General features: G+C 38.9%; 4 protein-coding genes across 13 annotated transcripts; 2 read left to right on the top strand and 2 right to left on the bottom strand.

The window, feature by feature from the left end:
• Positions 1-5,924: 5,924 nt before the first annotated feature.
• NFKBIA (NFKB inhibitor alpha) lies at positions 5,925-9,463 on the bottom strand. Its single transcript, XM_083864003.1, has 6 exons — positions 9,225-9,463; positions 8,820-8,928; positions 8,098-8,308; positions 7,544-7,632; positions 7,165-7,425; positions 5,925-6,687 (listed from the first exon to the last, which is right to left on the bottom strand). The coding sequence occupies exons 1-6, from the start codon at positions 9,446-9,448 to the stop codon at positions 6,640-6,642; spliced, it is 942 nt and encodes a 313-aa protein (XP_083720129.1). The 5' UTR covers positions 9,449-9,463; the 3' UTR covers positions 5,925-6,639.
• A 42,018-nt stretch (positions 9,464-51,481) lies between these two features.
• On the top strand, positions 51,482-52,822 carry INSM2 (INSM transcriptional repressor 2; the record flags this gene model as incomplete). Its single annotated transcript, XM_083864440.1, has 1 exon — positions 51,482-52,822. One exon carries the CDS (start codon positions 51,482-51,484, stop codon positions 52,820-52,822), a length of 1,341 nt encoding a protein of 446 aa, XP_083720566.1.
• A 1,938-nt stretch (positions 52,823-54,760) lies between these two features.
• On the bottom strand, positions 54,761-184,625 carry RALGAPA1 (Ral GTPase activating protein catalytic subunit alpha 1). 10 transcript variants are annotated; one of them, XM_083863649.1, is made up of 41 exons: positions 184,414-184,624; positions 174,201-174,311; positions 173,650-173,699; positions 172,195-172,252; positions 171,479-171,522; positions 170,427-170,604; positions 168,784-168,899; positions 166,668-166,806; positions 160,547-160,755; positions 159,965-160,204; positions 156,992-157,180; positions 156,375-156,512; positions 154,000-154,148; positions 152,615-152,744; positions 151,677-151,914; positions 151,062-151,223; positions 138,895-140,466; positions 136,857-136,981; positions 134,530-134,746; positions 133,453-133,629; positions 130,042-130,194; positions 128,257-128,450; positions 128,034-128,132; positions 127,745-127,900; positions 126,182-126,310; positions 125,082-125,207; positions 123,829-123,887; positions 121,706-121,814; positions 116,462-116,572; positions 115,457-115,525; positions 114,093-114,227; positions 113,148-113,331; positions 104,616-105,480; positions 103,134-103,205; positions 102,076-102,199; positions 100,299-100,454; positions 89,622-89,780; positions 87,563-87,690; positions 67,435-67,559; positions 57,688-57,802; positions 54,761-56,120 (listed from the first exon to the last, which is right to left on the bottom strand). In XM_083863649.1, the coding sequence occupies exons 1-41, from the start codon at positions 184,517-184,519 to the stop codon at positions 56,024-56,026; spliced, it is 7,713 nt and encodes a 2,570-aa protein (XP_083719775.1). In that variant the 5' UTR covers positions 184,520-184,624; the 3' UTR covers positions 54,761-56,023. The 10 variants fall into 10 exon arrangements, with proteins under 10 accessions (XP_083719775.1, XP_083719769.1, XP_083719776.1 ...); XM_083863646.1 differs by lacking the exon at positions 57,688-57,802 and adding an exon at positions 66,790-66,820 and having other exon boundaries at positions 56,015-56,120; positions 184,414-184,623; XM_083863643.1 differs by lacking the exon at positions 57,688-57,802 and having other exon boundaries at positions 184,414-184,623.
• Positions 184,626-191,907: 7,282 nt separating this feature from the next.
• BRMS1L (BRMS1 like transcriptional repressor) lies at positions 191,908-211,840 on the top strand. Its single transcript, XM_083862870.1, has 10 exons — positions 191,908-192,103; positions 196,730-196,820; positions 199,469-199,596; positions 202,262-202,341; positions 204,285-204,381; positions 204,755-204,838; positions 206,206-206,270; positions 207,747-207,786; positions 208,508-208,634; positions 210,283-211,840. The coding sequence occupies exons 1-10, from the start codon at positions 191,968-191,970 to the stop codon at positions 210,404-210,406; spliced, it is 972 nt and encodes a 323-aa protein (XP_083718996.1). The 5' UTR covers positions 191,908-191,967; the 3' UTR covers positions 210,407-211,840.
• The last annotated feature ends 65,019 nt before the right edge of the window (positions 211,841-276,859 follow it).

The following is a 276,859-nucleotide window of genomic DNA, read 5'->3' as shown; positions in this document are numbered from 1 at the left end:
CATTCTGGAGTCCTGGCCTTCCCTGGACCTGCTCACGTTCCTTCCTCTGGGCCAGAGTCAGAGGAGAGGATGCTGTGGGCAAACCTTAAGCATTTCTGCATGAAAAGTGCTACAGCTGGGCTGTGAAGGGGATGAGACTACCTCAGCATTAGACCTTATCTGCTGTTGTTGGTGGGTCCCACCTAGCTTTTCTGTTCTGGTGGCACTGCTGTCTTCTTGCCTTTTCAGTTGTTGAACATGCCCTTGCTCTGTTTGATCACCTGTTTGAACCTGGCTGACTGCAGCTGATGCCTGGCACCCTCCCACACAGCTATAGGGCTAACCCTGTTTCTGCATCATTACTTCAGTTTCCATAGGTTTGAGTGCTGTCCTGCAAGAGTGGTTATCAAGGCAGGAGACACTGCAGTTTGAGAGCTATCCCCTGCCTCAGTGGGGTAGTCCAGCAGCCCAGCACCAGGTATTTCAGCTTGCTACTGCCAGAGGACAAAGCTGCACAGGCAGGAGAATTAACAGGTCTGGCATGGATGGACAGATGGAAAATGGTCTAGTTTTGTTTTTTTTTTTTTTTACTCCAACAGCCTAGTTCATAGACTGTTAGAGAGGAGGTGGAGACCAAGTGTGCTCAAGGGTGAGGGGGACTTGAATCGCCCACCTTGGGAGTATTTTCCCCAAGCTAAGATTGGCACAGCCTGAAGTAAGGAGCCTCCATGCAGCTTGAGAGAGGGCTTGCTGGTTTGTTTGCTAGGGCAAAACATCTCAGAGAAAGTGCTGCCAGAGGTCAGATCTAAGTTTTTGGAAGAAATCCAGGAACACCAGCCTTGACGCACGCTGGAATGGAAACCCATCCACTCAGAAAAAAATGGTAAAAAAAGGGTGGTTTCATTTACAGGCTGGGCAGTCATCTTTACTGACTTTCAGTCCTCCTCAGCTCGGTGTGCATGCTGAGCTTTGACACAGACGTGGTGTGTCCTTTTCCAGTGCAGAGAGGAAAAACACCCCACGGGTCCTCCCACGCTGCAGGAGCAAACACCACGGCCCGATTCTCTTTTCCCACTGGTCCGTGCTCCTCGGGGGGCTGCCTCTGACTTGACCCCTGGGCACTCCCCGTGAGAACAAAGCGTTTCTGAAGCAAAGCAGCAGCACTCAGAGTCCTCAATAAGGCCCTGGGAAACTCCCTCTCCTTCAAGCTACTGAAATCCAGGAATAATAATTAACCAAGCTAAGTGTTGCACTGTAATTGTAGCTGTGTGCCCTTCAAGGCATGGATGCATGTTAAAAATATTTGTGTTTTAAGGCTCTTTCTTGAACCATACATTTGCTCACATTGTGCTTTCAGCTGCACATGAAAATTTTACCTTGCAAGATGCACAGGAAAATTAATCTGAACTAGCTAAAACTGTGAGTGGGAAAAGAATTTAAATGAAAGGGGTGCAGGCTTGTTCCTTCAGAGCAAGGAAGTCCCTGGGGCTGGTGGTGGACAGGTAAGAGGCTGCACTCCTGCAGCTGGAGAGGCAATGGAGCCTGGTGCCGTGGTTCATGGCTGCAGTAACAGGGTAAAACTGCAGAAAGGAGTGAGCGGGGAAAATCCCAGCTCTCTTCTGACAGGACTGGAAAGTCCTGTTTGGAAAATTGGATGAGGAGGCAGTCCTGGGAAAATCTGAGCAGTGGATCATGGCAAGGGCAGGCAGTCAAACCTCCAGGGTATCAGGGGGAGTTTCTGTTCCAATCTCTCTGGACTTAAACTTCTTGGATTATGACCTAATAAATGTGCCAGCACTTAAAGGAAACCTTTTGTTCCTGTTAATGCTTCAGAGAAGGGACGAGGAGGTGAGAGATGCCAGAGCTGTGACAGACTGCTGCTGCAGAAGGGGAGAGGCTGTGCAGCAGCTGCCCAGGTCACATGTGCTGCCCAGGCTGGCACGAGGGGACAGGACTTTCCTGTTCCCTCATCCCTCGGGATGCTGTGCAGTTCTCACTCTTCAGCAAAGCGCTGGTGCTGGGAGCACAGCAATGCTGGGAAAAGCTCTTCCTCCATACCCCTGAAATGAGGGTAGCCATTTGTCCAGGGAGAGATTCTTCCCTGCCACCCCTGCACTCTCTTTTGCAATTCTTACTTCTAGGAACAACTAGATGCTTAATTATTTTCACAGCTCAGCTTCCACAGAAAAATGATATGTACCTGGACAAGAGTATACCATCATTGAAGATTTCCCATTAAAACAAATTACAAATGACACTTGTCCTCCCCCTGGAGATCACAGTGTCTTTCCTTGTTTTTTGGGTTTTTTCCTGATTTCACCTTTTCCTTTACTCACTCAACCATCTTGCTTATCCAAATCTGAACTGAAGCTGTGGGGCAAGGTCAACAGCAGTGAGACTGCCACTCTTTGGGATAGGTCAAGAGTCCTGATGGCCTCACTGCCTTCTGCTGCATCAAGTCTGTGCCAGGAAGGCAGGTAGATGTGTCAGCCATGAGGTTGGTAGGCACCGTGAGCTCTGCTTTGACCTGTAGTTCTCGGTGTATAAAATGCTAAGCAGTCAATAGGGACCCCTTCCTAATGTCAAAAGGCTGAAGGAGGAGAAGACAGTAAGGCTAAGACCTCTAAGTTACATCTCTCTCTGTGTGGGGAGCAGAGACATCCACATTTACGTGTGAACCAGCTCACACAGCCCAAGATGTGTGCAAGGAGTGTGCCTCACCATTAATCCGAGAGCAGAGGACAAGCAGGTGCGGAGGATGGTGAAAAGGGGTTTGCTCATGACTGCAGACATCAGGCTGGCACGGGAGCCAGTGGGAGCACAAAGCCTCCCTGTGCATGTCCCTAGCTGCAAGGCTGGCTTTTACCCTTGCTTTTTACACTTTCCAAAGCTGCAGGGAATGGAAGAAAAGTACTCTAAATTACTGGGGGAAAAATCAGGTCTTGGGCTCTGCTGTCCAATGTCGCCACCCTGGAAGCCTGTATTTTATCTATCACCCCTGAAAGGTTCTTGAGTCCAGGGCTGATGCTGAGAAAGCTGAAAGGCACTGAAGGAGGCATCTTGGTGGTGGTTTGGGTGAGAAAGGCCTAAAGTGAGCAGGAATGCAAGGAGGAAGAGGAGGGTGTGGGAGGAAATGAGGAGTTTTGTTCTTTGTGTGGAATATAAGGAAGTATGGGAATACCCCTGCGGGATTATCAAAGAGATTTACAAGAATGGGCAGCAGGGAAAGGCTGGAAACAAAAATGTAACCGCATACTGTGTAATGTAATGACGGGTGAATGAGCTGGTGTTGCAGGTGAAAAGGGAGGGGGCATTTGGGAAGGGAGGAAGGGAAAAAAGAACAGGCAGAGGCAGATAGAAGTGCCAGAGGCAATAAAAGCAGAGGACACAGGCATGGCATGGGCTGAGGAAAATGAGGAGGCTAGTGGAGAGAGGGCCAGTTAGGAAACTAAATCTGAACTTCACAGGATCTCAATCTGCTGCTGCATGGATGCTCTTGAAGCTTGCAGAGCCACACAGGCTATGTGGAAAAGGTGCTGGGACAGAATTTTGAACCCTGGACCAGTGTGGGGAGGCATTGGCAGTAGAAGCAAGAACAAGCTAGTGTGCTCTGCAAATAGCAGCCATGCTGTCTGAATAAGGAAAAAGAGATGGTGGAAGAATAAATGCCTAAGGAGTTCTTGCTCTATGTCCTACATATGGGACCATGCCACACATCTGCCAGCAAGCCAAGAAGACAGCATGAAGGCAGCTCATCACCAAAACCACTCTCAAAAGATCTTTCTAAAGGTATAGGTATGGAAAGGGCAGAGATAGGGTGGACAATTAGTCCACCTGCAGCAGTTAAAGGGCATATATTGAAAATGGGGGGTGGCAGGGGGATGTCCTACAGTGGACAATCTTCCCATATCAAGTGAACAGGCAAAGTCTCCAATGAGTAATCCTGGATTAGCAATGCACAAATACACAACATGTCCCAACCTATTTTGCTAACAACCACATTCACGCATTAATCTCTGTCCTACTTGCTTTACCCAGGGTTTCTCTGCATATGTTACATAGTTACTTTTGCATGACAGGTGGAGGCAAACAGTAGCAAAACCAGAATGTGGCATTTTGGCAATGATTTGTTTAGCTGCAAAACTTCCTCATACAGTAAAATATTTGCTTAATTTATTAGGTCATTGCAGAATTCTTGTAAGATTATAGCAATGCCTTTCTAAATACTCTTTGTCTAAATATTGCAATGGGCAGCAAAGAATGTACTACTTTGAAGCTACTTCCAGTCTGGTACTACTGATAATTGCATTTTTCTCCATCCATCTGGCCTTCAAATGAGAAGTATTTGCCTTCAGATGCTATCTATTTAAACATCTGCATACCTGGTCCAGCCATGCACCAAAGGAATTTTAGCCACTGACAGCTGGTGAATGGCTCTGCAGGGCCTTGACAGCATTTCCAACTCGTGTTTTGCAAGAGGAAATTGAAATGTAACAAATGGAACACCGCCATTTCTATCTCCAGCCCTGGAATCACTTGGGATTCTTTGCTGGTGAAAAACCTGTAGGAGCAAGTGAGCAAACTCCCACAGTCAATACTCCCAGCTCAGAGTTAATGGTTGATCAGAGCACAGGGTGAGTTCCCTACAAGAAAAATGTTTTGGGAGATTCTTATCCAGCCCCACACCTGGAAAATGCAGGTTTGCAATGCAGATGTAGCCATGTCTGCCAGAAGGAAGTTTCAGTGCATATACCCGGGCTATGCTCATGCAATGAGAGTGGAAGGGAAATAAAAATGACTCAGATTGACAATTTTATACAATCCTTTCCACAGTGGCCTTTGGCTCCCATGCAAATTAGGAAGCACACAGCCAGCTGTGGTGTTCTTCCTCATACCAGCCAACCCTCCTTAGAGCAGGTTTTGTGACAGGGACCCTTTGGGAAGAGCAGGACAGAAAAAGGAATAGGCATCCCTGTGCAACCTAGGGCCACAGCATTCTCCAACAGCCTGAGCTGGGCCACATGCCAGCAGCACAGAATTCCCCTGTCCAGCCATTGGCAGAGCTCCATTATCCTGCATCAGCAGCTTTGCTGCTCCCTGTTTCCATCCAGGGGTTACAGCACAAACAGGGCACAGTCACCTTTTACATAACCCAGCCTTCACACAGACACATAACCAGCTAAAAAGTCTGGCATTGAAAGTAGTCCAGCATTGTGATGCACTGCCAGCAGATAATGAGGTGGAGCAGAGGATTTGGGTGAAGTGATTCTGTCTGCCTGAATGCTGGAGAGTAACTTGAGGAGTAACTGAAGCAGTTAAAGCCACATCGTCCACTGCTATGAACTGGACAAGAGCTGTAGCTCCTGCAGTGGGGATGTGGGGATGTCCCACCTGAATTTCAAGGATGCAAGGCAGCAGTACATGTTCCCAGGAAGTGTTCCCTCTTCCCATGGAAATCCCCTTTGGAAATTCCAAAGGGATCAGAGTTCAAACTGAAGCTGGGCCAGGCAATAAACAAGAGGTGAAGAGACACAGTGCTGTGCTGCAAACCTCCAGCCTCCCCTGGCAGGAGTTGCAGTCAAGTATTTGAGCTGGAACAAAAGGTGCCATGAGGGCAGGTGGGCGGCTGCTGCCAAAAGCAGCCTAAAACCCCCTTCTGTAATGGGCGGGAAGCCTGGTGCTGAAGTGAGGGGGAATCCCAGCCCCACGATCCGCCTGCTGCAGCGGGTGCAGGAAACAACACCTACGTCTGCTTCCAAAATTAGCTGCAGAAGGGGTGAGAGCTGCAAGCTACACTTCTATCTTACACTGCTGAGGTGAATAACCTAAAACCCCTGAGAATGTGACCCCAATGGGCTACTAGGTGTTAATGTTTCTTAAAAAGCAAACCAGGTAGATTCCCACTATCTCAGGGAGGTGGGCAATGAACCATTTCACAGACTAGGCACAGTAATCTGACTTTTTTTAATAAATACATATCTCACATGTACCAAAATAATTATAAACAAAAAAATGTACAGTATATACACAATATACAGTTGCTAAAAAGTGTAGCAATTATGACACACACAGTGTGAAACACACTTTTCCAATGCCCACAGTTAACATTATTGCTACTTTTGCTTAAGAGTCAAGAGGCCATCAAGTCCCTTGATCTGACTCCTCCACCTGGGACACCCCACTGAGAGCAGCTGAGGTCAGTCAGAAAGGACATGGACTGCCACCAGCCCACACAAATGAACGCAGAGCCTCTGAGAAGGGATGCTGGCATGACTCCACCTTGCCATGAAAGGCCACTTGTTCTCTGTAGTACTTGATGTCACAAGAAAGCTCCCTGTAATGAGCAGGTTGGACGTGCAGTCTGTTACCTTCGCAGGGCTGAGAAGATTATCTATGTGGCTCTTTATCAGGTGGTGTGAATAATCACAGATCTGTACTGATGTTACACATCCCACTCCTGTATTTAAACGCAAGGGAGATCCTGGAACTGTCTTGTTACAATTATGTGCTCCTTCTCCTTGCTGGGCAGTGTTCTATTTCCCTCCTCTTTTTTCTCTCCACATTGTGACTTTCTTTTTAGATGATGAAAGTCATCTAAAAAGATGAGGAAAGTCAGTCCTTTTTCTGTACATATGCATACAGTCACTTCTTTCCACGGCTTTACAATGTCAGCTGTCGTCCTCCAATAAGGCAGTCATCATATATAAGCTGCAAGAAAAAAACCCCAAAATGCTGTTAATGCAAAAACCTTACTTAAAGTATCATATCCACTCTGGGATAACAGCCAAATTTTACATGCCCAGACTTCAGCAGTGTATAAAATTTCTACACCAAAATGGTTACATATGCCATTTAATGCAGCACTCAGAATGTTAGAAAAACAAATCCTAAGGAGGAAAAAACCACCCACTAACTTCAATTTTCTCTCATGAGGTTCTGTGTCAGCCACAGAACCATGTCGCATGAAGTTAACCTCCATTCCTTCATGTTATTTTTTTCATTTTATTCTTACTCTGTTTACATGCTTACCCCATGTGCCATTTTGCTGATTGTTGATAGCATAATCTTTGCTATCTGTTGCACACACAGCAAGAGATCACTGGGGCTATCAGAGTGACACTAAAAAATACCCCACACAAGACGGGATTTTCCTTTTCTCTCGTAAAAATGAAAACAGCAACTTACTTCATCCTCTGTGAACTCAGGCTCCGATTCACTGCTCTCTTCATCCTCACTTTCTGGCAACATCTGTAGGTCAGCTGTGGTCAGCTGCTTCAGCTGTTCCTGTATGCTGGAGTTGTCTCTTCCCCAGGTGAGTTGATATGGGGAATAGCCCTGATAGGTCACTTTGTTCACGTCTGCCCCGTGTTTCACCAAAAGTGACACTAGGTCTGAATTCTGCAGATCAACTGCCAAATGTAGTGCTGTTCTGCCATTGCATGGCTCCTGTGTGAACACAGCACAAGGTTTGGTATGTTAGGAGAGGCAGAGCCATTGTCAGATCCGTTGATTCTTAAAGACTACAAACCCCCACTCAGTTAAATTCATGGTACACTTTACATACCTGTGCGTTTACATCTGCTCCCAAGGACAGCAGATACTCGACAATAGCCAGGTATCCCTGAATAGATGCTAAATGAAGACATGTATGTCCTGAAAGACACAAGCAAAGGGAAAACTTGAGTAAGTCTAACTCAATGTCTCATCATTACTTATAAGTTAAGATGGCAGGCCAGGATGGTATCTAAATTTGCAATTCATTCATGGCAAAAGGGTGTTTTCCAGAAGAGCCTTCCAGCATGAATAAAATCTTTTGAAAAGATTTCTTGGAGGCTTTATTCCAGTGTTTGAGTGCAACTTATTACAAACAAAAAAAGGAGGAGCAAGGCAAAGGCACTCACTAAAAATGCAGAGTTCAAAGCCATGAGAGACTATAATCAACAGTGAGAAGGCCTACAAGACAGTGGCATTTCAAAAAAGTCAGACACTGCTGTATGCTTTGGGTTCTTCAACTCTCAAATGGGACACAATAACCCTTCTCCACCTCTCCAGAGATCTTTTGAGATCCACAGGAGACTGACTCTACCCAGATGAGCTGTGTCAGCAGTGTGCCCGTACCGTTGTAGTTGGCAGCCTGCAGGACAGCGAGGAGGTGCTGTGGCTGGCAGTACTGTGTGAGCACGCTGACACTCCTGAGGGAGCCCTGCTGGCAGGCAATGTGCAGGGGGGTGTTTCCTCGGAAGTCCCTGATTTCCAGGTCGCATCCGGCCTTCAGAAGATGCTCAGCAATTTCAGGCTGATCAGTTATCACTGCCAGGTGAAGAGGAGTCTGCAGGCATAAGAGCAAAAGCAGACTGTAAGTTACACCACAGACTTGGCAGCAACATCTAGACAAGCAGACTTCTTGTTCACTTCGTGATTTGTGCCAATAAATAAAAAGCATGAAAGCACACCCCATAAACTCAGTTCTTTATGCTTCCCAAGTTGTATAGTTGCCCATTCATCTGGAAGTGATGAACTTTGGGCTCTCTGGATAAACCAGCAGTCAGCTGGTATGAAGGGTATCATTAACATCTCCATAAAGAGGGATGCAACCCGTGGCATCATATTTGAAAAATGTGGGCGCTAAATGCCACTCTCTCAGGGGAGAGGACGCATTGTACCAATACGGGCTGGAGCCAGTGGGGACTTTCCTGAACGTAGGCTTTGATTCCATTGATTCCACCAATTAAAAAAAAAAAAAAAAAAAGAAAAGGGACTTTTTGGGGGGAATTCCCCAGAGGGCGTGTGTGGGTGTGGCAGGAGCTGATCCGGATTTGGGGTTATCGAGGTGAAAGTACCTGGCTGAGGTTGTTCTGGAAGTTCAGGAAAGCCCGGTCACCGGCTGCCTGCTGGATCACCTCCAGGCTCAGGGCTTTTTCCTCGTGAATAATGGCCAAGTGGAGAAAACTGCAGGGGGGAAGAAAGGCGCGATTAAACCCCAGGCATTAACCCCAGGCTCAGCCCCGGGCCGGGTCAGGCGCGGGTGTCGCAAGCCGGGGCTTTCGGCGGCCGGGGCTTTCCGCGGGAGCCGCCTCTCCCTGGCGCCGCTCCAGGGACTTTCCGCACCCCCTCCCTTCCCTCCCGGCGCGGCCCAGCCCGGCGCCGCCCCGCCGGCGAGCACATCCTGTCCTGTCCCGGGCCGGCCGTGCCGAGCTCCCCACCGTGCCCGAACCGCCCCTGCCCCGTCCTCCACCTCCACTTACCTGTCCCCGTCCTCCGTCAGCTGCTGCGCCCAGGCGGGCGGCTCGCGGGGCTGCAGCCGAATGTCCTCCAGCTCCTTCACCAGCTGCCGGTACTCCTCCTCCTTCATGGAGTCCAGGCCGCTGTCGTGGCGGTCGTCGAGCGGGCAGCTGCCCTGGCGCTCTTTCCTGGGGGGCTCGTAGCCGTCCATGGCGGGCGGCTCGGCGGCGCGGCGGGCGGCGATCATGGCGGCGGGGCTGAGGGCGCAGAGTGAGCGGCGGCGGCGGCGGCGCCTCGCATATACAGCGCGGCCGGGGGATTTCTGCGGGGGAGGAGCCGCGGAGGACGGGAATTTCCAGCCAGTCAAAGCCCGACCGACGGGTCTGATCCTGCTGGGCGCCGCCGGCGCTGGCAGGGCGGGCAGAGCCGCTCGGGCCGCCCAGAAAAGGGGCGTCGACGGGGAGGGAAGAGGCCGGGCAGAGAGGGAACTTGGCGTTTCTCCAGGGGGGAAGTTCTCGCCTCTCCGGCGTCCCCGTCGGTACTTCCCTGCCGCGCCCGGGGGGATTTCCCTGCCCTGCCCTGCCCGGCTCGATCCCGGGGCTCCCGGCGCCTCCTCCCCGGCGGGGCCCGCTGCAGCCCGGGGTCCCTGCGCGCTGCGGGGCCCGGGAAGGCCGAGGAGCGCCCTGGGCCGGCACTGCGGGCCTGGTGCCTGTGCCGGCCCTGAGGCCTGTGCTGCCGGCCCTGCATCCCCCCTGACGTTCCGTCAGTGTCCTAAGAGGGGCTGCGGGATCATAGAATCAGAATAATTTGGTCTGGAAGGGTTCTATAAAGAAGGGTTTTTTTCCTAACTTGCAACTATTTTGGCCTCACTGAGTGTCTGTGCTTTCCCCCCATTTTGTCATTTTCCCGTGCGATGGCATTCCTTGAAACAAGAATTTAGGAGAAAATAAAGGCCCATCTAGACCAACCCCCCTGCCAAAGTAGGGACATCTTCAGCTAGATAAGGCCCCCATCCAACCTGACCTGTAATTTTTCCAGGGATGAGGCATCCACCATCCTTCTGGGCAACATCTAACAGTAAGAGGTTGCCCAGAGAGTTCACCAACCTCATTGTAAAAAATCTTCTTCCTTATATCTAATCTAAATTAACCTTCCTTTTAAACCCTTACCCTTTGTCCTATGGCAGCAGGCCTGGCTGCAGAGGCTGTCCCCATCTGTTTCTACAGGCTGCCCTCAAGCCCAGGAGTCTGGCCAGAAGGCCAAGCTGTGAGCATTAACACTCTTAGGAGCTCCATCACCTCGTTCTTGCACAGCCTGCACAATGACAGATCCCCGAGACGGTCAGGATCATTTTGAAGTCTGATGAGAGGGACCACCTTAGGAGTCATTAACCAGCAATGACTGGGAACAAGTTTTTTAGCAAGTCTAGGACAGCAAAGTTGTGCTAAAATGTCAGGGAATCGAGCACCACCAGAGCAATGCTGAGGCTGCTGCTGCATCAGTACACTGAATCTGCCCTGCTTGGCAGAGAGTGTTGTTTTTGGAGAGGTTCAGACAGTATTGCACACTATGGATGTTGTGCTGCCATGCCTGCAAGTGTGCAGGTGTTGCCTCAGCATTTAGAGGATCTTGCACCTCTCCTGTGTAAGTTTTCACTCTGTAACAGAACAAACCTTTTAAAGAAGAAATTATGCCTTCAGCCATTATTCTTACTTTCTCTGGCCACTCCTCTGCTTTTTTTTCATTATTATTGCTGTCATGCCATCTGTGGGTAATAAAAACTGGATAAATGCAGCATCCCACATGGATAAAAGGCATTGTCTGTCTGCAGAGCTGACAGCAATGAATTTTTTCCTGGTGAATTTTTCCTTCTGCTTCTCAGATGTAGGGGATTCCCACAAAGAATTTTTCTTCTCTTGCAACTATTCCTGGCCTCACTGAGTAACAGCGTCTGTGCTTTTTTTCCTTTTGTAATTTTCCCATGGGATGGCATCCCTTTGAACAAGAACTTATGGGAAAATCCAAAGATAAAAGGAAGACCCAGAGGAGAGGAAGAATGCCTGGCTTTCTGTGGGCAGATGTTTCTAATTTTCAGCCCAGTTGTGCCATTCGTGGACTTCTTTTCAGTGTTCATCACTTGGCCTGGGACAATCCGGTGGTGCTTTTGGGCAGGTTTAGAAAAAAGCCGTAAAACTCCTTCTTTTTTAAGTTAAAGGTTATGAAAGTTTCATGAGCTTTTTGAAACAGTTCCCCCTTTTTAATGTAAATCGGCAGGGGAAATTTAATTAACAAATGAATCTCCTCCTATCCGCATCTCTTCAAAAAATGAAGATGGGAGTTGAAAAGCAAGCTCCTGCTCTGACTAGCAGGGGAATTGAGCCCAGCAAGGACCTTGCTTTTTGCAGTTGGGATTTTGCTAGAACCACTGAGATACTAGAAAACTTCTGTCCTAGCTGTGATGGCTGTAAACTGACTTCAGCAAAGGGAATTATTTGCCTCCTTCTATAAGTGACCTCCAGCTGCCCTCACAGGCCATCACAGGACTATTTTTAGCAAGCATTTGCAAGCAGCCTCTTTTCAGAGGCACACGAGATGCTTTTATTTCGTGTGTGTTTTAACTTGGCAGTACTGCAGCCAGTTGTAGGTGGCGGAAAGGTGATGGAAAATGTTTTCTGGATGGAAAGTCATGCTGAGGCCAGCCCACTTCCTGCCCCAGGGAGATGCTGCTGCTCTGCAGCCTGGCCTAGGCTTCATGGGGGGCCCTGGGTATTAGGCAGGGGAAAGCACGGCTCGAGAAGGGATTTAGCCCTAAACCCATATGTAAAGCAGCTGCTAGCTGCAGATGCAGAGGCAAGTGGAACCCTCATTAACAATTAACCAAATAAAGCTGTTGTCTTTGCTCTAACTTCTCATAGTTACAGTATTTGCCTGAAGGGATGACATAATAGAAGATAGAGCATAAAGCAAAGATTTTGGAGTGGTGAAGGTCGTCGGTGCTGCTTTGTGCTGTTGAAGTATTGTCCTTTCCTTTTTATTTTTTTTTCTTTTTTTCTTAATTATCACATTCAAGCAGTTTTTCTATGCAATTTTCCATATGGTCCACAAGAGAAAAAGAATAGAAAGAAACAAAGTCAGCTTTTTGGATATAGGGTGGAACCTATCACAACCCTAGTTTCCTGTGTGGCCTCTCACCCAAGTGTTTTAGTTCTGGGAAGCTCAGACATGGCCCCGAGGGATAGAGCAGCTGTACCCATCCAGGGACAGGGGTTGGCCCCGCTGAAACAGGACCAAAACTTCACGAACGCTGCAGTCATCTGTGCCAGCCTGAACCTTCTTTGTCTGTTTGTGTATTCTGGTTTAATACCTCTGCTATGTCTGTATTAATTTCACAAGATTGTTTTCTGTGCTTGTCATTTTGAGAGGAGATTAACATTCTCCGCATTTTTAATTTGGGATTTTGGTAGCAGTCTCTGCTGCCTGGTCCAGCAGGCACTTCAAGGCCAAAGGATTACCTAAAAGTTACTTTAATAATCTAAAAGCTGTAACGATGGGAGGTGGCTTTGCATCTGATACCTGAGAGTTAAGTTTTGCAAAAGTCTCCTCCACTCTCCACTTTTGGTGCCCTGAGCACTCAATTGGCAAGGCTGTGGTGCTGTAGGGATGTGACGTTTGTTTTTATCCTACCTTGCAGAAAGCAACTGGCAGGGCTCCTAGAAGCAGCCTTGAGTGTCTGAATACTGAAAAGGGGCAGTAGTGTTTTAATCAGTTTTAAAAGTACGTGAAGAATTCTTGTGCTGCTTCTTCCAGCAAACACATTAAATTGTAATTTCCTGATTGCCACACTAATCATGACAACCGTCTAGTGCTGTTGATTTACCAGTTGGTCCCTCAACTTCATCCTTTTGTGATTGCTGCTGCAGAAACCTATTAACTGTTTCCTTGCATTTAATCACAAAGACCATATGTGGCTCCCAGTAAATGTATCAGGAACGGTAGTAAACAACATCCAGCAAGGTCTTGGCCCAGGTTGTTAAAGCCAAAAGCAAAGCAAATCAGTGAAGTAGACCTTCTGTCTGTACATGTATATGCACATGCAGATAGATACCCCTTGGAATAGGACTCTGGATTGTTGCTTCAAAAGTCTATGGACTTTGCTGGTGCATTTCTGCACCTTATTTAAGCTGGTATAATATCCAAGCAAATAGCCTGCAGGGTAATTTTGGCACATAAAGCCGAGGTCCAAATTAGGGCATTTAAAGTCCTACCCATGTGCCACAGACACAAAAATAGAGTTAGCTGCAATGTCCTGACCAGAGTCTAATGGATCTAGAGTTCTGGTTGGCTACACTAGCCTGTTTTCATTTTTTGACTGCAGCTTATTTTTGGCATGTCTTAAACTGATGCATTGCATCCCTGGGAAGGTCTGTATTTCTCTGCATGAACTGTGGGCTGTTTATCAATTGGTTGCATTTCTGGGGATCCTTAGGGATGAGATGTACTATATCAAACTATTTAAACTGCTTTTATTGTTATGCCTTAAGGGTAAATATAAGTCAAGTAATTTGAAATTTGCTAGCACTTGGAAGACAAGTTTTTTCTGGTGTCATTCCTGTTTTTCATGTGGAAGCTTTGTTAAAGCATGTTGCTCAAAAAGCTTTAAGCTGATGCTCACTGCCTGATGCAGCAAAGCTTGCTGCCACGCTTGTTTCATATAGGGAAAAAGAATCTTGGGGAGGGAGAAGGCAGGTCTCTTGAGCTTGTTTTACTACTTTCCCTCCAGCAATAACGTTGCTCCCCATCAGCACAGACCCCTGTGTGGTTGCAGACAGAATGGAAGCACCTAATCAGGAAAATATGAACTGGGAGCATGCTAATAATTAAAAAGGGACTTTCCCCCAGCAGACAGCTGTGACATTTGGTAATGTTACAGTCTCTAGTTCTTCCCAACAAGTAGGGATATTGCAAAGGTGGAGAGGGCGGAACAGTGGGACCATGCAGAAAACTGAGCTGGTGAGCATTTGGGAGAGATAGCTAAGCCTGGTAGAGTGGACAGGGCTATGCAAAGCAGGGAGCTACTTTTCTTTCTGTTTGGATTCTAGAGAAAGTCAAAACTGGATCTGGATATAAATTTCTATGATAGTACTAGATAGATGGTATTTTGAGCAAACTAGGCACCTTAACTGAATTACTCTGGGGCTGTCAGAGCCTGGCTGCGTGTGGGCAGTGAGAGATGTCTGTTTCAGCACATAGTTTGCTCTGAACCTCTAACGCTCCTGTGCAACCTCTGTGCCTAAAGTTGGTGGGTGCAAATAATCCTGGATAAACATGCAAAGCCAGCACACTGCTCGTCTGTGCACAGTGGGAGCCCAGTGCAGCAGACAGGCACACGGCAAACCTCAATTAGAAGCTCAACTGCATGTGGGCCCAGGGATTTCCCTGGGGACGGATGTGGCAAACACAGGGGCTAATGAGCTGAGTGCTGTAGCTGTGTGTCTGAGCTAGCTGAGAAGCTGCCAGGGAAGGAAGCAGGAAATACTTGACAATACTAACGGCATAGCCCTGACAGGAAAAACCCACAACAGCAGAAGATGAACTTTGGGCTGTGTTCTTCCTGAAAAAGCCCAGGGACTGCCAGCCAAGGGACTGTTGAGGTCAGCTCCACCTGTGTACACCCCCTTCAGAGGAAGGCAGGCTCTTTGCTCTCTGCTCCTTCTGGTGAAAGTCCTCTGGAGTCACAAAGCCTGGCAGACTGCATGGCTCCGGGTGTGGTAACCCCAATCTGCCATCCACGATTTGCCTGAGGCTGGCAAGGCAGCAGCAGCTGCTGAGATAGCTCTTAAGAGGGGCTTGGCTTTTAGATACCTCACTGCAAAACACCCATCTGGGTATTCTGGTGCTCTGCTCGGAAAGTTCCCAAGGTTTTAACCTAAGGGTTTTTTGGCATAGTTGTGAGCTGTGCTCAGAGCTGGATCATTGGCCGTGTCAGCAGGAAGCATGCAGCATTGTCCAAGGGCTGGATGTGCTTCTGGTGCCATGTCCTGCTCCAGCCCATCCTTCTTCTAGGTAAACAAATGGCTGTTGATAAAAGTGGGGCTGCAGCACCTGGGGTATCACTGTTATTCTTTGCAGGAGAGTAAACTGGGAGAAAATCTCCAAGGGACAACAGCAAAGAGCTAGACTGCATTTAGAGGAGTGTTAGGTGAATTCTGATTTACACACAGAGAGGCTAAAGGCAGGCTGAGAGAGGTTAAATATTCTGCATGCTCCGAGTATTGCCTGCAGTCCGAGGACACAGGTTATAATAAAATCCTCATTTTCTCGCACAGCTCTTGTTCCCTCTTATTTTCATGCAACCAGTTGTTTACCCTGAGTATGACCTCTCCCAGGGTAGGTGACGACTGGCAATAAGTTCGAGGCCACCATCACATGTGGGAGCTCGGAAATGAGCAGTGCCATCCTGTGGTGCGGCTTCAGCTCTGCTGCCCAGCCGGTGGTCGGAAGGTGGCTGCTCCTGCTGGTCCTGAGGTACCCGAGCTGCATGTAGAAAATGGAACTGGAAGTAACGCTGTGTCTTACAGGGTGGGCTGGAGTCATTGAAGCTGTACTGCGAGGGAAGAGGGAGCAGACGGAGATTGCAATGGAGATCTTCTAGCCTCTAAGGAATTTAAATTTATCTCTCGCCAAGGCTATATCCATTCCTGGAGTAACTTTTCATTTAGCCTCTGCCTTTTAGGGCTTTAATTTCTTCAGATTTCATGGAAGTTATGTACTAACTTATGGTTGCACTAACTTATGTTCCCAGACAGAAATATTTCTCCAGGATCAGCTTCTGCCTTTCTTGGATAGGTAATTCATAGATAGTAAATTCAGTTCTTCTGTGAGCTCCCCATCCTGTGCACATGCTGTAGTGATGTCTGGAGGGTCTGCCCATGGCATAGCCCTGAGGGCACATTGCTAGCCATCCCTAGATGGTCAGGAATCCTGTACAAATGGTGGAGACTAGTCCTTGAGTTCTTCCCAGACCAAATTTCTGAGCAGGCAAAAATATAATTTGCTTGGGAAAACACTGACCTCTGGTAACAGGCTTAGGGTCACGGGCTTTGTCTTATGTTTAAGTCAGGAAACTTGTGGAGGCTCTGAAACACATTTGTGGGAAAGCCAGGAAGGGAAGTGAGGTGGGAGGGAGTGATTTTCTCCAGAGCATTAAAGAAAACCTATATCAGCCCCTCTTTGAAACAACTGTTTGACTGTCACACTATTTAATTCTTCTGGCTGCATTCACAGACACAAATCCTTTTCTTGGCTGCATCCTCTGCCTCCCAAAGCTCAGCATCCCACTGTGGCCATTGCAGCTGCCTCCTGTATCCTCACCAGCTGGCAGTTCTTTGGCCCTGCAGACCTGGGAGACAGAAGCCATCACAATCAAAGTGTCCGTGTGTCCCAGGAGCCTACAGGAACTATAGCTGCTGTAGCACTGGTCTGCCCATTTGGGCTTTTCCAGAGACCTCTGAGTGGGAAAACTGTCACATCAGCTCTGATCCCTCTACATTGCCATGCTGCTGGGTAGGCAGAATCTTACCTGTGGCCTTCTGAACGTGGTGAAGGACACCTGTGGGAAGACACCTGTGGTTAAGCCCAGAGCTTCACCTCTGCATGAGCCCTCCCATATAGGCAGGCAGTGCTGCAGGGCAGGGGCTCAGCCTGGCTTTGGGGGAGTGCGGGAGGGGCAGGAGGGCAGCATCAGCAAGGTCTTGGCTCATGGGATAAGGGTGGGGTGTGCTTGAGAGGGTGGAGTAGGAAATAGCTCACTGGGCTGTTGCACTGCTGCCCTCACAGGTGGCACCCACTCAAGCAGAGTTTGGAAAGAATCCATTTCAGCTTAGTTTAGCTCAGGTTTTTTAAATCCTGTTGGGGTGAACTGATGTGAGAAATCACACCACATATGATCAACCATGCATTGGCAGAGGCAGGAACATTTCCCAAATGATTTCTTCCCTAAGGACCATCTAGAGGCACCAAAATGTGTTGTCTTACAGGAAGGATGGAGCCCCTGGGAGGTGGATTGGGCAGATAAAAGCCTGCTTCTTGGGAGCCTAGCTGCACATTAGTTTCAGCTGCATCATCAAAGTGAGTCATTCAATAAAAACAATTAGCTGAGGAAATATCACTAAACAGTAATAATTATCCAAATGTCCTAGCATTGACCATTTAGATGACTAAATCAACACAATCAATTGTGTTAATGAATGCTAATTCAAATCTAATAACTTTCTGGTTTATTTGATTATGTATAAAGAATTCACCTGCAGTGTTTGGACAGGATGGGGTGGCAAACCAGCCAGATGCTTGGTCACCTGCCTCTCCTGTGGACTCTGTAAATGGGTGATCCCCAAGCTGCCAACACAGCACATAGCAGTGTTCCCTACATGGTCTGTAGAGCAGTAGAAGATTGCTTAGATAATGTCCCCTTCATCTGGGCGGGCAGCTTTCATGGACTGCAGAGAGACTTATGCCCACACAGTAATGTGGTGAAGCCTCTCAAGAGAGGCTACATTCTCTTTTCTGCCCCCTTGCCTGAAGGGTCTCACAGGGGTCTGAATCTCCTAAACTGGATGACTGGATAAAGTCACACCAACAACAGTTATCCATGTCATCTGCCAGGGAATAAACGGGTATGGAGGCAACTTGTGCTTAAAACTGACAATTACAGTTTCAGTCAAGGACAAGTCACACTTGTAATTCATGCTGGAAACTGACCCTCTGGCTCAGGTTTTTACTCTCTCCTCCTGTTCTCATCACTGCTACCTCTGGAGATACAGGTCTTCCCTGAAGTGCTTCATGCTCTGGATGGCCTGTGATCACATTCTTTTTTTTTATGCACAGATGTTGTTCTGTTGTGTCTAGACATTGGTGTGATGCTTGCCACCTCAATATCTAGAAATTATGGATGTTAAAGGTCCAGTGGGGTTCAGTTTAGTGCTGCAATTGCCCTCACACTTCCCTTAAAGGTGCAGTGAACTCCTCCATCTCCACTGCCAACACACCAACCCTTCTTAGTCCATACTTGTAAGTTCTTGGAAGAGGTTAATTCCTAAGAAAAGCTTGTTCTTTATCAGTATTTCAAGAAAGAAATCAGCAGATACCAAGAAGGCAGCCTGCCCTGAAAACTGATGCCTGCTGTACTATTTTCACATGTCTGTAGAAATTGTTCTGTTTAGCTCTCATGCTCTGCTAACACAGAAAGGAGTGAATGTGTCTGGCACAGGGACCAGTGACACACTTTTGCAGCATGGTGTGCAGGGATGGCTAAAACCCAGCACCTCTGAGGTGAGCAGCTGTCAGGCTGTGCTCATGCTGCTCACACTGATGCTCTGTCCAGTGAACTACATTTTTGCCTCAGGTGAAAAACAGTGCAGGCATCAACAAGGTGAATTTCTCCTGCTGCCTGCTATCTGTTCTTGCTATGACATTGAAGGGTTTTCTAAGTGAGGCTAGCATGCAGGTGAATCACTGCAATGTGCTGCAGCAGGTCTAGCTTTGTCCCTCTTGCACTTACCATCCACAGGTCTAGCAGAGGGAACAGGAGGCACACCAGGGAGCTGGGAGCTGAGGGAGCCTGGCCATGCTGCTGGTAGGAGCAGCCCTTGTACCACAAGGACTAGGCTTCTTTTCCTGTCTGCTAGTATTAACATTCATTTGCTCTCTGAAACAGACTTGCTTTGGTTTTGTTTTTTTTAGGTCATTCTGTGTAACATAATCATATTGGAGTAGAATTCTTCTGCCTAATCAAATGAAACTTCATGTAGTTAGTTTGTCCTTAGCATTTACTAATGAATGTGATTGTGAGGATTTAGTTTCTCACATGGTTAATAGGAAGGCATTTAGATAATTATAGCTGTCTAGTGTCTTTCCACTGCTAATCGCTTTTACTGCCTGGTTCATTTCCAGACCAGCAAGTGAGACTCTGGCACACAATTGTGCAGAGAAACTGCCCCTGTGGTTATATATTGCTGTATTCCTGATATGATGGTTTGTAGGTGTGAAGTCAGTTCCCAGCTCCAACCTAAATTTCAAATGGACTTCAGAAAATCACAGCCTTGCTGTGATCCAGCTTTCCCACTTGTCTACGCCATGCTAGGTCACGCAGTCCAGCACTCCCTCCCTGACACTGGCCAGCTAAAGACACTTAGAGAAGAAAAATATAAGCAAATATGTAATGGTCCCACTCCTGGACTGTGCATCCAGCTTCCAGAGCTTTAGGAGCTTTCCATACACCTTTGTTTAGAACCTTCTTGAATTTCCCTAATCCCTTGCTGGACTTTGCCACACCTTTGATCTCTATGACATCCTGTGACAGTGATGCTGAACAGAAAACTGCACCAAAAAATCCCTGGTGTTTGTTTTAAAACTACTATGTTGTATTTCAGTTGAGAAAAATCAATACTTCTGTTCAGAGAAACAGGGAATGAGATTTTGTTCTTCACCTTTTTAGGGCACCTGTGATGTGACTGAGCTGTCAACCCCTCTGCTGTCTCCAATATTCAGCTAGTCCTGCTTCTATCCTAGTTATTTTTTTCTCAAATGAGAACATTTTCATACCTGGTTACCTTTTTTTTAAAAAAAACCCTATATTTTTCTGACTACCTTTTTAATACAGAGGGCAAACTGTAGTTAAGAAGGATTTATAGAAAGAGAAAGCGATATTTTCTGGTTTTTTCTCTGTTTAATCATATTAATTCTGGTTATCATAGGTGTTTTGCTGAAATGGAGCCCTGATCTCAAGTATCTATCATGGCTCTGAAATTCATTTCCTAGCAAAACCAGTTCATTTAAACTCTGTAGCATGTATAGATTTTCCCACTCAGGTGCTGTATAGTGCATTTGTTCATGTGGAATTTAAAGCAAAATCTAGCTTCCTATTGCTGTGCTACATCGCATTATGAAATATTTCTGTGCTTTTTAGCTATAGTTTAATATTTTCTGAATAGTTCTTCATCAGCTACAGGTTTTGCTACTTTGCCCTTCACTTTGTTTACTTAGATCGTGTGGTAAAAGACTTGGCATTATTTTCTTTTAAGACAAGATCTGGGGGAGGAAGCATGCCTGTTACACAAGCTAGTGAAGTATGTTACAATGATGATAATGGTGATGATAATTCTCGTAACCATTTTTGTCATTGCTCTGTCCTTTGATAGTTATCTTGTTGCTAACAAACAATTCAGTAGCTGTTTGGAGCAGTACTGTCTTCTTAGGAACTAAATGGGTCAAGGAGTTTCTGCCAGCAGGAGAGATTTTTGTACTGGTAAGTTGAAGACAATGAGGAGGAAGCAATTTTTGGCTAATCAAATTAAAATTGGGAGCTGTGACTACTGGTCTGAGAGAGATGAGAGACCCTCAGAAACTCTAGCATTCCTCCCAGCAGATGCTCCTCAGTTTACTATGGCGCTATTTCATTTCAATTAACAAATTTTAGTTTAGTTTAATTTAGTTTTTGATTACTTCCTTCTCGTCCTTTCCTGTTTACGCCCTCCAGGGTTTCGGTGCGACACCTTTCTCAGTCCCGCTTCTTTCGCGGTGGTGGAGCAAGGGGAAAGAGGAAGGCGAAGGGGAAAAGAGCAAGGGGCAGGAGAAGGGGAAGGGAAAAGCGCCTCGCCGCCGCGGGAGGAGCTGCCCGCCCGGTACAGCGCTGCTCTCGCTGCCTCTGTCCCCGCCGCTCGCCCCCTTCCTTTGTGCAGCTCAGGGCCGGGCTGAGGACGGTGCTGGGTTTCCCTCTAGCGGTGCCTGAACCCTGCAGAAGGATGCCGTGTCCCCACCAAGAGGCCGTCGCTGCCTGGCAGGAGTGGTGGCTGTGTTCAGAGCCCGCCAAGCTCACCTTTCCAGAGGTACCTGATCCATGGAGAGGCGATTTGTCTCTAGGCGATCAGCTCTGGCTTTACAGCAAAAACAGTATTGCTGAGTTTCCTCCGTTAGGCTCCCAAGGTGTGTCTTCACGAAGGACTCTTCTCTCCAACAAGAACAAGCATCCTTGTTGCATTCTTGTTCAATAACGGCACTGGCTGGTGCAGCCCAAGTCTGGTGGCATTTGGCACAGCATTCAAGGCACAGTTAAAAAGCCTGTTCCCAGGAATCTGTATCTGGATGAGTTAGGATGCTGAAGCATCAAGTTTGTTCCTAGTCATCTGATGCCTCTTTGGGGAAGTCCATGTCTGGCTGGTGTGTCTCTCTCACTGATTTGCTGTTATTTGGTATTACAAGCAACTGGCAGAAATTGGTAAAAATAACAGTAGGGTTGTTGAAAACAGCCATAGGTCTTAAGAAAACAAAGCATTAAACATATGAGAACTGAAGTAAAAAGCCTTGTCTTCACAAATAGCGACCAGAAACATTCTCAGTTTATCACAGAATATTCTGAGTTGGAAGTGACCCACAAGGATCATTGAGTCCAGCTCTTGATCTCTAGCCACTGCATTAACATGTAGTAACCTTCTCCACAACTACTTGCAGGGCCTTCAAATTTTCTCAAGATATCCTAGGCAGGGTAGGGGATTTTCACATTCTTTGAAAAATATCCCATGTCTCAAGGCAGTTGCAAGTGAGTAGCTAAATCCTCCAGCTCCTCTTAGATCCAGTATAAATGGCATCAGTGAGTGAATTGCAGAGATCCCAAATGGCAACAGCTCAGGGCAATATGGAGCATGCTGGCTTGGGCCCAAAGGTGGGGTGTCCTGCTTGCAGGGATGTCCTGCTCCCAAGGATGGGCTACCTTGTGCCCACCTTCCTGAGAAGCTTGGAGTTGCTGTGGGAGAACATCATGCCTGCTCCTCATTGCCTATTGACTGTGGATGCTAGAAAGCTCGATGCAGATATTTTTAACCTGTTCTGCGCACAATTAACCAAACACTTAGGAGGAGTAAGGTGCAGGCTGTGCTGACCCAAGCCTCCAGGCTTGTCTGCATTGCAACATTACCTTCTGCCCTTCTGTCACTGTGTTTCAGAGTCAACCTCTCTTCCCTTGCTCACTCTGACTCCACATTCTCTTCTGAGACAGGCAAGACTGTTGAGGAAATGCCACCTGTTGTTGACCCACATTTGATCATCCTGGCAACTGCATGCTGTCAATACCACTTGGATTCTCCAGCACTGCCATTGGTCCTGCTTCCTCCATGAATTTTCCTGCTAACCTGTTATCTTCCTCCTTCTCAGTCTCTTGAGCAGCAGCTGCTAGAAGCCAGGGCTGCCCTCTTCTCATCCTAAGTGGGTCTTGTAATGAGAAAAGGAAACATTGTTTTCTTCCTTGACATCTGGTAGGAGAAGCAGGTGATTCTTCTGATTATTGCCCTTAAAATGGATAAGCTATTAAGGGTACTTTAAAATGTTATTAGTGAGTTGAAGTAGTAATGTTAATAGTTAATTCATGCTCAATAATATTATATCTTTTAAATATTATTATTATTATTTTTATTATATTGTCTTGTCGGAACAGCTTTAATGGTTCTTAATGGGCTTTTAGTTAAGGCAAAGCACCAGCCCTGGGAACAGCAGAGCAATGACTGTGGATGTGCATCCAGCTCTGGCAGGACTCAGACACTCCAGTTCAAAGCTGTGACATTGAGAGCTGCCCCTCAATGATTGCCTGACCCTGACCTGAAGTTTGTGAGTGCCACACTGCTATGTGGTGAAGGACTTCAGCTGCTGAGTGTCCAGTGTTTCAGCCCCCATGCAGACCCATGGTTCTGGGGATCCTCAGCCCATTATCTTACAGGGCCTGGCTGGAGTGGGCTTGGTATAGTGGTGCTTTCCTTGGAAACAACCTCTGCTAATTTCTTCAGCAGGTTGGTGGTTATTGCACTGAAGACCTGGGTTGCATCCCTTCCTCCCAATGTGTCTGGGAAGCACCTAGGCCAGTGAGCTGCTCATCACACACCTTTGGCAAGGTGCTGCTTCATGTAGCCCTTCAAAATTTCTTCTCTTGCAGAAAAAGAAGCAACGGGGAAAGATTCCTGCAGAAGAGGTGGTTTTAGCTCCAGTCCCTGGACACAGCTACTCAGTGGCAATTTCATGGGAAAGATAAGCTCTCATTGGAGCATGGCCTGAAGCCCTGGAGGTTCTGGTCTCCAGGTGAGCACTCCTATTCCTTCACCATCTTTCACAATCTCTTGAAGATGCTGATTGTTTGCAAGAGTTCAAAAGTGAATGAATGGAAAGGCCAATCTATTAAATCTATTAAATAAAATGACACCACTCAGAAATTGCCTGAACCAAAGAGGGCTGTTGAGAGAATATTTAGAGACAATACCACTTTATGCTTTCTTGTTCCTACATTTTTCTCCAAGCACCTGCTTTTGGACATTGCAGGAGACAAAATGCAAGATTAGATTGACTTTCAGCAAGCAAGCAGGATATTTTTATAAAAATATATCTATAAAATAGGAAGCATGAAATATAAAATATAAGATGCATGTATATTTACAAAGCTACACAGGCCTTTCTGTACTGTCTTCTTGGTAGCATTTTACAAAATCCCAAGTGGTTTTGTGAATGAATCTTGGGTGGTGATTCTAGCTGCATGAGAAAGTTTAAAATTAAACAGTAATAAAGTAATGAAAACGAGAACAACATTAAGGTTGCAAAGTTAAGCACTTGGAAGGAAGAAAATGCCAAAATAAAGGGATTTGTAATCTTAGGATTGTAATTTTTTTAAAATTCCCTGTCTGCTGTGTGTACTAGAAGATAGACTTGCTTTACAGAATAATGCTTTATTTCTTACATAGGTTCCCTCCCTGGTTTATATCACAGTGTGGAGAGTGACTAGCGTTGGATAAGAGTACAGAGTGAAGGAGAGAGCAGCCTGCAGAGTCCAGCCTCCTCCTCCCACCTGCAGAAGCTCATGGGCAGAGAGAAGAGCTGCTGGTGAACGCTGATGGTGGTCATCAAGTGCAATGAGGTGGTCACCCAGTGCCCCTGAGAGTATGCCAGTGCAATGTTAGATGTCTTCAGTGAAATCACATTTTTCAACAGAGGGTTTAGATGGCTGCTCACGCTGGATGCTGAATGAGGCCACCTGGTGCTTTGCTGTAGAAATGTTTGTCCCACCTTACCTCTGGTCAGCTAAAGCTGTGTATGTCTGACAGCTCCACTACTTACTAGTGAAATTTCTATGTCAGGGCCTAGTTCTAAATTTCTTTTTCACTCAAAGCAGAATTAGCTCATAGGATATGTAAGTACATACTTCAAAGAATTTATCTTTCTGCTTAAGGCAGTGTCCATGCAGACATTTATAGTTAGGTACTTTACTGTAAAAATAACATGAGAGCAAGTGTTTTGATGACAAGAGCACTGATAACCAGAAAGTTATCTAATGCTTTACATGCAAGTACATGTAAAGGGTGAAAATTGGATGTTATGGTATAATAATTTTTCCATTGTGATTGGATATATGCCTATATAGATAGCTTTCATGCTGGCAATCTGATAGACGTGAGCAGACAGCAACTGATACAAAGATGGTCTGTCCTCTAACAAATGACCACTATTTGTGGGTGTGTAATACTGGAATGATGAGCAGTGATGTGTAATCCTTCTGCCCATGACCTCCCCAGTCTGCTGGGCAGATGTTCTGGCAGATTTTGTCACTTGAAAGGGGAATCTGCTCTTCCTTAACCCCCAAATTTTCATGAGCTATGTTTTTTTTCTTCCTGTTATCTCTCATAATCTTTTCAGTTTTTTGTTTGACTCTGGTAACACTTCCGCTTACCTTAGTGGTTGCCTTTCTGCCTCAGTTGTAACTTTTTTTTTTTTAATTGATCACTTTTGTCAGCCTTTCCTTTCTCTGTCTCTTCTGCTCGGGTAGTTATTTCCTCACTAGTGGCACTGTTGTTCTTTGGGGTGATGTTAGGGCTTAGGGCTGTGTTAGGAATGCCAAATGTCACTATGTACAGAATTCTTGGCCGGCAGTAAGAGCTTCCCTAGGGACATTGATGATGTGGAAAAAAACATGGAGACTGAGGGTGGTTTTGTCATGCTTTGGCTGAGTCTTTCAAGAGACACAGAGAGACTAAAAATGTCTCACTTAGGCTAAGGTGAGTTGCCCCTGAAAGTTATTGTCACATGAAAGGTGCTTTTTTCAAAAAAAAAACACCTCCAAACAACAGAAACCTCACTGTTTTCATGATCTATTAAAGGATGACCGAGAGCTAAAGAAAGGACTGTATTTTTCTAACCTGTTGTTGTGGTTGTGCCTTGCCTGAAAACACCAGTCTGTGAAAAAAATACACCTTCAACTCAGCCTGAAGATTGCCTCCCAACAGTTAATGAACATATCGCTTTCTTCTGGGATCAAGTTAAAATGTAATTAAGGTTATATCACTTTGGGGGAGTTCACTGGTGACATGGTGGGTAAAGGGAGGTAAGGCTGTGGAGATGAAATGTGCTGGAAATTAGCATGAGGTATTATGTACTCACATCAATCTTAAGTATGTCCTGGCAGTTTGTCATGTGAAAGTCTCTTGAATGAGGTGATGCTTTTGACTTTTGACTTTGATGCTTTTGTATCACGTTGTGATACACAATGTGAAAATATGTGATGAACAGGAAGGCAGATGTGATGGAGAATTTTCTAGAGTATTTGATCTTCTGTTAATATAAACAGATTATTGGGGGCAGGGAGAAGTCTGACTAAATAACTACTGGCATACTTTATCTGTGTGGAAGCATGAGAGAACTTCTCCTTGAACTGAGAAGAGAAATTTTTAAAGTAACAGCTTCTAAAGTATAATCTGCTCAGATTCTGTGGGTTCCCAGCATGTCTAGAGGTTAGAGACTGCATCAAAGAGAGTAAAGTCTTTTACTCTTCATTTTTTTTGTCCATTTTTATAATTAGAATTGGAAACTGTCATTTAGCAGCAAATTTAAAATAAAAAAGAATGTAACTTTCACAAAGTCTTCAAAAAACCAAAAAAATCCTGTAGGTGTTGACACATCCTATCATCAGGTTTAGAAGGTAAGTACCAGAAAAACGATTGTTATCAGGTGTGAATTAACATACAGTTGAGTTTGCTCACAACTGAAGAAGGTGACAGATATAACATATGCATTAATAAAAGTCCAAATGGAAGGTATGGCCATAATTAGAAATGGTACTTGAAGAAATGCTATTGATTCCAGAAACTGAATTTAATTTAATGGCATTTACTGTAATTAACACAATTGTTTGTATCAGCATAGATCTCTTAATATTATTATCTAAGTTGACAAATTATAAAATTAAATGTTCATTTAAGATGTAATTCAAAAATTTTAAAGGTTTTCTTGAGTCAATGGATCTCAGTTAATTTCTTTAAAGCTAAAGGACCTGATTTTTTTTATTCTGCCAATTTTCAGCGATTGAAGCTACTCCTGATTTATATCAATGCTGCAATGAAAGCAACATATACAAAAGAAACATTCACAGGTTCTGATGAGTTCTTGACAGCCCCTATTGCGTATACTTTGCAGGCTTGAAAGGTATTTTCTTTGTAGCATTAGATTTTAATGGTACTGAATGTAACATGCACATATAATAACAATAATTCACTTTTCTTGTGTTTGCCCATTTACCTTGTCATATATCTGCTAGATGCAGGGTCTGGTTCTCTTCTCTTTTACACCTATTTCACCCAAGGGCTGTTTATTTTGATGCAGTTACTCCTGATTTAGACCTGTGTATATGAATGTTATCTGCGAAAGGTAAATTAATGCTTTTAATCAAGACCACTCTTCTGCCTACCCATCAACATCAAAGCCTAGACATGCTATTAGTTATTGAGAAAGGAAGCACAGTGTGAGTAAGCAGCCCTCAGCTATCTTTGGATCCCCATTACCAGAATTTTAGCACCATTACCTCAAAACCATGAATACTTTTATCCTCACAGTCACTTGGAAAGGCTATATATCCACATTTTACAGACCAAAGCTACAAAAGGAAGCAGAATTCGGACAGAAATAAGATGCCTAAATCCCAAGGTAACCCTTCAGACCACTTTGAGCAGCTGCTTCCCAAAGTCTCCCTACTTTGAAAGTGACTCTGTTGTGGATCTCAAATACCCAAGATTTTTTTTGACCATACCTTGAAGGACCCTGATCTTGTCAGGTCACAGCATCTACCTGTTCTAAGCTTTGCTCTGTCGGAAACGTGGCCTCAGCAGGACTCTCTCCACAGGATGGTGTATCTGCCACCATGTACTTAGAGTCTGCTGAAATCCTCAAGACAGATTTCACATTTAACACCACTGGAGTAACCTTTTTTCCCCTTCTCTTTAGCCAGATACAGAAAGCTATGGCAGTCTTATCACTGGTCTTATATTTGGTAAATGAATTAATAGATCAGTCATGAAGGATGTAGGTGAGAGAGGAGGACTTTGGAGGATTCAGATCTGTCTGTGCATGCTTTCAGTTAACTGCCTGTGCCAAGAGAAAAAAAGTAGGACTTCCCAATTTACTAAGATCTGTTAATTTCACTAAGGCCTGATGAAGATGCAGTGTACCAGCTCTGTTGCCACATGCCATCCACTTTGGGGGAACCAGGTCACCCTGCTGAGCTTGTTTCTTCAGAGATGAGTAAGAATTATGGGACTGCATGCTAGATTCCTTGTAGTCTGGGTAAAATATTCCTGCAGGCAGCCAAGATATAAGGTAGTGTAGAATGCAGTACAGAACAACTGTTGAATGAAGTTGTATGAGCCAGTCTTGGGGCAAGGACTGCAACAGGTGGTTAGATTTTCCTCTGGTTATCTTAGACACCAGGCAACAAAGTTGATCACTCTCTTCCCTCTTCTCTGTGAGTATTTTAATAATTAATTTTAATAATTAATAATTCTCTGTGAGAATTTTAATAATAAAACACTGACCTCATCCCTACAGAAGGATTGGAGAGTGCTCCAATACAAATAACTCTCATCAGATGGTGAGGGACACTTAGAAAGGGTGGATGGTCCTTGGACAGATAAAAGTATTAGGTCTGATTTTCTGTGTCTTGGGTCCATGTGATAAACTGTCATATGAGGGTGTAAAATATGGTGTACTGCATTACAGAAGTTCATAATCCCTTTTTTGTTTTTCCCAACATGTAGTGGTGTGGTTTTAATTCTATCAAGTTCCTTGTTCTTATTGGTTTCTGATCTTGTACTGTTAAAATGGTTTGTTCCATTTACCCCTTTGTTCCACCCCATGTTTTCCCCTAAGTTACTGTTTTACGCCAATCAATGTTTCATATAACCTCTGGGTCCTCTTTGACACTTCGAAGCCTCTCCCTGTGTCCAGAAAGTTCCAGGGAGAGCATCGAGTGATTGGACAGGATCCCAACCTTCCCCTCCTACTTCTTCTTGGTTTGCTGTAATGTTTGTCTGTTACCTGCTGAGCCACTCCCCTGAGAGCTCTGATTGTTCTGGAATGAACCCATCTCCTTGTTCCTCCCCCCAGTATAAGCTGCTGTACCAGAGTGTTCTGTGCCGTTAGGGCTGACACTCTGGAGGTGAGGTCTCCTCTTGTGGGTGGCCAATAAACTTCAGTTGCTGTCGCCTTATCAGAGTCCACTCTTGCTTCTCGTCACTGCTCACTCCTTGCTGGTAGAAAAGGCTCCACAGGATGGGTGAGGCTCCCCAGGGTACTGAACCGTACCTTGTACTGTGGCCGGTGTCAGGGCTGGCCTGGCACGGGATCCTGTGACACTGCGGCCACCGCACCAACATGTGGCTAACAAGGCTGCCTTAGAAAGAAGGTGAAGGTCTCTGGATCACAAGTGAGCAATGGCACTTACGTGCAGTGCTGCACCAGAACACCCAGGTCCTAAGGAAGATTGCAGGTTGCCGTGTAGCACCCATAACAATGTTCACTGGCTCGTTGGCCCCCTGAGGTGTTTCCCTGCTCCCTGTCACAGCAGCTGTGAGCCCAGAACGAACGGTCCTCGCCTCTGCAGGTAATGCTGGGCGCTCAGGCGGCGGCTGTGGCTCCTGCCAGGGGAACCTGGTGTCTGTGATCTGGCTGCTGCAGCGAGCAGCCAGCACAGCAGTGGCACCAGCAGTTCCTGGATACGCTGGAAAAAGGTGTTTCGGCACTGCAAGACATAGATCGTGTATATCTAACCGGGAGGGCGAGCCCGCCGCCGGCTCCGCCACGCTCTGCAGCGCTCTGCTCAACTCCTCACCCCGGAGGGGAAATAGCCAGGGCGGTAGGACCGATGCCATTGCCCGTGCCCGTGCCCGTGCCCGATGCCATTGCCCGTGCCCGATGCCATTGCCCGTGCCCGTGCCCGTGCCCGATGCCATTGCCCGTGCCGGGGCCGGGCTCGGGGCGGTGCCGCAGCCCGCGGTCCCTGCGGAGCTGTCCCGGCCCGCGGTGCTGAAATCCCCGGCTCATCCCGGGCCAGCCCCGCCCTGCTCGGCACGGCTGCCCAGCGGGGACCGGCGAGTATTCGAGACGTGATGAACAAGGGCCAAATAATTTTTTGAAACGCACGGTCGCACGTGTAGAATGCAGTTCCTCTTTATTTCCCGGCTGATTATTGCTGTAATTGCTTTGCTGTTTATCTGTGAAGCGTCCTGTTCCATATTGAAGATAACGTTAGGAATCGTTGTGAAGAATTCTAATTAGTTAAACCCTAAACTTTGAATTTACATCCAGACTGAGCAGTGAAATGCTCTGAGACGATTATACATGCTCGGCTGCTGCCCTGAACAGTATTCCTTATCAATGGCAACAGTAGAAGATAAAATATGGGAAAAAATTGATAAGCAATTCAGCTATAGAATTATTTTAAGAAAATACCTAGAAAAGTGCACATTTTTCAAAATAAACATCGTGATCCAATACTTTTGTAATGTGAATTAATGAAAAATTAGCAGTAGTTTAAGAGAAAGCTGAAAGAGAAATAATTCCCTAAGTGTAAAAACTAAAAGCTAAACTCTAGCTTTACTTCTGCACATGTGATTTTTCAGAGAAGTAATGAATAAAATTATAATTATTAATAATAAAGAGAATAACAAGTTTATATTAATGCCTATAAGCATATTTCTCTTAATCAGATAATGGCTAATAAAAGCATTCAGAAAGTAGTTAGGAGATACATTTTTTTTTAAACCAAGTGGCTAAGAAATATAATCTTACTGTACCTCAGTAATTGTTAAAGGAAGGACCCATTATCATAATTATGTTTCTGGAACAAACATTATTTCAATGTGATAAAGGATGACATGACACTAAAGGTAAAGCCACAGCAGATGTTACATGAGTAACAAGACAATATGCTCGCATTCTGGTAATTTCTCCCCCCCCAGACATGTTCTCATTAATCTGTGATTAATAGGATTTGAGTATAGTGGATGATGTTGATCTATTGTCTGTCTTTGTCCCACACCATAGAGAGAGCAATTTGTCAGCTCAGCTTTTGTGTGACTATTTAATAGCAAAGAGGGGGAGAGAAAAGACGCTAATCTTCTAATTGGCATCTATAGAGAAAGGTCTAAGAAGACTGCCTGCCTGGAAATAGCTTGTGTGCAATTCCTATGCCTGCGAGGCTGAGGCAGACAGACACCAGCCCGGGTACCCATGGAAAAGGAACAGTGTGTCCCTGTCACACAATGAGCCTCTGGCCAGAGGGACAGTGGAGTGCAAGGTGCACTGCACAACAAGGTGCAATTGCTGACTCTACTGAGTCTGTTGTGTCAAGGGAGCACTTCTTGACTGGTGTGACTTTATTAAAGACAGAAAGCTACCTCCTTCCAGAGCAGAAAGCAGAATGAGGCAGGGGAAAAACAGGGGGCAGTGATGAAGACCAGAATAGTCCTCTCACCAGCAAAATTGGAATCAATGGAGAGAACATGAAGTGCCCAAACATCTTTCCAGAGTTGTCAGGTGAACAATGGCTTTGTGCTAATATAGTCCCACTTCTAACTTAGATGTCCTTAGCACCTGAGACTGTGAAATGAAATTACTGTCTTCAAATACAAATAATTTCACAATTAAGTCACTGCTCCCAATTCAGCAAAACATGGATGCTACTGCTTAAACCTAGGCATGAAGAAAAGTGCTTTGTCTTTCCCCCATCCTCAAGTATCTATTTTATGCCCTTCAAAAGGTCAGAATGAAGACTTGGGTTTTGGATGCAGTTGAGGACTGGATCTATCTGGCACATCTACATTGCAGCAAAATGCAGCTTTATTTTGTGTAATGATTTCTTAAGTGGTGAACATAGACAACGAGTTTCTTGTTCAGTTTAGCCACCTGAGCCATTCTGATGGTACAACATTTAAGATAACGCAGTAAATCTCTAAAAATACTACTTTTTGAGACCTATGTGTTTTTTTTCCCACAGGAGTAATTTAATGCACATTTCTTTTAGTAGTTTTGTCACTCCAGTGCATGATTCCAGTGAATGGAAGAGTGTGATTACCTTAGCTTTATCACTTGGAAATTGTTCTGTGGACCTGCATATAACATTGTTTCAACCTGTGTAACTCATAGAAATAGCATAGCATATAGCATGACTCTTTTTTAAATGCTAATGCCTATCATCAGGATTTAATGGAAACTGATGAAGAATAAAGATTGGATAAAGAGACATTTTGCTACAGGAAAATAAAACCACAGATAGAATTGAATCTGATTTAAAATGGAGAAGAGTGGAGGGAAAGCAGTTGACAATACTGAGGTTAAAAGAAAAGGCCATCAAAGCTGTTTATTTAAGTTAACAATATTTACTGCCACATTTCACAAACAATCACATCTGTATTCAAAGCCACTGGAAGCCACTGCTCAGGTGTATGAACAGCACTTTGGCAGACGTGGTATTGGCTGGTCTCTGCAGTGAAAACTGCTGGGATTTGGAGATCAGATGTGAGTCTGGGCAGGGACAAAGCAAGTGGGGCAATTTGTACCATCTTGTATATGAATTTGCAAACCCAGAGCATTTCCCTGCTGCTTGGTGGTGTTATATGGCATGCTGAGCACAATTATCACCAAGCACAGAGTATAGCCCTTTTTCTGCCTTTGGGGGTGAGCACTGACATTTGTCCCCATTTCAGGCATGGCAGAGAGCATGCATGCTCTCTGTGGAAACACCCAAAACTTTCACAGTGGAAAGAACTCCCTCAGTGGAGATGCTGGGGCTGTCCTGGATCTATTAATCTCACACTGGGGAGTACAGTGCCAAATCTGCCTGAGCCAGGGCCATGTGAATGAACTGAAGTGCAGTAGTGCAGCCATATCAGCATGAGTCTATGCTCTAACTTGTGTGTCTTTCAGGGAGAGGAAAATGCCCATTTTGATTCTGAACATGAACACAATGCTAGCCTGTCATACAATGTAGCTATAAGGTCTGAAGTTTGGGATCTCTCTGCCTTTGTGCTCTGGTCTGGGTGAACCGTGGTGGGACACTTGCTCTTTTTAACTGCTTTGATCAAGCAAGAGGAGATTTCATCATTCAAACCTGGAAGGTCTTGGGGCATGCCAAGACATATCCTGGACTAGATAGTTGACTCCACCACTCTCCTCCATTACTTTCCCAGAGGAGAGAGGGGTCCTGGAGCCTGGAGGGGTCCTACCCTTGGAGGGGACAAGCAGTCTGTTTCCATAGAAGTTTTCATAGATTTCTCTACAGTGGTCACTGAAAGATGAGGGGCAGTACACACCCACACCCACCTTAACTCCAGCTTCTGCCACCATTTGAAGATTTTCTTGGTGTCAGGATGCAGTGCCACAAAAGAGCACCCCAAGACTGCACACAACTCTCTCTCTGTGCCGGCATTGTGCAGAGACAGAGAAACCACAGGTAGCAAAAAATTATATCTGTTAGTCATACATTCCTTTTTAGAGGTTAGAGTGTTTTTTCTCGCTCAAGAAATAATGAAAAATGTTCCATCTCCTGGGAGTTTCAGTCTAAATCCATACACTTAGGGTAAGGTCAAACTTTATGTAATACTTATGTACAAGTATACCTTGTGGCCAAGTTCAAATACCACGAGCTTCAGTTCTTCTTTAAAAATGAGGTTAGTTTTATTTTCTAAGGGCTCAGAGCTGTGAGTTTGGGGAGGTTTGTTAACCTTGTAAGCAAATAAGTAAGCAAAATGCCCCCAAAAGCTTACTCTGAGTAAACTTGCAGGTGTTGGAAGGCTTCAGGTCTGTGATCTGGACTTCATCTGACAAAGCCCTCTGCATCAGGGCATGAATTTATTGCATCTGTCCATCACCACAGCTCCTTGCATGGAACATCAACTGTCACATATTTTCCAACACATTAATATCTATCTAGGACATGAAGTTGTTGTGAGTGCTATTTGTTACTGGATATTGCATGCTCTCAGCCTGTTCAAAAAGCTGCTTATTTAAGAAAGATCAAAGTGCAGAGTGACATTTCTCTTTAAAAACCACGATTACAGAGACTCTTGGACTGTTAAAATGCAGAAACACCATGATAGTAACAAGTGTTATAAAATGTTACTTTAAAGCATGACCTGCTTCCTGCTCATCACCTAATATTGCTGTGCTTAGTGGGGAAAAAAGGCTGTATTTGGAACAGTTATTTCCTGGGCAGGCAATAGCATCTGGTGATATTAAAATGTCATCAAATGAAAATATATGCAACAGCGTCCACCTCATTTGAATATGAAATGCAAAGACACTCCAAGGCAGACAACTGCTTGTTTAGAGTGATATCTGAATACAAAGGCTGAATCATCAATAATAGATAAAGGGTTTTTTGCTTGTTGTAAATTAGAGATAGGATGGGTATTGTAGTTTTGGCTTTTAATTATTAATCACATTAGCAAGGCTGGCTTTTACAAAACACCAGGCAGAGTAAAAATGTAAAATATGAAGTGAGAAGAATTAATTTTATAATCTGACACTAGAATAAAGCATCTAAGCCTTCTATCAACTACACTGAAAATTAGATAATAACATTCTGGTAGTTCTGTCAAAGTCAAATACAGAAGCAATTGTTAAGTGTTGATAGGCAGTGGATAGAAGGTGTAATCCACTGGGAAGGTTTTGATCCAAAATGAAACAGTTTTCTCCCCCTGCTAGTCAGGCAGAAATCTAATTACTCTCTTTTGATCTCTATGGAGAGGTAAACCAAGGAGTTATAGGTTATGGACAGTTTTATTGATTTTTATCTCAGAAATCAACAAGTGCAGGCTTTACACTTTACACATACTTGCTTAGTTGGTGATAGGATCAAATATTTCAAACTGGCTTTCCCTGCTACCAAGTCAATAAGCCTTTTAGTTGTTTTGTTCAAGTTGCACTGTGGATGTTAATATTACAGAACTTCTTTGCACTAAAATGTTTAGGGGGAAAAGATTACCAGGTTTATACTTGGGCATTTTAAACAAAAATCTAAGCATTTTTCCCCATCTGTAATTTATCTCTTGCAGGACTGCATTGTTATATTATGGCTGTAACTAGACAAGCAGCTGTATTTTTGACAAGATAGAAAAGGACAACTGCCATTCAGCTGGTAACAGCAGCTAAAACAATTTTTGGAGTGCTCACAAGACATTTATAAGGTAGACCTGGAGTGCAAAGGAGGAGAAGGCTTTCTGTTTCTGGAATTTCCAATGTACCTTTGAGAAATAAGACACAAACTCCACTGCTTGTATTCTAACACTGAAATATACTTTGATCCTTTGTCCTGGTTCTATGAGTGCAAACATTTCCACAAATGCCCCCTCCCATTGACTACAGCTTATGGAAATATTTAATCTTAAAAAAAACCCCCACTAACTCTTTTCCTCCAAGCTACTTCCTGTAAATCCTAGCAATTTTGCAGGATGAATTAAGACATGGGCTGAAATGATGGAGAGAATGCCTTGCTTTTTATGAACACCCTCTAATGGATCTTTTTGATTAAGTGTAAATGTGTGTGAAAGATTTCATAGGTAGTCTTACGTAAAACCTTGGCATGCAATCATATCTTCAATCCAGCAAACAGGAGTTGTGCTATCAAGCTAAAAGATGTCAAAATTTCATGCCTCCTTTTCAAAGGTATAATTATTTAGGGTCTGTTGTTAATTATCCATATTCATGCAATCTAATCAGTCTTCAAGAATGTGTATCAAGTCAGGGTCTGCTTGTCCATATACATAAAAAAGCCAGTTATTCTCACTTAACTCCAGTCTCAGAGCCACAGGCACAGACACAGAGCCTCGGATGAGTGTATCTTCATGATTATTTTGATAGCTTCTCTTCTTCGTGTCCTGGGAGATAAGGCTGTTTCTCCCAGAGCTGCACTTCTTCCTGAATGACTGACAACCCCTTTAGAGGAGATCAACCCCTTTTTGTGCCCTTTCACTCACTCGGAGGTTATCAGCTAAAACTGCACTCAGCATTCAATCACATCTTTCCCCTGTGGCTGTAACTCCTGTTAACACAATTAACCTTCTGATGGGAACATAAAATGAATCTAGGGAGGGAAAAAGAGGAGAAATACATTCCCATGTTAAGGATTAAATGGCCTTAGTGCTTATAGCAGTGTTTTTTCACCTCTCTCTCTTCCACAACATTGTGTGCAAGGCTATTAGCAGGAAGCTGCCTGTCACAAAATTCTTCCTAGTAATCCCAGCAGCTCTTATTTTATCAGTGGGGGGTTTTTTGTGGTTTATTTACTTTTTAATTTTAAGATTAATGGAAAGTATTATGGAACACAAAACTAGATAGACAAATAAATACAAATTTGTATTTATTTGTGTTTTGTTTGCTTACGTGCCCCTCCCCCAGAAAAGAAAAGAAAAGAAAAGAAAATCTAAATCTGAAAGATACTGTTTGGCAGCCAACACTTCCCTTTTCTTTGACAGGAGGGCACGATAGGGACAAATAATATCTGTCTTCTTTTGGGTGTGGGTGTCTTTTTCCATGGCAGCATTTTAAATTATAAACAAACCCATTGTAAGCTCATGTTTGTTCTCATTTCCTGGCTGTGTTTCTGTAGTGAGCTCTGTATAACTCTGCACGTGTCCCCTGAGTGTGCCCTAGTGTGTGCTGACTCGAAGCATGTTTTAGCCACAGTATTTTTGAGGAATCTGAGTATACCCCCCCAACTCTCCTGAAACTGAGATATGAATTTTCATCCAAATGTTCCCTCTTTAACTCCCTGTCTGCTCCATGGATGGCTTGTTGTCCTGAAGAGCCAGAGGTCTGAAATGGAGGCCAGCAATGTCTCCTTGGGCACAAGGCACAGGCTGGAACCTGTGGCACCAATGGTGCTGTGCAGGTCTGGTGCTGAAAAAAACTCTGGTCTGGTTCTGGTTCTCACTGTGGTTATCTTGAGCAAGTTAATGCTCTGCCCTACACTGCTCTACAAAAATATTCGTGAAAGACTTCCCCTCGATTTTAAGTCCTTGTATAATGAACGAGTCATCTATTTGAGCTGCTAAGGCAAAGCATTTTCAGGACACCCCTTTTGGCCCATTGACAGCCAGTGGCGAGCCTGAGGGTGGAACACTGCTGGAAGGCACTTGTTCTCTGACTGACAGTCTATACCCACTCTGTGTTCAAGAGAAGGACTTGTAGATTCTGGGCTTTTTAAGTTTCTCTGATCTTGCCTACTCTGAAATGTTGTCCAGCAGCAGGTACTTGGCCCCTGTATGGTTTTAGTACTCCAGGTGTTTGCAGGTTGTGGTGAAACTTGTAATTGGACAAGGGATGGAAAATCAACATCACTTTTCTAGCACAGACACATCCCCAAGCACACAGTGGCTTAACTGAGTTAAATGAGATGAGGACATTTTGTGTTCTCCTGTAAGATTAAAATAATGCTGATTTTGACCCCACCCCATTTACCAGATATGCATAAACACAATAAGTGGCCAAGTCTAGCTGCTAAGGTGTGCTTGCACTCTGTCTCTATTGGTTGAATGAGTTTTATGCAAAGGGTCTGGTGACAGATCTAGGGCACTTTCATCATTGTAGTATCAGTTATTTATGCAAGTGCCAGATTTGTATTTTCAGCACCATGCTCAGAGCAGAATTGCTTAAACAGTAACTTAAGCAGGTAGAGAAAGACAACAAGCCACTCCTTAATCTGTAATTCCTACAAATTTTTGTACATTGTGATGCAAGGGATAATATTATATGCACATTGTAGAAAGAAATGAACAAGACAAAATTATTATGGTTTTGGGACAGACTTTAATAATATCCAGTCTGACTTGTATGTTGTTACATTTCCAAGTTTCTTCCTCAGTTCCTTGTTATAAATCTGTTCTCCCAAGTAGGGGCTTAGGGATGATCATTAGGGATGATCCATGTGTGTGGACTTCACAGAGTTGATACTCTAGATTTGTAAAAGTGTCATGAGGCTAAAACTTATGTTGAAAACACCACAGATAATAATGTTGGAATGTGTCCCTGGCAAAACCAAAGTCTTTGCAGCTGAACACAAGTGCCTCGTACTGCTGAAGGAGAGCCAGGAGAACTCTGTGGATTTGGAAGCTTGCAGATGAAGCTACTAAAGGGCTTGCAAATGAAGGCCAAGGAAACACAGCTGATGGGAAAAGGAAGATGCAAAGATATTCAGCTGACAACAATTGATTTGGCTAATTTTTATTGTAGGTTTTTTTCTCTATTTCATACCATTTTTTTCTCTTTTCAGTTCAGATGTGTTAGTTCACCTGTCCTTGCCCTGAGAATTGATTGTTGCATCCATGGGAGATTGCTGGCATGAAGAAAACACTAAGAGTAATTAAAGTGAGGAAGGCTGATGTCAGGATTGCTTCTCCCTTTCAAAGGAACTATGAACTTCAGCAGAAAACAGTTTCAAAGTAAACTTCATTCCAGTGGATGCAGCACACAAATTGCACATAGAAAGAACAATAAAGGCTGAGGCAAGGTTCATAACACTGTGAGCCTGGCTCACACCAGGATGCTGTGGCTTGTTTTTCATGAGATACCAGTTAGCCATTGTCCTCCACACAACTGCCCCAGTTCTCATCTTCTTACGCGTTTCTGCTGCTGTATCTTTAGAGGACACAAAACCTGTGTGTGTTTGGGGGTGTCACAATGGGGTGGCCCCAACAAGATGTGTGACAGGGCAAGGGCTGCACCTAGGACATGGGGCACAGAAGTGCTTTCTGCTGGGCTGAGCCAGCTGGGAAGCCTGTAACCAGCATGGTGGTGGGTTGAGGGCAATGCCATCAGCTTGGGATTTCCCACTGGGGAGAGAGATGTAAACCAAATGGCTGTAAAAAATGTGAATGCAGGACATACTAAGCAGCTTCTATCCTCCCAAAAGACATGTGTGCTGGGGTGTTATGTAAATCTTGAAAGGATATAGCCTCCAGCTCATCCCATTGTTGAAAAGGATTAAGCCTCTTCATGAGCACTTAGGGATTATGGTTCAGCATCCAGAGAGGGATGCACCGGGACTGACTTATGGTGTTTAAGGACTTTATGCCTTCACTGAACACCTACAGTTGTTAAAATTTCTTTTTCCTGGTTTCTAGAAATGTCAGGGCAGATACTCACTCTTATTTTTTCCATGCCCCACTGAAATGCAGATCATCGTGAACTCTTTTTCCCTGGATCCACACTCAGATGTGCTAATGAAAAGCAGTATTTGAGACATGGCATCATGTCTTCTCTGATAAACTTGGTTACATTTATGCAGAGCAGCTACCATATGTGTCCTGCTTCACTGCCTGAGACCCACAGCTGTTTCAGGTAGACGTGTTACCAATCCTCTCCCACAACAACCTCACCGTATTTTACAGTCCACAGCACTTCAGATTACTTCTTCATGCAAAAGTTCAGTGTTGTGGTCTGGCTCTTGGGAATTAGTGTCTGAGCTGGCTCCTCAGTACAGGGGTGGTGTGGTTATCAATCCTTCTGATAGGGCTGGAGCAGTCACTGACTGGTGGGAGGGCTTGTGCATTACTACATAATACATCAAACCTCTGGTGTGGCAGCTTCTTCAGAAGAGGAGATAAATTTTTCAGTGCCCCATGTGCCTCTGTGCAGGGCTCTGTCATTCCACACACCAGGGATCTGCTTACCAGTATCAGGGGACTCAAGGATGGAGAAAGTTAGGCTTGGTTATTCTGAAATATGTGATGTGCTTAACACATCTGTAGGCTTTTGTAAAAGAGTCTTCTCATACAGTCTGGAGAAAAAAAAAAAACAAACCACCACCAAAACAAACAAACAAAAAAACCCAACAACAGCCTAACTGGGAAATTCACTGAAACAATTCTGTAATATAGATTATTTCCTCTTCCTCATCTTCAGGTGGAAGAAGTGGGACAAGCTCCTGTACCAGTGACTGCGAGGAGAAAGTTATACCTTTACTTCATTTTTTTTTTTTTTTTTTTTTTTTTTTTAATTGAGATGAACTCCTTTTATTACAGCTCCAGAGTGTAGCTGAGTCTCTACAGTCTTGACTGTCCACTGCTGTTTCACATTCTGCATTCAACAGCTCAAAGTCACATTAGTGGACATTAGTGACAGGTGATCTCTCAAAAGGGTCTGTATTAGGACCAGTGTTATTTCATTAATTACATAGATGAAGGGTTCAAGTGCATGTCCAGCAAGTTTGCAGATGACACCAAGCTGAGTGGTGCTGATGAAACAACCGGAAGGACAAAGTGCCATCCAGAGGGACCTGGACAAGCTCAAGAAATGGGTGTACAAGAATCCCATGAGGTTTAACAAGACCAGGTGCTGGGGCAATCCCTGCTGTCAGCACAGGCTGGGGATGAACAGATGGAGCAGCCCTGCCCAGAAGGACTTGGGGGGGCTGCTGGGTGAGAGGCTGGACATGACCCAGCCATGGGCACTCCCAGCCCAGAGAGCCAAACGTGTCCTGGGCTGCATCCAGAGCCCCGTGGGCAGCAGGGCCAGGGAGGGGATTGTGCCCCTCTGCTCTGCTCTGCTCAGAGCCCACCTGCAGTGCTGATCCAGCTCTGGGTGCCAGCACAGGAAGGACATGGACCTGCTGGAGTGAGTCCAAAAGAGGCCACCAAGATGGTTGCAGGGATGGAACACCTCTCCTATGAGGAAAGGCTGAGAGAATTGGAGTTGTTCAGACTGGAAAAGAGAAGGCTTAGGGGTGACCTAACTGTGGCCTTCCAGTACCTGAAGGGAGCCTGCAAGAAAGATGAAGACAGACTTTTTACAAGGGCATGTGATGACAGAATCAGAGGGAATGGCTTCAAACTAAAAGAAGGTGGGCTTAGATTAGATATTAGGAAATGATTCTGTACTGTGAGAGTGGTGAGGCACTGGAACATATTGCCCTAAGAAATGGTGGGTGCCCCATCTCTGGAAGTGTTCAAGGCCAGGCTGGATGGAGCTCTGGGCAACCTGCTGTAGTGGAAGGTGTCCTTGCCTCTGGCAGGGGGTTTGGAATGAGATGATATTTCAGGTCACTTCCAACCTAGGCCATTCTAGGACTCCATGATTATCAAGTTTTGCTCATCTGAGCTGAAGCTCAGAAAACAATAGAGAAAACAAGGGAAAATGCTAATAATGTTGAAACTGCTGTTTCAAACACCTGCTGCTCTCAATTTTTCTTGGCTTCTGCTTCCCACCCTTTTCGAGACTCTCTTGATGAAACAGAAGTAAAATCCACTGGTCTGCCTTTCAGAAAGAAGTCTTTAAACTTTCAAACATGGTAGACATTTTCACCTATATTTTCCACGCACAAGTACTGCAATGGAAAAATATCACAGCAAAATTGGCAGTGTGTGCCTGGAGGTCCCTTTGAAAAAATGGACTCATTCAAAACTATATTCCACCCTTCTTCCTAAATAACTGGTTTATGTTCCAGGTGAAATTCTGCAGCAATTTGCAGTTCTACTTTTTCAATTATCCATTTTTCCCCTATTGAGATCTTATTCATTTCCATTTACTTCTGTAAAGTCTTTTTTTCCTGTTCACAGTGTTATTATGCCTTTCCTGACTATTTCTTTGAAATTAAGTGCTTGGTTCTTTATCTTTTCATCATTAATTACTGATGTCTTATTGACCCACACTTTGTTAGCGACCGTGTCATATTTCTATTTCCTATCTTTTAGGCTTGTTTAAGATATTTTCTTTCTTTAATGACCTGCTCTGAATAGCTTTGTTCTTGTTTTTCAGTCATTTCCCAGAATGGCCACACAGCTGAACCTCTGCCCTCCTCTCTTGTTTTTCATCTTGTCTCTGTTCTATCAATGGCCTAGTTAAAAATGCATTTTGCAGCATGCTGAGGCCAAACCTCACTCCATTTTTATAATTATGCTGATTATAATCTCAAAAACCTTTTGCTATGACTGTGCACCAGTTAGAACCTCTCTGTTGAGGGCCAGAGGCAGCTGGATGTGAAGTGGGTGCTGCTTTTAGACTTGGGGTTTGGTTTAGAAGAACATGAACAGAAGCCATGAATGCTGGATTACTGAAATGTTAGTTTAAATGGCTGAGGACTTTTTCCTGTGTAAAGGTTGTGAGTTTTTTTTGTGAAGCTCTTCAATGAGATGGGTGATACTTTGGTACTTCAGGAAGACTCAAACCTGTTATTAGGTATAAAAATTATTTCTTGGAATGGTTCCACACATACCATTTCACCATGCCTTATAGTGGCATTTTTATTTGCTTTTTCCTTCTTAATAATTCTCCAAGGTTTTGTTTTCTTTTTTTTTTAATTTTATAATTGAAAATATTCAAATAGTTCATAAATTATTTTCCTGTCTTTGCCAAATTTCCCATTAGCGTCAGTGGGATCTCATTTAGCAGGCAAGGTTAGACTCCATCATCACCTCTCAGTATTCCTTTCTCAAGGAGTGATGGCTAGGAAGGAAGGCCAGCTATTTTTTTCAAAACTATGAGAGTGCTGGGCCTTGTTGCTGAAATATATTTAATATATGTGTAAGGGGAGACATGATACATGCAGGCATTTGCTGTCATTTTGTTCTTTTAAATAAATAACTGAGTATAATGAGTCTCAGCCACAGAATGAACATAATGAACCTCCGAAAAAGATGTTGTCTGAGAGCAATATTTACCACTGAGGAAGGGATTGTTACAGAAACAAGAATTGTTTAGACGTTAGTGGGTGAGGTAAGAATCTATTAAAGGAATTAAAAGCAAAGATGACTCATCACACATTTCTGCTTATTTGTAAGAGACACATGAAAGGCAGGGATTTCAAAACATTTGTATTAGAAAAACATCAATAACAAAGCCCCCTGATATAATTTTTCAGTCTCACAGCCTTCAAAAGAAGATGAGACTTTTCCACATCTACCTTGAAAAACATACAGCACTGGAAACTAGAAAAGGCTTGCTTTGCTTTGCTACATTTAATTTTTAGATTGGTCACGTATAGGTGATATTTACACCATTTTCTGCTCTGCAAAAATTTAGAAACTGTTTTTGTTGCATAGAGAATCAAGTTTCTGATGTGTCTCAAAAGGGAAAGTGCTTTTCCTGCCGGTGCTGCCGAGGCTCCTGCGGCTGCTGAGGAAAGCCTGCCTCACCTCCCACTCAGCACTCGCTCCCTTCTCCAGCCAACCCACTGCTCTCCTGGCTAAGAAAATCCCTCTGGAACAGAGATCAAGGGAGTCAATCAGCTCTCTGTGTTTTGCTTTCCCTGTCATGGGCAGGAGAGCCTTGCAATGGGTTAGTGTAATGATTTAGGCACAATACAGCAGCGCCAGGCTTTTATGAGGTTATGTGGGTACTGGAGCAAAGTCTCACAGCACAGCTGGGCTAGAAAATTGGTCTTAAAGTGTTTTTCATAATAGGATACAGATAATATTGATAATATAATATAATATAATATAATATAATATAATTGCAGAATTTTTATGGGTACCTTTGCTACAGGAGGCTAATAGATAACATAGGAACAAAAGCAAAAAACAGAAGAAGAATTGAAAGCCAAGGAGAATGTGTACACAAAGAAGCAAGCTGTTGGCCAGTGCAGTGACTATGTTGGGGAAAAAAAGGAGATACAGTTTAGCAAGTCTCAATCCCTTTCATTGTACCACTTAAGTTTTGCTGAACAATATTATTTCAGATGTCTCCTGTAAATCCATCATCTATTAAAACAGCCCTTGAAAATGAACTGGCTAGTACAAGCTCCTGCTCAATTTGACAGGGCAGTCAGTAAAGTCCTGATGTGGTGCAAAATGGCAATAATTTGCCTAGAGCAGGAGAGGGACCCCAAGGACCAAACACACTTACAAGCTGTGCAGCAGCTGGGAAAGAGGCAGCCAGAGAGGAGAGGGGAAGAATGTGACCTGGCTGTTCCCCAGGTGAGACAGAGCCCTTTGACAGAGCACTGCTGGGGAGAGTGGCAACACTGCTGCACTGCTGCTGCTCCTCTCCCTTCCTCAGTGCCTGACTTGGCAGAGGCCAGAGAAACCGAGTGGCGACAGGCAGAGCCCTGCAGCTCTCTAACATGGATGAGAAGTGTCACATATTCAGGAAAATTAAGCTGTTCTGAGCTCAGGGCTGCCAGACTTCTCCAGTCTGCCCCGTGGGCTCATTCCCAAGCATGAGAAGGGTAGGCAGGGGGAGAGGACAGAAGGGGCAAGAAGGCTTTGAGATCTCACATCCTTCTTCAAAAGATGCTCTCAGATCCAGCAAGGTCAGCAGAAAGTGGAAGGAGCTACTTTGTGTTGTGGAGGCATCCTCCCCATGCCCTGAAACAGCACCATGTCCTGCACAGGTTGGGTACAGCAGGCACTGAAACACAAACAGGCTTTTAGGGACTTTGCTTTTAGGAAAAAGTGATTCCTTTCTGAAGTGCAACTTTGTGGGGAAAAAAAAAAAAAAAAGAAAAAAATTCTCATTTTGAGAATTAAGAAGAACTGTTTGTTTTAATGACACTTTTTACTGTATACCACTTAAAAATGCCAAACTACATTTTCCCTCCCACTTAAAGGTACAATAAGCCACATACTGGATATAGGACATTTCAACTGAGGAACCAATTGTTTTCAGATTCATCGTGCTCTAAGAAAAATGCTTTTAACCTAAGAAATACCACGCAGCCATAGGAGTTGGTGCCATGTTTGTTACACCACATGATGCGTATTTTATAAGTCCTAACTCTGACATTCTTTATTTCGATTTTCATTTCTGATACAGTTCTGTTTGTTTATCTTCCAACTGAACATACTGTGCTTCTGTTTAACTGTCTATTTATAGTCATAAGAAAAATAAACATATAAAATAAATGCATCTTGATGCATAGCTGTGCAGCAGTACAGATGTTTTATTAATGAAAATGAATCCAGCTTTTTGTAAGTCATGGCAGCAATATAACGTATCATTGTTTGCTTCCCTGCTAGATGGTCCCTGCTGTTTTTACATAGAAATTCCTGTAATACTTAAAGGACATCTGGAAGAATTCAGCCAATTAATCGAATTCACGCAGGAGCTGGGCTAATGGCTGTCTGAAAGGCAGATTACATTAAATCAAACTTGCAATATGAATGAAAGTACTTAATCATACATGCAACATTCATTAGACGTGGCACAGCAAGTGTTTTGATTACTTTAATGAAAGATCAGGTAAAGTGCATCAACTGAACAGATTGAAGAGACAGCATGCTTACAAATGTTTGATTATGTTGACTATCAACAGAAACAGTGCCAGTAATTTATAGCAAAACATATTTGGAGGAGGAGGAGGAGGAGGAGGAAGGAGCTGGTGAACTTGGGAGACAAAGTGAAATTTAGGCCTTGCCTCCAAGCTCCAAGCACTTTAATTAATATTTAGGATAGCAAGACTTTAATCAAATGTCACAAAAGAAGCAAAATGTAAGTGGAGAATCCTGCATGGCAGCTGCTCAGGTTCATTATATTAGTACTAGGAGCAGGATGCTGGTTTTGGGTCCCCTCTCCTGACTTTGAAGTAAAGAGGGCTAAGTGGAAAAATATTTTCAAAACAATGAGATATATGCTTGATGATTTTGTCTTGGTGCTGCTTTTCCCCTGGGTTCTGCTGGAGACATCCTCCAGTGACCACTCCCCTTGCCTCCTATGCAGGCACTGGCACTTGGAGAGGGGAGGTTTGCTGAAGAGGAGCTTTGGTTTTAGATCATCCTGAAGCATTGATACACTTTCCCTTTTCCCACCTCTTTAGCCAGCAAAGAATTTTGCCATGCCCTTCAGGGTTGCACATGGATGTTCACCCACAAAAAAAAAAAAAACCCAAAAAACCCCAAAAAACAACCCCCACCCCCCCCCGCCAAAAAAAAAAAAAAAAAAAAAAAAGAAAAAAAAGAAAAAAAAAAGAATCTCCACGCTGACACACCTGCCAAGAGCTGGCATTGCAGCCTCGCCTCTCTGAAGCTTCCTGCATGATGGGCATTTGTCAGGTTTCATTTGGGAATGAACAAGGTGGATGGGCTCAGAAGCTGGAGGTGCATTGTCAGAAAAGAGCAGCAGCTCTCTGGCTCAGTGCTGCCTTTCCTTTGCCCTCCTCTATCACATTCCCTGTAAAGAGACTAATCACTATTTCCTTTTGGGAGCTATCATCCTCCTTGTTGCTTTTCTGAGATGCAGGCACTCAGCTCAGATGTGGTTTATTTCCTTGTAATGCAAATTTTCAGCTTGTTCCTTTTGGGTGCTGCTCTGTCCAGTTGTTTCTAGCCAGCCTTCCATGATAGTTTGCTTGTCCTCTCCCACCCCCTGCCACTGGTTCTTCTTATCAGCATCTCCCATGCTCCATCTGCCCCTTTGCAACTGTTGCTGTCAGTGGTGCTGCTTTGCAGTGGCCAGGCCATACTGCATCTTATTCCACAACAAGTCCTGCCATTCCTTTGCATAGGCAAGCAAAGACACAGTAGCATATTTCTGTCAGGAAGTGCCTCCAACTCTGGCAGGAAAATGACCCGGGAAATTGTTGTGACCTGAAGAAAATGGAGGGTATCACGGAGTAGGGGTAGCAGAAAAGTCTTGGGCAACAGCCCTGGGGAATTACCTGTTGCACCTCTGAGTCAGAGGAATTTTATTGACTAAGATGGCCTTAGAACAGGGGCATGAAAGAATTATTGGGGTTGAGGGGGGGAAGAAAAAAATGTAAATATTTTCTTGTGGGCTCAGCACCCTACATCACATCCCTGCAGAACTGAATACGCTCCAGTGCCAGCACAAGAGCAGGATGAAGTGTGACCATAACAAAATTAAGTATTTGTGTCTGTGATTCATCTGTTCTGATCTCTGCTCTCTGAAAGCCTCCTATATTGAGAGGGAATTTTTGTGAAATTAGGCAGCCAGCATGTTTCTCTGTCCTGCCTACACTTTACTGGAGGCAGGCATGGAGTTTCCCAGACCAGCATGCAGCAGAGGCATCCCTCAGAAACTTCATTTCTCCCAATCTCCTGCTGTCTTGTCTTCTGGTCTCTTCACTTGTTGCTCTCTTTGCACACAGAACCATCCACCTGTCTGCACACACACCTGCACCAAGTGCAGCTGGGACCCAGCTCCCCTGAAAGCCACACTACTGATATCCATATAACTGATAACCATGGCCTTCTGTACCAGGAGGTCTTTTTTCAGTGAGTTGCAACATACAATGATGCTTGTAGGGAACAGACTGCTGAGAATCTCATGCCAAAGGAAGCCAAATCTTCCTATTTATGACATGGTGAGATCAGTAAATAGCTCCATTGGAGCCAAATTTGGTAAACGGGGAACAGCTTCAGCCTGTGGGGCTTGAGCTGAAATCCAGCTGAAATGTAATGAAGTAACAAGTCATCATGGTCCCATCAAGTCTCCTATTATAAGTTTGGGAACGTCAATCTGCTCCCTGGAGAGGACCTGGTTTCCCTGCAATGGGCTAATGGAGGTAGGGAAGAACCAAAATGTGAGATTGTTCTTTTGGCCCTTATGGAGCTGCTCACATGTGGAGTAGGGACAGGAGCTGTGGCACCACTGTCCTCCCAGCACCACCTTAGTGATGGGTGATGTGATGTGACCAGTTCACAGCATCACTTCATTTGTGATGTGAAAAAGAGGAAGGTTAAATGTTTTAATAGTGTCTTCATAATGCATCAAATCCCTCTAACCTAAGTACCTTCACAGAACAGTGTTTTCTACCTTCCCTTACAGAAAGCTTTTTGTTAACATTTGAGCAATGGAGAAAGCATAGCAGCTGTTAGCATCATTTTCCTCTTGAAGCAGATTGTCCTCGGGTAAAACAAAACACAATTAAGATACTAGCAAGGTCAGTTATATTAGACAATCCATATCCTCATAATGCAGATATTTCCTTCAATGTCTGTCACCAGCATCAAATCCCCAACTGCAGCAAGATAATTGGCAGCCTTGTTCTAGGGGGAAGATGAAATGGCTTGTGTTGCCACCAAAACCAGCCTGGATTTTGTTTAAGTGCTGGAGCCTGGGGGTGGTATCGCTCATCTAGCTATATTGCTGGAGAGTCATGTATCAAGGACAGGCTTCTGAGGCAGCTTCTGTCTCCCTCCTATTTACTGCTCCATTAATTACAAACCAGATGTCAGGGCAAGATTTAAAAGTCAACTTTATTTGAAATCTTGCAATATAAAAAACTCAACCACAACCTTTTTTTTTTTTTTTTTTTTCTTTTTTTTTTTTTTTTTTGTGGTGGGGAGGGGAAACATGAAGGAGAAAAATGTTCTTTAATCCTTTGCTTATAGTAATTTTCTATTTTATTTTTAACTCTTATTTTTTAAAAGTTGTGGTTATTTTTTCCTTTACTAAGTGGCAAAAGGAATTTCTCTTTTTCTTTTTGTCCCCTCAGCTCCCAGAAGAGTTTCTAGGGTTTTCTCTGGGAACCAGACCTCACTCAAGACCTTCTCTCTGCCAGCTGGCATTTCTGTCATACATTCCTCTTGCTGTTTATGCCCCAAGACTGTTCAGAAATTTAAATACAGCTGCCCAGTTACTTGACAATGTTTTATTCATGGACCATGGAGGTGTAGACCTCCTCTTAAGTGTCTGCACAGGCTTCCAGCTGTCCTGGAGCTTCTGGAGACATGGCTGGGGGTGAAAGCAATGGTGCCCCTACCTCACAGCCAGAGATGACAGTCTCCAGACAGCTGGACCTGGATGATGAGCTTCTGGGGCCAAACTCTGGAGCACCCTGGGATGGAGCATCCTCCATAATCACATAATCATGGAATTGATTAGGTTGAAAAAGACCTTTAAGAGTTCAACCATTAACCCTGACAAGCCCACCACTAAACCATGTCCCTAAAAAAAGGCAGCAACACGGAAAGGTATCCAGAGGAATCTGAAGATTGTCCTCACTTTGGAAGGTCCCCAGGAGATTGGCCCTGCCATCACTGAATCTGATTGCTGAATCTTGGCAAGGCTTGAATGGGTCCCTCGGGCTTATGTTAGCAGCCAAGTTATGAACAAGGGTAAAAGTCCCCTCACACAAAATGAGAAACCTCAGCAAAAAGGGAGGCAGAGCAGGGATGTACTACTCTTGCTTCCATTCCCTGGCACACCAACATTCAGCCTCAACCAGAGAGGAGGGAATAGACTGAGGAAGCAAAGAATGTAGGCCAAGGAACTGGTTCCTCTTTTTTTTTATCCTGCTGGTTCCCCACTAGCTACTGCATTTTTCCATGAGAAGTTCAATTTCCTATTTACTGTGGGATTAACCCTTTGGTTAATCTCAGGTCAGATAAGGATGACTCTTGTGTAAGCAGCCAACATGTTTAATCAAGGCCAACCTGATTTTAGACTGTAGAGAACACAGTGTATGGACAGCAGCAACAACATTATTCAACACCTTGCTTAGAAAAGCTTTGACTTTAAATAAAGTTTCCCTGTTGTAGCATGTTCAGGAGGGTGTAATGCTGCACTCTCAGCTAGGTGATAGGACTAATGAAATGTAATAAGACAGTGAAAAAAAAATCCAGCAAATTTACACTGGATTTGGGGGTGTGTCCACCAAATTGTTAACTATTATTATAAATTATCTGAATTTTCTATAACTGTAAAATTTTTGGTAGGAGTAAAGGATGATGGCAAGAAGATAAACCTGTGTAACAGTTTGGAAAGCTCAGAAGCTGTGAGAATTTGGTGTAATGCCAGTCACTACGGTTACACCCTCTTGTAAATGTGGGAGAGAGGGAGGGGAAATAATCTGTAATCAGAGAATAATTGTGACCCTTCCAGGTGGGAGCCAGGGCATTGAGAGTTTGCACTGGGGCAGAGACAGCCTGGGGAAAGCAGTATATTTATTGAGAGAAGTAAGGCACGAGGTGGCTGAACCAAGTTGAATCCCCAAGCAATTTTGCCGGTGTTTTTGTCAGACACCTGCGGGCATTGGCACGAGCTGCAGCAAGAGCAAGGATGGAGTGATGGGTTCTGCAGTTTGGGGTCCCACCTTAGAAACTGATCATAAACTGGAGGCAAGTTTAGAAAGCTAAAGGAGGGCTGTGCTGGAGGGCACTGTGAGCAAGGGGGAGGCACAGACGGGCACCAAATCACAGAGAAGAGCCCAGAAGCAGGAGGGACATCAGCTGGGGAGATGGAGCAGCAATTCCACCTCTGTGACTGTAGGTTACTCCCCAGTCATTCCCATGATGTCTGGGCCATGTCAGATGATGACACTGGGGGCCTGGAGAAACTCCCAGGTGCAACTTCAATTTTTACTGGAAAACTGTTTGGAGTTTCAGTAAGCACTCAATACACCTGCTTTCCAACTGACACTCTACCTCCAGCTACTCCTGTGATAGAAAAGGCATTGTTGGATTCTTCACCTCTTAGGACTGCAAACCGAACTGGACATTCCAGAACTGGACATTGCTACCACAGATTTTTTTTTGCAATGTGACAAAAGCAAATGAAACATTAATGGGAACATCGTTTACAAGGAGAAACTGAAAGAACTATTTACATATTGCTTGGAGGAACAGTGGATCTGTAACCAGAGATCCAGTTATTCAGTGAGAAATGGAGCTGGGAAGTCCAGCTACAAAGGTAAAAAAAATTGGGTAAAAATCAAGCAGCCAGTTAGTGCAGTGCCCTAACCACATGAAAGCACGGCTCATTGGTCCCAATTACAGCGGTTTGTACTAACAAAGGGTGATCTGTAGCCCACGGAGTCTATAATCTAATCTGAGATTCACTGCAACCATGAAAATGGAGGGAAATGGGAGAGGAGAGTAATGTAAAACAAAACTAAGACTTAGCTAAGCAAATATAATCAGAGCACTTACAGAGAGAAGTGGTTTGAGAGGGTGTTTGAGCAGGTGGGGCGAGTTCTGGTCTCGCATGAAGGTTTAATCTCTTTCTTCCACTCCTGGAGAGCCCCTCGAGCCGGAGGTGCTGTTTCTCCTTTTCTCCTGGTGCTCTCTATTTCCTCCGGCGAGGCGATGCCTCCAGCAGGGTGAGTCCGGCCGTCCTGCCGTGGCAAGGGCTGTCTGTCTGTCTGTCTGTCTGTCTGTCCGTCCCCGGCCGGGGGGCGAGGCTTTAGCGCGGTCACCTCCAGTGGCCCATCCCGTGTGTGCAGCCCCGTCCTGCCCCCCCCCGGGCCGGGCTGCGGCCGCTCCAACGGGAGATGCTGCCACCGCGCCCTGGGGCTGCTGAGAGCCGCTCCATTCCCCTAAAGAGGCGCTCAGTGCTTTGGCAAACACGACACGACTCCTGCCTTGTTCCGGGGGCAAAGCGGCTGCCCCGGGCTCACGGCACCCGCCAAGGGCCGGGATGGGGGAGCTTGGGGCGCTGCTGCATTTTGCTGTCCCGCACCTCAGTCCTGCCTGCCCCGGGCTCGGGAGGCTCCCGCGGGTGAGGCTGCCAAGGGACCGGCCATGGCCACCGGGCAGAGCCGTGATTTAGCACTTTACGCGGCGGCGGTAGCCCGGCAGCTCCGCTCTGGCACCGGGAGCTCCCCGCGATGCCGGGGCTTTCTGGCCACTTCTGGGAGCACTCCCGGTATGGCCGTGGGAAGGACAGGGCCCGTTCCCAGCCCGGCTCCCCTGGGCGAGGGGCGAGCGGGGCGGTCCCGCGGGCCCGGGGGGATGGAGGCGCCGCTGGAACACGCACGGCAGACCCACGGCAGCCCCGGGCTCTGCCCCAGCCCCGCCCGGGCCCCGGGCCGAGGGCAGCGCCCCCAGCTCGGGGGTCTCCCATTCCCGGCCCGCACCTCCCCCAGCCCCGCTCCCCGCCCGTCCCCGCGGCCGCAGCGCTCCCGCCCCGGCGGTGGGTGAAGCCCCGGCCCCGCTCCGGCCCCAACTCCTCATTGGCCGCGGCGGCGGGGGAGGAGAGGCCCGGGCGGGAGCGGGGCGGGGGTATAAAGGCGGTGCCGCTCCGCTGTCCCGCACCCCCGGCCATGCCGCGCGGCTTCCTCGTCAAGCGCAGCCGGAGACCCGGCGGCTCCTGCCGGGCGCGCCCGCGGGACCCGCACCGGGACCGGGACCCTCCGCCCGCCCCGCCGCCCCCGCAGCCCCCCGGGGGGAACAGCCCCGCCGCCGGACCGGGAGCCGAGCGGGAGAAGGGCGAGGAGGAGCAGGAGGAGGAGGCGGCCGCGGCCGCTCGCCCCGCGACGTGGCCCCCCGGCTCCGGCTGCGGGCTCGCCCCGCCGGGGGCTGCGGCCGCCTGGGGAGTGACGGGGCCGTGCAGCGCGGCGGGGCCGCGGGCGGCTCTCTTCGAGCGGTGCCTCAGCTCCCCCGCCTCCGCCGAGTCCTTCCCCCTGGCCGCCTCCTTCCCGCCCGCCGAGAAGCTGCTGCTGCAGCCGCGCTCGCCGCCCGCCCCGCCGCCCTCCGTGCCCGCCGGGAAGCGCCCGGCCCGCGCCAAGGCGCCCGCCAGGAAGGGCAAGGCCGCTCGGAAACTGAGCTTCGCCGACGAGGTGACCACCTCGCCCGTGCTGGGGCTGCGCATCAAGGAGGAGGGGCCCGAGGCCCGGCCGGGGCCGCCCGCGGGGCGCTCGCCGCTGGGCGAGTTCATCTGCCAGCTGTGCAAGGAGCGGTACGCGGACCCGCTGGCGCTGGCTCAGCACCGCTGCTCCCGCATCGTGCGCGTCGAGTACCGCTGCCCCGAGTGCCACAAGATCTTCAGCTGTCCCGCCAACCTGGCCTCGCACCGCCGCTGGCACAAGCCGCGTCCCGGCCCCAGCGCCGAAAGCGCCGCCTCGGCCCCGGCGGGCAAGGAGAACAGCCCCGAGCGGCGGCCCCGCGGCCCCGCAGCGCCCCCGGCCCCGCCGCCCGCCCGTCAGCACCGCGGCCCCGCGGACAGCGCCCCGGCCGTCCCCGTCCCCATCCCCGGGCCGGCTCCCGGCGGGGAGGCGTTCGCCTGCCCCTGCTGCCAGAAGCGCTTCCGGCGCCAGGCTTACCTCCGCAAGCACCTGGGCACGCACCGGCCCGCCGCCTTCGGGCCCCCGGAGCGCGGGCCCCTCGCCTTCGCCTGCCACCTGTGCGGGGCCCGCTTCCCCTCGGCGGACGGCAGGGACAAGCACCGGCTGTGGCACGCCGTGCGGGAGGAGCTGCTGCTGCCGCCGCCCGCCGCGGGCCCCGAGAGCGGCGCTGGGGGCGGCGAGCGGGAGGGCTTCCCCTGCAAACACTGCCCCGCCACCTTCTTCAGCGCGCCCGGGCTGGCGCGGCACGCCAGCAAGTGCCACCCGCCGGAGGGCAGGCCGGTCCTGCTGCTCCAGGTGCCCGTCCGGCCCGGCTGCTAGCCCCGCGGGACTGCTCCCACCGCCCGGCCGGCCCGGCGAGTCCTGGCCGCGCCGCAATTCCTATGGAAAGTCGCGCCTCTCGCGGCGTCGGAAGAGCCGCCCGGAGACTCCCGGCCGGTGGGTAGCGCAGGGCTCAGCGCCCTCGCCGGGCCCCGCAGTGCAGGGAGCGCCCCGGGGAACGGGAACGGCCCCGGCCGGCGGCGACGGGCGAGGAGCCCCGGCAGCATCCCCCGGGAGGCGGCCCGCCGCCAGCGCATCTTCCGTAGCGACCGAGAAAAGTACGGCTGTATATAGGGTATCTAAAGAGAGGAATTATTTTTCGTGAGAAAAGGAGCCTGGTTTAGTGACCTTGTTTTAATAGCCTTAGCCCCCGAGCTTCAACGTTCGTGGTGTTTTGTTTGCTGTACTCTGTACTGATAGCTGAGAAGGTAAATGTTCATATTAAGTCAGTGTCAAGTCATATAATAGCTAGCAAAACGTATGGGAAATTAATCGTGCTGTCCGCTTAATTGAAATACGAGGTGTCGATCTTCTGTCGCTCAGTGCGCATCTCTGCTCTCTGTGTCTGTACTCCGGCACCCGTGTGGTGGGCAAAACACAGTCTCTGGCCGCCGCCCGCTCCCAACCCCGCTCCGCTCCGCTGTGCTCGGGAGTGCGGACGGACAGCGGCCACAGGGGCACTGGGTCTCCCCAGGCTGGGCAGGAAAGCGCCTCGCCTTGTCAGGCGGCATCCCACCCCTCTCCCCTGTGAGCTGCGCTTTCGATGTGAGCTCCTCCGAGTCTCGTGAACAGCTGAATTTAGGACGTGAAGCAGTCTTTAGACATGTTGCTAAAGCGCAGGTGGCAGGCTACCTTCCTTCTCCCGAACAACACCCACCTTTAGCAAAGCAACCCGCGGCGTGTATTCCCTGCCTTTGACAATGCTCCGGCCAAATGCTTTCAAATGCTGTTGATTTTACCAGCTACTGACACTTCAGCCAGTGTTTGTTTGTTTGTTTATTTATTTATTTCCATGAGTGCTTGTTTCTAAATGTGATAGCAGATGAGTCTAAAAATAAGGGCAAGAAAATTCAATAAAGGATTTAAAAGAAAGCTCATGCTTTTCTTGAATTCGGCAGGGCAAAGTGGGTCAGCTGGTGACTTCTGAAGAACCAGACTGATCCCAGTTGCAGTCTTTGTTCTAACAATCTCTCTGACATGAGCATGTAAAATATTTCAATCTTTTGATTAGCATCCTCTAAAGCAATTATTTCCGTAGTTTTATATTTTGCTACACAGAACAAAAGATATATCATGCCCAAAGGCTGCAAGAAAGTGATAAGTGGTTTATGTTAAACGTGCTTCATGGACTTTGTAATTTTAGTTCCACAACCTGGATGAACAAATTAATACAATATAACCTAATGCAGCCAAGATTTGCTTTCCGACAAAGGAGGCTAAACTTGCAACTCACCAATATGCCAAAAATAAAGCATGTTATTTTAAGTTGTGCATTTTTCTGTCGTTTGTTGGCAACAGAGACTTAGGTAAAAATGCCCGTTTATGCAATTAAACGAGTTTACCCCGGAAAAAGTCACTAGGTTTGTTTTTTTTAAAATCATGGTTCCCCTTTCTCTCCTTGTGTAGTCAAAGATGAAGGGCTCCAGACCACGCAAACATGATGATTATTAACTGCTCCTACAATTAGCACTTTTGAACAAACAGCCTGCCAGAGGGAACAGCCTATGCTTTGTATTATCTGAAGAGCTACATGCAATGGATTTACTAGATATGGGGAAAAGTTTTTAGCTGGGCGTTCTTGAGAAGTTGTATGTACATTTTAATACAAAGGAAAACTAAGCTGTGTATTGCATTTAACAGCTCCATGTACATGTAATACACAATTCATCTATAAATTGGACTAATAATCTAATCAGTGAGGTGAATGACTAATATACAAAAGGTGGTAAGAATAATTTTATTGGATTATTAAATAGCATGTCTTCTTTTCAACCATTACAAATTTGTAGATACTACATGAATGACAATACATAATTTCTTTTTTTATCGTTGCCCTTATGATATATTTACACATGCAGTTAGTACTGATGCCATGCTACATTTTGTTAACAGCATTTTGTTGTTTACTAGACTCAAAATGTGAGCATTTAATTTTCTGTAGGAAAATACCTTTGGGTGGGTGGAAGTCGTGTACTAATCTGCGCTCAGAAGGTTGAAATTATTAACATTTCAGGCCAGGCTCCTGGAGCATGTTCCCTTTTCTTCCCTAGTACCCATCATCACAGCAATGAATTTCTATCAGGAAAATGTTTATTTATTTTTTTTAATGTAAGAAAAAAGAATATACATCTAGATGGAGCAGCCTAATGATAATGGCTAAAACTCATGAAACTCAATGGCATTTACTATTGACACCACTTGGAAAAGCAAACATTATAAAAATATTTGGAAGCCAAGCATAAGTAGAATTTCAGCACAGTGATTTTTTTTTTCTGGCATAGATTATCTGCAGAATTATGAAATGATACATCCCTTTATGATGAAAGGGTGCTATGAGCGAATTATTTCATTTGGATTCTGTAATGCTTGAAAGGCCATTGAACTATTTTATTCTTAACATAAATAATCTGTACACGTCTTGTGCATTAACATCGTGACATCTGACAAAGACTTTACAAATGCAACTTAAATTTAAAATTGTACATTCATTTTCAAATTGTACATATTTCTTTCTTTGTTACAGAGAAAATTGCAATGGGGCACAATAAATATAGTGTAATCCAAGTGCAGTCTCCAATTCCATGTTGACTCAAGATCAACCAGACTAAAAACCCAAAGTTAATCATCCATAATCATCCAAGTAGGCAAAAGGTGCAGGGTACAAACTGCAGTGCAAAGGAAAAAAAAAAAAGGCAGACTGGAGTTTGATAAAAAAAACCCAAGTTAAAATATTAAAGTAAAATTCCTGTGTCACTGTTTAAAATAAACATACAGAAAAGGAGTATGCAGGGCATGGGCACACACACATGAGACACTGTCCTTGAATGCAAGGTGTGAGCAGTAAAGAAAACCAGAATGTGGTGAGTCGCTGCGGGAAGGGTGGCCAATTGCTCTTCACTAGAAAGCTGCAGGCATCTTGCCACTCAGGACTTGTTGGCTGAGCCAGAGGAGCGGCGCAGTTTCATGGACATGCGGCTCTTGCTAGTCCGAGGAGACATTGGAGAGGCTAAGTCTGTTCCATCCACCTGTGCTGTTGCTGCTGCTGGAGTTTCTCCCGGCTGAGTCTCTGGGCAGAAGCCTGCAGAGGACAGCAAGAACCAGACGGGTCAGCACCGCCTTCCGCACTTGCAGCACGGGATCTCTTAGCAAGGGGCAGACAGGAATTTCAGTGCTGCTGTCACTGCCACAGCATCTCCTAGCTCTTTACCAGCTGTGGGTGATGGTATTGCTCATGGAATCGGCAACTGCCACAAATCCACGCCTACAGAAAAGATGATTGCAGAAACCACTGAGCTATGGGACTGCAGAACCCCCTTGCTCTGAGGCAGCACTGAAATGGGCAACATTCTCCAGCTAACCAGGAAAACAAATAGCTCCAGTTCCCTTGCAGGGATGGGGAATCATTAGTCAAACCATAACCCAGAAGAATCCAGTCTTTAATGAGAACATGAAGGTTAACAGCTCATTGCACATGAAGGGAGCTCTAGGAATGCTGCTGAAGAGGTGGAGTGAATTGGGGGCCAACTGAGAGAGCAAAGCATCTTCTCCCATACCAACTTTAGTTGGTGCTTCAAAAGGCAAATTCCTACAGGGCCCACAAGGCAGAAGCTTGAACAGATTGTACTAACTGGATGCACTATATGTTAATGTTTCTTTGTAAAAGGAACAAGATGAATTTGAGACAATATTATGTAATTAATTAGCCCAGTGCCCAGAGCTACTCTCCAATGGCCCCAGAGTCCTCACTGCAAGAGACAAGGCTCTTTCCTACAGCCTATCTCCAGATCTTCCTCCATAGAGGTACAAAAGGAAAAGGAGGAAATATGAAATCAAAATCACATTCTCCTTCCCGTGCTACAGAAAATTAATACTATGAACTCCCATCCATAGAAACTAAACTGCATTTTCATTAGCCATTTACAGAGACTAACAGTGTGATTGAATTCAACTATCTCAGTTGCTTCTGAAGGCTTCTAACCCATCTAATTTACAGACAGAAGCCTGGTCCTGCAGGTGTCAATGGGGAAACCCCTGCGGACTGCAGTAAGCCAGAAATCACTTGCTATTTCTTTGACATCATGCTATTACTAGTAATTCTTTAAAATAATAATGCAATAATCAGAACTGAAGGTCTCTCTGCCTCAGTATACATTTCACATATAAAGGGTGCAAAAATCATTCAAAACTGGTCATGATTTATTTCAAAAGATTCCTCTAAAATCAAATGAGGTTGTAAGGTAAGAAATCTAGGAGCAAATTAAAAAGATTGTCATAAACATGTGGTATTTAGCAACCTGGCTGTTCTTGCCTGGTCCCTCACCTGCCTGCTCCAGAGCAACAGCATGGTACTTTCTATCTTCAAACTGACACAACGCATCCGAGTGACAGGGGAGAGAAAGGGCTGTTATTTGTTCCCCAGCTGGTGACAGTAATTTTGTTCATGAACTAGGTACTTCACTGCCAAACAATCTGGAAAAGCATGATAATGCCTGACTCACTGTGCCTTATAGAAAAAGGCAGGCAGGGAAACATGCATTCGCATTTTCTGAAATTCTATCTTGTTCTGATTTTACAAGAAATTAAAGCATTTCAAATGGTGGAAATTAGAGAATAGAAAATAACCGTTGTTGTTTTGCACAGCATACCATTCACAGCTAGCGTGAAAGACCTTCCGTTTCAAGCCTTTGCCCTTTACCTTGATGTGGCCAATGCTTTCTAGTGGAGGTTTTGGAAGGAGAAGAAATATCACAGCATTTCTTTCTTTGTTGAGAATGAAGAAGTGATGAGGAAGGAGGAGTGGAAAGAAGTGAGGAAAGGGGAGGAGAGAAGATAAAAGATAACAGGTGTGAGACATGAGACACGAACCGCAGAGATTGAAGGGTATTAACAGATGAGCACAGAAAACGGAATTTCGAATTTCATTATGCAATTGCTGCTCATGCTACAGGTTAAAGAGAGTGATGAGTTAGTTATGTGCAATGAAGCAACAGCTTTGAAATACGGCATCATACTTACCAACTAAGCATTACAAGAAAAAAAAGGAAGGGAGAGAGAAAGAAAAGAATTCTATAACATTATCCAGATCCAACAACCTTATTAATAGCAACTGAGATACATCCTAAACACTGAAATGCTTGCTTAACATTGGTGAAAACAGTTAAATACTCACACACATACACACAACTGGGAAGGAAAAACAAATGGCAACTTGATATATGGCTTCTGCTCTCCAGCTGTTTCACAGTACTCAACATGTTAAAATTATAACCGGTCTTAACATAAGACTCCTGAAATCATGTAAAGAAGCAAAAGCAGCTAGTTTTAAGCTAGTTAGTCTATGAACTATGAACAATGAAGGGTTAAACCCTAGTGTGAAATTTTATCATGGGTTGTTGGATAAAGAAAAACTCAGTCTGCCCCATTATTTCAATTAAAATATTATTCCAGTCGTATCTTAAAATTTTGTTTCTAATTCCTGTGGACAAAAGCACAAATTCTCATTTAACCACATTTTTTAAAAGAAACTTAGAGCTATTGAAGAACAGAAGTCATGTAAAAAGTGATTTTCACATCTGAACATACCACACCAGAAGAGTGAAGAATAACAGCACTTAAAATATGTTTAAAGTCTGACAGAAATTAACAGATTAATTAGTAACTAAATTCCTTTGAATTTTAGATAAGCATATATACACATACATACGCTCATACACACATGTGGATATTAAATATTGTATATAAAAATTTTGCAGGTTTTGCTACCCCTTCAGAGTTTTAAGATTTTCAGTATAAAATGCTATTATCTTTATCTCTCTCCACAATTGTCCTGGTTCTGGCCAGGATGGGGTAATTTTTGCAGTAGCCAGGAGGGGTTATGGTTAGGACCTGGAAGTTATTCTATACCATCTTGTGTAATTTTCTGGGGAAGGGCTCACTTCTCGGTCAGTGTAGTGTGGTGGAGGGAGTGGTTGGGCATTATTGTGGGGGGGTTCACCTCCTACATCAAAATGTTTGCCTCTTTCTTGTACCCTCTGTCATTAGCACTGTTATTACTGTATGTTTTCTTATCTCATTGCTGTTTGCAGTAAAAATTGTTCTTATCCCTTGAGCTTTCCCTTTCATGCCTCCAATTCTCCTCTCCAGCCTGCTGAGGAGAAGGGGAATGATGGAGCAGCACATGGTTTGCAGGAGCACATGGTGTCAGTGGGAACATGGAATTGGAGAATACCATTCCTAAAACACAAGCCTTCTTTGGGGCCTAATGGGAGGCACGAAGGGTTGAGATAACAACAGAACTGCCCAGAGTGACTTGAAAACAAGTTTGATCTAATCTGATTTGATTTGTTGTATTAGGTCCAGACCTACTGGTCGCAATGTTGTTTGGTCTGCTCATGTGGGTGTGGTATCTAACTCCGTACATGTTTTTGTATATCCACTATGTGCTCATAATTGTGCTCTTTTTCAGAGCAGGGAGGGGGATTGGGATTGCTTTGTTGCTGTACTACCGAGTATCAGTTTATCACACGGCAAGATAAAGGGCAATGAACGTCATTTGGGAGGTGTATTCAGCGTTTCTCTCTTATCCTTACTCAGGCACTAGCTCTGGGAGTCATTAATAATCACATCCAGTCTGTGGGGGGAAATGGGGGAGTTGATTTTCCTCAGCTTTTCACCCCCTTTTCCTCCTTCAGACCAGTTAAAACAGCTTTTGAGAATTTTGAATTCCTGCTGGATGTTAAGGAAAGCATATTCTTGTTGCTAAATCTGCCATGTCTCCTCAGTGCAGTCTACACCATATTTAGAATCGAGGCAGGGATTTCCTGGGAGGTTATTCAGAGATCTGCCCTGAGAGTGGATGGTCACGAGTAGCGTAAAATGGGGGAGAGAATGGGCCAGTTTTTGGGGAATTTCTCTGCTCCAATGGTTTAGCAGTTCATGTACTCTGATAAAGTGACAGAATATTTGCAAGGAGAATGCTGTGGCAGCTCTAGAGAGGTGCAATAGAGAAGATGTGCATGCATCTACATGATGTAATTTTACAGCCAACTTCTCTACCCGGGCAGTGACATCTTGCCACAGTTCAGTGGCCCAGATGGTTTCCTTCTGCACTGCCAATCACTCTTTTTACACTGCTGTAGCACCCCCACAGAGCATTTGCCACCATGAGTCAGTATAGAGTACTGGCCATTCCTCTTGTTCAGTGACACCTGAGGCCAGCTGGAAGGCTTTCAGGTCTGCACCCTGACTTGATCCACATTGTCCCTAAACAGCTTCTGCAACTTGTAGGACTCTCTTACGTCATCCTTCCATTTTTGATGTATCCCTACAAAATGCTAGGAGCCATCAGTGAAGAGAGAGTATTCTTTTTCATATTCTGGTAGCTGATTATATGGGAGGGGTTGGAGTTGGGCTACTGAAGAACATTGCAACAATGGAGAGCTGAATCAGGCTGCCAAGATTAAAGTCCCTCAGGTGGATCTGGACTAGAACATAAGGGTGAATTATTTCTATAAACACCTGGGCCACCACGATATTGAGTGGGTGCATCATATTCCCTATCCTGCACCAGTCTCTGGGAAAATGGAACAGTACAGTGGACTCTGAAAAACTACATTGAAAGCAATGGGCGGTGAGACCTTCAACATTGGGATCTGCATTTAGCGCAGGCCCCCTAGTTAGTTAACACTAGAGGATCTACCTTGCTTGCCCTGCCCAATCAGAATGTCAAAATGTCAAATGTACAATGCAGAAGGATATAAAGTCCTTGTGGAGCATATGAGAAATGTGTTAGGGAAGAGAGTTTGGATTAATCCTGCCTCAAGCAAAGGCAAAGCCATTCATGGGATTGTTTTTGCTCAAGGACCTAGGTGCACTTGGGACACGGAAACACAGTGCATACCTCCAGGGAATTTGATTTCTGGGTTAGAATAGTCTGTAATGTTGAATTGTATAAAAGTGGTTGCTGAATGACACTGTCAGTGTATGCCGGAACTACCATGGAGAATGAGTTTGAATTGCTCCAGTTGTGAGCTCCTGGTGCAGCTTGCAACCACTTGACAGCACACTAGCCCTCATGCCCTGTAAGATCTCTAGGATGGACTGAACTCACAGTCATTGACTAAAAGAAGTCAGTAGACAGCTTGGAGGGATGGTCACTGACTATGGAAATTATATTCATGCTTATGAATATATGAAAGTATATGTATATAATAGTCGGAAGGTGTAGGATCTGGGCATGATGGAGAGATGGTATAGAATAAGGGGGGGAAAATATCCTGGTTCTGGCCAGGACAGGGTTGATTTCTGCAGTAGCCAGAAGGTGGCATCGCCAGGACACATAGGTTATTCTCTGCAACTTTGTGTCATTTTTCAGGGATGGGGGAAGGGCTCACTTCCAGATTGGTGTAGCATGGCAGAAGGAACAGTGGGCTATTGTTAGGGATGGGGTGTGCCTGTGTCCCTGTGAACTGTTTGCCTATTTCTTGTACCTTCTGTCATTAGTATTGATGTTCCTGTTGCTGCTATTAATTTTCTTATCTTACTGTTGTTTCCAGTAAATTGTTGTTATCTCAACCCATGCCTTTAATGTCTCCAGTCCTCCTCTCCAGCCTGCCGAGGGGAGGGGGTGTGATCAAGCAGCACATGGTTTGGAGTGGTTTCAGTGGGAACACTGAAGTGGAAAATACCATTTTTAAACCACCACAACAAAATATTTAGTTATCCAAAATATAAAAATAGGGTTATATATGAAAGCTTTATGGACAAATGATGTGAAGCCAGAAAGTTCTATTAAAAAAAAGAAAATAAATGTCTTTGGGTTTTTAAGAGGCAGAAAGCATCAGGAAGTGATCCGTATTTTTCTCCTCTTAGATTTGACAAATGACAAATACCATAGCCTGATCAGCTATGATATTTTGGGGCCATAATGCAAAGCCATTTCAATTGCTTCTGAACAAGGAGGTTGGCCAACAAAGTTGAAATGTGACATTTTCACACTCCCTTTGAAAAAATATGGTATCTTCTAATGATATGTTGGTCATTTGACTCAGAAATTATCTATTTAAATAAAAAATGGAATCCTAACTACACACAGACTAAATTAGAAGTGAGGTGAGATGGGGGAGTCTGGAGGTATCCTAACATATGCACTGCCATGACTAATCTCATGTATCAGTTCTGACTTTTAAAGGTGAAAAATTCACCAAGGAGAAGCCTGAAAGGATGCTGCATGGTAAGACTACTTCAGATCTTCTGGCTTTATCACACCTCATTGTCTGGATCAACACTGCCCTTAGTGTTGTCTCTGTGAATGACCACAGGGGAAAATATAATTCATGCATGTTGGTAAATTTTGATGGTATTCTGAGATAGTTCAGTTTGTCCCACCTGACCTTCAGGGAAGAGGGCAATCATCTTTGTAAAGCTTGTGCCCTTTGCCATTCTTAGAAATTTCAGTCCAAATCTGGCCAAGCTGTCCGTCACGCTCAGCAGCTTCACTAGAATCAAGTCAATTAAGTCTCTCACTAATTTTGTGAAATAGAGGAAAGGAAGCGAGAAGCAGATGTAGAAAGACTGCAAAAGTAGCTGCAAAGCAAGGCAGAAAGGTGAGGAAGAGATGGTCTAAAGACTTAGGAGACCAGAACTGGGTAGAACTAAGAAGCATGAGAAAGAACATGGCAAAAAAAAAGAGATTAAGTTTATGGAAAAACAGCAGCCAAGTCCATGTCCAGTGAAGAATGTTCTTCAGAACCTAGCTGGAATCGTGTGTGCTAGGTAAGCCTATTTCTCTCTGCCAAATAACAGTGAAACCCACTGGCAAAATTCCTAGTCTTTCCACTAGTGGAGATTGAGGCAGAGCTAAGAGAGCTTACCATTCCTACAAACCACTGTCCTATCTCAGTCTGCAGGAGGTGGTGGTTCTAGAGCTTGCAGTTTGATTATGTATCCTAGGGCTGTTAATCAGTGTTATAGAAATTCTGTTTTGCCCTATACTTTAAAACAAAAATGGAAATAATTACACAAGGGAAATGTCACAAGAAAATAAAGCCAAAATTTAAAAAAACTTTGAAATGTCAAGATTAAAATTTAATTTTGCCCCCTTGTGTGTATGCATGGAATGCTTTTTAATTGAACAATCATACTACTTTTTCAGTAGACTCATTTCATTAAATGTAAATACTTGATCTCTTTGGGTTTCTAGCAGTCCGCACTGAATTTACTGTCTCAAAGTGCTGAGTGTACCTTCACCCAAGTGAAGGTACTGACTTTAGGACAATAGTTCAGAAATGTGTAAGGTTTCAGCTCCAGCCATTCCAATATGAATTCTCTGGAAAATGTCAGTAAGTTTTGAGGTTTTGCTCTGATTTGGAATAAAAGAAGAGTCCTAAGTTTGGACTGGAGAAAGGATAATAAGAAATTCTTCCAGCCTTGCCAGACACAGATCGCTCACTTCTTTATTTCAGCTTCACTTCCAATCACAAATCACTACTACCAAGTGTGACTCAGATCCTTCTACAGTGACTAAAGCACCATCATTCTCATCTGTGAAGGGGTGTTACAGGGCCAAAAAGATTATTAGTTTCAATGTTTCAGACCAAGGAAGCAGCAGAAGAAAATACAAGCTGTTGAACTTGATTTTTAATTGTGCAAGGCTGAAGCATCATTCCCTCTACATTCTCCTGCTTCCCTGACTGTATGGTGGCAACCCCACTTATTCTGGGAGCGAGGCAGCATTTTCTGAATGCAGGCTTGAAAATACAGGAATGACTGTTGGGACCAAAAAGCCTGATGCTTTTGTCACAAGAAATATACTATGATGAATGTAGAGGGGCCTCTTCTTTAGAAATTTACTGTAATAAGGTATTTGTCTTAGTAGGAAGACAGGGAACAAAAGAAGACAGAAAAAACGAACCCAAGACATGAGTACATTTTAAAGATCAGAATCTTAGCATCATGAGGTCAATAGGCCCTTCAATATAATTGAGCTTATCATTGACAGATCCCTCAACCTATTCTGGTGTCACAGAGATCTGGTTCACTCAATATCTGCATAGGACGAGTTACTCTATTTAGCAGAGTATTTGCAGTTACTCAATTTAACAGAAACAGCACAAGGTAAAAAACAAAGAGACAACTGAATTGCATTCTGTGATTAAGTACAGGTAATTCTCAATTTCTTTAAATGTACACATTCACTACACTAGTCAGGTTCCTACACATGGGAAGGTGGACTTGTCAGATATTTTGACAGGGCAAACTAAGCTTCTAGATAAAACAGCAGCTGTCACGATCACATTACACTGAAGAGCAGTCCCAATAAAAAAGGAAACAGCTTTTGCTGATATCTGAGCCTTTGATAAAATAAGTCCAAGAAAATACAGTTTGTTACTGAATGGCATGTTCTCTATTTGCTCTGATTCTCATAACTTAAACAACAACAACAAAAAAAAGGCCAATGGCATTACAACAACAAAATGGTAACACCTGGTGATGGGCTGTAGCAGCCTCATAGTTTCTAAGATCTCCCTTAAATGAAAAAATGCATAGAGTATTTTATAAAAATAAACATATTCAGAAGTAGTAATCATGGAGATCATGATCCAATAAAAGAATTCAGTCTATAATATCTAAAATGTGGATTTTTTTTCTTAGTCTCTTCTGGTCAGTCATTTTTTATTAAAAGAAACCCCATAGAGAAATGAAATATTTAGTATTTAAAAAATGTGATGTACTCTTAGAAGCTGGTTAGAAATTTTCAGATGACATGGACACATCTGGCTGGGAGCTTGCAAGGTTTTGTCTGAATCATCTTGAGGTTGATGAATGCATGTGCATTCCCAGGCAGGACTCCAGCACCACTCCTGTGTAATCCTGGCACAGTTCAGTGCTCTGTACCTCTTTTAAGAAATTCACCTGTTGCAGGGGCCCTGGAAATTTAGGAGTATCTATTTTTTCAATGGCACTGATGGTGAACTCTTCCTTGGGATCACAGTCCATCAAAAATCTGGGTCACCTGCAGCAACGTAGCTCACAGGTCTGCCTCTGCTAGAACTGGAAACCAGTGGTTTCCAGGCTAACCCCAAGCCCTTTCTGGCAGGTGACTGCAGTGTTATTTTATACCCGCTCAGGCTTTAGAATTTGTGTCCTCTAGAGTCAGCTTGGAGGCAGATGGTTCGGTGCTACTCCAGGTACTCTGTCCTGGAGCTGAGTATGAGAGTTCCAGGAGCCCTAGATGGAACAGAGATCAGGTTGCAAGCAGGACTGCCAGAGCACCCCCAGCTGACTGCAAGCACAGTCAGGCAGATGTGGGGCCAGGTTGATTGACTCTGATGCTGGGTCACAGTGTGTTGCATGTCTGTCCTAGGAAGCTGCTGGCTGCTCCTGACACTGATGTCTCGGTCACTTCCACTGCACAATGCAAGGTCCAGAAGAATGTGGCTCCCAGGACAGGACATTGTGTTTCATGGTATGCAGACACACACATGCATGTGTGCAGATGTGAAACACATCACAAGCTCCTATTAATGAGATTCCTACAGAAAATTATTAACTTTGATAGAAAGGTTAAGTTAAAATCCAGTTTCTAAAAAATCATAACCTCATTTCAGATCATGCTAGAGAATACCAATTTTAAAATATAGAAATGGCCACTGTAGATAAATGCGACTCTGTAGCACAAAAAAGCAGCCTTGCTTCACCCTGAAAGAATGAATTCGAGGAAGAGGACAGAATGACTTGACTTGGAATGAGACTTCTGAGAAGGAATAGGCAGAACTTCAACAAATACACTAGAATATAGAATACATACTAGCCATACAAAAGTGTCTGGTGCTGAATATTCACTAGGTCCCTTGACAGGAAATGTGGCAAGGACTGGTATCCCTGGTTATTGTTTTTAATGTTTGTTTGTTTTTAGTGTTTATAGTTACAGATTTTTTCTATTCAAATGTTTTCATACTTTAAGTTATGTTACTATTTTTTATACTGCTTTAATTAAATTACTTACTTTTAATTTTGTTTACCTTTTGTCTCAACTATTTCCACTAGCATAATTATACCACTTATTATACTTTGAAATTGCACCTCATTTCTAGTTATAGTTTGTATTTTAAAGTAAAGGAGCCTCAACATTTTAACATCTCTCAGTCATTATTTCTGTAGTCTTACCATAATTCCTATATAATTCAGAATTGATTTCTGCATATATTTTGGAATTGAGAAACAAATTTTCAGGTAACAACTTGCCAAACTATTCTTACAGAATTTATTTCATTTAGATTTACAGTTTTTCCATGGAAGCACTTTGATTATCATTAAATAAAGTTTTTCTGAACAGAGGATTTCAAGTGTTACACATTCTTCTTCTCCATCTCTCCTAGGTTATCACTCCAGAATGTCTTACAACATCAATGAAAGACAGTACGGGATACAAAACACACCACTGCCATCCAGTACTACTTATTCATGCTGAGAAACAAAGGTCAACACAATAAAGTGTTACTCATTCAACAACTGTCTCTATCATTAGTTACCTTAATCCCAGAACCAGTGTTAGTGCTTCATGCAGACCTGAGGTTAGTAAAAGACTAAAACTTTTAGAAGATGTAGTGGTCATTTCTCAATCAGTGTGAAATTCTTTTTAGTGTGAACAAGGGCAACAAGGAAAGTTTGCATACAATTTGGTTACAAGCTTAGTGTTCTAGTAAAAGTAAGAGGAACAAAGGGTTTTTTTGGACACTTTGTCTTACCTTCAGATAAACAGAACTGATATTTAATGATCTAAAAAGAGGGGAAATAAAATAATGAAATAATCATAAGGAGTTCAAGAAATGTCAGAACAGGAAGGCCTTGAGTTACTCATTTTCTTTTACCGATTTTCTTATTAGTAACAAAAAATGCAGTATCCTCTTATAAAACAGGTATTTTACTGAAAAGTAAAAATTACCTTAAAACCAACTTTGTGACTAATAACCTGGGAACAAAATTAAGATTGCAAGGCTCAGATTTTCAGTTTAAAACTTTACATACTAAACATGTAGCGGGCCTTGAAACTTTCTTATGAGGAAGGTGCACTTAAAAATGTTTCTACCTGAACTAGCCTAGATGACAGTACCAAGGTTTCCAAGCAGACTTGACACAGGGGATTGTGATAAAATTTGCTGTAAAAATCCAGGGTCTGGTTGCTATATTAAAGCATCCTGCCAAATCTTAATGCCAGGGATTGGCTCATGATGCCAGAAAACAGAAACTTTGCCCACGCTGTCAAACCTGTATAGTTCTTTCCAATTAATGATAACTCTTCATGATGCGCAAATGTCTGAATTTTTAGTCTTTATAAGTAAGGATACTGCATTTCAAGTAAGGTTTTATAAAAACTATTTGTTATTTCTTACCCGTCTCTGAGGGCAAATGTTGATAAGGTGCTGGACAGAAAACCTGAGCAGCAAAATCTTCAAATGTTGTAGGCTCTAGATGATGTTGAACAATTGTTTGCAGGTATCGTGCTCTCTCCTCGTAACTGAGTTAGCCAAGAATTAAGGATGAATTTATATCATGTATTGTAAGTGCTAAATATCAGTGCCTAGCAATCAGAATTCTCATTTTTGTTAAATACATATCATGTATTTCAGTGACTGTACACACTTATTTTTAATTCTTTATATGACTGTGATATTGTCTGATGCACTGACATAATATTAAGTGTAAGATAAACGTGATTAATGTAAACCTTATGGTTCAACTGCATTCTTTTCATGTCTGATGCAGAACTTTCTGAAACTGTTTACAAACAGCAACAACTGAAGTACTCTCTTAAGTAACTAATTTGCCTGTATTCTGGTCACAATTAAATATAAAAACATTTCAGTTTTTAGGACGTGTAGCATGAAACATACCTTAGCATTAACAAAATAAATGACTTTGCACTTTTCCATCATAAACTGCTTTCACAATCCCTAAACACACTCACATTTAAGACAAATATAGTGAAATTTCAGTAAAGGGGAAAAAACACCTTGTCAATTTTGTCTTTAAAACAAGCAAGAATATCTGTAAAGAATCCACAGGACCCTTAAATACTGGTTAACAGGGTGTTGGCAGGGCACTGAGAGTAAAATACTGTACTTCTTTTTTCCTGTCTTCTCCCCCTCTAATATTACTGACAAGAGACTGGTATCTTGAAGTGTTGTTGTTTTTGAAGAACCCTCTCCAGGCTTCTTGTTCCAGCAGGCCCGGTTGTGCTGTTAGCACAGAGAGAGCGAGAAAAAGAGGGAATATTTCTGCTGTTCATGAAAGCAACTATGGAAATGGCTGTCAAAATGTAGAGCAGCAGGCAGCAACATACAATTATCAAGAAAAACTACCATGCTGACTTCATGTTGTATAGTTGCTGAACTGAGAAATCAGTTAACCTTTTCTCACACAACTTTCAGAGTCCTCCAGCTGGACTCAGTATGTTGAATGAGGGAAACCTTCTCCAGTTATCTTACACAAACAGAGAATGATCAGAAATTTTCCTTGATATTTACACTTGTGCCCACTTTTCCCCCCCGTATTTTATTTGCAGATAGTGAGGTAATTTTCTCCTTACATAGTTCTGCTTTCCAAAAGAATACCCCAAACAAATCAGCATGCTGTGGAGGAATGCATTCAAAATAGGTTTCCTTTAAAATTCTGGGGCCTGATTTCAGGTCTGCTGCTCTTTTTGGGGGAATCAGGGACAGTGAGGAAACTATCTTTCTGACTCAATTTCACCACCTGTGAAATGGGGATAATACTCACATTGCACATAGTTTTTTAGCAATCCAAACATAAAAATTGCATTACACGTGATAAGCATTTTTAATTACTAGTGGTAACATTTAAAATAAATAATGATACTATTTTCAGTTATAAGCAATAAAATTCCCAACACCCAATGAAAGTTGGAAACAATAATCTTCATATTATCTTACAAAACTACACTTCTACAATTACAGAACTTTTCCTACTCAATTTTTCTGTCATTTTTTTCTGTGCAATATTTACTGTAGATTTTACAGTCTATCTAAATATGAAGAAATATAGAGAATATATTATCTAGAAACATGTTTCAGTGAATTAAATTATTTCTATCGCATTTCCTTAGGCCATAACTTGGTTACATAGTGAAACTGGGAAACAGTTTTCCCTCCAAAATCTGTGCTCTGAATTCTTTCTGACACCAGAGACAGCTGAACCACAGCAGAAGCCTCAGTTTGGGGAAGCTATAATAGAAGCACTGGGACAAGAGAAAATATAAAAATCTCCCATTGTAATGATTCTTAGGTTGGGGGATAAACACAGTATTGAGCCTGAACAGAGGACAGTAATATAGCACAGTTTTTAAGAGGCTATGTATAAGTGGTAGAGGATGAAACTGATGGTTCAAGTCTAAATAATACTACGTATCTCACAACTTGTTGAAAAGCATTTTTTTTTTCATTGGGGGAGATTCACAGCTGCTGAATTTTCTGCAGTTAATAGAGTCCTTTGATTCACAGCAGTGCCCCTTGCACAAAAAATACTGGCCTTTGTGTATTACCAGAAACTAATTTTCTATTTGGCTGAAAAGGGAAAAATGGGGTTATTGCTTCTCCCTCCTACAGAGCTTTTCATTATGCCTGATGCACTCAACTTCTAAGCTCTTCTGAGAAAAAAAAAATAACTGAAGAGGCAAGAGGTAGAAAAATGAGCTTGTTAGCACATTAGAAGTGAAGTATCTTGGTGGGCCCTAGAAATTCCCAGTGGTGTGTTAACTTATCACTCTATGCATGCTGGCACTGATAGTCTCCCAATTGATCACTCTCTTTTCGCACCAAAGGTGCTGCCAGGAAGCAAAGGCTGAAGGCCCACAGGAGAACAGGCTGCTATCAAAACAAGCTGTTTTTAAAAGTCTGCTTGAATGGGTAAAATGTTTCATGAAAAAGTAGGGTAGAGACACCTACTTGCTTTTAAAATGCTCTACATTCAGAGGTCTCTAAAGGAAACCTTTTAGTTTATCCTATTATATCCAAAGCTTGTACACAAATAAGGCAAAATGAAGGAAAGTTACTGCTTTGAACATGACAAGGACATTCTTTTTCTCTAGTCTTGGTACCATCTCCTAACCAAATACAGAAGTCTCAAGACAGATGCTGACTGAGGACGATAATGATGTTTTTGTTACACAGTGAAGGAGAATATGTTTATATTGGTTCTAGAAGTCTAATGCACACCCAGAGAAAAGTAATTCAGCTACCTGGGTTGCTGCTCATCCTAACAACCCACAAAACCATCTGCAGCTTATTAAAAACATAACCTACCTGAAAAACAAAAAAATTCTGAGGCAAACATCAAGTCCAAAGCTTGCTCTACTTTGCACTAAGAAATTACACACTCCTCAGAAGAACTCTGTTTCTGTATTAGAGACTACATAGATGAGATACTTTTATCTTCTATTCATTTATACTTTGAGAACATCCTAGCAATTTTGAAGCACCAGTTGTATATGCTTTTTTGGATGAGTTAATCTAGTTCTACACTGTATTTTAATGCAACTGTCTGCAGGAGTGACCATAAACCCATGGTAGCTAATGTCTACATTACTTCTAATAGGCTAGACATTTATTTCTTTAAAACATTGCTCTCTAGGAAAGACTTATTAGCCCTTACAGATTGAGTGGCACACACAAACTCAATGGCTAGTAATAATAGGGCAATGCAAGCTGTATTCTTACTTCGAGTGGATGTTGCCACTGGCATCAGCAATTAAGATGGAATGGGAAGGATGCACAGACAAACCAGTGGAGAAAGACTGGCACAGATAGTGACAAAACACTTAAACAACAGTATTGTGGGCTTTTTGCTTCTGAAGAAGGTGCTAACTGGAACAAAATAGAATGAATAAAAATGTATAATATACATTAATTATGCAGGCACTCGCCCAAATGTGTCAGCTAAAAACTTGCAGATGCCTAACTGCAAAAAATCTAACAAAAAAAATCTAATAACTTCATTATACTTTTTCAGAAGAACCTGTTTCTGAAAAATAGAATCAGTAGCAGAAAAAATCAGGAATCGTATCTTTACAGGTCACTCAGGTTGTAGTCACTCCAGTGAATATTTAATTTACATTATGATCCCTTTTATTTACTCTCTAAATCTGTAATTATTTCTATTAATAATTATCTGAAAAGATCTATTATTTGACAATACTGTACTTTCTATCAGACTTTGAAACAAGCACTGAAAGTCTGGCTGTCAGATCACTGACTTATGCCCAATCTTTCTCATTGGCATCATTTCATGTCTTCACCTAATAGTTCTCCATCTCTGTTGATTGTATCACTTCCAAGCTTTAGATTCCTATGGCAAAATACATCTACGTCTTGCAGACTCTATGCAGGATCTAAGCTAAAACTTTTTCTAGCCATCTATGTGAACAAATTACCTAGGCTCTTACCTCACATCTCAGTTACTGCCATATCCTTTTCTCTGGCCTAAATAAATGCATTTTTAATCCTTTTATAATCTACTCAGTGCACTGCAGAATCCACTTTCTGTATGTACTGCTTAAGATGGTGCATTCTCTCAGATACTGCCATCAGTCTGCCACTCCCTAGTGCAAATGCAGGCTACTAATTTGAACTTTATAGTCCATACCCATTCCATCTATTTTACCAAAACCACTCACCTCCAGTCAGTTAATGCAGTCAATCTCACTAATCTTGACATCTTTGTAAAGGCACTTTTGTACTTTCTTCTATGTGGCTTAATGTGCAGCATCAGGTCTCCACAAGTGTCCACAAACAATCCCCCCCCCACAAACTATCCCTTTGCTATGATTATTGATTTTTCACAATTTATTGTGTCATTCTGACGACATATTTTCTTTCCATTCTTCTTCACACTTCTCAGTTTTACAGCTGACTAAAACGCATTACAATAAATCTATCCAGTTCTTTTAGTTAAGGAGTGGGTGTATGATTACTGCTACAGTCATTGACAGAATACCAGTCCTAAAATGACATAACCTAAGGCTGCAAAAAAATGAAGAAAAAAATAGTTTAAACATGTAATAAGATTTCCAAGACTTTATTTAAGGATATAGCACTTCACAACTATGTAATCTATCTATTACCAGAACAACTAAGTGTTAGATTCTCAAATGAGCTGGAGAAGAAATTCTACTGCCTGCTCCAAAAAACATTTGATAACAAATTGCTTCCTGAGCACAGACTGGAATCCAGGGACTCTCCTCTCCCAAAAAAGCACCATAATGATTAGACTATATAGATAAGCATGTATATTTTCTTTGATTAAGAAGAAGTCTTATTGTATGAAACAAAGAACAATTTCAGCAGTGTTGAAGCAAAACACTGTCATGAAAGCTTTATTCAGAAGTCTTCCCTCCTCATACTTGTGTATTTGTATATATGTGCAGTATACATGTGTAGTATTAGGTACATATATTGGTAGGTACCTGGTTTGGTTCCAGAGCTGGGAAAAAAAAGGGTTTTAATGATTGCCTTGAAATACCTCTTAGAAAAAAAAAGCTAGAACATGCGTTTCTAAATAGTAAGATGGATTTTTTTCAGCTCAAATTACAAACTCCTCTCAGAAATACATGTACAGCTGCATCCCTGGCAGTTCCAACTGTTAGCAAAACCATCTAAGAAGTCAATATATATTGATATGATTGTGGAGAGTATGACTTTGTTAGCCAGGCATTTGGAAAATAATTTAAGACAAGCAGAAACTGAACTGCTGCTCCATCCTTATGCAGAAAATGAAAATCCTACACCAGAGATACTTTCTTGTAGGATCAACGGACAATTGTGAGAGGTTTTTAATTGCATATATACAAAATTTACATAAAAGAGATTAACAATATTTTAAGAAAAGCCATATAAGAAGGAACTCTCTTGTTTACTACATTTTCCCCCCTCAGCAAATTTAGAAGCATACATCATTTTTTATAGGAAAAAAACCCCAAATCTGTAGTATTGTCAATGTATAAAAACGCTCCTAGGTTAATAGGGACCAAAGTAAAAAAAGAAACAGTGAAACACAGTGAAGAGCGTATTTTGGTAGGAGATTTTAAGTTTTTTTGCTCTCTGGCCTCAAAAGGTGTGCAAACCCCACAGAATTAATTGATACAACTTGAGGTACTTAAAATGATGAAAGAATTGATTTTATTTGGCACATTTTTCCTAGCAAATTTCAATTCCTTAGATCAAAGTGTGAAAGGATAATGGCCTCCCCTATGAAGATAACAAGTACAGGTTAGGATCAAGGTTTTAAGCTGAAAGGAGAACTTAGTCCCAGCAGAACTTGACTTCTACAGGAAGATGAGACAAAACCCACACACATCACAGAAATGGAATTTTTTTCTGGGAAATCTCACTCTAAAAGAAGAGACTGTGCAGTGGTTGTAAAAACAGCTGAACTCACACTGAGTCACAGCAATTTGTAGTCTTTGTTGGCTCTTAGAGTTAAGGATGTAAGTCGGGCTGCTATTGATCCAGTGCTGGAAGCCCTGCAAGTAGCAGTGTTTTGTATGTAGGTGGGTGATCAGCATCAACTGAGAGGAATAGTTAAAGTTCTCTTATATTCTGAAAAATGACTCTGTAGAAGTGGTATCATGGTGTTCCCTATTTATTGCATTTCAGTCACTTCCACATCTAGTTTGCACAGTATACAAATAAAGAGGGTTTTTTCTCTTCCAGCTGCATCTTCTGTTTACTCAAGTCGCCTTGATATCTCAAAGTCAGTCTGGGTTCTTTTGTGTTTCTTAAATGCTGTCAATACTGAAAATGGCAAATAAATATTTAGCTAGGTGCATCTGTTTACACAGCTATGCTGTAAATAAAAGAAGCTTCTGCATATGCAACTGGACTTAGCCACAACACCAGTGATTCATAAGGCAGAATTCAGTTCACTCTCCTCCTATCTCATGCAAGTTATTTAAGTGAAAGAGAAGAAAAAAATTACTATGCTTGACTAGGCAGGTTAAAGAATTAAAATTTTTATAGTCTTTTAAGGTGATTTTTTCCTACTGAACCACTTTTTCAAGACAGCTCTTCTGCAATAAAATGTAACAATATATTTTCTTACTCATAAAAATAGAACATAAACCTCAGAGAAAAGAAAAATGTATTTCAAAAGTAAACTTGTATGTTGCATTTGGTGAAAACATTTTAAAACTGCAGAAGGGGCTCTCTTAATTATCCAAAATCAATAATTTTTAAAAGTAATGTATATGTTACAATCTACTAATTAATGTAGAGATCTCACTAATAAAATGAGAGTGTATATGAAAAACAAGTAACAGACAAAACTGTAGAATTTAAGCAAGCCTAAAATGTATTATCTAACATATTTAATGACATTATTTTTCAGCTCAAGCTGTAACTACAAAGGGGTTTTTGAGGCAATTTTTGTGGTATATCTCTTCATGAAGAAAATAAGGGAATATATAATAGCTACATTTATAAAAACTAATTCCATCATTCCAGATAGTGCAATTTGTTTCCAAAACATAGTTGCATCATTCTTTGAATAAATATAATGAAAATTACTTTTAAGGTTTTATACTACTAAACAGTTAAATAAATCTGTGATAAATTAAGTATTATCAAGCACTTTTGCCATTTGGAGGAGTTTTTTTATTTAAGATTACTTATCTTACAGTTAAAAGAGATAATTTATATCTACTCCATGGTTATATGGTTAAAAGTCCTGCAATGTAAGTGTAGGCGAGATAAAGCTGCAGCCATTGAGCGTCTCCATGTAAATGGTATTGTTTTCTGCCTGTTTACTAATACACTACATACTGAAAGGCATTGACTTTATTTGAATTTATGTAAGAATTTTAATTTTTACAGTGTGGGCAGTTTCAAAATCGCTAAATTACTGTAAGAAATTCTAACTGATGCTTACATTTTCATTAAAAAACTCAACACATTTAGCACACTGCAAAACTGTCCTTCTAGGAAAATCCTTGCTGTGTTGTTTACTTTTATGTTGTTCCACAAAATCTTACAGCTCTCTAAATTCATCAGTGGTTTATAACATCTTCTAGGAAGAAAAAAGCTGTGATTCATCAGTGCAGACAAAGCTGGGCTTTAATCCATTTCTATAACCATATTGCCAAGTCTATATTGTTTACATTGCGTCTCAATTAAGAGACAGGCAGGACACCTGGTACTTCTTTATCTAAGTCCCACGGGCTGCCAGATGACTCAAAATCCATAACAGGTGCTAAGGCAGTGTGAGTGGAGCACCGTTAACACAAGCTGGAATTGGATAAAATTTGGACTACGCTTAACCACTTAAAACACTCAATTATGAAATGAAAAATGTAACCACTCTATACAAAGGTCTTTTACAGAAGGCTTATAAAGATATGTAGAATTAAAGTGCAAGTGAACTGAACTTCAAATAAATTTTAATTTCAGTATATTCTTTAGAATATAAACTATATGAAAAATTATATTTAAAAGTTGGGGTTCTTTTTAAGACAATAACATAAAAATAACTATTTACTGAATTAATTCTAATTCCTTTCATCTGCTTAGGCAGCAAAAATGACAAAATTATGCTCAGACTTTTCAAAATTAAGGGAAAAAATATCTGAATTAAGACTACTTATCAAATTCTTCAACTCTGTAGAACCCAGAAGTTATTTTATTATAAGGACTTTGGCAAACAGGATCATATAGAAGGATTTGAAAACCAACAATGGCTCAAGTGAAAACCTGTATGATAAAAGATACTCCTTTGCACCAAAAAATCCCGCTACAGATGTCTTTTCAACACTTTTTCATCTAAGGTGACTGAACTACATATTAAGCTTAGACTCCAACAGAACACACTGTATGAGAGAAAAAATGAGTATCAGAAATTTTACAGTGGACAATTACTTAAGAACTATCTGTATCTAAATGTGCAGTAATCCAATTAAGTTTCTATTTAATATTGTAATTATCAAGAACACAATATAGTGATTTTATTACCAGAGTAAGCAGCTACAAAGTACAGTAAACTGTCATTTAAGACAGTGTCAGAGTATCTATGATAAACAGCACATTGGCTTAAACTAATGCACTATATGCCTCTAGGGAATGACAGACTCAGAGACTGGGTTTTAACATCAGAATCTATCCATTAATCTTGACTTAAATATAATCTACTCTGCAGTAAGAGGAAAAATGGGCATTCAATGAATTATCTGTTTGAAATACAGCAGGAGCATACTAATACAAAAATATAGCCGAAAGTATCTGTTTCAGTACCATTTATAGTGTATTGTTGGTTCTACAAACCCTGAACTGCATTTTAGCATGAAGTTAAAAAGTCTGATCAAATGGCTAGCAGGATGGGAAGGACGAATACTTCAGCACTATAACTTTGGCTGGGTGGTTATAAGAATAATGACAATATTTAAAAACACTGCACTCATCCATGTTTTAGTAACAGGCTATGGACATGAAAACAAACTAGTGAAGAAAACAGTGAAGAAAACAGCCCATATGCAGGCAGAATTCCCACTCCAATGAATAGGGAGGATTTGTCTTACTAATGTATCCAAGATGGGAATCAATGAATCTATAAGGTATGTTGTGCTAATTGTTTTGAAGCCCATTACAGCTATCACTGCTTCAGGCTCTCTCTGGAGTGACGGAGCACTGCTCCTGCAGTCAGACAGAAGCACTCACCTGGCAGCTCTGGGTTTGCAGGAGGCAGCAGGGGAGGTGCAGGGCCACCAGCCATGGGACTGAAGTTCATTAAAGCTGTTGTACTAAACACACCAACCAAAGAAGTTAAGGTGTGGGTTGAAGTGATGAACGTGAAATTCTACAGGCCAGAAAGGAACTGCAACCCCATAAACTAACTCCTGATGTTGGGAGAAGGGTTCATCCTTGTTCTGACATCCAGCATTACATCAGTTTTAACTCAAGTAACTAAGGTGTAAAGAATACAGAAGCAAAACTAGTTCTCTACTCTCTGGTATTAGCATGAATGCTTAAGCTCACTGTTTTCATATATTCAAGCATTTAAATTTCTACTTTAAATATCTTTTCTACATATATAGACATATTAATTCCTGAGAAAAACAGCAAATGCCTTTTAATAAGAAGAAATCACTCCAAACTGCAAAATTACACAAATAAAAATTATATTAATATTAAATACTGTCCAGTAAAAAGACTGCACATGCAGGCATGTGTTAATTTGCCATTCCACACTACCAGTAACAAAGGAAACTTCTCTAATGAGAAATTCTGTCATTAATTCCAATCTATACTTCAATGAATTTTACAACTACCTTTTAAAAATTTTATAGTGGATGAGAATGTTTTCTCTTTACCTTGGGTTGCTGCAGTACCAGTAGCATGTAATCTACTTATAAGCCTCTTTGGAGGGGAGTAAAGTCAATTTTAAGAATGATTTTAAAAACTCAAAGTCAGGCTTCTATTTAAATGAAGAAAATAAATATGAATTTTCAATTATTTTGCTCTTTTCATATTTGAAGAGCAACTAGCAAAGCAGCCCGTTTGCCCTCCTCCCTAATGCTGTCAAGCTGTTGAGAACAGTCTGCAGCACTACAATGGTACTATTGTGAACACAGCCTGGGCCATCTTCCCACAGAGAGTTAAGTGGGCAGTTCCTGCTGCCCATGATTGGTGTCCAGTGAAACAATACTTAAGAGCCAGGTTTTATCAGTTCCACGCCAAAGAAGTGAAGCCAGGGAACCCAAGCCTTCATATCATGCTGAACCATATGCCAACCCTGCTGGCCCCTAAGGTTTATCACTAGGAATCAGGATGCATCATGTCCCTTGTGAAATTTCACTTCACATACCTTCTGTGAAATGCATGGCTTTGCTGAAAACTGACCTTTTTCCACAATTGGCACGAACAGATGGATGGTAACTATGGTTTAGTCAGCTGAAATGAAACGATTTTCTAATAGCATGCATTCTTCTGTGTTTGGGAGAAGCATTCAGAAGGAGGTAAATGTATTTGTGACCCATGGATTTATTCAGGTGCAGTTAATCGGCAATTAAACTATTTTCTCAATGTCTACAAAGTATATTGAGATTAATTTGATTGGCCAGGCTATGATTAGGACTCACGTCCTTCAGACTGCCATATGGTAACTCCAATTACTGTAACACTAACTTTTAATCCTTGCTCTATGTTAGCTTAGTCCATTTTTTTACTATGCAGTACATACAGAATAAACTATAATCTTTTTTTGTTATAATTTTGACCCCGGGGAATATTTTTACATGAATTACATTTCATCTCCAGCTATTTCCACATACTGCCAGGTATTATATAAAAGCCCTTTTTCAGTAACTGAAATACAGCTGTAGGAGGACAAAGCCAACCAATGTGCTAGTTTCTATTAATCTGGGGGTTTTTTGGTACCTATGATCTTCTAATCCCTCTGTTGGCACTGGAAAGCATGCCCCAACTGTTTTGATTACCATATGCAGAATGATGTGGAAACAGTTTGCCAATATCTTATACAACTCACCCAAAAACATCACTCTATCTCACAACCATTATGGTTTTGCCAGTTTTGGTTTTCATAAATAATCTCCCACATTTCCCACCAATTTAAATGTCAGAATCAAACATATGGAATGCAACATAGTTCTTTTTTTATATACATGGTTTTTCATGTTTTAACATACAAACCTTGTAAGTTGTTTGCACATGCCTGATTTGTTATGAGGGTGAATTTAAGAAAAGGATTAAATCAATACACAATGCTGTTTTTTGCAATGTAAAACCAGGGCTTAAATAGTTTAAAAACATTTCTTTCTTTACATTCTACAAATGTCAGGAAAAATTGTTTAATCTTCCAGGTGTTTATTCACAGACTTCTGAGAGCTATCAAAGAAATCTATATGAATTTTAACACCTTAAAGGGGCAAGAGTCTTAACATTTTAACAAAGGGCTTTTGTTAGCCAAAATGTTTAATTAATTAATAAGGTTAAGTGGGTATTAACAAAAAACCTGTCACTCTGTGTTACACACTAGGCAATCAACTCTGTGTAACATTGGATTAGTTTATCTTTTTCATTCCAGTTTAAGGATTCGTAGCCTTCTCCCTGCAATTTTTTAAAAAGGGATTTATAGACTTCAAAACCACATTTTATAATTAAAGAGTGATTCCACTGCTAACCTTCAGCTTACAACATACAAAAATTTCCTCTTAAAAGATGTTTATTTTTAAACATATAAGAAGAAAAATTCCTTCCCTCAAGGCATCTGTACTGACATATCCAGACTCAGCAATTCTAGGAGGGTGATAATGCAGGTCACTGCTTTTCAGGAGAGCTCACTGCCCTCCTTCTATTCTAAAACAGAATGCCACTGGCATAAGCCTACCTATATTTTGTTGAGAAATCAGTAGAACCAATATTTCTCCTTCATACGGGTAAATTATATTTATGAAAGAACATAGAAGTAAAATAATCTAGAATATATTTTTACAAACAGTACAAAAAGATTTGAGTCTCCCCTTAAGTGTCTACCATATCAACAGAGCACTCAGGTCTTTATAAGTGCAATTAATAGTAGAAAACTACATTACTACAGTCAATCAGTTTTGCAAACTTGATATTTTGTGTTTTTATCACTTTCAAGAGAGTCTCATGCATTTCATTAGGGAAGAGTAGCTAATAAATAAAGCTGTACTGCTGACTTGAAATATGTTGTAGATATCTTGTGATAACAACAGCATGATTAAATCCATGTGCTTAAACTGTACCCCTTTAACACGTGCTTCAGGCCAGGCAATTTCACCTCAATGCCTGCAAAGATTTTTCTGGAAACTATACTAGGACACAATGGGAAATAAAGTGGTGATTTGAGACAGTCAACATGGCTGTCCTAAGGACAAATCATGCACAAATTTGGTGGCTTTCTACAGCAGTGTTACAGCACTGGTACATGAGACAAGAGCAACTGATGTCATACCTGGACCCGTGCAAAGCATCTGACACTATCCAACATGATATCCTTGTCTCTAAATTTGAGAGACATGGATTTGATGGATGGCCCACTTGGTGGATCAGGAATTGTCTGGATGATCACATTCAAAGAGTTGTGATCAACAAGACAATGTCATGCTTCAGCTTACTCCTCACATTAAAAATACATGAAAACAGAGTGAAATTTTGTGAAATTATGTTCACTACATGAAAAATGTAGCAAACACAGCAGCTTGGTACACACGTCTGCAAGTATTTCTCCAGCAGTTATTTGAAGTGTCTATATGACAAACACTAAGGCAAGAGTTTAAAAGCCTATCACAAATGTTGGCTCAATCAGTTTGTCTCTAGTGGCTAAAATCAAAGGCATTTAAAGCAATGCTTTGGAATTATTCATTGCAAAACAATCCTATTCTTTCAACAGGTAACTAATAAATGTTGGCTGAGAACAGGCTTGCACTACCTCTGAGGTCCAATTGTTACTCAGGACACTGCCTACTTTTGCTCCCTGGTGTTGCATTTTTACTCTAATTGCATGATCAAGCCAATAAATTGGACTCAGGGGACAAAAAACCCTACAAAACTACCTACCCTGACAAAACCAGAGATTTCAAGAAAATGCACTTCAAACAGAACTGTGGCAAGACGAGACAAGCAAAGGAGAGGTATCAAGGCTTGAAAGATAGTCATTAATACTGACAGATTACTGTAATTCTGGCTGTCAAGGTGATCGATTTAAGCAGCATATGCCAATCAATACTCTTCTCATTTACTGAGCAGCATGAGATATATAGTTAGGCAAGATGTCCCTAAGACAGGATTTCAAACCATACTTAACGAACATAAATAGCACAATTTATGCTTTGGAATCTTAGCTTTTTTCATTTAGCCCTTTTTTTTTTTTTTTTTTAATTGGGAAAACTTCAACATGATGTTATTCATACAGAAGTTATTTTACATTACTCTATTGCACTGCATTGCCATCGTGCCAAATCCTTTACATATGATATTTCAAACTGTACTAATTTTCTGTATAATGTATTAAAAATTCATCTTGAACATGAACATTCTTAAATGCAGCAGTTATTTAAGTACTGTGCATTTTGCTTTTTTGACATTAGTGGTTTGTCATTCTGAGCACTTTAGCCATTCATGGCCATACAAGTAACCTGGTATTACATTTTTCTGGTATTTTCCCAGCAATTTTTCTTACAACAACCTCTTTTTGTTCAAAAATACTTGTGAAATCACAGGAAAATACATTAATTTCATGTATTACTTCAGAGGAAAAGTAGAGTAAAGGTAAAGATATAGCTATTACAGTCATTGCATACCTACAAGGAGACACATACACACACACACACACACACACACACACACACACACCTCTACAGAGATATATAGAGATACAAGACTTTCCTCTTACATTTAGGTTTCTTATAATGGGCAGAGAAACTGTTACATGATTCCTTAAATTGAAACACCTGAACAGTCCATTAAAGCAATCATATACTTCTATAGGTGTTGGAAATATTCCAATTTTCATGTTAGATTGTGGTATGCAGGGATTTAATTAATCACTCACATTTATAATTATTAAAATATCAAATAATTTGTCAGCAGAACTAGGATCTGGGAGAACACCCAGAGCAATTCAAAGTACAGGAAAAACTGAACATCATATTCTATCCCTTATGATTCTTGCTTGAACTAGAAAAACAATTTTCACTGCTAGACAGTAAAACAGATTTCAGAAATAAATGTATTTTCTTCTGGAAAAAATAGCAGGGGTCATATGATGAACTCATGTCTCTTACTTGAAATCATATCAGATAAGGCTGCAACAGTAGACATCAGGGATGGAATAAATACTCACTGGAATTCTGAAATTTGTTATTATTTTTTAAAAAATATATAAAGTAGCTTGTAAAAACTGTATAAACATTATTTTTAATGTTAATATCTTCTCACCTGTGATGACAGAAAAATATGAGTAACAGGTATGTTAAAACATCATTAAATGTCCTGTATCAAAAATGCATTGCCAGAAATACAGCAAACTTTCAGACTCTTGGCGTATGGCAGATGAAAAAAATTCTAAACCAGAAAATACTGGAAGAGCAATCTTAATTTCATACACTATTCCTTTTACTATACCAAAACTACAGGAGCGAACATCCCTTATGCCTCTCCCATTTGATACACAGTTGTCATTGATGCAGTACCACTCTATTAACTTTTTTCCTTGGAGATGCTCATGCAGCTTTAAGATAAAAAACTTCTTGGAGAAAGGGAAACTGGCACTGTCAAAATCAGTGCTATCCAGTTTTAACTTTTAAGTTTCTGTACCAGTGAGGAATCTTCAAAACCTTCACAAATTAGTTTGAAAATTCAAATACAACGAATATTCTTAATTAAGTGAAACAAACGTAGCCAAAAATCTGAAGAATACCCTTTGCTCACTGTATGTCATTAAAAAAGAACACTTTCTTCACTTTTCCAGGGCCTGCAATTCTATCCTGAGGTAGGAGATGGTCAAGCAAGAACAAGAAGTGGCAACATTACCAATTCTAATAAAACCTGTTCTTGGGGCAGTTGAGTATTACCTCAAGAAAAAAAAGCTTTTTTTGAGCGATTAGTTTCTAATACAAAGCAAACTTTTAACAAACCACTCACAGACACTACTTTATTCATAAATAAGCTACCGCCTTCTCAGACACCATATGGGGTTAACACCTTCCCTTTCTCTAGAAGACAACTGTCAAAAGATGAGCTACAATACATCAAGTACCAACTGATTAGTCATACGATATCAAGAAAGTTAGGAAGATGTAAAATTTTCAGTTTTGATAACAAATATTAATTTATCCAATGATTCAGGTTAAGATTTACTCCATAACAGTTTTAGATGGAATAATTCAAGCAGCTTTTTTTTTTTTTTTTGCTATTTAAATGAATTAGTTTCATGTGACCAAAAAATCTCCAAAAATAAATGCCAGTTTTTGGCATTAGGTCAAAGATTCTGCAGATTAGAATGAAGTGAAAATTATGCTATGATGAGTAAGGATAAAACAGTAATGAATATTCCAGGTATTCTAAAATACCTATAAATTTTGGATTTAAAAGATGTTAAAGAGAACTTCTAACTGTGTGTTTAGCTTCTTACTGTGTGTCTTAGGTAGCATCTGTAATAGGAGAATACTATGTAAGACAGAAAGTGTCTGAAATGCACTATCTGAAGTGCAGATAATTTGGAATAATTGTGACAATGAAAAAAGTGACACTAATTTTTTCACAATTGCAATTTCACTCCCACAAGGTTTCCAGTATTTGTCCTACTTTGTGCAATAATTGTAAAAAATTGGATCACTGAAGGTGCCTACTATGTCAAGGTGTACCTCTTGGCATCTGACATCTGCTCTTTATTCAGGAAGTTCAAACAAAATTTTATATGAAGCCATAATTTCAATTGTTCCAAATACTTAATATGGGTCCATTTCCCACATATGGTTGATTCTGAATTCAGAATGTGAGAAAGTGCTTGGTCAGAGACATGAACCACGTGTTCACATATCTCAAACTCTTCATATCATGAATTTCAACGCAATTTACTAAACATAGAGAATTTAACAATCCCTAAATATTGGCCTTCTTATTCTGCATCACAGTGAAAATGATTGTTCTCAACATTTAGGTACATTATTACACCTGCATTTACAAGTGTTAGAGGTTTTCCTAGCATATGTGCAGCTTGAGCATACTCAGGAGATAAGCATGCACTTCTTAAGATAATGGCAAATGAATTGAGGAAAAGAAACCCATCAGCTATGAGACAGAGAGGAGGTTACTGCTGCTTCATCAGCAAGACACCACAAGTATTTTGTGTTTGTCATTTGCTTCCATGTGCATGTATGCCACCTGCTCCTGAGGGGGTACTGATACAAGAGAGCCAGGCAACAAAAAAATATTGGGGGACCAGAGAATCCTTGAAGGAGAAACTAAAGCAAATTCCACACACCTGTGCGAAAACTCCACCCAAAATAGCTATATTCTTTTCAGACAGCTACAGCAATGAGTGTGTCAAGAATCAAATGAGCCAGGACACCTGCCATGCATGACTAATGTTTGCTGATAAATTTAGTAAAATTTTAATCTTAGAACATGACAGTATGGAAACACAGTATTCTGAGCAAAGAATAAAACCACAGTGCAGATAAAACCTTTAAAAATCATCAACCAAATCAAATCTTTAAATTGTTTTGCTATCTAAGTATCCTATCAGAAATGTCAAAATAATGTCAGAAAGAGAAGGTGATTGACAGAATATGTCAGTCTCAGAAAGCTACTTCAGACCATACAACACATACTCAAAGTTGAAGAAGACTATAAGAAGGAGATGACCAGAATTTCTGGTATCCATGCAACCATTATTATACCATTCACACATACTACCACTGCCACACTGTGATTAACAGACCAGCGCATTAAGGGAAAAGTTGCAATCAGGTTACGTGAAAAGGACTGAATATCCCTGCTGATTACAAATGACAGCTGATTTTTTCAGTCAGGTCTGCACTTAGAAAATGCACTGTCTTGGAGGGCATAAGCTCTCCTTGGAAGTGGGAGGGCCAAACTCTGCCAATTTTTCCCCATCCCACACACAAGCAAATCAACACAGCCCTAGTTTAATTAAGAGATTACAGTGATCCATCACCACAAGATCTACAATGTGATATGATAAACATTCTTCGAAAATGGATAAGCACAGACCTACTTATGTATCTTTAACTCCCTACTAAGTCAAAACCACCAAGTATTACACAGCACCAGAAAACAAACCACACACCTGCAGGCAGAGAGACATCCATACACCCATTCTGGCTTTGAAATTAATTATTTCTGCTGGTCTACTACTGTAAAAAGAAGGGCTAATACAGAAATTTAGTGACTGACATCTGTTTTGTTTGACAAATCTCAAGTACTCTTGTGCCCTTGACATCCACATTCAACTGGATATCTATTAACCACCATCCAAATTCTGAATAAACTAGCACTGCTCAGCATATTAGAGATTCCTAAGTAAGTAAATGAAGATCAGTTTCAAGAACATCACTTCAGGATTCTCTTTCACTGACACTGTTACTGGTCCTGGACTTGTGGGAATCCCTGATCATCAGTTTCACTTTTCCATTTTGTGTACTTTATGAAAAATAGCTTTTTTCCCTTTTTCCTCCCTCTTCAAATGTATTGTTTTCACCACTCTGACCCCTTTTTTTCTTTGCTCCAGCAATATTCCAACGCAAGGAAAGACTACCTTGATTAGTGAATCCTGTCTATGTTCCACAAGAGACATTAATTCTGGTAGTGTCTCCAGAAAAGCTAAGCACAGATCATAAAATATGCCTGTCTCCCACAGCTTTTAGTCCATTACAAAGTTAGAAGCCAGAAGTGAACTGCTGCAGCCATAGCTAAAGTATCCCAGAGGAAAAAAGCAGGGGACAATAAAGACAGTCCTTGATGTCTTCACTCCCCACTATCACATGAATATATTTAGATCCAACTTTCAAATGTTCCTAGACAACAGACCATGCCCACGTTGCAGGAAACATCCACCACTTAGCCATTCTTGTATGAGGGAAATTCCTTCTTGACCTCAAGTCTGGCCATGGATTAAACACCAAAAGCATGTTCATGGCATTTTTAATCAAGAGGTTTTTATATCACTGAGACTTAGGCCAGACTTTGAATTTTAGCATTTTTTGCTGTTCTCCACTGACACAACTGACTCCATCAAAGCCTAATTTAAGCCAAGAAAGTCTGCAGAGTTTTTTTTTTTAATTTCATGCCAAGCAAACAGTTTTAAAAGAACTTCCCACAACCCCATTTTAATTTTTAAATTATTATACCAAACAGTAAATATAAGTAAGATACTCCAAGCCAGATGGAAAAAGAATTCCACTGATGACTTAACAAAGCCACCCTTTACTACCAGTGCCCAGTCAACTGGTACTTCATAAGCTTACCAAGTGATGACATAAAATCCACCAACCAATGCTATCTAAAATCAAATACACATTATGCTTTCCACTCATCATCTTAACCATACTAGGAGACATACCAGCATTTTCATGGAGGCCATGTTATGTCATAAATGACATGCTGTGCTTTGATGCATATTTAAAAGTACAATTTGAAGAACTGAATTAAAAATGCAGTGCCCAACTGCCAATTCCTAGACACTGAGCTGGCAAGCTATGTCCAAGGAATATAATAAACCTTTCATATTCTGTGAAGTTTAAACATACAAGTCTGTGGGGTTTTTTTGGTACTGGAAGTTTACTATTTCAAAGCAAATTGTTTTCCAATTGCTCATCGCTATACATCAATATAATGCTCTAAACCATCACTTTTGATGGTTGATGATGATGATGATAATACATTTTATATTCTTTGACTAAGCTACTTGAGTAATGACAGAAAGATTGGACCTTTCCAAACATGAAAATACAATGAATCAACATGTGTCATCTACAGAAATGGCACAAACATCACTTAATGTGATCACATAAAACACATCCATCATTCATCCATAAATCCATTTCATCATATCTGATCCAAAACTCTGCAAGTATTAATAGACAGCCATAGAAAAAATAGTATTTTACCAACAATCTATCACATGACAAATACTAGTATTTACAGCTTAATTAGAAATGAAGCATGAAATTCTTTTGGATTAAAATTTAAACATATCTTTCAGTTTATGAAATTCAAAAATTTCTTGTTGATTTAATTAACAGGTTGATTTTATTCTGTTGATTTAACTAACAGAATTCAATCTTAAGTAAGGAAAGGGGTATAAATGACTTGCTTACCTTATGTTTTTTAATTCATGGTTGATATATCTATTCTTCCAAGAGCAGCCCCTCCAAAACATACAATTTCAGTTCCAACAAGAACAACAGAAAAGAGACAGCCTTTTCTGACACATTTACAATGACACTAACATGATTTTGACATCAGCTTTGTATTCTAAACTGAATAACAAAATCTGTATAACGCAAGTTTAATAAACTTCTCACCTTGAAGGAAAGCAGCATTCTTGGAACTAGAAAATCAAACTAAGTCACACTAATACTGGATAAATACTTAATATCTTAAGGAAAGAAAGATTATTAGCATCTATTAACATCATGATATTGCAATTTTAGAAAGACTACTCACAAAATGCTTAAAATAATTTTGTTAACAAAAAATGACAAGTCCATGCTACAAAACATTAGAAACAGGCAATTTTTCATCACTTGATCTATTCTTTATTTAAATTTAAAAAGGTGGTCTTCATCTGAACGCTCTTCTATGGGTTTAAGTCCCCTACAGGCACCATCGCCATTTTAAAAAAAAATCCCTATATTAATCTGAGAAAAAGAAAAAAACAATCATGAATATCATATCTGTAGAACTGCAAGGGAATGTATATGCCTTGGAAGCCATTTGAGTGAAAGGATACAAGTTTTGGTATAACGGGATTAATGATTTCAATGCACGGCTTGCATTTATAGCTGTTGCGCGAACCATAATAGGCAGAATTTTTCCATTCACAATAGCACCATCAAAGAGTGGACCAAAAAACGGAACCTGAATAAAAAATTAAGAAGTTCAACATAAAGCAAGACAAGATCGTAGCTATAACAATTACCAATCAACATTAACAATAGGGCACTCAAATATATGTCTTTTTCCCTCCTCATTGCTAGATAATCAAACCAGTTATTGTGTTGCAAGTCAGACCTTTTCTCTTGTGGAAATATACAGCCATGTAACTGCTTGATATCCTTGGCAACAGATAACACAGCATTTGAAAAAAAAATTAAGCAACTATTTGAATATTATGTCTCATCAAGGATCATTTACAACATTTGCTGCAAAAATCCTAGGAACAGTCATGCATATGATGTTTATGAGGTTGACAGGCTAGATGATAATATTATAGATGGTAAGAAGCAAAAGAAATACTCAAATTCTAAAATATTTTTTACCATGGCTCTAGTTATTAACATTTTTATAAGGACCAACCTAGTGTGAAAGTGCCACACAGTTACTGGTGCATTGACCCTCACCTTCTATTTTCTTTTTTTTATTTCTGTTCTTCTTCCTTTCTACATTATCTAAACAAAAAGACTGTAAGCCCTTTACAAAAGCAATCTGTGGTGAAAGTTTTGAGTTTTGCCTCTTTGGGGCCTAATTGTAAAACCTTATGTGTGAGATCAGTAGAACACCTCAATATTTAGAATAGCTAGCCTGCAAAAGGTGAACAGAACAGCTAGATCTTACATTTTGGAATTACATTTCTCTCTAATTAATCATCATTTTGCAATTAAAACAAAGCAAACCAAGCATTCAGTTTTAAGTATCTTCATTTCCTGTACATGTGAATAAAGTTCTGAAGGTGCTGACATAAAGCAGGAGAAGAGCAGCAAAATTTGTGCATCAGCTCAGCAAAGGGAGCAGAGTGTATACTGAATATTCTTCCTGCTAAGAGGAAACAAATGATGCAAAATAATTTTACACCCCTGTATTATTTCTGCCATTAGTCATTTACTGTAGTTTTGAGACTACTGAAATCTGATGGAAGGAACTTTTTTTCCCACACAAGGACTTCTTTTTGGACTAACAACAACCCCTGTTTTCAGCAGTTTTTGCTTTCCTTCTTAACCTGCATTCTCCCAATAATAGAACTACCTGTATCTAAAGTAGTAAAAGAAAGAATATACTTATTCATCAAAAATATAAGTAATCCAAAAAATAACAAGACTGATTATTATTTCATGCCAATCAATAGATAGAGGCAATCATCATCATGAGGTAATCCTATTTCTGTCATACCTCATTTATTAACAGGAGCGCTTGTAGTAACTATTTTAATAAAGTATGGAAATTAATGGCAAGTGACATCAAACGCACAAGTTATGTAGTACAAAAACTCATGACTACTTTTATTCAGTCAGTTTAGTGTTCAGAACCCTAAACCACTGTTTTAACAACAGGGTCAGCAATGACATTTAAGGAACAGTCATTAGAAAGAATGTGTGCTCTCATGACTAAGGGCTGAATAGTCTTGCTTTACTGAATTCATCTCCAAATTCTTGTGTGGAATTAAGAAGGAAGTAAAAAAAAAAGTTTGAGAGGAAAAAATGGCAATGTGACACGGATGGAAGAAGTTGGAACAGGCCATTATTCAAATACCTCGGTTATGTATCAAATTTGATTAAAAAGTTGACATGTTTACTGTAATATTTAAATTATTATACAGAATATTTTAGCTTTGTTTCCAGGTTATGTTGTTAGCAGCATAACAGCTTTACAGCATCAGTCCTTTGCAATTTCAGGTTACTTATTTTACTATGTACTGTACTTTCTGGGCTCTTCCTTTTCCCTCCTACCACCGCTGTCCACACTTAAGATATCACCTTGTTGGATCAATCTATTATACCAAAACCTCAGATTCTAAACAAAACTCAGTTCATGTTAAACACATGAAGGAAACAAAAAAGAAAACAAACCCTTACCTCAGGCTTTTTCATGATCTGGATACTGAACATATGGTTTTTCATGGGATAGATAACTATAAGAACATCACCAAATTCTGTTGGAATTATTCCTCTTCTATAATCTCGAGTATGTTCTGACCAGACAATGTGTACTTCATCATTTCCTAAATGTCTTAGCTGGAAAATCAAGGATAAAACGCCATCAGTTTGAATATTCTTAATTAATACTCTATAGCCATACAGCTACATTAAATGTACATATTTAAAAAGACAAACCCACAAAAATCATGTGAAGAAAACCGAGTAAAATAACTAAATTACACAACAGTTCTTTTACTACTTCAGTGTATTAGCTGACAGCACTGGTTTGTGGTATATATATTTTTACACATTGGTGTTAGTTTCTATTTAAATCAACAGATATGTGAGTATCTGGAATATCTATTTCCTACTGGAAGCTAAAATTTTGTCAGTATTATCTCAAGAATGCAGAGTGGTTCCACCTGATTTACCAAAATGTGTTCAAGATTGGTATCACTGTTCAGCAGAAAATTACTAAATTCTGTATGAACTTCTAAAGTATGTGAATGGAGATCTGTTTAAAAGCTACATATCTGAGAAGCTCCAAAACTCAGTTTGGAATTCTAGCCAAATTCCAAACTGCCTACTACTAACAAAAAGCATTTAAAGGAGAATAGCTACTGTGTTCTCCACAGATCCCCGAATAACTAAGATAAATGCTCATTTTCCATGAAACCTGGACACCTTTGTAAAAATAACACCCTGCTCCCCTATGAACTATGAAATGGTTCTTGATCTGGCTCAGAATGGCTGAATGGGTTCCACCAAATCCATGCTGTATCCTCAGATATAATCATATAATCAGATTAAGGAGCTCCTTGAACAGTCTGGAATTATCTGGACTGAAGAACCAAAACACTCATTCTGATAATAAATGTTCGCATAATGTAGCAAGGCTTTATGTATACTGATCAAATACATTCAGATTATTAAATGTGAGACTCTTTCCAGTAAGAGTTATTTCTGAAAATTCAAACTGGAATATCTTTTTTATCTCCTAGTATATCACCAGTTACTGACAACTACCTTCACCCTCATTTTCAGCTTGTTTCCACAGCTTTAGGTAGGTGGAACTTTTCAATCACCCTGATGTTATTCAAAGGACTGCGCAGTGAACTGCTGTTAACACGTAACATACAAATACCGCTCTGAGCACGTACAAGAATCTGTTCTATATAAAAAAGCAACAGTTTGCCATAGCACTTTCAGAACACAATTGCACTTTAAATAAAAGCAAAACATATGCACAGTCTTCAGAGAAATTTAATTGCAATTATTCACTTGTTTATTTTACAAAACCTCATGGAATGCCTTTGTCTTATCTGAAGGCCTATACCAGTTGACAAAAGCAGACTCAAAAAAAAAAAAAGAGAAAAAGAAGAAGCTGTCTCTGCTCTTCTCTATTAGCTTAAAATTGTATCAGACTGAAGAACAGGGTTGTATTTCTATTTAAAAAAGGATTTCCTTCAGTGTTGGACTGGGCAAAGGACAGGTGGCCTCAATACCCTATCTCTTTGATACTCAACAAGTAATTTGTTTTGTCTGGAGCAGACTGTATATACACCTATTCTAAAATGGCTTTAGTGCTTTTGAAGCCAGCTGTTCTTCCCTCTTGTGTAGATGGCTGAATTATTCTGAATAACACTTACTCAGGGACACTTCTGCACCAACACTTAAACCCAACCCAGTAAAAGAATTGGTTATACCAACATTCACTACATTGAGCTTAATTTTACTAGATTAGAATAAAGCCAGACAGCAACCTGAATGGCTGACGTGCAACAAACAGCAGCTGAAAGACCCTTGGATAACACTTAACAATGACAAACATCATAAAAGACCATTAATTGCAAAATTGACCTCAGAATCATAGAACCATTTAGGCTGGAAAAGACCTCCAAGATCATCAAGATCATCCGTTAACCTAACACTGCCAAGTCCATCACTAAATCATGTCACTAAACACAACATCTGCGTATCTTTTAAGTACCTTCAGGGATGACAACTCCACCACTTCCCTGGGTAACCTGCTCCAATGCTTGACAACTCCTTCTGTTAAGAAGTTTTTCCTAATATCCAGTCTAAACTGCCCCTAGTGTAACTTGAGGCCATTTCCTTGTCCTGTCTTTGTTATTGGGAGAGAAGACTGACCTCCTATTGCTACAACCTCTTTTCATGTAGTTGTAGAAAGCAATAAAGTCAACAAGAGCAGTAAGAGAGTGACAAGAAGCACACTTAGTTGTTTTTTCTTTTCTGGCTATAGCTTGGAGGACTTGAGAAGATAAACTCCAAAATACACAACAAAAAACCCCTCCAAACCCTCAAAATCACCAGAAAAGCAATTTTTCCTTCTTACCTTTTAGTTTTGCAGCAAAACATTAATTAAAGAAACCATGCACTGTGGCACCAGAACAGTCCCATCCATTGATTTTCATCAAGTCAGAGTTCTATCTTTTAAGTTTACACAAGGCTCAGCTTCATTTCAGTCTCCTCTAGCATAGCTGTCTAATAAATCATTATCCTTGGCCTCCTCTCCTTTGGCCAGTTAACCAACTTCTCTCTTCAGGCATTGGATAATTTTTAAAATGGATCATAAACGTGATCCGAGGGGAGAAAATACATGCCAGGTTTTTGTTTTAAATTCAGCTCATTTCATTGTACTGGTCTCAAACATAGCCCAAAGAAACAGCTTGTTGACACCTGTTTTTTGAAGGGTGACAGGAGTGGAAAGTAGGGTTGTCACATCTTAAACTGGCTATATCACCAGAGAAGTCAGTGAGGAATTGTACCTCAGATTAAAAAAAAAAAAAAAAAAAAAAAAATCCCATTTTGCTTCCTTAGTGAAGTGACAGTCAAACTAGCTGTTGAAATATGACAATGGTAAGGTATCAGGGACTGACAGGCTCACACTTAAGAGTTAAGTGAAAAGCTCAGGGAGAATGATGCTGCCCAGCCAAAGAGAAAGCATGAAACAAATCAGTTTGGACATGAAATGTTGTGGAATGTAAAAAATCCACACGGTCCTAGATTGAGGGATGGCCATCTGGAACACTGACTGAACCCACTGAACCAACTGCCAAAAAGCAGAACTGGGGCCAATACACCATCACTGCACTGCACCATTCATAATTCAGCAATATTGAACTATTTACAAAAAGAATTTTTCCTTACTCTTTACTTTGCCATCTTTGTACTCAGAGACAATAAACTCGGAGACAGTAAACTCACAGACTGTTAGAAACAAGTGACGGTGACAGTGTACATGCCAGTTTTGAAATCCAAAACATATGGAGTTTAGACACTGCGGCTTCTTGAGGGCATCATTGCCTCTGCATTTCATTTATCAAAGGTTGTCCCTGTGTACCTGTTACTGATACCTGCAGTTAGTCAGATAGGATATGACTTCTTGCACTTCTGTGAAAGCTACTCAGATGGAGCATCACTACTGATGCATGTTTTCTCATTAGACTGATACAGATTTTGCTGCGGTAAAAGTGTACTGTGTGGTTATTTCAGCAGAATTACAGACAAGGGACACATATTTTTGGATGCCACGTGTACTGAAGCCATCAGAGGCTTTTCTTTCCAATTTCAAAGTTTGCTTAATACTCATATATATGTGTGTGAGAATACATTCCAGGCTATAAAAGCAGAAACAACTTCAGAGGAAAAGGAAAATGAATCAGATTATTTCAGAGTTTCACATCCTGTCAAATGTATTTCACCTCATGATTACTATCAAGAATGATCTGGCAATGACCCAGTTTGAGTAAAACGTAGAATGGCATCTCTGTGATGTGTAATGGATTAAGAGTCAAAATCAGAGGATGCAAGTAGGTGGATGATGCTATAAAGTATGAATAGTAGTATATAACAAAAAGAGAAGTACTCAGGATCAAAATCTTGTTTCTATTATAGGTAGTCACATGACTGACAAAAATAACAGACAAGAAAACAAGGTTGTATGTTGCTGATTTTATATTTATGTCTGGAGAATAACTAAGTTCTGGGTTAAGTAATTTTGGGTTTTTTTCAAGTTTAGATCAGAAGAAGCTCTGACAGTACTAACACAGTGCTCCTTACTGCCTCTTTCAGATGTTCTCGCCTTGGTCAGCACGAAAAGCTTCCCTTTCAGCAAGAAAGCTGAAGAAGTGCAAATGGTGGTAACTTGACTCATCACAACATTCGATTCATGGAAGAGATCTGATACCTGAAGTTGACTTGAAAAGCTTTCCTGGCTTATTTCATCTGCTAGGTTTTGCATAAACCTTTTAGAAAGAGGAAATTTTGTTTTCTTCTCAATTTTTCATCTGAGAATCGTGAAATTCAGCAGTGCTAAACAACCAAGATCTGCAAGCACGGCAAATATTTTGAGAATCCATCATTCACTGTAATTATTACACCACAGGAGAACCAGAGCCTGATCTCTTTCAACTTTAATCTGGATTATTTTTTTGTATTGAATCGGAAGTGTCCAAGAATTCAGTGCCCTGGACACAAGTAAGAGAAAGATACTGAGCTACAACAACCTCTGCTCATTGAAATCTTAAGGATAGACAAAAGCATGATTTCCCAAGGTGTGGTCCCAGTGTTATCTAACAGAATAGAATTTGGTGCACACAGAATGGACAGCTGTCAAGACTGAATTCTGTGTTAATGGTTATTCAAAACTCACTACCAGTTGTTTTCACACTTATTTCCTGGCCTCGTTTTCCTGAATTTACAACTTCTTATGTGCATACATCACAGTAAGCCTAACAAAGTGCAAATCAGTACCAGAGACATAAGTCACTACCATAACATAAATAATAGAAAGTCATAAAATAATGTTCTACTTTGAGCAACTGGTGATACACTGAAAACACCTGGAACTATAGGTTACACACCAGTATTCTAACACTTTAAATGCTGATCAAATGCCCTAGAGAGTTCATTATCTAAGCATAAGACATGCCACAAAATGGAGGTGGACAAATGCAGAGAAGGTGTTTCACAAATGTAAAAAAGTGTTAAAGACATGCCACAAAATGGAGATGGACAAATGCAGAGAAGGTGTTTTACAAATGTAAAAAAAGTGTTAAAGACTAAAAAAAGTTGTTTATATCAGTATTCTTCAAGAATGAAAGTATCAAGACCAAAGAAAGGAAGGTTCAGCAATCAAAACAAAAGTTTACGATACAGAGAATAAATTTTAACAATGTGTATGGAAAGGTTATGTTGGAAGAAATGTTAGGTGGGAAAAAGAAGAATCATTAGCACAGAATGAATGTAAGAATCCAGAAAGTGGACCAAATTAAAGATGATTTCAGGCTATGGGCACAAGTGACAGGCACAATGGTCATGTTATCTGTGGTGATCCGGAAAGGTGGCAATGAGAAAGAGATTAAGAGCTCTGTTTTAGCCATTTTAAACCTGAGCTGTCGGGAAGACAGCCCTGAGGAGATTAAAGAGACAAACAGATTTTTTTTTAGGCTTGCTTTGAAACTCTACTCCATTAGAACAAATATATAAAAATGACCGACTGTTAGGTTACCTGAAATTTCAAATTTAACTCAAAATACTTTAAAATATTCTTACTCTATAACCATCATCATGTGTCAGCTCTCCTAATACATTTATGTTAACTGAATACAAAAGAAACGTGAAATAAATATAACCAGGAGGGATGATCAAATCTAATTTTGATACATTAGTGTCATATGCTGTACATGTTACAATAGCAGCCAGACTTTAAACTAAGCTGCAGGCTATACTGAAATTTCCAAATGGCAGATTGTTCTAAGTGATACCAAGTATAATTGAAGTAATAAACGATAGTAAAAGCAAAGCACACTGTCAGGAAGAATTTAAGTATTTACTTTTTAAAATTAAATGAGTTAGGTTTGGAAAGGCAAGACAAGTGAAATAATGCAGGGCTCAATTTACAGAAAATTCCTTTTATTTATCTGTTACATTAACCCTTGAACTCTTGCCAAAATTACTGTAATTTCTAATACCCACTTACCTAAAGGAGGGAGAAAAAAGCTATTATATTTTCTTCTGATAGAACAGCTAGCCTCAACTTTTTCTTCTTCAAAAATGGAAGTGTTTATTACAAAACGAACAAAAAGAGCAGAGATATATGAAGTAGTGGCTTTATGCAGCTACTTTTGTCCATTTAATGTTAACAGCACTACTGTCTACAGTGCATGTACCTTCTAGATGAATCTTTCACAAAACTTGGTCCCAAGAACTATGGTGTGTTTGGGGTTTTTGTTAGTTTGGTTTGGTTTTTAAGCAATATGCATATCTAGTTGTGACTCCAAAAGGTACTATACTGATAATTCACATCCATAAACCTTCAAGTTCCCAATACATGTTAGGAACACAACAAAAAACTACAAGTACTGGGAGCTGTAACAATTTCATGTGGTTAGGATCATGTCATGCACAACTTAGAATTGTGTAATACACCAAAAGCTCAAAATGAATTATTATTCTCATCACTAACAATATTACTACTTTTTATTTATATACAGCATGTATAAAATTCTCACTTACTATGCCTTCACTCCTTTAGGAAGTTCCTCTTAAGGAAGGAGGAACTAGACAGGTGATAGCTCGTTTATGTGCCTCTACAACCTTTCTCATTCTCATTAATGTGAACTGAGTCTTCACATTATTTAGTCCTCATATTTTCTGCAAGCTTGTTTTTGTAAGGTTAGTGTGAATACTGTCTTCTCTAACCTTTAATTGTAAGAAAACCAAAATGGATAGCATTATCAGCATTAAACCTTTAATTTTCTATTTGCAAATTAAATAGTTATTTTATGTACGCATTTCAATCTTAAGTTCCTCTACACAATCACAAGTTTTTCATCAGTTCTTGAATTCATGTGGTTTTTTGTTCTTGTTCATATCTGCAGAAACAAATGCTTCAGAGTTATCAAGAAACTTAAAAGTTTAATTTACTCCTCTCTAAGACTGATGGAAAATCAGTTTTAAAACGGCTTGGCCCCTGAAACAGCAGAATCTTGATTTTACAGTGGCTCAACTGGCAGGAAGAAGTTTTGTTTTAATTTAATTTAATTTCCATTTATAAGATGAACTTATCATGTACCTCTAGGCACATTTACAATATAAAAAACAGCAGCCATTTTAAGCCAACTACTGCAAGTTTTCTTGTTTTTCTCCCACTGAATAAAACAGACAAAAATCACATGAAAGACCTGTAGAGAAGCTCAAATCTCAACCTTTCTCTGAAGGTTGAGATAAGTACATGCACTCAGAACAATTAGAACTGTTACCACTCACGTGCCTCTCAAATAATTTTGATACTGTGTGTAAGCTGATTCCATAAAACACAATCCTTTTGCTGATCTGTTCAGTCCAAGCAGCATGAACAGTTGCACAAACAGTAAATGAATTAAGACTGTTTTCCTATTCATGTCTCCTGATAGCACTTGCTGGTTTATTCCAAGATGTCAACTTCAGCTGATATTTCTCTCAAATTTAGGATGAATTTCTTAACATCTCTTTCTGATGCTGGGACCTTGATATCTAATGTTTCTTCCCACAAAGTTTCTTGCTAAGTAGGAGCACTAAAAGTCTCACTTACTCTGTCTCCTTTATTTAGCCTGCCATTAGTAAACATACACAACATGAATGGCTTTTAAACATGTCTCTATTAGATTTGATTGGAATGGGCCAAATACTGTTAGGGAAGGGAAGAGAGACAGAGGCAGAGGCTCATAAGCCTCTGTTCTTGGGAAAATATCCTTAAAAAGAACAAAATCAACACACTGAGAAAGAACAGAAAAGAAAGGCACAGAGAAATAAAGTAGCCTGATTAAACAGTCAACCAGTATCTGAGCCACAAATATAATCTCAATCTATTGATACACTCTACATATCCACACACACCTCAAATATTCCAAATTACTGATGAGTGAGATTGTTGGTAAAGCAGAGAAACAGGCCTGGGGCAAGCTGGAATTTTTAAGAAGCCCAGCTGACACAATTTCACAAGCTGAGTCACAGGAAGCCTGGACCAGCACTGAACCTTACCTGGCAAGAACAGCTTATGCAGGGTGTTTTGTGGTGGTGTATCCCTCCCTACCCCCTCGGCCTGCACTACATAATCTTGGAAATGCTCGTTAGGCCTTGGCCTTAACAAACAGCACCTGGGCAAAGCTCCTCTTAAGTGTATTAGAAACACTTTCTGATTCCAGGAACTTGTCCTGATGAGCTCCTGTTTTTTAATGAACAACCTTGGAAACTTGTTTTTCTTGCATGAATATCAGCCCAAGTGGAACTGGTAATTGAAGTTGTAATCAAACTTTCAAAGAAAGTTACCAACCCAAAATGTGGACAGAATGGAAAATTACTATGACTAATTCAACTCTTGCAGCCCTATAAACATTGGTTGGAAATGAGAACCTTTGAGCTCTTCTGGACCACAAGTTGGCTGCAGCCAGCAACCTCCCTCTGAGTGGGACACCCCTCAGAGGCAGCAAACTCTCAAGCTTGCTGTACTCAGAGGATCACTGTCAAATAGAGCCATCAATAGAGCCTGAGCTGATACTCCTTCTGCTCAAGGATCAACCCCTTCACTTGTTGAGAAGATGCAAAGGCACCCAACATGAGGAGTTCACTGAACTCAAGGAGAATTGTTTACAGGCATCTAATATGATATTAGGTACCTCCTACATACTCCTTTAGATCTGTGTGTATACAAGTGTGTATACAATGTGCTATAGTGACTGTACTAGGAATGGTGCTCTCAGATTAATTACTTTAGATTTGTAAGTAAATTAGGCCTATAAGTGAGTTACTGTTGTGCTACAGTAAATTCTATAGAAACTTTTGTTAAATTGTTTAAATTAAGCTATCCATGTTAAGTGCTGTTAAGTTTACATACTGGTAAAACCTTTAAGCCTAAATTGTGGTTCAAGTCTGCAGCTATGCTTGGCAAGTGGGTCCACTCTGAACCTCATGATTCATTAGGAGGATCTTCCTCATTGCTTTTTATCCTTACCCTTTCTTCATCCCCAGCCTCCACACAGATCATACTTGGTTGATTTTAGTTTTAGTTTGACTGCTAGATTGTATGTTTTAGTCTGACTTCTCTCTGTGAGATTTAAGCATCCAGTAGGCAGTAGGCTGAACCTTGCTAATGAACTGTGTCACATCCTTATTTGAATATCAAACCTGCTTTTGCCAATGCCTTTGCTGGTCATTCTTTGAGCCACCGAAAACACTCATTCATGACATGCTCCTGGAAACAGACATGAGATCTTGCCTCTGTGTTCTGTTCAAGTCCACAGATTTTCAAATTATTCACTATTAATTATTTTTCACTGTGACCCATCTTCCCCCTTTTTTAATACTTTGTAATGATCTAATTCAAACAGATTATAAACAAACATTGTAAGGTTAATTGCAAGCTGTGTTTTATAAAACCAGGTTTTTGTTTCAAAAATAAAGCCAGTCATCTTAAAAAGACCCCCCCATTGTTCTACACTAAAACAGTAGCAACAATCTAATTTTAAAATGAGTTATTTTTGCTATTAACTACTTCTATAAATCATTTAACAACCTTAGTATTACCCTGACTATACTTCAGAAAATAAAGAACAGAAAGGATGCAACATCATAGGCACACAAGCAAAAGCATTTTTAATTAAAAAACCTACACCAACCAAACCAACCTGAGATGGAACAATGAGAAGTTAGAATTCATAGTTAGTCTATAATAAGAACGATAATATTTTTTCTTCAAGTTGAACACAAAGAAAAAGAAGTCATTAATAATTGAGGCTTGCCAGAGGCATGGCTATTTCTCTCTTTACTAACTGTCTACCATCTAATTTAATTACAAGTATTAAAGTCCATGCTGAGGTCAACCAGCTTCAGTTCCTCCAATATTACACTTCAACCAGTGCTCATTAACGTGTCTAGTGAATGGATTAGCACATCTGAAGATGTATGTATGCAGAATGGGGGGACAGTCTGAGGATAGCTAATTGTTCATTTATAATAGGACACATGTTCAAGACTGTAACTTATTATCACTAATGTGGAATTTATTAAATTCTAAAGAAAAAAAATACCAATACAGAATTTTTTTTTCTTAATGCAGCTATAAGAGATCATATCACTGTTGAGAATCTATGCCTCCTCCAGAATAAAACACCTTATATACAATAAACACTGTCTTCATATTTTTAACCTTTTTTTTTTTTAAGAGAAAATTATATTATTAACCTGCACATGACCCTTAGGTAAACAAAGTCATCTCATAAAGTACTCGCCTCATATTTCTTAGTTGGCATCTAAGGTTTCACAAGTACTAAGATACCATTCAGATGTAACACTTCTTCTAGAACAACCATTACTTTCCTGCACTTTTCCCCACTTTACATATATTCTTGCCAACAATTACAATGATGGTAAAAATCACCAGTATGGTAAAATTAGGCAGACATTATACCAATTTAGCAGGTAAAGATGTTATGGTATTTTATGGTGTTTTGTGGTTGTGTTGGATTTTTTTTTTAAGTTACTGGATTTTCTTTGACTCTAATTTCTGTAGGTTTATTACCAAGAGAACACAGTTTATTCAGAGACACCTACTTTTTTTGTTAAAGAATCATCTGAATCAGAAGGCATTCTTGTTGATACATGGAACATTACTTCCACTGTTGAGGTAGCAAAATATGGAGTGGTCAATCCAGTGCTTTTGTTTTTTTGCAGTCCTCCCATAAAGCCACAATGGTTTGTGAGATTTACCTAGAAATAAAGACCAGAAAATTTTACAAGAAAAAATTATCAGGTAATAAACACACTCTTTATACTTTAAAATGCACTTTCAACTGAACTTTAAAAGTGAAGATCCTTTTCCCAAAAGTATAGTTTATATATAGTGCCCTAGCATTCCATATTCCATGGTCACCACAGAAGCTACTGGAGAGATGAGATTAGAAGAAAGGAAAGATTGTGTAAATAATATTTACTGCATTATTCCCTGATCATTTGACTGTAGTCACCTACATGTGCCTTCTGATTTTTTAAAAATTCTCTGATACTAAATCGACCTTGACCTGAGCTCTGGAAAAACTCTATGTAACAGCCAGGGAATTTATTACCTTCCATATATATTTTTAAGAAATTTTCATTCTGTGAATATAAAAAGAATTTTCACAGCAAACTAACTGATAGTTTGTAAATAAGTTTTAAAGTCTTAGATCAATGGGAAATAGTCTGACACTGAAATAAGTAAGCATGTTTAATGTTCTGTTTCACCTTTAAAACAGTGACTACAAAAAGTTGTTTTTCAGATATGAATAAATTTAATCTCTGACCACATGGGATATATTTGTTTTCATCTGATACTAAAGGATGCAGAACTTAATGCTAAAATGTTAAAATACTAGTTGTCTCATTATGGAATATTAATCCAAATTAACAATTCTTTAAACTAGCCAATACTGCCTAAGAGAATTAAACCACTAGAGAAGGATATTTTATGGTACTAGTGTTGGGTTTTTTTTTCTCCTGAATCTGGGAAATAAATGTCTATGTTCATGAAAAGTCAGAAGACTTGTAGCTGTTTTCCTCTGTTCCTGTGGGAAAGTCAGAGTCATTATCCACACAGTTAATCTGGCAGTGTCCTTTTATACCTAAGGAGTAAAGAAACACAAAGAACAAGTAAGATAGACACTCAAGTGGACACTCCTGATGAGCACAAGTTACAAGATTGGAGCAAAAAACCTCCAGCTTCTTGTACAGCCAACCAGGACCAAAAGCCATTCCTGTATTTTGTGCAACAGTGCCAAATTGAACTTTACAGTGGTAATTAATCCTGTGCATCTGAAACAAAGATGGAAAGAAGGAAATCCTCGTGGCAGAATTGAACAAGTGACTAAAGAGCTGTAGGCCCACAGAGATGACGGGATAGATGACAATGTTTCTGACTGCTGAAGAGAAGTTGAGTGGAGTGTGTGAACTGATACATGCCTGCAGTGGAAGGAAGAAGAGTACATGAAAAGCTGCTTGTCTGTACTTTTTGAAGTCCCAAATTTGAGCAAAGCTCAAACTTCAATGGACTTAAAACTGCACAAGCTTACAGGGAAATGAAGATGCCTTCTAATCAGTCCATGAAAGCCAAGTACAGGACTGCACATTAAAGTATTATCTTTGCCTCTACAAACTTTCTTCAGTTGTTAACAGCTTGAATCTAAATGGCTAGTATTGCAAATGAAACTAAAACAGGAATTTTCTAGATCCCATTTTTAAACCAGTGTATTTCAGTTGTTGTGAATAATGCTGAAGAGCCAAAGACTTGTAATATATGAAGGTATCAGTAATTGTCTTAGTAAAAAAACCTAGGATAAAAACATTTAATAAATACCTCCCAGCCAAGACCAGCTACAAAATCCTCATAGGCTTGACTTCCCCCAGTATTTGTAAGAATGGAGTGCTTATCTTCCTGTCCCTCAGCAACATAAAACACTGCAATCTTGTGTGTCTCTCGGCTGCAAAACAGAATGGTCATTGCATGACAGTTGCTTAAGTAATATGAAATTAAAATATGCAAACAATACACACAGAGCATGGCTTTTAAAACATAGAAAATGCATTGTGGAATTACAGCACAATTATATGGCCTATTTTTGGATAACCCCTGTATTTTCATATTTTCATTCTGTCCTGTCTGTCATCTTCTCTAGAGCCTAAAGTTTTGCTATATATGAGCAGCATTTACTCCTTTCATGACTTCTGAAATGGAGGATGGTACTGGCTACACCAGTTGCTAATGGAATAGGTGGGCTTTAGACATGGGCAAAAGCTGTAATGTGGGCATTATCCACACCATTAACAACAGTGCCTTCTGAACACTGTGAAAATGCAGCTTGTGCAACTGAATGAAGAATCTTCACATATTTTTTAAAGATCATCATCATTTAAATGTCTTCTGTTGACAGGTTGTTGTTAGACATTGGAACAAGTGGAGATGGTTACTCACTCTTCTACAACTTCTGCTGGGTTTTGTTTCAACTTCTACAAAAACAAGTCAGCTTTTAATTCTGTGCTACAATTCCAACTAGAGGTTCATGTCTTCAATTACTGGGACCATTTGAAACAGCTAAACAATCAAAGCTTAAAATGTGGAGACTTTGATATTTCAAAGTTTTAAAAAAATTAAATGTTATGCATATACAAATGCTCGTGTTTATAAGTAATTTTGAATTTTTTTTTAATCTCATGGTACTCTACATGCAGAATTTGACCCTGCAAATAAAACCAATTCAACTTCGATATAACAGAAAAAATGATACGATGCAAAATACATTAATAATTAAAAATCTATTTAAAAAGTCAGCTCAACTCTCACATTTATGCAATTAGTGCCATTTGAGTAAAAGCACACTTAAAACAAGTAAGTAGGCAGTCATTAAAAGAATTTACCATTGTCTTGAGTCCAAATTTCTGAGTTCTCGAAGTAACTTCTCATTTTTCTTCAGGAGATGAAAGCTCCTTCTAAACAGAGAAATTTGTAACTCTTTTATTACCTCTTCACTAGTGGGTACAGAACAGTACAAGAATGGTAAAACTACATAACCAGGTCCACTCAGAAACAGTCAACAAATGCTTCTGTCTTTTCAACAGTTCTTTCTTAATATATAAAAATTAGGACATTTTTTTTTAAAATACACAAGCAATTTTTCTTACTCCAGCAAATCTTCTATATTCAATACAGCCCTGAGTATAACCTTTATTTCTTTCCACTTTCTTCTGTCAACCCATTGGATCTGACTGGGATCCATTTCTTCTCTACAGAAGAACTATAAAATGTATATGTGTAGTGACAAAAGACACTCCCATTAGTCTACTGTTGTAGGGAGTTGGTGCATTCAACACAGAACTTTTTGGAATTTGCTGCTGAACTACAGAGCAGAACTTAGCTCAGTAATCACCCAGACAGCTGTAACAGTTTAAACAAAAAACGAAACCAGTATGTTAGAGAAAGAAAGGCAGTCTTCATGTCTTTTCAACTGTGCTTAAGATGTTTCCCACAAAACACTGCCGAATTAAGAGCAGTCTGTTCAAAACCAGACTGCCTTGAGGAATTAAAGACCCAAATAAAAAGGGTTGTAACACCAACATTTTGTCTGATTCCAGTGATACCTCAGTGACACAGATTAATTTTGTTTTACCAAATATCCATTGCCCTTCATAGTAGGAAAACATATCAGTGATTCTAATATGGAATTTGAAAGCAATGGCAGAAGGTTGCAGAAAGACCCATGAATTCTAGGATGCTATTTGTACATAACCCAATGCATACGCAGACATGCACCTAACTACACTCACACACACACACAAAAAAAAAAAAAAGTAGAGACATTACTTTTGTAATTGAACATGGCTTCTCTCCTGTTGTTCTAAACAATATTCAAACAGTACTCAAGCACAGTAATGTTGAAATAAATAGTAGGGGACACATCTTTCTCATTAGCTAATACACATGCAAGGCTTTGAGCCTGCATGCAAGCATGCTTTTAGCAGACAAAGCAGCAGGACACTGTCCAGTGACACAATAGCTGAGAATATGGCACTTTCTGAGTATTATTCTGACATCGAAAGGTAATGATTTTTGTAGCAACATACATGGGATGCAAAGAAAATACACCACTCCTTCAATCTGCCTTCAAACACTTTCTAAGGAAAGAATATGAATCACAGTGAATCCAACAGATTCCTCCTTTCTGTCTCTCTAAATGACAGGCTGAAAAGCAGAAGAAAGGTGCCATTTAGCCTTTAGCTGCACATCCCTTCTCTTTTGTTAGCTGGCCTGGAATATTTTTGCCTTAACAAACCCTATGATCAAGGTAAGAACAGCACAGTTCCTTAAAAAAAGTTCAGTTCTTAAAATATGAATCATTTTACCTTTTATCCCATGAATTCATTCCCAGTATACTGAGAAGTAACCTACAGTAGTAAAATGCTGACTGTGGCTTTTGTGAGGTTGGCTCATCCTGCTCCATTGCCCTCATATTTACATCATTGAAATGCTTCTCAACAAACTCTCTCTCTTCTGTGTGCTGTTTCAGAATTGCATTGATGACATCATTCTCCTGCTTTTCTGAGATGCAGACTGGTTGAGGAGCAGGGATGTTGAGTGAAACACCAGTTCTCTGTAAGCATTCAGGGCTCGTAACACCTAAATACTGCAGCAGCTCATCAAGAGCATCTTCTTCATCCCTAATAGTATCCCATGTTGGCACAGTGTCTCTAAATTTCCTTTTAACTTGGAGTGTAATTCCATCTCTTGCAGATACATCTTCCACATGCTCAAAAGATGAAAGAGCATCTTCTGGTTTATCTTGCTGAGATAATGAAAGTGCAAAAGATGTTTGTTGTGAAGATGCACATAAAGATGATGGTCCATACAAAATGGCTGAATCCCATGAGTATTTGCCAGACAGATCACGCACTATAATTCTAACATTTGAATTAGCTGATGCAAGTCCAGCAGACAGTCCACCCCCAGGCATGTCGTCTTCTGCTTGGATTTGTATGCAAGACACCAGGGAAGTATTGTTTAATACAAAGAATTGAAGATTTGGATTTTCAAAAAGTTCAGGAGAAAGCTCAGGACTTTCACTGTATGGATTGTCATTGTTTTCACACACTTGACTGGTCAGCATAGCAGGACCTCCACTCATAGGATAGTGGCCCAAGTGGTTGACTAGATGTGTTATCACAGTACGAGCAGCAACAGAAATTAGTCCTTGTTGCATGTGAGTTTTCACTGCAAGATAAAGAGCACAGGTTTTAAAAGAAGAATTCAGAAAATAACATTGAAATTTAGGTGTTTCTTTTGGTCTCTTCCTGAGAGAATGAGCACTGAAGGCAGAGGATAGAGGCAACTCAGTAATGGAAAAATATGTATTTTGATGACCATTGGTCTTGTCTATAAATAGCAAGAAAAATCCCAAAACAGTTAAAGAAGCATCTTCATTATTTTACAGCCATGACTATGTCTACAGAGCATACTTCCTTTGCCTTAGCTTTGCTATCAGCGATGTTCTTCTAAAATACACAATTTTTATCTAGTGAAAATAAATCTTGAATTGCTGCTGAAGTAGAGATCCTAACTGTGTTGCAAGATGTCCATTCCAACTGCAGTGTATTTTTATATTTATACACATCATTACACTGAGAAATACAAAGGAAGATACATGCACAAAAGGTCTAATCCGTCTTAATTTCCCTGGGGATCATATAGCTGTAGGTTAGCTTGAGAATAGCACTGGATAATTTTAAAGTACAAAATCAAAGATCAGTCTGTCTATATTGAACATAATCTAACATTATCACAATTTTCAAAAAGGAAATCTCATGCCATAACTGCATCTGAAGAAGTTTCAGGTCAGAAAACCTTGAAAGGGAGAAAGAAAAGTTAATTGTGCCCATCTTATGTGAAATTTGTCCTGTGAGATGCACTGGTATTTCAATACGGTTTTTGCCAACTACTTCTTTGCTGCATACCTTCCACCTGCACATTACATCATCTAAATTCACAAAAGGTATTTTTAATGTTTATATCACACCATGCTAACCCAGTTCTATACTGGTATTGAATTATTTTTATCAAGTCCACTCTACACAAAGTACATGAGCAGGACAAAGTGACTCTGAGGAAGAGAACCATCAACTGGTTCAGGGGACCCACTGAAGAACCCATATACAAAAATATTACACTGCAGAATAAGACTGGTGGAAAAGGCATCAAAATGGCAAAGTACTTGTTTCCTGTATCCTCCCTCTTGTAACTGGGCATGGATGCCCTGAATTTGGGATTTATAAATGGAAGATTAAAAAAACTATACTCCTCAGGATTACATCATGTATTTTAAATTACATTAAACATTGAATGCAGCTGTAAACACTTCCTATCATCTTTCTCACCAAAATCCATCAAACCAGAATGTTCTGAACAACATCACTTTTTCTTTCAGTATTTACTGAGAATATGTAACCTCTTGGGCATAGAAGTAAGGTATAATGAATTCATCTCCCTTTATGCTGGATATTCATAAGCTGACAAACCTAATGTTTAAGAAACAGATTTCTTTTTGCAGTTTCAGATGTCTTAATTGGTTTAACACGAAAAATAAATGCAAATTCGTGATGCATACTGACTGCCATTTATAGATCTTCAGTTTCTCAAGATGGATGCATTCAGCAACTGCAAAAAGAAACAGGTAGTATGTATTTGCCTTTTTTTTCCCCCAGAAGGTTTAGGTACAGCACGTAAGAGATGTTTGGGATTCTGGCTATTCTCTTCCTTTAGGAACCACTACATCTGAACTGCAAATAGGGAAACATTTCATCCAGTTAATAGCTGGCAAAATCAACAGAACATTTACACAATTCCAAAACTCATATCTACTCAAGTATTTTAATAAATTAATGCCTTGAGAATTAATATAAGCAAATTAGAGATTGTATTTTTTATCATCTACAGCGTTCTTGAGCTTTAAAATTTACAAATACAAATACATTCAATAACGCTGAATTAAGTGTCCAGATATTGGCAGCGTGCAAGGAAATTAAGTTATAGTGCCATCTGCTGAAATATAAGAAGGAACTGGAAGCAGATTTTATAGAAAACAAGGAGAAAATAATCTGGGTGCTTGAAGAATCATTTATCAGCACATTATTGACTAGCACCTGGACAACCCAGAGGGTGGCCCATCTTTGTCAGGATATTTATACCAAGTATTTAGCACTTGCCACTGCACAGATAAATAAGGTAATACTTTTCTCAGGTTCCCAGGAGCAGAGACACACAAACTTTCCAGATACCTGAATTCCCACCCTATAAAGGTTAAATGCCCCCTGTTACATTCTACTGAGAAATCAGAAGTAAGGACGTTCTAGCCTATGTTACTGCTATTACTGTTGTGTGGCAAACCCTAAAGATCGCAAACCTGACCGTGGCCCTTTTGTGCCTGTGTGTGTGAATGTACTCTCTTAGGAGCCTCAGGGAAATATGGGAAAGAAAGATGACAGTGATACAAAGAGGGGAACAATTAATTTAAATTTGGAAGATAGATTCTCAGTCCTAATACAGGCTTTCCCTGAAAACTTTGCACTTGAACTGCAATCATAAATCTGTCATTGTTCTTTTATAAAATGTGAACACTACATATGAGTCTTCTCTCAGAATACAGTGCTGTTGATATAAAAATGACACAGAGAACATATATTAGAAGTATCAAGAGAAGTATATGAAAAGCAGACTGTAAGATGCAACCTGCTATGTTGAAATAAAACAAAGCAATCTTGAAACATTTTTGCCACACAGAAAATCAAATTTTGGTGATGGTTTCCCCAGAAATAAAAAAGGAAAAATCCCAAGTCTAGTAATGCATTTTGAAATTATGAAAATTTTAAATTAATTTTACTATTTAATTTATTCCTAGAAGCACATCTCTTCAATCAGGAATAACTGGACATTCAATACAGCAAACCTTAAAACAAGTCACTAAACCATGCTCTCTGTTTCTGGAGGGCAAATGAGAATTTGTAATAATGCAAGCCATCACAGCTTTGCCACAAATTCTACAAACTAAGCCATATCATTACACATTAAGGCAGTCCAGCTCACTGCTTTGTTGACTGATTTTCCTGAGAGAAAACATTGCTGCTTTCTTTACAAGGGTACTCGCCCTGGCTTGGACAATGTAATTTAAATGTGTACATGATCATTTGGTAATTTACTAGAAGCATGTTATATTATTTATATTTCTCAGTCCTGAAATTACCTCTTTTGTGGAAAGGCTGAAGGTCCATCACTACTAATTTGTATCTGTGGCATGAATGAAGGATTCCCGAGTTTCCCTAAGATGCGCCGTTAACTTTTTAATTCAACTTTGGCTGAACAGTTTTAAATAACTATGGTTAGGTAGTAGATGTAAAAAGTAATCACTGAGGGTGGAATTTCACTCTCCTCATCCTTCTAGCTGTCTAAAGAATGATGACCTTTGATTAATCTCAAATTGGAGCAATGGGATCAATCACTCGCTAAAAGCACTTCTTTTTCCTTCATTATGTTTAAAGGGAGCCTAAGAGTGTTCCTCTTAGCTTTGTTTCCTGCATTTTATCTTAGTTTAAGCAAGTCTCATACCTTTCTAATTTTAAACTTCAGCTATATAGACATGCACTAACAGAGAAGCTCCATCTCTAGAATATTCCCCACAAAATACAAACTGTGTTAATCTAGATGCACTGTGTATAAAGTATTTTTTAAAAAGAGTGATTTTGTGTCCTTTCAGTAAAATGACAAACAGCAAAATTTTAAATGAAAAGTACTTTATATTTTTACCTTTTAAGGAAAAGCTAAGACTAAACATCAGGCAGGGAAAACTTTTTCATTAGAAACTGAAAAATATTAGAAAAAAATGATCAATCTATGCAATAGAGTTTAAAATATTTTGAAGAAATATGAGTAATGGGGGGAAAAATCAATCAAACAAATAACTGATGGACCACTGTATCCATGTAATGTTACTAGTACCTTCCAATCACAACTATCTAACAGATTTGGTATCTATGAAGAACAGCTTTCAAAATGTTTTTGTCTATAACTGCAAAAAAAATCTCCTTCATATATATTTATGGTCCTGAAATGAAACGGAAAAGATCAGAAGTAAGCTAGCAGATCGTGGCACTATGCAGTCCAGGCTGGCTTGTGAACATCTAAGCTGGCTAGTTAGGTGCAGTTAATTAGAACAGTGGGCTTGTTTGGCAAGGTGTTGGCAGCGTGGGAGTTACAGGGGTGGCTTCTCTGAAGAGCTGCTAAAGGCTTCCCGTGTCTGATGAAGACAATGTCAGCCAGCTCCAAGGTGAACCTGCTGCTCACCAAGACTGAGCTGATCAGCAATGAAAGTAATGCCTCTGGAATAACAAAGTTAAGAAGGAAAAAAATTATCGGGCAGAAGGAGATTGCAGCCAAAGAACAGCAGAGTAAGAATACGAGAAAGCAACTACTCTGCAGACACCAAAATCAGTGAGGAAGAGACAGAAGATGCTCCAGGCACCAGAGCAGAGATTTGCAGACCATGGTGAGACAGGATGTCTCACCATGCACCCCCTGCAGCCCATGGGAGTTCAACAGTAGAACAGAGATCCACCCTGAAATCCCTGGGGACCCCAAGCTGGAGCAGGTGGATGCCCAAAGGAGGCTGTGATCCTGTGGAAAGCCCACACTGTACCAGGCTTCTGGCAGGAGCTGTGGTGCTGTGGAGAAAGGAGCCCATGGTGGAGCAGGCTTGGTGGGAGGACTTGTGACTCAGAGGGGATCCCATGCTGGAGCAGGCTGGGCCTCTCAGGACTGAGCCACATGAAGGGGACCTAGAGTGGAGCATCAATGAAAAACTGCAGTCTGTGGGAAGGACTTGTATTGTACAAGTCTCCTGTGTGAGGGCCCCCATCCTGGAGCAGGGAAGAGCTTGAGGAGCCCTTCCCCTGTGGAGGAAGGAAAAGCAGAGACAATGTGTGGTGAACTGACTCCAGTCCCCCAATCCCCAAGCCCCTGCACCACTGGCGGCAAGGAGGAGGTAGAAATTTACAACAAAGTTAAGTCCAGGAAGGAGGGAGGGGTAGGGGTATGATGTTTTAAAGACTTGATTTTATTTCTCATTATCCTATCCTGATATACTTGGTAATAAATTCAATTAATTTCCCTAAGTCAAATCTATTTTGCCCATGACAGTGAGCGGTGAGTGATTTCTTCCTGTCTTTATCTCAACCCACAAGCTTTTTGTTATATTTTCGCTCCCCTGCCCAGATGAGGAGGAGAATAATGGAGCAGCATTGGTGGCAGCTGGCATCCAGCCAGGGTCAAACTGCCACTACCACCATTATCATTTGTATGCCTCTACTGTAGCTAGAGTAGGTTGTTGCTGACACTAACTAGAAGAACAGCTCATCAGCTTTCACATAGACAAACCCAGTAATTCTTTAGATGTATGAAAGCATCACAGACTTGCTGTCTGCAAGTTCTGATGATGGAATAAGAACTTCCTATTGATGTCCTTACTGAGAGCTGCTGAAAGTACATTCTGGTTTAAATATAACAGTTTAATATGCTTAATACCTAATTTCAAAGTTATTCTTTGTATATCTCATACTAAAATCTACCACTTTACCAGCTACAGGAAGGAGAACAAAAACAATTCTATCAATAATCCCAGGTTAAGAACTTCCTTGTGAGAGACAGAACTTGGAAAGTTACTGAAAAAGAGAGGCCAATAATCATCTTTATTGACATGCAACTGTTCCCAGAGGATTTAAGAAATCTTTGCCCTGCTGCTTATTGCATGGCTTCCTCCACTCAGTAGATCCTGTCCCCACTACACAGCTGTGTCACTCTAAGTCCTGTATCTCCCATCTCATACCACATTATGCTGTGGCTAAGTATCCACAAAACTTGCGGTGGATCTGACCTTGAACAATGGAGGCATAACAGGGTAAATCAATCACATCTGTTAAAGCACCCTGTCTTAAGAATTTTGTCATTTCAGCACTTTCAGCTTTGCTTGTGGCCTAAGGAAAGAATCTTGCAATACCTACCCTGTCTTTGTAGAACTTCCCTGAATTCCCTACAACCTCTGCCCTGCTCATTTCCATTCCTTCAAAAAAGACACTATGATAGCACTTCTAGCTCTACTAAAAGATGCTGACCCATTGGCATACTGTTCTGCTGCTAGCTTGTAGTATTTGACCCTCTGTCTTGATAGAGACCCAGACTGGTTGTTATCCACTAGTTTTACTCCTCTCACTCCTCCAACAATGCCAGGGAGAACAGATGCTGTGCAATTGGTTAAGCACCGCCAATTTTATTCTCTGCCTGGCAATGGGGACTAGAAGTGCCAAGGTTGCAGAACCAGGGTTGCATTATAATACCGGAGTATGCCAATTAAATTTCACAGTCCAACTTACAATTCCAGAGCCCTGAAACTTAATTTATCTGGAGAGATAAAAGGGACATCTGAAATTACTTTTATTAAGAAATTTAACAAGAAATCATAGAAGAAAAGATCATGGTTGGAAATGCAAAATGAAGATATTGATGCTAAGGCTTTGTGAAACCGTATTCATTTAAAGAGAAATCTATTCAGAGTTGTCTTTTCAGATTGTCAGATTAAAAAAGCCACACAGCATTTGCTTCTAACCCATAATTACAGATTATTATGGAATACAAAAGATGCCAGGCATAAAAAGCTACTACTATTCACTACACTGTAATAGAACATGTAGTGGAAGTAAATTTTGGCAAATGCTTTAAATATTAGCTTTACATAATATGTATAGGTGAGACTGTAATTAGGACAGAATGAATCCTTCGAAGCCTCTTTCATTCTGACCCTGCAGATGATTACTTTTTACTAATAAGGCCACAGCCATTTGACGAAAAGCCAACTATAGTACCTTGCTTCATTCTTTGGTAAATTTAATAATTACAGCTCCTCCTGTCAGTAGTTCTCAGATCAGACTTGTTCAATCCAATACTGAGCTTATTAGAGGACAGATCTATGTTTAGAATTCTTTGGCCAAAAAAGTACTTGAGGATGATGAAGCATGCCTTAGACAAGGGCACAATGATTAGCCATTTTCTCTACATAAAAAACAGCACGTAGTCACTACAGACCACAAAATCACCTGCTGTTAGCACACAGCTGCTACAAAGAACTGCTGCATTTATCTGGTTCTTAATACCCTTAAAAAAGCCTAAATGGAACAACTTAATACAGAGGCAGAATAGCACTACACAGAGTTGCTCGTATCTTAATCTCATCTTTTTCAATTTTCTTCCCTATGTAGCCATTTGATATTTACTAGATACACTGCATAATACATGATAGTCCTCTGTAGCTTAGATTCTTAATTCCTTATTTATATTTTTGAGTTGGGAAGAAAATGCTAATTCCCATGTCTCCTAACATTCTAACCAGATGAGAGAAAATTTCTCTTTTTAGACAAATCTGTGGTTTTAAGCAACGTAAAAAGAGATCAACAACAAATTATGATAGACTAAAAAAATTCATGGAAAGCATTCAATATTGCAATGTCAAACAGGAACAAAACCCCAAAAATACTCCTAGAAAAAGGAGCAAAATTAAGAAAAAATTAAATTAATTTACTGAAAGTAAAATGAAAAGCATGTTGCAGTACTTAACACTTCTGATACACAGAGCACAGAAGAATCCATATCATATCGATCTTGGTGTTGTTCAGAACATACTTATTTCAGTTAATCAAATGACAATTGCTCAAAATTACATTTGCTCATTCCATACTAAGGGTTCTTACCTAGTGTTTTCATATAGCTGAAAACCTGTGCTTTAGACCAACACTTCAATACTGAAAACCTAGACAAACCTTTTGTATTTACACAATTAGACGAACCTTCAGTGACTGGCTGAAGTTTAGAAGACCTCTCCGAGTCTGGAGAATGCAGCGGTTCTGGTTCCTTTAAGCTTTCTAAATGCATGAAAGGATCATAATCCATACATGCCAGATCAGAAAGGCTTAGAGGAAAATATTTTGGGTTGCTAAAACACTGAGACCCATAGACACATCCATGCAGAACCTAGAACAAAACCAGAATTTCATTACATTAACTACTGAAATTTATACTTTATAGTTTTATAAGAAATGAAGTTTATCTTTATTTGCATTTAAAAATTTCATTTGTTAGAAGGCAGGCATGACGAAATGCTGGAAAATTTTAGATGCTTAATGTTTACAGAAACAAACTCAGGTCTGCAAAGAAAATTATTACCCCCAAAATAGAATTTAACAATAAAGAAACAAAACTTACAAAAAAATCATTAGGCTACCTCTATTTTTAGATCTCCTGTTTTCTCTAATTACATATACTAGGTCTAAGCTGCTAGAGGTTTTAATCCCCTTCCCTTGCAAAAAGGATAAAAACCCCTTTCTCCTGTGTTCCTACAGATAGTAATTGTAACTTAGTGCTTTTTGCTTTGCTTATTGCTAAATGAAATTGCTTAATATATAGAAGTTACCTTTTGTATTAAATACAAGCAATACAAAACAATATCTACAATACAAGCATCTGCAATGCATATGACATACAAAAAAAAAAAAAAAAAAGAAAGAAAAAAAAAAGGCTTGTTTAACCATCCAAAAAGTAAAACAAAATCTATTATTCCACGTATACCAAAGGTCAATCTGTTACAGTGAGTTATGCAAGAACTGAGCCAGCACTCCATATCTCAGGAGTAGAATGGAGGTCAGCTTACAGAAAAATTTTGCCTTCATTTCCATGAAAACTGACACTACCTCCATATACAGAAATTCTTAATAAGTGAGCAAAGAAACATGTACCTTATATATACAATTAAGAACAGATCTTTCAGTTTTATCATTTTCTGCTCCTGTAGTGCGAAGAGGCTGCAGCAAAGTCTTCAATGGCAAGGCCATTATCCAATCCAATAAGCACAGAAGTAAAGAAACCACCAACTGGAAAAAACACTTTCCATCACAAATCAATTAAACCAGCACATGCTACTTCATATTTATCACTTTATTTTATTTCTCTGTTTTGCCTTCCTTTTTCAATTCAGTAAAAACTTTCTGCAGTAATGACAGGTCCCACTTCTTAACCACTGTATCTTTAAAACCTATGGCATTTAGTAAAAACTTTGGCCATCCATTCAACAGTTTCTCATCAGGATAAAACTGTGAGCAGATACTATACTTAAGAGGAACCCACAGTTTTCAAAATTGATTTGTAGGCTGTTGTTTTTAAAATGACAGATAACACAGGTCCAAATTAAGGCTGATGCACCATTTTGCACATAAATATCACAGTAAAGTGAATCAAGGATTACACAAAATGGAACTAATTCACCTGTATTTAGTTCTTTATAAATAACACATAATGTCCTTTACAACATATTAATAATGTTACGTAGCAACAGGTATCTTCTGAAAGAAATCCAGCTACTTTCTGTATTGTAGGTTACTCAGCAAAAGAATCAACCCCCTCTTGGGATGTTTTGAAAGATTCTAGAACAGAATTAGATTAAGACACAAATCCACACTAAACCATCAATAACTTACGGACCAAATAATTGTTTTTGATTTTTAAAACTCAGCTGTGGAAGGGAACACAATTCAGACAAATGTCTGCAAGATTCTCTAAAATATTATACAAAGTAGAATTGAAGTCTTTAAAAATATCCATTTACCTAATTTACTCATTTCACATAATACATTCCAAGTTTGTCCCTCAAAAGTATAAACTCGATGATGAAGGGCACTGAGTCTTTTCATTTTTAACCAATTTTTAAGAAATGTAGGACTACATTTGTCAAAATAGGTAAGACATTTTTTATATGATACTTGATGTATAATGATCAACACTAGTTCATGGCGAAACTCGGTCAATTATGGAAAGCATCCTCAAGTGGAAAAGTGGGTAGCTTGGTATATGATTGTAGTCTACAATAGCCCCTGACTTTTTGCAAACAGAGACGGAAGATGAAACAGAGCTCTGAAGACCAAAATGAGCAACAGATGAGCTCTACCTCCTTCTGGGAATGGTAGCCCAGAATAATGGAGCAGTCAGCAATAAACTGCACCGAAGTGCCCAGATTTAAATGACCCAATGAGCCCCACAGCAAAGGTAATTCAGTAGACACACAGCTTTCAGGAGGCAGAAAGTATTAGAAATGAAAAATACTTACCCTCTTGTCCTGCTCATAAGAGGAAGCTTCTGTACTGGGTAGCAGATGTGTAATAGTTGCTATCAGAATCTGGGGAAATATACCGTATTTCTTTTAAAACAGAAACTAAATATTTAAGCTTAAAATATTTCTTTTCAGCAGGTAAATCTAACATGATACTAGTTTCAGAGACAATTATTTTGAGACAAGTTACAGTATTCCTTGACAATTTTTTTTACAAAACCACTTTTAATTGAGTTTTGCAGAATACACTGAAGGAGTATGTTCTGTTTGACTGACATAGGTGCATTAAGGACAATGCAATTACACAGCTACATCAAATACTCAGGCATGAAAGAACATGACTCAACACACTTGCATGATGCAGGAAGAAATCTGGTGCTGGTTTGTGCATGGTGCTATCTGAGCTACCTTATTTCTTAGAACTACTAGAATACACCCTGTCCCTATTTGATCAAAAATATGTCTCCAGAGGAATACAGAAATGCTTGCTGTATCTCTTAAGAAGCTTTCACATGAAAAGAGCCTGGGAGCCCTCTGTATTTTCTATGTGGTTCAGACTCCCAGAGGCCATAGTCTATCCCCTTGTTGTGGGAAGAGTATTAAAAATATTATTTTTGCTTTATACTGAAACTCCTTCATGGATATGCAAAATACAATTGCAGATCCATATTTTGAGCAATCATTTTCTCCCTGAACTTAAATAAACATGGCTGAAGATATCTAATATTAAAACAAAACTGTATTTTATTGACAACATTCTCATGACACTTTTTCTCTGAGGAAAAATAGGCATGATATAGACACATTACATGTCAATACTGGAGTCAGGAAGTTAAGTGTGCTGCAATTCCCTACTGGCAGTGTTAAGTAAGACTATGTTTACACTAATTCAATGCTTTGCAAAACATAATTCTCAATATTCAGGTGTTTAATTTTAAGGTAATACATTGCAGTGTTTCACTTAAAATAATTGAAAATTTCAATTTAAAAATGATTACTTACTTGAATAATTCTTACAGGTGAATCAGCTTGATACAGTTGAAGTCTATGTACATAATGTATCAGCATGTTCAGCATACTGCAGGCAACTTGGGCTACGGTTTTATTTGGAAACTAGAAAAGATAACACAGCACAGTAAAAATGACAAAATGATTTCATGTAAGAGTGCATTAGGTAGTAAGGTGGTCAAAAATTTCACTGGTAGTTTTATACATATAGTTCCTTAAGTATCTATTTACCAGAGGAACAGAACTAAATTTTACAAAACTCAAAAGGAACTATTTTATATTCATAAACAAATGTTAGCAGCTAACACCAAAGTTCTGGATCAGACATCTAGCAAGTTGCACACCAGAAAGAGGAGAGATGTCTCTTAACTAACTTCAGACTGGTTAGTACAATATCATGAGGCCCAGGAAGAAAGAACTAATTCCTTGTTACCTTAATTATTAATATTAATGAATCACTGCAAAGCCCCCCAAGGATCCAATTCTGAAATCAGAGGTCTTTGCTGAGAATAAATGTAGGTGAAAAGCCACACGCCCAAAATGCAGCCTGTAGTACCAAACACAAGATGAACTGTTCTGCTACCGGTCAGCAACTGCTGTGCCCAGCACATGTTAGGATGGAAATTAATTCACCTTGGCTTCTGTGCTTAACTCTGCTTTTCTTTTAAAGGAGGGAGAAGGTTGCTGCTCTTGAGCCTGCCTTCCACAGTTAAAAGCAGAAGGGAACACATTTGTACAATTTGTACAATTAGGGGAGAATGTACACACTGTTCTGCACTCCTAAGCAGGAAAACATGAATTAAAAGAAAGGGATGTGTTTCCCTAAATTGTTAATGCACAAGACAAGTAATTGAGTTTTCTACCTTCACTGCATTTGCTTTAAAACATTAAGGTGTGCAGCAAATGACAAGAACAAAGTTAATATTAAAAGTGAATTCCTGCATTATTAAGAAAGTAGTTTCCTTGTTTCAATCTCACTATATTCAGCAGTGAAGCTGTCACAGGTATGTGCTGCAAGATGGCTCTCTATTTCTGAACTCAGAAAAGGGCAATTATGCCCTAAAAACGTTTAGATGTAATTTCTTGGCTTCATAGGTTTTTTTTCTTACTCAGACCAGTTTCTATTAACCCTACAGGGAAGGATGCATCTCACAAAACTTAAAAAACCCCAAAGCTTTAAGAAAGTTTAGATGCCTCGGCAATGAAGCCTGAGGAGAAAATAAACATTTTAGAATACAATTTTTGAATGGCAAAAACTTAAACTGAAAATACACTGGAAGAAGACTCTGTTCTGGGTCAGTGCTTCTTATCAAAGCAGAGCTATCAATTTTTACATTTAAAGTCTTGAAAAGAAATGGTACAAGTGAAAGGAAAAGTCTGGAGTACAAAGCTTTAATTATAATTTTTTATTTGTGGTATCTATATAAACAAAAAGAAAGACTACAAATGGCTTTTGCCAGTCATCCAGGGAGATGGAAACTGGAGTACACAATGGGTAGTTAGTTAGTTAGTTCTTATTCTGACATTCTCTGTTTCTCAGTGGATGCAGTTTCATGTTATTGTTGGCTCTAAGCTCAAAACAGTAAACATCTCACATCTCCAAATCTTCAGACTTCATGACAAGAATATAATTACTTTTTTATCCCTCATGAGACAGCCTCTCCCCATGCTGTGAAAGTACTCTGTAAGAGCACAGTAAGAAGAATTAGAATCTACAGATTCTAACACTCAAGCTTGAGTGGCAACCAAAAAAAAAAAAAAAAAAAAAAAAGGAAGTGAAAGCATGACAATTTGAGCACAGAACTTGAGATCAAATCCAGATTGCTCAGATTGCTCAAAACATCTTAACAAACCTGCATGAAAATCCCAAAATCACTAGAGAAGAAAAATGAGGTGGACAAATTGGGGTAGCTTAATACAGAGAATCCAGATCACTGAAAGTAAGAAAAAATTACCTGAGAAAAAGACCTGGAGACTTTTCAGAGTCACTGAATAATCAGCCATTCACTACTTAAAAACAGAAAGCATTTATTTCTTAAATTTTTAACTGTTCTTTTTCTAAAGAGGCTCTAAAATGAAGATGAATGAATAATTTTTAAGGCTGGTTTACACAAATCAGTTAATCTCTTTTCTCCCTCTGATTGAAGAGAGTTTTCTTTGGGGTTGTTTTTTTTTTTAATTTAATTTAATAAAGAAACAAAAGTAAGTGGAGACATAAATTCCATATAAAGGATAAAGTGCATAAAGTAATGAATATGTATAAATTTAAAATCTAATCTTGCACACTTAATTTTTTTTTTATTCATAGGAAAAGTATCAGGGAGGAAGTTTTGATCAAGAATATAGGGGTTGGCCAAAATAGGTCAAATCCTTTGTCTGCTTCAGAAAGCTGTCCTAGCATGGTCAATATATCACATTTCAAAAGAATGCTGTTGCTAGGGTAGAGTTAATTTCCTCTCAGTAGCTGTTGCACTAATGTGTTTTGGATTTGGAAAGAAAACAGTGTTCATAACACACTGATGTTTTGTTTTTTGCTAAGTTCTGTTTATCAGAAGACAATGATTTTTTTTTTTTCTTGTCTTATGCCGTGCCTGTGAGAAGGTGAGCAAAAGAAACTGGGTGGGAACATGGCTGGGATGGGCAACTAGAACTGATCAAAGGGATATTCCACACCACAGAACATCATGCTCAGTATACAAACTGGAGGAGTTATCTGGGAAAGAGGTCAGTCTGGGTTGGGAAGAGGATATTGGTCAGCGGATGGTGAGCAAATGTATTGTGCATCACTTGGGCTTTTTTTCCTTTCTCTTTTTATTACCATTATTATAATTTACCATTAATATGCTGTTTTACATTGCTTTTGATTATTAAACTCTTCTCATCTCAATATACAAGTTTTGCCTTGATTCTCCTTGCCATTCCACTGCAGTGGGTAGGAAGAAAGAAGACTGAGTGGCTGCATGGTGCCTAATTTACAGCTGGGTTAAACCATGACAAATATTCAGGCACCTTAGAGTAGACAGTTATGAGTGCTGTGTGTTCTGGAAGGACGTTTTCCTGAACTCAAGCAGCCTCACTGACTAGGTGTCAGATAATGAAACTATCCACCCCTTTCAAGTCAGCCATTTGATTCTGACTTCTTTCACAAGAACCTTCAGAGGTGGCATGGAAAAACCTGTATGATGCCATAAACATTCCACCTGCCATTCTTTGTCTCTGGAAAATGTCCTATATTATAAAGCATAAGAATTCACCACTTTTATATTTAGTAGTGTAGATTGTGGACATTATTTTTGAGAAGTTGATGGGAGGAGCAGGGGGAAAAGATGGCAATGAACTGGCACTTTGCCTGTTTCCCAACTCCCAGGGTTTTTCTTACTATAAGGTTCATCTTTGTAAGGGCCCATTCTTTCTGGATGTTAAATCAGGAATTTAACCTTGTCCATACTTGAAAATACCCTATTGTTTAGCACCCATTCAACTAAGTCTGTACATCACAATTCTGTGATGTATCTGCGGCATTTTTGAGAGAAGCAGAATAAAATCATAGGTCTGTATGGCTGGTTAGGATCCTTTGTGCTCAAGCTCCAGGTTAATGTCGACAGAGCGATATTACCACACAGCTGGGAGAAGCACTAGCTATATCCAAAGCGAGCTACTGAACTGCAGCCCTGAATATGCTTCTGGTATTTCAAAAATAAGCATGTAATTGCTGCTAGCATTTCTATTCAATGCTATTTGTTCAATTGAACTTATCAGTAAGTTGGACTAGGCCTATAGCTCCCTACCCATTCATTTCTCCTGAAAATAAGAAAATAATCCATTCTGGGAGTTCAAACCTCTGACTACTTGGTAGCCAGGAGATTGCTTAGGTAACAAATTAGAGCTAATTTATTTCTCCCATGACACATTAATGAACTTTTCATTTCATTATTAAACTCAATTGTGAATGGATACGATTGCTCAGAACTGGAAAAAAGACAATGTGCACTGGATGGTTTTGCCAACACAAAGCAAAGAAAAGTGGAAATATAAAGATCTTTGTTTTCTCATTCAAAAAGTAATTTATGTTTAATATAAATGAGATACAAATAATTGGTTTAATAAATACGTCAGAGAAAAAGAACATAAATCATTGTGAATTTCAGGATTAAAAATACTTCAAATATTGATAAATTGAAGCAGCAAGATAAAAACACCATTTGCCTTATACAAAACTTGCACAGGAACTTGATAAAATGCAAAAGTTAAGCATTATTAAAAACCAAGGGGAAAACCCTGGAAGAGGGTATTAGTGGAGCTGCAAAGAATGAATGTGATTTTGCAAAACAGGAAATTGCAATTTAGAGTCTAATACTAAAAGCCCTGCAGCTACCTTATACAGAGACTCAAATCCTGCTTCACAGGATGTGAGCAGCTGATCTGCTAAGATATTTTTCAGATTCCCATTGCTTAAAAGAAAATAATAATCCCCAACATCCGACAGAAGTCATATGTAACAGGTGTACACTCCAATTTTTATTAATCTGTATATACAGAAAGACTAGACTATTCATAGGATTTCGATGCAAACAAGAAGCACATAGAAGGTTCTGAAGATAAACTGGAGAACACTTATGAAGTTGATGCTATTGCTCACAAACATGCAAATTTGAAAACTGCTTAAAAACAAGATGTTTCTACTAATATTCTAATTATTCTGTAATATAAGAACAAATGCAAAAAGACTTAAAATAGTAGGAAAATGAAAAGATTCATCAAGGGAAAAAAACGCCAAAAGTATGCAGCTCCTGGAATAAGCATAGAAAAGGACTCTGTGACAGCAAATTAAACATTCCTGGTGCTTCCATGCATACAGTATAAGTACTCTGCATTTCCCACTAAATATCTAGCCAGGGCTAAGAAGCAATACTGCATAATTCAATGGCTCAAACTTAGAAATGAACATGCACAGAATGTTATGAGAATACTGTGGTGGGTGAGACTGGTTAGTGATGTATATATTAAAATAAAGATCCACTATCTCATCCCCCAGCATATTGTTCTCTCCAAAGGTAAAGAAGGGTAAAAAACTTTTGATATTTCGGAGATCCACTCATTAAACCGAGTTCTCTCTTTTGTAATGATGGCAAATGAGACTGTGAAGTAAGGATGCTAAAATGTCATTGTGACTTTGAAAATGTGGAGTATCTTTATACATAAAGGCAAATAGACATGGTAAAAATTGAATTCTCTCACCTTTAAAGAAACACAAATCACATTCAATGCTTCCTTGATCTGAGGATGATGTGATTCATGGACTAGCTCCTCACAGATCCAAATACCAAGGCTGCAGAGAGCAACACATCTGTAAAACAATGTTGGAGGACAAGTTGTTGATAAACATTCTACAGGAATGTGTAATTTTTATGATTCGTTATGTTTTACTAAAGACATTTAACAACAAATATGGTTTTATTGCCCTTTCCAAATACGGTTTTAATTTCCAAAACAACTGCACAAAAACCCTTATAGCACGGTAACTTATTTAAAAATTAGCAAGAAATCCAAAGTATGCTGGTGAAGGCAGAGGAAAGGGCAGAGGAAGCACCCATCTGAAAAAGAAACTGAAAAATCCAAAAGACATCAAGAACCCCTGTATTTCTATGTGTGTTTTGATTAAAAATATTACCTGAAATCAATGTATGGGAAATGATTATATTTTCTTAAGACAAAGCAAAAATTGGGGTGGGAGTTTCCTCCTTCCCAACACAAGAGGTTGCTCATGTTTAGAGCATCTGAGAGATAGAGATGAGAGGGGAATTACTATCTCACAGACATTCCCATTGTTTTAGATGGACAATAAACTAGGATGAATAGAGGAGGCGTAAATGAATCCTAGAGATGGTATACATAGCATGATTAGTACATCAACTTCTGTTGTTTCTGTTGTTTAAAATTGGGAAACAGAAAAAAGTGTAAAGATAAAGAGTATTTAGATATATGTGATCGAATCAACAGATGGATGAAATTTGTTCAGAAATGTTAAAGAGGTAGCTTAAGCAATCTCTGAGCCATTGGTTATTTTCTTCAGGAACACAGTCTACAAATACTTTGGAAACAACTTCAGCATTCAAAATCCTGAATAAAATCAGAAAGCAATCCAAAATTGACAAGAAGAAGGTTGGTCATGTGGCCTGCAATGCATTACATCTGGGAAGGAAAAATTGTAGGCTAGAATACAAAGAGAAGTGGCTATGAAGCCTGTGCTGTAGAAAAAGAATTTTAAGGCTACACAGAATCACAAAAATGCTTACAGACAGCAAAAATACATACAAGAGTTAATTGTACATTATACTGTAAAACCACCCTATTTTGTACGTTGTCTCTGAAAGAAAAACTACAAAATGGAGAGTGTTATTCCTCTTAGAAAGCCGTTTTGTCACATAAAACAATAAATTAATGTGATCTTAGGATATTCCCCCCTTTTCCTGTGTTGAGAAATATTATCAGCCCAAGTGAAGAAAGAGGCAAGTGGGCTGATGAAAACTGCTCTTGGTCTTCCAACAAAATGTTTAAAAGCTTCAATAAGCTGATCTTTCCATGTTTGTAGTTTCTCAGGTATGTAGTTATAGTATTTTTAAGTGACAATATATTAGTTGGATATATATATTCACTCTTTCCAAATATAAAAGGCACACAAATGCGCCCTTCCTTGGTAGGCATTAGAGATTCCTGTTCCAATCCCATACACAGGACTGTGTAACTGGATGCTTCTGAAGATGGGTACAGAGGAACAAAATCCTAAGCAAATTAAGAAACAGAAGAGAAAACTGGTAACTATCCTCTCTGAAGTCGTTTATTTGATGAAGATGCTTAGGTTTAACCATCAGAGCAACCATTCCTAGTTTAACGCTTAGCTCAGTTTTTTCTGCTCCTTGTCCATACATAAAGAAGGGCTCATGTACACTGGACTGTTTCTGTTTTCCAAATTAAATCATGTGATCTAATAAAAAATAACTATCCCTCCTTCATAAATAATCCTGTCCTAATTAAAGTAAAAAATGTCTCTCTAGTCCAGAAAATCCCTGAGCTGAACAACAGAGTAGGCTGGGAAAGCTTATTCTCTTACCCTTATTTACATCCTTTCCTATCAGCCACAATGTTGAAAAGAATACTGGACTAGACCAACCCAGTTTGTTACTATCTCTATTACAAAAAATTTCGAATTCACATCATGGACCACAGCTTTGACACTGGTGAAGAAAGCCATTAATAAAATGCAACAAACTTTTACTTTAAGCTCCCTAATATATCCACTTCAAAACAGTCTAATAAAGAAAAGAATCTATTAATGTAGAAGCTCTTTTTGTATGACCTACCGTGCAGGACCAGATGGCTCCTCTCTTGCCGAACTTAACACAGTTTTAATTATGAGTTCCTAAAATGAAGAGGAAATACTCACTGAATTACGCATAACTCCATGACAGAAAGTGTCAAAATATTGTTATAGTTCACACAGGCTTATTGCTTAGCTGAGTCTCTATGTTGTGGTCAGATGAACTGTCTGCTTACCACTAAATATCTAGCCTGTCCCAGACATTCATTACTGTGCCATCTCCAGAATATCCTACACATTACTGTTTTAATTTCTGCTGATGAGCCATTTATCAAATTCTTGTCAAAACATTTCCATAAAATATCAAGGGTAAAAAAAGAAACAGTAAAGGACTCCCTGAAGCTGTCTTGAGTAATGCTGAAGGGTATGACAGAAAGAATCTTTTACTTTGAGGTTTAAACAAGCATTTTAAAAAAAATTGATAGATTTTAAAAGTATTTTCAACTAGTTGCCAAGTAAGTGCCTACAGTGCCTTAAGAATGCTGTCAAGAAGAATTCTGACTCAATTACAGTGAAATGTCCCTAAAGCTGTAGGCTGCCCTTAATATAATTCAAGTAAGTAGCCATTCTACAATAGAAACGAGAAAGAAGGAACTCAAAGTAAGTCTCCAAAGGGGAGCAAATTTCTCCCTAAATTGAAACAGTTTGGAAAACTTAAGGGAAGCCTTTGTTAGACACACAAACTGAACTCTGCAATTTCAGTATACTCTCACACTACCTAATTCTGTGTTAGGATAGACAAGGTAATGACTCCATTAATATTTGCCTTTTGAAGAAAGAACACAATGCTGTACAGAAATTTTCTATAGCCCCCAGGAACCCAGGCAGATTTCACCAGTTTTGAAAGAAATAAAATTGTCTTAATAAATTAAATAATGAATCTTAAACCTCTCAATCTTCTTGTCTCGGCTAATTAAATCTGTGATATCTCAAATAGCCCTAGTGAGAGGAGGCTTGAAAGGGTGAGATAATGTATCATTTCTTTCAACAAACATAAGAAAATATTTTATTGTTAAGTTAATAGCAATTATAATGTATGTTTAGAAGTATAAAGTTTTACAAGACTTTATGGGATCTTGAGTCTTATGATCTGTTTGAAATTACTTTTGAAAAACTTTAGCATCTCAAAATCTTAGTACTTTCTGCAAAAGCACAATATTAAACATATATTTCGTAACAGAATACTAATATTCTTAAATTCTTAAATTATTTTTAAAATGTTCTTAAAATTCCTACCTTAACATCTGTAAACTGAGACACAGCAATGTCAGGAATATTTGGGTGAAGAGCTGGTAGTTCACGATATAAATTGGGAAAACAGACCAGAGATCCTAAAAGAACCTGTGCTTCAACTCTTGGTGCCTGAAAAAAAATAAAAAAAAGGTGGGGAGAAATATATATTCTTATTGCAATCAGGAAGCTGACATTTCTAGCTGCCTTAAAAGAGAATGATGAAATTGTATACAGCTATTTCCTTTCTCCTGGAAATTCTGAGCCCCTGCAGAGCTGATTAAACAGAGACCACAGTTCCTTGGATTGTTACTCATGCAACACCTCAGCTCTCATTTTCCAAGACAGTCAAAAGGAGGCAGAAGAATTGGTAGGATTGCAGACTGAGCTGCTAACTGGGCTCAGGCCTAGGTTCAGCTAATTGACCAGGATGTGGAAAAGTACTAAATGTGACATGAGATATTGCTGATATAGTGTAAGAAGCTAACAGAGGCTTCAGATAGTACCTTGAGGGAGGCTGGATTTCATAACTGGCTAGAGAGGGATTGATGAAAGAAACAGTCAAAATTCACAGACAGTTGGAGGAGACTATGGGGGATTTGAGAGAGTACAACACGCATGGCTGACAGCCCCTAGGTAATCACATCAGTATTACTATATAAGGCTGCACTTGCCTGAGTAACAAAATCAGAAGTGTGAATAAAAATGCAAATAGTGCAAACACTAGCACATTTGAATTCTCAAGCCTGATCATAAAAATCATTCCAAACTAGAGATATGGAGGAATAAATATATTTTTAATTAAATCATAGTCAAAATGGACATTTACTTTAAAACATCTTCAAGCACAGAAAAATGGTCACCACAATTTTTGCAACTCTAAAATAAGATTCTCTACTTCAACAGTAATTCTTGCATTCTTCGCATATTTTCTGGAGAGGCGTGTGTAGTGCTCTAGAATAAATCACTAACATTATTTGTATTTGATGACCACTACATTGAATTCTGGGATCAATTTAATACCCTAGTCAAGGAAAAATATACTGCTCAGTATTCTCTCAAATTCTTCCTCACCCATAAATGAGAATTAACTGAAGAATACTTACATTGAGGAAAGAAGAAGCAGCAACTCTTCCTGCTGCTACAATGAAATCCATAATAAGCATGGTAGCACCAGGCAAACCAAGTGAAAAGAACTGAGGAGAGCAGTGCTTGATGATTGTATTGACAATATCCTCGCAGAAGGAAAAGGGAAAAAAGGAAGAGTATCAACACGAATCAAGATGAAAAATGAATTTAAAAAGGCAGGTATTCATCAAAGGTAGAAAATAAAATTATGAGATAGAAAATTTGTTGTGGCCAGTAAGACACTCATTAGTGAGAGAAGAGTAGCACGAAAAGATAAATTCCTTAAGTATACTCATAGTAATGTAAGTAAACTTGGTATACTTTATAGGTCAATTTAAGCTTGGACAATAGTTCATATAATAATTTACAGTCAGTTTTTAAGAGTTCTGTAGCTGATTAACCATTCATTTGAATAGGTACAGAAGAGATATAGTAAGATAACCAGCTATTATATAACTTAATAATCTTAATCATATAGTATTGTCTGACTATAACTTTAGAAAAGGTACTAGCCTCCTCCACACACCCATAAGGAAACAAAATTTAAAGACTGACAACGAAGGGTTTCATAACATTTCTGGTACGCAGTTAATCAGCACAGCATATTATGTTCTTGTAGACTTAGTGAGGCACTTTCAAAAATCGTTGTATATGGTGCAACTTTTTCAAAAGTACTTGAAAAAGTAAAAAATGCTTTAATTGTAAAAAAAATCCCAAGTCTACACATAGGCACCCCCTCCCCTTTTCTCCTTTGAATAATTCTCTATTAGTAGTAATATCCAACTAAATGGTAGTATGTCATAGGAGGATCTTCAATCCAGCAAGAACAGCAGCATTAATGGTTGTTAGAGAACAGAAACTGGAGATCTGTTCTATCCATAGTCATCTGTGGAATAATTTTGAACAAATTCTATTCTTCCCAGTTAAAGAAAACTGGGTTGTTTGAACCTTTGATCTCCCCATGCCTATAATCATTCCTCAAAAAAGTTCACAAACCAAATTTTTTTACACTTCTGCAAACCTTAAAAAAAGTATTTAGGCCATAAAATATTTTCAGACTTCTTAATATCAAAACCTATGTAAAAGATCTATTCCCACTGATTAGATACGCTCAGTACATTTAAATTTGCTGGTTCCTATACTTGCTGTAGAAACAAAGTCCTCCACTGTAGTGAGCACAATTTACTAGCTAAACTGTTGCATCAGGGAGCAAGTAAGAAGAACAGTAGACTTTAGAGATCTGCTTCCTTCTCTTTCTTGCATACTTCAATCTGTAACATACAATCAATAAAAAATGAGAGAGTACCTTTTCTGCCCTCATACTTCCTTGAAACGGACTACAAAAAAAGCATTTCTGAATACAACCAAGAACATGAGGATCATTTAGCAAAGTTTTCTTTTTAGAAAAAGAATCAGTCACAGCATGAATTTCAAAAACAAAGTTAAATTACTCAGATGAAAATACATTGAGTATTTTTGAGAAGAGAATTTTATTTTCAGTCATAACATTTATATTATCTTGAATTTCATAATTAACTTACTTGATCAACATGAAGAAGTCCACAGTGCATTATATTGTAGAAATGAGTTAAAAAATCCCTGTTTGGAGAAACATCTTGTCTTCGTTTCATTGTCTTACAAATAAGCTTATAAGCATGTAGCTTTCCTTGTTTGTATTTATCAGTCAGCATTGTTGCCTACAGTTTTAGAACAGTATTTATTATTCATTAGAACAATATTTATTATTCATAAATAAAAAAATACATTAAACACTCTTCTACACTTACGTTAACTTTTATTTCTGTTTCACAGCTTAGTGCTCAAATTTACCTTGAAGAGCCATGGTGTTAGAATTCTCAGTGGTGGAATTAAAACTGGGGGAGATGGTGAAGTTAGGTTATCTGTTGAAATACCAAGATTGTCTCTTATCTGCAATTATTAAAAACAAAACAGAAAGAGAATTATTTAAGGGAAATATACAAGGCAGCATTTTTTTCTTTTTGAAAATCCTGCCCAAACAGGTCATGTTGGAGAAAAGATCCAGTTCTTTTACCTTGGCCAGATTCTGCCACAATTCACACAGATAATCAAAAACCTGGGCATGAATCTCTGGATCCATGATGCTGTTGACATCTCCCAGAATTCCTAGCATCCTCCTCCACATCACGGTAGCCACATCTGCGTGCCATCCTGTAAGTGTTCCCCCAGCCATCACACTGCAACATTCTGAGGGGAAGTCACTAGTTTCTGTAACAGAAGAAAAAAAGTATTGTGAGATCTACCTCTCCAGAACAGGGAAACTTGATACAACTATTAAATACAGTCTTCTTAAAAGTGAATGATTGGGCTTTCAGAATAAGTTATTTTTTACCCATTCAACCACTGTATATGTTAAACTTTGTCTATTATAAACTCTGTAGAGGAAGAATTGTCCTGCTTCTTATATTCTTTCATTAAATAACATTTAAAGTCACTGCTGAAGCTCTAATACACATCTGATGGACCTAGTAAGGCCACTCCTTTTGTAAGTATTTTCTTACATTCTTTGAAGTCAATGAATCTCCAGAAATCCCCCTCGCTGCTTTCAAGTAAAATTATCTTTCAATTTTACATTTTTCCTAATAATGACTATTTTTCATAGAATCTACTAGGAAAGCACGTTAATGCAAATCAAAGAGAAAAGTGTGACTAAACTTTTCTCTAGCTATTGTCCTTTAAACAGTAAATTTGTACAAGTGGAGAGGCAACAACCAGTAACTTAGCACCCCAGTCCTAACACCCACCTAGCTCTTTCAACAAGCAGTGCTATACAAATAAATATTCTTTTTTAGGTGGAAGATGGTTTATCTAGACTGTCCATATAAAGAAACTTCCAATAGATTATGATGGCTCAAGTCTACACAGATCACGCTTAACTACTTAAACATCCATGAAAAACTAGATAAAAAAACTAGAGCCAGTTTGAGAGTAGCAGGCATTCAGAATCTTCATTCCATCTCCTCAGGTGTATAATTCGCTGGGATCTTCTGAAAATCTCATAGTTCCCACAGGCATACCAAATCAAAATTAAATCTGAATTCAGCCTGATCACATAGTCTCTTCTTTTGAACTTCTGGGCCACTGTGGTAGAGACACTATTGGTTTCTAGGCTGTAGTTTTTAAAGAACAAAGCAAAACAACCTTTCTGTCCATCAGTAGGCTACTTGAAGAAATAAGGTCTGAAATACATAGCAGACACTCTTGATTCCATGAGACCAAATGTGGGAGAAATGTTCACATTGTATTTACAAAGAAAATGTATCTTAGAATTCGATAGCTAAGATAGTTGACTTAATTACAAATTGGTTTAAATATGAAAGGGAAACGAACCAAACTTGCATGGAGAAATTATAAGATTACTGAAAATATGTCTTATTATTTGTACATCAATGATAAAACACTCCATGGCAGGACCACATGCTAGATTAAGCTGCCACAATTCTAAGCAACCAAAAGAACAATTATAAATACATGGACTATTAATCCACTGCTAAAACTTCTAGTGAAATGCAGGTTAAAATGTAAAAGGCTTTTGTTTGCTTTTAAAAGTAGTCACTGTAATTAAATATTTTTTGAAGTGCAGATGAAATAGCCTTTTACATGATTGTTTTCAACTCATGTGATACCAGCTACTTTACTACATTGCAAAAGAAAGAACGAAAGAAAGAAAGAACGAAAGAACGAAAGAACGAAAGAAAGAACGAAAGAAAGAACGAAAGAACAAAAGAACGAAAGAACGAAAGAACGAAAGAAAGAAAGAAAGAAAGAACAGGTTTGTATTTTCTATTCCAGATATTGCCTAGGTCATCTGGCGTCTGTAAAACAGAGTGGTGGAGCTTCTCATCCAGCTGCAGATCCTTCTGCTCAATATGATCTGCATGAAGAGTGGCAGGAGAGGGTGTCTGTGATCGGGATCCAAGAGCAGATTGGATTGGAGAAGCACTTTCAGAGCCTGCAAATGTAATTTTTAACAGTTACCTTAAAAGCCTTTTCTATTTTCTTGAGCTATTGAAATGTTGTCTAAATACAGCATTAACAGAAAACTGAGCTGCTTTTATGTATCAAATTGGGCCAAGAAAAGATATAAAACAGTAAGCAGATCTCCCTGTGAGGGGTATTCTGAAAGAAAATGAAGAACATACAGAAAAGCTGAAAGATGAACATCAAAGTCAGACAGGTAAGTGTACTAGCAGACCTCTATTTTAGGTCCAGATAATTCTAAATGTGTTTGTTTTGCAACACTTTCAGTGTTTTGAACCAGTCAAATTTCTCATGTCATTCCCTCACCTAAATTTCTATCTAGCAAAATGCTTAAGCAAAAATTTTCCTGGAACAAATGCTTTTCCAGGATTATAGGTGCATGCAAGTTAATTAATGAATAAAAATTCAAACCACTAACTGAACCTTTGGTGTTTTTCCACAGACTGAGCTGAGAAAATCCATATGACGGGAGAGTTCTGTATGGTTAGAGGAGTGTTATTTCCTTTAAAACAGGAAATCACAAATGTCTGAATGACAGTGCTACAAAGGCATTTTTCTATGATAGTCTCTGAGCAACCTTTCTAGGCAATTATGTGGTCTTTCCTGTGTGATCTGTGGAGAGGGAATAAGTAGTTGTATTTTTCTTCTGTACTATCTTACATTTCACATCCCAAATTTAAAGATCCTTATAAATAGCTCAGTTTAGCTGGAACAGTCACCAGAGGACAAAAAGTGAACAAATATTCATCACAGACTTTTCGACATATCTGCACATTAAAATGGAAGAATTCCTTTTACTTTTAATTCTTAGATAAACGTAACAGGGACACAGAAATATGAGAAAAGTTCAGTATTAGTGATAAAGTGAAGTTTAGGGACAGCAATTGTAAAATATTTTAAATAGTAATTTTCCAAAATTATTGTGAGAATAATTGAAGAACATTTCTCATTTGAGAGAAGTGCTCTTTCTTATAAAGAGAATAAATTGTTTAAAGAATTTGACAGAAAATGTTATCACTGTTATCAGAACAGAAATTGCAGTAAACAATCATTATTACGTCGTTAAACTGCAAAGGTCTATATCTCCTTTAAATGGCCAAGACAATGAAGCTTTTACTATCAGTTTAAATCAACACCTCTGTTCAGGATAGAGGGACACTACTGCTTCACACACAGACTATTGTGTCATGTGGCTAGAAAGGATCCCTGTTTGCTATTGACCACTAGTTTTCCACACATCTGCAGAGATCAAGTAAAATACACCCTTCAAAGATGTTCAAGGAAGTATTTTCTTACTTAATTTCCATTCTGCTTGTTAGTTGGGGACAGATGAAAGTAGTTCAAAAAAAGGTACAAGAAAGAATGATGGGGAAGAGACAAATTGAGAGAGATTTGGATAGAGAGGGAAAGAAAGTGAATGAGATGGAAAAGAAGAGCAGGCAGGGAAGGCAGGGAGCAGAGGAAGGAGGGAAAGAGATCTCCATATGACGGAAGAGAATGGACAGAAACAATTACGGAAAATTCGCAGAACTACAGGAGTCTGTCATTAAAAGATACTCCAGCAAATGTGGATCCAACTTTGACTGAGACTCCCATGGGTACAACTTGTTCTAGGACTAGTAAACAGCAGTAAATAGCCAACTTTATAATTTACTTAGAATATGATGAAATGTCCATATACCCAAAAGAAATTATCCTCCCAAAATCCTTCAGATTTAGAAAGAGTACTTTTCTGATCAGAAACACTGAAAACTTGTTTATTATGAGTGTGTTTTGAGTTGAGTTTCTGTGCTGATTTGCTGGCATCTAATATAATGAAATTCACATTGCAGCTTCAATCATTAGAGTCTGCATACAATTTTCACTAGATAGCTGCCTATCTTTCATAAAATATCAATGAAAATAACATCATTCTGTTTTCTTATATGTCAATTTAGCAAAAATTAGTCAATAGCCTCCAATATTGTTGGCTGTGTGGAAGTCAGAGACAGACAAAACAATTGCACAAGTATTGTTTCCTCAGGAAACCCAGCTAAATGCAAGTGAGAAACAAGAGCTGCCTCTCTAAAATAATGGTTCAAGCAAGAAGAGTTAACCACAATCTCTCAATGGACAACTCAGTCATTAATTGTCATCTTATCAATTAAATTATAGAGCACACTTGGACAAAAATACCAAACAGTAATGAAGTTATTAACATATAAAGACATACAAACAAACAGAAAAAGAACAGACTTACAGCAAGGACATTCAACAAGCACACAGCAAAGAGAAAAATGAAGAGAACACGAGTCAAGATAAACATTGTTGAACAAGCTGAACAACAATGTCCATGAAAGCTAATACCATGGTTCTTTTAGCAAAAGGGTACTTTTAAAAAAGTGAAAATTAGGGCAGAGGAAGTAAAGATGTCTTTTCATGTCTATGAAAATGCAGCACTTGATTTCTAACAGAGAATAAGACACAATATGTAGGTATAAACTTTCACAGAAATATAGATACTTGCTGCAACTTGTTACTTGTTACAACTAGGGTTGTAACAGGAACCACAGCATATAAGAACTATGGAACAAGGAGTATGAAAATGACTATGGACATCTTTACTTCTCATGTACAAAACCAGACAAGAGACCATTCTTTCAGATCATCCTCATAGAGAAGTATTTTCTCTTTCAGACAGGAGCCCATTCAGTTTTAGTAACTGCATCACTTTTCAGTTATACATACAGAAAGTGATGTTACATGACCAACTAACTAACATTTTGTATAACCCTCTGAGTTACACAACAGACAATATAAAGAGAAATTAAGATGAATGCATATAGAAGAATCCCAAGATACTTCATGATATACTCATTTGAATGAGCACTGTGAAAACCTTCCAAAGCAAAAACATTCCATGTAAATAAATTATTTAATTACCAGTAATAGAAACACACCTGTCAGAGATCTAACATACATTATTGTGGTAAGAGTTTCTTCTTGGAAATTGCATAGGTTTTCTCATGAAGGGTTTAAAACAGATTCAGGACCATGGGTAACTAAGTCAGACAAAGGTTTTCCACTTACATTGTTTCACATATTACTTTTCAATAGCAATCACAAAATAATTGAAACAAAAGAATCATCTTAAATAGAATATAGATTCTTGGCAGAAGCCGAAAGTTGCATTCTTCAGGATGGGTGAAAAGTTTCTAAAAGAAATACTTTTTTTTTAAATCTACTTTACCAGTAATAGTAGCAGCTTCAGCAGACAATGGTTGCTGATTGAGACTGCTTGTTTCTGAATCTATGTGGAGTGTAGTTAGACTGGCCACTTCTTGTTCCTCCGCACTTTGTTGCTGTCCTGAAATTGCATCAACATCAGTAGAAACTGGTGTCCCTGCCTCAGTGCCAAAGCCGAAATCTGTATGAGGAGAGCATTGTATTAACTTATGACATAAAAATACCAGTAATACAAAAAAACCCAGAGACACAGGACCTCCAAACTAAACAGAAACGTTTAATGTTCATCTTCTATGCTACTATCACGCTGTTGCAAAATTTAAATAAATGCAACAGCAGAAAGAATTGACTATTATGAATATTCTCTTTCCTGTCATAAACCCATTACTTGATGTCTGCAGAAGACATTCTCATTGCATGTCTGTATTCTGCTTAGTTGCTGTAAGTGCACCTACATTTGAATAACACAAAAATAATGGAATCAGACATTAAGGAATTTATTTGTAGAATTTACAAGCTGGAAGAAATATTCAAGGTTGTTGTAAAAGCACTAGCTTCAAACTAAAAACATTATATCAAATGATACTCTAACAAATGTTATCCTCAACACTAACAAAAAAAAAAGTCAGGCTGAAATGTAGGTTTAAATGCCATGACTTATTTGTAAAAACACCAGAAGCCTTTCTTTAGGTTTTACCTAAATACTTTCAAAATAATTAAAATAATTTCCAAAATAAATAACCTTTAATTTTTGTATTTTGTGCAAAACAGATATGCTCCACGGAGGAGACAATATTGCTTTCTAACGTCTGTTCAATTACGTTTTCCTCTTTGCATAGTAGTACTCCAATACTCTTTAGTTTTGGTATACTAAAAAACAATTGCCTCTTGTAAGAACTTTTCCTACTCCATTAACTTGCTAATGATTTCAATGGAAAAGCAAAATAATCTCTCTCTACAGAAAACTGCTGACATACAACTTTGTCCGGAGGGAAAAAAAAAAATAAAGCAACAAACAAAACAAAGGAAATTTGCAATACCTTAACAAGAAATGCTATTACTTTTGAAAAACTATACTTGCTTTCAAATTTGCGGCTCTCATACTGGAAGGCGCTGAAGGAGTCAGAGTGGCTATCTGAGCTGACGAGGTCACTGCTGCCTGCGCTGGCAGGTGACGTCCACTCGGAAGGCACGCCTGGGTCATCTACAGGACGCATTTGGTTCTGCTTGTTCAATATATCAGGAAGGTCTTTAGGAACTTCCAGGCTGCCAGGGCTGCTTCCTCTTCTTGTCACATTCTGAACATTGAAGATACATAAATTATCATGGATGGCTTATTTACATAAAATGGAAAAAGCAATCCCACATTTGCTGAAGTCAGAATGTAACAATCAGTGCTTATGTACCTAAACCAGAAATTGCCATTATTCTAAATAACCAAGACTTTCCCTACCTCTGGATGAAGAACCCATGCAGTCACAGAATTTCATAAATATAAATTTTATTGGCACAGTGGATTTTTGGACACACATTGTAAAAGGCTAGCATTCAGAGTAGCATGGACCACATGGTAGGTAAGATATGAGAGAGAAAAATAGGTAAAAAGTATGTTACATCTAAATAACTAAAGAAAAGTTGTTAACCTTGGTTTCAGACATGATGGCCTATAGACCATTCTACTATAATCAAAAACTTCATTTATAGAAGGAGCAAATTAATTTACTAATTCATGCATTAATCTTAGGATTAAAACATCACTTCAGTACTGGTTTGGAATGTGAAAGACCACACATAACAGAAGTAAGGCATGCAGATTTGCTCATGTACAAGTAAGGTGGTGATCTATTTGAAGGCTTTCTTCAAGGCATTTTTTTTCACAGATAGCACTGTTTGTTTAAGAAGGAAGAGATATCACAGTAGAAAAGCCATTATCTGAAATGGCTTGAAATTTGTATGCACTAAGAGACTAAAGATGCCTTCTTTTTATACTAGGACCAGTCAGTTGTGCATTCTTTAACTACTCTACTACTAATTTTAGGTTAACTCAGACTAATAAGCTTTTCACGATTGGTTTTAGCATTCAATAAATATAGCAATCCAAAACTAATCTTAGTAAGTTGGTACTGTTTTAAGAAGGCATGTCTGTTGTTGTGTGCTAATTAAAAAATTAGTGGTAGTTTCAGAGTATTTACTCAAACTTATCTCAGCTCTTTTCTGCTGCCTGAAGAAAGTATAAATTCTCAAAACAAAGAGTAATCCCTCCCTCTCTCTCTTCTGAAACTAGCTATGATGATTTCTGTTTCATTAGTTTTCAGACTAAGTTAACCTTTTTCATAGACTACAAGTTAACATTTTGTTGTGTAACTCAAGACTTACCAAAAAGGATACTTTATGCCAACAATCAAGTTTCATAAACATGAATTCAAAACAAAAGAGAAAAAGAAGTATATATATGGACAAATGCTACAGATTCTCTCTTGCCATTTATAAAAGGTGATGATAAATAATTTTTTTTTTAATAACTTTGAAGAATCTTCTTCTGTCCCTTATTATCACCAATTCCTTACCGAGAATTTTCTATATGAGTATGTCTTCCAGGAGCATGTCTTCAAATGACCTTGTAAACTTTCAAGAAAAAGGAACTAAACAATTTTGAAACACCATCTTTAAATGGGAACCCATTCTGTTCTTAATTTGCAACTTTTAGTATTTTCCCTATTGCTACTACTTAATCAGCACTTATCTCTTCAAATCAGTTGTCTCCTTCTGTGAGCATTCAACAGTAACCAGAAATTCTTAATCTAAAATGGATTAAAATTCCTTATTATGAATACTATTCCAAACAACTTGACACTTCTGGAAAAGTGTAGGAAGAAAGCAAATGGAAAGTTGATTGGAGTAGCAGAGAACTATTTACAAGAAATTATTCAACACTTGGAAGTGAAATAAAATTTAAAACAAGGGAAAAAATATATATTTGAGTAGTTTTGTAGTCTGTTGGATTGACTATACCTGACTATACCTGTAGAGAACAGTACTGTACTACAGCATGTTACTCAATTACATACCATGCTGAGGACTGTAAATGCACATTTAAACAAGTATTCTGAAGGTGTCTATGTAAAGGTATCTTTGCAGGAGCAATTAAGCCTGTTTAATTCAATGACACTATTCATCTGACAGTAACTTCTGCATTGTTTCCATGATGAAGATTTAATAGATATGAAAACATAAATGATATAAAATGGCAAGAATCTGTGCCAAAGGCAAGGAATAATTAAGCAATATTCTTAATTCTCATTCATAAAAACGAAAGAAATACGTATTAGTGGACTGATTTATCATGTCATTGACAAGTTCACATATATATGGAGACTTAAGTATTGAACGGTAAGTTTAAAGGCTTACCAGTGCATTACCACTGCGGAGTCTCTCAGCTATAAATTCATCCATGAGGTCAGGAACATTTGTATTGCTACTGCCAATATCACTATCAATAGGGTGCAGCTTTTGACTCATATCCTCTCTATTAGCTAAAAGCAAATGAACAACCATTTATAGTAAAGAACGCATCAAGACATTGTCAAAACAAAATGTAACAAATGAAAAAGACTGCTAATTAACAGAAATTTAAAAATCAAAATTGCCAAACATGCATTTAAAGAATGTCCCTCTTTTAAAGCAGATTCTACTTTCAGAATTAGTATGGCTTCTTCTTCCCACTAAGCAGGGGTTAGTTGATTTCCAATTCCACCTTTAAGAGCAGGAAGCTTACAGGTAAGCACTACTCAAAGTTGTTAATGCTTGCTTTAAGGATAATGCATATGTTCTTCCTCCATATCACAAGTAAGTAACAAATTCTAAAATTATGTGATTCCTTTAGGCTCTTCTTCATTGCATTGCTAATGAAAAGCAATGTAGTGGAAAAAGTAAACTAGATTGCAATAAATACTAATGACCAATGGCAATGTGGCAGTGTATAGTTAGTATAAATAGTGCAAAGAAAATGTTACATAATAAAATTACATGCCAGTACATGGAATGCAAGTTCTAACTCTAGATGATCAATGGTTATGAACGATACATGTAGTTCACTCCTTTATTAGTGCTATATTTTTGATATAACTATACTGTTTATATTTAGCTGTGGCTGTTACACCTGACTTTACGATATTAGCCTTTCAAGTCTTCAAGTTATTCCAGTTCATGTTCTCTATACAAATTTTTCACTCAGTGTCATCTCTCATGAGACCACAGTGCAGTTTACTCTAACAACGAGGTTCTGTTAAATGTTGGATTTTAAGTAACAGGTACTTCTAAAATTGGTGCTTCCTAGATATGTCTTTTTCAGGAGTCCAATTTCTGAAGAGCAGCAAATCATTTTTGTGAGACCCGTGACAGTACCGCTCTCAGGTGCTGTGCTTACAGAGACTGCCCTCAGGTGGCATTAACATCTTGACGCAGGATGCATTGCAGAATCCTCTGTTAATCATGCCAGCATAACAATGGGAAAAAAAGAAAACCTGCATTACTGCTGAAAGTTAATTTATTGTTCATTTACGGTTATGTGAACTAAGAAAATGTATATTAGAGTCGTAGCCTTCTTTTTTGATCAGTCCACAGAGGTCTCATAGTTAGCAGGCGAAAGACTGTTACAAGACCTTCATGAACATCCAAGATTCAAAGAAAAAAAAAGAAAGCAATGGAAGATGTTGCCAAGATTTAACTGCAGCCATTTGGATGAATGAATATAGGAAGGCCTATGACATGTTTTGAAACAAACTCAAACAAAACCTTATGATTAGACTCAGAGAACTGTTGTAACGAAATCATTCCAGTAATAGCAGATTGCTATTTTAGACTATTTTTTAAAAACTATCTAAAATGACCTCCAGATGTAAATTTGGGGGGTTTTTTTGGTTTTGTTTTGGAGGAGGAAGAGGAGGAAGAGGATGAGGAGGAAGAAGAAAACACACTAAATGAACCAGAAATACAATTAGTTCAATCTAGTTGGTTGGGAGCCAGGTCCTTCTGACAAAGAAACTACACTCAGAGTGGAATAACATATTCTGATAAAATATGCATTGCCAATCATTCAGTAGGCTTAATTTGAAGGCTCTGCATGGTAGATGAAAATTCAAAAGTCTCAAGGCTTAATCCTTTATTAGGTCATTTACTGTCTCTTCCTCTTCCCTAACCTGATGATCTTCAGCAGCAAAGAGGTTCAACTAAATATCTTGAAAAGAAAAATTAGTAATTTAAAGTATGTAAATGTAACTTATGCTGGGAGAAAAATCAGCTGGCTATAGGCGCATGCATAACCAAACAGGGTAAGCAGTGATCATCCCAAAGCCTTTTGATTGCTTATCAGAGCTTGCTTCAGTTGCATTAAGCCAAACTGGTGCTGCCTTTCTCCTTTTGCGCTCTGCACACTGTTAGTGCTCACCTGCAGCTTTCCTTCCAAAATAGCCCATTACATGACTGTACAGATCCCTCAGTGGAGCCTCTGCTGGCATTCTGTTCTGCCTCTGTGGGGAAACATTTGCCTTCGGCTTCGAAAGAGCATGTACAACAGTTTTATAAACACCACCCAGGGAGCCCTGCTGTTGTGCCGACTCCTGACCTGATGCTCTAAAGCCACTACGACATTGGAACTGACTAACTGCAAGACCTTCTTTCTGCAACACAGCTGCTTGAGTTTCTGTAGACTCCTTAACTTGCTTGCTGCCAGCTGAAGCAACATTGACTGCATCTAGATGCCTATATATTCCAGGTCTAACCAGCTCTGTGGCAGCTGATGAGCTACTGCTTGCACTGGTACTGCTGTTGCTGCTACCACTACTGCTACTACTGAATCCACCAAGTTTACGAAGTCTTGCTTTCCAAGCAGCCTCTTTGTTCTCAAGAGGATTGTAAAACTGAACCGATTCTGTAGATGGCCTAAAAGTAACATGAACGCTGTTTCTTTTTTTAGTTGTTATTTTCATTATTTTGGCCCTATGCGTTACAGTTTCAGATATACTTCTTTTTGTTGGTGCCAGTTTGCTCGTGCCTGTGATGCGAGGCATTTGAGGATCAACTTGTGCTTTAGGAAGAATTTTCTTTGCATGGACAATACGTGAGTTGGTCACCTTTTCATTAAACTGGGCACTTTTATGCTTTTCAGCTACCGGTGCTTCCACAACTAAATCTACATCAGCTTCAGTGGCTGCTTGCCTGTACAGATATCTCTTCCCTTCTTTGCTGCTAGGACTATTTGAGCCATGATCAAACACGCTTCCATACTGTTTATCAATATCTAAATGTCTGGCTTTATTGAGTGCTTGATTTCTTGTAAAAAAGTCTACTTGAGTAGGTGCAATATTACTTATAAAGCCACCTGGGTTTTGTTCTAGTTGCAGCTCTGTGTTATTGGCTCTTTCTGCAACAGTGTTGCTAGTTGTGCATTGACCAGTCTGATCTCTATTTTCTACTCCATCCAGTGGTAATCTATCGTTCCTACTTACTGATGTATCAACTTCATGAGCAGAAGCCTCACATTTATCTATCTCAAAGTTACCGCAAAGTTCTTCTTTTTCTTTAATAAGATATTCTCTCAGAGAGGAAAGGAGATCATCTTCACCTTCAAGGTCAACATACTGGCTTTGTTCAAAGGCAGTGTTTGCAAATTCTACCGGCCCTATTAAATGACAAAGATGGTCATAAATACTATCCCCAACTTCCAAGGAGGACTCTCTGCTATTTGTATCAGTGATATGGCTTTCAGTGGATCTATGCATTGAAGAGGTCTCAGTGGAACTCTGTAAGCTTGGAGCATGATGGGATGAACTGTCAATGACAGGAACTGCACCTTTGGCTCGTTCAACTGCAAATGGTTCCAGGATGTCAGAGGTGCTGCTGCTTCGTGGCAGTGGCTGTTCTTCATTTAATGCACCAAAAACTTCACTTGGAGCATCCTCACTCTGAGAAAAATGTCTGACTCGAGGTGGACGTGGAAGAATTTGAGCATCATCAATGTCTGTGGGAAAAAAGTACATGTAACATGCACAAAAATTTACATACAGAGACAATAGATATTTACCACTACATCCTAATTATGTGACTTTAAAAGCCAGAAAAATTCAGAACCTTGTTTTCTTAGGTACTACAAAAAAAAAACTTTTTCCAATACTAGAGTGTTAAAAACACACGCACATTATATCCAGTACAGAATGTAATATATATGAGTTAGACCATCAGAACACAGTTTTAAATGTTAACATGCATGAGAACAAACAGTGAGATCATGGAACGTTTGGAAATGCAGTTAAAGCTAGAGCTGTGCCAATAAGTTCAATAATTCAACCAATATTACCCCAGCTAGCTTGTTCAGGAAATGGTTATTGGAATACAAACTGGCTCAATTGCAGTACTCCTTTTGTGGAATTTACATTTCAGAAAAATGGGAAACTTCAAAGACAACAAGGATATGTTTTGGGAAAATTAGGGCTGTCTATTGAAATAGCAAACAATTAATTAAAAAATGTATATGTATATGTGTATATATATAAATTACTGAGATTTCAGAAAGAATACTATCACATCATTATAAGTATTTTGGGATACGCAATATAGTGTACACCTAAGGACTAAAGCTTTTAAATGACAAGGAAGAGCTGGCCCTATACAGAAAAGATGACTATACATAACAATTTAAAGATATACCCTTTTACCTCAGAAAGACGTTTTGTCTCTCATCTTTAAAATATGAAACTGAATACCTAATGAAGGTATTCCCTTGAATGAAGAGCTTACCTCCCCCTCTTCTTCCAGTTTTACTCAGGCAATGTAACATGAGAATTACAGAATTAAGTACTCTGATACCAAAAAACATCCTGCAGCTTCACAACAGTTAACATTAGAGTAAACCCACTTTTGTTTATGAAAAGATCAGAACTTTATTGTATGGTTATATGGAATGGTTATTACCATTTAAATTAGCGATTCCTTATTCCTTATTTCTGTTGAGACTCTTAATATGTTAGTGTCAGTAAAAGTCATAGTTAACGGTAATGAAACCTGCGGTTCCAACATAGATCACCTAGGAACTGTACAGAAGTACCTTCAGCTCATTTCACATCTTCCACAAAAATAAAGGATCTTCATGCATCTCTTCAGATTTCCGACTATGTATAGGAATATTGTATACTGTCAAATTACCACTGTATGCAAGACTAAATATCCCTTACAGACAAATAACCTAACTGCTATCCCTTCCAGTCCTTTTATGATATAAGCACTTAAATAGCAAGGTAAAATCAGTTTACTCGATTTTCTGCTGGTTTTCTTTTTGATAGAATCCTTTATTCCCTAGATTACTTTTTACTACCTACTACTTAAAAAGTTGCAGATGCTTTCAAATTCAGGAATAACAGTAAATAGCTTAAATAAACACCAGTAAAAGTTATTTGCCACAATAAACAGACTTACCTCATTGTTTTATCTAGATGGCTTAATTTCAGGACTGCAATGGTGAATTTACTTAATTTTAGGACAAAATTTAAGCCCCTTTCCCTTCCCTAATTTTGATGTGTTACAGCTAAAATAAAGTAACTATGTATGTAATTACATTTTTAAATATTTATATTATTACTAAATTATATATATATTATTAAGTATTTCAAATTATTATTTCATTGATCTCTATATATTTCAGTAATATTGAATATTGATAATCTGAAGTCCCCTTAAAGCCTGTTTTGATCTGCTTGCACTCTTCTGAGAGTGCTAGAAATGGAGCTGCATTTTCTCATATTCTCTGTCTGAACAAAGCATATAAACCAGAGGAATGAGATATGTCTGTACTTAAATAATCATGTGTTCCAAGAAGATGAAAAGTGCTATTTCTATGCTCAATTTTTCAAAGAAGTTAAAATTTGAGAGTAAGAGTTTGACCTCACACAAAGTTTACTGAATTGTACAGAAGCTATTAGACAGGAAATAGAGAGATCTATATTGGAAAAAACAATAGACATTCAAGCTGTCTCAGAAAATAAACATGAACTGAAAAATCATCAAATACAACACAATCTATTATTCCTTTTCTCTTCAGCTTTGATAAGCAACAAATTTCCCATCATTGTTCTTGTTCAACTTATTATGAACTACATGAATTAACACCCTCTGAAACAAATCGTGTCTCTCTCTAGTTGGAACTGTTATTTCAAACTCCCTATTGACTTAAGCAGAGATTAACAGAGGTTATGCTAGTGTAGTCTCAAGCTATTTCTTACAGCTGCAAAGAAATTACCACAGGATTCAGTCAAAAATATATATATGAGATTAACACATACAACTTATGATACACTCATCTCACCTTGAGCCCTCAGTATGCATTTTTCAAATCTATCATAAACTCAACCTTATCTGAAGCAGCAGCCTAGAAATCCCATGCCGTGCATGCATGCAGTGATCGTGAACTTTCTAGGATGCTAAAAATAATCGGACAGAGAACTCACAATGCACACAAAGCAGCTCCACACATTGAAATAAATTCAGCTAGATTCATTTCAATGTTGATCCAGAATTAATTGTAGGTCCTCACATATTCATGACAAGCACATACAAGTACACATCTTCAAACAAATATGTGCTTGCACCAATAAAGATTTCTTTTTTGTAGAACAGGAAGAAAGTAAGGAAATGAAAAATGTTATTGTAATACCAGCACTGAAAACACAGACAGTATTTAAAAACCCAAGTGAACTGCTCCTTCACAATCAGGGCTCATCCTTGCACACAGGTGTACAGTCAGACTGGGACACCCAAAACTCCCAAGGAGCTTGTGTGCCAGCTGGCTGACCCTCTGTATCTGACCCTGAGCACCCTTAGGAGAAACACTGCCCTGGTTCATCATATGGTACAGTACAGAAAACATTGTAATTGGTACATCTGGCCAGTCTCACACAATCACAACTTTCCTAAATGAACCTTGCCTCTCCTTTTGCTGCTAGAAGGCAAAAAGAGATGGCAGCTTTTCAGCATCAAGTGTGAGATAGATATGCTAAAATACAAACTCATGGAGAGACCCATTCTGACAAGACAGCATGAGTGCTGATAGAAAATCCCTGTATAACACTGGGCCAGGTTTTTCATCATGTAAAGTCCATTTGGGAAGTGGAGAAAAAATAACATGTTTTGCTTCTGAGCTTTCAATAGTTGGGGTTGTTTTTAAGAGAACACAGGCATTCTGTGAGTTTTTGGGATTAAAGAATAATTACAGCCATACTGCCATTACAGTTATGATTTTTTTATATTTCATCTTAATGATTATTTGATGCTTTGGGAGCAAGGTTGTAAAGGCATAATATACATTTCCTTTTCATGTTAATAGTTGACTCTTTTAGTCCTAGTAGATCAGGAAAAATCTCCCACCTGCAATTAATTAGTTTGCTCAGTGCTTCTAGGAATCTTGCCTACATCTCATTGACACTTTATTTCAGGTCTTGTACCTGAAAATCCCCAAGGGTTCCAGAACTAGTTATCTTGTAAATGTGTAAGACTGGATTTCCTATGATTCTGACAGGCTAAAGGAAATATTGCGGATTTGCAAATTATACCAAATAATTTAATTTACTGAAAACCTTAAAGCATAAATCACTTCTACTTTACAGATACTACTTGAAAAGTTGCAAATATTCTGCACATGGAAATACAGCATAACAGAAACTACATGAAGGAATTACAATTTATAAAAAGCATCCTCTATGACACTAGATGACTGGATGTCAATGTACTGTTCAATGAATTGAACTTCTGCAATATATTTTATCGACCTACTGATTGATCTTCATATTATGTCTCACAAATTATAGTCAGGTTTTATTGACTTACTGCTTTACTCTTGAAAATTAATATACAGTACATAAAGTAAAAGTTTGGTCATAAATGTTTTCTGTTAGACTACCTGTCTAGATTCACCACAGTTCAGTGGGTTCACCTTTCAATGATGAGTTTCACAGCTAAAAAGAAGCTGAAAACTACTTCCAAAACCTTAATATTAGGCATCCTATTATTCTGGAATAATTTCCTCTCCTTTTCAGAGGAAATGTCCTCCCCTTCAAGTTGTGTTGGATTGTAAAGTCATTTTAGATAACAGGTATATTACATATAATTATAATGTAATAAGACAAACAGCTGTCACAACTAGCTAAACATCATTCATTACATAGAACACACTTACAACAGAAATAATTTGATTATTTCCCAAATTACATGCTGTATGTTTGGAAACAGAAGGCTTTCAGAAAATAATATATTTAATGTAGGAAGAAAAGGCAAGGAAAATGATAAAGCTTCATGTTTAAATAAAAAGGGAAGAAGAGAGAGAGCACAATTAAAAATGCAGAAAATTAAAAGAGCAAAGTGCACTCTGATCCACTGGACAGTGTTTCCCTTTCCCTGCTATTACCCCATCAACACTCTTAACAGCTTGCTTTTTTTCACTAGAATTTTTTAGGTTTCTGGCAATGTTCAAGATTCCTGGGAACATCATGAAGCTGCTGCAACACCCATCTGTTTCAGAAGATATCAACCCCAGGAAGGGCTTAGGACTTTTTCTGTTAGAAGTGCAAAGGTTCTCTAATGTCACTTTACTTTTATAATTACATTAGTCATGCAGGTTTTGAATTGGATGAATATCAACATAAAGAATAACAGCAAGAGAGTCATCAGGTCTGGGTCACATTAGAAATAATATGCAAGCCAGGACTTTTCAGAAACATGGATGATAAAACAGACTACAAAAGCACTTTTGCCTTGTTTAAGAAAGGGTAATTAAATATCAGTGATTATGCGATAAAATAATATTTCACTTTGAAAGCTCATAACCCTTCTGTGAGTGTTCTTAAGGTCTCCATTAAGCACTGACTATTTCCAACTATGCTACGGCCAGGTAGGATCCATTTTCTAATAGGTTGTTTATGTATCATTCCTACAAAAATCTCTATTTTCAAAGTTATAATCACTTGTATCTCAGAAGAGATACTCTTTGCATTCATACTTTTATTAATTATTACCTATAATTTGTATTTTATTACATTTTGTTTGTGGTGTCAAGAATTGCATTGAAATACTATGTAATTGTTCATTGTGAAAGTCTGGTTTCTCTAGAGTGGGTTATTTGAACTTTCCTGATGTTTCATTATTTTCAATAATGTTTTCAGACTGAATATTAAGGCATCAAGTTCCTGTTTCACAATAAGAATTTTGTGACATGTGACACATGACAAAATACAGTTATGAAGATACAGTTCTTGGTACTTCTTGGGTAACAAAGACAGGTAGGAGAGACAGAAAAGAAAAAAAATCTTTAATAAAAATATTATTGTCATGAAGTCCTTATATTTCTATGCCATTTTGACTATATATAGTCCTCCCACTGTGCTTTCATTTTTTTTTTCCACTCATTGACATAAAGGCATAACATGATTGTCAGCATTAACACATTACTAATTTATACCTTTGTAATATCTGGAAAAATTACATTATCTGAAAACATGCATTTTTATAGTCTGTGCTAATTCTAGTTGTTGAATCTATTTGTTCAAAGAAAAGTAAGCTACTGTCCAGCTTGTAGCCAACCACCCTGCTGGACCAAACAGAATGTTGAGGAAAACCACAATCCTAAAAAAATGGATCATTTGGAAAATAACACCAAAATATCACACTTGAGAATTCCACACTACAGATTTTTTTCATGTTTTTATACAGTAATGAAAAACAGGCGTACTCTAAATCATATTATATGATACCATATTCTTTTTTCATGGGAGCTGAGGTGTATCATCATGGTTGTTCACACAACGTCTATGACACTGAATTTAAAAAACTTACACAGAAGGACGTAAATGGCAAAAATAAGTAAAATTAAGTTCTTCCTTTCCCTCCCTCACTCATCAAAAATAAAAATTTTAGATTAGTTTCACTCTTTGGTAGACAGATATTATATTGCTGCTTACCAATAAATTGGAAAAACAAAGAGATTTCTCAATTTTTCTCTTTTATGATAGTTAACATTGGCACAGCACTAACTTCTAACAGTTCCAGAATGAATTGTAAAATAGCATGGTATCTTACAAAACTCAAAATATTAATTCTTAATCTCTTCCCCTCTCCCACCATCCCCAAAGTATTTTTACTTTGAAAAATTTAATAGTTTAGTAGAATTTGAAAGCAGAAGGTTTAAAAAAGTGATAAAGGGGGTGCAGAAATTAGCAGAGGTGGCACTACCTGAAAGCTCATCAGAAAGGGGAGTGAGAACAATATCAGGCAAGAAGGGTTTGGAAGTATGGATCAGAACAGGAGCACTTTTAGCACTGCGTATATAGGCCGATGGCAGAGCACATTCACCAATGGATCGGCTTCTCATGGCTTTAAAAAGGAAAAGAAAGAAGTGGGGAAGGAAAAAAGAAGAGTGACTATAATGAAAGGCTTGTGTCACAGAAAAAGCAGCAACAGAGAAAACAAAGATAAAAAGGAAGAAAATTCAAAAATTAAAACATTTCAGCACGGCAGATATTGGCAGAGCTGTAAGAAAGAAAAAAATCAGTGGACACATAAGACATTCTGAGATTTCAAATTTTATGTAAAGCAGCAACAATGCCTTTATCATGATGATTACAGAGATTTTGCATTTGAAATCAAGAAGCTAATTAACACATTTTCCCAGTGCATCAGGGGTTGAAAAATCTAAGTTAAAGTTACTCTGCAAACACTCTGAATTTGGTTTGGTTTTTTTTTTAACAGAAAATGTAACTCCTACTACATTTATATTTTTCTAGTTTCCTTTGATATTATCCTGAAAATGTGTCTCTGTATTATGCATATACTCATACTCCTGAATTCATGTTCTCCAAAAGAGAATTCATGTTCTCTCAAAATCATAAGGAGAAAATGATCAGTTCTGTGTGGAGAAATTTGCAATAAATCTTATTATAGTTTCACATTAAAAAAGAAATTACTGAAGTGAAATGGTTTGACAAGAAAGCAATTAATTTTTTTATCCATGGGATCTGGCTTTTAATTGATATTGGATAAATCTTGCCAATCTTATGTTTATTCACCTTTTCATATCTCACATCCTGCGAACAGTCCTACAGAATACAAAATGTACATAAGAATTGTGGTATTACAATCAAGGTTATATCTGCAGCTTTTCTAATAGATTTAAATGAACCTTTGAAATTTGCTTTTCTTTGTCAGAGTAAGACAGAGCATGACCTCATACTGCATTCAACCTCAAAGTAAGCTGGAAATTCTTAAAAAAGTAATATCCATTGCTTCTTGTAGCGTCCTTTCATACTGTTGTAAATTTGCTAACTTTTTAAAATCATTGCTGATCAAATTCTTTAAGGAAAATTCAGAGTATCTAGCATAAATATTGTCAGTGCAATACTTAATCAGTCTGATCTCTCTATATCTATATTTTCAAAACAACATGGAATATAGAGTTAGGATCTTAGTGCTCCTGATCTGCATGGGAATCAGATGTACATGAATGGAGTGCAGTGAAAATTGAGCACATCACACTTCTAAACCAGGTTAAAGAATTGTTGCTAATAACAACATGCTGATAGCCTGGGTAGGTCACACTGAGCAGAAGATACATTTGACAAATGCAGCACAACTTAAGTGGAGTCTTAAATTTAGTTTGAAAAAACAATTCAGAAAGACAGACCTCTTAAGACTGAAGCAATGCTCTAGTAAACTTTGTAAGACAGTAACTATTTTTTTCTAAAAGGCAATTCTGTGTAAGGCTTTAGTATCAGTTTGTTTCAGAGATACAGTAATAAAATTCAGGATACAGTTATAGTTAGATGTATTACATTCATCATTGTGAAACTTAAAATGCACGTAGGCAAGAGAAAAAAACCCCACACTAATACCAAGGATCTTTTCCAGGGTAAATTATTCTAAATAAATCAAGCTTTTGATATTGGATACTGTGTTGATTACAAATCTTAACATAAATTTTCTTTCCAATTTCACTGGATTTCTTCCCACCATATTACATTCAATTAAATAGTTAGGTGGAGGCAGGCAATGTCAGAACATGTAGATATTTGATGGTTTATAACCTTCCATTATTGTCTATACAAAAGCAGAACGATTGGTAAGTAAATCCTTTCTGATACAATATTTTTATAGGACTAGAACCTGCTGTCTAAGCCCAAACTCCCATATCTAAGCTTACAGATTTTTCAACCCATATGCATACTATGCTTAAAGGCCCTTTCCAAAAATTATTTTACGTAAGTTCAGGCTAAAAATGTACACACTGCATATCAAAATAGCTGTGTTTTTTATTTGAGTAACACGCACACACACATATTTGGTGCAGCAATAAATGTGTGCTAGCATGATGATGGCTCAAAAAATAGAGGTGCAAAGATGTACACAAAAATGTGTACAACATAAAACAGATGAAAAAGAAACTCCAGCTTTTTCTTACCATAAAATATTCAATATGCACATCCCCCCTACTCAGATATTAAGAGTATGTATTACCCACAATCAAAGGGAATGTAATACAAATCACATATGATGCAACATATTTAAGGTCTGACTCAATTCCAGACTTAGCTTGCAGACCTAATGATAAACTGAAGGAGGAGATCTGACCAGCGAAACGTGCTAGATTTTACTTGTTGTGCTTATTTATTATTTGACCCTGAATTAATGGCACAGATTAAGAAACAGTTGAAAAGCTCTCTTTGCAAACCAGAGAGGCAGTAACAAACAACTATTTCCATACAGTTAAGATATAGGTAAGATTTTGTAGCATTTTCCTCATTAACATTTTAAAAAACTAAAGAGTTTGGGATTCTGGTTCTGGTAACTCTTTTTGGATTTATCATCTTTTAAAATCACCCTAGCAATGCTGGGATGCTTGTCCACAATTGGTATTCTGCAACATGAATAGAGTTGAAATTTTAACTGGTTGCAGTAATGCAAACTTGGCTTATTAATATCAAATATGTAAGATAATTGGAGGAAAGGAACAAAACCATGGAAGCTAAAGTGCAGGGAAATGAAAATCAGATTACTTTGCTGCTAACCAGGTCAACATAAAGCTTGATTAAGATAAATTCTAGTCATTTCAAGGCTAACATCATATAAATAGCCATCTTTCAAATTGCAGCAAAACAAAAGCATTAATAAATTGACCAAACAACATAACCTTTTGACAGAATATCTGAAATATTAACAACTTGTAAAGGAGAATTTTTAACATGAGCTTTATCTTGTTAAGACAATTAAGATTTAAAACAAAACCACCATTACAGTTAATCACAGACGACAGAGAAGCAGAAATTACATTTAAAGTATCTGTGATCCATAAGGAAAACTAGGTGCCGTCAGCATGAGATATAGGAAAAGCTGTGTAGCATTTGAATGTGCAAAAAAAGCCAGGAAATTTAGGAGTAGGGACTTAATTTTCTCTCATTTCTGTATGCCTTACAGGACAATTAATTCTCCCACATCAACAAGAGCTTTAGGAGAGAAAAAAAAAATAAATGGAGAATTTTGAGGAATGTCAAAAAGTCAAACAGAAACTTTGTCTAAATAATCTCTGTGACTTAAAAAAATTAACCAAATATTTTTGGAAAAAGAAAGAAAATGTAAATTTCTGAAAAGCTAGCACAATTACTTATTCAACTGCCAATATGCATCCCAAATTTTTAAAACTGGGTTAGAATGTACCTACTTCCAGGAAGTTTCAGTGAAGCAACAACACTCAATGACCAAAACCACTACTACTATGAAGATCGTAAAAAAGTAAAAGATATTCCTTAAGAGGTTCTTCTTTTAAATACAAAATAGAACCAGCCTAATTTTCCTTCATGTAAGCAATAGCACTGAGATCATCGAGGGAGAGAGTAAAGAAATTTGTAGACCAGTTCCTGTTAACATAGTCTAAGAAAATCATATGAGCGCAAACGAGTCTTCTTTTGAGGAGTTCACCTAAAGCATTGTTCAGCATAACTCATTTATAACACAGCAAAGAGTATCTGCAAGTAATAAAATTCAGAAATAGGTGACTTCAGAAATGGAGAATTGAACACATCTGTGTCAATCTTTCATTATTGCAATATTGGGGGTATAGTAAAAGCACATTTTATATAAACTATGCAGACTTACATATATTTTTCCCCACTTTCCTTTGCAGTTTGAAAATACCCAACCCATCTTGTGCAGTGTATGAAAACACACACTTACGAAACCTTCTTACCCACCTATCAGCACCATAGCTCAAACCACTCCAAGATTTTTCCTCCTTCATATACACACAACAGTATTATTTTCCAATCTAGCTTTAAGCATGTGATCAAATTCATTAAGAATTAATATAGCAACTGCATTACATTCATTTGCAGTGACTATAATTCTACTAAGCACAAGCTATTCAGCTACCCTCAAAGGTAAGTACCCTCATAAGAAGGCATAATTTACGCTTTAACTGATGTGTAAATCATTATCGATAGTACACCTTTGTGGAAAGAAGCTATCCAGATTGCTACAGAAGTCAGTTATTAATACCTTACCCTTTTATCAGCTCTTACAGACACTTACCAACTGTTTTCTGTCGTACTATGCTCCTTGCCTTTTCTGTTCCTGGAGAGCCGGTGGTTGTAGCACTGCGTTGTCTCATTGGTGCTTGGCCAGGCTGATCACGGCTCCAGCCTCTAGAAAAGGACTTATCAACAGAAGACTTTGGGAATTCATGCCCAACTCCTGCCAAAATAAAGTTGCAAATTTATTCACTTCTATTCGGCTATCGCCAGATGACAGTAGATGTGTTCTTTCAAAAAATTTTAAAGCTGGATGGAATAAATCAATGCAATGGCTTAGTTTTCACCAGCTGAGTAGTCTGTTATTTTCAACAAGTTATGATTGGGACTCAAATATTTAACTGCTTTGATAAAAGGAGAAAGGCATAACCCACTACAGTGTAACATTTTAGTTTAAATTCAACACACTTCTAAGAACTACATTCCATATGTGCCTATTTGCAGAAATAACGTGATCATGTTGTGGTAGGTCTAAAAAGCAGATATGCCTTAAGGAAACAGGGTTACTTCAGGTGATAGAGATGCTTAATTAGGTATACAAAAAAAGTGAGACCAAAATTATCCTGTGCCCAACACCAGCTCAAATCCAAATGATGTCTATACAGTGTTGTCTTACCTTTGCCTTTGTGTTTTTTCTGCTTCTGCTCACTTAATTTATCCAGTGGCAGGTCACTGAGGTCCAGGCTATACAAGTTTCTAGCTAATACTTTAGTAAGTGTCTCCATTGTCAGTGACCACTCAGTGGCCAGCTCTTCCCAATATGTCAGTGATGACATTACAGACAGCAAATCATCCCAAAGTTCTCGAGAAATGTACACATTTAGATTTGCTTTGATCCAAGCTACTATAAGAGTCTAAAAGAACAGAGAAAAGTTGGATTGTGGACATAAGTTAACAGTATTCAAATGTTACTGTTTCAAAGGAAATTTCAAATTGTCACAGAAATTTCTGTGTAGTCCTGACATTCTTTTCCTCACCAGTACACACAGATTTTTAATGAACTATCAAGTCTTAACACAGGGTTCTGACTTAGACACAGGTTTGACCAATTATCTCATGTATTCTTTTTTGTTCTGCTAAAATAACTGGAGACTCTACAGATCCCAGTCACTGAGAACTCACCACAACAGCACTTTACAACTATAAACTTTAAAATTACTTGTTACAGCTTTCTCTAAGAAATTACAGACTTCTCTAAGAAATAATAAAAATCCATCAGTTAGCCATGGATAACACAGAAGACTTCATGCTGACTGGAGCAAATTTTGCTATGGCAGCAGGCTTAAACTGCACACACTGCCAGTTATCTTTGCCAGTTATTCCAATTCATCTAAAGGACAGCAATTCTTGAATTTTACAGTACCTCAAATACTGTTGTCACAGTGTCATTAAAATACAGGACAGGAAGTAACAAATATAACCAGCTTTTTGACTCACACCATTCACATTATCTGGATAACATATCAGTGATATGACAAATTACCCAACAGTAGTATCCAATCTATTAATGAAAATTAGGCTGAACTTAATTAAAGTAAATTTACATTTACTTGCCTGGAAAAGAGGTCCTGCAAGTCTTCCAGCTAAAGTGGAGTTTTTTCTTCCTTGATACTGCAAGAAAGTTTGGGGTGGTATTTTCAGCACAGATTCAGTTACCCTGAGCAGCACAAGTAGCATCTGCTCCCTGCAAAACAGAATTAAACTCAGTTATCATTTTGTTAAACCTCTGTACATACCAAGGTATATACATCTGTATATACCAAGGTATTTTAAAAGGTAATAATCAAGCCTTATTTGCTTAAACACATTCCAAAAAGGTCATAAGGATTACAAAGAGCCTAACTTGGTTCTTGCAAAAGAAATTATTCCAATATTTTTTCACACTTAAGAGTAAAGAATCCCTGTTGCCCTTTAATATCTTCTTCCAAGTCAGTCAACTGCTATCACCTTCAACGGCCTGAAATTAGAGGCCAAGTTTTAACTGTATTTTCAATCAGAGCTGTTTCTTTTTCTATGAATTACAGGTTTTGGTAATTTTGCATTATCATTAATGTACTTCATGAATTATTTTGTGCGGCACAATCTTTGCCATTGTGGTCTAGAGTCACTCCTTTACACTAACGTGAAACTGGGAAAGAAAATACCAATCTAGTAGAATCTGTTTACTATTATCACTCCCAAATTTCCCAGTGGCCAGATAAGTTGGCTCCCCAGAAGAGGAGACAAGCTTCACATGACACGTAGTGCCAGCTTTACTTACCCAGAGTTCAGGAAATACTACTGACAGATTGAATGCAAGTCAAGTTAAAATTAAATAAATCAGACTTGCTGCTTCTTCCTTGTAATGGAGAATGGTGGCAATATAGCACTTGATTACAGACTACTATTTAAGGAGTGGGGAATAATAGGAATTCCTTTAAAGCAGGGTCTCTTGTACTTGCTAGGCACTGTAAGCACTGGAAAGGCATGACACAGTTCAACAGTACACAGACTCTTGTATACAATTCCAGGTCAAGAACAACACACATCTGACTATAACAGTTATCCATGCTTGTCTGGGGCACTTTTGTTTATTTTTAAATAAGGCTGTGAAGCTTCATATGTTTCAATATTTTAACGCTTTGATACATCAGCCAAATGCCCTGGAAAAAATCATCAGTAGCTCCTTAATAACAGTCTGTATATCCCAGCTTAGTCCTCTTTGCACTGAGGTCTAAGCTGCCACAAATTAACTAGGAGCTTACTAGAGGTTTTAAGAAAGCAGATAACCTCCCTACACCTCCCCTGTGTAAAGTTGTCTATGGTGTTCAAGTTCATGTGTTAACTGATTTAAAGCAACTGGCGCATATAACTAATACCACTCTACCGTGTTTTCTATTATGTAAATTTTCACTTGTCTTGTGAACTAATAATCTAAGACAAAAACATCAGCATTTTACCATGTCTTCTTGTCCATAGTCACTTGGACTACCATGTGGCGATAAATATTGAGAATGCGTTTGCACATATCAGTGTGTTCATCCAGCAGAGCTTTAAATTCATTTGCAGGTTCAAGAAAAAATATATTTGAAGAATTTATTATAAAAACCTGTAAGCAGAAAAGAGTGGATGTCATGATCCTGAAGCACTTTGATATTTTCAGCAATTCAGTTGGTAGAATCAGGAAGAAAAAATCTATAGCAGAGAATCTTTATCAGAAAAGGTTGCAGATGCACACAGAAGTGTATGTTTAAATATGTCACTTTGAAGTAATAATTAAGCAACAATGAGACTGATCTTTTCCCCATTTTTTCTATAAAACCTTATTTTTGTTCTCATAGACAGATGGTTCAATAAACTACTCAATATGATTAATTTGGTATGCTGGATAAAAATGTTCCAGTAAGAAGTCCACTGCACAAAGTTCCACCTGTAAGCCAGGAACTGACTAGTACAATATATAGTAAACTGCTTGAAGTAGTCCTGGTACAGTGTGTGCCTCAGCATGATACAGCCTGTATCATGTTCTGGGAGCCAAAAGCATTCATCCCACTGGGATCAGTAAGGCTTACCAAAAGTAGGAAACTGGACACGTTCCCCAAAGTGACTGACTTCAGTGGGCAGTGAATTAGGGCCTTCAGAATGAAAATTATGAAAAAAAAAAGTAGGCAAGGACATTGTAGGCACTACAAAAGCAGCTACTGAAGTGTTACTATATTTTTAGGTAACTTTAGAAAGCACTTGAATCTCAGGTCTAGATTTTCAATTATTTTTTTTACATGTACAGGAAGTCATTGGTACTAAAGTCGTAACTTCCCTCTACTGAAAGCTTTGGATTTTTACTAATTAAAAACTATTAGTATGCAGTTTTACATTCACTAGCCTCAACTAATGAACCTAATCTATTCTAAATGCCAAGAAATAAGTCTATGCAAGCATTAAATGGAAAAAAAACTCAAGACAGAAGTCTTGGATTATTGATTCACAGGGAAAATCAAACGTGGTTCCAGGTCAGGAAATCTCAAATTGAGACATGGTACTGGGTTAGAATGATGTCTTGACTCTGTTTCAGGCAAAAAAAAAAAAAAAAAAAAAAAAAAAAAAAAAAAAAAAAAAAAAATTTGGTAGTCAAATGAACCTTTGTCCAAAAAACTTCAACATGAATAATCTTCAAGACATTGTCAGATGTGTAAGCTGTAGTAGTATATTGCAAACAAATACAGATACTTTGTATTTCTTTTCTCAGTAACACTTCATATTCTAAAAAGTTGTTGAAAGTAAAGATTATGAAGCTTAAATTATTATAATGTATTTGAATTAAAAAAGTTATTTCAATTACAAAGTTTATTTATGTATATAACAGTGTACAGCACAAACGAAAACCCTATTCATAACATTCTTCAAGCTGTAGCAAAAATGATTTTCAATTAACATGGTCACACAGTGCACACAGTAAAGTGGAAAATGCACATTACTTTATTTTGTTCAGAATCAATCTTCTGCTGGAAATTTTATGGAGGTAGAGTCATATACCACCTAAACGAATGTATGGGCACAACACATACGTAAAATGCACACACTTTAAAACCATAAGAGCATTTCAAAGATTCTCACGTTATACCCTCCCAAATTTCCATAGCCTAAACTTCAGTGAAGCATTTTGCTAAACATTTGAAAATAACACAATTTCTACCCTGTCAAACTGCCTGAAAGATGTTAAAAACTTTTGTTAGGGTACAACTGCAACTCCTGCTTTCCTTAACAATATCACCAGAGAGTTATGGCACCTCATCAAATTTTTGAAAGATGGTGCAAATTCAGAAAAAGATGAAAAAAAATCCCTTTATTAATAGGACTAGACACCTTATTAATAGGACTAGAAAAAACAACAGGATTGGATGTTTTGGCTTTTGTGACTAATAGCATAAAAGAAAAAAGCTTCTAAACATTCTCATAAAACACTTAATTAGAATTATTTGAAGATGTTGCAGTAGCATGAGGATTATTTTTTCTCTAATATAATGCAGAGGAGAATGCACATTCTGATGAAAAGATTTTTTTTTTTATTGTGTTACCCAGTACTGGTCTATACATTGTCCTACTTCAGGTCAATAAAGATAGAGTGAACCAGTGTCATTTGTCTAACATTTAAACCATTACCATTTACTTGCTGCATATAAAATAATTTTAAAATTTAGAAATGCTTTAGAGATGCATGGGATTCCCTGGCAGAAATATTGCACTATATTCCACTGTTTATGTGCTGATAACAAGAATTTAAGGTAATTTTAGATAGATAATTTAGATAAAATTAAATATCAAGTCTGTTTTATACCTGCAATACTGACTGCACTCCAGCTCGTACATTTTGCTCTTCAGTATCAATTTCAGATGTTTTATGCAAAGCGTCTTCATAACAGCCATTTCTTGTCCAGTTTGAATTTCTAACATGACTGGAGTTCATCCCTTTTTCCTGAAAAATATTTTTTCTTAAAATTCCACAGATTTCTAGACAGGTATTTTGGCTTTATATTAAAGGAAAAAGGATACAATAGATACTAAATAATAAACAACAGCAGGCAAATGCACCTGAGACACAACAATATTTCATGAGGCTTGAAGCAATTACCTTAAAGTACTGAAATGAAGTAACTACTATTTTTGTCATCTTTTAATTTGTATCTAATTTTTACACAGTTGAAAGTTGGCATACTGTATAATCCACATCTTGAAAACAGTTCATAAAATGATATGCAATTTTAAATTGAACTAAGCACATTAAAAAGCTACAGATAATGGATAAAATTGGTAGCTCATCCATACAGTGTTTTACCATTGATTTTCTCCAATAAATTCTCTGATACCAAAGAAAACCACGTATGAACTATCAAGGAAGCCACTTCTCTGTCTATTGGCAGATTAATGCACAAATATTAACCAATAATATTTTACCTCTTCTCTTTCTTTTCCTTTCTCTGATGAATTATGGTCAACATTTTCATCACAATCTAAGGTTGTGCACTGCATTATTTCTTCAGGATCTTTCATAAATAAAGGTTTGTCTTCTTGTTGAATCCATTCTTGATACACCTTCACCACCTTCCTCATGGCAGCTGCTTCACATATTGGCAACAGAAATGCCTGCAAGTAGAAGAAAGAAAAAAACCAGTTACAATATTTGAAATAAGTTGAGCTCTATACTGTACAAGTTCTAAGAGATAAAGGTGGAAAATACAGCCGCCTACAGCCATGTAGGATCCTAGCATACAAACTATTGCCAAATCTAAATGTTTGCTCACTTTCTTCATACATAAACTGAAAACTTGAAAAAAAACTTACATTTAAACAAGAAAACTTGTTTTAAAAATATCAAGAAATATTTTGAAAGAGATAAGAATCCATGTGGGCATATCTACTTAGCACCTAGCCCACTGAAATTAAGACCCAAACACCCACCAAAATATGTAAAATGAATGAGCAGAAGTTTCTATTACAACATGTTCTATTCAGAGGATTTGGAAAAGTGGAGTTAAACCAGCTCTAAATTACTAAAAAAAGTTCAAGTGACTCACAATACTGGTAGTCATCTATCTTATTTTTAGCTAACTAAGATTTTACAAAACAGAATTCTTAAAGCAAATGACTCCCTGGAAAGATTTCAGTATTATTGTTTCCAAAAATCATGCATTTGTCTGGGTGTGATGGCTGATCAGTGTCCTCTTCAGAAGGTTTTCTGTATTGGCTGTGCTGGTAACAACTAGTCATAGACCAGAAACTTTTAACATTAGTCAGATTTTAACTAACTATAAATACACTTACCAAAGACCATGATGACCTAATTATATATTTAGAAGAACAGATAAACTACACTAACACAGTTTTACAGGGTCCAGGCTGTGACTGTTGAAAACTAGTTGCCCATGTCCTTAAGGAGGACCCAGGTAACACAGGTAGTTATGTTCACTCTGGAGACAAAGATTTAATACCATTATCACACTAAGAAGAATTCAGCTGTGTATTACAGGATTAAACTGACAAGTTCAGTCATATACTTGCTCATCAAGTCTAACATTCTTCTGCAAGCCCATATACATTTTTTTGCACCCTCAAATCTAAAAAGCATAAAAACTTGTTCTCTAAAGACAATCTTTCCACCACTCAGTACAACTGAAACCTCCTCTTGACAGGAATAACTTAGTCCTAATGTTTTCAAAACATTACAAACATCTTGTATATTAGAAATTTATTTACACTGAAAACTCCTGGGTAAATAATGATGTAAATATGATCTCATATGATCTCATATGATCTGAAATCCAAATAATCTACATAAACTTACAGAGTGACTTGTGAAAAGAATGAAGAAAATTGCTTTTGCTTCTATTCACTGTGGGGACAGTGAAAAGTAGACCGCTGATAATTTACACTCTATGTTCAATGTCTCAGACTCTGTAAACCCTTGATTGTCAGCTGAATTTGGGTAACTCAGTAATGTGTCCAAGCTCTTTGATACAAGGGATGTGGATAAGCTTCTGACATTTTGTCCTGGGTTGCAGTGTAGGATGTACACAAAGTATTTATTCTATCACCATCTTCATGAACTGTTCAAACCAGGTGGGCTAGTGTTTTCCCAAGCCCCCTGCTTTTTCTGCTAATGGCCCATTAACGCCTTTGGGGTGTTTTCTGCTAATGACTTTTGAGATGTCTTCTGCTAATGGCCCATGAGTCACAGGTAACTCCCTCCAGGGGTTATCTCTGTTTAATGGGCCATCAAGGACCCATCTCACACTTCTCATCCTATTGTGAGATGCTCTGCCCAGGGGGAGGAGCCAAGCATTCTCACCTGGATATAAGCTGGTATGTGGGACAGTGCAGGGGCACTTATCCACTGGATTCCCAGAGGACCAGAGCTACCAGACCTGTCTACAGGATCACTGCTTCAGGAAGAGCACCTCACCTGGACTGTTTCCATCATCCTGCTCAGGTTGTATTCTGACTCTGTCAGTGGTCTTTTGTGTTATTGTATTTATTTTATTTTACTTTTACCTTTTTACCTTTCTTCTTATTAAATTATATCTCTGACTTGGAGCCTCTCATTCATTTTGCTTTCAAACCACAACACATTTATTTGCCTCATTCAGAAACATTTACTTCATCCAGATAAATAAGTTTTAAAATGTTCAGCTTTCTGCTGCTTAAAGCAATTAGTGTTGTGCATTTTACTGGAAACTTAGTGTATCTTTCTTTACTATTATTCAGAAAACACTCTTCATCTTTTGATCTATAGCATGGGGCATAAAGAAAGTTTATCTTGTTCTATTCTCCCACCTTGAACTCTAAGTTACTATTAATAAATGCTCCATATTCTGGCATATGTTCTCAGTTTAAATTTGTTTAATGGTTTCCAGTAGAGAAATACAATTCTGAGTATGCTCAGCTAACATTTCTGGTTGCAGTTAAGTCAGAAACAGAAGCTGCTACCTTTTATAGCCATCTGTCCTACTCTTCTGATGAACACTATCAAGGAAAGGACATTTAGATGCTCCTAAAACAGCTCTGTAACAGCTGCAGACTCCCACAGGAGGCTTAGGCTGATATGGTAGGCTGTGAGTTCTAATACCTACAGTGTTGATGTATGAACAGATTAAACATTCCCATTTATGGGGAACTGCGAGGTCTAAGTTAAATGTTGCTAAACTGGTTATTAAAGATATAAAATTAGAAAAAAAGAGGAACTAGGGGTATTCTACACAGAAAGTATTTCAGAATTTTAGCTTTTTGATTTTTGAAGGCAGGATGACAGAAAAAAAACTGTAACTTGGTATAATGTTCTGCTTAACTAGTGCTCTTGAAAGAAAACCACGACATAATGAAAATATACAATATAATAATCAAGATTCTTGCATTCTAAAGAGAATTTTTTACCTGTCGAAAAATCTCAGTTAGGAAATTAACATTGCTTCTTTTAGAAGAAAAGACTTTCCGGACAATTTCAATATCAGTTAAATGCTCTTCATCAATACTGCAGAGGCTGGAAGAACTTGGCTCTCTCTCTGTTAGAGTACTTGTATTAGAATGAGATTGTTCTGGTTCTGCATTTCTATCCTGCTTATCAGTACTGTCATTTTTGCTATCCTCCCTTGAAGCCATGCTAGCAGCTGCTCTCTGAAAAAAAATTTTAAAAAAAAAATTCATAGTTCATTTTAGTACAGCAATAAATCAATAGAATTTCAGTATAATTTAAAGAGCACAAAGAATTAAAGAAAAAAACCAAACAAACTGATGGATTTACTGCATTTCAAGGTTTCTAATGTCCAGTTGATTAAAAACAAATCACAGAATTTGAACATTGCAGATCCTTTCAAAGTGAATTAATAAACATCCAATTTGTTTAGAGATTTTTTTTAACTTTTCATTAGTTGTAATTATTGGAGGAGAGCATACTGCTGATTTAACAATTAAACCAAACCCATGAAAACAAATACATTTTTGTGTATTTGGTTTTACCTGAATATTCTTTGGCACATTTTCACCTTCCATCCCAGGAATATGAGGTCCTGTATGAGGTTTTGGCTCAAGCCAGAAAGACACCAACCATCGAATGACAATAACACGAGCCTTGATGAAAGGTTCCTTTGTGCAATATACTGCCTCATTGGTTTCAGCATCTTTCTTATCTATTAGGTAGTGTGGCTTTGGTCTCATTTGTGGTATATCTGCATGAAAAAACAACATCTTAAAAATATGTGGAGAGAGAAAGATCTGCATAAGAAAGAAATCCTAAAACTATAACCAATACACATGAATTTTCAGAGGTACAGTTTTCTTGCATTCGCCTGTTGCATCACTCATTCCAAGATGCGCTGGAATGGATGCAACAGAGAAAATGTCAAGCACTGTAAGACATGAAAACACTTGAATTTTCTCCTGAAGGGAGATAACACTGTTTGTCCAAAAAACCAGAAACTTATTTCTGCTATGCAGAACACTTAATTTTTTATCTGAAAGTGATAGCTTTATGTTTTTGCTTGCATTGCTTTTCTATGTAGGTAAATACATTTCATTATTTTCATGTTCTTTTAAACTATGTTATACTCAATATTTAAAGATAAACTTCAGCAAACTCACTACAAATTTTCATTGAAAACTACAAAGTTCCAAGTAGCAAAACAACTGTCAACTAGACTATGACCTATACAAGAAAACTATTTTCCTATAAAATTAATATATGGCAAAATCTAATCATAGCTACAATGGGAGATACATAACAGCCTCTTCTGGCCCTGCAAAAGATGAATAGAATAGAGAAATCCTGCTCCAAAGCCACATGAGCTTTGCAGCTTCACCTAGGGCTCCATTTGCACTGGCTAATTTTGCTGCCAGACCACAGGCATGTAAATTTTCCTATGATTTAGCTGCAAGATGACTGTGTGGCAATAGCTTCTATACTGGCTTGTAGGGAATGTAATGAAGGATGCTCAGGGGCACATCAGCTGGAAGGAACTATGGCTGTTTGGGCACTAGAACTGACAACTCCATTTTCGCCACCCCATGTTCTACACGATGGTCCACAAGTGTTTAGCTTTTATAGTTCCCTGTTGTGCTAGTCATCAGTACTCCTGAATCTGCTTCAGAAGAAAACCATGACAGTACTTAACTCTATGTGGATGGAGTGAAAATGTGCGGTAAAAGCACTACAAAGATGGGGGGACACATGGGTACCATTTTTAAATTGTGCATTTTTCTGTGACTTAACAGAGCAAAATATCATTTCTAGGTTTTGCAACCCAAGACATGGCGCAGAATAGTTCTGCATTAACAGTCATCAACCTGAAGCAGTAATGGAACATTTATGTGCAAATGACATTTCTCTGAAAGTGGCATGTCAGCCAACCGTAGTCCTAGTCCTATATGGGCAAATATGAGATATACTTCAAAACAAAAAGAAGAATATTTGTGTGAGGACTGATTATGACACATACTGTCAGGACATCTTGATGCTGGTGTTTCAGTATCATGATTTCCATCTAGTGACAGCAAAAAAAACCCAAGAAACTCAAACTAAAACACAAACAAAAATCCAAACAAAACAAAACAAACTAACAAAAAGACGGAAACCTGGAAAAATGACGGTCCTATCCATATATAGAGAGTGACAGATTGAACAGACATGGTTATGTCAGCACTGCCTCAACTCTTCTGAGGCCTGCAGTATATGAGCAAGAGAGAAGTTCCATGGTTTTACAGGCTAACTAGAAAGCAGTTCAAGGATACTAATGGTGAGAGTCAAAGAAGATATTAAAAAGTCACACTGAACAGTATAAAATTATTCCCTGACTCTATCTTCTTAAAGTAGTCAAGAGTTGTTTTAAAGGATCCTGTATAACTCTGCCAGTCTATGGTGTTAGAATCCAAGAGGGACAAATCTGGACAGCAGTGAAAAAATAATCTACTATTGTCTAAGCAATCATATTATTACAGCCTTTTTAAGGCATCTAAAGTGAAACTAGAGTATCTCACAGACTGCTGTAAAGATTTCTTTGTTATCATCACAAATACGCAAGATCCAGCACCCACACTAAAGATATCCGCACTGGTCTGTCTCAGTGTTGTTTCAAAAGCCACATACATAAGCAGTGATAAACCCATCACAAAGCTGCTACACTGAGAAATGTTTCCTGTACAAATTCCAAAACTACATTCACACTTTTCAATGGAAGCATTATTTTTAGAGGAAAAACCCCACGATTCTGGCATATCATCTACCTAACTAAGTAACAAATACACAGAATACTCTTTGACAAGTTTACAAATGGTTTATTTACTGCAAATAATAAAACCAGTACATTGTTTTCATTCTGTAGAATGCAGCAGGTTAGTAAGAAAATTAAAAATTATGGTATCTGTAACAAGCACGTGTAGCAGTACAATCTGTGAAAAAGGAAGCAAATGCCTGGTAGCACAGCATTTAAAGATGCAAATATCAGTCCTCTCTGGTATCTACAAGCATTCAGCAGAGTACAAAGGCTGCAATACTGGCAGTACTTTCAAAAGGACTAAATATGCAGTAAAAATGTTTTTGCAGCACACTGTCTCCTTGTTTCATGATAACCTCTGAGAACATCCTCTTTCTATAATTTGTTTCAACTGCATTATGTGCTGCAGCTGCTTCTCAAATGTATCCTCCTTCCAGCTGCTTCTCAAATGCATCCTCCTTCCAGCTGCTTCTCATATTTTCAAATTCTGTCCATCTTGGAAGAAGGTATCAAGGCTTCAGATGAGGGCACAGACATAAAACCAAGGCAGAACAGAGCTTGTTAGATGGACTAAAACAGCACAAGAATAAATATTCCCTTGCCCCAACTTTCCATTTTTTCTCTCTATTGTGTTTTGGGCTTTGCCCATCCCCTGCCCTTCCCCTTCTGGGAACCCGATGACAAAAAAGGCAGGAAGCTGAAAGTGGTGGAAGATATAACAGGGTAGAAAGTGAACATGCTAGCAAAAACACAGTGGACACCTGTAAGCTTTGACCATGCTTAATTTTTAAGACAATAAAGGATTCATAAGGAATGAAGAGCTAAAGACAGCTGTAGGACAGCCCACTTCAGTGTTTCCCTGTAAATGAAGGAACCCATCTAAATGGCTTGGAAATGGCACAGAAAAGCACATTACTATGACGGAAGAAGCAATGGCCCTGGCATATTACTGCTGTACTTGTAGCTCTTACTAAACAACTTCTAACTCAATCTCAACAGATATTTAACAAAGACTTTACAATCAAAATTACTAAGGCAAAAAAATTTTACTAAGGCAAAAAAAACCCCAAAACAAAAAAGGAAAAAAACTCTAAACAAAACCAACCCCCCTCAAAAAACGATCTCATGGGCTTTTTAAATGCTGTATTCCTCTTCTAAGTCTGTAATACTAAAGCCAGAATTTGAACAGAATTTGAATCTCAGTCCACTATGCTGTGTCCAGTAAAGCCCTGTTCCAATGCTTGCTTACTAAAACTACTGTTCTGATTTGCACCTCATGACTTCTCTTAAATTAAACATTACACCAGTAGCATGAGAACTGTTCTTTGTAGCAGGCTCAGTGCCCAAGTCTGCCCTACTTTCAGCCTCAAGGCTGTAAATTAAGAACAAGCACAGGATTATTTTTAAATAGGTTGGGAAGATGCATGCCAGAGAAGAACATGTTAGAGGAGAAAAAAATTATTCAACTTACCAATGCTTTTGTTGTTTTCATCACTGTATTGTTTCAAAAATCCTCATTCTAGTTGCTCACTGTGCACAGTTTAAGGCACTCTCAGTAATTCTGGGGATCTGCGCACATTTCTTCTTGTTTCCCATTGTCCTCTTCTTTACTAAGGCCTTGGAAGTTTCTTGTTTAGAGTTCACAGAAAAACAGAGGACTACAGTAACACTTCTATGGACTCAATCAAGATCTTCATAGAAAGAGAAAAATAGCATTTCCATATTTCTTGTTCTGGAGCATCAAGCAACAGTAGGTTTGCTTTCTCAGCACTGCTTACTACCCTTCTTGTAGCTATTTTATCACTGAACCTCTTCAGCATCTGCACAACTATTATTCTACTGTTACTCATGGCTATATTTATACTGGTTTTCCTGTAGATGAGAAAGCCCAATGTTTGTCTTTCCCAAGAGAACGTGGCTTTGACACAACCATCTCTCAAATCTAAATAAATGTACATGGACTGGAAGAAGCTATGACCTTTCCAACAAACTTCCTCAACAGGCTGATTTGAGAATACAGAATTGTGTCTGGAGATCACTACTCTGGAGAGTCCTCCTGAGATGCTGCATCAACAGATAAGAGGAATGGTGATGTGACTGTTTGACTCAAGTGATGAAATGGTAATTTAAAGCCTGTGTACAAGGTTTTGCTTTGCAAAGAGGAGTCTTGAACTCTGTTGGCCTACAACCAACATGTGCATGCAAACCTGAGAGAATAAAATCAAGATTTGAAAACAACATTCTGGTTTAAAATGGGCTAAAAACCCTGAGTAAAACTCAGGTGTATTAGGAACACCTAACATTCCACTTTCTATATGGAAAGATACATTCTAGCACCACCGTTCTGGCACCAGCTTTGAAGACTGTGCTAAACCCTACCTTCCCTTCCCTACTGCAAGCTCATGATGAAATGCAGTTGGCACAAAAACCTAACTATGCCCTGTCAGAAATGTGAGTAAGCACTGTATAATCCAAATACTGTGATTCTGTACAGATAAAACCAACACACCCAAAGAACAGCACACTAACACCTTTTATTTCGGCAGCAGTAGTTTCTCTTCAGAGCACAACTGAGATCAACAATACAGGTCACATTAAAGAAAGGTTTTACAAGAACATTTAATTTACCTCATTTAGGTTAACAGGGCAAGACTGACTCTAATGAAAGAGTCAGAGGCTTCCACAGACAAAGAAGTGAAAAGCAGAAACAAGAATCTTAACACGTTCCTTCATGACAAATACTTTTGAGGAATGCAAAAGTATTTTGCCCTTTGTGGGCAACATGACTCAAGCTAAAAACTGCTTTGCTATACTGTCTTGTTAGAGAGCACAATTACATGTTTCAAACATCGTTAAGGCCACAGAAGGGAGGAATTTGTGCCAGGAAGCTGTTAATTCCAGACCTGACAGAGGCAAGATCTGGTTAGCACATCCTGGTTAACACACTCCCACTGTGACAGACTGCATGACAAGAAGCACTTGCTTATGTGGTCAAAAATGTATCATCCCAAGTTATGGGACACATCTGCAGCCACCAATGGCCACCAAAGCTCCCCCAAATACACCCTGTGGACACCTGGAACCTGGACTGTATAAAGGCAGCATTGTTGTCCAGGTGTTAGTACCTAGGGGAGGCTAGTAAAGCTTAGGAAGAACGATGTATTACTGATAGTGGATACAAAAAATGCAGAATTTAGGGGCAATAAGAACATTTGGCAGAAGATAAGGAAGAAATTATTAAAACCATCTCAGAAATTCTGCTGAAATCAGTTCCAGCTGGGTAAAAGGTAATTCCACAGGCCAAGATCTGCAACCACCGACTCACCAACCTAAGAAACCCACCATCTCAAAAGATAAGAGAGACTGAACACAGAGATTAATTAGCTAAGATGCATTTAACCAACAGAAGATTAAATACTAATTAATAAGAGAACTACATTACTTGTAGCCAATAAGCAATAATTCCTTTGTTTTTACAATGTATAAATACTGAAAAGATCTGAGTGTCAGCAACAAACCTTGTGGGCACAGCACCTCTTTCAGCACAGAACTTTCTAACAGATGAACTAAACCAGGACCGACACCCTACTGCCAAGCCCAGGATAAAGAAGGCCCCACAAGACACTGCTGGATCCACGGGTGGTGAACAGCTTCTACTTGCACTCTCTCTCTTCCCTTTTCCCTTTCTCTCTCTGTCTTTTCTTTACCTGTGCAGTCAATGTGCAGGTAAACATGACAAAATAAAGTCAGTACTGCTGAATCAGCATTTGGCATTGTCACCTTATTTTGGGCAGAGGCACGTCTCATTAATCAGATCATAACATTGCTATTAGATAAAATGTAATGATTTTATCAGCTGTGTTAACACTTACCAAGTATAGGGTTATACAAGCTGGTCTCCTTACAGATGTTTGGGAAAATAGAAGGTAAGTAGTATTTCTTAAAATTTGAGAATAAAAATGAAAATCCCTTTTCCTGGTTTTCCTTGTTCTTCCATTCTAAACTCTTAACCTTAAAACAAGAATTTGGACAAAGTAAATATCTACAAGTAGAAGAAAAAGGTAACTGATGAAATGTCCTCTTTATAAGTTATTTCTTCAAAACAAAATCATATATATTTTAATAAACAGTTTTAGAAAGATGAAACAGAAACTAGCTGGGAAATGTCAATGAAACAAAGACTGCTCTCTTCCAAAATACCAAAATATTGTTTCAAAATGAACCTGAAAACATAAAATACTGAAACCAATGGAAATACATTTGCTTTTGCAGTCATCTTGGCCAAGTCAGGGAGTATGCCCAAACTGACTGTTTTTAATGAAACTGTTTTTATATTTCAAAATGTTTTATAAAAAAAGAATTACCCCTGCCATTCCAAATATTTCTTCGACAACTTATTTTAAGACATTTCGACTAACAAGTGTACATATAGTCATAATAGGTACTTGGATTCATTTGTGTAATGGCAACATGAAACAAACTAATTTTTCAACCACAAGCAGAAGATACAACTCTGAAGTTGAGTTACAAGTGCAAATGTACTTTCAATAGATCGTGAGTGCTAAACATTCCCCTTTATGAAATGTTTTCCTACATGGTAAGTGGTACCAAGCATGGTAAGTTCTCATCAAGAAATACAACATGCAGTTTCCATCTTTCTTCCTGAGAATGCATCTGCCTGCAGAGCTAGGTAGTCTGCCAAGTCTATAATAAATACTAGAAAGGAATACTCCTCTCTATTTTTTTTTCCTTTCCTCTCTACTTGTCCATTTTTACTCAAAGACCTCAGTTTTATTATGATCCATTTTCAGGGCAATGGGTGTGTAGAGTGGAATATATATGCATATATTTCACTCCCCAATATAACTCAAAGGATTAGCTGACACATATATAATTTAGTGACACAAAGTCCTTTAGCAGAACTTAATATCAAAGAACCTTGCAGTCATCAGTGGCCTCTAAAGGGACTTCAGCAAACAACTTCAGCACTCACATAGCAGACAAGCTCTGTGACACCTGTCTCAATAACCTATCTGAATTTAAATATCATACTACCAATCTATTACAGAAAAGGCAGTTTTCTTCAAAAATATAAGGGCTATTTTTCTTCAAAGTAAACAGCCAGTATTAAGCTTACCCTACAGATCACAAGTATGAAGATCTCTATTCAAAGTGGGAGATGCTGGAAGCAATAAAATGAGGCTGGAAATTATTCCAGCATGGCAAGTTCAGAGAACAATGAATAAAGGGAAGCCATGGAATGTTTAACATATCATATTTGCACACTATCCATCTTCTCTAGTAAAACCTGCATAAAATAAGTGTGAAGAAAAACTTGCAGGTATCCAACTGGGTTCTGCAGGACAAGTCTGACCCAGAAGGCAGTACCCAGCAACACCTACCATGTCATGCAGCACATGATAGCACAGTAGGCTCAGAAGCAGCATGTGCTAATTAGCCAGCAAATCAATTACATAACATGTAATAGCTGAGCCACAGTTTTTGACAGAAGCTGTTGCTATGCCCCATACTGGCTGAGATCACAGAATTGTCCAACTTCAAAGGGAAGAACACTGTGTGTGTCCAAGTTGCACACAACGGATTAAATGCTCATTCAACTCTTCATTTTCTGCACACAGTTGATCCACTGGTTGAAGATAACAGGACAGGGAAGGGGTGCTGAAAATAAGAAGGGAACTGGAACTAGCATTGCTAGAAGTGATTGAAAAGTTGTGTTTTGTCTCCATGCCACAATCTGATAGAAGATCCTATGGTAACAGATCTAGGAAACTTCATATAGAAGACAAGGGAACATTTTTCTAGAAGAATAAGAATTTGCTTTTCACAAAAAAGGGAGTGGCAAGGGGGGATTCTTTAAAAAATTTTATATGCATTTGCAGTGCTACAAGTAAAAAAAAACTTACTGTAAAGGAAAGAGAGGTGTTAATGGTTTCTCACACTTATTTGCTTGAAAACTATAGAACATACCTGAATTACCATGTATTTCAAAAGTGCTTCTAAAAAATAGCTTGTTAAATCTTCTTGTCCTTTATCTCCTGATTGTGGAGGAACAAGTGGAGTGATTTCTTCTATAGTCACTTGAGCTATTTAAAGAAAAACAGAAGTACATCCAACATTGAGACCACTTCTTCTCATGTGTAAACATCTACAAAGTTACAAAAGTAGAAATGCACTGCATCAAGCTGAGACAGTTACAGGTAAAACAGGAAATTTAAACTTATAAACCACCACAGAACTAATTTCTTACACTCATAAAAAGCACAGCAGACAAGAAGTAGGTTTTCTCTATGTACTTTTGGAATCTAGCTGCCAAACCCAAATTTTTTGAAATCTCTTTTGGAATTTATGCCAAAGTGTAACACGGTACACAAATGCCAAATCTTTATTTATATCTTTCACCATTTTCCCATTTAGAAGTTGATCAGTTACACTTCTTTTAAGTTTTACTATCTGTATTCTTCTTTGCCTCAACAGTGAAGCTAGTTCAAAGCTGATTTTTCTCCTGTTCCTGTAGTTAGATGTTTATATGTCAATCTTTGCACTCTGAATTTCACAAGGGCTTTTGAATTTCAAAAAAGGGCTTCAGTTGGTAGCAAAATTTTATTTGCAGAGCTATCCTGCTATGAAATTTGTCTGCAAATTTAATTACTAGTCATGGAGACACTGCTTTTCTCTACAAGCACTAAAATACTCAAATACTAAGAGAAGATGGAAAGAAGGCACAGCACAACATTCAGGGGGAAAAGTGTTCAACTTTTTATTCCCATTTATGTGAATGCATAGTTTGCACTTACATTCAAAGACCCCATCCAATTGCAAATCATTAATAAATGAGCTTCAAATCCCACTATCAAGAATAAATTGAGATAGGAGGCACTTAATACTAGAGTGTACAAAGGAAAAACTGTCCTAAGAATCATCTTAAGAGAAAAGTCATCCTCACTCTATTGATTAGGGCCAAGATAATGACCTTACCATTAAAAAAAAAAACCAACCCAAAAAACAACCAGCAAGTATAAAAACCTCATCTCAGAATGCTCAAGCTTTTCCACTCATGCAAACCAGTAAGACCTCAAGTTTTGCAATTTACAAGGTCTGATTCTTTTTGAAGATTCCAAGTTGCAAGAATACCACAGCTTTAATTGCCTGGTCATACACAGACACATTTGTGCTTACACATTGGCCTAACAACCACTCATCCTCTTGAAGGCCACACCAGAAACAGCTTTGCACAGCCTGCTCCCTGGAGCATGAACAAAGTGTTTGCAAGTGTTTGACTCAAGCAGAATTCACCTGTGCAAGTCTGCAGTAGATGCAGGATCCTCTTGCAACTTTTAAGAGTTACACACAATTGGTCAGTTTATTTGCACCACTATGCGTTAAGCTACTATAACCTACTTGGGGGGAAAAACCTCAATAACCACAAAAACCAACTCATTCTGAAAAACAACATAGAAATTGCTACAGGAAGAAGAACTGACAAACAGCTAAGAAACTCATCACAGCTCCATTATCTCCCTCAGCACATACATATGTCAGTTACTTCAACTTGCCTTGTCTGTGACAAGATTTGAATTATGTTGAGAATTCAGTAATATTGTATCACTTACTTTCTTGGACATTAAGGGGAGGGTTAATGAGATTATCTAATGTTCGGGGGCCATATTCAGACTGTGGTGATGAAAATCCAGGAATCAAGCAAGAAAACATCCATAATTGCTCTTTACTACAGTTATTCTGAAGTGCTTGCAGCCACAAAAGAAAGAGACGCACACCCTCTCGACGTATCTTAAAGGAAAAAAACATGGAACAAGTTATTTTGTGCCAGAACAAAAAAAAAGCATTTCCATTTGTCCTGGAGGAAGAAGGAGAAAGGGAGTGATAAAAAAAATGAGGACAGACAGTATGACCCACAGCAATCAGCAGAGCCAAACTAACACATCTGCTGCTTCTGATGAAAGGCAAGGGCAAGCCTGGCACCCTCATTGCTGTTTGCTGTAAAGAATTTCTCACAGGGGTTTCTCTGAAAGAAGAGGAAGAAAACCAACATGTCTAATCACTTGCTTGACTACAGCACTGCAAGATGCCAGATGTATTTTTCAGAAAATACAAAGACCAACATAAAATTTCTAAATACATTCATTAATTACAACAACAGAGTGAAGGAGCTTTCTGTATCAGAAGAACCAATTCTATCTTCTTCCATTTCTTCTTCAAAAAAGCACTCCCTCCCTGGTTCTCATACTGAAGAATTTCAGCTCCAGAGAAGCCTGCAGGTGGTTTACAGAGGAGTGGTGCAACTGTTTTGTCCCAACCACTTAAATTGCTCTACCCACCAGCAGGTCTCCCTGGCATAGATCATCTTCCACTTCCAAGGTAGCCTGACTTCCAAAATCAGCCTCCTTGCCCTAACAATGAATAGGTAATACTTACTACTTTGCTAATGCAAAATTCTTTAAACCACTGGCTACACTATATAAACACATTACTGCTGTGAGTAGTTATACTGAGATAAAGCTGATGATCTGGAGTCACTCTTTCATGACACACAAGTCATGACCTGGTTCTTATTCCTGGGTTTTTACTGTAAAAATTTGCCCTTATGTTCTTATTTGTACTTTTAAGCATTTTAGACAAAAATGCATGCAACTTTTTGCAATACCTTTAATGAATTTCCAGTGTGAAGAAGCTTCTTTAAAATCAACCCTAAAAAAAAAAAAGGAGAAAAAAAAAATTGTTTGCTTTTGTTCTTTCTATATTAAGTAAAATGTCAGAGTTCTCGGTCAGACTTGATAACCACTTTTAAACAAGTCCTTGGCAATCTCCAGTTAATCTTGGTGACCTTGATACCTTCAAGCAACTGATTCAATGCCAGAAGGAAAAAAAAAACAATCAAGTATCACCTTCCATAGCCTCCTCATAGAGTATCTTTCCCCAATGACTTTTGAGATGTGTACAAGTATATCATTTTCAGGTCATCACAATGCATAAAATCAGCATTCCCTATTTACAAGTACCTCATTTCATTTGGAAATGTATTACTAAGAGAAAGAAAATAAGAAAAAGAACCAATAATTAAAACTTCAAACTTTTCACCCTTGTCCTTGCTCTTTCTCAGCCATTCTTCTATTTCTATATTCCCAGATTTAAAGCTATATAAAAGAGTATTCATTACATTAGTGGGCTTCTTGTCTGTTTCTTTTCTTTTCTTTTTTATTTTCCTTCACCTAGCTTGCAAAATTCTCCAGACTATAACCTCAGTTAAGCCACTTAAAGTTTAAGAAAATGAGTGCCATAGTAGCCACTATTAAAAAGTAGCTATTATTAGTAAGTAAAATGAATGAGAGAGGGAAAGTGAGGGAAAGAAAATCAACTTACCAATACTATGAAATTGCCACCTCTGATGAATCCTTTCAGGAAGGAGTTGTAAAATTTTCTATAAAGAAACAGAATCCAAGGATGTATGTTGCAGATATTGCTCTTGAAAGACCAAACAGCCCTTTCACAAATACCATAGATCAGAAGAGGAAGCATCAACATAGAAAATTCCCACAATGCTTTCCTTGGAAGCGTTATTGTCCTTTCAAGATGACCCCATTCCTAAAGCTAAGGAGCAAGCCCAAAGGCTCTGACAGACTGTCTTTAAGTCCTGCACTGGAGACTTCAGATGTTACTGCACATCAGCTGGCTCCACTACCTCTCTGACAGACACTGCTGCTTACAGCACAGGGAATGGAATGGGATGAGTGTCTGTCTCAGTTGCTCTGGTTCACAACAGATTGCATTAAGTCATTCCATCTTTCTAATGGCTTCAGCTAGGATGTTCAGGTGTCAACTTGCCTCTGTGGCACAAGCAAACATTTGTTTCAGCCTTCTCAACAGAGGGATAATGGGCTACAGCAAAACAGTGAAGGCCTCTACAAATAGAATGATCCTCTCCAGACAAGAAACAGAGCACAGTTAGTAATTAAAAATCTATCATGTAAGACTTGCAACATTTACACTAGAGGCAATTGCAACTTGTAAATAACCTGATTTCTCTTGGCTGTGGCCCTCCAGCACACTGTGCAATTGCTTCCAAAGCACAGATCACCTAATAATCCTTTATGCAGGAACTAGTGAACAAATGAACTAGCTCTCTTTCACATTCACCAACACACTTCACTAATAAATAAATAGTAACTGAATTTGTATTCAACCATGCGAACCAGTTAGTTTTTAGTCTTGCATATTTTTAAGAAATAGAATCCTTATTCTATAATTAGAAGCCTCCATCAAAATTGAGCGATTAAAACTTGACATTCTAAGCTATTTCTAAACTATAGTGTCTGCTTAGAAATGTTCTGATTTTATTAAATTATTTCATTAGTGTCTAATTCATCTTAACTAGGAAGATATGCTTTTGGAAAGAATATTATGAAATTCAATTTTCAAATACAGAATATTTTTAAAAATAAGGAATATTTTTCAAAAAGGATCTATTAAAAAATTCTGCAGTAGCAATCTATTATGAGAAAAATCAGAGATAACAGGCAATCAAAAGGTCAAAAATATCATGAGTAAACAGAGTTCACCTTTCTATGGATTTCAATGTGTATAACATATTATGGGGAAATACCACCACCAGAGAGTAATCAACTATCTAGAGACACAGAAACATCTTTTTCCAGTTTAGACATCTTGCAAACCGCAAGTCAAATTTTTATTTTTCACACAAAGCACATAAATTCAGCTCTATGCAAAAGCAGAAAGGAATGCAGTTAAATGCAAAGTGTATTTACAGATGACTTAAATAATAAGACTTAAAGGAAAAAAATATTCAAAATACCTTACCTCAAAAATAAAAAGAATAGAATCTAATTCTTCTCTCTGAGACTTGTGACCTAGTTGCAAAAATAAATAGTTAAATAATAAATATAAATAGAAGATGCACTTTCATTATCAAAGCAAAGATCCATAAATGTGTAAAATGAAAACCTGCCTTTATACAACCATAACTTTGCACTGCTTCTGAAAATAAAAATTATACTCCCCAAATACAGTCTACAACAGCTACAACTTGCATAACTTCCTATTATGGCATCTACAACTGGAAGAGATTAAGTTACACAGTATCTTGTTAAAGAATAACTCTGCAGAACACTAAGAATCCTCACTTTGCAAAAGGGCAAACACAGTCATCAGAGAATAAACACTTTTTCCTCGCCTCCACTGCATGCATATCTCATTGCTCTGCCTTTATTTGCTAAGTTACTTCTTAGACATATTTCTGCACAGCTAATGTTGTCATTTGTGACCACAGAGCTTTATTTACAGCACCCTGCTTTATTTCATAACAAAGACACAAGCATCAAGACAGAAAGAGTTCTATCTGAAATACTGACCTTTTTGTTTAAGGCTCACTTCAATAGTCACAAAGTTTTCAAAGAACACATAATATATATGTGAAAAATGTAGGTCAAAGAACTGTTTGAGATCAATTGATTCTCCATTATCTGAAAAAAGAACAGAACATTGTTTATATTTCTTTCAAATATTCAGAGTCAACCACTACGTATCATTATCCATCAGTAAGAACTGAAGATATTTAGAAGAAAAATTCTTGTTTTTTAAATAAATAACTAAATAATTAGAGAAACTATTGAAGTTTTCATTCTTTACACTGAGGCTAATGAAATTCAGTATGGCATGCCATAGGTGCTGAGTGAATTTTAAAACAGGAAGCAGCATCTTCTTGCACACCCATTGTTTGCACAACAGTAACGCCAACAAATGCCAGTCATGAACCCTAATTCCATCAGGACTAGCAATGTACAGATGAATCTGGTTTCAACTGTTAATTTAATAGAAATAAAGCTGGTGACACTGCCCAAACTCTACAGAGAGACTGTCACAATCTTCAACTGTAATTACGAAGCACAACTAAGCTTACTGAAGAAAGTGGAAGAAGGATGTTAAGTGATGAACACATCTGCTCTGTATATAAACAAGCTGGGAGGACACAAACAGCAGCACTGGATTCCCACTGTTGTCTCCTTATTCCCTCCAAGCTCCAAGACACACTTTACTTTCTAGTCTGGTTCAGTCCCTCACACTTCTTTGATTGTGCGGTCTAGGGAAATCAGAAGATGGGCCTCAAGGATACCCTGAGGCAGAACCATCACTCTAAGTATAGGAGAATGAACCCCAGGAAGGTTTCCAGACTCTCTTCCTACAACTCACTAGATGGTTTTCTGCAAACTCCCAATAAAGAAATACACAGTGATTTATCTAGATTAATTTTAAAGCAATCATTTTAAACAATCAAGCTTTAGTACACACTGTCTAGACACTCCCTGTCCTGTTATTCAACTACTTAAGACTTGAGAAACTAAGTGGACAAAACAATACCATGGATGCACAGAGGAACAGGAAGACAGCATTTTAAATGGCAAACTCCTCCTCTTTCAGAATACTGATGTGAAACAAACAAAAGCAAAACATAAAGAAAGGTGAGGCAAACAAAACCTTTATACCCTTTCACCAGCTGTATACACTAAAACACCCTCTTTCCCTGTAGATATATCTTCTGAAAAGCTCGTTCTAATTCTGTATTGGACCACAGAGGTTTTAGCTCTTTTTAGAATGACCTCAATCTTTATCATCTCACATGACTGGCTATACAAATGGTAGAGTATAAAGTCAGGAACAATGAACTGAAAGGATGGCCAAAAGCATGACGTATTTTCAGTTATGTTTTCTTATATAGCTCTAGAGGACTATTGAATCAATTTTAACACCAATTTTGCTATAAAAATTTCCAACACAGATTTAATTTTTGCTGTATCACAGCATTCTGCCAACATCTCACATAATGAGTGTAGTAGAGCCAGGGTGCTCTTGGAGCAGATAGTGCTATATCAGGTGCCAAGATCAACTCTTAAGCAAGGCAGCTCAGCTGGAAGAAACAGTGGTCGAGAGCAGCAAGGATGTGCCTGGCCATCTACAGGCTTACCAAACCCCCGGGTTAGCAGGAATTGCCACACCATCTACAGATCAGCAGCTGAACTGCTACGATTTAGAGATGCAAACATTAAAGGACAACAAAAACCAATTCCACTTCAAACAAGCTGAATGATGATTTTCAGATGATCAGGGAAATACACATGAAATGGAGCTATGACTAGAGCACAAGCACAACCATTACAACCACTTGCACTCACGAGCAGAGCCCTAAGTGAATCCTAGGCTAGGGAGAAGAAAATACTGAAAGAAAAATCAAGAGTTTGAGATGGAAGGATTAAATCAAAAAAAGAAAGCAAGGACTGGGACTTTCAGGAGAAAGAAGGGTGACAGAAGATATCTTGTAGTCCATATGTCTATAGGACTGCATAGGAATTGCATTTAGAAAGCAGTGGAATGGTTCACTCAATGCAAAGGTGCAGAAAATAACAGTTCCAAATAATAAAGGGATAGGAAGCAGTTAAATAGAGTCTCTTCCAATCAAAACACAGGAATGCTGCATTTTTGCAGCCATGTTAAATGTTCCATTTCCTGAAACAAGCCATCATTCTTTCCTCAGACATGGGTCAACTCTGAAGCTGACCAACAGCTTCAGAAAAAAACCCAAATGCCTAAACTAAATATATTCTTTTAAACACTCGATCTTAATACAACAGTCAGTAACTTTTGGAGACACTATTCCTAAATTCTTCAGGCAACAAACTGAAGGCTTGTCTACATAACCGGCTGAACAGTGACTGTCACTTTACCACACAATTACACATGTACAACTGGTACTGCGGTAAGACATTCTGCCTTTGGGTGAAGGGTGAGGCGCAATTTCAGGAGTTTGTCCTTTTTTTAATTTTTTGTTTGTTCTGTATTTATTTAAGAACAATGTGTCAATCACCTCAAAAAAAAAAATGCTTGAAGGAGACACGGTAGACCCGTATTATTACCACTAACACCCAATTAACATTAAAAGCATATCTTCAAAATACAGTTATGGTTTGCAAGAGTAGGCAGAGAGTAAAAAACTCCTTGACTTCGCAATTTCTGTAGCAAATGCATTTCACTCTGATTCCTTTCTAAGATCATACTTGATAGCAAAATCAAAAGCAAGTTTAAACAGAAACAGGATTTCCTCTACAACTTCCAGTGCCTTCCTATTTTTTAATTTTAAACAAAAGAACTTTATATTCTTCTACCACAGATCATGTAACTAACACAAACTAATGTAATCATGTTCTTGCTTTTATGTCGACACTGGGAGGAGGGAAGGACTCAGAAATAGATCTGGCACCATATGAAGTAGTTGGAAAAGTTCCTCAGAATGTAAAAGGGAAAACTGGGATACTACTGTATTCCAAAGGGACATAAAAACTAAAGTTTCTACTGTACAAAGCATAGTTTCAGTACACTAAAATCCAGATTTTCAGGATTTTCTGAAAGCTGCTTGTCAAGAAAATGCAGTTTTCTTCATGCTTTATAACAGCAAGAAACATGGATCTTTGCTGTTTTTTCCTTAATAATTTATTGTAATTTAAAAACTGGTACAAATCTGATCTCCATGCTAGCTCTGTGCTCAAGGCTGGTTTTTCTTGTGCAAAAAAAACCCCAAAATCCATTTTGATGGGGTATGCTTTAAGTTCAGTACTTTAATTGTTTACCTTTAAAGTTTCGGCCTGTGCAGAAAAGAACTGTCTTGCTTGCTTTACAATATTTTAACTTCACACAGTATGGTGTCTCTTGGTGCTTAAATGTAATTTTCTCCTTAAAACAAAACAAACCCTGCCAAAACAGATTTTAGACATATAATTTAACTCTTCTGAAGAGAACTTTGATCAGTTCACACTCCATTGCAGAAATTTAAGGAAATAGTCTGTATCATTACAGATTAAGTTCTCATTAATTTTATGTTCTATTTTAAGAGTTTTAGAATGTAATACTATGTTTATACATAAAACTGTCAGAGCACTTAGTATAATGAAAACATTATCCTGTCTTATTCCAAGACTTACTGGCTTTTAAGTCACTTTCTGTCGCCCTTACCAAAACCTAAACTGACAACTGCAGCAAACAATGACCTGGAAGATGGCCAGAATCCTGGATCTATTTCTGTAAAGCAGAGGCCTGCTATGGACTGACACGGTCAGTATCAATCCCTGTAACACACTGGTGCCACTAAAAAGCAAAGGTTTCCATGTCCTCAATGGATAATCAAACTCATCAATTCTTAATTCTCCACGCTGAAAAATTTAAGAGTTTCTTTACAACAAAACAGTAGAGAGATTTGGTTACATAGGGACTGTCTCGAATAGAAAAGCATGTAACTGAGAAAGGTTAAGTGGGAAACCTCAGGAACTAACTGGTGGCTCTGGCATAGTTAACAGACTGTCAAAGTGAAAGAGCCCTGATAACAGACCACAAAAGCAAATCTATTAAACAAAGGCTTCACATTAGCCCTTACTGTTTCACATCTAACCAACAGCTATTTAGCAAAACCATTTTTTTTAAAGGTAATTTTGTCAAAGAAAATATACCTGAAGGTTTTGGTACTGAAAAAGGAATTGTAACTTAAAGAAATCTTTTAATGTACCTCTACTTTGCATCAGACAAGTCTGAACTGATCACAATCTTTTAGATACAAATGAAAAAAAAAAAATCACAAACGAATAAGTAGGTTCAGAGAACCAATGAACATCATCTGCATACAGACTGGTACAACACCAGTGCCCCACAGGAGTGAGCAGAAGCAGCTGCCAGCTTTCCAAGCTAATTCTCTAATGGTGCTGGCACTCTGCGAGTTACACTAGTAAACTCTTAAGAAATACTTCCACAACAATTCACATGTGTTCCAGAACTTAAACTTTTATTCAAGCAACTTCAATCATTTTCATAGCAGTGTACTTATTTTCATTCCAAACTGTCAAAGCTAAACCCACACAGACCTTTCCTTAGCAACCAAGTGGTCAGAGCTTCCCTTTTGTCTGCCCTGGGGCTTTGATCGGGCTCCAGCCCTCAGCTTTGCAATTCAGCAGCCCTGGCCACTGCTGAACTCTGCAAGTCGAGTGTAATATTAGCCAAAATACTAAAGCAGAGTAAATCTTCCCGCTCTGCTCCTGACCAAAACATTACTTGTGCAGGGTTAAGTCAAGAGAGACATGAAGCCAAATTTCTTACACTGCATGAAATCCACATCCAGATCCAGAGTTATATGAACAGTGACACGTCCTCTGAAGTTAGACTAGCCAGGAAAAAAAAAATTACAACTCTTACCAAAAATAATAAATCTTTGCACATCCACTGAAACTCCAGGCAGCTACTTTTGTTGTAGCTTCTCATTTGCTGTGACTTTAACAATGATAAAATATTTTTCATTTGTGACTGATGTTGATGATGTGCAACACCAATGAATGCCATCCAGCTGAAGCATTAGGGCTAAGTGCCAGTGAAATAGATTTCTTAAATTAAAATCCCTTTAAACAAATGCAATCTATGTTAAAGTATATTGTTCAATATTAAACAATATCTCAGAATGGATGTTGAATGCAGTCCATTTCATTCTGTCCCATGTAATTTGACTTTTCCCTTTCAAAGATTATTTACTTGAGATGTCCAGCACTAACCAATCACCAAGAATAACAAAACAAAATAATAACACAAACACCCTATACTTCAGATACTCTGTTTTCTTGCATTTTACAAGCATTCTTTCCATAGTTCCAGAGATAAAAGCAGTATAGTTTCAGATATCACATGCAAATAAAATAATTAATGAGAAACAACGTATTTCCTTTTTTCTTTACTCTGGATTAACAGATTATAAGCCTGTAACTTCTACTCTAGAAAAAAAAGTGAAAAGGAAGGGGGAAAAACCCAAACCAACAAGAAAACAAGTATCTTAAGAATTCAGCCCTATAAGAAAATTTTAAACCAAGTAGATTAATTTGATTTACTTGCATACAGTAGGATTTCATAGAAACCATTAAATCTTTGCAGATTTTAGCTTTTTTTAAAAGAATACAGCCATTTCCAAATTCTGACTGAAACTTCAAATTCAATAGGTAGCACTAACACACTTAATATCAAAATTAAAAGTCAATATTGTTAAAAGTGTGACCTTACGAAGGGCAACAGACTTAGCGGTCTTAATTATTTACAGAATGCTCAAAACACTGTTTTAGCAAAAGGACGTATAAACCATGATCTGATGCTCGAAAAATTACTAGCACAAACTTTTATAAATTATCATTTTAAAATAATAGAGTTTTAGTTTGATGCTGAAGTCTGATGAAACAGTGCATATATATAAGAATAATGCCATATTATTTCCACTTGAATGATCCTAAAAATTGCAATTAGCTGCTAATTGACTGGACACTGCTAAATATATATATATATAGAGAGAGAAAGAGATATTTTTTCTGGAAAATCATTGTACAGGCAATACCTAACTCTGTAAAGTGCATGATGTGCCTCCCTTCCATCAGCTAGAGAAGCCTCAGTGATCACACCTGCACCATTGCAGCCTTCCTTCCAGCAAGGCCCCACTGCTGCCACACAGACCCCATGGGAATCCCGTTTGACATTCCTGCTCAAGGTTTACTGTGTGTGACAACTACCTCAGTCACACACAGTAAACACAACTGTCACAGCATTTCCAGCACATAGGAAGGCAAGACAGCAGAGCAGTTTGCTAAAAAATCACACATTGACCAAATCAGCACCAGGGAACTGTATGAGACTTTCAGGCACTTCCCAGAAGTGAGAAGAAAAGAAACCAAAATGGAGCAGGGTTATTCCCTACAGGAATAAAGGAATACATCTCAAAATAATAAAATCTATGAAATCAGACAGTTATAGTTGTTTCAAGAAATATACTGCAGCAACATAACGACGAAAAGCAGATTACTTTTGCTCACATACTGCTAAGTCCCAAGATATGAGACTTCAACCTTTCCAATTTTTCTGACCATTTCTTCAGCTTTTAACTTCTAGGAAAAAACCTCATACCAGTGACATGCATAAATGTGTCATATATTGTATTTACTGTAACAAATAATTTAATCAATCCTGAATCTGTCACCTGAATTTCACAGAATTTTCTCCAGTTCTCGAATTACAAAAAAAGGCTGAAAAGAGGCAAACTGAAGCAGATCAGAGAACCAGAGACAGGACACTGGACTCAAGTGGCAAAGAGCAGTTATCTACTAAAGAGTTTCAGGAAAACAAACAAACAGACAAACAAACAAAAAAACCCAAACCACAAGAAATGCATTTTCCCCCAGCATGCCTATAACTATCACTAGCCTAGCATTCAAGAGCTCCCCAAGACAAAAATCATTTATTGTAACTTCAAATTTGGTAAGCCTTGATAGATGTTATTTCCTAGTCTTTTTCATATATGTTTACATATTTTTCACCTTCTGTCCCTACACAAAGGAATTTTAAAGCTTTCAGTGTGTTCTCACATTAGAATTTTACTCTCATCTGAGTCATTCCCATACCTAAATCTTCTATACATTGACCACAGCAACAAGACTCCTAAAGCTGCAATGGTGTTTGGTATAATGGTACATCACTGCTTTACAAAAGACACGATTTTTTCTATATACTCTTATGCAGACTGATTTGCATTTTTTACTAAATTTAATCTGAGATGTCACCAATGACAGGATACTTTCCTAAAAGAATACAAATCACTGTGTGTTCTAAGCTATCGTAAAAGACATTTAAAAAAATTCCATCTAATGTACACTACTCTTAATTTGTTAAAAATAAAAATCATAGGCTGTTGTGCTATCCATCCACTTAGCTTCATATTAGGTGCTTTGATATTGTTCAGTCTCTTCTGATCCTCACTAAAAGTGGCATTATAGTAATTTAAATATTTTTAGACTATATGGTGCCTAACTTACACCACTGCCTTGGAGGATGCAATTCTCAGTCTTTTACCCTAATTAAATTTTTTGGATTTCTCTTTGGCTAATAGACAGCCAACAATCTATAATTCACAAGCACTCACCTCCCTTCATGCCTGTTCCATTATTTTGGCTTACTGGAGAACTGCTGCTTTGGAAGCCTTGGTAAAATAGCAGTCAAATGAACTAATACTCTATTTCCTCCCCTCAAGTTGTAACCATGAAACCAAGGCCATACCTGTTTATTGCTGCTGAACCAAAGACTGAAATGTACAGAAAAAAAAAAAAAAAAAAAAAGAACTCTGAGCCGGTGTACTGATAATATTTTAAATTAAAGAATAAGAGAAAATTCCCTCCTTCTCTCGGATGTGAAACTGCAGAAAATTCTCTTCCAGACAGTCTCCAGTGTGCAGAGGCTAAGAGCAATAAACAAAATAAATAATTTTTCCTTCAGGAAGAGGCTGACCTGAGATTTCCTGCCCTATCCCCTCAGATAGTCTGTGGGCAATAGCTAACATGGTTCCCCCGAATACATGGGAAATATGGCAATTATTATTGGGCGGAACTGTTACTGAGGACAAAACGATGTGCAGCACTTCACTGCTCAAGCTGTGGGATTGTGCCTGTATGAGAAGCCACCTCAGGAAGTGGTCTGTTTTACATGGGCACCTTTATTTTTTTTAAATCTGATTCAGAAGATTAGTCAAAGAAACAACGGCAGAAGAAAGGGCACAGAGTTTACGTTTAGGAAGCCACTTGAGGGAGCAGAGAAAGGATTAAGGCAAGGAGATGATCACACCAACAGACAGGCTTCAAATAATCTAATGTATACTTCTTGTGCCCTTCAGTGGGAATATGTATGGAAATACCTTACTTTTCTGCCCTAAAAAAAGACCTTGTTTTTGAGCCTCATGCAATTAAGAATACTGCATAATGACAAAATCATGTGGATGTATTGAAAAAAAGACAAGCTGAAGAGTACTGTTACACCTTTCCCTAATTGCACAGTCACTCACACACTGTGTTCTCCCAAACTTGGAGAAAGGATGTGTGGGAGCTGTGCTTCAACAGCTGGGATATACAAAAGGAGGGGGGAGAGGGAGGGGGCATCATATGAAAACATCCCCAGAAAATTCAGTCTGTCATACAGCCAGTAAACAGAAACCTTAGATTAGATAAGAATGTCTGCTTGACACAGCTTAAGGCTTGCAACTTAGAGAAGTCATCCAATTATTAAGAAAGCTGAAGAAAAAAAAATGTTGTAAATAATTTGCAAGCAACATAAATACAAAATCTAGAACAGATCAGATCAAAATAATTCGGAGTGTTTTGCAGACCAAAGCAAAGCTAGAAATATTCAACGTGCTTTAGCCAGGAACTCTGAATTCAGAGAGGTACTTAGCTTCATTAGAATATTTCTTCCTTTAAAGTTTCAACTGAGGAAGTAGCTAAAAACCAACACAGAGCAAGGCACAGGCGGCCCAGTACAGCCAGTTAGGAAGAGTGGCACATTCTGAGAGAGGCAAGGGGATGCATCTGACTACTGAAGTCTCTTATATAGCTACACAACTATTCTCCATTTCAGTCTAGGTAATTACTATGTTGCAGAAAATAACTCATGAAGCAGCAGATGGTGCAACATGGGAACACCTGTTCCTTTAAACACCAATACAAAAAAAAAGGGAGCAATAGCCGTTTTCCTTTGAAAGGAAAGAATCCAGCTTTGGAGGACAAGATACATAAATACCACCAGACTGTGGGCAGAACCCAAAATAATCCATTCAGCATTCTGTGCTAAACGCGGAATGCAGTTGCCCTTGACCCAGCCCTGCTCAGTCGTTGATAAACTGTCAGAAGCAACACTCACATTTACAGGACTGAAGCGCTCGAAAGACACTCTAGAGCAAGCTTCTTTTATCAAGGACAGCTTGATGACAATGACTTAGATTTTTACTAACACACACAACTAACAGATACCTTGGAATGGGTAACTCTCGGTTTGTTGTTGTTGTTTCCCCCTGGTTTTTTTCACTAGGCAATTATGCCGTATAATCACAATTTCTAATTCACTGGTCAGGTTAAATGGCAGTTCACATGGAACTGCGGCAGCCCTTAAGGGCTTGTGTGTCCTCCCTTACCAACTGGCAAACCAAAAATGTTTTAAATCTGGCTGTATAAAAGCTCATTCACATCTACGCCAGTGAGCACTTACTAGTGTAGCTCTTACCTTGAAAACGTACACAAATATAAACTGTAACTGTAAGAAGGTAAGGAAAATGGATTCTGGAGTTACAGGCACCATTTGCGCTCACCAGCCACTTTTATTCATGCGCAGCAACTTAGTAGTTTGTGTATTCTAGAGAATAATTCACATGGGAAGGGCACCACTTTTCGCCTCCTTCCACAGTTACCAAAGCAATTCCACCGTCAGACGGAACGTCCGTGCCCCAGCAGACAAGCGCGCTGGCAGCATCCCGCGGGGTCCCGCACCCCGGCAGGCACAGCGCTGCAGCCTGGCCCCCGTGCCGGGCGGGGGGCTTCCCCTGCCCGCCGTGCGCCTTCTCCCGCCGGGGCTGAGCCTCCTGCCCCCCGCCCCAGCGCCCACCCGGCCCCTCCAAATTCCCTGTCCTTCTCACGCCGGGACCCGCGGCCCCCGCTGACTCGCTCCCTTCCCCCCGCCCGACCGCCTCACCGATAAGGACGCGGAGGTGCTTGAGTCGGGTGAGCGGGTCCTTGCGGGTGTCCAGCACCTTCTGCGTGGATTTCCGCACGTCCCCGTGCGGCTTCTTGGAAAACATCCCGCCGGGCCCGGCCTCGGGCCCGGCCCCGGCGCCGAGCTCCAGAGGCGGACAGCGGCCTCCGGATCTGCCCGCACTGGGGCCCCTACATAGCCAGAGGCGGCAGCGCCGCCTCCTCTCCTCCTCCCGACTCCGACTGCGGTGCGGCGAGGGCGGAGGGGCGCGGCGCGGAGCCAACTCCCCGCGGGCCGGGGGCCGGGCCGGGCCTGGACTCCCCCTTCTTCCTCCCTCGCTTTCCTCCCGCTGCTTCACGACAGCCGTCAGGTACGACCCCAGGCGTCCCCATGGCAACCGCGTCGTGACGTCACGGCGGCGCGGCCCCGCGCACCTCCGAGGCGGGGCGGCGCCGCGCGCGCTCCCGCGGAGCCGTGGCCGGGGATGGAGAGCGGGCGCCGCAGCCCGGCATTGAGGGGCTCGCTGCGGGATCCTCCGCGCCGTTCGGCAACAGTAACTGCTGTAAGAAACTGTACTTCTGCTGGTTGTAAGTAAAATGTAAAGTTATCCCATTACACAGCTACTCGGGCTCTATAGAGACACTGCAGGGAAAGGGGGCAATCCCTGACCAGTAAGGAAATAAAATCCAGGTGGGGACTGTATTCACCAAGGCAGCGACTCCAAACCTTTACTCAAGCCTCTGTTGTGCAACCAGCAACGATGTGTCTCATAGTTCCTCTTTCCACACTGGTCCTCAAAGTGCCGCAACTCCTCACGCTGAGCTCCTGCCCAAAGTGGCTTCTCCCTGATTTCAGTGCCTACGCCTTCAGCTGCAGTGCTGGCATCCAGACTGAACCATCAGGCACGTCTGGGTCCAGCACCAAGGCCTGAGGCATCCTCATTTCTTCTGTGCTCTGTTAGAATGGTCATGTCCTTTCTGCTCCTGTAGCAAAGCCAAATGAGCTCAAGAGAACACGTTTGTCTCAGTTCCAAGCACAACCTCATAGCAAGGCCCACAACAACAGCCAGGGAAGTGGATGGGGTGCCATATCAACTCTTGCTGACGACTGAATTACTAACACTGAAAAAGTCCCAAGTTTCTCCTAAAGGTTTGCTTGCATCCATGAGATGGAGAATTCTTGGACTTTCCAAAAGATATCTGCTGTAGTATCATTTAAGACTCTTTCCAGTATCTCTTTGCTTGAACATTTTTAAACAGTCACTGGTGCTCTGTTTTGGATTGAGGATATATATCCACTTCTGTGAGCTAAGAGTCTGATTGAAACAGCTGGAGGTTTTAATATTGGAAATATTTAATTATTTGAGACTTGTTTTAAAATTCCAAGAATTGTCAACATTTACAGACCTGTCACATAAATAACATAACCCTAGTGTTTAAAATAATGACAGATAACAGTTAATGTTAGAAGTACAAGGGCAGTGGGAACATAGTCAGCAGATCATCAGTGAGGGACTCAGTGTTGTCTGCCTGCCTATGTGGTCTGCCCGAAAGCATTTAATATTCTACCATCTCTGTAAATGAGATCTGAAGAATAGCAATGTTAAGTAATAGCTAGTATTACAATTATTTAGTTTACTATAACACAGTACATTTTAGTTCTCTAAGATCTAACAATGATACATTGATTTATGTGCTTTGTTTTCTAAATTTCATTAATTCTAAACACAATTCTGCATGTTGAAAAGCTTTAAAATATCTTTTCTTTGGAGAATTTGCTTGCTTTTTCTGTTAATTTTTAGATCTTTAACTCAAGACAAGATTAAAAATAATAAAGACATCCCTAAAATACTAAATGACAGGAGGGAGTGGTGCTAACCAAGATAATAATGGCTTCTGTAGATAACCTCCTTGTGCAGGCACACCAGGCAGGAAGGGCATGTTCTGTGCACAAGAAAAGTCATGATCTTGCAAAGGCTTGACTTTGAAGCATGTGACTTTGGTGCCTTTGAATATGCATGAAGGACAAAGTTAGAAAAGAGCAGGATCAGTTAGGTGCAGTTAGGTTAGGTCCTGCTGCATTCCAGGCTGCTAGTACTGTGCCCAATTCTTTGCATTTCCACTTTAAAGAAAGAACTCTGGAAATATTTCTGTCCAGATGCAAGGAGACCATTATAACTAAGTTTAACTGAACTTTTAGAGGAGTACTGTAGACAGTTAAATGCTGTAGAACTTTATTCCCTCCTTTTATTAACTGTCATCAAGCCTGACAGGTTTCAGAAAGCATTTGGATAATACTCTCAGGTGCATGGTGTGCCTCTTGGGGATGGTCCTGAGCAGGGCCAGGACTTGGACTCCACTCCAGGGGTCCCTTCCAGCTCAGCACATTCCGTGATTCTGTGACCTCTACAGGGCCCCATAGGACACTCAAAGTAGTAGGGGGCAATTGGATCACATTCATACCATCAAAAACCTTTTCCCAGTTTATCTAGGATTTATGATTTCCTAAGCTTGCAGCTGTTGTCAAATACTTCAGAATATAGGTATTTTTAAATATATTCTAGAGAGCACAAACCCTTCAGTTGTGGCCTAATTCAACAGTCTAACATTCCAAATGGATAGATTACGTTTTGAATTCTAGGGTATACCTACAGATATCTTAGTTTCTGGAATTCTTGCCTTACTAATATTTACACCACATAAGGGTACATGATTAAAAGTAAGTTAAAATTACTCAGATTTTCACTAAGTATTTCCCATTTTTCAGGTAACTAGTATAGATCATAATTAAATCTGACCCCTTTGGGGTGCATGCACTGAAGAGCTATTTGCCCTCATGGTTCTTCTAGAAAAAAAGAAGAAATTTAAAAGAATTTTTTAAAGAAGTTACTGCTTCTGATCTTTTCTTATTTAGCTTCACTGTGTCCTTCCTATGAAGGATGTCTTGCTTTTGAGAAAGACTCTTTAAATTTTGCTGTGGCTGTTGGAGTGGTGTGCTGTAAACCTCTGAGTATATGGCTTTGCCTGTGCAGCACTATTCCTGTTCATCCTGAGTAACAAATTTTTACTTAATTTGCAACTATTTACTTTATGAAAAAGGCCCCCAAAACTAGATATTTAAGTTTGAGTAGTCAAAACCACAGTTCTGTACAATTTAATACTCTATTGTAACATATTGATACTAGAGATGTTTGCTACTTTCACCTAAGCAGTCAAATATCAGGACCCTCTATTATATTTCAAGTATAATGGAACAGCTAGCTGTTCCTTCAACAAAATCCTCTTCCTATGAAGATGATGATTCCTGTGATTTCCCATTGTATTTGCACAGCTCTGTGTCTCACAGATGAAATCTGGAATTTCAATACTTCTGTATTTAAGGGAAGGAGCTTTTCATGAGCTTATACTCTGCTTTTGTTTCATTAGCAGTGTATCTGCATTAATACCTCTGTGTGATACAAAGCCAGAACACTGCAGTCTTTCCAGTCACCAAAGATCACAAGTTTGAATAAAGTTTTCCAAGAACTACAGGACTAATGAAGCCAGATTTCCTCCAAATTTGTATTCTAGCCACTGAAAGCCATGAGCCACCTCCCTTCACAACCATAAGGTTTCCTTTGTTTAGTCCTCCCCTACCTGTCTGGGATGGGCAAGAGGCTGGATTGCAGTTTAGTCTTAACTATATGTGTACAGGTTGGCAAGCTGCTGTCCCTTGGACAAAAGCTAAGTGAACACATATCCCTTTCTGGTACGTCACTAGGTTTTATTTGTTCCAAATGCTGTTTCACATGCAGAAACTTGGTATTTTTAGTACTCATGCTCTCAAGTAATATAAGATCAAAATCAACGGCTTCAAAAGTAGCAGGGAGAGTGCAATTGAAAAAAAAAAACCCAGCAAACCCCAAATGAACCAAACAAGCCACCTAAACCAACCAATCATCACTTAAGCTTTGTTTCCTTAGCATGCCAGGACTGTGTCAGACATGCTCAGAGAACAGAAGGGGTAAAGGGCCCGTCATGATGTTCATACATTTGGAAGTTATTTAAAACTGGTGTAATCATTACTGGCCAGCAGTGCCAGAGAATTTAGACTTTTGCTATGCAAAGTCACCTCCAACCCACAATGTTTGAGTTCTAATGTAAGCACTAGCACCCACATCTGATAGGAAAGAGCTTTTGAAATGTGAATACTCTGATAACAGTGGAAGTTGCAACAACTTTTCTTTTAACCAAAAGTACTCAAACACTCAACCACTGAGACATTTTATTTTTCTTTCCCAACTTATGAAATAGTTTTGCAATATTGACAAATGCACAAAAGAAACCCTGCATGTCTGCCAGCCTCTAGGGGAGAGAGAATTTTGTACAGATTATTTCCTTTCTATCAAAGGAAATATTTTGCCCTGATCTCTCCTGTTATGCCACCTGCAGAAGTAAAATGGATATTTTAGAAATGGGTCATATGTCTTTGTGTTTATTTTGATTAGTACAACTTTACACTTTTTGCAGCACGTATCAGAGTATTTTGCCTAGAAAAACCACAATGTGAGGAATTAACATCATCCAATAGCCCTCAAACATAGCTCATAGTGGGCACTCCATGGCTACTTTAAATTGCTGCTGATCTTGACCTGCATGCAAAAGTCTTTTCAGAGTTCTTGTGACCTACCTCCTAGTATTGCACTTTCAAACTGAGGGTGAAGAATTAGATTTAATAAAGTATTCAGTGTATAATTTTTTAGTGATAGAAAGTGAAATAGTTTAGTGATAGAAAGCGAAATACCACCAAAAAATCCCAGCTGTTTATCCCCATTAAATGCAGAGATGGGTAAGATGATGATGGTCACTTTCTTAATAGTTCTTTTACTCTAATGAAGGGCATAAATCATGATCCAGAGAAGGGGGGGGGGGGGGGGGTAGGTGGGAATCACACCTTTGTAGGCACCTAAGACTTGCATTAATTTATATTGATGAAATGGTCAATCCAGAGACTGGTCCTCTGGTAGCTGGCTGGATTAATAAATGAATGTGTACACACTAAACAAAAATCTTTGCAAGTCCTCTAACAGGACAGATAGAACTTCTTCTTTCCCCACTCCTTCTAGCATTTGCATCTAGAGAGCTGATTAAGATAGGTCTTGCCACTTGATAAGTGGGCTTATAGGTGATCTGCTAAATTAGCTTTATAGTCTGGAAATAAACTATAAACTGCCATTAGCCCTGTGCCCATATGTAGTGCCTAGAAGTACCCTTTGCTCTTAGGTTTTCTAGACAGTCTTAGGTTTTTTAGAGAGTCAAATTAACTTTCAACCAGTACCTTTTTTTTCTCCACACAACAGATGTTTATAATGCTTTAGCTGGATAATCCCCCCCTCTCCTGGATATAAACAGAATAGAGGCATGTAGAATTGTGTTATTAAAAGAAGTTTCTGCCTTAACTCCTCATCTTGGCTGCTGATTTCCACCAGGGCATGGGAACTTTGATTTCATTCTGGGGTTTATTTTTAGCTCCTTTAGACCTAGTTCCAACTGTTTGAATAGGAAATTACAATCAAGCCAAAGGTTTCCTGTTTTCCTGCCATTCCTTTCCTCTCAACTATTTCCAGTAGGTTTTTTTTTTTTTTTTTCCTAGTCTTTGATTTCTAGTCTTTTTATCTGGCTAGTCCAAAAGGCAACACTTGAATTTGAGACTGTTAGACATTTTTACTTCTGGTTGGTTTGGTTTTCTTTTTTCTTTTTCTGAATCCCTATGGATATCTTAAAAAAAATTCAGAATCCAGCTGGTGAAATTTCCTGGTTTTCTTCTGGGATGTCTCTTGGTCTTGTTTCAGGTTGTCTCCTAGCTCCTTTCAGCCATTTGATCATATTTAAAAAAAAAAAAAAAAATTGTAATGGGTATGGAGAAAGCAAGCCCAGTTGTGCTGTGTCCCTGGGTGACTACAAAGTCAGAGACAACAAAAAGAGAAGAGATGGAGTTTGCACACTGAAGGATGGGAGGTTAATTTTGTCTAATTTTTCTCTCAGTGTTCTTTGAGAAGAGGTGGCACACCTACATACACTCCTCTTGGGGGAGATACAGGGAAATTATTTGCATTGGATATACAGAGATGTGGGAGAAAAAAATTGACTAACATACAGCAATAGTTATTGTGGTTGAGGTGGGCAGCTATTGCTATGGAGGTGGAAATCCATAGGGAAACTCAGAAGTTACTAACTGCCTCATAATATAGCCTCCATAACATCCAGACAGACAGCAGAGAGGGACTAAATTTGGATCTCAATATGAAGAACTGCTCCTGCCACGTACACAGAACCGTAACTTCTTTGAAGTGGCACATCACATCACTGAGACACACTGTGCTTTTCTACTGCTCTTTCAGCTGGCCCAGATTTGAAGAGCGAGCCTGAGTAGTACAAGTGAACTCACCTTCGCCCCAAAGATACCCACACTGGCCTGCAGGCCACAACCAGCTCTGTATTTCAGGACTCTTGAGGATCCCTGCCAGACTTCCTTGTCAGTCCCTCAGAGCAAGGGGACAGTTGGGAGAGTGTCACTTCTATTCAGTACATCTGTGTAACACAATTAACAGCAATTGGTGGATGAACAGAAAAGTAATGATACTCAAAGCCAAAAAAACTATCCCAACCCTGCATAGATTGCAGTATTATCTCTTTAGTCCCTTCTCATATCCACTCTCAGTGGACAGCTGTCAGTTTTAGTTAAGTCTGATTTAATTTAACGCATATCACACTGGGTACAGGACAGCATATGGACACTGGGGAAGAAGCAAGTTCTGCTGAGAAGGCCACTATTCATAGAATCATAAAATGGTTTGACTTGGAAGGGACTTTAAAGATCATCTCGTTCCAAATCCCCTGTCAATGGGCAGGGACACCTTCCAGTAGTCCAGGCTGCTCAAAACCCCATCCAACCTGGCCTGGAACACTTCCAGGGATAAGGCATCCACAGCTTCTCTGGGCAACCTGTTCCAGTTCCTCACCACCCTAACAGTAAAGATTTTCTCCTAATAACCGCAAGGACCTCTCCCCTTTGCGATCCGAACTATAAGGGACGCCTTGCCAGGGTGCAAAGCTCCTCGGCAGGAGCCGGGCGGGTGTGGGGGCACACGTGAGGCCCCGCGCGCTCCCTCCGCTACTCCGGCAGGGAACGGCCACCATCGAGCCCCGCGCCGGACAGGGCCACAGCCTCGCTCGGCCTCCTGCGGGAGACGCGGGCACGTACAAAGCGCTCCCCACTCTTCCCGGACGCGATGAAGCCCCTCTCGGCGCCCAGCAGTGCTGTGAGTGTCCCGGGACGGGACAGGGGCGCGAAAAGCCGCCACTACGGACCGACCCCTCACAGCGCCCCGTCGGCCTTCTCCCCTCAGGACGGACCACAATTCCCAGAACGCCGCGCGCGGGGTGACGCCAGACGACGGCGGGACTCGGCCAATGGGCGGGCGCGCAGGCACCGGGCGGGGCGGAGCGGCCGGTGGCAGCGGCGGAGCGGCGGCGGGAAGGGCGGGCTCGGGGCTCCACAGCAGCCGCGGGGACGATGCCGGTCCATTCCCGGGAGAAGAAGGAGAATAATCACGATGAGATGGAGGTGGACTACGGAGAGAATGAGGGCAGCAGCTCTGAGGAGGAGGAGACCGAGAGCTCGTCCGTCTCCGAGGAGGGGGACAGCTCAGGTACCGCAGCCGCCCGCAAGGCGGCTCCCTCAGCGCTCGGCGCTGCCCCCGGGACACACCGGTTCCGCCCGGCTCCGGTGGCTGTCGGTGTCCCTCCTTCTCCTCCCCCGTGACCCCGCCCCGGCCCAGCCTCTGCCGCGGCTCGGCGGCGTCTCCCCGGGCCGCCGGCCAGGGCGCAGGAGCGGGGCGGGGCGCACGGGCGGGATCCCCGGGGAGCCCCCTGGAGCCGGCCGGGACCCGGCCATGGCCGCCCGGGCCGCGCCGCTCCGCTCTGCTCCGCTCCGGGCGGGAGCCGCGGGCTGTGCCCTGCTGGGCTCCAGGGCGTCCTCGCACAGGGACTCCTCGCTCAGGTGTCTGCTTAAAGGCTTGGCATATGTACATACATGTGCGTACATGAACACCTGCGTACGTACATATAAGCACGTATTTCCATGCAAGCTCATGAATTCCAGCTAGATGTTTTAAGATCTTTGAGGGGATATTGGGAGCCCTGTCAATACCGCTGGCCTCTTTTGCAAATCACTTCAGCCTCTGCTCAGCTGAAGGTCCCTTCTTTTTTCCATAGTTTCTTCTAGACTGTAGATTTTGAATTACATTAGTAGCTGAAATATAGCTTTGAAAAGATCACTTTTTATATCTCCACTGTGTTGTTAAGATTTTTATTATAGTAGTAATCACTTTCCTTGTGATTACTACTTCCTGTCTTTGATCTTAAAACGTATTTCCAGTTGATAAGCAGTGGGAGTTTGTGGTGCCTTATTTGAATAGTGATGAGGTGCAAGACGGTGGATGGAAAGGAAGTTGGACAGGGTTAGTGAATTGAGAAAAGTCCTGATGTCGATGTGGGCCAGGACCAGTCCTAGTCCTGACATGTGGTTCTGGCAGCTGAAGTGATTTAGTGCTGAGGCCCCTATATCACTGAATTAAAACCATGGAATATGCTGAGTTGGAAGGGACCCAGAAAGATCATTGAGACCAACTCCTGACTCTGCACAAGACACCCCAAGAATCACACCATGTTTCTGAGAGTCTGGGGTTAGGAAGGAGTAAGTGTTTTAAGTGAATGTAGTCTGTTCGTGTTTCTTTAAAACAATACAAGAAACTCTACAGATAATTTTTGTTGCATTCCACAGAGAAGTGGTTTTAAGGAAGTGCTTAAAGTGTGATGATTACAGAAAATTGCATACTTGTCTCAGTGTCTTGACCAATGTGAACATACTCCTTGGAAGCATATTATTTCTACAGACTTAAAATGATTAGTACCCCAAGAAATAAGTCTCAGTTGAAATTAGTAATGATTTTTTTGTTAAATTTGTCATTTGCTTTACTTGCATTCAGCCTTCTTTTTATTTTCTGTCTCCAGTAGATGCCTGAGAAGACAAAAGGTGCTGTTAGAGGAAGCATGATTCATGCTTGAGAGCTGGCACTCTTTCTGTCTTGCTCATTTTGATGTTATGTTTTTGATACAGGTGTTTTATTGACTGGGATATAGAATAGTTTGTTAGGGATGAATTTTAAAAGCCACAAGTTATGCTTACTATCCCGGAGGAGAATTTGGTCATTTTTGGAAGTGCTTTATATAGGCCATAGCTTATTAAAAAAAAAACAACTATTTTAGGTGCTGTTACATTTTAAGTGCTGTGTGGATTTTTTTTTTTTAAACCAGGTTGCCCTAATTATTGTGTTAGACTGCTTGAGTATAGTAGGAAAAAACAGCTGTGATTTTGAAAGTGTTTAAAAGTACCCTAAATACTTTTTACAGTATGAAACTGTATGGTAAATACAGTTTTGAGACAGAATGGGCCTATCAGCAATTGTTTTAATATGAAATGAGCAGTCTTCCACCTCCTGTGGTATAAATTTTCAATTGGAAAGCCATGAAATTTGATCTTAAAACATTTTACTTTTTCAGCAATGCATATTCCATAGTCTGTATGTTGTTTAAGGCCATGAGGAAGGAATTCCATAAGTGGGAAATTAAAGATATGTCAGGACTCTGAAAATCTTCATCATTTTATGTATCCTACTGGAGGAAGATAGAGATGAAACACTTGAAGAGCAACTTGGCATGTGAATTGACATTTAGTATGAATGATAGGTAGAACGAAGACTTCTAAGCAGAAGGTCAAAGACTTTTGAGAGTATTTGTAGCTGAGAGGAGATTGGCGAGAGCTGTGTGTTATTTCTTTATTTACAAGGATGCCAACGAATAGCAATTTCCTTGTAACACAAGTTTAAAATGTGAGATGCAGTCCCTTCCCCTCCAACAGTGGGAGTTCTCTGATCCTCAGCCAGGGTTACAGTTGTAGTTTTCTTTGCTTTGCACTCCCTAAACATACACAAACAATAAAATCCATGTTAATTTAAGAAAAGCTTATGAGTGATCTCCTTAGTAGAACATGCTTAGAATCAAAAGCATAGCAGAACACATTTGAAACATGTTTGAGAATAAAGGGGAAAAACTGTGGCTATCCCAGTGCTTGTTCCTGCTTGGTTTCACTGGGAGTTGCCTTCGCATTTTAAAGAAGCTTTATTTTTGTAGCACAGAAATGCCTTATACAACTGAGTAATATGATTGCCACATTCCTTAAATCTGGCCAAATTATAAATTGCTGAATCGATTTTGGCTTGGATATTGTGTCAAACAGTAAACTAAAACTTTGTTCTTTAATAGGATTTTCTGCCTTATTCTGGGATTATGGTTCTGCCTTACTTTTGAGAACAATATTTTAACATAAATAGTATCTCTTAACAGCCTGATATGCTCTTCCTTCACCCTCCCCATTAGTTGTATTTTTTAAGTTCTGTCTTCAAATTTTCTTCTTCTGCTTTCAAATACTTCAGATTATATTGTGTTTTAAAACTGTACACTGCCCTGTTTGATTGTACTAACAGTAGTTTGAGAGACTGTGCTAGATCTTTAATTTGGACTCATAGCTGCCATTGTAATACTGATTGGTCTTGCTGTGCTGACTGCTGGTTTTCATATCCAGGCAGAGAAGGTTAGTGTATTTTTTAGTCTTAAAAGCTTGTGATGATTTCAGGAAGAAGTGCAGAGAGGGCTGAGTAGACAATCTGATTTAATAAGATCCTTTCAAGCAGCTAGTGGCCCTGAAGCTACTCCTTTTACCTCATCAGCTTTACAAATTGCCATACTGTTTTGCAAAACAGTAAGAATGAAGACTGGCATGCTGTATTCTAGTTGGTTGGTGTTGGAGTTCGTATAGGAGACAGCATACAGCAGTTAAACATGTTTGTTGGAAAAATGTGAATGAGGAAGAAGCAAAAAGCTCAGAGTTGTTTATAGCCTAAAAGAGTGATCCCTGCTGGGTTCAGGATCCTGCTTTGCCTCTCTGTCAGGAGGTAGGATTTTTCTTCCCATGGTAACTGCTTACATAAGTGAGGGCTCCTTAGGACAGTGCCTTCTCTCAAGCATCTGGCCTGTTTGCAGCAGTTCAGTCACAGTTCCTTAGTGCACGGCCATCCCTTCTGCATGCCTGCTGCTGGTTGGTAATGGTCAGCTGTAGCGTAACTGCAGAGGGCTGATTCCTGCAGATACTGCTATTATAAAGCACTTTCACTTATCTGACTTTTGAATATGGTTTAACAAAGCCTTTTTTCTTTCTTTTTTTTTTTTTTTTTTTCTGGGAAGGTTGGGAAAGAGTCAAGAATTTTGTATCTTAGTTTCTCATCTAAGAATCTTAGAAACCTAAAACTAAGAAAACTTAGTTTTCTAGTCTAAGAAAGGCCAATGGAGCTAACAACTGATGTTTAGTAACATTAGATATCTCAATGGCAGTGTCAAAAGTTTTGGCTAAAAAAATTCTATTTATGTTGCTTTATCTGCTCTAGTTAAGTTACAAAAAAAAAAAAAATCAGGGATGTAAATTAAAATAAAATCTGTGAAAAAATTAACTTCAACTATTTTGCTGCATAAAAGCTTACAAACTCAAGTATCTGCAGTGTTCTAGACTTTACAGGTTAAGAAATGTTTCATCAGAGTAATTTCAAATGGCCATTAAAATGAACTGTAGATATTTTTACATTAATATTTCAACTTCAAAGAACTCTTTGAATTGGGCAGGGTGAAACCTGTTTCAAAATTATATGTTATATTTTCTTTAAAGAATATTAATAAAACAAATCTTGAATTTTATATGACAAATGCAACACTGAACTGTGCTTGCATTCAGGGGATTGCTTTTTTTTGTACTAACCCAGGATACACTTGAATTTTCAGTGGTGACTTATAACAGCTCATCCTTAATGGTGTCTTTCACTTGGTGTGATAGACATTGTTTGGTTTTTCTCTTTCATGCATTCTTAGGTATTCTTTGTATTTCAGTCATGAAATTACCCTCTTGAGATCTTACAGTGCTGTTGTTTCCTATTTTGTGGAAGAAGAATTGCTGTTTATGGAGTTTATTCTAGAATTAGGTCTAGGTTTCTTACTTTGTAGCTTATATGCCAAGTAATTCCTCATATTCTGTTTTATGAGAATAATAGTATAAGATAGAAACTGCTCATGGCTATAATTCAGGCGCCCTTCCACATTCACTAGAAACAAAATATCCAGTTTATTCCTTATATATTACATTGCTAATTTTTTTTTTTTTTTGCTCTTAGAAATGGATGATGAGGACTGTGAAAGAAGAAGAATGGAATGTTTAGATGAAATGTCCAATCTTGAAAAGCAATTTACAGACCTTAAAGATCAGTAAGTATTTTAATGTTTCAAGTGCCTCATTTGAGGATCTGTTCCATGAAAATATTGTGTGCAGCTGGTGTTTCTTGTCTTTCATATATGGGGATGCTACTTTTGGAGAAGAGTAGGGACTGGGAATTCTGAAATTACTGGCAGACAGTTGCTCCAGAATGCTTCTGTGTATTCACATATTTTTTTGTTTTGCCTTAAGTATGGTTTTGAAATGTTCCTGTGGAAGGGCTAGTCTGGGTCTGTTGCATCAAACTCCCTAGTAGAACCAAGGAATTGGGATTTTAGGGAAGTTTGAGATTTTGTGTAATTACTTATTCATTCAATATCACTCTCATATGTTTATATATTTGGGACAGATCTAAGTGCATTGTCTTTGCTAAGCAAAAAAAGTTATTCAGAAGTTATTGTCATTTGTATTACAGCCTGTCATCTGTATCATAGAATCATTAAGATTGGAAAATACCTCTAAAATCGTGAAGTTCAACCATTTATCTAACAGTGCCCAGGTCCACTACTAAACTATGTCTCTAAGCACCACATCTATGCATGTTTTTGAACACTTTCAGGGATTTCATCATTTCCTTGGGCAGCCTGTTCCAGTGCTTTGAACACTTTCAGCAAAGAAATTTTTTCTGATATCCAATCTAGGCCTCCCCTGGTGCAACGATTCCTTCTAGTCCTGCCTCTTGTTGCCAGGTAGAACAGGCTGACCCTCACCTTGCTACAAACTTCTTTCAAGTAGTTGTAGAGAGCAGTAAGCCTCCCTTGAGCCTCCTTTTCCTTAGGCTAAAAACCCCAGCTCCCTCAGCTGCTGCTCACAGGACTTGTGCTCCAGACCCTTCACCAGCTCCATTGTCCTTCTTTGGACAAGCTCCAGCAGTGTATGTGAAATTAAATTTGTTTTAACTTCAAGTTAGATGCATCTGTTCAAGATTAAATTGGTGGCATTCTGGCAACTAATTTAGTAAGGTACTTGGTAAGTGAAACTTTGAGAAGAACTGGTCTGTTCATGGGCATATACTTTAATTGAAAACTGAAGTCAGTTTTTATTATGGTTCAGATGCATATTTATATTGTGAGATAGTTCTTTCTACTACAGAACTGAGACATAGAACTTGCTTTGCATAACAGGACATTGTGAGGTCTGGAAATAATAGGATCTGGAAAGAATTGCCCAATAAGAAATTCCTTGCTGCAGTGTCTTGAGAAGACTGCTTGTCCTGCTGTTCTTTGGGCTGAGCATGGAAAAACCTGGGAAATGCAGCCAACTGATGGGTACTGGAGCCAGTTGGTGCTGATTGGTTTGGCATTTGTAAAATTGTCAGCTTTTGAGTTCAGCGTTATTATTCCATCTGTTCAACAGCCTGGACGACTGAATACAATTCGTGGAAACAGGTCTTTAAGGAGTAAATATGAAAGAGGGTGGTCTTGAGAGGAAGGAAGCAAATACTTTTGGGGGCTTAGGGCTTACACAGGGTGTTTGAGCTGTGGTATGTTGAGGAAGGTGTGGCAGAGACACGTTAATTAGTTAAGAGATAAAAGGTATTTGTATGGGCTGGAAGAACACTGATGGTGGGAATGCCAGAAACGGAGCATTAGAGGGAGCTGTGAATAGGGAGGTGATAACATCGGAAAAGTAGAAGAAGATGCATAAACAATGGGACTTTTGTCACAACTAACAGTAGAGATGGTGTAATGACTGGGTCTGCCTCCTCCTCCATTTCAGGGAAGTTGAATTTGGATGTTAGGAGATAAGTAGCATTTACAGTGGTTTGGTAGCATTTATTCATTTTGGACAAATCATTGGTTGAAAGTAATGGATAAATAGTTGTAGCTCATCAACTGCTGCATGGTACCAAGTGCTGATAGCACCCAGTCCATAACTGCTAACACTACAAGTTAGTGGAACACTAACAGCTACAAGTAAGTGGAACTTTATTGAGATTGCAATGTTTGTAACTGATATTACATTAAATTCTTCAAAGTGCAAGCGGATTGAGTCATTGTCTGCCAGAAAATATCAGCTTTTATGAAATGACTAAATTTCAGGTAAAATAAAAATATTTTAATTACTCTTTCTTTTGGCAGGAATGTAAGTATGTCAGAAATTATCTCATGATATTTATAATAGTACACAACACGTAGATTTTCCCAGGAGATGAATTGGGGTTTGCTTCATTAAGCACCTCCATCTCTTTTTCCTGGGTTTATGGTAGTGTGGGAGCAGATACATGAACACAAATATAAATGATCATTTCTATCCCCAAACTATCTTTCTCTCTCATGACATAACCCAGTTCTTAGGTACTGTAGTACCTTTTCATCTCCTCTTCCATGTTGATTCATGTCCTATTATTAACAGATGTGCAATTTTTTTCTTCTTCCTTAGAGATGGAGATATGTTTAACTTTGTCCTTTCTGCACTTCTGATTATTTGCATTTGCTTTTCAGAAAGGCTTAATAAGCATGGATAGTGTTGTTCAAAAAGAAAATATGTATTGAAAAATTCAAATGCTGGCAAATCCTCATTTTGTTTCAGTGTTCCATAGCATTAACAAAGGGATGACAAATAGTTACTTTAAAAATATTTCTTCTAACTTGTGTTTAGTTTTAAATAAAATACATATTTTTATTTCTATTATTTTAAGACTTTACAAAGAAAGATTAAGCCAAGTGGATGCAAAGCTACAAGAGGTCATAGCTGGAAAAGCACCTGAATATTTAGAACCATTGGCAGCTCTACAAGAAAATATGCAAATCCGAACCAAGGTGGCAGGTAGGCATGTAAAATGAATATTGCTGTTTCAAAGTAGAAGCTTGCTATGCATTTTAAGGTCAATCTTTTGTTTTCTTTAGAATTGTTGAAGGAGTGTGTTTTAAAGTTAGAAATACTGTATTTCTATGATTTTAAATATGAAGTAGTTTTTAAGTCAAAATGAATATGTTGCTTAGCTCCTTGCATAAGTTGCCTGATAACGTCATACTAAAAATACAGCTTTTTTAATGTTTCACTTAATAGGTGCCTGTTTTTGTGTAGTAAGAACAAAATTACTGAGTAAAAGCTAATGACTTTTTTAGTCAGAAGGCTTGGGATCAAGTCTACACAATGGTAATTTTTGAAGAGATACGTAGGTGCTCTGTCATGAAATGCTTGCTATCTAATATGATGACATTTTTTCCTGCTCTTTTAGTCTGTGTCTCTTCTACTCTGCTGCTATCCTGTTCTTCTAGGGAAAGAGGAAAACCCTCTTGTCCTTTGTGTTTTTATCTAAGCTGAATTTTAGTTATTAAAACTGATGTTTATACAGGTTTTTCTGCTCATAAAAGAAAGCAAGAACATACATTTTCTTCTTGTATACAACCATATAATCATATGGAATGGTAATGTTATAGGAAGACAAGGTTCTGTACTTCCCTATTGTAAATTTGTTTCATGTTACAGCTTGATTCCATTAGGAGGATTCAGCTGTCTAAGGGTTACCTAATACAGGCTGCCAGAGAGCCAAAAGACAGACACCTGTGATCTCTGTAGACAGAGAAGCTATACCAGTGTATTTTCTAAGAAATTTAGCAGAAACATGGCGCAGGCAAACTGAAAAAGGGCAAGCCATCTTAAACTTTTCATAGTACTAGTGCTGTTTCAGTGTTACCCCATATGTTTTCATTGGTACTTCTGACTTCAAGAATTTGAAATCTTTTGATCCATTGCATTTCTCTCCTTTCCAGGTTTTGCCTGTAATACTTTTTATCAGCTGCTGACCCAGCAGTTCTGGGTTTTAAGTTCTTAGCCCAAATTTACATGAGAAGTCCTAAGTAGCCCACTTGGGCTTTGCAGGAGGATCTCAGTTGAACTTGCAAAAGGTTTGATATAAAAGCAGCCTTTATCCAGGCTTTTCATTTTCAGTTTTAAATGTGGCTGTCCATCAGTACTTTCATGTAGGTGGGTATGGGATATGCATATTACACATTCTCCTGGTTGGTCTTCACCACCATTGAAAAACCATGTTTCAATGTAAAAAAAGCTCAGCTTAAAAACAACGGTTTCCTTGAAGCTGAGAATAGAAAATAGGAGATTTTTTTCCATTTGTCCCCAGCCAAATGACCTTGATAAAATTATGCCATAAAAAGCAAGAGACTGCAGAACTGACTTATTTGCTCTTACTGTTTGAGAGCCCTGACAGAAGTGGGTAATAGCAGGACTTGAGTTCCAGCAGGTAACCCATAAAGACCTACTGTTACCGAAGAAAAGGGAGGCAGTGGTGACAAAACCCCCAAACTAAACTATATTTAGCTAAACTTCAGATATAATTGCATCTGTGTTGGAAAAGAAACTTGTGTTTCTCAGCTCTCTAAGGCACTATTCACACAAAATGTGGATCTTGACAATTACAGTAAGTCAGAAAAACAACTGTTTCTTCTAGAATAGTTCATACCTATATTTTTCAATTTCAGGCAAATAAACAGTGACCTAAATATGCCAGTCAGCCATAAATATTAAGAAAATAAAAGCCAGCATAACATAGCAATGTAAGAAAAGAACATTTTGAGTTCTAGAATAGCATCACTGTGGAAAGATGATTGATGCATTGCTTTATGGTTTATTTTTCAGAGGGATTGCTACTGGTAATTTTGTTCCTCTAGTACTGTATTCATTTATAGTAAGTTGAATTATAAGGAAAGTTGGTTTTGAAAGTTCTTCAGTTGCAAGACACTTGTGTGCAAACTTAACTCCTCAAGTTTCTAATCTGAAGCAAAATAAGTGTTCTCTGTTGAATGCATTGAATATATTAAATCAAGTTCTATTGATGCTTGCCAGATATTACATTTAAGGTACCTGAGTTATTTTTCAGCTGCTTAGTGGACACATTTCCAGAAATGTCTAAAAATGCTTCTAATACTTAGAAGCAGTACCCTTTATCACAAGGTGGCTGTTTTTAAGAATGGAGCAGTCTTGTTAATTAATGTAATTTATTAAGGTCATGACTTATAAAGTAAGTCTTATTCCAAATAATAATTTGTAAACCATTTTTCTTTCAATCAATTTTCTAGCTGTTTTAACCCCCCCAAAACCTTATTTTAAACTCTAATTAGAAAACAGAAGAGGCCATTCAGTTAAGTTTGAAAACTGATAATATTCAGGATAGTTTGAACAGAAATAAGAAATAGACATATTTTCTAAAGTTAGTGTTACCACTGGTGTAATTTATTGACTGACAGGAGAAGCAGTTAAAATAGCATTTAGTTTTTCTCCGATTCCCAGAACTAAGGATTTACTTGTACTTATTTTTATTCTTTAAAGCAGCCAGCCACTTTAAGTGCCTAATGTAATATATATGTATTTTCCACTGTGTGCATGTGTTGGGAATTGCAGGCAGTCTTAAAATAGAATTCTGAAGATAAAGATAAAGAAAGTAATATTGCTGTAATTTGTCTGATTACAGGTATCTATAGAGAGCTGTGTCTGGAATCCGTGAAAAACAAATATGAATGTGAAATTCAAGCCTCTCGACAGCATTGTGAGGTTGTGCCAACTATTTCACATTGATAGCTAATCTCATCTAACTTTACTGTCTGTCATGCTTTTCAGGTTCAGTGCATGTTTTTATAATTGCAGTTATTTGTTATTTGAATGCAATTGCCATGTAATATTTAAGCCTGTGCAAGAGGTTATTCAAAGCATCTAAAAGTTAGAATCATAGAATGTGCTGAGTTAGAAGGACCAAGAATCATACCATGTTGTAGGAGCATCTGGGGATGGCAGGGAGAAGGAACTCTGCTGACCTGAGATATTCTAGAAACACGTGGGTTTATTGCAAGGGTCGTGGGTAAAAAGGGCTTTGCCTTCAGCCACCAGCCTCGGCTGAAGGGAAACCCCAAAGAGAGAGGGAGAGAGAGAGGGTATGAGGTAAAGGAGGTAAAAAAGCTAAGAAGGGTAAGAGAGAGGTAAGAGCAAGAGCTAAGAGAGAGTTAAGAGAGAGGGAGCGGTAAGAGGGCGAGCACTTTATTACAATACATTATATCTCCTTTTGTGTTGAATATTCTAATTTACAGTGACCAACTGGTGTGAGATACAAAACTCAGAAACTTTGCATGCAGCCTATGAGAACTACTATATTACCATATCATCCTATATTCTAAACTCTAAAGACTACTTTTCTTATCTACTTTTTCCCTGATGTCTTGGCAGGGCGGAGAGGGGCTACACCCTTGGGTCCTTTTGTTTTCTGTCCTTCAACATAACTTCAGCTAATCACTGTCTTCCTGCCTGCCATGCCTACATCTCAAAGCTGGCCTTCATTTCTATTTCACTCACAGGTTTTACATCTCCAGTATTTCTTACTAGGCAATCATATTCACAAGCCCTTCCTGTCCCATCTTTCCCAACACCATGTGTCTAGGAGTGCTGTCCAAATACTTACTGAACTCAGACAAGCTGGGACCACTTTTCTGGGGAGCCTGTTCTAGTGCTCAACCACCCTCTGGGTGAAGAACCTTTTCCTGATATCCAACCTAAACCTCCCCTGGCTCAGCTTCAGGCCTTTTCCTCAAATCCTGTCCCTGGTCACAAGAGTAAAGAGATTGGTACCTACCCTTCTACTTCCCCTTGTGAGGATATTGAAGATCAAGATGAGCTCTCCCCGCAGTCTCCTTCAGGCTGAACAGACCAAGTGACCTCAGCTGCTCCTCACACGGCATCCCCTCCAGAGCCTTCACCATCCTCCTGACCCTCCTCTGGACACTCTAATAGCTTAATAGCTTGCTTATATTGTGGTACCTAAAACTGCCCCCAGCACTTGAGGTGAGGCTGCCCCAGTGCAGAGCAGAGCAGGACAATCCCCTCCCTTGCCCAGCTGGCAATGCTGGGCCTGATGCCCCCCAGGACAGGGTTGGCCCTACTGGCTACCAGGGCACTGCTGGCTCCTGTTCAGCTTTCTGTCCCTTTTTGTAGTGCTGGTTTCCAGCCTCTCATTCCCCAGTCTGTCTGTACATCTGGGATTACCTTGTCCCAGATGCAGAATCCATCACTTGCTCTTTTTTAACTTCATTTGGTTGGCAATTGCCCAGCCTTCTAATTTGTCAAAGTCTCTCTGCAGGGCCTCTCTGCCCTTGAGGGAGTCAGCAGCCTCTCTCAAGTTTTGTGTTGTTGGCAAACTTAGTATTCCTTTGAGTGAGTTGTTAATGAAGATGTTGAAAAGCTTTTTATTAGTTTGGCTTTGCATATATGTCTTATATGTCTATCTATATCTATCTATATAGATAAATATGTAATTATATTTTCACTTCAGTTGAGTGTGCTGTCTTTAAGGAGCTAGGATCGCATGCTAAGAAAAGGGATAGAGGGACATGTCATATGCTTTGCGGCTTCTGAAAAAGCTGTTATGTTCCTTCCACTGGTGCCTTAAATTGTCAATATTTAGATTATTGAATTTAGTAATGTAAAAATGTGTAATCTTGCTTTTATAGAGTGAGAAGCTTCTCTTGTATGATACTGTACAAAGTGAACTAGAAGAGAAGATTAGAAGACTTGAAGAAGACAGACATAGCATTGACATTACCTCAGGTAGATGGAAATTCAGTTTGCGGATTTTTTTATTATTTGTTTTTAATCTTCTGCTGGCTATTAATTAGTTGACTGTACACATAGTATTTCTGGTGAATTTTAGGTTATCTGCTAGAATACTATTCAGCTGTAGACTCTGGGCAAGGGGTTGAATTTAAACTTTCATTTTGGTTTAATAGTTGTCAGCATCCCTTGTGTCTTTTGAGAGTATTAATCTATGCCTACATAATCTTGTAACACCTTTATTCTGTTTAGACACAGCATCTCACCAGAAAATGTTATTTTTCATTTGTGGACAATGTTTTCTGCTATAAAAAGAGCTAAGTATGAAAATGCTTCTGATTAATAGCATGTTCTTATTGTATATTTTCAGAATTATGGAATGATGAGCTCCAGTCCAGGAAGAAAAGGAAGGATCCATTTAGCCCAGATAAGAAGAAACCTGTTGTTGTATCAGATATCCTTTTACTGAAATCATAGTTCTTTCTAGTAATGTTTGCAGTCTTATGGCTAATTTTATTACATGTGTCATTAGCATCAAGTTGAAGTGATAATGCATCATCAAAACTGATTCTTGCTTGGCAGACACTATTCTAATTCAGATTAGAGAAGCCATGTTAACACATCCATGCCATCATGAAAATTAAAATTAAGATTCTCTTACCTAGCTACTAGTTTTATGTAGAAAATGTTTCTAAAAGTATCTCAAAGGAAAATAGAGTTACAAGGCAAAAGCAGAATCAAGTTAGGCCATTTGAACTTCACCAACTAACCATATAAATCGCTTTGGATTCTGTGAATTATGAGCTACCTTGCTATTTTAGAGAATATTCCAAATGAAAAATACTACTACAGTATTAGGTATAAAATCTCAGCAAATTTCAGGCAGTTTGTAAAGCTAAAAATCCTTTCAGTGGTGAAGTAAATGAATTTGTTCTTTTTGACTGTAGTTTAGAAATAGTTGTGAACTTGTCAGATCTGTGCAAAGCAAATACCTAGAAATTTTACACAGCTTTTGATTTGTAATTTTTTGCTATTTAGAGAAAAACAGATTTGAAAATGGTTTAAGATTTTTAAAATTTCAAATGGAATTTTAAGTTTAAGCTTGCTCTCCATTTTAGGAGATTTTTTTTTAATTCATAGCATCTTTTGCTAGACTTATTTTTCAGAGATGAAATGGGGAGAAACAAAGTAGGAAATGAAGACTATTGTAATGGAATAGTTGTACTATATGAAATTTTGATTTGAAGTTCATGTATTGTTGTAAATATGCATTTTTTCCTTTGCAGTTGATAGTTTAAGGAAGGGGGCTTTCTGTTTTTTGGCTTATCCTGTTTTTTGGATATTTGATATTCAGATATGTGGTGCTGACCACGCTTTTCTCTTGAAGATACATGTTGTGGAATACTGTAAAAATAATTATTTTATTTAAGCTAGTGTACTAGTGTAGCTAGTGATACTAGTGTAGGTGCTGTTTTGCAATGGTACATTGCAATTGCAATGAATTTTAATTGTAATTTGAATTATTGCAAATAGAATAATTTTTGAACTGTTAGGAATGGAATGGTTGTATCTCAGCTGTTTATCTTACACTGAACTCCTGTAGCCTGAACATCTACATACTATTATTACCTCTTTTAATAATTCTTGAAATGTACTTCTAGGTTGCATTATTCAAAGATGGACGTGTTTGCACTGAGCTTTTACTTTGTATTGGTACACTTTTCGTGGAAGATCTACAGAACAGAGCTATTTATATCTTTCTACAAACATTAGGACATTTTTATTATTTCTGTTTAAAAGAATTTTCCCTAACATTTCCACGTCCTTATATAGTTTATATGTTACAAGACCTTGATATTCTTGAAGACTGGACAACAATAAGGAAGGTAAGATGAAAGGATGACTGCCAGTGACTGTGGATTTAGCTGCGTTCATGTCTAGTCCTTTTGCTACTTAAACGTGTAACTGGATTTCTTACATGATCAAAACACTAAATAGATTTTTATTTCTTCAGTAGTCAGTTAATCCTTTCACTTCAATCGGTCTTATTGGTATTTCTTCTGATTCTACCCAAATCATACAGTGGAATCCATTAAAGGGGTGCAAGAGGATCTCTAAAATGAGGAGTCTGTATTTTTTCATGAAAGAGTGAGCCTAAAGCCTGTGTTAAGTGAATCTGCTTTCTCATAGTTTAGGCTGATTTGATATGAACTATGAACTGATCTGATACAAACTTTATATATAAACTATATTCTATCATACTGGGATAGTCTGATAGAATTTTGCTGTATGAGAAGGTTTTTTAAAATCTCATATGGCACGTTTTCATATAGTAAGGTTTTTACTTTAACAAGATTTCTGTGCTTTGATCTCTCCTTTTTTCACATAAAAATGAGGAGCTGTGTTTTTCTCAGATTACAAGAGAATCATGGTTTATAAGAAGCGAAATTTGTTTACTCAATTGATGTATTTGAAAAAGTAAATCCAAATTTTAGTTGCATAATGCCTGTTTTAGATCTTGCTGTAATGAAATGGTATCCTTGCCTTGCACCTGCAGTCAGAAAGCTTCCCCTAGTATCCTAGTGCTTCCCAGTTTATGGAATAGCAAACCACTTAGGTGAATTCAAAAACTTGGTGGGGAGTTGGCTCTGAGTCAGTTTCTATCCTGTTTTTTTTCCCTGTACTGATTTCCTAAACAAGAAGTAAAATGTGACCTTTATGTGAGAACTTGTCTGACTTTTCTCTTTCTATCACATCAGAAGAAGAGACACAAAATATCTTTCCCTCAGGTTCTTCTCTGTAGTTTTACATAATTTTAAACAATAGCAACAAACACAAGATCTACTAGGGTTTTGCCTTTTCTGGAAATAATTTAAAAAATCTCCAGAAAGCAAACAAATCAACTCCCAAAAACCCTTAAGTGCTTTTTTTTTTTCAAGGTTATGTGTGGTCTGGAGTTTGCATGAAGTAACATTCGTGAGCTTATAACATATAAATTAAAAGATTAGATTGTTCATGTAGCATTTTCTTTTTCATAATGAGTTAATGTAATTTTGTGTTTTCTTGACAGAATTACATAAGACCATTATTGAGGATTTAATTTAGAAAAGCTTGAATTATTGAAATCAAAACTTAATAAAGGTGATTTTTTCACCCACAAAATGCCTTTTTATTTTGCTACCGAGTCACCATTGAACACATTTTTATTTTAGAATTCTCATTGTATTTTATGCATGTAAATGCAAATATTTACTTGCATATAAAAGCAAATACCACTGTGTGTTGCTCCACAACTAAAGCAGGCAGTTAAGACAAAATGACTCTGCCTGCTGACTAACTTGAATTTTCTTTTGTGTTTCAAGGCAATGGCTACCCTGGGGCCACACAGAGTAAAGCCAGAACGTAAGTAGACATGGTCCAGTTTCACAAGACTAAACTTGCTGTGTACAATGATGCAAACTGCGTCCAGGCAGATTGTATTTATTATAGTACTGGGGTACTGATGGGGGATGTGATGAAATAGCTGGAAAATGAGGCTTTTGTCTTTCCCCTATCTCAGGTTCTGATACCTGTAGCTTGATTGATTGATTGCTGTTGTTTCTGTTGACACAAATTCTAGAAAATTATCAACAAAAGTTCAGGCTTCTAACAGTGGTTTACTTCATACTTACATTCTTATTAGCAAGCTATGCCAGTGTTTGCACAAGATTAAGCAGAAAACTGAGAGCATCTGGACCTTACAGGTGCATTTCAAAGGATGCTCACACTGACTGCAAGCTACAACCCTGAAAAAGCAGAGCTGTGGGGAAGGAGTGGTATTCATATTTGGCACTGAAGTGAAAAGCGTGTTCTTGCTAAGTAAAATCACATATTTGGAGGTGAGGAGGAAAAGGAACAGTAGGCACGTAGGTGATAGCTTCTATTTGAAAATGGAAATATAATTTTTAATTGTCTGACTGGAAATAAAAAGGTATATTGCTTCCCATTTTCATGCAATTATTAAGAGACAGACTACTTTTGGAAAAAATGTGTATTTTATGTAAGTAACTTGACGAAAATGTATTTTACCACCTAATTGATTTCTGTGAAGTCAATATTAAATCACTTTTATTGCTTAATTTAGCACCTGTCAAATTAGAAAAGCATCTACACAGTGCTAGATCTGAAGAAGGAAGACTCTATTATGATGGCGAATGGTATGGACGAGGGCAGACGATATGCATTGACAAGAAAGATGAATGTCCTACAAGGTAAACATGATTCAGTTTATGCAGCTCTGTACATTCATGTTAAGCAATAACTAGGATGATGGCATGTAGAGTAAGGTCTGTGTGGAAATACTGCCACCTCAGTGACGTTTACTAGTTCACCTTGGAAGACAGACATTACCAAAGATGAGTGCTGACTTGTGAAACAGGCTAGTAAAGGTTGGAATTGGCTGAAGGGTTGTCAATGTCTCAAACAATTTAAGCTGTTACTACTTCCTTATAACCTTTGAGTAATTTTTTCTAGTATCTTGAGTATTTGTTGCTTTGAGAATTTGATCTGTTGGCCCACCCAAAAATGCTTAATTATGGAAAAACGCTTTATGCTGTTGAAGATAAGCTTTATTTTCCATTGGTTAGTGCACTGAAGGAAGAGAGGAACTTTTTAATTGTATTTGCTTCTCTTAAGAAAGAAAAGAAAAGAAGACTGTTATACATTGGAACAGTCTAAATATCAGAGTTCAAATTTGGTTGAACATTTAAGATCTACGAATGTATTTTCTCTGTATGGATAATATTTGTAAATTCTAAAACTCTGAGTGTATTTTAAATTGAACGTATATCTTACCTTTTACTGAATGGGGCAAATAAATAAAAGTCCAGTGTTGATTAAGTATGTACATGTACTCAGGAAATTGACTTTTGATTTCATATGCCAGTAGTTTATTGTAGAACTGGCTGTTTCTCTTCTTCCATGTGGATGGTGAAGAGGAGCAAATTTTGTTGATTTTGGTGTTCAGGGCTGAAACAGGAAGGTAATTTAGTAAACTATAGATTGTTTCTGAAATTAAAAAAGCTTTGGATCAATTTAGCAGAACACAGCAGTGGTACTGGACCAAGTAAAGATCTTAGTATCCAGTGTCTGACAAAAGCCAAAAACGGATGCTTAACAGGGCAGTCATGCAGTGGAGCTTTCCTGGGCTTTCAAGACCCCTGCAACTTTTGTGACTAAAGGGAATTGGCAACCTCATTATGAAATAGATCTTTGTTCTATTAACTGTTCTAATCTTTGGTTTTGTGCTTTCTGTTTTCCCCATCAATCTACTTGAAAAGGTGTTTTTTTCTGTGGGGTATGGGGAAGGAATTTCGTTCACTATTGGTGTTAAAGGTTACCACAAGGAGCATAAAAGCAGGGCTATTTAACAGAGAAACAGTTTACAGTTTATTTCTTATGGTTTAGTATAATGAGTATGAGTTGAATACATTTTGTGCTTTAAATCATGGCTTCAGGTTGTTCAACTTTTTTTCAAGTACTTCATATTCAGTGTAATTTCAAGGCCTTTCTTGTTTTTTCTTACTATGGTTAGTTTATCGTTGTGTTTTCTCTGTGTAACTGTTGTTCTTTTAAACAATTAAAATATTTGTACCCCTTATGGTTTTCTTTTAAGAGAATAAAATAGATGGCTGAAACATTAGCTACCTTCACTAAAGACACCTGCAGTTCCAAGGAATTCTGTTAAAACTATCCTTATATTGGTGCTGGTATCTTTTGGGCTTAGCATTTACAACTAATGCATATTTTCATTTGCTGTGTGAAAATACAGCTGCAGTTTTGAGATTATTTTTAGCTTATAAGCTTTCTAAAATCTTCTTGTTTTTCTTCCCCTGACCCTTCTTCCCTCATTTTCTGTAGTGCCATAATTACAACAATTAACCATGATGAAGTTTGGTTTAAAAGACCGGATGGAAGCAAGTCTAAGCTGTATATTTCTCAGCTACAGAAAGGAAAATATTCAATAAAGCATAACCACAACTGACCATTGCTCACTGGATATGAAACAAGTGGTATTGCCATGCGTGATGTGCCATGGGGTGAAAATTGTATTTAATAGTGTTTTGTATTCCTTATATATTTACAGCAGTATCTAATGTGTATTGGTCGTGCTGTATGTAAGCTTCATATGGACGGCCTTCAGAAACCTGAGGAGGGTAAATCCTGTTAACAGACATTTTGCCTCTAAATTGGGTCCAGTGCCTAAGATATGAAGTATGCTCTTCAAGTATAATGCTTCAAAACTTATCATATTTGTAAACTGAAAAAAAATTTCTTTTTCCATTGGTGACCAATTGGTGTGAAAAAATGATAACCATAATTACCAGCAACTCACTTTATTTTCGGTGACTGTGTCATGCTTCTCTTGTGGATGTAAATTTAGCCTGCTCAGCTGTTGCTTTTGAATAGATTGTAACATGCATAGGCATTCTTTCATCCAAAGTGTGCTGATTTAATATAATTATTGTCCTCAACAGCTCCACTAGTGCTGATTGTATTATATTTTGTAAGTTTTACTATATTGCTTGTAATGAGACAAAGCCAATATTTTGAACTATGTTTTTGAAGAGCACTTTTCTAGTGTAGGACCCTATTCTATAGCAGACAAATCATTGGTGATGTTTGTTCTTGATTGCCAGCAAAATTTATGCATAAGGTAGACAGTGTTGCTCCAACCTGTGTTATATATGTAGCCCACAAAGAAGGACTGGAGGGATGGTTACATAAATGCTGTTGCATGGCCTGCATGTTTGGTCCACAGTTGTATGAAATATGATGATTTTTTGTTAGGAAAGGAAAACAGTTCCCCAGGAAGTCATATATCTGGGAGAATTTATATCTGGGAGAATGGGTTTTTCACCAAACACTATTTTCAAAATTTCTGTACCCCATTTCATCTTATTGTACACCGGAAGTATTTCATGCAACTTAGGAAGCTGAATATCTTTTAAAGTCTTGCTCTTTTAGCCACAGAGAAAAAGTCCTAAATGCTTGATGTTACTGTGATGTGCTTCGAGCATCTGGAATGATAGATGGGATTGTTAAAGAATTGTTAATGCGTTGGTTATGTGCACTTTAATCTCCACTTATGATGATTTCTTCTTGGAGAAAATAAAGCTTCCATTTGCTTTAAATGATCACAGCAAATAAATTTTTTTATTGTAACATATAAATTAATCATCTCTTCTAGTGCAGGGTGGTAAGTACTTTCCAAATGCCAAATCAGTTTCGCTGAGTGATGCTTTTCTACAATTGTATGACATTATAAATCAAATGTACATAAAGTATCGATTGACATGTTGGCTTTTAACAATATGAACTGTATGTATACAGTTGTTTGATAAACTTTTTGTAATTAAATATTTGCATTTTTTAACTTAGTATATAAATAAATGATCTGTGGTAGTGGACATCTTTTATGTTGTTTTGCTCTTTGATTATCTAGCCTTGTTGGAATTGTTGATGTACCAAATGGCAAAGGGAAATATTTTCAAATAATCATAAGACCTAAAGCTTTTTAAAAAAAACTTTTGACTTGCACTTTTTTCTTTTTATTTTTGAGAGTTTGTCTGTATAGATTTTGCTTGTTTTTACAAACTTTTACAAAATAATTCATGGAAGCTTTATTCTGTGACATTTATAAATCAAACATAAGCACTGTTAAGAATCTCATAACTTGAAATCATTTGTATTCAGGCCATGCTGGATACTCTAAACTGTTTTTATAGTTCACCACTTTCCTTTTACCTCTTCTATATTTTGCATCCCTCTAGCTGAAGTTGATTATTCCAACAGCTTTTTCTGATCTGATTACAAAGCAAAACTGCTTCCTACAACCTGCAATTTGGACTGACACTTCACAAGTATGGTTTCTTAATTCAGAATAAACCTATTTCATATCAACATGAGAAGTAATAATCATAGCAGTATGGAGATTAGTGATCAGACAACTGGGACCTACCTGTTCCATTACTAGAAGTACAGGAAACTGAATTGTGACTTTGCTTTTTGACATGTCACCATTTTTGCCTATGTGATGGGAGAGCTGTATGGTAGGTCTTTGTTTATAACTGGTTATTTGTTTCATGCTTAGGTGAATCATATTTGGTACATGCTTTGTATCTTTTTAATATTTGAACAGTTAATGTTTTACTTGATCCAACATAAAATGTAAGAGGGGTCTTCCACAGATTTTAGTCCTTTTAAGTACACATTGTTAGCCTCTCATCCATCTGTTTTATCTGCATTGAAACTTTTCAAGCTTTGGTAGCATTGTTTTAACCTACAAATAGGACTTAGATCTGTAAAATGCTGCAAGGAATTCTGTAATATGTGAAAAGGTAAGCAAGTGAAGAACAAGAGGCACTGAGTGACATTACTTTCTGTACATGTGTAGAAAAGGCTTCTCTATCAATAGTTAGGTTTCAGAGGAGATGCATTTTGGTTTTTGCCAAACACACAAAGGAAATCGATCTGCTCATCTTTCTCTCAAGGAAGTATCTGATATATTTAGTTGGAATGCAATTGATTTAACCAGACAATGCTTACTGTGTAAGTGTCATGTGGAGTTTAGCTTAGGTATTTCATAATAAGCAGGTCTTAAACTTTCCAAATGCATTTGAATTTTGGCATTTTATCATAGTGTGTTTATTTTTAAACTATAAAAATGGGCTATTTATAGTCCATGAACATCTTACTCTGTATTTGTAAGCCAAGGCCTGTCTAAGTAGCTCACCACCCCCATCAAGTGGTAAGAGATGATTAAGTACTGAAATTGTTGCTCATTTTGAAAACCTATGCTGTCTTCCAACAGTAGGTTCAATCTGTTCTGTGGGAGGTTTTGTTTGGTGGTGTTTTTTTTTTGTTTTTTTTTTTTTTTTTTTTTTTTTTTTTTTCCTTTTAAGTAGAAAGAAAAAAAAAGGCTTAGAGTTTTAGCAAAGGAGAGACATGCTAGTACAGTTTCCTGAATAAATTCTTCAATTATTATTGTGGGAAAGAGCAGCCTTTTCCCCCCCCTGATTTTTTAGAGGACGGGAAGAGAGGTAAGGAGAAAGAAACCATGTGTCCAGTAGATTTTGCATTTAAATAACTAAAATCTTCAGTGCTTAAATTCATATGAGGCTTTGAGCAACCTGGTCCTCGTGGAAGGTGTCCCTACCCATGGCAGAGGGGATGGAACTTGGATGATCTTTAAGGTCCCTTTCAACCCAAACCTTTCTATCCACCTATGATGAGATTGACAGATGACAGCCCTGTCCACACAGCCTTTTCTGTATGGCAAAGTAAGCTCTGTTCTGAGGGCACATCATCATTCCTAAGAAAGTTCTTAACTATGCTGTTCCCAGGCAGAGGCATGGTTGCTGCTGGAATTAAGAGCAGGTAGCTGGTATATTACCTCTGGAATGGAATTCACAGCCTATAATTGAAGCAAAAGCACAGCATGTATTCAGTAAACTTGACATTTCCTGCAAATGCCAGTCTAATTGTACTTGTATGGAATTATGTATGCTTCTGTTTCTCTGAGTGGAAAATGATTGTGATGGATCAGATGTGACTTCCACCATTTAAGACTCGTTACTTTTTTTTTCTGGAACTAGCAGCCTGGAAAACTGAAAAATTTTGAGTTGACTCCTATTTCAGTGCGCCAGCACTCCTGCAGACCTCACTTCTAGAGACTTAACTTTGCCAGAGGCTGCATGAAAAGTTTGAAGGCTGAAAATAATCTGACAGATTCACTAGCAGGCAGAGTACCTGAGGTTAGATGTGGTGCTGAATGCAGTGTTGAGAGGAAGAAATTCTTACTGCAGTATAAAGATTGGATGGATAAATGGAACAAATGAAGGGGTGAAGTGTGTTAAGCACTAGCATTTTAAAAAAATGGTAAGATGAGTAATTTAGCCCTAGTTACCCTCAGCACAGACTGAAACAGCATTGGTTTCTGATAGGAGAAAATACTGTATGATTTTGTAAGTTAGGATTGTTTCTGATAGTAATGGGTCTAAAAATAGCCTTGTAGGTAAACTTTATGTTTGATATTTGTAAGCTTTACAAGTGTCAATGTTGTTCTTTCAGTTTGGTTTCTCTGTATGAAAGAATATAAATATATAGGACTCAAGCCGTTTAGTAAGGCTGTAATCTCCAAATTTTCCTAGAAGAGGTATTTTAACCAGACACATTTTTGTAAGATTCGACTTGCTAGATTTTTTTAAAAAATCTGGGTTAAATTTTAGAACATAGTAATGTCTTTGAAAACGAGAAGAATGGAAAGCACATTGTTGAAGAGGTGGTTAGCAGCAGTAGAATTTGTGTCTTTTATTATGGTGTCACTTCAAAAGGAAAATCTTCAGACATCACCATTGTCTTCACAAATAGAAGCAAGATGGACTAGGACAACAGAAATTAAAATAATCGGCGTTATTTCAATAAACAGGGCAATGTTAGTAGGTTCTCCTTTTCCTGTAACTGAAATAAATCTCAATCGATGGGCCAGAGTTGGAGCATCAAATTTTTTTCTCTTCATCGCCCTGCTCCCATGCTCTCGAGATCCATGATGGTGAAAGCCTGCCTGCAGGTGGCAGTAAGTTTATGCTGAAGCTACTTGATGGTAGTTTCGAATTTTCAGTCTAGATCCTGTTAGATTTTTTTTTTTCCACAGTTTCTCTCAGTTATAGCACAACTACAACTGGTTTTAATCCTAATGCATACTAATTAACGGATATTTGGAAAGAACAGTACTCAGAGTTCTAAAGGAGGATTATCTTTTGCTACTATACTGTGAAAGAAAATCGGTATGTAAAGGTTAAGGAAGGAGCAGAAATGGATTATATGCTGTCTAGTTGCCATAGAAACAAAATATGTAATTAAACAAAATGAAATATCTCTCTTACTCTGATGAAAGTGTTTAGGAAAGGTGGGACAATGGAATGAGTGTTCTAACCTGCAACACCAAACCCAGAAATAAACAGAGGGTTTGGGTTTTTATTTTTCTAATGCAATTTTCACTTACTGCACTTTGCATGCTTGGTTAACTAGAACCAAAAGTGTTTTGCTTCCTAGGGTGAATCTATAAAAAGGAATGTCAATAATAATCAGCAATAAGTAATGCAGTGCAAATTTACATCAACACTGTTGCAGATTAATAGCATTAATATTATGTGATACTAATAACGCAATTAAATGAATCTCAAGCACATGGCTTTTTTTGGAAAAAAACCAAACAATATGAACACTTTGAAATATTTTTTTAACAGATCACGTCAGTGTTTCTTATTCTATAAGAATGTTTCTTACCTTTGCTATGTAGCTAATAAAGACAATTTCTTAACAAAAAATGTGTGTCAAAACAACTTCCTTTTAACCAGATAGTAAGTGCTGCGAGTTTAGGATGTTTCAAAGCCCGCAGTTAGTGCCAGGTGCCAGGAGAGGGCACTTCGAGGTTTCTCTTGAAACACTATTTAATTTTAAAAGAAGTTTAACTCGTGTTCTCAGACTTTTCTTTCTCATTCTTCTGCCATAAAATTTCACGACTTAAAGTTCAGAAATGTAGTAGTGATGGTTACTTCTGAAGTATCTGTTACCTTAACGCTGAAGGTGACTACATTCTGCTATTTATAAATTGAGGAGGCTTATTTCCATGGTAAGATCTCTTGTTTAGCACATCTCAGTGTGTGGCCCTGGGAGGTGGATGGAAATTGGCTGGCTTTGTATTTCACACTACCAACATCACCCTTCCAAAAAAAAAAAAAAAAAAAAAAAAGGTATATAATTCTTACTTTTATTTCCTTCAGAGTGAAGGAGGGGGTCAAAGAAATCCTACACTCAGGTTAATGTATGACTTCAAGTTCAAGTGATTATGCCAAAACGTGGCTAAAATATCAGAATCTACCTTATACAGACAATGTTGACCTTGGAAATACTTTATGTGGCACATCTGCATTTGCTTGCCAGGCTTCTTTGTGGAATGAGTAATTTCTTACAGTCCTGCTGAGCACATAGCAGCTTTGATTTAGCACGTATTTCCAGGGCTCTGCACCTTGGGGTGGAAACAAACAGGAGGAAATGCTGAACAGACACAGAGAGCCAGCTCTGCTGCAGAGGCAAAGTGTGTCCAACATCCTTCATCACTCAAAACCAAAAGGGAAAGGGAGAAAAAGACTGAATTCTTAAAATTTTCTGGGGTAGGAATTTATTTGAGATCTGCCTGCCTTTTATTCCTCAGGAGTCTGTGTGTGTTGTTCTGTTTGGCTATATTTACACTGGTTTCTAAAGCATCTAAAGCATTAGTCCAGCTAACAAAGTTTATTGGTGTAGGTATCTTTAAAAAAATAAATCCCCCCAAACCTTAGAAAAGTGCATTGATTTCCCCTCTTTTGGGGGGATAGGGAAGCAGGGTTAGGATTAGGGTGGAGTGTTTAAACACATTTAAATCCTCAGTATTTTAGGATACCTGCCACTAGTAAGACTTCTGAAGGCACCCTTTTTCTGTTTTTCAACAAAGTTGCTTGGAGCTTCTCATAGCTACAAAGTCTACTGTGACTGATAAACTCTTTCTTAAGTGTTATCACTAGAAATTTTGTATTATCTCATGGTAATGAAAAATGCTCACAATTTACCTCTTGTCCTAAATTAACACCATGCTGTGCTCCAACACTGTAAAAGGATCTGCAAATTGCCAAATTCCTAATTTTCTGTGGCTAACACTACGCTGATGGTCTTATTCTTACTAATGTTATTACAAATTACTTGACTCCTAAGCCATCTACAGCTTCCTAAAAGGCTGAATCAATTCAATGTTCTTTTGATCCCTGACTTTGTTTTAACCAACCAAATAATTTCCAACCTTTCATGTAAAATGAGAGATAGGGATAGGCACATGCCCAAAACCTCGGGGGATCAAAGCTGAATGTCCTTTTTCAGGCCTCTTTTCAGCCTCAAGCAGTTGAGCAGCCCAATCTATTCTCAGTGCGGCCACTGCCCTACTAAATTGCCTGAATACTGGTGGTGCCCTAGAAATGGGAAATTTAGGGCAAGCCCAATCCCTGAAACATGTGGGGTTTGTTTGGGTTTTGTTTGTTTATTTTCTGCCTAACCCCACATGGTTTATTTCTTGCCTATGTTGCCTGGCTTTCTGAGGAAGCAGCTTGCAGAAGGCATTGAGTGCTGTCTAGTGGCAAAATTATTCAACATACAAAAGCCCTACATGGTGGTAATAACCACATACTGAAGTGCTTCCAATAAACATTCATGATAACAAGGCAGCAACTTCAACAAGTGACAGTGGAAGTGCCTGAGATTTGGTGCTGAGGACATTCCCTGCAGGTCTGGGATACACAGCTTCAGTACCTGCTCAGAAATGGATGTGTGTGAGTCAGAGATGTTATTGATCACCTGCCACTGATCACTCTAGGTGTTTGCTCAGAATTAGGCAAAGCTTTGCTACTTGGTTCCTAGGTACTACTGAGAGTTTGGCTCTTAATCCCAGCACTCATCTGTCCCCACTTGTAAAATTGAACTTCCTTGAGGGGAAGCCATGAGGTTTAAGATGTTTGACATTGATTTATCAGATTATTTGGTTGTGGGGAACCATAGAACTAGCAAAAATAGGCAGTTATATTACACAGAATGTATTTTGAGCCCAACACAGTAAATCAGTTATTTTGCATTTAAAACTATGAAGCAGCATCTAGTTTTAGCCATTGAAAAGATTATTTTATTGGAATGATTGTTGGATGGAAGAACACAACTTCAGTAAGGCAAAATCTGTGCACGGTATGTAAACGGTAGCTGACCTTTTCAAGTTTTTAACCATTTTAACAGCAAGAATCAAATCACAAATCAGTTTATGAGTGTATAATTTCTATCTCCAAAACTGACTTGTGATGAACAGCCTAAAACTCAGCACCTATGAAAAAACCTATGAGATCATGTCACAAAATATTAGTTGCACAACAGTTACTAAATTCTCATCTTTGTCCAGGGTCTTTGAGTCTCTAATTGTGTGGTCTTGCTGCTTGTATGACTGTAGTATTTATTATATCTCTAAATAGAAACCAAAGGAAAGCTTTTTGGGATGAAATGCATTTTTGTTTTGATTTGTTTTTTAAAATTGTTCCAGTGTTTGCATTTTAAATAGTTTGAGATGCATATAAATATTCCTAATGATTAGGCAGTAGTCAGCCAAATCCAACTTGCCTACAAAGGAACATTTTTAATCAGGCTTCATCTGAATGGGGTTCTGTCATAAAAAATTCACACACAAACTTGGAGAAGGCTCATTGTTTCTCATTTTAAGTAATGCTATTTCTTTGTGGGTTTCTGGTTGGTTGGTTAGTCTGTTGGTGGTGGTTGGTTTTTTCCCTTCCTGAGCTATAAATAACTCAGTATTGTTTGAAATTGTATAGAATAATCTTTTTTCTTTGCTATGTAGGATTCAGGGTGTGGGTTGCTTTATTATTTTACTTTATAATACAAGAAATATTTTTGTTACAGAGGACTGACCGTATCCCACTCATATTTTATTTTATGAAGAAGGCTATCACAGTGAGGGCTAGCTCCTGATACCTAGTGTCTCATTATCTCCAATTTTAACTTTGGAAATATACAGAACCAGAACATTAGCAATCACATTTGGTGATAATAATTAGGAAAAATTTTCATCACCATCTTCTGGGATTTGGTGTCTGTTCCTCGGAAGGAGCAATTCCAATATGAGTGGGAAGCCACTTCCCTGGCCCTCCAACCAGGACTGGGCAGTAGAAGCATTTCTGATGCTTTAAAGACAAGAAGTGGAGGATATTGTAGCTGGTGGAAGAGGAGCAAGAATGACATTAGCCTCAGCCTTCGGGTCTCCTCTAACTCCCTCCAAAAGGAACAACAACAACGTGGGCTGTTACTTCCCACCCACAAGTTCTCATTCACTGTAGCAAAGTGCTTTCTCTGAATCCTCTTGCTGCCTTGTCTGATGTAATTAAACCTGATTAAGAACATTTTAGAGTGAAAGGACTGATAGACAAACAGGTCTTTACCTGAAAATGTGGCAACAAGTTCTCCTGTAAATGCTCTTTTTGTTTGACAGTAGAAATGAATAGAAATGTTTGGGGGAAATCCCTGAGTTTTTTGCTGCTGAATTTGTCACAGGTGTGCTAGTGGATGCTGAGACAGATGTGGAATGACATGGTGCCCAGCTCCAAGGGGGCAGCAGATCTCTGCCCTGGCTAATGACTCTGGCAGGAACACAGGAGCCTGCTGGTGACATGCTGCTCTGATATGAATCCACACTAGAGGTGCCACCCTTGTACCAGGCTGCTGGTGCACAGTAAATGTACTGCTTATAAATGTAGATCTGGTAAAGGAGGTAACCCTGAGCTAGACACAGCTGTAGCCATCCTTGCCCAGCTCCAGACTCACAGGCAAAGACTTAGGCTGTGGAAGGGGCTGTTTTCAACACATTGAATGAAATATTGCTGTACAATGTGGTAAGGGGTGTTTATGTATGTTGTGTTGATCTCACATTTTTATTCCTTCTTACCTTGAGAAAGTTTTAACATACTCCCTCCTTTGCCTTACCTGTACAAGCTAAAGGTACAGCCTGTGTGTAACCGTATCTGAAATTTACTCATCATCTGTTGGCAGCAAAGGTCATGCGTTCTATGAATATCCCACTCTTGGGTGCAGTAGATGAATTTATCATAGAAAAAAAATCCACATAGGCCTTACATAATTTATAGTTTAGAACAACAGTACGTGGCAACTTCATATTGGAAAAAAGGAAGAAATACAAGATGCATGATAGAGCTCTGTATTGGTCTGTTTTGCTCTTAGACACATGCTTTCCCTTTTTAGAACTGTTTCATTGTAACAGCCAGTGCATGTGCTGCTGCTCAGCTAAAGAACACTTGAAAAAGGTTGTGTGACACAGGTATTCTGACAGATGACTTTTGCTATTTTTTGTGATTGGATTCTGTATTTTCACTTTTATTTCCAGTATGGATTTGTATTACAATAGTTGCATTTTTCTATGAAGGACAACTAACGTACTAAGCAGTCAAACCCAGGGCAATAATTAGTATGGGAGAGATCAAAGGGTGTTCTTCTAAATCCCAACAATTTGATGGTAGTGAGCAAACCCCAGTCTTTCTTTTGCCTTGGTCTCCTATGAATTTTCACTCATTTGTCTCAGAGTAGCTGCTTTCTTGTCAATCCAGTGCACTGCTTGAAAAAAATCCAGTCGCATGTAACAAGTGCAATTTCAACGGGCTTAGTAAAATAGCTACTCTTTCACTTAACCTTTCTCTTCAGTGAGTGACTCACTGGAACAAGAAATTCCTTGAGCAAAGGTGTCTTCAAACCCAATCAAAATGCACCACAGGGGGAAAGCATGTCTGAAGCCAGTGACATATTCTGAGATATGAATTAGTCTGGGTATTTGCTGAGTGATAACACAAACTATGTGTCATTTAAAGGGGGAAAAGAAAAAAGTGAATATGACCAACCAATGACTCTGATGAGAAGTTGCAGGGCTGGAATGATAGTATTAAAAGCCCACCACTAGTATTGTCAGCAGAGAACTTTCTTCCTTAATGCACCCCGCTGAGCTAGATGATCTCCTGAACATTATTTCAGCTCAGAATTTTCATGATTTCATGACTTCAGTGATTCAATTTCATTATTTGATTTCATGATTTCAGTATCTCAATATTTTGGTTGTTACTCAAAGTCCTGGTCTCTCTCCTTTCTCTGCCCTTTATTGTTAAGTAGGACAAAAAAAGATGTTTGATTCAAGCTCCTTTTTCTTAAAAGCAGAGGCTACTCCTGCACTCTGCAAGAACAAAGACAATGGGAACACATCTATGTCCTGTCTGGTGTGAATGGAGAATGAGGTGGCAGAAAAGGAGATCCTTGCCCAGTAAGAAGGAAAGGTAATATCACCAATAACCCCAGTGCTCCACTGAACAACACTATGGGAGGAAACGATGGAGGGAATTTTGCACACTGGAGCAGAAGGTAGCATGGAAGTTGCAGGATGCCTTAGCGTGAAGTGGAATAAAAAGAAAAGAGCATTACACTGCAAAAAGCACTCCCCAGCCACAGTGTTTCCTTCCCTTTACTGGTTGTGTCTCAGCCTGTCTAGTAAAGAATATTTTGATCATCTCTGGTGCACAAGTGGGAGAAAAAAGATGGGGATGGCTTCTCTATGGGCTTAGACCTCTGCTACTACATGCTGATCTGAATTTTGATCCCTGTGGGATTCTTCCACTCTGGTTTTATGTGAACTGTTGGTAGATTACGGAGGCAGTGAAAGGCTCTCTCCCTTGGCCTGGCTGGAAACTGGGTCAATAGCTTACTAAATTAAGGCAGAGCTTGCTTGCTTCTAGTGTTGGTGGAAGAAGTCTCCTTCCCTCCCAGATTTAATTCTTGCAGGGCAGAGTAGCTGGAGTCAAATTTTCTCTCTGTTTCAAGTTTGCACTGAAATTAGAATTGGAAAATACTAATAGTTCGCAGTTAGCTAAGAACATGGAAAGGTCCTCTGGTCGTGAGATCTGTGACATTTAAAAGTCTACTCATTTTCTTAAGAATTTCTAAATTATAGAAATCCACATGTGCTTTCCCTGAAAGTTACCCACAGACATTCTTTGCAACAGGGTTTTTTTTTCCGATTTGGCTGATCTGTGTTGATGGGAGAACTGCACCTTCCCCCCAGTCTGCAGCATGTTTATATCCTGGGAGGACAAAAACTTCTGTGTTCCAGACACTGTCAAATTGCATTCAATCATTTTAGGATTGGAGTGGGGGGTTGTTTGTTTTGGTTGGTTTTGTTTTCTTTCCCATTGGATGCAGATACTGTTGTACACCATTGTACATTGCATTCTCAAATGCTGGGACAGGTTTATTTTCTTGCTCTGTAACAGGTGGGCTGTTACACTGGACAGGTGTAACAGTGACTGAATGCTTATGACATGCAGACAACCTGCAAATACAGCTGAATGGAACTGAACTCTGTCATTACAACTGTTCTAATGGAGTTGTTTCAGTGGGGATACTAGGTGTCATTTTCAACTTCTGACCAACTCTTTAATTTTTAAATTATCGGACAGTTGTAAAGATATTTAATTCAAGTAGCCAAAATGCAACTTTTTAAATGTGATATGAAGTTTTTTAAAAACACATTTTAAAAAAGGAGCTCATTTGCATTAAACAAAGAGCACGTATTCTCTTACTGCTTAATTTCTTTTACTACTTCCATTCTGAACTCCTTTGAACAACATCTGAGATCTAGGTAAAGCTCAAGTGCTGTGTATGTTTACATAAATGATGTGATATTAAGTGGTTGACCTGTCTATTAATTTGTAAGACACAGAATTTTTATTACACGGTGATAAATGTCACACTATGGACAACTGAAGATACTGCTTCCTGGTAGAAATGAAGCCATTTGTAAACCAGGTGTAATATTTTAAACACAAATATTCTTTGCATTTTCATTAAAATAGAATTAAATTTTGGAGTTTTTTTCTCTTCTTCTCAAGATAAGAACCAGTACTGAAGAAAGTGATTCTGATTTATATTTGGATATATGACAAAATATTACAAAAAATAAGAAAAAATGGCCAAAGCCTGTTTTAGTTAAATGAATGACTCCTTTAAGTGTAAACAGATAGCGTTAAGCATGTTTGTAGGGGTGAGACAATATCTGTACAATCTTCCAGTCCTCATTACATGTTCTGCTACCACCTAATGTAGTGAGAAGACCTGTCTGAACAGAAGAAACCAGTATTGTAAATCCTAACATTCTGAAAAGCAAGTAGGAGCATTAGTTGTGAATTTCAGAAAGATTTTTTTTTTTTTTAATTAAGAAAATAAATGACATCCTGTAAAATACTTTGGCATATACATTAAGACCAAAACTTGTGTAAAAAGAGCAATTGTACCAGCTAGTACTGAAGGCTCCTGCTCATTCCTCTAGGAGAGGCATCAGGTTCCTCTCTTTGCTGGCCATGAGGGACAGCAATACAAAAGGGAAGTTTTAGAACTGTAGAATTGGAGGCATGGAAGGAAAAGGCCAGCTGTGAAATTATTGCAGTTTGTAGTTTTGTACACATTTACAAAGGCATCGAAGACTAAGTCATACAAAACAGCAGGAGTTTCTTTCCTGATTTAAAGTTCCACAGAGGTCTGCTGAGCCTTTATGGTCATAGGCATAGAGAGAAAAAGAAGGCAGAAATAATGAAAAGCAGGTGATTCTGCACTAAGTGAATGTACTTTTCCTTGGGGAAAATTAGTTTGAAAAATTTCTTGTTGTATTATTCTGGTAGAATCTTTTATAAAATCCCTTTGAAATGTATAGCAGCATTTAAGATCAAAACATGAAAAAAAATCTGGATTGAAAACCTCTGAGAAGTTCCAACAGTAATGGAAATTATTACAAAATGTGTAACAACAATGAATACTGCTTAAAGTGTTCTTGAAGTCTCCAGGTTAGACATCTTCTTAGACAAAATTCCTGTTAAATTTTCTGGAACATTTGTACGCTGGATGTGAAGTGGAAAACAATTATTATCAATTAGCAAACAGTAAGGTACTAGGGAAAACATTTATTTTTATCAGGATATCTTTTCTATTTCCTTATGTCTTTTGAATGCTTAGAGGAAGCAAGCGAGTGTATAAAGTTTCATGCAGTGGGACAGAAAAAACCTGATGTAAATGGATAGATATCTATATAGGACTCATTTGTATATTATGGTACTTTCTCTATATATTTATAGAATTTAAGGCAAAACCTCTTTTTCTTCAGTAGACCATCCTACTGCCTTCAATAGGCAATCATATATTTCAAAGACAGGTTGATTTAATGACTATTTGAAAATGTTATCACTCTCTATCACAATTTTTAATGCTGTCAGCCTGAGATTGTAATACCTTAGTTATCCATAAGTGAAGAACACATCAGTAAGTAATGCAAATCATATCCAGACTTTCAAACATAGAAATAAAAGAAAATATTAGTTCAGTGACTGTATTGATATAAAGAATTCTGTATTCGTAACAATGGATTTTGAAAATAGTTACAGCAGCTCAGGAAATAACCCACCTTCTGATGGTAAATCTATGCACCAGACCACATGATGCCAATGGGAATATCCCACCTGTATCTCATTAATCTCTTTCTCAATTCTGTGATTATAGTGGATTTGCTTTGCATTGGAGTGGAGAAATGTTGAATCTGTTTCTTGTGTAGAACTGTCTACTCCCTACTTTGTATTTCTGGCCCACAATTTCTCTTCTGTCTCTTTAGGGTGGAAGGTGTCCCTGTAGGTAATCAGGGGATTCAAACAACTGCCAAAATCCAAATAAGAGATTTTTTTCCACCCACGTTGTACTGCGAGGGAAGTTTTCCTCTCACCTTTGTAGTGCTCTGCTTAATTCTCTTCCTAAAATCATCTGGAAATTGTACTTAATCAATTTACTGTAGAATAAAGACCTAGAACACTGGTGTGTTCTGTTTCTTTGTGTGACTCTGGGTCCTGGGTTTTGGTTTTTGGTTAGTTTTAGAGTTGAGCGAAGATTTCTGGTGAGTGGTTTGCATCCATGACCTGTGGCCTGTCCTGACTGATTGCCTGTAATTGTGAGAACCCCTTTTAGAATGAATCCTATCTCAGACTCTTTGAGTGATGGAATTTCCCCAGGCATAGGAATTTTCTTTAGTGTTTTTGTTTTCTCCCCTTCTGTCTCATATGAAGGATTTGAAAATGAATGCAAGTCTTTAGGCCTAAGCAAGGAAGGTGTCTGTCTTGTTCAGAAGTAATGTGTTTTGTGAAGATGTTTACTTCCCTTCTGCTGCACATTTACCACCTACTATGAACACATCAATGGAAATTCATAGACAAAGTTATGAGTTGTTAATTAGAGCAGAAACTGTGGCAGTTCTTTGCCTCAGATGTGCTTTGCAAATTCACTTTGTATAGATGCTGCATTCAGCATTGTTAGGAGCCCTGTTTTTATTGTGTTCCGTTTCGACTCTGAAACATTAGAGATTAACATTGTACTAAACTGAAAAGAAAAGATATTCATGGTCATAGTGGATGTGAGTTCAACTATGTTTTGATTTAATTTAATTTTTTTTTGCATAATCAAAATAACTTAGTCTGCCCTCTAAGAATGAATGAAATGCTCTAATAATGTGTCCTGTACTGTTGTGAATAGTGAAGCAGTTTCCATTCTTGCTCACAAGGTCCAATCTTGCAGCTCAGAAAAAGTAAGGGAATTTATTTATGTGTACATTAAAACCCAAGTTTTCTGCTTCCCACAAAATGAGAATTTAACATTGCCTACAGTTGGTGTGAATAGTAAAAGGAACAGGAAACAAAAAAGTCCTTTGGAGCTGGGTTGAAGGGGGTTTGACACACTACAAGAGATCCACATGACATCTGCACATTTTTCTGTACGTTAGCACTGGAAAGAGGATAGAATTACCAGGAAATGTTGCCCTGTGGTTTCTGTATTGAAGTGGCTCCATCTGTGCCACCTGTGGATGACATGATTGGAGCATTAGTTCTTGCTCTGCCTTAGCACTATTGATAACTCTGCTTAACATCGCCACAGGGGAGGCTTTGTTGGAGGCTGCAGTCACTTCGCCTGAGCAATGGTGTACATTGGCTCCTCCATTCAACCCTTTTTTCTGACATTATCGCATTTGAATGGGCCACCAGTGAAGCCATTCAGTGAGAACATGCAGCGGGGCTCCTGGGTGGCCCGGGACTGAGCCCGGCACCCCCATTAATGGACTGCCGGCCGCAGCCCATTGAGCTCCATGAACTCCGTGACCAAAGAGAAGTGAGACAAAGATGTCCCTCAGCGCAATGTGTAGGTCAGGGCTGGACAAAAGCAGATAGTGACAATCAAACCTGTTTGATTGCTCCACTGAAAGGGGGTGCCTACTGCCATGGACCACCATTCCCGCAGGGGCTGTGCCCTGTGCTCTTCGCTGCCCATCACCTGGGCCTTGGCTGCACTGGCATGGCAGCTCTGAGCACCTAACTGAGCCCTTGCACTGCTCACAGCAGGCTTTGCATTCTCCTTAAGCTTGCAATCGATGTAATTGTCACTGCAGTTTGCTTCTAAGCATGTATGAAACCCTCTTGTTTGTTCACCTATACAGTGCACACATCCTTGCTCTTACATGAAATGTCAGAGGCAGCCGAGTGAGTTCAGTGCAGTACAAAACTTCTCTCATCTGGCTATTTGTGCATGTGATTTTGATAAAGGTAGCAATCTTTTTCAAATGTTGACCCAAGATTGATGAATTCATGGTGGAAAGTGGCAGATACTGTGTTGTAGCTCTCACTTCCTTAAACAAAGTATGTGTTTAACATAAAAATTCCTTCTGTGGAAAGAGGGCTTGTTGCATTTTCCTGGTGATTACAAACCACACTTTTTAAAAAAATTGTGGTTGTTGTTTTACTTCTAGCTTATGGCTGCGAAATTAACAGCTGCTATTTGCATCTGTTAAAACTATTCTGTTAAATTAGTTGGACAGCAGGTAGAGAGAGCTGTTCATCCAGCAATTTAGGAAAACGTTGGAAGTGGGAGTAAGCGGCTCTGAGCTCTGGATTGGCCTATATCTGAGATGGTCTGATTTGGATCAGTGGCTTGAGAACTTTTCCTTGGCTTGGAATAGGGATAGTATGTAAGACTACACCTGTCCTTGCATCTTTGTGGGCTCTTCCTGTAGTCCTTTGGATAAGGGATAATGGTTTTTCTTGAAGATTAACAGAGCTGTGTTAGAGCAGCTAACAGAGCTGGGAGAAACATCCTGAGCTCCAAGTAGGGGTTGTGAGTTCAGTGGTCAAATTTTCTCATTTGATGAACTGGTTAGGGATACAGCTCTACTGTTTATCTGTGTGTATCTTTGATTTCAATGTTGTGAAAATGTCCCCTCAAAAATTTGTATGGGTCATAAATGTCCTGCAGCTAGGGGAAGCCATGTGCATGCCACTTAATGTTACATATCTTGCATCTTATTTCCCACTTGCTCTAGGAAAAACCCTTAGGACTGAGCTGTTACCCAGATGATGGGTATTTGCTTGGTAATCCATCTCCCACGGAACTAATCTTGCCTTTTCTAGATCACTTCTCCTGCCTTCAAGGTGCATATGAGTTTTTTGCAGCAGCAGCTAATAGGACAAGCTCTCAGCCTCTTGTAAGTATTGAATTTCAATTTTAATTGAATATGAGCAGGAAAGAAATGAGTAATTTTCATTCCTTGATACTATAATGCCTTACACCAAATAGTCTCTGCAAATATTTTCTTCTACTTTTGAGCTTTTACCAAAATAGATTTAGCCTTAAAGACCTCAGAGAGAAAAAGGGAGGCATGTGAATGTAGAGGTGGAAAAAAGGATGCTGAAGTGATAAAATCTAGTTGAAAAATACTGTAGGCATCTTTACTCCACACTTCATTAACTTTGAATAGACTTTGGCTTCTGGACTGTGAAACATACAGTTGAAATTGGCAATATGAGAAGAGAGTTCTAGGAAGAAAAGACAAGAATTGGAAAGAAGTCCTTTCAGAATTCTGAAAAAGGCAAAGGGAACTAAAATAAAGAGAATGAGACAGATAAAACAGAGGAGGAGATACTTGATACTTGAGACTTATCTTCTCAGAGGAGATTAGAGAGATCTAATGAAAAACAAATATATGTAGAATGGCAGGAATGGCTGAGCCAGTGTGTCAGCTGTGAGTGTTTGAAAATAAAGGTCTTACATCCTAGCCCTGTTATTTTAGTGATAAAACTATTTCTTATATTACATAAACGTACATGACTTGGTATACCTTCTGGTGCCATTGCAGTTGTGCAAAAAGCACTTATTGCTTTTTCAAGACCAAACAAGAACTCAGCAAGAGAAGCTTTGGAAGAATGAATGGGAAGCCTTCCTCATCTTGTATGGGATTGGTGATTGTTTTGGTGATTGCTAAGCAAATAAGATAAGGTGCCATCAAATCTCCCATGCTATAATTTTAAACACAAGCAGAAAAAGAAGTATGGGTAGCTTGTGATTCTCTAAGAGAAAACAGTAAATATAATTTTTTTGTGTTATGACTGCAGGTAAATTGGCACCTTCAGATATAACAAAAAGCAGAGGACACTGCATCTATCTATTGTCTTTAGAATCAAATTTCAGCTGCAGTAGGAAAGAAAATTATTCCTTTCCCTCAAATGGCTATTGAAGCATACAAAGCTCAGAACTGACTAGATCAGAACTGTTTGGGCCAAGGGCAAAGCAAGGATGTCTGATTTGGTCAGTACTAAAAAAAAGTCGGTGTTAGAGAAGCAGTGCAGTCTCTGGGGGGCAGCACACTACCACCTCCCGTGCCTGGATCTCACAGCACTCCAACTGCGCACATCACCTTAGAGGAACAATTGCTTCTAATGCTAAGTCTTCTGAAAACTTGGCTTTGATTTCATGAGGCTTCCTAAAATAGGTACCTAGAATTTATTTTTATACATTGGTTATAGGAGTTTCTTACTTAAAATCTAGTGACTTTGCAAATATTACTAGTTTTATGCATGCAGCAGAATCAGATTAATTCTTTTATGCTCTTGCTTCCTGTAACCCCTCTGGTATAAAATTACCTGTCAGAAATGTTTCTGGTCATTTTTTCCTGCTTCCTGACAGATTTTTTCCATCAGGGTCCTGATACATGGAAAACCAGTCCTTTAGAAAGGATGGAGTTTTTTTCACTTCTTGCCAAGTGGTTTCTGTATTGGGAGTTATGAGATCTCTTCTGCACACATTACTGGAATCCCAGAGGGGCAGTTTATCTGCTTGACACTCCATAAACCTAGTTAGAATCAAATGGGCCTATGGGACTCCCAGCATATATTTGTTCTTTGGTGTTATCAGTAATCTAGAACTGTGCAATGAATAAGGAAGGATCCAGAGGCTGATTTAAGTCAGATTGTTGTCGTTGTTGTTGTTACTATCAGCTATAACTGAAAAGGACAGGAGATTAAGGAGAATTCCTCTTCATCCTTTAGTACTTTCTACAGTAAAGCATCCTGCTATAAAACAGTAGAACTCTCTTTGTACCTAGAAGATGTTTCTTCAGTTATTAACCATGGTTCTCAAATCTGAAAATGAATGCAAGAGTGCTGTCTCTAATTTGATTAATAATTCATATGCCCAATAGGATAGTTTTTCCAGTAGAAAGTTTCAAGTGAAAGGAAAAACTTTGCACATTCCAGTGAAATTTGATCCATTGGTGGTTGAATACAGATTTTAAGGTGTTAGGGAGCATTCACAGGAAGAATAAGGAGGAAACTCCTAAAACTATTTATCATCAGTAACCAAGACTCCCACCAAGAATGTAGAAACCTACATTCCTATTGCTATGTTGTTTGCTTTCGGAAAGAGGTAGCAACCCAGATCTTCTTCACTGGAGACTTCTTTAATACATGAAAAAAATTCTTTTTGCATATATGAATGCTACAGAAATTTTCTTCAGAAAATGTGATGGACTCAGGATTGCACTTTTCTTTCAAAAAAAATATTGCATTTCAATATGCAAATTAATTTGTAAATAATTTAAAAATTAGTAATATAGAAAAATTTTGCATCTTTTATTTTTCTGTGAATGGCTGTAAGAATACCTCTTCTGTTGTGAGATCAAGAAAGCATAAAAATTGTTCTTTAAAAATTTGATTTTTTTTGCGCATATTTAGAAGCACTAAATCTCTCATCATCAACGAGCCCTTTTCAGTTGTGGAAATTTTTCATTTTCTCATGGTCTGCCATAGCATCTACTATCATACTTTTCAGAACAAATTCTCAAAAAGCTATGCTAAAACTCTAATCTTCAATATCACTCCATGGAATAGCTGCAGGTCTCTTACCTTGGCCTCAAAACCATATTTGCCAAATCAGAATCTCGTGATTATGAGCTTGTGTTACTTCAGGCCAGTGTGTAAGGCCCTGCAAGATGAAAAAACAAAGGCTTATAACAATACTCTGGATATTTTCACATATTTGGATTTATTTCAAGTGTGATTTACCCTGATTTTACAAATCTGATTTTTAGAATGGTTGCAATTCAGCCCTCTAATGATTTTACTCCAAGTCATTGTATCAGGCATCTTAACTTCAGCTCCACTTTCCTGGAGTTTTATCTGTCAATAAGCACTGATCTCTATTTCAGAGGGAGGTCCAATGAGTGTTGGCTTAAGTATAACTTGCAAAATAAAACCCTATATTCAAACACAGCAAAGAAATGAACACAAACACAATTACACAGAAGACTTTTATAAATCTTGACTATGACAATTCTTTGTTGCTCAGCACCAATCTTGAGAATAGATTTTGTGTTGCCTAGGAGTACTTTTTACATATATGTTCTATAGTTATAAGCCAAGACTTCATCTTTAAGAGCCTGTTGAGGTGGGACTTAGCATTGTAAGAGCAGACATGTGGTAAAGAAGACATTTGTAGAATGTGTCAGTGAAGGATGTATAAGGGTCAAAAGTTGGACTAGCAATGTGAAGAAAGCATGAGAATAAGGATAGAGAGGATTTGAGAAGAGAGACAGGCAGCACTCAGTATTGCATGTGATATCTACAGGTATCTATATCAAGAAAAGATTATGATGCCAGGTTCTGCCACAGTGGAAATTGGAGCAAGCAGACTAACTCATAAGTTGTAATTTCGGTTAAAGTAGGAAGACAACAATGAATTTGTTACTGAACTAGCAACTTTTCCCACTCAACCAGCAACTAAATCCCACAATTCACATAACAAAAATCCTTATGAATACTAAACAGCTGGTAAAGGCAATTATTTCTGCAAACAAGCCCACAAGACAATATTTCCCAATCACATCAAACTGCTGCTTTGTGTTACCCACAAAGGCTGGTTTTAACAGGCAGTCTGCCGTAGGGAGAGCCCCAGAGAATAAACATAAAAGATCTAGGTGTTTTAGTGTGGTAGTGGCAGGGTTTCTTCCAAATGGACACTTGGTGAGCCTGACTAGTTTGGGTTCCATCTCAGCTGTGGCTCATGGTCACATCTTTGCACAGGTTTAGGAGGATCAAATAATAAAAGCTGTGTAGGATATTTTGAGGAAGCTGATGTGTGGAGTCTATTAGCTGCATTTAGTGTTGTACACCTAGTATCAGACTGCTGCTTTATTTTAAGCAGGGATTTCTTTGCCATCTGTGCTGTGATGATATGACTCTGGGTGAGAAGCCAAAGCAATGGATCCTGCTGGAAACTTGGGTCCCCAAAATTACTTCTGTGAGGGGCGTCTGACAGAGGACACTGTTGGTAAAGGTAAGCCCAGGGTGCCCACATCTTGGGGCTCTAAAAAGCTGTGCTAAACCAGTTTGTGGGGCCTAAAAGGAGCTGGTGCTTCCCAGTTCAGTGGAAAGGTTAAGAGTGTCTTTGCATCAGAGGTAAGCCCATGCCTGAATTCAAAATCAATATTGTGACCAATAAGTCACAACCAACATACACACAAAATCTGGCCACCACCACATACCTGAGATGAGCTTACAAGAGGAGGCATAAGGTGAATTTTGTTTTGCCTGTCCTTGGCCCCACCCCAACAACAACATATGTGCAGCATGTCTGAGTACAGCATTCCTGGCCTGTGACCAGTGCACACATAATTTCCCCTTGTAGCAAGATAAAAGGATGTGACATCAAATGCTGTAAGACAAACAGGTTTCACAGACAGCTTGGATTCTGGCTTCTGCATCCCCATGCTGGCAGTCTCTGCCTCACTCACTGGTGCTGCATGGCCGTGGGGACAGGGGGGTGTACAACAGGGTTTGCTCTCTTAACTCTCCTGGTTTCTATGGGGGAAGGAAATCATGGCCTAAAGACTCTTTCTGTGGACCATTTCTGATGGGGGAGCAGGCTCACACACAGCACTCTTGCAGACGTCTAGCAAGGAACTTCTAGCAAGCTTTGTGGCACTGTCATCGTTTAAGAAAAAGAAAGTTAACATATTTGTTTTACAGAATGTTCTGTGGCAGTCTGGAGAATATGAGCTGATGTTGTGGTACTCCAGTCTTTTATTTGTGGTAGGTAACATTTCCTCATATGCCTGACTGTGGATGTAAAGGAGGACAAGGATCAAGTGCTTCTCTGGGAATCTGAGTTCAGAGCTTTCCTGTCCCTCTGAGACTCTTTTTTGGAAAGCAATGGCTGGTGTCAGCTGGTAAACTGTGGCAGTGAAACCTGTTCCTATTGGCAGCTTCCTAAACTTCCAAGGGGTTTTTCCAAGCTGCAAAATAAAACTGTAAAACCATGAAGAACAGAACTGTTATAAACAAGTTGGGAAAATCTCAAGCAGTCTAATTTTTCTCGGGACAAAAGAGCCATAGTCCAATTCTGCAGTTGAGGGTTTGCAGAGGAAAGAAAAAAAGGTGCCAAAGCTCCTTTGGGACAAAGTCTTTGAGTGGATTTGCCCTGTCACTGTCCCACTGTGCTGCACAGGACTGATGTGAAAGGTGGATTGGCAGAGCAGTGCAACAGACCAGGTCCTCTGCAGTAGAACCAGGTCCAGCAGACCAGGCTCTCAGAAGGAACATGGGATCAGGAGCACTTGGAGGAGGACAGGGTCAGGAAAAATTGCTAGAGGCTCTGTTGGGGCAGTAGTGTTGGCTCTTGTGAATCTTTTATGTTTTTACTTTACCTTTTTTCAATTTTTTTCTCCAATTAAACAAGGTCTAACTCTGCATGTCCCATTCTGCTTGACAGTGGAGGTGGATTGTCCAGAACCCTAATAGTTCAGGATGCTCATGATAATATTTGATGAATATTCCCTTCCTTCTTGTGTTGTGATCTACCCTGCAGTAGTTTTAGCAGCTGTTCATGCATTTTTAAATCTGGTGAGATTTGGAAACTAAAATAGGTGGTTTGAATGACAGGATAGCTGCTTTCTTGAACTCACTCCTCGCTGACCCCAGCAGAGCCCCAGCGCTCCTGCAAGGAAGGAGAGGCAGGGCTGAGCCTGCAGGCACAGGAGGGCTGCCCATGTCGCTCTCTGCCGAGAGGTGGCCTTCCTGTGCCAGCTTTCTGTGAATCGGAGAGACAGCCCGGCTTGTTAAGTGTTTCAGTGGTTCGGGAATTGAACCCGGCCCTTGTGGCTGCCAGGCAGCGGTGTTAGAACGATTACACAGAAAACTGAATCGCTCAATCGAAACGGCTCCTGAAATGGTTTCGTTCCTCCCATCAGTGCAGCGGGAGCGAGGCAGTAAATACCTGCTGGAAAACCAGCACAGAAGGTATTTGAGGGTGGAAGAGTTCGGATTTCCTCTCTAATTTACTGCTCTGTAGTAGTGATGGGTGATGTTTTGCCCATGTTACCCTTTTTGATCTGTTCTGAGTAAATTGCTGCTGCCTGCTGAATCATGAGTATAAATTTCTTTCTTATGGCTGTAACCCTAATTTTTTTCCATCCAGCTCTTTATTTGATTTGACTTGTTGAACTGTTATTGAATTTGTACTATGTAAACATCTATCTGTGGGAGTCAAATCTGACAGAAGAGAAATCAATTAGGGTAGGAAAAACCCCCATACTTGAAGAAGACTTCAAGGACACTCAACTATATTTAATATCCATTGTGGGCAGGGAAGCTTTTATAAGGTGACTGTTCCCTGACATTGGAAGTGTATTTACTATTAAATCATAATTGGAATATGAAATTGTATTTTATTTTCCAGATCTGTTAAAATGAAGAAAGGTTTTATTTCTACTGCAGGTCAGAAAGGTGTAATGGTAGGTCATGTGTTTTGGAACATTTATGTCCTGAAAAGAGTAGGTAACAAGTATATTTTAAACACATTTCTTCCAAATATTATATTGAAGCCAAACAGTATTATCCTAGGTTTGTCCGTATTCACAAAAGGACTGTATGTTTACTTGAAGATTTGAATTTGCATGGCGCATATCCTATGCAGACTTATAGAAGAAATATTTCCATTTTAGAATTCAACTTTTGTAACCTTTGGCAACATGTAGTATCAATGGCTCTTTGTTGCTTAAAAAAAGTGAAACTGTAAGCTATCCACAAGGATATGCAGGGCATTGCTATAGCAACACAGCCTCCCTTCCAGCACTAAGAGAAAAGTCATGAATAAAAGATGGGGTTCTAAAGACAACAAAATAGAAAAGGTTGTTTCAAACCTTCTAATACCTGACATTTGCAGTTATTTTGTTAAATGCAACCCAAAAAAATGTTAGGAAAGGACATGCCGTTGTTGAAAGTATGCATTTATATATTGGGAATGTCACCAAGCAGATACACACTTTTTGCATTTATCAGCTTTGAGAAATGAGTAGAAAGCATGAAGCTGACAGCATGCAATTTCTTAAAATTTGCATTAAAAAACTAAACATCTTAAATATCTATCCGACTTGAAGAACAGTGTTTGCTTTCTATCTGAATTAGCATAATGAAAATATAATGTTGGAAAAACACCACCATTTTCTGGTGCATACTTGAGGTTTTTAAAAAATTGAAATGGAAATTGTACTTCAGAAAAGGAAAGATTTCCAGCCTCAACAAATTCGTGTTTTCCTTTAGCTGAATAGAGATTATAATGAAAGTGAAGCTCAATCTCATTTTCCTCTGTGCCCTACTCCACTTTCTGGCCCTTAGTATTTTTCATGGAAATTATTAAAGAATTAACTGTGAGGCATGAGGACAGCTGTATGGTTTGAAAGGGTCTCTTTAAAAATGCATATTATTTGTTACTGCATTTCAATTCAGATTAAATCCAAAAAGGACATCAAGGCTGTTTCCTGGCTGTGGTCTTGTTTACTAAAAGATTCTTATTAAAAAATACTCTTTCTTTAGAGAAAGAATTATAATCTTGTTTTATTTGTTCTTTGGCATAATCTGCAGTGTATGTCTGCACCAGTACTTTTTCTATTTGAAATAATACCAAAGTGAGAGATGACTGTTAGTTATGCTGGCTAATTTTCACTGAGTGAGTAAATGTGATGGAGGGAGCAATGTGCTCCAGTAGTGTTAAAACCCCCTCACCTGTCAGTGCCACATTGTGGCTTCAAAGCCGGTAAACTCCCTTCCTGCAGTGCATAAGTTTAGTTTGCTTTGGGGATACACTTTGCTTATAATTACATCTTTTCATTGAACAATACAAGTAGGAAGAAAAATATAGAATAACATTGCTCCTCACCACTAGAAAAGCCAGCTCATTGGGTTTTATTTTGGTTTTTTTTCCCCTCATTTCAATCCAGTTACTTTTCTGTGCTTTGATATAGAGCAAGCAGATGAAATATCATCCCAGAGGATCCTGAGAAATGCTTTATGCAATCTTATAGCATTTAAATATGGCATTAATGGTCCTTGGGCTTAAAAAAAAAGCTTTTGCGGGGAGATGGTGAGATAAGTTCCCCTTTGCATCCCTGCTGCTGCAGAGCTGCTGGTTGTTTCCATTCTTCAAATCCTCTTTGTTCTGCTTGGTGGTTCTGTGGTGTGTCACATGTTGCATTAAAGCCTTGCCTTGGCAAGACTTGTGGCTCTTTCACAGCCATAGACACAGGAGCAAAACTCAGTGTTCCTGCAGAACTCTGATTTCATGCAGGAGACCTGCTGTAACACAAACTGGAATGGAAAAAAGCTATATCTTCATTCAATAATTCTGGAAATATTCAGTCAATAAATTTGTTTCCATTTGGACATCTCAAGACATTTCCTTTAATCAGAAAACTTATAAAGGATGTGTTTTCCCAAAGAAATATCTCACCATCTATCACAGATAGCCTTCACTTACATTATTGAAGTTTTTCTAAATGAAAAGAGGCACCTCCCATCCAAATCTGTTTGGCAATTCTTATGTGACAGTAGTACCTTGGGAGATGAGGGCAAGACAAAATATCACTGACAGGACTGGGAGGAGGAGGGGGGATTAAAATCTGCAGTTGTTAACATGTTCTGACCAGCAAAACTGTTCGGTGCCACTGTCACAAGCAGTTACCAACTGCCAGTTGTTAGGGTATCCCATGCCAGTTGTTAGGGTATTTTAATACACAGTCTAGTGCAATTTCATTATGTTTCCTTTCTCCAGCCCTTCTGGTGACCTGTCACACTCAAAGTGCAACTATTTCATGATATCTTTGTCTCTTTGAGCAAACCTGTAAATTGTTATCTAATCCCACCATGCCATGTTAGAACTCTTTGATTTTTGGACAGCCCAAAGAGACTTCCTTGCTAAAATGTCAGAATTAGCCTGCTTAGACTATAACGTTGAGATTTAGTTTTGTTTTGAGGAGTTGTCTGTCTAATGCACCTTAAAAATGATCTGTTTATTCATCTTTTTCTCTGGAGATAATGAGAATGTTTTTGTGTTGATCATCTATTTTCTATTTTAACTACAGGCCCATGCCTGTTTTGTAACTATTTATAAAAGAGATAGATATTTTTCAACTGCTGTCTCCTTTTTTCTGCCCTGTCTGTCAACACAAGGTCTCTTTAGCACTGAGAATGGTCACTGCTCTGATCCACCGTCTGTGTACTTGAACACTACAAAAAGACAAGACAAACTACCCATAAGCATTGAAGTGGACTAGCAGATCCTTTTTCATATTAGTAGTTGCTGCACAAATTGCATTTGCAACTGTCTTTGTGGGAAAAAATTATTAACATTCATCAAACTATTTCTCACTGCTATTGAGCAAGCCAGTTCTAATACATGTTGCAACAGTGCTTATTAGCTCATGGATTCCTCTTGTGGTTTTTAGTAGCTTGCTGTTGAAAGCCTTTATAAGATGTGATATGGTTTAACCTGTGTCTTATCTGTCATGCTCATTCATTGAGCACTGCATCTCTCTTCACATGATGGTGTGGAGCAGCTGCTTCCTCCTCTGGGTCCAGGATTCTGGGTGTCCTGGCACTCTTGAACAGGGCAACTTTCCTCCTGCCTCCTGTTGGACTTCTAGGTACATGTCTGCTTTCTTGTCTGGTGGGATACAATAAGCACACAGCCATCTAAATCAGCTTGCATACAGATGATAAATAGCACAAGAAACTAATGAAAGATTTTTCAGAAACATTTTATTAGTGCATTGGAAATCGTGTTGCCACATTCCATGGGTGGCTTCTGCTTTCAAGGTCCGGTAATTTTTGTTTTAAACATGAAACTCAAAATAAATCCAGAATGAGACTCTCTGTGGGAAGCATGATGTACTTTTCTTTTTGGTCCTAGACTACATCTGAACAGGGGATGGTTATTGCTTCCTTGTCAGTCATGGCATGTGGCTTCACTTGAAAAGTCTCTAGACAGAAAACATGCCATAGCAAGTAGCAGAGCAGCCAAAATCCCTGCAACTCGAAACTGAAAATAGGCCACACTTGAAATTAAGGCTAGGTGGAACAATGAGGCATAACTTGAAATGTGGCAAATATGTACAGGTGTCTACTGCAAAGGTAAATGTGTGTGGGTTCTCTGCTGCATCAGGACAATTCTTTACCAATAATATTCCAAAATAACAGAAAAAAACCCTGTTATATCAGTACAGAGGAAAACTAAACTCTTTTGACAACAAGAACCCTAAAAAGAAACATATACTGTGATTATTTAATCAATTAGTAAAGAACTTCATTTATGGGTGCATAAATAACAATAATAAAGGCCATGCAGTGCATAGTATTGCATTAACTCCTAATGGAAAGGAAATTTCAGTCTAAAAAAGCTGGATAAATATGCAGAGGAGAATTTATAGAAAATCTGCCTGCCCCCCTCCCCCCCCCCAAAAAAAATTCAATTCAAAAAGGAAATCAGTGGCAAGTCCAACACTTCAGCCAAGATACAGGCAAAATAAAGAACACCACTTTATTGCCCAAGTGGCTAACAACCAATCTTGCCATGGCATTTACAGTTTAAGTTATGACTTTGATATTTGTGAAGGTTATAAATCTATTAACATAAGATTGGGCCAATAATTCTATTTTTATTCTATTTTTATGTTTTTATAGATGCATTGGATGACTTAGTTTATTAGTAAGTGTCAACAATGAAGTGATTCCCAGTAGAACTCATGGGTTTTTTGTTAATAAAAATTAACAATTAAAATAAATTAAACATTTCTGAAGAAATCTCTCACTTACATGAATTTCATTTAATCTTTTTTAAAAATGCTGAAAATTAGATAAACTGACAATTGTAGTATTCTTCTGATTTCACCATCTAAACAGAGTACATTGTGATGTATTTCTTGATTAATTAATTTGTGGGTCTTTGGCTAAGAGAAGCACTTTTGTAGAAAAATGCAGAGTTTCTCAAGCTCAGGTACTTCTGGGATGCAGAACTTGTCACAAGCTAAGGCAGATTTTTTTTTTTTTTTTTTTTTTTTGCAAGAACCTCTTGGAGAAATAATTGGCAGAGTATTCTTGAGAAGGTTTCATGAATGATTTGCTAGCACTCTGTTAAAAGAACCTCCTCTTCTCATCAATAGTTTTTAATAGTATTGAAGGTTAAATATTTAAATTGCAGAAAGTGGAGCAAACACCTGTTAGCTTCTGTGAATAGATGTATATTCAACAATAAAAACTTTCATTCGACTGTTTTATAGACAGGCAAAATCTCTTCAGAGCTTCACAGCTACACATCCCATTGATTACACTGTGGGTTAATTAGAACAAGAGTACTAGGGTGGAGTGTGTCCTTGAAAGCCTCATGTTGTTGGCAAGAAAAGATGTGCCAATGATTGTTTGATTCCTGGATAACTTATCTGGCTTTTGTCTCAGCTGGAACCTGGGTCTGTATTTGTGTGCAGTTTTCTGAGGACTGTGTTTCCAGGCATTTCACTGATGTTAACATGGCTTAATATTAATAACAGGCCATCTTTTTATAAATGAATTCCTTATAACCACAAAAATCAGTGGCCCTGCAAGACAAGTGTAGTTTCCTTTCTCCTTTCATGGCTCCATGTTCTCCTGGTTGCTGTGTGGGAAATAGCTCTGTTACAGATGAGTGGTCCAGCATGGCAGAGATGGGAGGAGGAGATAAGAAGCATCTCTTGGAGAAAAGAGACAACCAGCTTCATTTTATTTTTATAACAACATAATATTGAACAAAACAAATGCAAAACCAGAGAAGAAAGAAGATAGCACAGTTAGATATCCATTTTTTTCTATGAATGCAAATAAGTGTGAAGATCCCTAAGCCATTAAGTTTCCTATTCTTAATATTTTAAGACAGCTCTATGACAAGACTGTACCTGGATACTGAGGCATCAGGGAAAAGGGCCTTTATTCCCTAGGTACCCTCTTATGAAAGAAATGTGGGTAAATTAGCTGAGGTTAGCTTAGACTGAGGCCATGTTCCAGGTAGCACTGCTGTTTGAACACAATGAAATAAATCAAGAGAGGCTATAAAGAGGAAGAAAGTCAGGTAGACAAATGAAAGAATGTACAGGGATGTGGAAGAAGAGAAAAAATAATCTAAAATGTCAGGAAAAAATCAACAAAGCAAGGTGTAGAGAAATAGAGAAAAAAATGTATTAATTTTGAAGAGGATAAAGAAAAAAAGGACCTTTTTTGTTTTCTATTAATAAAAGTTTGTTGCAAAACCAGATTTACATGTAGTTGAAGTTATTTTCAATGTTGTGTCCATAGATTTGGGGATGCTTGTCTATATCTTAGATTGACTAAATCTGATTTCTCTACATTCTTGCATAAGGTGGTTGTGTGCAATATTTTATCATATTTTAAGTGTATTTGAAAGAAAAAATATTGCTTTTCTAGTGTGAAGTGCATAGAAGAGGGCTTTGGTAGCAATCCATGTAATTACAACATGGAAAATTCCTTTTGGCAGCAGTGCTGACATTCTTCAGCTCCTATCATTTAAATTTAAGGCAGTCCTGGAAATTGTTGCTAGTTTCATACTCACTTAAGAAAGTAAGAGGCCCAAATATAGTCTTTAGTCACCTTTATTCACCCTTGAATTGTGTTCAATGTTTGCTTCATGGCACAGTGGTTTTAGACCATTCAATACATGCTTATTTATATGAACTTCTTTTCCCACACAGTGACTATTCCTCACTGTGCTGGGGTGGCCTTAGTGAATTTATCTCTGGGTTAAACAAGCAAATCTTCATTCTGATCTTATTTCAAGGGAGCTCACTGAACTGGAACAAAACCCCAAAACCAGTCTGGGTAACAAAAACCATTGAGAAAAAATTATCAAGCACTGTTTGTATCCCTGAATCAATTCCATTGTGATCAGGTTAACTGGGGAGGTCCCAGATGGCTGGAAGTTGGGCAATGAGATGCTTATCTACAAGAAGGCTGGGAAGGAAGATCTGGGGAACTGTGGCCTGTCAGCCTGGCCTTGGTGCCAGAGAAGGTTGTGGAGCAGATTACCTTGAGTGCATCACAAGACACGTACATACAATCAGGGGATCAGGCCCAGCCAGAATGGATTTAGAAAAGGCAGGTCCTGCTTGATCATCCTGACCTTTTATAACCAGTTGATCCAACTAGTAGATGAGGGAAAGGCTGTGGATATTGTCTATCTGAACTCCAGAAAAGCCTTTGATACTGTGTCCCACAGCATTCTCCTGGAGAAGCTTGGACAGGTGCTCTGTTCTGCTGCTGGGTGAAAAACTGTCTGGATGGCGGGGCCCAGAGAGTGGTGGTGAAAGGAGCTACATCCAGCTGGCAGCCGGTCACCAGTGGGTTCCCCAGGGCTCAGTGTTTGGGCCAGTCCTGTTTAATACCTTGGCTGATGAAGGGTCCCATTTGATACCCTTGGATGAAGGGTATCAAATGCACCCTCAGCAAGTTCAAAGGCAACACCAAGATGGGTGGGAGTGCTAACAGGCTGGAGGGCAGGAAGGCTCTGAAGGGATCTGGACAGGCTGGATCCATGCCTGGGGCCAGTTGTGTTAGCTTCAATAAGATGAAGTGCTGAGTCCTGCCTTTGGGTCACAACCACCCCAGGCAGTGCTACAGGCTGGGGGCAGAGTCAGAGGATTGCCCAAGGAAGTTTGCCAACAGCTTAGGGGAGACCCCTCAGCTGGTCTTCCCAATTTTTGACCCCTCCGTGGGTTTTCCTCTCTTTGCATGTTACCCCCTGCTGGCAACTGCCAGCACCTGTGAAGGACTCACACCAACAGTTTATGGAGTAAAACTCTTTGTTGATATAAAATTGTGACAGGTTAAGGTTCAGGGATTCTTGGTGATAGTACCTGACAACAAACACGTATTTAAAGCAATACACAGCAAAGCTCTAATCCCCAGTAAAACTATTCAGCAAAGTATGATTGTTACCCAATAGGTTTTCCTATGAGGGAGAAGACGGGTTCAGCCTATCAACAGATTCCAGCAGCTACAATGGAAACTTCCCTAACTTTTCCCCCATTCTCAACTTATTTTCATACTATTTCTCCTGCTTTGCTGTTAAAGATACAGTCAAAACAATATAGAGCACATACAGAGTGAGGGGGGGGCTCTACTGGTTGTACCTTGGGGGCAGGTAACTTTGGGGTGGAGTAATGTGTTAACATTACAATTTGGCTATAATGAACCAAGAGAGAGAACCAATGAATCTAAGGAGAGGGATTTTGCCACAGCTGTTGGCTCAGCAGTGGGACATCTTCAGTCTCCCTTGGCTGACGAGTTTCTCAGCTGCAAAGTGCCATCGAGTTCCCCTCCCTGAAGGATTTCAGCAGAGTCTGGCCCTCAGTGTCTCCACTCTGCTCCACCCACCATTCCATCCTCCTCAGCAGGTACTTACAGTTTATCATGAATCATTGTGGAGCATGCCAGCCGCTTTCCATCCAGGGAGTAGCAGCTATATTTTACCCTGTAATTTCCATACAGTTGTAACTCCTTTTAGGACATGAAAATAACTTCTCAGTTTCCTCTGCTTTTACTGCCAGCCATCTTTCCACAAATGCGATATGGAATAAATTTCTTCCTGAATTAGCAATTCAGGGTTAAAAAAGAGGGGGAAAAAATGAATAGGATAGGTTATTGTTTTCCAAAAGATTTTGTAGATGAAAGGATGGAGCTGTATGCCACTCAATATATTCTTAATTGATCTAGCAAAGGGTGCCAATAATGAGACAATTTTTGGCAGAGATGAAATTATTCAAGGTAGCCAAATCTTATTGTAAAGAGTTGTGTAAGGAATTAGTTCTGAGTGGTTGGGTGAGAAAAGACTAAATTAATGCTAAGTAAACCTCCTGAGGGAGAAACAGTTTTAATTATGAAGCTCACAGTGGTGGACTCTAAATTAGTACAGATCTTGAAACTCTTCTGATTAATTCCTTTAAGACATCAGACCTAATCTCAGCCACCACCATCAAAAGAAAAACAGAATACTAGGAAGCACTGGCAAAGAAAAGCAATGATAAAAAAAAGCATCAGAAAGCTTCGTTATGTGTATATCGATGAGATGGAAACATAGTAAATGGTTTGTGGAAGTGAGGAGACAAATAGACCCAGAAAGGGCAGAGAGGAGAGAGAGAGGGATGGCTAGGGGTATGGGACAACTTCTGTGAGATATATAACAGTGTAGCAGCACTCCTCAGCTTGGAAAAGAGACAACAAAAAGTGGGTGTGAGGGAGGAATAGCAAATTATGAATGACATGAAGAAACTGAATAGGGAATGATTACTCACTGTGGGGTACCCAAGGAAACTATTAGGCAGCAGGTTTAAAACAAACAAAAGAAAGCCCTTTCCTGCATAACAGTATTTCACATTGAGATTCATTTTCTTTGGATACCAAAATTACGAATAAATTAAAAAAATGATTAAACAATTTTGGAAAGGAAAGGCCATGAAGAGCTATTAAACATGAGATGGATGATTTGAAACAGAAGTAGCTGGCATCTACTGTTCCACTTCCTCTCTTTCACATATTCTTTTTTTTCTTAACATCAGGTGTGGGCCACTAGCTGAGAAAAATCTTTTGGTTTTTAGTTTGATCTAGCATATCTGTTTTTATGTAAAGCAGCCTAGAAAATATGGTTTATTCAATACTAAGCATGTAAGCTCTGATTCTGCTATCCTTTATCCCAGCCTATTGTCAATATAAAAGGTAACCTGGTTTCTTTTGGGCGGCATGATTAAATGTCATATAACTGAGTACTTCTGAATCAATAATAGGTCAATAATAATCCAACAAAAACTTTCTATTAAATGATCCTTTTTAGACATTTATCATGTATGTAATGGTATACAAATATTTTCAATGTTACTAAGAAAAAGGAATAAATATAGAATATACAGCTTGAGACTCAGTAAGTATTGCATGGCTTAAGGACAAACGGGAGAGATTTATCTCCACAATCTAGCAAGGGGTGCTAATTCAGTTTCTTTATGATTTCTCTAATTTTGCTTTAGTAAAGCAACATTAGGAAGGAATGAATGGTTAAGTATTCTCAATATTGTATGTTTGCAAAATAGTACCGGAAGAATAGTAACCCCAGTGGGTTTTGTTCTTTATTACTGTAGGAATGTGGAGACTTCCATTAATTTCAGGGGCTGATCCCACTAAATGTCTGATTTTTGTGGGAACAAAAAACAGCCTTGTTGGAGAATGTTGGTGTCTTCACAGATCTTCAAAGCTGATGTGACAATGATCCTTTCTCTGTCTAGCCCCAACATGAACAAAACTGCAGCTTTGGAATTATCATGTAGAAAGTCTACACAGCAGAGTTGTCTGTTAGCTACAAAGTTAACTGTCAGTAGAGTTGTCACTGAGAGTGAGGGAAAAATCCTGAGGGGTTTTTTCTGAGGAGAGAAAATGAGATTCTCCTGACCACAAAGCTGAGAAAGATATGGTTTGGATTAGCTCTGCTGGTTGAGAATATTAAGGAAAACAAACAAACAAACAAACCCTAAGTATGTGAGGAAGAATGAAGCCCTTAGAGCTCATGTCATGGGAGAAAAGAGAGAAAATATAAAGGCTGGCTGTTAAAATTGCTATCAACAACTGAAATACTGAGTTGAACTTTCAAGGATCACATTTCAAATTTTCAAATTTATAAACAGGTACCATTGTATTTTCTGGAATATTCTTTTCTGAAAGCTGAAGAATAACGGAGCTCATTTGAACAGGTTTCCTGCCACTCAGACACTGGCTTCATGTGATGATGTGTGTGCACCAGGACAGGTTCCAACTGTAAGAGTAGCATGTCTGCTGTGTCAAGTTGGACTGGCTGGAAATACCATGTGGAGGGGGATATTGGTGGTGTTGGATATATTGCACAATGGCAATGGGCTAAATGGTCCTATCAGGTTGTAAGCCTGTGGTGTAAGAGAAGCACTGCCTTGAGCACTGCATAAACATCCTGACCTTTGAGACTTGGACAGACTCTGAGAACATTTTCTCCCTGAACAGGGCTCAGGTGTCATTGCATGTGCTTCAGTGCCCACATTTAGGTGCTTTGAGGAATTTGTGTCAAAAATTGAGATACAAATTCAATGCAGGTATCAGTGAGGATTAGACTTCAAAATTACTGTCTTGAACTTCTCACATTTTTCTCATCCACTCTGCCATGTCTGATGCATCATGGTCACTGCCAATTGCTTTCTCATTATGTTTGATGTATATTTACAGCTGATGGAATCAACTGGTTATTTGCAGAACTGTACTGAACTCACTTCTTGAACTCCTGGAATGACAGTTCGATGAAACCAGAATAAAAATGGGAACTGCATTTATGCTGGAGAAGGAATACTTGAAAAATTCCTCATGTGCAGTCTATGTGAGAGAAATAGTATCCATGTAGATTTGTTTTCTGTGGGCTAGTGAAGAGAGAGAATTGGGTGACGAGAAAGAGCAGGATTCAGTTCCTGCTGTTACTCTGCAATTTTAAATAAAATATCCAAGACCCACAGGCTTCGTTTCTTCATGCTGTTAAAATGCAGGCCCTAAATCTTGACCATACGTTAAAATTATTTTGTACTTAAAGTTGATAATACAATTTCAAAATTATTTTAACAAAAAAAAATAATATAAGGGGAAGAAATATTTCCTCAAAACATTTGAGAATGGTAAAATAAAAACTTGTCATCTTGGTGACCTTATCCCTGCAAGTTTGCTTTGGGCTTCAGAAACGAGGCTGGTTTTTTGTTTGTGCGGTCACAGAAATGCTGGACCACTGAAGTGAGTCTGATATAAGTATGGTAGAAACAATAGCTCCTCTTGTACCTAGGAACAAAACACTAGGAAAATAGTTGTCAATTCTTGTAACAATATTCAGGCTGTAATATTTTAAAAGATGTGCTCTCTTTCTCTTAGCAGTGCAGTTTCTGCTATCAGAATTAAGTTTTTTTCAAGTTTCAAGCAAAGTTTATAGAATTTTATTCTAAAGTATCCTCCTAAAATGAATGCATTAAACAATGCATTTGTTATTTGTGTGTTTAGTTGTGAAAATTAACTTCAACAATTTAACATAGAAGTGGGATCTAGTTCTGCTTGCATGTAATCGTACTGGTAAAAATTAATAACTGGAGGAAGGATGAGAAGAGCAGGCATATTTATTTTCTAGGATTAAAACAGTGGAGCTATGGCACAAAATATTCTTCATATTAATACTAATTATGTTTTCCCATACTTTTTCATGTATGGGACACATTTTAACATGCATAATACTCCATTAATTGCATGACATTCCTATAGGGTAGTACAGCAATAGTGATGTTGGAGAATGTGACAGGGAATAGTGGGGTTTTTTTCACCCACCAGGACTCTCTGACAAGGTAACTGTCTGAATAGATTTTCTGATTGTAGCCTTTCATCTTGTACAAGTAAGAGATTTTGTGTTGTAGCCGTCAGATATTATTAAAAAATTCTATTAGATTTTCTAATTTTGAGCACAGGTTTTCTGGCCTTCCTTCAGCATCCACATTTTTTATAGTCTTCAGATTTGTTTCCTGATTTGAAAACGCGCTTTCTGATATATGCCCTGTCTGGTCGCATGTGGTACTGATGTATTTTCCTGAAGCTGTTGTTGTTTGTGATGAGTAAGAACTATTCGAATAATCTAGTGATGCTAATTCAAATTCACTTGTAGTGGTGCTGCCTAGATACATAGTAATTGTTACAGGAGCCTCCATTCTGATGAGGACAAATATTCATGATGAAGACATCGCTGATTTTTAATTCATTTGCTCTTTAAGATCAGAAGTACACTGTTTTTTCCTAATGAAGAGAAGCAAAAGGACAGGTATATAGGTTTTGAGGATGTATATGTATGACTTTAATAACCCTAAAATACTGTGACTAATCCATTGAAAACATGATGTATATTGTTTGAATCTTGTGTGCCACAATGTATTTAAAGTATGAATGTCTTGGATGCCACAATGCCAGCATATCACCCATTGCAACCCTCCCTGTCCATCACCACTACTAAGGCACTGTTGTACAAGAGGGATTTTCCCTGAAGATAAAATCAGGAGTGTTCCTCAACCAACTGTTGGTGGTAGTGCACAGTATTAGAACTTCACCAAGCAGGAGACCTGCAGACTGTCGTTAAGTTTGAAATAATTTAGTTTCTGTATTTGCAGCCTTTAATAAACTGAAGATAATTTATTTATTCTAGAGTGGTTTGCCTTAAAATATATATATATATATATATATATATATATATATAATAAAACAATCACCTGGGGATTTTTGCTTGCTTTCCTGTATGGGCGTATATAATTATGCAGTTATCAATTGCTAATGCAGGTGTTTGTGGACAAGGGTTTTTGCAATAGTTTTTACAATCAGATTAAAAATCATTCCCAAGTGTTCAGTTGGAGTAGGGATATCCAATGGGTACCATTCAGAGTGGTAGAAATAGAGCTTGTAGAAAAAACACTGAATCAACTGGCAGTAACTTTGAAGTGACCATTTTGAACAGCAAATATTAGGTGGTGCAATCTATTCTGGCATTTTAAAATCAAAACAGGCCATCTTTCTAAAAGTCTTGGAGTGCATAGAATACTCAACTCTATATCATATGTTTTGCTGGGCTCTGAGTTAATACAGGGTTTTCTTTAGCTGCAGACCTAAAGGCTTTGCTTTCAGAGTACTCACCTCTCAGTTTTATCTCTCAGGCTGCTGCTAAACCCTGAATGGTTGGGGTGCCCAGGAGATAGACAACAGGCAAGTCCTAGAAAGTCAGAAGACTGTTTTTTTGTATTATTAACACCGTGTTTATTTAACTGTATTGGAATATGATAAACAGGTTATTTGATTGGCTTTTGAATTTCATGAGCATTTGAAGAGTTTTATCTTGTTTGATTCCTCAGATTCAGTCTTCCTACTTTAGTTGGCAACTGTTAATTTGAATCAAATCGAGAAAATGCTGGAGACCTTTTGTAATGGCAGTTTGCTAATCTGACTTCTTTGTCCACAGAGAAGTCAGGGAATTGGCTCTTAGAATAGCTGCGCTTTGTTCTATTTATAGTATTCCTAAAGGCCTTTTAAAAAATGGTAAATGTTAATTATCATGTATCAAGTACAGAGAATCCATATGAGAGAAAAGGAATGTAAGAGAAAATAAAACTGCATTCCAGAAAAAGCATACCATAAAGAAGAATGGGAACCTAGGAAAAATTGGATTTCTTTTCATATTTTAAGAGAGAATTTTATAATCTATTACATGCTGTTGCTCCTAGTTCTTATCCAGGAAATGGATAATTTAAGTTTAGATGAAGAGCAATTAAATTCAAACTAAATGTATATTTATTTAGAGTATATAGATTTTAGAGGTTTTATTCATACCAGTTATCATTTAAGATAACACTCAGGAAATACTGGAATATGCTTCAGGTTTACTGGCCACCACTTTTCCATATAAGTATTTAAATAATTTATTAACAGTGTAACTTAGGGAGCAATAAGTAGTAGCTTGCCTGTTCTTACATTAGCAATTGTGGACTGACGCTTGTTTTTCTAATTCATACAGACTGCTATTGTCTACTGGCATTTTGCTTTTAGAAACTAATTTTAAAAAATATAATACTCTCCCTAAATAGTACTGTTGGCAAAGAAAATCTCTATGAATTTTATATCTAAAGAATCAAACACATGTTTTTCAATTTAAAATCTGGGCATTTGTTTCCTTCTTACCCATATCGACTCCATCTTTGTCAGTAACTACCACTGATAAGTCATGCCTCTTAAAGTGCTGATGGTTCATTGCAATAGCCTTCATTAAATTATTTAAGGAAAATGGTGAGAAAATAATTCTTTTCGTTTCCCAAAACCTCCAGAACGAGTGACCACAAAGACATTGATTTATTTGGGTAGGACATTTAGTGAAGGAATTGACTTGCAATAGACTGTAGATGGAGTAACTGCAGAGTCTTTTCCAAATGGATACGTTGCACTGTCCCAAATTGTTCTCGGGCTTTACATGCAGCCTGCATGGCCAGATGGGATCCACCTAGGAATTGTTCACCAAGAAACCTGCTGAAATTGTTCCAAGACACTTTCCATCGTCTATCATCAGTTCTGGCTAATCAGGGAGGTATCAGACAACTGGAAGTTAGCCATTGTGATGCTTACCTACAAGAAGAGTTGGGAGGATACAGGCCTGTCAGCCTGACCTCAGTACCAGGGGAGGTTGTGGAGCAGATTACCTTGAGTGCATCACAAGACAGTACATACAAGCAGGGGACCAGCCCAGTCACACAACCTCCTTCATGGTCAGTTGACTGCCTTGTGGATGAGGGAAAGGCTGTGGATATTGTCTATCTGAACTCCAGAAAAGCCTTTGATACTGTGTCCCACAGCATACTCCTGGAGAAGCTTGGACAGGTGCTCTGTTCTGCTGCTGGATGAAAAACTGTCTGGATGGCGGGGCCCAGAGAGAGATGGTGAAAGGAGCTACATCCAGCTGGCAGCTGGTCACCAGTGGGTTCCCCAGGGCTCAGTGTTTGGGCCAGTCCTGTTTAATACCTTGGCTGATGATTTGGATGAAGGGTGTCACTACATATCCACCCGTGAAAATATGAATTTGACAACCTTTTAGAAAAGGCCTCATAAGCCTGTCTCTCTATGCCAGTCTTGACTTATTTTGTCCAAGCTGAAACCTTAGACCAACTTTCTCCTATTGCCTCTAAGAGACCTGTGAATTCATGATTCTAACTCCAGCCTACAATTTCATTTTCTGAGTATGAATGCTGCCACCCTTGTCAATGAGGCACATAACATGGGTTTGCTGTGTGGGTTATTTTTCCCATTCAGGCTGTCTTTATGATTCTTGCTGCAATTTTTCAAATCTTTCCTGTCTTTTCATGTAGCAGAAGTTGGCATTATCTTGTGACTCCATTACTATGGCATACTTTTTTTCTTTTGTTGTAATTTTGTTCCTCCTTGCAATTCTTCATATTGCTGCAAAGGTCTTCCTTCCTGTGTTTCTATTACCATTAATTCCCTTTGCAAAATCCATCCCCCCTTGCTTCACTAAACTTAAGCTGTTGATTAATTCTTGAGGCATTTCACAACAGTTTGCAGCATACTTAGGACCTTATCTTCAAGACTGAGGGTGAGCACCAAGCTTCGGTTGGCTCTGGAACAATTACTATGTATCTAGGCAGCAGCACTACAAGTGAATGTGAATTAGCATCACTACAGATTATTCCAGGAGTTCCTATTCATCACAAACAACAGCTTCAGGAAAACACAGCACTACTGCATCCAACCACACAGGAAATAGATCAGAAAGCATGTTTTCATGAAACAAATCTGAAGACTATAAAAAATGCAGATGCAGAAGGAAGACCAGAAAATCTGTGATCAGATTTAGAAAACCTAAATGAAGCCCAGCCTTCTCCACCTACTTGTTAAAGTTCCAGGGAGACACATTTGTTTTTTTCCCTGTAATATTCCTATACCTAGCCTTAAGCTGGGAAACAGGAATATCCCTATAAGCAGACCCAATCTACTCCATTATCCTCCAAATCCCTGCTTAATATTCTTCTTAACTAAGACTAATACATGAGAACATGAGCACAGTCTCCCGAGATCAAGCTAAGACATGCCGGTTGCTTTACCTCCACCATTGATGCCTGCATTCATTTCCTCTGTACTTTGCAAAATAAATCATCTGAGGCAGGGGCAAGTAGCATAAACAAAGTGTTACTACAATGCAGTTGATAAGTCATGATTTTGGAAGGCTGGCACTTCTAGGAGATTCTGGAGTAGTGGCCTATGCTATATGAATGCTACAGAATATGTACCTCTGGCTGAACAATAAGGTGTTAAAGGATTTACTTTTCATTTCCTTGCTCCAATGAAAGGTTTATTTTATTTTATAGAAACCATTATTGTTTCTCAATTAAGTTATTTGTATAATAATGGCATGTGTGGGTAGCACAGGATGATAAATATTGAATATATGGAAGTGATTCATATTTCATGAACTCTGATCCTGACCTTCTTACAATTACCAGAACAAATTACGTTAATTACACCAAATTACATGACAGGTGGAGGAAGTTGTCATTAGTATCCATTACATACAGCAATATAGAAAGAAACTCCCTGGTTTTCTGTGGTAATTGACTGTAAGCCTGACCACTGTTACATAACAGCAGTATACACTTAGGAGGTGTTGCTTTGTTTGTGTAGTTTTCATATAAAAAGAGCTTACTTATTTCAGAGTAAAGAAGTTTTTCCTGAGTCATAAAATCAATTCAGCCTGGGTGCCTATGGATTAGGATCTGCTGTGCCCACTATTGCAGCCCCTTTTCCACCTCCTTCTCAGTCCTCTCTAGTGTGCTAAACCAAGCAGTGATGTGGGTGTCACACATGGAGCTCCTCTCAGTGTTTGTGCCAGCTGCACTGGCAGCTGCAAAGGTTATTTGTGCTCCTCTGGGGCAGACACACATTCCTGTCTTTTAGACTTTATTGCTAACTGCTGGTCTTCAGAAAACCTGTAGGAGTGCAGTTATTTTTAAGTTTGAAATTTGAGTTAATAGTGATTGTGTGTTTGTGAAATTAGATGAGAGGAAGATACTGTGGTAAGAGAAAACACATTTTCCTAGTCAAAGAAACAGTGAAAAATATTTTGTGCAAAGGTCAATATCCAAAAATGTTCACTGGAGAATGATCTAGAAGGGTCATACAGCATGACCTATGTGTCAGACTGGTGCAGGATGGCATTATGCTCCTCTAGGCCTCCCACAGTGTAGGTTTTCCCCTGGCTTTTCCTTTTTAGTCACGGTGCAATTCTTCTGAGGTGAAAGACCATCATAAGAAATGGACATATTTTGATATTGTTGCATTTTACCGGAGCCAGCAACTAAGTACCCTGCTGCTGTTTCCTCATTCCGTGCCCTTCCTTGGTGGAATGGATGGGAGAATCCTAGGAAGGTGAAACCTGTGGGGTGAGATAAGAGCAGTTTAGTAACTGAAACAAAGTAAAATACACTACTACTACTACTACTACTACTGGGGAGAAGGAGACGGAAGAGGAAAACGGACATAAAAAAAAGAGAGACCATAAAAAACCCCAAGAACAACAAGAGATACACAATAGAATTGCTCACTAGCCACTGACAGATCTCATAAATGAATTTTGGAAGGCAATCAAGAAATTAACATATATCAAATCTTTGCAAAAAAGGTAACAGAATTTGTTGGAGGAGACAGTGGAGAAGAAAGTTTTGAATGAAGACTTTAAAAAAAAAGAAAAAAAAAAATCCATAAGTATTCCTTTAAAAAGTGGATCAATGTGATATATGCACAGTGGTATCCAATGCAGTCACTGGAGGAAGTATGATGATTAGCATGGCTTTCTGTGGCCTTCCACCCTACCTGGGGCATCTTTGACTCGACCAGCCTCAAACTGGGAATGTCAACTCCTCTGTTTACCTAGAAAGTATCTTTAAACAGTTCAAGGTCAGTATATGATTAAAAAACCTTCCACATTTTTGATCTACCAAATAGTTTAGAATGATGTCCCAGCACCCTAGTAGGTGGAATAAACAATGTATCTCTGCTATAGGTGCACTTTCACTAAGATGAAGGATGCTAAGAGAGCCCTGGGGCTTGAGGCAGTTGTATTGTGTATAATGAGATTTCTGCAAGAAAAACCTAAATGCTGTAGAGAACATAGGAATGGAAACCTGAAGAAAAGAGTAAGGTTTGTGCTTTGCCTTGCACTGACTGAAGCAGCATTTGCTGAATTTGTGCAGAGGAAGCTTTTCTTTTTGAGGCTGCCTAATACAATAGGAGAACTTACAGTTGTAATCAGAATTTATAAAGGTTTTTACATTATAACAAACACACACACCTTTTAAGCTATGGTCTTGAAATCCAGGCCTTCAGTGTAGTCTGAAATGTCAAATGCACACATCAGCTCATGATGCAGGAAAAGAAGAATATATGGGGTACAGGATTTAGCCATTCCACTGTAAATGAAATAGGACTTCTGAAACTTTTTGAAACTATAATTTTCAAAATTTTATGGCTTTTACTTATTTTATAGAAGTTAAACCTTGCTGCCCTTTTCTAGAAAAACTATGACAGTAACACAAAATTTACCTGTTTGATATGTTACTACGATTTTTCTTCAAGCCAGCATTGGAGCTTTAATCTAATCTTGAGCCAGCATCTAATACTGTATAATATTTAAAATCTGTTTTAATGACTTTTGTAATATAAATGTTTTAAGTATAATAACGATTATTTTAACAAGTGTTTCCTGATTCCAGGCATGTATAAAGAAGATAAGGTATGTAATATAGCTGACTAGATAACTGCTTTTACAAATTATATTCATTCTTCTTTATTTCGCTGCAAAATGAAGAGAGTTCAGTGTAGTTCAAGGAAAGCATTGTGATAAACAGACAGCTTAAATGTGAGCAGTGTAAAGAGCAGCAGCTTGCAGAAATATTGCTATAGATACTAAGACCGTATCCTGCCTCGCTACGGACCACACATAATTGAATCATGTTCAATAGAAGGCCATTACAAAACAGTGCTGATTTGCAATGCTAATATGGTGAAGACAGCTGTCACTGGGAATTAAATATGATCATTCAAAGCCTGAATAAATGAGGTGCCCATTATCTTCTGGCTCTGCTACAGCCTGCTTAAAGAACACAAATAAATGATACTGTCTCAATAACCAGCTCAGTTTTGTCTTCCAGCCATAGAAATATGAAGAAGACAGAGGGAAGAGGGAGGGCACACAACAACATCAACAACAAAAAGCAGAGTCAATTTACAAAGACACGGAGAAAACCAATGCCCTGCTACTTCATTTGCAACAGAACAGTATTTGTGGAAAAATGGAGAAAAAGCTCTTTAACCAAGCTAACGTGTTGTAGTGTAGGGCATGCATACTTATTTACAAAAAAAAAACAGGGAAAAAACCCAGGTGTCTAAAAACTCAGTCAATGATTTGCCAAAAGAAACCAGTTAGAGATGCCAAAATGTCAGATGAATTGGAACAGGGTCTGCCAAGAGTGGCAAAGGACAGGTCAAGGTAGATTTCTTTTCCTTTTGCTATCCAGTACTTTTAATTTCATAAAATATTTCAATTAAATTTTAATGTGAACCACAATCTATACACAAGGAAGATGCTGATCAAGTGGAAGAAATCTGCATTTGTTTGAAGAAAAACATTGTGGGAAGTTTATGTCATTCTGCAGAGCAAAAAACCCAGCAGTGATAAGAAGAAGGAAAAAGAAAAGTTAATATAAAAGTGGAGGGCATTTCTACTTCAGGTGAGACTGTCAGAGACAACTTACTAGTCCCTCGTGTAGCCAGCTCAGTGCTAAGTGGAATCTGCCTGTTTGAAGCTGCAGCTGGGCAGTGCATGGGAGCAGCTGAGCCCAGGTGAGAGCTGTGCAGGGACGGGATCCAAATCCTGCCGGGTAGGGATCCTCTGGCTGCCCTGCTCTGTGTCCCGGCCGAGCTGCTGCCTGGCCTGTGGTACTGGGTTGCTGGCAGAGAGGATCACTGATAGCTGCTGGGATAAGCAATGCCTTAATTGGTATTTAATTACCAACTCATAGAAAAATTAATTACCTACTATAGAAAATACTGTGTAAAATTTGCACCTTAAATGAGAAAGAAGAGAGAATACAGAAGAGTAACTTTACAGAAGTCCTACTGATAGCAGGTGTGAAAGTACTTCTTTAGACCTGTGATACCACCAAAGGAGAGCAACATATGAAGGAGTACAGAGTTGTTTTTCTTCCATTGAAGTATTTGCCCACCCACTGCCTCTTCACATTTTCCAATAGGAAAAGCAGCTGTTAGAGCCTGGAAATGTCAAAATGAGCTGGACAAAGTGGAAGGAAAGGAGCTGAGCATACTGATGACCTACACCACTATTTTGTGTAATGCCAGGTCTCAGAGCAAGTGACTATTCTGGGATGTTTGACAAACTTGTGTAGGTACACAACAGGCAACAGCTTTCACATTGGAGCTGGCTGCACATGAGGATATATGCTGGTCTAGAAAAGTGAAATAATTCTAAAGAAAATAAAAGATATGGGCAAGGATTAGAACTTTCATTGTACAAAATGAGCAAAAGAAAAATGCTTAGAAGGTGTGTAACTGAAAAATTGCATCTGACATAAGGTTAAATACTAGCAAGTGTAAGGCCATATATATGGCACAGGAAATAAAATCAATAGAGTTCATAAACCTGAGAACTAGCACTTTAGAAGTCAAGTTTAGAAATGGGAGGAGTTTTAAAGATAAGAAAAATAATTGTGAAGTTGCAAATTGAAGCACAGGCTGATATTGGTGAAACATTGGTAAGTGCACAAAGAACAGCAGTGTTTGCAAGATGCATGGTGTTAATGCATCTGTGCTCAAAATGCCGGGTTTGCTTATATCCTCACATCTCCTGAAATGCTTATGAAGTCAATAAGAAGGGCATTTAGTAGTGGAGTAAAACATAATACAGAGTATATGTGTAATGACTACTAGCACCATATCTCTCTTCTTTAGAAATTACAGGATTCAGGGACACAAACAAGTCAAGCTATATCTGAAGAAGTGGAAACGTTTATATTTTGGAAAGGGATCATGGATGTATGAGATAACCATATAGAACAGGTGTGAAAGGAGTTTCAAGGCCAGAATCCTTTGGTATCTAAACATTTTTTAGATAAACTTCTCTTAAATAGAGCAAAGCTGAAGAAATACAGATTTGAAATCACTATTTTAAGTTTCTTCATGCGTCATTTAGTTGATAACTACGTGCTTTGCAAACCCATTATCTGTAAGCTACTAAAGAGAAGGCCTGTTGTGCCCTACTGTGAGAATATCTTTAATGGATTCTTTATTTTCACAGTTTCACTTGGGGTTTAATATTTTTCCTGTTTTAAAGCCCACAGAGTGAAAACCTTATATTAACTGTTTTGAAACTCTGTGGGTGCAATACAGCAGCTGTACATTTAATATCAAAGCCTTTGATTATGTTTAGCTGAGGGGGTTCTTCTTCCCTGCCCTATTCCTTCCTGTGTCTCAGGCATTCCCTGCAGATTTATGCATTTTATCACTTCAAGGTTTTCAAAATACATTTTAATTGCTAGGTAACTTTTTCCGTAAGACTCTTTTTGATGCAGGTTTGTAATTTTTTAAAAATGTGACTGGCAAAGCCACAGGTGAAATGCAGCCAGAGAATGAACCAGAGCATGGGCAGATTGTCACACACTGCACAATCTGTGCACATCTCTCAGATAAGTTAAATGTGCATAGCAAGGCCTTTCAACCTTCCTGCTCTGACTCTGGTCCTTCTATGGTGAGACTTGGGGCAGGATGCTTTCCATATGCCTTCATTCCTTCCATCTTACAGCTCCCACAGCCACAGCATTATCTTGACCTTCTTCTTTTTTTATTATTTTTATTTATTACCAGCCAGATTATTATGTCCATATAATTAGCAATTTTACTGCCAATATTATTGTATTTTTATACAGTGGCCACAGTGTTTATCACAGCAGTAAATGCAAGACTAATTTGGTATCTTTCTTCTCAGGAAGACCTTCAAATGCCACTGAAGGAATGAACAATCCTGATGCTTTACAAAGAAAAGCTAGGATAATTCACAATTCTCCATTTTCAGGAAGGCATTTAATGTTTTCATGCATTATAATCGTAGTATTTAAAGTGGTAGACATGGTAAATGGTGAGCAATTCATATTTTTTCCAAATGGAAATATGGCTCACAAATAAGGTTTCCTGTTAGCAGTGTGAAACCAAACTTTAGTATTGTTAAATAAATGACTGTTCTGTTAATAAATGAATGTTCTATGTTGGAGTGACAAGTGCAGTAGATGAGGGAAAGATGTTTTTTACCTGGACTTCAGCACAGGATTTGACACTATTACTCATGCATTCTCCTGGAGAAACTGTCTGCTCATGGCTTGGACAGGTGCAGTGTTTGCTGGATATAAAACTGTCTGAATGGGTGATGCCAAAGAGAGGTGTGAAATGGAGTTAAATCCACTTGGCTCATGAGTGCTACTGGTGTTCCCCAGGGCTCAGTCTTGTGTTCGATCCTTTTTAGTATCTTTATCTGGATGAGGGTGTCGAGTGCACCCTTAGTCAGTTTGCAGATGACGCCAAGTTGGAGGTCTTGTATTTTGAGTCCAAGATCCCCCTAATTAGGGTTTTTTTCCTTTTAAAGTCCTGTACCAGGGTTTAAAAGATGAGTAGAACTTGCGGCTTTGGTCTTAAAAGGTGTTTATAAAATTTACTTATCTCAAGGTCTCCGCACTGCCTAACACCAGGCTTAGCGCGCTGAAAGACACCGCTGCCAAGAACACAAGACCTGGTATTCAAGGTCTTTTAAAGGCTTCTAATCCAATTAACTCTTTAAACGTACTATATTTACAGTTTTGTGCCAATAATCACTACCAATTCTAGACACACAATTTTCTACATCACATATATTCTACCAATGTCTTTGTGCCACTGCCACAGCAGAAGATGGAATAGAAGAAGAAGAACTTAAGATACCGCCCAAAATTCTCCATGTTGATCCTATCTACTTCCATTCTAAAAACCCCAAACTACAAATTTTCACCCTGTGACAAACTGAACTACTATCCAATTTAAATTTTTGTTGTTTTCAATTCATGAATAAGTGTTGGAAGTTTTTCCCATGGACTAAGGTCAAAGGCAATGCTTTCCTGGGGTCCCAGCAAGGGTCCTGGATCTCCCAGGGCAGTTTAGGGGTTTTCCCCATGCCCTGGACTGCAACAGGATGGAGGTGTTGATCTGCTGGAGGGTAGGAAAGCTCTGCAGACAGATTTGGACAGGCTGGATCAATGGGCCAAGGCCAATTGTATGAGGTTTAATAAGACAAAGTGTTAGACCCTACCCTTATGTTGCAACAGCCAGTGCTACAGACTGGGAGCAGAGTGGATGCAAAGTGGAAAAGGACCTGGGAGTGCTGGTTGACAGCAGCTGAACATGAACCAGTGTGTGCCCAGGTGGCCAAGAAAGCAAATGGCATCCTGGACTTCACCAGAAATAACATGGGCAGCAGGACTGAGGCAGAGATCATCCCCCTGTGCTGGACACTGGTGAGGCCACACCTCAACTCCTGCGTCCAGTTCTGGGCCCCCTCACTGCAAGAAAGACACTGAGGTGCTGGAGCATGTCCAGGGATGAGCAACAGAGCTGATGAAGGGTCTGGAGCACAAATCTGATGAGGAGCAGCTGAGGGAGTTGGAGATGTTTAGGCTGGAGAAAAGGAGTCTCAGGGCTGACCTTATCAGTCTCTACAACTGCCTGAAAGGAGGCTGTAACCAGGTGAGTGTTGGTGTCTTCTCCCAAGCAACAAACAACAGGACAACAGGATATGGCCTCAAATTGTGCTGTGGGAGGAAAAAAAATACTAGGAAAAAATTTTTCTGGCTGCTGAGAGAAGTGGGTGAGTTACCACTCCTGAAGGTATTTTAAAAAGCATGATGTGCCACTTAGGGACAAGGTATAGTGGTGGATTTGGCAGTGCTGAGGTAACAGTTGGACCCAATGATCTCAGAGGTCTTTTATAACCTAAATGAATGTAAATAACCTCTAGTAGCTAATTTGTCCACTTCTGGTTACCTTGTCTCAGCATAGTGAGACACAGAGAATCACAAAGCACTTTTATTAGAGAAAGTGATTTTAATTGGCTCTACCACATAGGAGGAATCAAGCAAGTAGGGTGCCCAGAAGAAATGGAGCAGGTGTCGTGAGATATATATTTGATTTGTACAAGGGGAGTTCTGAGAAAAATAAAACTATGCATAACCTAAGGAAAAATTTTAAAAACCCCAGGAAACTGCACAGGCATGTTCTACAGAATATGGTCTGGCAGAGGTTTTGTCCCTGTCTATCTTCCTCTGTCTGGATCCTAATAACAGAGTTCGTGAATCTTGATTTCAAAAAAATTTTGCCTTATGCTTGACTGTATTACCCCAAATACCTTCTGTTCCACCTATATCTCTCTATACTGCTGAAAGAAAAGGGCAAAGCATATATAAACACAGTATTTATCTTTTGACTTAAAATCAAAGCACTTGTAACTAAACACCAGGGAAAGGGGGAGAGGAATGGAGCAATGGGAGTGTCTTACTCTCAGTAACAGGAGCATTTTCTGTGTATTTCAATTTCAAGCTGAGCTGAATACTCTTACATTCTTACTATTAGCCCCATTTATTTCAAATTTCTCTTGAATGCTGCTGAAATCCATGGGAGAATTCCTGTTCTTCCAGGCTTTAACTATACTTTCCTGTCTAGTGGTATTAAAATACTAGAATCTAATTTTTTAAAAATACATTATTTGTGATGCCTAGATCTTGTTTAATTTCCTACTTTATCTTGGCATCTAGAATAATTAAGAAAGAAGAGCACAGATAATGATGGTATTGCTTTCAGATAGGAATGGCTTAAAATCCCCTTTGGATTATTTTCTTGATACAGTTAAGGAGTGTAGCTTTGCCTATTATGGAAACATGGTGGATTTTGGTGTTTGTCGGTTTTCTCCAGACTTGCACAACTCACAGATTAAATCAATGTTTACCATAGTAAATGTTCTGTAACTGATGGAAACGAATTGCAGTGTCTCATAAACAATGATTGCTGTTAAATTTTGATCTTTATTTCTTAATTTTTGCCTATCACTGCAGGACTCTCTTAGATTTCACTTTTCATTATAAAACAAGCTTCACTGTTTCGTAAATTCCCAATGTCATACTGCCTCATAACTATGCATCAGGGCTTCGGGTATTGCCCAGATTTTATTATCATGGTGTAAAAGAGATGCCCTGCAAAGTGAGCAGAACTTTATAAAATGTGTGAAACCTTTAAGAGACCCATGTACTTAGATCCCTACGTAATCTAGCAATCATTACTCTTTTCCTGCTATATGTGGCAGTAGATGGAGGCAATTGGGCTAATTAAAACCCAGCATCAAAATACTGAGTCTGTTTAATGTATTTTTTTGAACTTCTGTTGTTAATCCTGGGTATAAACTGTAATTTATTTCCTTTTCTCATTATGCATTAGACTGAATAGGATAAGTGTTGTGCTAAAGTGTTTGTGGCGTGTTGATAAGGTTGGATTCGTAGCTATGAGGCTGTTGCACAGCAACGAGTGTTTTATCTTTACATTATGACACTACAGTAATTTTTGTATGTTATACTCCAAATACCAAAAGGAATGGTAGAGGAAGTAGAGATTAGTTTTCAGATTGCATTTTTTCAGTAATTTTATGTCTTTTTCAAACAGTCTAAACTGTGTTACACTTCCTGTCAAATTTCATTAAAAATAATGCCCCAAACGTCATACTAATTAGCTGATTGAGGGCATAAAATATTCTTTCTGTCCATCTATTTTTATTATTGTTTACTTTTGAAATATGAATGGGGTGGAAAATCCCTCCACTAAAAGGCAGATGGAGATAATTGAACTCTTTTCATGCAGTCCCAGGTAGAAATCCAATCCAAGACCCAGAGGTGAAAGGTGAGCTCGGTAACTACTATACCAAACTATTCTTGGTAATTATCAGCACGAGCATAATTATTAACATTTCAATTATACTCACAGAATTACATCTCTCCAAGGGGTTTAACTCCACTGATTTTCAACTTGTCTTATTTTTTTGGTAGACATCCAGTTGGAATGAAGTTGTGGATAATATTTTTGACACAAAAGGGTAACATGCTTTTCAAAATACAGGATCTATATGTTTTGTCCTCAGTGACACTTGTATGCTTCCAGATTTTGATTGCTTGGTAACACTGCTTGGCATGGTGGATAGATTTAAATAACACAAGAAATATAAAGCTACACAGGAAATAAAAAACTGTATCCAAACTCTTCTCTTGTAAAATATATAGTTATATATATATTGAATATATATATATAGTTATATATATATTGAAATTGAGACCTGAATTAATAATAATTCATCTCTTAATTTTAAAAAGTTATTCAATCTTTGTTGTTTAATAATTTTACATGTTTCTTAAAGTTTATTTAGCCAATGTACGAAGCCAAAAAATGTATCTATTTTAATATTTTGTTGTTATGTATCTAACATTTTTCCTGAGGATTTATTATTAAAATGCTTAATAAAAGGACTTATGATCAGTGGGAATCACCGGAGATATTTCTGTGCCTTTATTAATTCTGTATAATCATCTTTAGTGCTTGTACATTATGGCTGAGTTTGAGTTATTGGATATGTGAGCATCTCTGAGTAAAGGTGCTGAATCATTCTGTATTTATGGAAGTGGTACTTCCAGGAAAGGCTTATGAGAGATGCCAGCCTATCTGGAAGAGAAATGGAGACTTCATTGTGAGGACTAAGTATAACAGCAAAAATGACTCCCATCCTAGAGACACGTGAACAGCACAAAACAAACTAAACAAAACAACATTAAATAGCAGCAAAGATAGCACCCTATATTCCTGCCTCTCATCACATGAGTGTTAAAGAAACCTTGTTTACCGACTGTAAAATCCTTAAGTCTGCACAAGAAAATGGCAAATGCCCAACAGGGCTGTAAGAGAGAAGACTACAGTAAGCCCCACTGATATTGTATGGTCATTTTAATATTTTTCTGTAAGAATCATCCTTTTTAAGATTATAAACTGATATAAGTTACTGATGCATGGAAAAACATGCTATAGTTTTGGAGGACCTTCCCTGCCTCCCCCACCCAAAACCAGAATATCTTTAGATACCATTAAAAAAATGTACTTTCATGAAAAGGTAAACCTTTGTCAGTCAAGTCAAGCAGTAAAAAAAAGCACTATAATAGGGAATACAATAGGGGCTTAAGCTATTTTGCATATAGTAGTAGCATGCAAAACTTCAAAAACAACCCTACTGTTCAGCTCAGAACAGGAAAAGGAAGACCAACAGATAAGGTAGGTATCTATAAACATGTAAGGCTACAATGATGTCATCTGCTCTCTGGAAGAAAGACAATCAAAACTAACTCCATGAAGTTCTACAGCAGAGTGGTACAAGATCACTAGGAGGAATATAAATTTCATTTACAATGCCAGGTAAAATTTTTATTATGGAATGATCAGATAAGTATCATAAAATAGAAAAATTATTTATAGTTTTATGATTTTAACTGAATAACTTTGTCAAAAAATGAAACACAAGCCAAAATCATATACAAAAATGATTAAGTACCATAACTCTGCTCCAACTATTAAGATAAACTTTCCAAAATTAAGTTAAGGAACAAAAATGTCTTCTGGCCACATTATACCCAGAAAAACACTTTGGATTCTGCAAAGTAAAGCTATCTTCTAATTCTGCCAGCACTGCCTGCAGGTACATGGTGGCATAAAAGAGAGGATGCTGCAAGGAATAATTAAAAGGAGAGATAAGGGTCAGAGATAAACATCTACAGTAATATCAGGAACAGATACTATGGAGATAGCATTACAGGAAATAAAATCTGATTTTTTTAAAATGGGAGTGGAAACTGATAATTTTAGTATTCATGGATGTTGCTGAGTGGGGGATAAGTCAGAATGCATTCCCTTATTTTATATAACAGATACAGATGCTGAAGAAAGACCCTGTGAATGGGATGCAGTTATTTTTGCCTCAGCAGTAGACAGGTTATTCAATGTCAAATTCTTCAAAAAGTGATAAATTTATTTCCAAAACCCAGTAATAATACTAAAAGCACATCTCCAAAGAATTGAGATATTTTTGACTCAGCTATGAACACATTTACCATCTGAGTAAGCTTTGCAACAACTGAAGGTAGCAAAGGCCAGATAAATTTGTTACGTATTAGAGTAGTTAAAAAAACCCTGAGCATCTTTTCTCCTTTCCCCAAGCTCAACCAACCAATACTACCTTTTCTATTATAAAACTTAGCTGGTAATAGTCAGAAACACTCTTCATGTTTATAAGTACAAAATAGTTGATGTCACAATTTCCTTGCCTCTCTACTATTTTGGCAAACTAGGCAAGCAATTACTGAAAAACATTAAAATGATCACTTGTAATAATAATTTTAAAAATAAGTTGAGTGAAAGAAAAATTCTGTGAGTGTGAAGGATTAAAAAAAACCCAAAACACCAAAACCCAGCCAAATAAAGGAAATAGGGCCATAATCCTACCTGACACAGACTCTCTAATTCTATGGCCTTAAGTGTACTTTAAAGCATGTAATGATCTTGTGCTAGGACTTCTACTCTGAAATGTAAGGACACCTGCCTTATTTTGACAAAAGTTCACTGTTTTCAGTGGGTTTTGCATTGGCAGCAGCTAAAAATCTGCCTGTTGGTAGCAACTGATGTGACAAAGCTCAATATTTGTTCTGATATTTCAATATCTTAGTTTTACAACAATCAACCAAGCTATCTCCCTCGTTCTGTCAATGTTTCAGTGTTACAGTGGATATTTTGATTACATTATGCCATTTATCTACACAGAACAAAAGAGTGAAGGTAGCTTACAAAACATGTGTCCTGATGTTAGCTAGACATGTTGCTGCAATAGGTGGTTTGGCTTTAAGCTCATGTGCAAGCTGGACTTCGACAGCACTTATTTATTTATGTGTTATTTTTCATCATGAAGCAGCAATATATTCAGAAATTACAACCAGTGATTTATGTTTATAAAAAAAAGGGTGAAAACAGTATCCCTGTATGATCAGAAAAACATATGGAGGTATCCAGAGCTCTCTGCTCTTCCCATTGTCATTGACAGGAACTGGTGGTGTTGTGCTGGGTATTTGTTCTTAAACACAAAATCACAAAGGGTCTTGTCATGTAATTATACTGAATGAAGACATACAGCAAAATTCAAGAAAGAATAGCCGTCTTAATTGTTTTTCTAATTTGAACTAATTCTTCTGTACAAATAGGTATTTAAATAACATAGACTGTAAAAGCAGCAGCATCCAGCCAGTGTGTATGTGTATAGAAACTCTCTAATATAAATTAGTGCCTTTTAAAAATCATGGTAAACTCTGTTTTCTGTAATTATAACAAACCCTAGAGTTTTACCCACGTAATAGTAATTTTTAGTGTCTTCACCATTATTTTCCTTTTTATTTATTTAACCACAACTAACTTGAGCAGACAATGTTAAGTGGGGAAACAGATGTGGTTAAATAGTCTGTAATTATGCCTTTAGTCATCTCTTACCATCACAAGGCTCCTCCTGCTACTATGACCAGAAAAAGTGACCTAACTGATTTCACCAGCAACCCTGCCAGTGTCTGATGCAGAATAGATGGCCTTATTAAGCAATCAGGAAAAAAAAATAAATAAAAATCAACCATTACAGTGGAATAGTAATCAGCAGTGTTTATACTAGTCCCACAATGCACAATCAGAACCATGAATTCTGCTAATTGGGTACCTTTTGCATCCAGAGGTGCTTACAATAGGAAACAAAAGGGACTTGAAAATTAATGTTTGTAGCAATTAATTTCTGTCTAAAGGCTTTGCCCAGTTCACGGAAACCATGATTCAAACACAGATTATTATAGTAAGTATGGTATTTAATTGTCCTCTGTCATTATTTAGCATCAAGTTTAGCATTGCAAGACTAATTTTGATTTACTCTTAAAAATACATTTGTAGGGAATTTAAAAATTCCCCAACTGCAAACCATTTATTTTATGCTTTTTTATGTTGTTAACTTTTAAGATTAAGAGTCCATTTCAGATTTACTGTAGAGCTGATTAAATGTGTTTGCTATTGAATAGATGAGATTTACAAATTACATATTGAAGAATGTTGGACTAATATTTTTCACAGAATAATCTATGCTTTATGGCATATTGAGGGATTTTATACTTCATAGAAATGTAAGGACTAAAGTTTATTATTTATAAACACAGCTACAAATTCACACCAGTAAGTAGTGGTACACAAATTTTTAAGAAGAGAAATTTAGGTATGCAATTTTTGGAGTCAATTATTATTGCATTTTCAGTTGGACTTCAGTGAAAGCTCAGTGGATTATAGTAAGTTGGTTGTGCCTTTTACCCTTCTCTTTCCTTCGAATCTTTAGCATTTCTGATGTAATAATATGATAGACCTCTGTTCTTCAGTCCTTACCATTATAGACTCCCTGCTGTAGGTGCTTAAAGGACGAATTAACAGTAGTACAATTCAAGTAACCTCTTCACCTTTGTACCTAAGAATCAGCTGTATGTTCTTGCTTTGCTAAAGGCATCATATGGTTATAGCAGAACTGTGACAATAGCATACAAAAATGCCTAGAATTCAGGAAAAGAAACCTCAGGAAAATACATGAAAAGAGAGGCAAAAAGTCTTTAGGTTAACTCTCGGTCTTAGCTCTGCTCTTTAAAGGTTACACTGAATAACGGAAATGTATCATCTGCAATTTATTAATAAGTTATCACCCTCATTAGTTAACTACTGTTTAATCAGTATGTGATTAACTGTGTGACCTTAGAAAGATTGTTATTAATACAAAACATTGCATTATGAAACCATTAAGTTATAGGAAAATATTGGTACTTTGAAGACAATCAGAATGTTAAGTGTGATAGTTTTTAGAGATACTATACCAACATTTCCTCTGACTGATTGCATTACATATTGATAGCAAGTATCAGTATGTAGTGCAATCAGTCAGTGGAAAATGAGTGAAATGTGAACTAATGAGAGCTAATTGTCTCATATAATAGCAAGGACACAGAATTCTATCAATTAAATTAGTCTGAGTTGAAACAACTATCAGTGTAATAATGTTGATATTATCAACCAAATTAGATGTAATGAAATAAATGGTATGCTAAAGATCAAGGATACCCATTGGCTTCAACCCCCACCTCCTGCTAACTAGGGAGAGAGCCTCATGACTTTGGGCTCAGTTTGCTCCAAGTTCTGCCTAATGCACAGCCTGAAATGTGGTTCTGTGCTCAGGGCACTGGTAGTGGAGACTTCGTTTTAATTATCACAATTTGCATCTGGCAAATGAGGGAAGCCCTCTGGGAGGTTGAAACAGTGAACAAATAATAGTGATATGACATTAAAGACTATTGCTAACTTTGGCATAGCTGTGGGTGAGAGCAGATAGTGTGGTGGGTAAGAAGTGCTGGCTTTTGCACACCAGGTGTTGGGTCTTTTGGGTTTTTTTGGAAACTACTGCACCTGAACATCTGTATTATGTGATCAGTAACAATGTCATAGTGCTCAAACACTGCTTTCTCTCCCCTTGCTTTGGCCTGTTCCTTTCACTTGCTCTCAGACAAGACTTCCAAATCTGTTCCAAAGTTGTTCACAAACAACTAAATCACATGGGGACTGAATGATGAGGGTTAGGTTTTCAGAGAGATGCTGAGAATACAGTAGCTCCCATTGAGGCTGAAGGAAACATTGTGATCATCAGTCTTCCAGCTACTGAAATTTCTGCTTTGCTCTGCATTGCTGTTTCATCTCCTCATTCTCAGTCTTTCTGATTCTGTTATCTAATTCTTGGGACCAAGAGAAGCCCATTAAAAGACAAGTAAATCCATCAGTCACTCCTGCAACAGAACTAGGGATTATTAACAGGAATTCTCCAAATTAATAGAGAGCATTGATCTGGGTTTATGCAATAAGTCAGAAAGGCATTTAGTTTATTATAATGGTAACCTCCTGGTAACCTGACCAGTGCCAATCCCTCCTCAGTTAACACCCTAGAAACATAACCTGATAAAATAAAAAAACCCAACCAGAGCCAGAAACTGAATGTTCGATAGACAGTGACTTCTTGAAGTTTAAAAAGTGAAAGAACATGATGTCCAGACTGAGCGTAAGTATTATGAATGATTCAAAAGTGAAAACTTTGTGATGCAGTGAAAAATTGTCTGTAAAGCCCACTTTCTGCTCTAAGGCCTTTGGACCATGATATTGTGCAAGAGTTTGAGCTTGTGAGACACGGTAAAATAAGCTCACACACAGAGAGCAGATAAAGGAACCATAGACACAAGTGGGCAGATAAACTCCAAGGTTGACAAAATAAGAGAGAACAAATGCATGCAACTTCAGAAGCAGAGAGGAGAAGTAATGATGAAAAGATCTGTGTGGCCAGACTTACCACAGGCAATAGTGCGCACTTCTGCAGTGTTCACTTTGCCAACCTGTAGAGCTACTCACAGTCTAAGACAACAGAAACACAGAAAAAATTCAGGATCACATAGCTCATAGGTACTACCAAGATACTACTACTACTACTTGTGATGTGTGCTTATCTGAAAATGCAGCTCAAAAAAGAATTGTAGAGAGACAATGCCCCAGCAAAACTGCCAAATTCGACTGATGGCTTTCATGCTGATCTTTTGAAATCTGTGACTGTGTATGAATGTTTAAATTGGCCATTTGTGACTGGATAAAGGGAAATTGTTTTAATCCATGACAAAGAATGTGGATGTAAGAGTGTTACAGCTGAGCCATCTTATTGATATCCCTTTTAATAAAAATTCATCTCCTTTTATTATATGATCACAGGAAGCAAATGCTGAGAATATCACCATGGTACAGAAAGCTTGTGCCAGAGGAGGGGAAAGGCACCTAAGCCATCCACAGTGCTGAAACCACATAACTGAAAAAACATAATCACCCACTAAATGCATATTTTATTTATTATTTAAAAAGCACTTGACCCCTCTTATCTCAAAAGTTTAGGGGGATGCTGGCAGACTCAACAGCATGCCACCCAACTCACCACAGGCCTCTATCATCAGTATCAAACCACAGTGTGAAGAACAAATGAGAAGGAATAATTCCATTGGACTGGGCATTTAAAAATCCCATTTCAACAGGATTATAAAGCTTAGTTTGAACCTCCTGTGAAAGAATTTTGAAAGATGGAAGGACCAGGAGTTTCCAGTGGTGTGGCTGTCTTAACTGTTCTCTGATACATTAATGGCATGATGTTCTGTACTGCAGTGACAGATGCAATACAGTCCATTCTGGAGGTGAGAATGGGCAACTAACCAGGGGCACAAATCACCCCGAATATGTTGAAAAAGACAAGCACATATGCTGACATAAGTTCTAAAGATAAATGCTCATTAGTAGTAGAATTATAGTCAAAGAAAAAGGGACTCTCAAAAACTATCTGGCAATCTTTGTATGAATTGAGAAATATTCAGAAAAGAAATTAGGGAAGCACTAAGGGAGTAATAACATAGGGAACTCTAGTCAACATGAAGATCAGACAGATGATGGATGGATTGGTGAGATCACAAAGATATGAGTCAAACTAGAGAAGCCTCTGGAAACTGCTACAACATCATCACAGGTCATGCTTGAATATGCAGATGTGCTTTCCAAAGTTACAATAATCAGAGAGCGAATAAATTTTTTAGCTAATTCTCATAATACTTAAGGATGAATGAAATATTTAAATTGTATAAATAATTAAATTGTAAATTTAAATTGTAAATTTAAATTGCAAATTTAAAATGTATAAGTAAATATTTAAAGTGTGGAGTCTTACATGTGATTACCAATGGTTGTTTTTGGTGGACCTTTCAGTACATTTTTTCCTTCTATTTTTTATTTAGCAAGACTATTATCTTACCTGTTTTTTGAGTAGCAATTAATTTCATCTCCCTCATTTGTTAATAGACTTTCTTTCATATGCACTTCCCCAGCCATAAAAGCCTTTTTAATCCTCCCAAGCCTCTTTTTACCTATTCTGGATTTGATGGTAATGTTGCAATATGTCCTCGATAATTAGTTATGTTGCCCCAAGAGCAGGTCAGGTAATTAAGCAGGACTTGGATCTCTGGTCTCCCTCTGCACTCTGCTCCTGAAGACAGGGTTGGATTGTGTCTGTGTGCCTCCAGTCTAACCAATAATTTTGTCTGACAAACCAGAGGGAAAAGCATTTGGGAGATATAATGACTGATTTCCCTGCTGATTTGTGTGCAGGTGATGGGTCCTGCTCTCCATGCCAAACTTTTTGCTGCACAAGAGAGCAACATGCAGCAGGTTATGTAATACTTCGCAGTTTCTGTGAGCCTCAGCTTCAACATTTTTAATTTTCTTAGCCTTGAGCTAAATGGAGATGTCTCAATGCTGTGGTGGCCAGCGGGCACATAGGTACTGGCAGAATGTCATGGTCAGGGAACCTGGGTGGGGGAAACAGCATCACATCCTGGTGCATCATCAGTGGGATGTATCATCCTTCTACTTTTTTTCTTCACATGTCAGCTTTCTCTAATTATGTCGGAATGTTTTAGACTGATTTGCTAAAGAAATGGCCCTTCTAGGATCTCCCTGTATATCTGTGTGTACACATCTCTCTGCCTACATTTTAGTTATTTCCTTTCTCACTTTCTCTTCCCTCTGCTCTACAATTTTTCAGCCAATTCTTCAAATCCAATCACACACAAATAGAGAATCCTAAGATGTTTTGAACACAGGTGGTCAGGAAAGAAAAAGAAATCCTGTAAAATCTCCCTTATTTTGCATCTCTTTATAATCTCAGACACATCAGCAATACTTTACAAAGCCAGTGTTTAAGTTTCTTTTCCACAGGAACTGTCTGCGGTACATACACTAATAGTCACTTCAAACTTAATAGTCACTTTTCCTAAGGGCTCCCTTTGCATCTTAGGTTGTCTGGTTTTTAAAATCAGATACCTTTTTATTTATGTCTTACTGTTCTGTTTTCAGATAGCTTCTGACTGCTGTTTCATTATTTTTCTCCAAGAATTACCATTTTTTCTTGTTCCAAGTAATAAAAGTTTGTAACTTGAGAATCTCCTAAATACATGTGTATTGTATTTGTTACCCAATAGGGAACAGGAGGTCAGGTTTTCTCCATGATGGCTTTTACAAGCTGGAGAAATAATTATCCTTCCTTGGCCCTGCATGCTTTGTAGTCAGAGCTGTTCTCTCCAGGTTTGCTCAGTGTGTGCCAGTCCACATGCTTGGTGGGGCAGGAAGATTGCCGTATGTGGCCAGTAGTCTGCCCTTGCACAAAATTCACCCTGTTGCACTGTACTGCCATAAAGTCCTGAAGCATTGTCCACTCGCCTGGTGAAACTTGCAGGGCAAACTAGTGGGATGAGTTAATCTGCAGAAGGAAAGAGGAGAAACTAGTTGGATATTTTCTCTATCGCTAATACCAATTAAAATCGATGGTATAGAAATGTAGGATAAAATTCTAGATTATCTTACTTGGTTCTTCCTACATTTTTGCCTCTATTCTTCTGTCCTGGATATTCTTGTGAAAAACCCCAGCAGTTATGACATCTGAACATGATGAATTTAATGATCTAAAAATATGCTATTGTCCACAACTGTAACTGCTTTCAAGTAACCTTCACATTTGGTTGCTGCTATGTTTTATCATGTATGTTGTAGCTCTTTTGTCCCCCCTCCCTTTGCTTTTTTATTGCTTTAAAAAGACAACAGAACATGTTGTGAGTTAATGTTTCACTTGTAAAAGGTTATGGATTAAGCTCAGCTGGTTTCTCAGGCTGACACCAGGGTTCATGATTAGAAGAATGAAAACAAACATGAATTGAAAATGTCACTAACCTTTATCAGGCCTTGAAAATCCCTGAGCCTGCATGACAGGAGGCTTTCCTGTTTTCAACAGGATAAAAAAGATTGAAACAAAACAGCACGGATCTTGGCTATTTACATCTTTTAATGAATGCTCTTCACGTTTGGGTCCCTTTGTCAATCTCCCAGTTTTCAAGGGTTTAGCTGTGAAAAGTGCGGATGGTATCACATACTCTTATAAACCATGGAGTAGACATCTGTCTAGAATGCTTTTCCCCCCAAATTATGCTGAGTGTAAAGGACCACATTTTAAGCTTCATTTACGACTATGCATGTATAAGGTAGCCAATTATCCAGTCTGAGTGTTCAGCAGCAGAAAAGCAGAATAAAACCATCTCTACATAATGCAGCCAATTTTATTTTAATAAAGTAGATCAGAGAAAAAGAATTTATAAACTCTAGATGATAGTGTAGCTTGAACTTTTAAACTGTTTATTGAAAAAAACCATAACCAGCCTATTCACTTAAAAAGTAATGAGTTCTTGGCTCTAGTTGCTGTGGTAGAACATGCCCTGTATTAGTAAGGGTAAGAGGAATACAAAACCAATACCAGCTGGCCAGAGTGGAAAGCAAAAATGTCATTGATCTGGGATGCTTTGTCCTGTCAAGAGCACAGATCCAGGTCGAATACCTTAGACCTGCAAACTAAAGGAGACTATTGTATGGTATGACTGCCCTCCTTCACTGCTAAGTCCTCCATGCATTAGGAAAGAGTCAAGCACCATGTTTGTCCTTACAGATCCAAATATCCCCTGCTTTCTTATTACCTTACACTGCTCAGCTGACTTTTTTCAGTCAAATCATTGAAAACACAGAAGAATTATCAAATGTTTTTTCATCTAAGAAGAAACAAAGGTATATGTTTCCCTTAATTTTAATTTTTTCTAGCTGCATGTTTTAAAAACAGCTGCACCATTGCATCACTGATTTCATAGGTAACCTGAGAAAATACTTTATGGAGGAAGAACACCAGGGGATCCTGCAGCCGAATTTATTTCCTTCTCCTGATCTATAAATGTCTGGTGGATATGGAATTTTTGCCTCACAAAGTCTCATTTACCTTTTTCACAAAGTGAAATGAGGCAATATAGACCCACACTTAGTACATAATTATTTAACATATCCTACTATTTCATGGTGCTACTCTGACCTGTAACTGAGATTTAATGAAGTGCTTTGGCAGAGAATTAATATTAGGGAGAACATAAACCTGCAATTTTTTAGTCTCACTTCATCCAATTATAGCTTGTTCTTACATTACATAATCTATTTTACAGTTTTCGGTGTACAGGCAAGAGTGAGATCTTACGCTATTTAATGAGGTCTAGGGTTTTTTATCTCTAGCTATTTTAGTCTTTTGTAAATAGTGAGGGAAGTCATATTTGACAAAATTTCCTATGGATTCTGAATAATTTAGAACCCTAAGCCACAGCTTCAAAATCAGCTGAGGCCTCAGTTTCTGAAGGTACATGGACTTATGAGTTCTATTTATTGAAAATGATAAACCAGATTGAGTTAACTGAAAATAAAATAAATGGCTCAAAAACTAGAGTTCTGGTTCCTTAAACAGCTGCACTGGGACTGACAAGAAGGATTTGCAAGGCAGCATCCAATTTTCAAGTGTCTTGCCAAGCACTGAATATACATCAACAATCTCACCTTCTCTGGATGAAAAAATTAGGGAGCAGGGTGAAAAGCAACCATAGTTATCTGTGGGAAGAAATACGAAAGAGCATTAGGGACCTGACTGGCAAACGAGCATCATGCCTTGCCAGTTACTGAATTGCCTCTGTCTCCTGTCCCAAGTCATCTTGGAGAAGAGGAACATGTGTCTCTATAACCTTGTAAATCTACAATTATGTGTGAAGGGTGAAGCATGTATCTGATGTGCTTCTGCAGAACAGGGCAGCTTGATGCAGTTTGATGGTTAAGATGCTTACTTGGCACACAGAAATACAGAAGTCTAAGGGGGATTTGACCCTGATCCCAAGAAAACCCTTGTGATACTACTGCTACTGGCTGGGAAAAGAAGGCTTGGATTGAGAGAATGGCCACACCTCATCTGAGGTTAGACATCCTTGGAATATATCTGACATGTCAACTCTTGAAGGTGAGGTAGGTGGTAGAAAACCTGCTTTGGAAATGTCAGTGTTTTTAGATGTCAGATAGACATCAAATTGCTGAGGACTTTCAGGACCTTTCTGCTCATTCTTTGTACAGGAATTCAGTCTTCTAGGAGGTTTCTTTTGTGGAAACTTGCAGAAGTTTTGGGGATTTGAATTTTGTATTTTTGATTTGGGTTCTTTAAGTGGTATCAAGATCCTGCATAGTCCTCTTGAATCTAATTTATGGAGGCAACTTTTTAAAGATACGTAGAGTGTAAAAGCACATGGAAACACTTTACTTTTGTAAAAAAGGTGCATGGGCAATTCACTTTATTTTGATACTATTTGTAGAGGACATGTACAGACTTTCAGTATAAATGAGTTAGAATTAGACTCTTGGGCTCTTCAGTACCTTTATCTATCTCTCTATCTATCTATCTATCTATCTATCTATCTATTTGCCCTAATATATTTTTAGACACTGAATATATATTAAATTAGCCACTGAATATATATTAAATTAGCCATGAAATCCCAATAGGCCAAGGTTTCAAAGGCACTTATGCATCTTTGTATATTTTTAAAATGTCATTTTACTGCTGCATTATCTGTCATGGAAAATGAAAGAGAAAGTGGTGGCATTTTCATTTTGTTTTCAGCTATAATAATTAAAATTACATACTATTTCTCTGGGAAAAAAGAGAAAAGAACCACACTGAGAAATGTAACATTGTTTAGTTTAATTTGATAAGCTCTTGAGAGCAGTTTCACTTAATACGTGGTGCTGTATAATGCCTTGGCTTAGTCTGGACTGTGGGAGAGCAAAGCACGAACTCAGGCATAACTCAGTGACCATTGTTTTCAGTGTAGAAAATACATGGGCACACCTGATTTATAACCAAATTAAGGAGCTAGTGATATTTGGCATGTGGAAATTACTGTTCAGCTTGGTGCTGAATTTGGTGCTAATTTTTCTGCTAATCTTTCCCAATGTACTTTTGTCTTGGTCCAAGCACTTTTGACTGTTCAAGGAGAAAGGTTTCCTTCAGCAGAGAACAGAACCAACTGTTTAAAGGGTGTTTTTTCCCTAATAAAACTTTACAGCACTTTAATGTGAATTTAGTGTTTGTGAAAGGCCCTGCACTGACAGCCCAGGGAACAGAGGCCCTAAGTTTGTTCACAGCCCCTGTGCAGTGTGGACAGGGGTGGTAGCAGCACTCCTGTCCTTCTCATGTATGTACTCATACATGTTCTTCACAGCCAAAACATGATTACCTGTGGTGGATAAAAGATTGACGTCATTTCTGATGCTCTTCTGTTACTTGATTTTCATCTGAGACTGCTGCAGGACCGTGGCCAGATTCTATCTGGGGAGAAGTTTGGTGGTGTGGATGCCTGCATATAACCTTCCTCTTCACAAGGTATTACAAGAACTTCTACCAGGTAGTCTTCTTTTATTTTAAACCAGTTGGATTTGCACCAGTAATCTTCAGTGAGAGAAACATCTTCTATTTAATCCATCTCTTTAGCTCATCTGAAATGTGATGATTAAAATAGTGGAGGAAATGTCCTTACATAATACAACTAGAATAGAAATGCTTATGTTGGCATCACCGACAGTAGTTCTAACACAAAGTGTAAAGGTGAATCTGTATTAAAATTGGTGTGCACCTCAGAAGCTGCATGCAGTGCATTCAAAGGCTGTAAGTCCAGACAGCAAAGATGTTAGAGACAAGGAGCCCTCTCAGGATTACTTGGACTGCACATACACTGAGGCTTTGTGTTTGACATACACACCCTCTTGCGTTAGCTGGATAGGCTGTCCCACTGGAGCCCCAGCCTGCCCTGAGGAGGTCACATCACCCATTTCCTCTAAAGTGAGAGGAGGTTGGCTGCTGTACATTGAGCAGCCCAATGCTGGGAATGATGTCAAGGGATGGGGGAAAAAGACATTGCCACCACCATAATGTGCGGGAGGGTGTGGAGGCAAGCAGACCCAACACCCTGGGCTCAGCAGGAAAAGAGGTTTAAGAATTATGGGCACTCTTAGGCAAGAAAATCAGTAGGAAGGTGGTTCAGCAAAGACATGGTACCTCTAGGTATAAAAATTAGCACAGCTCTGAGTATCTTTCTTTGCAGATATTTTGAAGGTTTAAGCATTTTTCAATGCGTATGATGCCAATTATGGCTGAGTTTTGTGGACTGCTTTTAGCAAGTTAAGAGAAGAAATTGTGGCATTTTTGACTTTATTTTGTCCTCTTGTTGAGAATTTTTGAAGTTTCATGAATTATGGTTTGTGAAAGAGTCGCAGTGAGGTAATTAACATTTTCATCAAGGCTTTAAAATACAGGAGGAATGAAACACTTACGCATGGAAAATGCACTTCTCCTGGTCTGGCATTGGTATTTACTGGAGCTCAGAGGAATACTTTCTAAGGAAAAAATCCCCTAAACCTCCTGTTATTTGTGTGAGTAATATAAAGACTACTGGTTCTCTTGAGGAACTGTCCCATTGTAAGGTGTGATTAAATGCCTCACTTCATATTTTTCTGGTGATTCAACTGTGAGGGAGTTGACTCTTCATTACTAATTTCCATTAAAGAATAATTTAAAACTATTATACCTCAATTAATTTGAGGTTGGATTCAGTAAAACTGACTATGTTTATAATTAAATGCAACAATTTAATAATAAAGAACTTATTTTACAACAGTGTTGTATTTTGTGATGGTGCCATTTCAATGTAAACACAAAAATATGGCCGAATATTTCCTTATTTTCTTCTGTGCTCTACTTGTACTTCTGAAAGACCTATTGGAATCTTGTAATAATTTTTATGCTTAATTTTACATATATTGAGAATTGGGAGAAGAAGAGTTTGAAGAAATTATTGTGAGTCACCTGTCCACCAAAATCCCATTTACAGAGCATCCTTCCTAGACAGCACTGAGATTTCAGTGTGTTTCCAAGCTGCGATTTGTCTTAGACAAGCTTATTTCAATGCATTTCATCTTACGGTTCCCTCCAAATGCTTTGTACACAGTACCTACGTATGTTTTCTCATTTAGCAGTTCTTACTGGCAAGTCATTTCAAGTGATTCTGTTCATGGTCCACAGCAGTTTTATTATAGATTGACGTGTGACAGTGTCTTGGATTCCTGCTGGAACAACATCATTTAGGACATGAACTTGCACACACAGAGTACTGGGAGGATAATTGTATTTGGTTTAACAACACTAATTTATTGAAATAGGCTCATTATCTGGCCTATAATTTACAAACTGAGTTTAATGTGTCCTTTTCTCTCTCCTCTCTCTTCCTCTCCCTTGCACCTTCTTTTTCTGCTTCTCATCCCCTCATCTCTGCCTTCCTTCCATTTGTCTCCCTGTGAAATCATGGACAAGTAGCAGAAGCCTGAGCTACCATCTTTGCTACAGTTTGAAAGATGACTACATGCAAATAATACTCCCTCAGCTTTGTATAGCATCATCAGTGACTTTTGAGGCCTCTGTGCCATGTATTGTCCTTGGGACAGTGTCACTGAGACAACAGAGGACTCTTATAAATCTGGGCCACCTAAAAATAGGGCAGCCCCTCAGTGACTAAGCTCTCACTGTGCTTTGCTCCCCATAAGGGATGGTTAGATATGTTAGGGCCAGCAAAAACTCCCTGTGCACTACTTACAGTCTGAAAATAGAGCTTATGCTGCATATAAGTGGCTCCAAAGACTTATTCTGGCCCTCTATGCTGCAATGACTGTTGTGCAGCACGCGTGCAATGACTGCATCCTGATGAGGAGTGGTGTCATCTGATGCTAAATGACAAGGGAGCAAACCAAACACAGGAAGGTCTTTGCTTGCTGCAACAGCTGCTCCCGCTGCTAATTGATGTTGTGTATCTGTGGCATCATCCCAGTGCTTATTTTAGGCTGTTTCCAGCTGTGAAGCTTTTTGTCTCACAGCTAGTGGTATCTGTGCAGCTGGCAGAGTGAGGTAAAAATAAACACAACTAATTCAGCAAAGCAATGAGAAAAATATACAAAGAAATATAAAAATAATATAAGTCAAGGTTATTTGGGAGAGGCATCTGAGTGTGAGTGGAGAGCAACTGATCTGGCATGGAAAAGGGTTAATCACCTGCTTGTGACTATCAAGAAAACTGGAAGATTTTAATGTGAATTTGGGACTTATTAAATTTGTTGGATGACTAAATTTTCCAAAGACCAAGCTCTGATGGCACTATTCACAGTTCCTCTACAATGGCCTACACATATGCTTAAACACTTACTGTGAGGGAGGTATTTTGAAG

This window comes from Zosterops lateralis, assembly GCF_965231275.1.
Source record: "Zosterops lateralis genome assembly, chromosome: 6".
Lineage (NCBI taxonomy): Eukaryota > Metazoa > Chordata > Aves > Passeriformes > Zosteropidae > Zosterops > Zosterops lateralis.
The sequence above is the reverse complement of the archived record's forward strand: the minus strand, read 5'-3'. Positions and strand labels throughout refer to the sequence as shown.

Bases quoted from the DNA above. Each gene is read 5' to 3' on its own strand.
- NFKBIA (XM_083864003.1), bottom strand. From the start codon at position 9,448: ATGATCGCCGCCCGCCGCGCCGCCGAGCCGCCCGCCATGGACGGCTAC. The intron at 8,309-8,819 runs GTACTTTCACCT...TTATGCCTGCAG, and splicing joins TCCAGAACAACCTCAGCCAG to ACTCCTCTTCACCTGGCAGT. The intron at 6,688-7,164 runs GTAAGTTGCTGT...TTTTTCTTGCAG, and splicing joins CTGAGTTCACAGAGGATGAA to CTTATATATGATGACTGCCT.
- BRMS1L (XM_083862870.1), top strand. From the start codon at position 191,968: ATGCCGGTCCATTCCCGGGAGAAGAAGGAGAATAATCACGATGAGATG. The intron at 192,104-196,729 runs GTACCGCAGCCG...TTTTGCTCTTAG, and splicing joins CGAGGAGGGGGACAGCTCAG to AAATGGATGATGAGGACTGT. The intron at 204,382-204,754 runs GTAGATGGAAAT...GTATATTTTCAG, and splicing joins TAGCATTGACATTACCTCAG to AATTATGGAATGATGAGCTC.
- RALGAPA1 (XM_083863649.1), bottom strand. From the start codon at position 184,519: ATGTTTTCCAAGAAGCCGCACGGGGACGTGCGGAAATCCACGCAGAAG. The intron at 166,807-168,783 runs GTATGTTCTATA...TCTTGTTTTAAG, and splicing joins TGAAATACATGGTAATTCAG to GTTAAGAGTTTAGAATGGAA. The intron at 116,573-121,705 runs GTGAGAGAATTC...TATCTTTTCTAG, and splicing joins TGATTTGTGTTTCTTTAAAG to TTTCCAAATAAAACCGTAGC.